The 240,301-nt window shown below is 40.8% G+C and overlaps 4 protein-coding genes across 16 annotated transcripts; 3 read left to right on the forward strand and 1 right to left on the reverse strand.

Moving 5' to 3' along the window:
* Positions 1-381: 381 nt before the first annotated feature.
* Positions 382-56,668, reverse strand: UBR2 (ubiquitin protein ligase E3 component n-recognin 2). Of its 3 annotated transcripts, none has more exons than XM_048299142.1 (47): positions 56,507-56,665; positions 51,083-51,342; positions 48,569-48,647; positions 47,015-47,128; positions 44,111-44,238; positions 43,754-43,892; positions 41,994-42,056; positions 40,619-40,739; positions 37,844-37,951; positions 36,216-36,304; positions 35,446-35,544; positions 32,816-32,979; positions 32,628-32,727; positions 31,969-32,097; positions 31,043-31,226; positions 29,940-30,001; positions 29,056-29,166; positions 26,722-26,787; positions 25,303-25,425; positions 24,898-24,961; positions 24,482-24,606; positions 23,173-23,225; positions 22,808-22,910; positions 22,217-22,265; positions 21,634-21,788; positions 19,631-19,733; positions 18,826-18,935; positions 18,527-18,607; positions 17,566-17,747; positions 16,702-16,901; positions 15,752-15,845; positions 14,064-14,225; positions 13,609-13,706; positions 13,300-13,372; positions 12,337-12,485; positions 12,199-12,254; positions 11,669-11,765; positions 9,533-9,600; positions 8,901-9,036; positions 8,184-8,274; positions 7,322-7,452; positions 6,566-6,674; positions 6,263-6,319; positions 4,676-4,753; positions 4,232-4,402; positions 3,439-3,540; positions 382-2,660 (listed from the first exon to the last, which is right to left on the reverse strand). In XM_048299142.1, exons 1-47 carry the CDS (start codon positions 56,582-56,584, stop codon positions 2,519-2,521), a joined length of 5,256 nt encoding a protein of 1,751 aa, XP_048155099.1. In that variant the 5' UTR covers positions 56,585-56,665; the 3' UTR covers positions 382-2,518. The 3 variants fall into 3 exon arrangements, with proteins under 3 accessions (XP_048155099.1, XP_048155098.1, XP_048155100.1); XM_048299141.1 differs by lacking the exon at positions 35,446-35,544 and adding an exon at positions 35,273-35,371 and having other exon boundaries at positions 56,507-56,664; XM_048299143.1 differs by lacking the exons at positions 382-2,660; positions 3,439-3,540; positions 4,232-4,402; ... (3 more) ...; positions 8,901-9,036; positions 35,446-35,544 and adding an exon at positions 35,273-35,371 and having other exon boundaries at positions 7,367-7,452; positions 56,507-56,668.
* An 18,736-nt stretch (positions 56,669-75,404) lies between these two features.
* TRERF1 (transcriptional regulating factor 1) lies at positions 75,405-176,346 on the forward strand. 8 transcript variants are annotated; one of them, XM_048299688.1, is made up of 18 exons: positions 99,699-99,793; positions 103,851-103,906; positions 130,175-130,231; positions 143,987-144,084; positions 153,426-155,065; positions 155,664-155,713; positions 156,419-156,569; positions 157,511-157,759; positions 161,185-161,551; positions 162,125-162,185; positions 162,927-163,066; positions 163,766-163,869; positions 165,073-165,148; positions 169,952-170,040; positions 170,871-170,984; positions 171,674-171,862; positions 172,320-172,528; positions 173,166-176,346. In XM_048299688.1, the coding sequence occupies exons 5-18, from the start codon at positions 153,689-153,691 to the stop codon at positions 173,485-173,487; spliced, it is 3,498 nt and encodes a 1,165-aa protein (XP_048155645.1). In that variant the 5' UTR covers positions 99,699-99,793; positions 103,851-103,906; positions 130,175-130,231; positions 143,987-144,084; positions 153,426-153,688; the 3' UTR covers positions 173,488-176,346. The 8 variants fall into 8 exon arrangements, with proteins under 8 accessions (XP_048155644.1, XP_048155642.1, XP_048155646.1 ...); XM_048299687.1 differs by lacking the exons at positions 99,699-99,793; positions 130,175-130,231 and adding an exon at positions 75,405-75,598; XM_048299685.1 differs by lacking the exons at positions 99,699-99,793; positions 130,175-130,231 and adding an exon at positions 75,877-75,998.
* On the forward strand, positions 175,051-183,791 carry MRPS10 (mitochondrial ribosomal protein S10). 2 transcript variants are annotated; one of them, XM_048299694.1, is made up of 7 exons: positions 175,051-175,137; positions 180,139-180,197; positions 180,305-180,377; positions 181,432-181,571; positions 182,053-182,161; positions 183,245-183,334; positions 183,599-183,791. In XM_048299694.1, the coding sequence occupies exons 1-7, from the start codon at positions 175,051-175,053 to the stop codon at positions 183,683-183,685; spliced, it is 645 nt and encodes a 214-aa protein (XP_048155651.1). In that variant the 3' UTR covers positions 183,686-183,791. The 2 variants fall into 2 exon arrangements, with proteins under 2 accessions (XP_048155651.1, XP_048155650.1); XM_048299693.1 differs by lacking the exon at positions 175,051-175,137 and adding an exon at positions 176,875-177,072.
* Positions 183,792-189,784: 5,993 nt separating this feature from the next.
* On the forward strand, positions 189,785-207,788 carry UTP25 (UTP25 small subunit processome component). Of its 3 annotated transcripts, none has more exons than XM_048299695.1 (12): positions 189,788-190,236; positions 191,445-191,484; positions 192,700-192,949; positions 193,700-193,906; positions 195,996-196,084; positions 197,431-197,841; positions 201,173-201,392; positions 203,417-203,619; positions 204,852-205,034; positions 205,680-205,792; positions 206,194-206,439; positions 207,242-207,788. In XM_048299695.1, the coding sequence occupies exons 1-12, from the start codon at positions 190,136-190,138 to the stop codon at positions 207,486-207,488; spliced, it is 2,310 nt and encodes a 769-aa protein (XP_048155652.1). In that variant the 5' UTR covers positions 189,788-190,135; the 3' UTR covers positions 207,489-207,788. The 3 variants fall into 3 exon arrangements, with proteins under 3 accessions (XP_048155654.1, XP_048155652.1, XP_048155653.1); XM_048299696.1 differs by lacking the exon at positions 189,788-190,236 and adding an exon at positions 190,276-190,949; XM_048299697.1 differs by lacking the exon at positions 207,242-207,788 and having other exon boundaries at positions 189,785-190,236; positions 206,201-206,412.
* Positions 207,789-240,301: the final 32,513 nt, after the last annotated feature.

A 240,301-nucleotide genomic window follows, 5' to 3' on the forward strand; every position in this document is an offset into this window, starting at 1 on the left:
GCAATCCTTTAAAAAGATGATTAGACTTTTTGGTAGAGGTCAAGAAAGGTTTAGCTGACTGAAGCAAGTGACACTAATAATATAATCATCTTACATTTTTAGCCAGGGAATTGCAGATGTTGCACATCCAGGTATTTCTGTCAGCTTGTGATTAACAAGGGGCACACTTGAAGGAACAAGCTCAGCAAAACTCTAAAAACAACATTTAAAAATTACTTATTGAATGTTGACATGAAAAGCACATACTTGATGCTTTCAGATTAGTTTTGGATTTTTTTATAATGGTTTTGTATTTGGGAATTTTTGTGGGTTTTGTTGGGGTTTTTTTTCCTCCCCCCACACACATAATATACTCTAGATTGTACACATAATCCATAAATATTAAAGTTATAGCCAATTTATTACAGATATTATTTCCCTGATACTGAAACAATGTTATATATAAATATTTCTACATTAATATAAACACATGCAAAACAAATCAGAAAACAGAAGTCTTGAGTAAAGAATGACCAAATTGAAAAAAAAAAAGATAAGCTGTGTACTTAGCAACTATTTGTGGTTGCAGTCTCCGACTCTGATCCCAGAAGAAAAACAAAAAATCCTTCTTGCTGTCAATATTTGGTTTTCACAGAGAAATATGTCAGAATCATCGATTATCTTTTTAATATGATGATTACAGGAAAAGGGTTTTTCAATGCAGTTACACATTATTTGAAACTGTGGCACACAGCTTAAAAAACAAAGGAATAGTAACATCACCAAAAAAGTGGGATTTCTAAGTACCATGCACAGAAAATTGTTGGTATGTCAACCAGTTTAAGTAGGGAAGGGCAGAGATAAAGCATTAATGTCATTTTTCCCCACAACTTCTCCATGTCTCTCCGTAAAAAGTGACAGCAATATATAAATGATCCAGTCTATGACAGGTAGTAGAGACAAAAGTAGTCTGTACTGTTGTTAAGAAAAGGAAATCCACATTGGCCAAGTTTCTTTATTTGATACTTCACATCTTCACTCAATACTATTACTGAATATTTGAAAAATTGTCCTGTACACCATGAATATACAAAATTTATCTGAAGCATTAAATCTGTAAAAATAGGAACAATTCAGTCAGACCAAGTGTAACTGAAGACCTGGCAGACAGTGAAAGGAATTGTTTATCTGGGCTGAGACGTAGTCAGAAATTAAGACTTAACTAAAAGAACCACAGACTATTAAGGAAACAGAACTATGTAAATTAAGATTTTACTAATTTGTCAGAAGATAGGAGAGGGAAAGGTAATGGATTTTATTTTAAATCAGTAAGCATAATGTGATTTTTAGAGACACCTTGGAGGTCTAATTACATACAACTAGAAAACTCACTGCCTTCAGGCACCCTCATATCAAGTGCAAATCTGCGCAGTTATAGAATATATTTATAAAATATACTATATGCAAACATCTTTACAGAGCTTTAAATCAAGCCAAAAAGTAAATATACTTGATGGGACAACTGAAAAAAAAAAAAAGAAAAGAAAAGAAAAAAAAATCAAAAAAGTGGGCAGTGTGATGGTGGCCCTTCAAAACCAAAGGAAACCACTCAGTTTATCTGCAACAAAAAGAAGATGGGATTTGCACCTTAAAACTTAACTGTTAACAAAAATGAAGAAAATATCCTCTGTGCTTCTGGAAATTGACATAAAATTAGCTTTCATGACTTTTACATATTATTGTTATCTTAAAATAACTTCTAAAGCACAATGTCAATCCTTGGATACCAATAACCAATCACGTAATTCAAAGTGAAAGGGTTCCCCAGCTGAATTCAAATTAAAAACTACATAATTCTAAGGAGTGCAATGCTCTGGAAAAAGCTTTAAATTAAATTATTTTACTTGTAAAGCTAGTGTTAGTTTTTTAGTTAAAAAACAACTGGAAGCAAGAAAGCTGCAAGAGTACAAATGACAAAATCGTTTTAGATACACCGAGTGAAAGAGTGAATTATCCACTGATGCAGACAGAAACATCCATTTGCTACATTATTTGCTTCCTTACTTCATTCCATTGCATGTACACACAGCATAAGTATTAAAATGCAGAAGAATAAATAAACCGGCTCAGATTACTAGCAAGGGGCAAAACACAATCCAGAATTGTGCTCTATCTAGTTCCTGTTTCAGCAGTCTTTTTCTCTTCAGTTCATATGAAAAATCATAGTCAGACTTCCAAAAAGAGTCGTTCTTTTTTTTATCAGAAACTTAAGTTCATTTGCCCAGGTTTATAACCCAAGACATTTCTGTGAAGGAAGCACAGTGCAAATTATAGGACTAATAAAACTTGCTTACATAGAAAGAAGTTTACTTGATTAATGTTAACTGGTATCTTTATGAAATACATTGTAAAACAAAGATTAAATAACAGGACTGAGTTTGTTGGGGTTTTTTCCTTAGACTTTTTTCCTCATCCCTCCTTTGAAAAGCTTACTGAATTACAAAAATCTTTAATAAAGTTCCAGTCTTCAGCAGATAATCTATAAATGCTGCCAGTCAATGCCAACTAGAGTTTGATTTGCTTCTTGTGCATGTCCAATTTCCTCTGTAATACTGTGCTGCAGCCAGAGTTTTTGAATCTTTTTAAATCGCTCTTTGCACAGATGTAAGGGATTCCCACGTCTGAAAAGGAGATAACACTTATCAGGAACGATAAAACACTGCAACTAAGCACAAACACTCAGGCGTGACATATTAAGTATTAGATAACCCCATAAAATACTACAATATTCAGATAACCCTTTAATATTATTCTGTTATCAGAGCAAATGAACAGGTATTTGGATAAGTAAACTGCAGTGCTACCTTGTCTGGTGCCCCTCCCTTACAGCTCAACAGTTCCCTCCAGCCTGGGAACCTCACAGCCAGCCCACAGAACTCCTAATGCAAGTATTCAGTAACTTTTCCAGGCTGAACCAGCTCACATTCTCTGGTCTTGGCCAGTTTCAGAAGTAGCAAGCATTAACAATATCGAGTCCCCAAAATATTCTTGCATAGGAAGCAGAGATGAGAGTTAAGACAAAGAACTATTACATTAAATAAAATAATCTCATTGTATTTTCACTTGGTATTAAATTAACACAGGTTATAAAAACAAATGCACTGGATACAAATTTTCAGCCTTAGTTCGTAATCAACTTCACAGATGCTTGAAAGATTTAACTTTAAGCAATTTTCAAGACAACTGTTTTTAACTTGGGGAAGATCTTCCATTAAATATTTTTGACCTAGACCCACATATTAACATTCAAACATCTGAAGATACTAGATGCAGCAGCAATGTCAAAATATAATGTTACCTATATAATTAAAATGAAAAGATAACATAAGAAGTTATTTTTTCACACCAGATAGTTCTATAATTCCTGTGTTTAAAAGACACAATTTTTAAAATATTTACCTGAGTCCCTGGTCTGTCTCTCCATAGTCATCAAGATAAGGAGGAGGATAAAAGCAGCCCTTTGTTTTCCCAGCTAAAAATAGCACCTGACACTCTCGTACTCTAGAGAGAAACAGAGAGAAGATCTTTTGGTATTGATTTTTAGGTGAACAGTTTCTCATACTTTCATAGACACTCCTTTTCAGTTCTTCCCTACTTTCATTCTGTATAATCTGCATGTACAGATTTTTAAAGGCACATTTTTGTAAACTACATCTCTCATTCTCTCCCTGTTACAACTCCTCAGTAGCAGTTAAAAACAATGTTGTTCCCTGTCATATTATTTGCAGGCTGTGTAAAATACCCAACAGAACCACAAAAAAAACCCCAAAACAATTTTGCTTCTTACTAATCTTTGCCAAAGTGAAAACAGACATTATCTAACTTTTTCCTATATGCTGGAAGACAACTAAAATGAATTTTCATGTTTTCAACAGCAGCACCACCAACAAAATCAAAGTATTTACCTTCATTATTTTGTAACACTTGAGTAGAAATAAATGCACAGGCAAAACAAATTCACTTGAAAATGAAATTTGAACTTTCTTTGAAATATTATCTTCAAAGAAGCAACCTCTGAACCTTACACCAAAGCATAGGAAGATGAATACATTTTAGTCTTTAGGCAACCCTGTTGTTAACAAAACACTGCCTTTACACACCACCCCTGCAATCACATATACAGAACTATTAATTTAATGACTACACACACCATCTAACCCAGCAATGAGAGCAGAGGTGTTCAGCTCCTTACCTAAGGAATATGCCTACTCCAGAACCACAAGTGTATGTATGTGCAGTACAGGCTCCAACATCTTCCCCTTCTAGTTCAGTCTGACAGCAGTAACTCTGAGAACACAGCATGGTCCCACACACAAGGCACAATGTTGGGGCTCTGCTTTTGTCACCACCTGATTTCGGACACCTTTTGTTAGGGAAAAAAAAGAAAAAAAAACCCACTGTATGTGTTAACTCTAGATAGTAAAAAGATTCAGAAGTACCTCTGTAACAGGTAACAGCTGAAATTTTTATTTCAGTATTTCACTGAAATACAGGGCAGTTTGGCTGATAAATGCTATGTGCCCTTAGCTTTATGATTCTACACACAACTTTCTGAGACTTTCAGGTTAAGGGTTTCCCAGCTGATGAGAAGGAGCAGCAGACTTTGGGGTGCTCACTATAACTGCATACAACTTACGAAAAATTGGATGCTTGGTTAATGAGGCAGCTGTAGTCATCCGGAAGGTCTATTAATTTGTTGGATTCTCTTGCATAGCTAGAATAAAGCAATCGAATCAGCACTCATATTTCAATGAATAATACACAAGCAAATTCAAACTCATTCATGTTTTCCTGACTCATCTAAACAGCATCTGTGAAAAATTAGGTTTTTTAAGTTTTCCTCTTCTCTGCCACTCATTGAGTAAAATGGTAGCTCATAAAAAGACGAACACACAACATCTCTCAAATAACCACCTCCCCTTTCTTAGTCTTATTTCTTATGAATTTGAGAAAACGCAGAGGTGGAAAGTTGGAAAAATACATGTCATTTGTATGCTTTTAGCAACCCTAATTATGAACTCACTACAGATTTAAATAAATGTTTTTTCTCTTCTGTATCAGTTTGCCTTGTATTTTCTTTTTGTCACTAACATTGAATGGAAAATAGTCTGACTTTCAAGTTCAGGGAACTTGTATCCTGAAGAGAATGAAATATGCATGCAATGAAAAGGACCAATTTAATATCAAATACTTATATATTTTAAATATATTTAAAGGTAACAGATACTACACACTAATTCTAATAATCTTCAAGTCTAGGAATAATACAACTTAGATGATGAAATGCAAATAGAAGTTTGCAACAGAAGCAATGTACAAAAACATGATGAGAGGGAAAAAAGTCATCAAGTTAGACATAAGCTTGGGAAGAGCAGATAAGAATCAGCAAAAGGAACACATGGAAAAGATCCCAACAATCACATGTGGCAGGAAATCAATTACACAACCAGAATATTCTTGCTGTGTAGGAAATTCTGTTAATAGTCTGGTGTTTCACAGATGAAGTGATTAATTTTTATTTTTGTCACAGCCTTATTGTATGCACGATGTTAAAAGACTGACTTTATGTATTTAGCACAAGAGATTAAAAAGCAGGGATATGTTCTTCATGACAGCACCGTGAACTTCACATTCATTTCTAATTATTAGGATAATTGTTAACCACTATTTTTACCCAGACTTCAGAAAGAACAACACCCTAAATGCTTTTCTACACCCACTAAGTATTAAACATGTTCTGTATTCGAAGTAACTGCGCAGCAAGAACAAATGTATGAAAAGCTGATTTTCTTTTCAGCAGCTGACTTGGTGTTGGCTTTACTGAAGGAATTGGATTCTTTAAAAAGACAGTTTAGAAAGCTCTTCAATGCCTGGTATTTTTAAACAAAGGTTATATACATCTTTTAGTGACAGCATATTTTTTGCACCAGAAGATACAAAGCAATAGGAAACATCAGATGAAATTTTATGGCCTCTGATTCCTGCACATCAGTCTAAATAAAACCCCAATATTAAACTTTGCCTTTAAAATCTACTCATTTAAGCATTATTTCCTTGTCTTACAAAATTTTTAAAAATTCACTTCTTCCCTAATATCTTTATTATTCAATAAAGCAGAACAGATATTATGTTATTATAAACACCCATTAGAAAAAGTATCTGGAGAAAGCTTCAACACTAAAGTTTTTCCCCCTGTCTCTGCTTAAAATCTCTCTGTGTTTACCTGATAGCCTGTCTCTTGCCTTCCAGGTATCTTTTTACTTCATTGTTACTGCACCAACTACAAGAAAAAAAAAATGGCTTTTAACTTTAATAAATGATAGAAAAAGAAATCAGCAAAAAAATCAACAGTACCTCTATTAAAAAACCACTACAACCAAAATTATTTCTTTCAAAACACTTCTTTCACAAACACTTTTCAAAATCCACAATTTACTTCCATATGCATTCCTGGGAGAATACTTACACTACTGTCTTGTACAGGATTCTTTATTATATTTAAACTAAGTACAAAAATACAACTTACCTTTCTATTAGTGTGTTCAGAATCTCACTGTTTTCTTGAAAAAGGCAAGTGAGGTTGTTTGGCAAGGAAAGATAGCTACATAAGTGTTCAAATTGGTTTGCTCCGTTTACTGAAAAACAACAAAGGTATAATTCTCATAACTTCATTTTAAAAATGCTTATCATGACCACTTTCAGATTAACATTCTATCCCTACATATGCCATATGTGGAAGACAGTGAAGTATGTTACTAACATCAATTATCTGGGGTATGACAGAACATAGTGCATTTACAGAGATATCATAGGATGGTTTAGGTTGGAGGGGACCTCAAAACCAGTCTACTTTCAATCCCCCTGCCACAGACGGACACCTTCCACTAGACCAGGCTGCTCAAAGCCCCAATCCAACCTGGCCTTAATATTAAGTGTTAGCAGATGCTAACTGAATGAAATCAATGCAAGCAAAAGCAGGTCTCACCTTTGAAAACAGCAATCCACAGGAGCTTTGAAATAATCAGAATTTCCCTTATTAACAGAAGGGCATCAATTTCTGTTTTAAGTAATCTAGAATGGCATTTACCTCTATATTAAAAATACATTTTTAAAACAAACTAATTAATCATTTTGCCTTTTTCATTATGCTGATATGATTCTGCACCAGTAACAAGCCCACATCCATTCAGTCAGCTTCTTCAGACGAGAGTTTAAATGTAATTTATTTTGACCATTAATGTTTATGTATTGAAAAGCTCATTTAGTACAAAGCAGACAATACCTTGAATTTCTGAGGGTGCTGGGACTCCATTTAAGTAATGAAAAAACAAAGCAGAACATCTCAGGAAAGGCATGATTCCAGCTTTTAGATTCCTCCACAGGTGCCAGCCTGAGGAAATTTCTTTCAAGGCACTTTAGAGAATAAAATAAAAAAACTTCATTTCTATTTAATCATTTCAGTTTGAAAGCTCTATTTACTAAGTCTTCAGTCACACTGCATACTAAATTACTGATTTCAGCTGAAACAATCACTATGTGAAGTGTTTAATTCAAAGCAAACTCCAAGAAAAACAACAAACTAGAGATTCATAAAAATGTAACCAACTGGGACAGTAATTTAAGGAGATTTTGCATAAACAGCTCAGATCACAGAATGGTTTGGGTTGGAAAGGACCTTAAAGACTACCTCATTCCAAGCCCCCAGCCTGGCGTTGAACAGTTCCAGGGATGGGGCATCCATGGCTTCTCCGGGCAACCTGTTCCAGTGCCTCACCACCCTCACAGAAAACAACTTCTTCCTAACACCTAATTTCACCTATAACCTACTTTCTTTCACTTCAAAGCCATTCCCATCTTAAGCTTCCTGTACTCAGACACTGCCAATTCCAGATTTTGCAAACTGACTGAAAAAAATTGTTTCTGAGCACAATCTTCATGAGCAGGTATCTTCCTGGTAACAGATTAATTTATAGGAATAGTTACTGAAGTGAATCTAGAAGTGCTGGATAAGAAAAAAGATGTAAGAGTTCCCAAGTTTAAAATGTCATCTTTGACAGCACTAGTATATAGAATGCAGTCACCAGTCAATGTTCAGTTCAGGAGGGAGAAAAATATAAAATTTTATCAAAAGATCATGTTTTTACCTTCCCGTACACTGGCAAAGAAATTTATACAGTGTAAGCACAGCTACTTCCTCTTCACTGTTAGTGTTTTCTTGGTCCATGCCATTCTCTTCTGAAGAAGAAATAAATAATTAACAAGTTGTTCCATATATACGTGTTTACACAACAAGAATGTATTTTTTCAAGTTCTGATAAAAAATGCCCAAACTAAGTGAAGTATTCCACTGGGATGGAATATGATGTACTGGAAAGAAGTTTTCTGCTGCACATCATATGCAGTAAGTTTGTGCTATTGTCAGCTCCAGTGAGGTGTTGGTTTACTTGTTCAATTGATTGGGTTTCTTGACATACCTGCTTGAAGTTCTTTGCTTTTGGCAAACTAAGCCTTATCCAGCTCCTCTTGTCAGCAGATACATTGATTCCTTACTTTGCTAACTGCAACTCATTCATCATGCAATGCCTAAGCCAAGCCTGCAATAAACACTTCCAGGCACTGCTACAGCAGCTGGAAAGCCAGGATTCACGACTATGCTCCAAGAAACTCCCAGAGCAGAGCAATGAAGACAACATGACTGAACTTTGATGAGTACAATTTATCAATACTCTGTGGGCTCAAAGACAGCACCAACAATTGTATTTTGTAACTGTAAACTGCACACATTTACCAGCAGCACCTTAGTTTTTTTCTAAGTAAAGATTGGAGGAATCTTTTCAGTTGTTGAGACAAAGTGGCATTACCTGTCGATGAGGTAAGTAAAATTTGTATTATGTGTGCCATAGTGACAAGATGAAACAGGTGAAGATCTCCAGTGCCAAGACTAACCCCTGAAAAATCCTGACAATGTATGGCAGGGAAAGAGAGCACCAAGCTTACCTGTGAAAGAAAACAAGAAAGTTGGTACATTCCTCTTCCTTTTTAATCTTCCCCTTTTCTCTGCTCAAGCTGCAACTATACCCCTTGAAGGCAGCATACCACATATGGCTAATTTTGAAGCTAATTACACAGACATTATTTAAAAGAACAATAATTATCTATCAGGAGAGTTTTGAGTCTGTCTGGGTTTTTTGGGTTTGTTGTTTTGTTGGGGGGGGTTGGTTTTCATGTATTTTGGGGTTTTTAACAGCCAAAGGGTATGCATTCTGTCTCATCTTACCCCTTTTTTATTTATAGAAAATAATACTTTTATTTAATACTTTTATTAAGAATACTTTTATTAAATTAAAAAAGTCTTCAAAACGTATTAAGTAGTGAAAAAATACCTGAACATTTTGAAAGGTTCCTAGCTCAGAGTAAAGAGAAAGTTCTCAATAGGTTTTACATAGTGCCTACTGGATCAAAACATTATTAATATATATTAAGAAATACTTACCAATAAATGAAACATGTCAATATCAAGTATGCAAGGAAGATTCCCATTTTTTTCATTAGGCACCAGTGCTAAGTATTTTGGAGAGAAAAAAAAATATTAATTGAATATTTATACATGGAAAGATTTTAGTGTCCTTCAGTTACAAAATGAGAGCCATCTCCTTCATTTACATTCTTAAAGAACTTAAAATACAAATGTAGCTGTTTTGGCCAGAGTCAGTTCAAGAACTGTCCAACATTATTGGAAAAGAGCCTTGCCTACTTTATTGTATTAAAACAAAACAAACCCAGGTAGCCATTTCTACTCCCATGGTCACTTTCTTTCCTTGCCTGGGTTTTCCAGTGTGAGACAAAATGAGACAGTAGCTCAAGCTCTGATACAGAAAGGAGCTCTAACAATAGTGACTAAACAGGAACACTGACTGTGGTCTGTTGGACAGCTGCTCAAATGAAACTTTTGCAATTTGCTTAACTTCACAAGACTGCCTGAACTTCCCTTACTGCAAATGCCTCAAAAATGCACTGCTACAGTCTCTTAAATTCATTAGTTTATCTCTAATTAAGGTGGAGCGAGGTGTTGGTCTCTCCCTCTCTGTAGTATTTACAGTAACCACAAAGTATTAACCAAAGCACTCCAGCTGACAACAGAAATTCACACACTTAATGAATTGCAAGCACCTTCATCTAAAAGCAAACACAAATTAAGTGTTTTGAAAAATGTTACAAGATATTTTAAGTAACAATCAAGGAACAGATGCATACTTCTTTACTCCAAGCAGTAAGATCTGATTGTAATAAAGCTGCAGCTCTGGGTATATTTTACAATGTAGCTATAAGCATTAAGCTGCCAAGTTTAGAAACACTACTACATTAAAAAATAGTCTCATCATGACAACTTAAAAATACTTCAGTTGAAGACTGCTGCCTTGCTGGCCAAAAAAACTGAGAGCTGAAGACATGTGACATTTTGAAGCTATTTCTATTAGCAAACATTTCACCACAATTCAGATTTCAAATGCTTTTCCTTTTGTCAGCATATAGCCACAGAACTCAACCCAAAAGTGTGAAAAAAGTCTCTATCAAAAACATGACCAGAGCAAGGGACTTCCAAACCTGAACATATTTTCACTAAGCCATCTTTATGTACCGTTTATAGAATATAGACAGATCAAAGGCTCATGACTTTCATGATTCCTAGCCAGGAAAAATAAAATAGCAGAAACTTTTCCTTCATAAAAATAAAAGCAGTACAGTTGCTTCTGTCAGTTGGAAGGAAGGAGAGCTTTGAAGAAATATTAATTCAAGTTTTCAGGAAAACGCAGAACACTCAGAACACCATATATTGCAAACTTCCAGTCAAACAGCCAGCAGCATTTTCTCTTTTGCTTCTCATAGAAAACAGCTCAACCATTACTGCTACAAACTGATGCCAATTAAGTTTTTCCCCATAAAGCTGCCAACTGTTTGCTGAAGTAGCTGGTATCCATCTACTAGTAATTTCAGTACATCAATGCGTTTTAAAAGTTTCTCTGCTCTACTGACTGGAGATATTGAAGTTATCCTATTTTATGGTACCCTTTCAGAACAGCCCTCTCATGGGCAATTACTTCATTAGGCTGAACTTCAGACTTTTCATCTGTATCTACTAATGCTTCAAGCTTGGAACATTTTGGTTGTTCTCATTAAAATTCTCAATTAACACATGACATTACATAGTAAGTCCTGTCTTATCACAGATCCAACTTTTCAAAGAGAGAAAAGTTTGCAGATATATTACAGACCTCTGCAAATATCATTTCCACACTACATTAATCCTTATTTCTTCCTCTTTAAAGCTCCAGTGCATCACTTTTGTGAAGGACCGCATTTCCTTCTCCTGTGCTCTAGGTATCTTTCTCTAAGGAATAAACAACAGAACTCCTTCACAGCAAAATATCTATGCTTCTCTTGGAGCTGCAGGCCAAAAGAAATGTCTTTTTTCTTGACATAACACATACGGGTGAAAATAGCAGCTCTTGGTTTATTACTTAAAACTACATAAAATAATTTTCTTCTAATCAATACTAACAGTCATTCTGAAAGCCTTTTTCTGTATGTATATATTTGAAAAAAACCCAGCATAACGTGGCAAACTTACATGCTAATAGAGTACAAAAGTGACCCTGTACTGCTGAAAGAGATGAAACTGTCCAGTGAGCTGCTGCAAATCTTGTTAGTGACGTAAGGCAGTCATCCTTTAAAAACAAAGAAAAAGAGACACTGCCACAGTTAATGAAGTTCCTCAACATAAAAAGGTCTTTTGACTTAACAGCATTTTTTTCAGGCCTCTCAGCTGCAGTTTATGGGGGCAGTTTGACTGTGTAAGTATGTGACAGATACTTATGTTTATGCAAATATGCAAGTTCCTTTTGGCATTTTTATTTTGATTGTTACCATGAGAAACTGCAGCCTTAATAAATTATGTGTTTATAGGAAAAAAGTAACAGTTTTGCTAGATGTGATTTTTAAATAGTTTAATAATCAGATACAGATTGACAATAAACAATAGGATCCAACAAAATAAAACTATCCAATAACCATAACTTAAAATGTAGATATTCCTCACTAATGAAGCACAAGTCCCTCTATTTTCCACGAGTTCAGGAGGAATTGCTACTTGTTTCTTACCTGTCGACAAGGTAAATGACCAAATAATGGCTTATCTTCATCAGCTAAAATTCGTTCTGGAAAAATAAAATTCATTGTTGTGAGTTTAACCAAATTCTGAAAATCCCCTATAAAGGAGCCAAATGAACAGATCAGTACCTATAGTCTGTATCGTGTAAGCACAGCTGCCCCAGCACATTATAGGTACACGTGGGTCTTCCTCATTTGGATGAACCTTCAAGCCTACTTTGTAAGTTGCCGTACCAAAAGTTGTCAGCATCTCTTTTATGCTCTCAGAATAAGGATTCCTGAAACAAAGAAAACAGTATTACTAATTCATTCTTTCCTCCACTGGCAGCATAGTACCTCTAATGATAAGCATTCACCCCATAGGTGAACAACTGGAGTTTTCAACTTTAAGTGACAACTCCAATATCCTTCTTTGGATCTGGTATTCTGTAACCTCATTTTTTTGGTGACAGATACTTCCCCAATTATTTTTTGATTATTTGTTTGGAAGCAATCTCATTTTTAGTGTTAACACTATCTAGTCCTCAAAGACAATAAAGTTAAGGCTAAATTATAAGAAATGTGTGTGACTGATAGCTAAATCTGTCATCAGCTGGAATAAGAGTCTTGTATTTTGTGTGCAGCTGGCAGACTAATGTCTGTACCACATAACAAGTTTTGTTACTTTCTCCTGAAGTGAAGAGAGTGTAGACCCAAATACAAGTACACCCTTACAGCTGAAATTACATATTAACATACCCTCCATTTCATAGTCTTCCTTCATGTTTTACATGTTGTGCTGGCTGTAATGATGAATCCTTCCTTCAGCTACAAGAAGTACAAAACTTAATCTTCATGCCATAATTTACATAACTGCAGCATGATTCTGCACAACAACTTAGCACATTCACTTCCGAAATTCTACTGCATCACTTAGGACTTATGGACTGGACTTCAATGCCATCATCGTAATAACATTAACTTTTCTAATTAAAGCAAAATTCATATATTTCCCTTAATTATTGAGATCTTCTAGCATAGAAATTATATTCTATTTTCATGTTATGATTTCATGATGAATTTTTAACAATTTATTAATATGTAAATACATACTTCAGTTTGAAATCTGGTCTAAATCCTTCTGGTAATTGCAGCTGATCCATTTTTTCTGAGTGACCAGAATGGCCTGTACAAACAAAAAGTAATAAATCACTGATTATTCACCTATACATAATTTCTACATTATAGAAAGGTGCAGAAGCTGAATCTGAAATTCCATTACCAGAAACTGAAATTCCAAGCTGTTCTTGCCACCTATGCTACCATGTCTCAACCCCGTTGTAGCAGAACCAAGGTCCTTGGTCTTTTCCACGAATATTATAGCATTTTCACATACAAATATACAGATTTCTTCAGACTTACTTGCACAGTCTTCATTTCGAAGTAAATGCAGGGCCTTTACTTGCTGGGATACTGTTTTGATCCACTGAGTTAGGTTTCGTTGGCCTGAAAAGTCTAACCTGTCAAAAAAAAAACCCACCAAAAAACTGTTAAAAACAATCTGTATACAGAATTAGTATTTCATAGGCATTCCAACACCATTCATCTGTTTCTCAATGGACTTTCTCTGCTGCCCATGCATTTTTCTACATTCAGTTCTTTTCTGCAGGTCCTATGCTTTCCTGCCCTTTCACACTCTTAAATTCCATAACATACAACAGTAAAGTAAATCCATAATACAAAAGAAGCAGACAGGCAATCCACTTGAGTTTATCAAACCAGAAGACAACAAACATTCAGGAACGTCTTCTGGGGTATAGATGGTTTGGGATCTTGTTTTTTTACATTTATTGAGGACATTTATAAACAAAACTGACCTGTTAAACAAAACTCTTGGTGGAGGAAGCAAAGGAATAACAGTGTTGCTCAAGCATTCACAAAGTGGGCAAAGGAATTCACCATTTTCTACATCATAACTTGTGTGTACTCGTAATCTTTGTTGTCTTCGTTGCTCTTTTGCTTGGACTGCATCAAAATACCTTTAGAAAAGAGCAAGACATTAGTGGCAAATTATTAACATTACTTGATCATAGAAATTCAAGAATTCTCAGGCAGACACAGTTTTGCCTTTCCCCAATCAGAGGTAAAAGAATCATCTGAAGGAAAAAGCTCTACCCTCTGATTGATAAAGTATTAGTGCTTTTAGCTGCCAAAATCTATCTACAAAGTGCTGAAATTCACTGGGCTGTTAAAATCACAGTTAAGTCTGAACATTACATGTAGGAAAAAAAGGGAAAAGCTGAGAGAAAGTTGAAGCATTAAAAAAACCAAAACCAAACCAAACAAAAAAACCCAAACAAAGCGAAACACCACAGGCAAACAAAATACCTCAAACACACAAAAACCACAAAGAAAAAAAGAAAGAAACAAACAAAAACAACAACAAAAGCCCCAAACCAAACCAAAAAACCCAACTCGTTTTTACACAATTTTTTTAGGAAGATGCCATGAGCATTATCCTTGGGCATTTTCTATTACTGGCCACAACCAAAACAGCAGTAGCTGGAGAAACTGTTGGCTGAACCCTCTACGAAAAACGAACTGAATTCGCTGCTTTGCTAAATGCAACTGCTGTTCCAGAAGCCTCTGATGTGATATAAAGCATGCCCAATGATGACCCCAAAATGATCTGAATACAGGCACCTAAGGGCATTTCCAGGAGATAATGACAACCACAAAGGACGGTACACCAGCTACACAAGAAGATTAAGAACCTATCTTCAGTGAGCCGTAACATCAAAGACCACAACTGAAACCTGTGTGCGGTAATAGCCACAGAATCTCTGGGAGCTCCTAATACTCTTCACACACAAGGCAGAATCTGAAATTAGGCACTTCAGAAGCCATGCCAAGGAGCAAAGCAAGGGCCTAATCAAAGTCAGAGGCATGAATGGTTTGAATTTGTCACATAGCATGGGTACCACACAGCACTAAGCATGTTTATATGCCTCCAAAAATCAAAGAATAAAAATAACTGCAAAAGACTTTATTAAAATGCTAAGAAACAAAGGATAAAATTGAGTTCATATTGAAGATGAATTTGAACTAGGTCACAGATGTTTCTACTTCAAATTAAACATGCTGGAGGAATTAAGAGTGCAAGGGATGCACTCTAATTTAAAACCTCAGCAGAGAGCAGAAGAAGCAGCAAAACCATGTCTATCAGTGAACTGCAAAAAAACCCCCCAAAAAACCTGAGCTTCAGAAACATGTACACCACAGGGAATTATGCACTAGGATAAACAAGCAAAGGGAATGCAAGCTGCCATGTGCGGCTTTAGACTCTTCTTTACCAAGATGACAATAAATGAAAATTATTTTGAGTACGTTTACAGCATTTGATTTCTGCTCCTTTTTTTCCAACAGAAAGCTGTTTTAATCACTTCCTGAAATTCCTTTACAGGTTTACTACATGGCAGGAATTTTGCCATTAAAATTAGTGCTATTAGGCAAACTGATAACATAACATGTTATTTGAACTAAAAACTTAAATATAGTCTTTTACCTTTGCCAACAATGAGCGTGCATAATATGTCCACAGCTACCCGTGTGTGTTCCACATGATAGATCTGGGTGCATGAATAAGGGGTCATACTTTTCTGTATTTCAAAGAAAAAAATAAACGGCTCTGAAATCAACATTTATCAAAAGACTTGAATGCAGATTAATGTTACCACATCTGCATCATTATTTAACTTTACCACAGAAGTGTAACTCATTTGATGAAGCATAAACACATTACTAATGCACAACAACCTAAACTGTTTAAATCATTTGCAAGTATCACCTTACTTTAGTTTGAGGTACTTAAGGCTTCAAACCAAGTTTTCAGAGGTGTTGGGCCCTGGTAAAAGTCCCCAAGATCAACCTGCAGTTTTGGTGGTTAACCACCATCAAACAATGAGTCCAAGGACATTAATCTTCAGAGTGAGAGTGCAAAACAATTCAGTGCAAAGATTTCTCTGTGTTTACACATACAGAATCCAGAGAAACCTTTGTAACAGTGCCCTTGCTTGCTGTGATCTGTTTCACAAAGTACCTAAATCCAAGATTTTTTTTTTCTTATCACTAAGAGGCATTTCAGATGATATAACAGAGGAAGAAAATGTACATCTTGTGCTTTTACAGCATTACATTAATACCTCCTCTCTCTGATGTTATAGGCATGGTTTAAGAAGAAACACTTCTGATTTTAAGGGTTTTTTTAACACTTACAAATAATTTGTCACAAATGAATGGCAGAACATTTAGCTCATGCCTCACAGTGATTTACATTATTCAGCACACACATTTCTACCTCACTAAAAATATGGGAGTTTTGCCACTGATTACAATGAAGCTGTTCACAAATAGTTAACAGAAGAAGGCTGTGTCACTGTCTCGGAAGAACAAATGCTGTTGTCACAGTGACCCCAACATTCTTTAATATTTAAGACAACTATGAACAGTACTTACCAGGGTCTGGAGTAATTTTGTTTCTATTTTTAGACAGCACAGTTGATCGCTGAATAAATGCTGCCAAGACCATAGCTCTGCTGTCCACTTTAACTTCTTGCTCCTCCTGGCACAATATACACATAACAACCTGTCTGGGTTCAGTTACTCTAGTTTGCTCTGGACCCAAGGCTGTGAGTTTTGCATCCGAAACTACAGGGCTAGAATATTCAAAGAATATTAGTGAGCAAATTATTTGAAAAACATAATTCAGATCATGACTTAAGTGTGTTTAGTGAGTTTCCTAAATTTATGATAAATGCTGACAAAAAATAGCTTTGGCATTTATGTAACAATTCCTATGTGCCCAGAAGTAGCATGTATTTTCCAGAAAAAATTCATACCCTCCTGATAGTATAACCCACTCCAGTTTAACACAGAAACAGAATCTGCAGCCCTCCATCACCACCATCCCTTAAGTGTCTGATACGAATTTTGAAAACACTCTCCACTTCCCCACAAAATCATTAGCGTTCTCCAATTCATATTTCCAACTATCAAGCAGATTTTCTTCCAGATCATCAATAGACATATAATCAGCTAGCTCCAATTTATTATGTTTAATAGCATAGTCTCTTCAGCATTATTAATAATTTACTGGGTGATTTTGTACAAAAAAATCATTTGCCTGTTTCCATTTATATTTATGCCACAATTTTGACAGAGGGGGGAGGGAAGCATTCCATTTACTGCTGGTTTTTTGTCTCAGAAACTAATGAACAGTTTTCCATCAAGACCGAAGAAAAAAGAGCTTTTTAAAGTGGTAACAATAGGACAATCTGATGTAAACATTAACGAGAAGAAGTTGAAACAAGATGCCTTTACCTATTTTCATGGACTCCGGAGGTTGAAGTATCCAGCTCCTCCAGAGTTTGCTGAAAGAGTTCTTTGTTTTCATTAATGAAGTGCCGTTGCATCTCAGACATCTGGGCCATAATCTTTTCCCTGCGCAGTCTGGCAATCTCAGCTTTTCGCTTCCTTTCAGCTTTGTCTTTATCACGTGAACTCTGAAATTGTATCATTCACTCAGTCATTTTTAAAATTTTGTTACAACAGATTATTTATTTTATCTACTGCTATGTGTAACTTGTACTAACCTCCAAACAATGAAAATCTCTTTTGTCATAAAAGAAAAAGAAAAGACTACCAAAGAGTTATTTTGTGCCCTCTTTTCTTTAGCTTGTGTTCAATGCCAGGCAGAACTGCAGATCCAGAAGGGGAACCTCTTCCCCATAACCTTTAACTGTGTTTTGTATTTCTCTTCCCTTTAAGGATTCATAGGAGAAAAGGTTAAGAGAGTGATATGTCTCGTCTCTGGTGCTGCTCTCCCTCCACAGCAGCTGCATTCCTAAATGCACTACAGTGCTCCACAGTCAGTGTGCAGTACCTAGAATGTCATGTCAAGCTACACATATCAGCAGAGCTTATCTGGAATGACCTGCATGGTAAAAATACATAGATGCCATTTCTTTTAGCAACTTTCCATGGAGTCTGAAATTATGGGAAGAGCAGAAACATTTAATGCTGTGACTGTACCACAGACAATTCTATGAAGTAGAATTGCAAAAGATTTGGAGATTACAATATATGAAACAAAGAAAAACAGTCTAGGGACTCTACCAATAGGTTTTTCAAACAAATGAGTTTGATCTGTAAACTGTGAGACAAATTTTCAGAAGTCACTGATGTTTCCCATGTTTGATTCAGAGCTACAATTAGAAATACAGTCCTTTGCTAGTCATCACCCAGACCTGATCATCACCAAGCTGTTACAGATTGCTTTTACCTCCTCCATAATATTTCCTTCTGTCTCGGCCACAGGACTTGAAGAAGAGCTTTCTCTTAGCTTTTTAATAGTATTAAAAGTCTGTAAGAAAAAAGACAGCCTTTAATTTGTTTGTGACGTGAGAATGTAACTGTGTATACTGTAATAGTGATCATACAATGTGCAGGGTTGGAATCCAGAGGAGTAAAACTGTAGGTACAACAAATTCACACAGGAATAACTAAACCATCCCAATGTAATTAGGGAAGTTTCAAAAATCTTATTTCCATAATTTTCAGTGGTGATATAAATATATTTACCTTCAATATCCATCTGATCATGTCCTTGTGCACTTCCAGATGAGGTGCATTTTGCAGTGTTTCTAGCATAGCCAGTATGCTAGGGGAGTTATTGGGCGCCTCTCCTGGTTCTGAGAGAAAAATTACAATGAGAATTGATTATAATGTTACTGACAAATTAATAATTCACTAACATTAAAAACAAGAAACCCCAATGCTTGCTCAGCAACTGAAGAATTTCTTCAACAAATAGGCACAATATGTACCTTTTAATTCCCCCCCACACTGCAAACCTTTTCATGAATAGGCTCTAAATCCTCAAAAGTCTTGCTCACTGACTATATTTTCTTACAAAAGAAATGCACTGTATGTGCTCTCTGGCTGTTTTCATCTTGGGAACTTCCAATACTTTATTTCCCACTACTTTAAATGGAACTTTCAGGTCTTAGCAAAACTAGAGGCATTAGTCAGAAAATACAAAGGAGAGTCCAGATTAAAAGACTATTTAAGACTGCAATTATGATTTTTGCAATTGCATCTGATCATATGCAGCAATCTTAACTGAGATGCTACTTAAAGATATTAAGAATCAGATCTAGAGGGAATTATTCAACTTCTGGATTTCTCCTCTAGAAAACACCTTTAGTATTGTACCGTCATAGAATCTACACATGTGTAAAGCATGGATCCATAGTCAACTTGGTAACATCTTGATGGATAAACAAATATGCTCTTCTGGTAAATACAGTTTCAGAAGAATAAAATACGAGATCCTGGCATTTTCAGTTATTTCAAATTTGCTATGCATTTGAAAAGAAAGGCATACTTGATATTTTCTGAGTGAAGGTAAATGTTACAACATTCTCCTCACTGAGATTCTCCAGATGTTGTTTTTCCTCTTGCAGTGCCATTCCAATCAAATGCAAAACCTAGATAAAAATCACAAATTATAGTTCTTTTCTTACATAATTCATATAATCTTGTTATATAGTTTGGATAATTCATTAAGAAACAGGAAATTCATATAATACAATTATATATTAAGAATACATTTGAAGTTATTTCTATATACAGAATTTCAAAGCTACATTACACAGGAGCAATAGAGTTTGTTTGAAATTTTGTCACATAAAATCCACATTAAATACTTGCATCTTTCTGTTTGCTGTCCTGAATAGTGAGTGAGAAGTCGGTACCTCTTATCGTTCTCCCTACTCACTGCATATTACTATTGCAAGTCTCTGGACAGAAGAAGCATGATGCACACTTCAAGTCCTTTTTATACACAAAGTTTAGTGACAAAAAGTTAAAAATTTTAAGTTAAATTTATTTTCTCTAGAAACACATTTTAAAATAATGTTAATTTTTAGGTCAGTGAAGAGCTGTAATCTCCTTGAACTTAAAAAATGTAATTACCCTATTTAGCACTATGGTAGCCTGAATGGCATTTTGAAGCTGAAATACTTCATTCTTGATGGTGCACTTTGTTATGCTATATCAGTCATTTCACAACCCTACACAAATTGGCAGGATGCTCTAGACACAAAGCTTTACTGATGTCTGGAATCAACACTAACCCCCATGTAAGGAAACAATAATCACCGGAAAATCTGTAACAGAACTGGAATGCAACAGACCAAGTATCTACAGAAAAACTGGCCAGACAAAATGAATTAAAAAATATTTTGTTTTAATAAACAACAGTTAATCTCTCCTCAGTCTATCACATCTATTTAACAAGAGCTCATTAGATATGGACCACTTCTTGCAGATGTCTCATATCTACCACTGCAAGTGCTCCCAAGACAAAACTGGTTGACTTGGGAGAGATGCAGTCCAACTGCATGCCACCACAGACAAAGTGCCATGAGTTTCTGAAAAAGTGATAGGTCCCTAATGAATTTTTGAGAATGGCTGAAGACATTTTAGTTCAGTCCAAATAAAAAAAATCTTATTTCATTCAAAGTTACTCAAAAGTCTAGCATTCTTACATTACCTAAATATAACTACATTGTTGTGATTTTTAATACCAATATATTGCTCCATTTTCAACTTTTTTTGTGTTCTATAGAACTGCTTATGTTAATTTAAACCTAGCTGTAAAAGGTAATATACACTCAATAAGACTGGATGTCAGAAAATTAATACTCAGTTTCAAAACCGGGGTTTCATTGCAAAATCTTATTTTAAAATCCATCAATATTTTTGAAAAGTTTGGAGTTGGACCCTAAACCAACAACCCTGACCAATACGAACAGCTCCTGGATGGCAGCTCACAACTCACCTCTGCACACCCCAGAAAATGACAATCATTACACCAAAGGCTACAATAACCCTCCAGGTTTCTAGAGATCATTATAAATAGCAAGGAACAAACAGCTCAGCTAAGTTGATACATTTTCAGGTTAGAAAATTCTTTTGTGCACTTTCATGATTTTTTCCTAAAGTGATTTAGCCTAGACTGAAAATAAGCAAAGGAACATCAAGAAAAAAAAATCAATGTCTGCTTCATATGCAACAACTCAGATTAATGGCTTCTCTACCACAAGAAACATTACTGCCACTGATTTAAGAAGAATTCTTCCCTCTCATGTGCATCCCATTGGAAATCTACCTGGGTCTTCCATTTCCTTTGAAAAATAAATTGCATCAGAGGCAGAGGAGTTTCCCTAGTTTTGCATATCAGCAAACACCACTTATTTCTCGTTCAGAGTATTCTGGATATTTCAGACACCAAGTAAACAACTCAAATCCATAAAATCATGTTAAAATGCTATAATGAACCCTGCTCCATTAGCATGAGCATTACTTTAAATAAAAAACCCATACCCTTTGCAGCATGGACTCTGACCAGGCATAGCCATTGTGTTCCACTGCCCACTGCAGTATAGTTCCCATAATGCACAGCATGACATCAGACTGCAGGATATTAACCAGGCTGGCAAAAACTGGGCAGAAAGGAGGCAGAGCTGGCGGTGGAAGAGCTGAAAGGGAAATTTGTGTGTTCGACATTTCTCCAAAATTTGCAACACCCATTTAAAATGTTTGATTTAACAGCTCAACCCAAGGCACGGGGTTGGAACCAGATGATCTTTGGGGCTCCTTCCAACCCAAACCCTTCTATGATCCTAAGGCAGAACACAGCTGCTCGATAAACAGTGTTACCAATACATGCTGCAACATTCAACATGGCTTGTGTGTAACAGAAAAGGCAAAGGAATAAGCTGTTCAGAAAGCTGGTTCCATGACAAATCAGATCCCTGACTATAGCCAGGGAGACATAAGAGAAATTGCTTCATTTCTAACCAACTTCTACTCTAGCCCAGGAACAGGCTGTTAGTCTAAATGCCACGGCAATACACAGCTTGATATGTGATTCCATCTTCTCCCATCTCCTCTCAAAAATAAATACCTGTGTCTTCTCTGTTCTGTCTTTTCAGCTTTCTTTGTGCTTCCTCTGCCTGAAATAGAAGAACAATGCCAGCATTACTCAAAATCTGTACCAATATAAATCAAATAAAAAAAGCATTCATGCTTTACTACATTGTTACTGTTTTTTCCCATCCTTAAATAAACATGAAAGCTTTAATGTCTTTTCAGTTTGCCTTATATTCTCCTTGTAAAGTAGGGCATGCAACTTCAAAATTAATCTTTCCTCTTAAGCCAGCCTGGATTCTTTTCCTAGCATAAAACTGTAAGGCAAGTTTGAGCTAAAATGGCAATTTCCATACAGGTAAGGGAAAATACAGACTGTTTTAAATACTTTCAGTAAAATAAGATGCAACGGAACCCACAGACAAGCTCCTGAATGCTCATTGATTTCAAGAGCTCTGTATAGGGCATAGGATCCAGTGTCACAGAAATCACTGCAAAATCTTGGGCAAATTTTGTTAACATTCTCAAATATCCAGCTGGTAATAGCTCTTCACAGAAGTAAGCTTTGGAAAAAGGCAAACAAAAAAAGAGACACAAAATAAACCCAGGAAGTTAAACTACTAGTTACCTTTGATTGCTCTGCCCTTGAAAAGTGATAGAAATACAGATTGAAGTTCTTGGCACATTCTGGTTTTAATTCATACAGCCCTCTGCCTGTTAACCCAGGTTTCCTACAACACACCAAAGCAAACAAAACACTTTATGTCCACTGGTTCTTAACATCTGAGAATAAATAGTTAACTAGAACAGCTAACAAACACTGCTTAAACAGGCATTCTAGAAATTAAATAAGTAACAGTATTAAGAATTCTGCACATGAGTAAAGCCATGGGAAATCACCATGACTCAGCCCCCTTTCTTTCATTCTCTCATTTTCACTAATTTAGACATTCCATTTCTAAAGTTGAATCATTAGAATAAATGGAAACATACTTGAAACATGCCACTTCTTCAATCACACTTTCCATCCCAGTCTCTCTGTTCTCCTACATGGAGTGAAAAGGCAAGACAGTGTGTTACTGTAGTTCTTGGAATAAACACATTCAAATATCATACCATACTAGAGTAAGCATGCAAATTGAATATAGTACAAAGTCATTTTACTGGCACTCAAGAGAACACTAGACCACATAACATGAAAATACATTCAGGAATACCATCTCTGCAAAGGTATTTTTAAAAAATCATGCCATTCTAAGTGCTCAATTTGTACTGCTTCTCCCTGTCACAATAAACTCAGATGTAACAGTAGCAGGAGAAAACTCTTAAGTTAGCTAACTCTGCACATTTTTAGAATACACAGCTAGTATTTCTAGTTTCCAGGTCTTTAAATTGAAATAAATACCGGAAAGCTAAAAAGACCAGTTATTGAAAAATGGTAAAACAACCACAAAAGGCAGCATGAGACATCAGCTCAAATATGTAACAATACTTCATACACAAATTATCTTTTAATATTTCCACCCCCTTCCTGCAATACATATTCACAGCAGTTAACAGGCCAGGGAAAAAGTATTTAGGACTGACAATATAATTTAGAACTCCAGCTTAAATCACAGTTTGCTCTTTCATGCAACCCTAAATTATTCTTAAATAATCTTAAAATTTGACTTTTCAAATTGTTTCAGTTTAAAATATTTAGAAAGAAGAAAAATATTTCAGAATTTATCATTAAAGTTACTATCAGTACAGTAAAATACTAACATTGGAATTTTGACTGTCTTCAGAAATAAATTTTAAAAGATCGCTTCAAAAATATTAAAAGGAAAAAGGAAAGCAAGCTTTGCTGTCCTACAGAAGTACTCAGAATTCAGATAAATTATTCTGTTCATGTAAATGAAGCATTTATGTTACACAAGTCATAATACAGTGTCTGATTCCATGTCTCTTCACTTCTTGTTAGGCTTTAAAATATAACAGCTTATATTTCTGGATAGTTCTAACAACCCACTTCCATACTGCACAGACTGCTGGCCAGATGGCCTGATTAGAAACAGCATTAAAAAGAAAAAGGAGCTGAAGAAGCTCTCAGATTCCCGCCTCTTTCATATGTTGTTCCTTCTTTGCCTCTTTCCTACCTTGCCACAAGAACTATTAATCTGTACTCATGCTAACCCTGCTCTTAGCGTAATCGTGCCGCTCCCACTCCACATTAAGTGACATGAACTTGCATAAGAAAATTTTTCAGCAATCAACCTTATCAAGTCGAAGTTGGCTCCCCCCTTCTTGACAAGTTACTTACATCTTCAGGTAGTGCCTTTACCAACTCACTGTGAGCCATTGGCCTGATGCTCAGCTGATGGATGATCTCCCGCTTGATTTCATCTGTTGCATTTACCTGTCCTATTCCAGGACTGAACCTTTCGCCTGTAGAAATAAAATACACCTTTTTTTTTCTGATTTTAAACATCTTTTAATCTTTTTCTCTAATTAAAAGGCTGGAAAATAAGATGCCTTCTGTGAAATCTTGTGTTCACCCACCAGTGCTCAAAAATTCATTACACTGATCTAAGCTAGTTTCAAGGGTTTTCTCCTAGGAAAGAAGTCAGAGCTACAGGAACTTCACAACAGAACTGAACCTGAGATGACAATAAAAAATTGTCCAGACCATTAAAGAGTCTAAATTTTAAAAATGAATTAAGTATATTCTGAACTTACCAACAATCATTATAATGAGGTATAGCATCTCTTCTATAAGAGTGTTATTTTGTTGAACAACATCCTGAAGTAAAACAATTTAAAAAGAATTACATTTTTCAATAATCATTTCATATGCTGAAAATACTTTTTCAGTGATTCAAAACATTGCCTGTTTTCACCCTTAGCAGTCTCAAATTGAGCTATGCTTAAACACAGTCATAAGTGCAAAAATTATGCGACATTTTCTGACATTTACTAGTTTGACAGGTAATTCAACTGCATATTTCAAACTGGCCAAATGAAAGTAAAACAGGATAGGTTTTGCTTTTTAATCAAGAAATAGCTCTGTCTCAATTCAACAGCATCTGATACATTTTGAAAATCAAACCTGCAGATTTTCTATTGCAGTAGTACATAAAATACCTTGTTAGTATTTTCTGTGCTAAATCTTTTGCCATAGTCTGGAGTACTAAATATCTGATAAAGTTCAAAGCGACTCAGCATTATCATCAGGAAGTGATTTGGATCCATCATAGACACACCTGTCTATTAAAGAAAAAAAAAAGATTATAAACAGAAGACAGATTGGGTGTTATCGTAGCATGTTTCTATATTTATATATGATGTTCACTGTATATTCTTTATAAAATTAATTCGTCTCGCAATGCTATGAATGAAGACTTAAATATTAAGTTTACTCTCTTAGGATGCCAAAAACAAAAGTGTAAGCCCATCTGACAAGCAGAATCCTATGCTTTATCAAGAATTTCTAAAGGCCTTTTAAGGGCATCATGTAAAATATTCAGGGTTACTCCTATTTTAAACAGTCTAAATAAATTTCAATGAAAGACTTTTGTTTGGTTGTTTTTATCTGCAAAACTTTGTTCCTCATGGCTTATCTTCTAGCAGGCATAATATTACTTAGCATATACCACTGAAGGTTTTGACAACAAATTCCAATCGTCAAAAGATAGGCTGAAGGTTGTAGAGCAAAGCTTCCAAAACCTTCTTGGAAAGAAAAATAATGAAGTTTCAATGCAGAACAAACACTGACTTTCAGAGATTTCCATTTCTGAAAACTACTGGCTGACGTTTTTTTTGTTTATTAAACAAGGTATCTAAGTTTGCCAATTAGAAATATTTGTTGTTGGTTTACTATTGATAATGGAACCATCTTCAAAACAGAATAAACTTCCAAGAAAGCTATAGGATAGCTGACCAAATGGGCAGCTGAAAACGATCATTAAAAATCAGTGGCAGATCAAGCCTCAGGGAAAAAATGTCCAAAAGCAGAAGTAACTTGGGGCATGTTTTTCCAATTGGGTATTGCTAACTCTAAAAGATTTGAGGGACTCCTGAGAAAATATTTTGCTGTCCCGGTGAACTATGGACCCGAGCTGCAAATTTTAGATTCTATTGCTCTCAATGTAGAAGTATTGTATCTTTGACACAGCTAAATAGACTCATTTGCAAAATCTCTTCTGAAGGGAAAAAAAAATTCCACACATACACTGAGTACATTACTGAAGACATGGAGACTTGTGCAACTGCCAGTACAGCATAACCCATTAGTTAAAATATTACATTCTTGAAGATGCAGCATATATGCACTGAACAGAAAATTCTGCACTTTTCAAATTATAATTAAAAAACAAGTATTACAACAACAGTTATTTCCTTTACAAATTATTCCATAATTATATAGATAAAATAAGAAAACTGAAGTCCTTCCACAAAAAAATTTACTTTTGTTTCCTTAAAAAGGTTCTGATGAAGATAAAAACAAACATACACATATCCTGAAAATACTTAGAAAAAATGCAAACCAGCATACGTAGTTACCTGAAGCATTACTATGTCCTTGTCAAACATCTCCCTCCTGCACTTCACATTATGATAGTAATAAATCTGAAAAAAATACCCAAAACACCACAATCATTAACAAAGATAATATTTAATCCAGAATTATTTTACTTCTGTAAAAAATAAGCTTTGCTATACTGTGTTCATAAACAAAAAATGAATCTGTAATTTGAAAAAAATTATACCATTCTATCTGTATGCAAAAAGCTTTTTTATAAAGCACAAGACAGGCATAGTTGCTGGCTGGGTTGTAGCGGTGCAATGTCTGGATTGCATAAACTTAGAAGCAAAAATCTTTTTGACCTCTTTAGCTTATGTTTTAATGTATTTGTTTAGCAATTAACTGTTTGAAATTCACAGGAGAGAAAGCCCTTGTAGATGGAGAAATGTTTTTTCTTCGCTCCATGAATTGCTCTTTAATCATTTGAGATACAATCTTTCAGGAATTGCCAGTGTCAGCAAAATGTTAATATTGTGACAGAACTATACTTAACCCAAACCATCCTGGGAAGGACTCAACAGGACTGAGCCAGGCAGCAGCAACATCACAACCACTGCATGGCTCTGAAAAGTAGGAAAGTTTGATTCCACCACATCAAGGAAAAATAAATAGGGCTGACAAGTTTCTACCTAGGACAGGGAACACACTTCAGTGTGCTAAAGTCTCCTCTAGACACATACCATTTCCACCAGAATTACATTAAGACAGCTAGGCATGCCTTCCCTTTCTTCCCCACCTTTATAATCCATACATATAGATGCCCACTCCTATTTTCTGGGAAATATCCAAAAGGAGCTGGCTTTCCATAGGCAAAGTAAAAGGAACATGAGCTTTCCATAGCCAAAGTAAAGAAAAAGGACTTGCAGACTGTGGGAGTTATTTTATCTCAACTAAACGAAGCTCTTAACTTCAAGATCCTGACAACCAGGGAAAATTAACACAGAGACTTATTTCACTACCAAAAGCTAGGCTGAAATTCCAGATTTGATGTGTGTCTACAGCACTATGGGCACTGCTATAATTGTACATAACTAGAGCTCTTTTTGCTTTAATGACAAGGACACCACCTTATAAAGATCCTTCAAGAAGTGTCAGAATATAATATATTTGAGCAGCTTCATTCAGTCTCCTAGTAAATACACATGGCAATTATCTAATGGAGATGAGGGCTGATGGGAACTGAAAGGATTTTCTTGCAAATAAATCAAGTTAACACCTCACAGAATTAAACCCTATCCCTGTTGTAATCTTAAGTCTTGCTGAGAAAATCACTTGAGACAATCACCCTGGTGGGTGGTACTGACACCACAGTACCTATTTCATAGCTGTTATGCTTGAAACACTTAATTTATACAAACATTGAGAATGTAAGTTTAGGGATGAAAGAAGCCAGTCTCCAGAAGTATGAGAGCTAAAAGCCAAGAAATGCTTAGTTCTACACTGCTTCTATTACTGCAGGGTCTTTGGATTTTAATTACTTTATAAATATAAATAGCCATAATATCATAATGCTGGATATTTTCACATCTGAGACACTTTTATGTGGAGGTGATGAATGCATTACCACAGATGTGCAGATCTAATTCTGCACTTCCAACTACTGCTGGAAAGTACACAGTAAAAAAGCTAGGAGTCATTAACTGCATTAACAAAAACTTCTTCACACACCAAGCACTAAGTTCAGTGACTACTGTAGCAGTCCTGAAACAAAAAAACAATTTCTGACTTAAAAAAAAAAAAGAAAAAAATCAAAGACCAGTTTAAAAGCAAAAATAGTCAAATGATGTCAGTGCTGATAAAAATGCCTATCTCACATTGCTTTCCATAAGACTGACATAAGTAAAATTTCAAATCAATGCAGAAAAAGAAGGTTTTGAGGTTTGAAAGATCAAGAGCGCCCTCCATACTCAGCACTGGTAAAGTCCCACCTCTAGTGCTGTGTCCAGTTGTGGGCCCTTCACTTCAAGAAATACACTGAGGTTCTTCCAGGCAACCAGTGACAGGACAAGAGAACATAGCCTCAGGTTGTGCCAGGGGAGGTTCAGGTTGGACATAAGGAAGAATTTCTTCATGGAAAGGGTTGTTAAAAATAGAAATGGACTGCCCAGGGAGGTGGTGGAGTCACCGTCCCTGGAGGTGTTCAAGGGACATGGCCCTTAGTGCCATGGTCTAGTTGACCAGGTGGTGTTTGGCCAAGGGTTGGACTCAATGATCTCAGAGGTCTTGTTCAACCTAATTGATTCTGTGATTCTGTGAAATTATCCTGAGGGAGTTATCAGAAAAGAGTGATTCTACAGCTACTATGCACTTACCTGATTAACAAGAGAGAAGCCATTCCTTCTCCACATCCCTGCATGCACTTGGGCACATAGGACTAGGCATCGCAGAGGATGTTCTATTAACATAGGTGGGCTAAGCTCACTCTGCAGTAAGAAAATGCAATATTTTTATGTATACAGAGAAAATAAAAGAAAATGGGACTGAAATGAAGGAGGATGGTATTTGTGATCATTAAAATATTTGGGCACTACAAAAGACAAGCAAATCTAACACAAAAGTTAGATGAGCCTATTCACAATCTTTCAAATAGTTGTTAACCACCCTCACATTCTATCTTTGCTCCACACAACTACTGCACAAGGGCTTGAGTTTATTCCTAAAGACAGCAGCTTTCATACTTTAAAACATCAACACCAGCAATTTAATAACACTGTAATTATTTCTTTTCTTTTATTCAAAGGTTAAGTACTACTTCTTTCCAAAGACACTGAGATTTCTTCTCCCAGTTAGGTTTTATCCTCCTTTATTTTACTTTTTTTTGACTACCCCTTAAAGAAATAGCATATCAATAAGAACAGGCAAGAAACAGCTGGGGAAGAAAATTAGAACCCAGCCAAAGGAAAAGGAATCAGATCCTGCCTGGGGTTCCTATAAACAGTTTCTGCTACAAAAAGGAGGTTATGCAACATGAGTCTTAGTTACTTTAGAGAGCAATACTGATTGCCTATGCTCCAGTCATGAATATCTAGATATTAATCTTTTAAGAGGTAATTTTATGTACTGAAGATATTCTCTCTGAGTAGAACTCATAGTACAAAGGTCCTTTGTTTTATTTAATAATACCCTACACTTACATGACCAATTTCACATTCAGCATTAATTATATTTAATGAATATACTACATTTAATTACATACCAGGGGTAGCAGCTCTGGAAACTTATATGCCACTTCAGTTTTACTCAGCAAAACATGCAAGCCTACATAAAGACATGAAAAAAAACCATAGAGAATATTACATCCAATATTTATGTAATTCAAATAGGACAAAAAAGGTCATCTAATTTACTTTCAGACCATTTTCTGGACACAGCTACAGGTCTGCAAATTTATCACCTTGGAGCTACACAGCTATTTCCTGAAGAAACATGTTACAAAGAATACATTTGAAGAGAACAGAAGTTTTCCCATTGTATCTGCATAAACCTTGCAGTACAAGCGCAATTTTTGCCTTTTTTTTCAACTCTTTCATGTCCCCGCTGTGAGAGCCAAGAGTCCTTGGTCTGTCAGGACAAACAATCAACAGCAGATACCTCATCCTTTTTATCAGGCCTTGCGGGGTTTATAAAATACCTCAGGAACTAGAAAAAGGCCCCTCCAAAATACATGAGGGTTTTCTGGTTTGCTTTCTTTTGAAGTTACAAGGACTTTGCTCAAAGACTCAAATATTCAAAGTTACTTGACACTGAGCTGCACGGCACTTTACCTAAGAATTATCTTTTTCACTCCATTACTTGTGAATTTATTTTTATCACATCTTTCTGATTCTGTAAACTAAAATTCACAAGGCTTTTTTCAACACAACTGTTGAACAAGATAGGCACAATATGAAGAGAAAGGCATAGCTCAATTTTCTGGTGACACATCTGTTTGATAAATCTGTTCTCTAACAGAATGTTGATTAGTCTATTCAATATGACAGCTAAACATATTCCAAAAAAGTCAACCACAGTCCATATTTTGTTGCAGCTCTTTTGCATCATTCATGTAGCAAAAGCAGCAGTAGCTGTCTATAATACAAATCCAGAGGCATGGGACAATCTCCACCAGCCTGAATGATAACAAGTTCTCTGGTGCAAGGGAACATCTGGCCTAGAGGCTACCAAGCAGCTATAAAACGGCCAAAATTCATCCTGTTCAGGCCTTAAACAATGCCTGTGTGCGTCTTCATGTACACACAAACACAAATCACATCTATAGAACATTTTTCATTTCCTGAAGTATTTTTCAGCTGCTCCTACCTGCAAGCAAACGAGAAACTGGAAGATGAATGCTAACTTTTTCCTGAGAAACGCAGTATCTGATGGTCTCAACTGAATGTCCACACATACTGAGGACAATAGGCTGTTCTCCATCAGTAAATCCACTATGACACTGCATCAACACAGTCAGGCATTTCTTGTAAGCTTCAATCAATACTTTTTCCTAAAAGAAAGATTGCAGTTTACAGAGATTATGAAAAAAACCCCACAGCTCTGAAAAATAATACAGACAATTTAAGAAAGACTCTGAAGGGTTTGAGATTTTTACCTTTAACAACAGTCCTGCAAAATTAAGATAAGGAATCCGACAAAAGAGCCAAATTAAGGAGGGCACAAATTGCAAAACTCGTACTGGTATGTCTGATTAGAAAAATACCCACCAGTATGTTGTTTGGGTTTGGGGTTTTTTTGTAACTGACATTATGGTAACTTTCTGAGCAATGACCATGCTAGGCTAGTAAAACCTGCACATTTACTACCAGTAACAAATTAAAGCCAGCCTAAATGTTCAGATATTCCAGGATCACTTATTCTACCAGCATATTTTACCATGCTTAAATTCTCTAATCCTGAAACTTGAAACACCTATAGAGCAGAAACATGATTTATAACCAGGCAGTATTTGGTAGATCCAGGGCCTACTCCTCCATTCCCTCCTCTCTGGAAATGATAACCTGGTAGTGTAGTGACAATCTTCAGATGTGTGACAAAAAAAAGGCTTAACCACATTCTTATGAATTGGTCAGTACAAACCATCCTTGTGCTTAAATACAGAAAATATCTGCATTCGCTCATAGAAGATGTTCCTGGCTTATGGTGAAGTTGTGTTTAGGTCAATTTTTACATGTATTAATATTTGGGTTTCATCCCTCTTCACAAAGAAAAACAATTCAGAAGAAACTTACATCTAATGCACACCAGTCCTGCATCATTGAAATAACAAGTGTTAATTTCATCTGCAGTGTAAATGCTGCTTCCCACTCTGGTTCCATTTCGATGTGCTGTCCTACTTGACGAGTTATTGGATCCATACCCTAGAACAAGAAGAATTATACATTTCAACAATGTATCACAGAAATACACTGACAGCATTAGCAGAAGTGTGAGACAGTAGTCAGCTATCCTTATAAACATATTGTTGCTGCAACAGGTAAAAAGAACCTTGGGAGAATGAAAGGGATGAAACCACAAGTGAAGAGGTCTATTTGTGTGTCACGAACAATTTATTCCTCAATACAAGGAGCAACTCTGCTGACATTTAAAACAAGCCAGATTTTGCCCATAGAATTAATTGTGTTGTCTGCCTCTACAAATGCAAAATATGCCCCAAATCACACTTCTCTTTTTGAGCTGCTCTTCCTTTTTATTGTCATCTAGAACAAACTTAATTTTTAAAAAGAGAGGCAAGATGTTATGTTTCAGGAAAACATGACATGGCTCCAAAAGTGATACTGCACTGAAGCTATAAAATGAAGAGTAGATCAAATTTCTTCTATTTTGACACCATGATAGCTAACTTCCTGCTTAAATTTTGCCAAATTTTGTAATTCACAGATTTACATACCTGCATACATTTGAGTAATTCTAAGAAGGCATCAAAACCCTCCAGGAACTTGCATCTCAAGTCATCTGACCACTCTGTTGGCTTACTTATCAACACATACCTGGGTAGATTAGGAAGACGGAAGCGTTCATTTTAGATTTTTTTTTTTAAACTCCTCAATTTTTCAAATCAGCACATAGTATACTTACTTGAGATCCAAAATAAGGCTCTGGACACGTCTGAATTTGAAAGCCTGCAGAGCAGTGTAACGTTCAAACTGAAACCTGCCTTGGATGTCACGGTGCCTTAAGTGGTCCATGAAAGTTTTGATGATAGTGGTCATGAGATTCTCTTCTGTTATTAGCATTCGAGCCTATGCCAAAGTACATTGAAATTTGCTGTAGTTAACAGACACAGCTAACAAGATTTTCACACTGCACCATGAAGTTTATAAAACACCTTTTTTTTTTTATCCAAAGTAATTACATCAACAATTAGCACAGAACACGGAAAAGCACTCTTTTCACAGAATCACAGAAGACAAAAAAAAGGAATCTAGTCAAAAATTATCATAAGCCAGATTTCTTTTTTCAGATTCTTTCTGTACAGAAGTCTGTCTATGGTAAGGCTCCTGCTAACCCATATAATTATGGCACAAGACATCTTATTATGTGTCTTATAATTAACTTGTACCTCCCTTTAAGTATGTGTTATCTCAGATAGTTTAAGTACAAGCCCTTTAGGGGAGTGACAGCTCTTCTGTTTTCTGTTTACAAACTATCAAGAGCTGCGGTGAGCAGAGCCTCTTCTGAACTGGTAAGGAAGTGCATGTGCAATTTCCACATGGAAATTTCACGAAATTACCTGTAATTTCCCTCAAGGTCTCCTGCATGTATCTATGTGTTGCATGAAACAAATCAGCAAAGTCTGAGAAAGATTGTCTTCCACAGCCAGCCTTACCTAACCCAACTTCACAACAGAGGAGGGGGCACTAAGTAATTACTGCCAGCTCCTACTCATGAACACTTCCACAACTCCCCCAGTCTGCTGGTTCTGCAGGTTAAATGGGATGAACCTTGCAGTTCTTGGATCCGGCTGGTAGACTCAACAAGACTGGCCACTCTGATCTACCACAATGACATTGTGGCTCTTGACTAGAGCTTCCAGGTTTTACAGCTGCTAATGATAACCCAAAACAGTTTCTAAAATGCTATTGCAGTGGGGGAAAAGAATCTAATGATTAACATTTTTCCCCCCCAAAAAATCATCACCAACAGAACTTCCCATCCACCCTCAAACAAAAAAACCTCAGTTCCTTGAGAGCTCCAACTCTTACATTACTAAGATCAGTTTGAAAATGTTACTGGAGGATGGTAGGGTGGTTTACATTCTTTAACTTACTCGTTTAGTTAAGAATGAGTGACTATAAATCTATTAAAAATAATACTTAGTTCATATGATAGGAGCTTATCGTAATTACTTTCATGTCATCAGTCTATTCTATCCTTCCGCAAAACTGTCAAAATACATTTGCTTTGGTTCTTTCCAATGCTTTCAAAATAGAACACACATAAAAGGGGCACTGCAATTATTCTGCCCTGGTAAATGTTTGAAATTACTTTTTTTGTAAGTATGTGTTGATACACGTATTATACCACCCCATCTGCCAAAGGGAAAAATATCATAACCATCTGAATAATATTAGTTGTTTAAGTCTAACTGTAAGTCTGAATATTGGCAACATTCTTATTGAAAGCATCAAAATTAAAAGAAGCAACAGAATATTGTCCTGAACCATGGGAACAACATCATGAGTTCCTGTTGAATTTCCATGAACATCCATCCCTAGGAAAATGAAGAAGTTTGCTCAGTATTGTGATTGCCATGCTACTATTGAATTTTAGAGCTCAATTAAGCTTATTAAATTTGGGAGGATTCAGAAGCATTCATTTTTTAAACAATTCTGGGTACAAAAACCAGACTTTTATTCCAGTACAGGTCCAAATTTTAATTTGTCTAGTTCATAATACAAGCAAAGACAGATTTAAATGGAGACTGGAACAAAAAAAAAAGTTTCCCAAACAAGCTGGTGAAAGATCAGCAGATTTAGTGAGCTGTGAGAAGTCACAGTGCTTGTAAGCACTGAAACAAAAATTAACTGGAAAACTGAGAGAAGGCATTGTCTTGAGACTCAAAGTACCAAAGGAAGTAGGGAGTATCATGAGACAATTCTTGCTTGCACTTGTGTTGACTGGAAAATGAACATGAAGCAGATCACTTATAAACTGCACCAGAATGGCACTCTGAAACCATGATATGCAAACCATAATACAGATTTCTACAAACAGTAACTGCGGCTCAGTATGATGAGGAATTTAAATGTTATGTGTGTGTATATCTCTAAATAAATTTGAAAGCACCTTTCTTAAAAAGGTAAAAGAAAAATGTAAAAAGAAAAACCAGAAACACCCAGCCCACTCTGGGAAGCCAGACTGAAACTTCCCGATGTTGAATGCTTTAACTTCTAAACCCACAGCAATGTATGCAAACAGTCTGACTGTTCTGCATTTGCATAGTAATGTTAAAGAAATCTGCAGCCTTGATTTATGAACCTTGAAAGGCTTTTAACAAATAAAGATTTCCTTTTTTGGTCTTTTAGTACTTACAAGAGAAGGCACTGTGAATATCTGTATCGAGAGGTCAGCAATTGAGAACTCTCTGTCGTGGTCATCTTTCATAAAATCACTCTGCAATCGCTCATAGTTCTATTAAGAAGGAGGCAAAAAAAGGCAAGGAGTGCCAACTATCAGTTTTTAAAAGAAAGACAGGCACTACTCACCAGAGTAGGTACAGTGAAGAGTTGGACAGACAGAGCAGCCACCGATACTGCCCGTTCGTGATCATCCTCCATATAATCTCTCTGCAACTGCCGGTAATTCTAAACAACAAGGGGAAATTCACCTCTAATCCACACTGACCTGATTTTTTAACTTAAATGTCTGCTCTGGGAAACTTTAATGCCATGAAAAAGGGAAGAGTAGCTCTAATGGATTATTATATGGATATTTTGTACAAAGAACATGACAACTTAATCTGCTCACATGTGAGATCTACTCACCCTCATTTTCACAATAAAGGCTAGTATTTTATTTTCTACTTGAGAAAGTTATTTGTCTGCAGCAGTGAGCAGAATTCTGCAGTGCTGATTTAAAGTACTTCAAATACAAGTTACTGCAGAAATACTAATCAGCATAACTGAATTTCAGCACTGTTTCTGAGCAGTGCTGTAACAGCTTACACCTCAACAATGAGCAGCGATTAGCTCTTAAGAAGTGATAGCCTACATAGCTGATGGTGAAGACAAAAACATCTGAACTGCGTTAGTTCTGGGGCATCTGAAAGGCCATTCCCTTCCCAGGAGATGAGATGCCATTATAACTAATATACTGAAGAGCAAAACAAGATTTTCAGCACTTCATTTCAAGTTTTCACTTCCATAAAAAGGAAAAAACATTGAGTAACAGTTCATTTAAATCACTGTATGCTAACTAGACTCTCTTCACTAGACAGTTTTAGCATTTAATGGCTCTTTGTAAGAAAGATACTTACTCTCGCAAAGCGGATAGCAAAAAGTTTCTTGTACTTCAAATCCATAAGTAGACTGCTCATGAATAACTGGTGATACACATTTCTAGCTCCTGTCAAGAAAAATGAATGAAATACTGCATGTCACTATTTTCTATCAACATATTATGGAAACATTTAGAAGGGTAAACTTCTACAGAATGAGGTAAATATGCATTTCAGAGTAGAAGCTGCTTTGATTAAGTCTGTCAGGTGGTAGCAAAGGATGAAGAAGAATACATAAACCAAAATTCTTGAAGAGGCATTATTACTCCTGTATAAGATAATACTGTTGAATGGGAATGTATATCACCAAATATAAGGGAAGTCAGCAAAACAAGAACAGAACTCTGTTCGTCCTCAGGATAAACAGGGGATTTAGATAGCCCAGGGAAAAGAAGAGAACACTATTATGAGAACACCATTATGAGAAGTCTTGGGAACTGCAACAAATTTTCCTAGTTATGAACATCTCCATAAATAATCAGCTTAGCTATCTCTGAATTTCTAGTCTGTCTGGACAGCATCCCAGAAAGTATTATGAATACAAATGATATTCATCTCTATGTAGCTTGGAAACAAATGCACATATGCATCATTTCTTTCTGTGGGTCACTTTTAAGTCAAAAGCCATGACACTATTTCCTTACCAGAGAGGAACTATGGAATACAAGAAAAAGTAGAGAAATATTGCTGCTGAAATAGAAATGCAGAAGTTACTCCTTGCTTACATGAAAGACATTATCCTAACAAAACCTGTATTAAAAATGTTGTAATGCTCCACAAAAGCAGTACCTTTCAGATTACAAAATTTGCAGTGCTAAGACTCCATTCTCAAGATAAAGGTATTAGATAAACAAAACCTAAAATAATCATTGTCTCCATACTACATCCACTTTCCACCTTACTTCTTACTTATTTTACTGGTACTCCAAGAAGTTCCCCAGACAGACACAGTGCATCATTCCCTACCTGTCCTTTGTGCATCTCTTTCTTACACCTGGCCTTACACATCCTCTCAGGATATCAAATCAGACATGGAATCAATGAGGGAATAGAAATTAACTACCTCCCTTTCCTCAAAATTACAGCTTTTCTAGCTAATTCCATTACATCAAACAGCCTTTCAAAGTTTCAAGAGCGCTAAAACAACAGAACAGGGTTTTCACTGAATGTTCTCAGAGCACTTAAGAATACCTCATGAACACAAACATAAGTCAAAGCAGAAAGACTCTGCCTTATCCCTTACAAATAGTCTTTTTGGTAGGTATTAAATGGATGCTGAGATCCGATAAAGCAGACAAACCCCCAATTTTTCTATTGTTTACTCAATTCCCCTTAACTATCACAGTTATTTGCATACTCAAGTCAGTCTTAATTTCAAACCACTTAGAAAAATTAGACCTAAAACCAATCCCGTCTCCAAACAGTCTCTGTATGTTCTTGTCTTAAATGTACTTGGGAGTGTATCATGAAGTGAGAGATTATAACAAATTAGACAAAATTATCCATAATACACCACAGTAAAAATGATCAAACATTAGCAGATACAGTAGAAGGAAAATTTAAGCATAGCTTTCTTTAGCATTTTCCAGAACTTTGAGAAAACTCACCTTTCCACAGTTTAGAATCATAAAGCATCAGCTTATCTACAAGGGAAGAATTTTCACCATCTGGCCCTTCTTGCAAACCAACCTGACACAGTATTCGGCGAAGGCCATCTTAATGAAGAGAAATGGTGCAAGTTACTTACAGCTCAAACACAAATATGTTATTTTGACATATTGAAATTTTCATACAGCACAGAAGCCTCCACACTGCCCTCTTTTCCATGACAACTGAATAACAGCAGTTGTATTTTGCTGATACAAACACAAATATTTCATACCTTGCAAGTTTCACACTAGCCTTATGGAACACTAGGAACACAGTGAAAATTGCCAAACACAATGATTTGGTTTAAAGTTATCAAATAAAAATGTTGTTTAAAAATTCCCTAAAAATGCTGCTGATTTATTAAAATAAGAAAGTTATGCAGCAGACTAATTTTCTAGGTTTTCTTTCTCCTATTTAGAGTCCTATCAAAAGGAAAATATAATTCATATGACATGACGTATATATTCATGTAGGAGCTTTTTGTTTTCACTTAGGAGCTGCTATCATTTTAAGGCTTCTCTGCATATTTTTTCTAATGGAAAGAAGCAATGATTGCAATTATAAGACCATGCTTGCAGACAAGCCTGCATCTTCAATAGAGCACAACCCAGACATGCTCCTATTAAGAATGTTCGACCTGGCTTTGCACTAGAGGTAATGCATATTCCTGGAGAACTATGTGACTTACAGAGTCCTTATTTCCACACCCTGCTTGGCATCACAGCTCCTCAGGCAGAGTGGGCAGTGGCTTAGTGCCGTGCACACCATACGGTGTACTGCATGTAACATAGCTGCACGTGGTGCAGTAACCATGCTGCATGTGGTTACCCTCTGTATGTCTGGTTAACATACACTCTGAGAACCCCTACAGCAGCTTGGGGTTATTCCTTTTTTGCCTTGCAGAGTTCAATTCCAACGACTGTTATGAAGGATAACAAATTAATGGCAACCACTGCATTGTTCAGCAATTGTCAAACAGACACTTAATCCTGAAGAAGTTACATTAGCTAGGAAGGACATAGTGGTCAAACTTCTGATGAAGTTCCACAGCGAGGTTTTTTCTTTTTTAATGACAAGCATTAATGACAAGTCATTCCTTTCACAGCAATCATCCAGCCTAACATCTAACCTAACTCTAGCACAGCAGAAGATCCCTCTACCTGTCACTCAGCCTTTGTTCAGGGACATTTCAGTGTAACCACCGAAGCAGCGCACCTGCATTACCCCATGTTACAGATGAAGGGTAACAGACTGCTGAAAAGATTGAGCAGTTTAGTTGTTTGGGTGTGTTTGTTAAAAAGCTAAGGGAAACCAACTCTTTCAGAAGTGCATTTCACAAAACCAGGCTCCAGAGTAGGAGACTGCATCCCAAGACATGGAAGGCAGCTCAAGTAAATGAGCACACTGGTCACAGACAAAGTGCATGTGTGCTGTTTACAGTCAAACATGCATTTTGCCCTTCTGAATCATAAAGAACTCAACATTTAATGAGCCAAACTCTTCAGAACTTCAGAAACACTACACACACAACTCAGACAAAATTCAGCGCTTTCTTCTGTAATTTGAGACACCCTTAACATATTCAAGCTACTTTTTAAAACTGTCATTTAATGCTGAAAATTAATGACTGTGGCACCTGGCACAAATGATATGGCACAAGACTGGGCTTCAAATGAGAATGACAATGCCTGCCTATATGTTTCACTGAAAGGAAAATTTACCACAGAAGGAAACTCTCCTCATAACTCCTTTCTATTAATACCTACTGTTTACCAGCAACACTGGCAAATAGTTGAACAAACTGCTACCATAACTTTTGTTGAAAACTTTGATTTACTTATCTTTAAAACTTAAACTACTTATGTTTCAAAAACAAGAAGATGTTATAAAGACCTCGTGCCTGAAATCTTGGCTAGTTTTCCAGCTATCAGTCTAATAAAACATACAGTCCCTGAAGGAAGGTTGCACCTATGCAGAACATAGGTGCAATATGACAGCTGAGTGTGCTTTGTTAATACTTCTTGCTAATATTTCCAGATGAATAAAATACAAATTGCAAGGGGGTCTGTATCTACATTTCTCTGTATCAGCAGTTTGTCACTTTTCCTTTTATTTCCCATCATATCCTACATCTTCACAATCTCATGATTTACCAGGACAAAGAGGGAGCCAAGTCAAAACAAAAACCGAGCATTCCCATAAAATCTGATACTGTGCATCTTGATTCCTTTGAAGAAACCTCTTTCAAAAAATCTGATTAAGACTTTGTCAGCTTCTGTACTTACCAAAACCTTCCACAATTCCTTGCATTTTCTCTGTTCTACTTAGCAAAAAATCTGAAGCAATCACTTTCATCATCATTCATCAAATTACTTCTGAATAATTTTGTTTTATCTAATCAGACAGGTTATTTTCAGCTTACTGCATACATTTAAAAAGAACTAGGGACTGAAAAAATAGCTTTTTGGCATACTGCATTTGACAGTGAGTCTCAGCTTCTGTTCAACAGCAACTAAACAGAAAAGACTATGTAAGACTGGTAGCACTTCCACATGCAAGTTAGAATTCAGAACAGCACTCCAGTAAGAGAAAATAGAATGAAGTCTGACAAGTTATTAATAGCTTTGCCTTATACATTACATATCTGAAATAAGTAGACAAAATTGCTTCAGAAAATCAGCTCCTCTCACAAATATTCTCTAACTTATCTCAAAAAGGTCAATTTTGCCCACCTGAATATCCAATAACACTGCCAAGCCAAGTTAGGAGCTTCAGACCAAAGCTCTGATGGGCAACAATAGATGAATGCATAACTTGTACTTTCAGTGGCTTTGTCTGACGACTGGTATTTCTCTTAAAAAGAAAAGGAAAAAGGAGGCAATGCATATTTAAGTGAGGACTGGCATCTACTTCTATACAGAAATGCAGCATTTCTATGATCAAATTTGGTAATTTATAATATTAATAAATATTCTAATTACTATCACCTACATAGCAAACCCAAAAAAGTCTGAACTTTGTTTATCCTATTAATATTCTAAGGACTTTATTATGCAGTATCAACATATTTACGTCAATCCATTTTCCACTCTTGCCCTGTTATCAATGCTTACACTGATCTGCAGCATTTTACTGATAACCAATCAACCCAAGACAGCCATGCATGTTTGTCCCTCTTGACATGCAGGTCACACAGCAGCCCCTCATGGAAACTGACTGTCCATAGACTATTTTCAAAAATACAAATTAAATACACAAAGTTAAAACAAGGAAGAATTTACCCTCATCTATGTGTTAGAAAGCATAATAATTAAATGTTACATATAAAAGCCATTTGTTCTTTGCATGCATGGGCAGCAAGTTAAAAATATTGCACAACATTATCTTTAAAAATATGCTAATGTTTTCAAAATACCATGAATAGTTAAAAACCAGTAACTCTAGTTGCAGTTTGTTTTTCAATGGTTGCAGTATCATACATAAACAATTTATTTCATGTGATTAAGTACTGCACTGCAGCAGTTAAAGAAAAATTAAACAGAAAACATTATTCTCATGTTTTTACATGGAAGAATCTTGCAATATAGAGATATTAATATATATACATAGATGCAAAATGAAACTATTTGCAGTTTCACACTTGGATTCAATCAGTAATAATCTCCATAACTGTTGTTGTGAAAGACATAAGCAACTTCATACTATGGGAAAAAAACTATAATAATTTAACTTCACTGATCTGAACTGCCATGTAATTCTAAAAGATTACATTTAAAGTTCCCAGACACATCTGTTTTATGAAGGAAAAAATTATCTACAAACTTCTTTTTAGAAAATTATTTTGGGTGTCAGGTAGGTGTTCCAGTTTGGCCAAATTTAGAAATATAGTAAGAAAAAACCCAACAAAAGACCAACAACAACAAAAACCCCATAAACCAATATTTTGATACCTCTACTGTGCATATTGTAAATAGTATCACCAACACTTTGTATCATTAAAATATAGTGAGTCATTATGATCACAGTATCACAAACTGTGTAGCAAAGCCTCTTTTTGCTTAAGATGAGGCAAGTAAGCAGATAATACCCCTTACCACCACTACTTACCACTATTACTGATTTTGCCTGCTCACAGTACTGGAAGTCTCCGTATCGAACGGACCTACGGCCCTGTAAATTCAGAAAGATGTAACATTACCACCAGCTCCTAAACAGGAAGTCCTGATTCTGTGTTTTACATTAGTATAAAAAACACAGTAAAAGCTTCAGATGCATGCTAACTACTCTGCCTTTCATGCTGTTTTCACTATTTAAAGTACTGTGTATAGTTACATACTGGGATTTCCCAAATGCACTGTGTACTTTTTAAAAGAAGATAAAATTGCATCATATATTTAGTTACCTGTTACATTAAATTTTCTGTGTATAACATTGTTCTTAAGATGTAACTACACTACTTTTATTAAAATACTGAAAACATTAGTACAAAGGCATTAATCATTAGTTTTGATATAACTTGAAGATATTTCAGATATTTCAGTGCCTTTTAAAAAGCAGATATTAAAGTTAATTGGTCTTTTAAACATACAGTTGAAGCACTTGTTTTATTCCAAAAGGAAGGTTTTCAGTCTTTCTGTACTGTTAATCCATACATCAAAATAGATAGTTGATTGAATTTATAGTATAATACAGACAGGAAAACTCACTGTTAATTTAGATCTGATGCCAAATCACTGCTTCAGGCATAACATTTCTTCTATGTACACGCTCATGTATATATGCATTCATGGATGTATTTAAAAATAGAAGGATCAACAGTAGGGAAACATCTGAGTGTATCCTACAGTACACACCATGTGCTCATGTCACCTCATATTCAGGGATCAGAAGTGAATCTTTTGGTTACTGGCATCACAAAAAATAGAGCAGTGATAATGCAAAACCAAAATGTAGTTCAGTGTTAAGTAATATGAAGTGGTTATATTTCCTGCTCCACTGACCACCTTGAAGTACTTTAACCACCCAAAATGACATTCCCACTGCCATTTTGGAAGAGATTTCCTTCCTACACCACCCCCCCCAAAAAAGGCATGAGCCAATAAGCCAAGTAAAAAAGACACTCATTTTTCATGTCAACTGCTTACAGGTTCATTGCAAAGATAACAAGGTGCAGTTGCCCAATGAAGTGTCACTTTCTTCAAAAAAATGCACAGGAGCCACAATACAAACACAGCTGACAGAGTGCTTCTGAAACTGAAATACTAGTTACAATTACATTCAGCATATGGTGATTCTGAGCTCACTGCTCTTCCAAAAAACTGTGTGAAATGCTTTTACCTCTTCCTGCCATTATAATCTGACACCTATGAAAAAGAAAATTAATTAAATTTTTAAGAAAAACACAAACCATGAATAGTTCCATGAGCACCAAAACAAAAGCAGTCAGTTATGGATTTTATCCCTCACACTTTACTGGTGTTACTCTGAGAAGCATTTCCTATGTTTGGAGCACATTTAGGTGCTCTTTCAATGCCAGCTCCCTGGTTCAGTAAGGGAAGGGCCAAAGCTACTGCCTGTCCTAGACAGAGGAGTAAGAAACACCTTGGTATTTACACTTACAAGACTTACTGGAATACATTTACATTGAAACATATATTCAGTATCAGGTCTGGTTTGAACTAGCCAAATTGTATTTAGGCACTAGGACATTTAGTATTTAGTATTAAGACATTCTAGGGTGGTGTGACACACAGGACTCACAGACTCACATCAACCACATGCTTTGGGAAAACAGACTAAAGTAAGTATAGTCATAAAACAAACATTAGGTCAAGGTAATTAAAAGTTCTAACAATTCATTCACTTACATCTCTATCTACTGTTGTTGCAAAACCAATGGCTTCCTTCTGTGTGCAGTTGACAGCCTTCTGAAGGGTATAAATAACTTGCTCATAGGTATGGACTTCATCATTAAACAGCATGCAATAGTAAGTGTCACTCTTCTCACTTCAAAGCAAGGATTGAATTTATGTCATTCAAAGCAATGTTAAAAGCAAAAGCAAAGTAAAAAATATGAGAAATACAAGTCTATTGCAATTATTGTATACAAAAATATTTCTGACAATTTTAGGAAAGGAAGAAAAGATTCTTAAAATCAGAACTTGCATTTTCAACTGCAAACATATGTAAGCCTTTAAAAGGCAGAAGACAAATATTATACTTACATCATTTCTAGTCCAGGCAATTCATTTTCCTTTTCCCATGTTAATATATCTACTGCGTATTTAAATGTGATGGCAAAAATATTATAAGCTCTTGCTACCATATCTTCTGGTAAGTGCACAAGAGGATCCTGGGAAGTAAGTATAAATAGCAAATGAGAAATTAAATGACATTCAAAACAACCTGTCAAATTTGCACCTCTCCTTATCAAAGATGATGTAAGCATCTTTAATGAGGTCTTTCTTTAAATGACTTTTCAGTTGAAAGGAACAGTCAATAATCATCCTGTTTTCTTCTTCCAGTTCTACACTGACAGTCACCAAAGCTCTAATCTAACATACAGTACCTGAATGTTAACTTGCCTCTGATCACCCATTTACATTTTCACACATTCTTCCATTCTCACTCCCCTTGTTCTCACTCCTGCACACCTTTTAAGATAGATCTTTGAAAGAACTTTTAACCTCTGCTGTATTAAAATCTGCTTCTTCTGCTATGCCTTCAAAACCATAACTTCAAATCCCTGTATCTTTTGTTCCACTTATCAATATTAGTAAACTGCAGAATACAAATGACCATGCATCTCTTGTCCTGTTTTATATGCAGCATGCATTAAAAGGCATAAGTCTTATCTATCCAAGCTTATACAACATGCAGCACACTGGCATCATGATTTATGATGCACGTCTCTCCTATGCTGTGCTATATAAATAATTAACTGCTGAAATGTAAATAGGTGTTTCATAATGATCTGTCCACATCTCAGTCTTGCTCACAGAGAGCTGCTGCCCTTTTGTCTGTGGACCATGCACCCATTTGTGCCCATTCTGTGCTCTCTGTTTGACAACTGCAACAGCCCCTACAAACTATTCCTGCTCTCTGTGCCAGAGCAGAATGGAGGCTGCTGCAGTGTGGGAATGGGAATGAGGAGGGGGAGGAAGAGGAGAGCTGCCTCAGTCTGCCAAGTTGAATGGACTACTTTTTGGAGCGGCAAATGAGAAACACTGGCACCTCTGAATAAGATACTGCAGGTACCACTGCCATTTCTCTCCAGTCCATTTCAAGGATTGTGAATAGAAAACATTATAAACCTCTTTTCTTAAGGAAGCTGTCTTTTACTATATCAAAATTTTGAGAACAATTAGTTCCTCTTCTACAAACCTGGAAAGGGAACGCTGCATGGCCTGCAGGTCACCTGGACATACACTATACACTGGGTCACTGACTCGATTCATCATTTGATATTCTGAAGTATGTGTAATGGTTAGCCAATTAAAATATTTAACAGTGGCCCAATTTCTAGTTTAGGATTACCTAACACTAAATTTTGTGTTTCACTACAGCTTAGGTTGTATAAAAATGGCCACAATAATCTTTTCTCAACTCTCCATCATCTACAGGAGGCTTTTGACAGTCAGCAATTCACCTGTATTAGTAAAGTTTATCCCTTACACCCCACGACTCTTTGGAAGCTTTACAAGAGCGGTAACAACTGCATTTCTCTTTTTATTTTTCCTTTCATTTAAAAGTTATCCAGGGTACGGAGAACTATCAGCCACCAAAAGCAAAGGCAAACCATAAGCAGTAGCTCTCCCTCCATTCCCAGCACTTTCAACCAAGACACATACCTGGGCAAGGCAGAAAACAGGCTCCAATAATGCTCAACAAATCATCCTTAATCTGCCTTGAACGCAACACTGCGTAAGAGACCTCAATCTCCATGGTTTATGGGGAATAAACACAAAGCCTGCCCAGAACCTTGATTTCTCTGTCAGGCACACTCGCTGTGTGAGTGTCTTTGGGCACAGAAGTAGCAGGCCACTCAAGATTTCACAACAAGAGTTTCCTAAGGCTGCTGACTAATGTAAACTGGCATGTAGACCAAGTGGTGAGTCCAGCAGCACTGCTAGAGTCTTTGGGCTGAGAGAGTGAGAACAGATTTTAGAAGGACCATTGTCACTGAAAATACCATTACAGTTGCTTCACTTAAAACCGTCAGATCAGCAAAATTACTACAAAAGCTCTCCTTATATTTTCCCTTTTAAAAAATTTCACAGAAGTTATACTATGTAAGGACAGATGTGAGTGGCTAGGTCAGAAGCCCAGTTAGCCACAGTCATTCCAGAGATGTAATAACAGGTAAGAAGAGTATAAGCAGAAGACAGAATGTTTCTCTAGTCCCCAGAAACTTAAGACACTAACACTTCCCACATCAAAGATGGTTCCTACAATTTTAAATGGCCATTGGTAATTTTTCCCTCCACAACCACGTTAAATTTGGTTTTGAACATATGTAAAGTTTTAACAACAATAGTGTTTTGCAGTGGTTAGTCCAAGAGCTTGAGTTCCTCCTGTACGATGTGGCATGTCTTCTTGCATTTAATATGTCCAAGTTGTTATGCTATGATTCTGTGGTGAAGATGTGTTCTCTATTTTCCCTCTTCATACCAAACAAGCTTTTAGAGACCTCTTCCTGTGACAGCAAGGTATTTTGATTTTTTAAAATCTGTGCACTTTACTTTGGTAAGAATCAGAATATTTGTTGCACAGACAGCTGAATTTGGCTTCTTGGTGCACATGATTACATACAGGTTTTTCTTTTTCCATGTGGCAGAATCCCTTGACCTCTGAGAATATGCAGAAAAACAATGAAACAGAACTACAGCTGCAGAGGTGACCAAGAACATACAAAATGAAGCCTTTAAGCAGAAAATAAAATTCCAGGGAACTTCTTAAGACACTGATTTTTGTCTAACACTGTGGTTCAAATATTACTATTGAAGTTGCTACGGCCTCTCATGCAGAGTACACAAGACTAAAAATAACCTCATGTGAATGATTTATATATACACACATACATACACAGTTAACAATGTTTTGAAACATGATGCCTCAACTGTAATTACCTCTTCTTCTGCAGTTTCTGAAGTGTTAAGTTCATGCTTTTGACAGTAAGGACCTTCCTTCCAAGCTTCTGTATCACCACAGTCACAGAAACCTCCTCCACTTGATGTTGTCATCTAAAATTATTTAAAAACAAAGCAGTTCATGTGAATATGCATATACATATATGCACATTAAAAAATTAGTAGTCACAGCTATACTACAAAAGCATGATCACAACACCTGATAGCTTTAGACAGCACCCTATTAAAATAACAGTGAAACCATGTCTACTATCACAACAACTGGAAGCTTGTCTACCTCCTCAGTGTGAAAGAAAAAGAAAAAACCCTAAACAAAACATCCTCAAACACCTCCATTCTGCCCCACATGAAGGCTCTGGGCTTTTCCTAGTTTTCAGATTTTCTGAATCTATTACTTGCCATGGCATCTGTACTACGCCCAGTTCTCACATTTTTAATCTGAACAAAGCTAAATCATTTCACATGGCATACAGTGAGTAAAAGATGTGCTTTATGACAAAATGAATTGAGAGACGTAAATTTTTCACATAGGTAAGCACAGAAAAAAAGCATTGGAAAATTTTAATGATATATTTACACTGTTAAAATAAAATCTATTTTAAAGACCACCTCAAGCTAATAAGTGTAATAATACTCCTTTTGAATCACAACTATTAACTGATTCATAGAAGAATTCTTCTTTCACCTCTTTTTGGCATACTTGATATACTCTATACATACAGGCACATCTTACAGTATCAACTAAACTAGATGGACATTTGAAAGAACATTTGCTTACACTTTTGGATGTTAACTAGATCTGTTAATTCAATAGGCTTGAAAAGTAAAAACCTACATCCAAGAAGTAAGCTGATATCATCAAATCTGGCTGGGTTTCTTGACGCAAGTTGTTGTACTTGGGAGTTTTTTCCTGAATCCTAGTGTTCAATGTAACCATGTAGTGAACAGATGTACATTAACAGCAGTGCAGTATTGTAATAAACAGATTTACAGAAAGGCTGCACTGGTAGTTTTCAATTAACTTATTAGTTTAAAAACACACCAAGGCCTTCTTGACTTTGTTTGCAGGGCTCTTTTAAACTAATCTGTACTACTAATACCAGTATATTACTAAAATAAGCAGCATTTACAGCTTTCTACTTCAACTTTATGTTTAAGCTTTAAATAGAAGTGGCTTCTTAATAAAGGTTTTTCAATAGCTTTTAAAAACAGTCAAACACAAAAGTCAAAACAATTCAAAACCCAAGTTTAAAGCTGTAAAATTCACTAAAGGGCATGTGTTAAAAATAACATACATTTGTAAGCATAAGTCTTGCACATAAAATTTAATTGCTCAATATTTTAAAGTGCTAACTTCCAGAAATTACACTCAGATCAAAACACTCGAGTTCACATAGGATTACTGCAGACATTCTTAACTTTGTGTTCATTCAGCTGTTGGAAATAATGTATACATTCTTACACTTGAAACTGTTTCACACACACACACAAAGTCATTACGAATGTGTCATACACTCCTGCAGGACCACTAACCCTGTATCGGTGCTCTCTGTGAATGCTTCCAAGAAAGCATTCCATGCACAACACACAAGTTGGGTCAACTGCGCAGTCTCTGAGAACAGCAAAAACAGAAAGAAAAAAAAAAACATTAAACACTTGCTTTTGCCTTTAATTACACATTTTATAATAGGTAATTTTCAAATATCCCCAATAGAAACCTTCTAACATATATATTACTCTGAAAGAGGAAAGGGATGGCTTTCAAAGAGGCGAAACAAATGAAATAGAAAAAAATCTGTTATCACAAGAGAAGAGGCTTTAAAATATTGTGTAGTAGGTATATAGTAGGTAGTAGGCCTAGCTGGGTAATACAGACATTGCCTTCAAGATGTGAGACAAGTATACAGGCAAGTAAACAGAAGAATCACATGACCCAGGACAGGCAAACAGTACAAACCCAAGAAAGTTCTCTCGAGTACAGTGTACCAGCACTAATGATCTCCAGCAATCAGAGAAGACATTTTTAACTGAATATTGGGAAGAAAGATCACACACAACAGACTGAATCAAACCTCTGCTTCCAAGCTCACTGAAGAGCTGCAAGAACACAATTTTCTCAACCAGGAGATCAGAGACCCTAATAAGGTCCTGTATACAAAGACTGCTGTATTAGAAGGAATATTTCTACTCAAATGGGCTAAACAAATTAGACAATTATGTATTATATTTAACTGTCTCCCTGAAAAACACTGAAAATACAGGAACTTATGTAATGCAACTGACTTCAAGGCACCTCAAGATTAAGGGAGCCAGGCTTTGCAATGTAAAAATAAATAGCAGGTGAATGTGTGTCTCATGATTATTACTAAAACCAGAATTCAGAGAAACAACTTATTTTGTTCAAAAGAAAACACTAGAGATCACATGAAATCATATTATCAAAAATTCTCCTAATTTCATTTAACCAAATAAATGATGGAAAGATCATCAAGCAACTATGACTTTCTATGCATGACTTTCTATGCATATTTGGTTTCTCCAGAGAAGCCGCTAAAGGTGAAAGTGTCAAAGGAAAATTATACAAAGCTCTACTGTTTTAGAATAGTTTATGTTCATGGCATTTTTTTTAATTAAGCAAAACAAACCAAACAAAAACAATAACAAACAAACAAACCCCAAGCCACCATTGAACACAACAATGTGCCTGATGTGCCTGCAGGATTTGGTAGATCAGTTCTACAATATTGAATGTTGATTCTTCAGAGCTCTAAACTTGTGGCAGCGTACTTACAAATTCAGTACCACTTGTCAAGTAATTTCTTAAACAAGTAACTGTGCCTATACCTAAAGCAGATGCAGACCTGTAAGTGGCACAACTGCACAGAAAATCCACTGCTTTTAAAGTGGACTTGGAAAATAATTCTTTGCTGTATTCCACAAAAGCTTAAATTAAACTCTCATTATTCTTCATTACGAGCTCTAAGTTAAAGAAAATTAACACACAACAAGAATCAAATGTTTCCTGATCAAAAAAAAGAAGAGAGGGACTCCATCCTTAGCATGTTAATGATCAAATACTGTTCATATGAAGCAATTAAAACATTGGGAATTCTGTAATTTTCTTCTAAACACACTTGCTTTTTCAAGACCAACAACTCAATACGTATCTAAAGTACCCACCAGTTTAATCTTATCCCTCTAATTATAAAGAGGTCTCAAAGCATTTTCAAACCCAAAGGCCACTAAGGTATTATGTTTCTAGAAGAGGAGAGCACTAAAAAGAAAAATTCTTCCACAATCATTCTCTCCTTGTAAATGAGGGGATGGAAACCCAGATAAATAAACCCTTGAAATTAGAGAGACATTCTATCCCCACGTCACCTCACCAAGTGTTTCAGTGAGTGGTAGAAACCAGACAAAATGAGAGGAATCTGTGACACAAACAAACTGCAAGCAGTTCAGAAAATAGAAGACAAAAATGAACCTACAGCTAGTAATACAACGGGCTTAAAACTGAAGATTTGTTTAAATACTTGTAATTGGTTAGGAACTTCCTGTTCTCTTTCAAAGTAAAAGTATTTTTAGAGAGATCTAGAGATAGAGAGGTAGGGGAAGAACTAGAAGCTGGTACGCTTGTTTAAGCATCTGATAGATAGGTTTAGCAGGTCACAGAAAGAGGTCTAAAATAAAGGATCAACAGAAACAGCTGATATTAAACATCCAAAATATACACACATGCCCACATACTTCTGATTAATGCCCTTAAATCACTCTGATAGGTCACCCCAACTCCTTTCTTAATCTTTCATTGCTTTTGTACAGAAAACATTAGTTTACATGAATTAGTACATTATACTAATTAATATTTTCCCATTTAAACACCTGTAGCGTGTTAATTTTCCCCTGATCCCACCTGTCATGAAAGACTGCAAGGTTACTTTAAAAATACATTTCAGCTATTAACTTTTCATTAGGACTATATTATTGCTGAAAAATGTTCCATGACTTCACAAATTATAAATACTTCACAATGTTAAGTTGATCTACCTGCAAGAATACGTAGGCTCCCCCACTTTAAAAACACGGCCACAGAGGTGGGAAGGTTTGTTTGCTTGCTCAAGCTTTGGAAAACCAAATGCAGGATCTTCACCACAAAGATACCATTCCACTGGTCCCAGCAAAACATGTTGTGCCAGCATGTCTTCTCTCTGAGGGGCAGGATTGGGACCCCTGCAGTAAATTTTTGGTACATAATAGGCCAGATGCTGGTATACTTCTTTCTGAAGGTCATTTGCTTGCAGCCATTTCTTTTATATTAGAAGAAACAAGAACACAAATTCTTCATTAATAAAAACACCAAACACAGTTCTATCCATTTAGATTATTTTATTTCTAAATGAAATACCTAAAATAGCATTGCAAAACTAGAAAGTCATGCTTCCTTCTAAGTGTTAAATCTAAATGATCACAAAAGACAGGCATTAGGAAAGGAATAATTTGTTTCCCTGCTCACACATTTTATCCTTTTGACATAAAAAATTCTTCTCAAAACCACAAGATTTAAGAGAAAAATTCATTAAAATTTTCCTCCAGGATGAGTGACCAGTAAAATGTTGGCAGTGACTTTTAGGATACGGCCTAGACTATGTTGGTTGCATTGCTCTGGAGTGCAGACAAATGCTGCCAGCTTGGGACAGAGAGGATCAGCAGGAGCCTGGAGTTGGCAAGGAACAGAGACAAAAAGTACACGGAGAAAAGCAAACACAGCATTAGGTAACAGTCCCTTTCCAATTCAATTTCAACAAATCACCTGTGAAAATGAGAGAGTTTTGGTTTCTCCTGCTACCAAAATAACCCATCTAAATTACTATTTCAAGTGTGATGTTAGATCCATGAATTCTTGCAGAGGGTTTGTGTGGCAATGTTTTGGTAGCAAGGCGGCTACAGGCTGGCTTCTATTAAAGCTGCCAGAAGCTTCCCCCAGGTCCAAGAGAGCCAACACCAGATGGCTCCAAGATGGACCCACAGCTGGCCAAGGCTGAGCCCATCAGAAACAGCAGCAGCACTTCAGGGATAACAGATTTAAGGGGACAAAAAGAGAGCAATAGCAGCTGGGAAATGTGAGTGAGAATATGGGAGAGTAAGAGCTCTGCAAACCCCAAAATCAGCGCACCAAGGAGGGGCAGGAGGTGCTCCAGACACCAGAGCAGAGATCCCCCTGCAGCCCATGGAGGTTCAGAGGCATGAAGAGATCCACCTGCAGCCCATGTGGGATCCCATGCCAGAGCAGCTGGATGCCCAAAAGAGGCTGTGCCTCCACAGTAGGAAGCCAATGTCAGAGCTGGCTCCTGGTAGGACCTGTGGCCTCATGGAGAGAGAAGCCCATGCTGGAGCCAGTTTGCTGGCAGGACTTGTGACACCACGGGGAACCCCCTCTGGAGCAGCCTGTTCCTGAAGGACTGCGCCCCTTGTGAGAGACCCCGGCTGGAGCAGTTCATGAAGAACTGCAGCCCATGGAAGGACTCACACTGGAGAAATTCATGGAGGGGTGTCTCCCGTGGGAGGGACCCCACACTGGAGCAGAGGAAGGATGTGAGGAGTCCTCCCCTTGAGGAGGAAGGAGTGCAGAGACAACATGTGAGGAACTGACCACAACCCCCATTCCCCAACCCCCTGTGCTGCTCAGGGGAGGAGGTAGGGAAAACATGAGTGAAATTGAGCCAGGGAAGAAGAGAAGGATGGGGGGAAAGTGTTTTTAAGATTTGGTTTTCTCTGTCATTACCCTACTCTGATTTGATGGCTGATAAACTAAATAAATTTTTCCCCTAGTCGAGTCTGTTTTACCCATGACAGTAACTGCTGAGTGATCTCTCCTGCTCCTTATCTCTACCACAAGCCTTTTGTTGTATTTTCTCTCCCCTCTCCAGCTGAGGAGGGGAGTGAGAGAGCAGCTTTGGTGGGTACCTGGCACCCAGCCAAGGTCAACTCACTACAATTCTTTTAGTCAATCAATTGTAAAAAACAACGTTGGCAGTTTTTAAAAGGCATCAAACTACTGAACTGCCCTAAGCCACTTAAAAACTCACAGCTTCTCCTAGGTTTTTTTTCTCCTGGTATATACACACAGAATAAAAAAAATCCTCTAGGACAACATTTGTTTTGTTTCTGCTTTGTGGATTACAAATTTAGAAAGATTTAAACTGTAAATTAAGACTGCAAGGTTTTTATAATAAATGAAAGCAAGCACATACTGCAAGTGTCCACTGATTAAATCCTGTGTTACATAAACAGCTTCAGCATGCCATTTCTCATTGTAAATGTGACAACCAGATACCCCCCGGCAACTTCTGGAAAAGAGTTCAGAATCACCCTAAAACTGTATATGAAAACCCAGAATTAATTATACCAAAATAAATGGATTTGGTGATCAAATGTTAGAGCTTGATTTACTCTGAATTATTTATAACTTACTCTAAAGAACTTATGTTCGAGCTAACACAGTTGTAGTTAAGTTCCTTGGGATACAGACATTCAGAGTCAGCTGAGCATCTGTGCAGACTGGCTGCATTTTTGCCTTTTTTTTTAATATATTGTAGTAGTTTCACTTACTAGCTATGTTTTTCTAAAGTAGAACTTGATAGTTTAAAAAACCCTAATTTGTCAGCGTGCTTTCTTCACCTCTCTTTTCCTAAGTTTGACTTAGAATCATGATTGATCTGCTAAGTCTTTCTATATTCATCTAGCTTTGATGGTCAAAGCCCAGTTTTTTTCCAAGGAAGTCCAGGGAAAAAGGTCGCCAAAAAGCCATAGCCAAGAACCTAGTTCACAGATAATCTCACCATTCCCATCAGGATTCAGAGAATACCACAGAAATAAAAAATTTAGATGTATAGCTTTCATCAACAAGAATTGTATTTTTCCCACCAGTTCATTCATCTTTTCCTCTCCTTTCATCAGTTTTGCCAGATAGCTACTACTGCCAGGAACTGACCCAATCACAATGGCAGTGACTTAATCTTTTCCATGATTTCCATTTAAGAAGCTTGTTTTCACATTATTTTCTATGGCATATACTATGACATAATACTAGTTATTAAACTGAAGCATTTTTTCAGCAAAATATCTTTAACTTCAGTCTTTTAATTCAGCAGTACATTACTAATTTCTGTCTAAAAAATACACAGTGCATACGAGCTACACTACAAGCTCAGACACATACCTAGGCAGAGAAAATTCTTGCTCCTGGAGTAAATGGCTTTCCCATCCCAAAAATCCTGGGAGTAGTTGTCTGAAAGTTAGGTGTGGCAACGATGAACGTCATCACACCTAAATCCGTTTGTGGAGCAGTTCTATACACATAACTGTGCATACAGTTTTGAAAATCAGATCCTGGATGAAATAATATCAGAAGGAAATCCAGGCTACTAGGACAAGGAAACAGATGTGACTCTAAGAGCTGCCAGGAAGGCAACTCACAGGTCTGTTAATAGAAATATATACATAGGTATACATATGTAGCACTGCCTTTCTAAACTGCTACCTGGGGAGCACTGAACTCCAGAAAAACTACTCAGAACTTTGGAATTTGTTCTTCAGCAAAAGCATTCTGCATTTAGGCAAGTTTTCAATTAGTATTTGTCTATCTTCTAACCTGAAATCACACACAAGAAAAGCCAATATTCTACTCTCCCAAGAGAGGTTTTTATCAAAAAGGGAAGTGTATTCCTCTTCACTTCCTCCCTCCTCACACTCACTCTCCTGTACCAACTTTAACTGCCCTGGGAAAAAAAAAAATGTGCAAAGCATTGATCAAACGACACCTTACGTAAGTAAATACCTAATGGATCATCCCGGTTTCCATTAAATCCACATCTAAGTAAGAAATACCAGAACAAAACGCAGAATACTAATAAGCCATAGAACAACTCACTTCCCTGTCTCAAAAGCTAAAAGGTACAATTTATGGCTTTTTTTTAGCTACACAAAAAAATAATTGCAATGTAGGCTCATGTTATGTAAAAGAGAACTTTTTTTTGCTATTTGTGTTCTTTGGAAGTTTATCATTAAGTTGTTGCCATGAGAAGCTGAAGCCCTAAGTGCTGCAACTATTGCTTTGGGATGGCATTTGTTTTGTTAATACTGGGCGATCAGCAAAGGAGGCAGAAAAACCACACTGTAGATTCGAATGATAGATTTCAGAATTGGAGCTTATGCAGGTGCTGACAGATAATAAAAATGAGTAGGAATTGACTACATTTAAGTTGGCACTTCTACCTACAGCAAATTCCTAAATGCATTCCACTGGGTGCATGATTGCCTTGAGTTTACCTATGGTGTGACCCAAAAAAGCCATCTGCTACTCACACAGACGAGGTAATTTGGGCTCAATTTGGACTACTTTACAAATGTTTGATGGTACTGTTTGGTTTGCTGTAGAGAGGAAGGAAGACTAATCCTGGAGCTAAACTAGCTAGGATATTGCTAAGTGTGCACATTTGCCCATCTAATCATACCTTTGTCTGCATTGAAGATACACAAGCATAATCTGAGGATAATCTGAATTATAGCATTCTTTCATTTTCATTTGGAAAGCAGCCAAGGTAATTCCCATTGAGACACAGACAGCTCTTCAAGGTTTTATCCTACAGATATGCACATGAGCAGTCTCAATACTTTTAACATATGCATCCAGTTCCTCAAATGCCCAAGTGTCTAAATGGACAAGCATTTATGCCAGAAAACAAAAGTTCTTCTGAAGACTTTACCCTCGAGACTACATTCCTCTTCCAACTACTCTTTATAAGAGCAGGAAAAGTACATAAACAGAAGTAGATTCCTTCAAACGTTACACTGATTTTTACTAATATTTCCTCTACAAATATCCCATTCTAATAATCCTAAGATTAACTACTGCAAGCTTTTGCCAGAACAGCATCTTAAATAGTGGGGAGGAAGGAAAAAATCCTGTAATGGCACTTCAACACTGTAAAGCATATGTGGGGTCAGACATCCACCCAAATTAATAGAGGGGGGGATGGCCTCAGGTCTAGGCGTGATTGCCGGCAGAGAGAGGCGAAAGGGCAGCAGAGGCGGGGGAACGTAACTTCAGGAAGCGGTTAAGGAAGGGGCGAGATGCCCGGCCGCCCCCGGCAGGGGATGGCCACGTCCAGGCGGCTTCCAGGGAGCCACCTGCGCCAGCCGGCACAACAGGAAAAGCTGGATGATCGCTGCCATGGATTTCGGCTGCTGCAACAGCGACGCTGGCGACAACAGCGGGCTCAGGGCACAGCGGGACGCCGCTGCCGGCCGGGGGTGCCCTCAGAGCCAGCCCCGGCAGGGACACCCCCTCCCGGAGAGCCCGCTCGCCCCGCGGAGCGGCCTCGCCCCGGCCCCGGGAACGGCTCCCAAGGCCGGTGCCTCCCGCGGCCTCCGAGCCCCCACTCCCTCCCCACGCCGGGCCCGCCGCCTCACCACGGCGATCTCCTCGGCGGAGCACTCCAGCAGGCTCTTGTCAATGGCCTGCACCTCCGCCTCCACGTCCGCCGCCATCTTCTCCCGCCCCCTGCCCCGCGCCGCCGAGGCCGAGGCCAGGACAGCCGGAACGGGGCCCGGGCGGCCGCCCAGCCCGGGGAACACACACTTCCGCCCCGCCTCCCGCACGTCACCGGCTGCCGCGCCGCGTTCTGGGGGCTGCAGTCCTTCCCCGGCACTGCTCGGCCGGGACACGGCGCTCCGTGCTTGGGGCCGCGCTGCGGGACCTGCGGGGCCAGGCCGGCGGTCGGTACCCGCCCCCCGGCCGCCTCCGCGGGCCGTCTGCCCCTCTCGCCTCACAGAATCCCAGGATCATAGGACGGGTCAGGTTGGAAGGCACCACAGTGGCTCATCTGGTCCAACCTCCCTGCTCCAGCAGGGTCATCCCAGAGCACGTGGCACAGGATTGCATCCAGACTGTTCTTGAGTATCTCCAGTGAGGGAGACTTCACAGTCTCTCTAAGCAATCTGTTCCAGTGCTCGGTCACTGCACCGTAAAGTTCTTTCTAATGTTCAGGTGGAACTTCTTTGCATCAGTTTCTACTCCTTTCCTCTTATCCTATTGCTCAAAACCACTGAGAAGAGCCCAGCTCCATCCTCTTGACACCCTCCCTTCACATACTTACAGACATTGATGAGGTCCCCTCTCAGTTGTCTCTTCTTGAGGGTGAACAGGCCCAGCTCCCTCATAAGAGAGATCCCAAACTGAGTCTCTCAATTGTTGTTGCCCCTCCACTAGACCTGCCCCAGGAGCTCCACATCTCTCTAGTCCTGAGGAGCCCAGAACTTGACACAGCACTTCAGATGTGGCCTCACCAGTGCTGAACAGAGGGCCAGGATCACCTCCCTTCACCTGTTGGCAATGCCCTACCTAATGCACCCCAGGATTTTGTTGGCCACCTTGGCTACAAGGACACCGCTGGCTCATGGACAGCTTGTTAAACACCAGCACCACCAGCTTGTTGACCCCCAGCTTGTTGCCCACCAGTCTCCCCCAGTGCAAAGCAATATGTGGGACTGGGGGCACCTCCAGTGCGGCTGGCAAAGCTGGGTGTCCCCCTCAGCTGAAATGCTCTTGTCAACACTGCCAGTGGGCAGTGAGAGCTTCCTGGGAGGCTCCCACATCTCATGAAGGTGGAAAGAAAATAAGACGGTAAATTATATGCACCGGGCAACTACGGCTTTAAGACAAATGTTACTAAATAGCAGAAGCTATAAATTCGGTTGCTCAGCTTCCAGAGGGCCACCCAAGCTGAGGCGTGGCTTGCTCACTCAAGTGGGGATGCAGGTCTGAGTCTCAAAAACAAGTCACCACCACCGAAGCCAGCAAACAATCATCCTCCATAACTCCATTTCCGCACACACAGGCTCAGCATCTTACGAGGCCTTTCTGAAAACCTGTTGTACCACTGCTGTACCCATGGGCTTGCCTTGCACCTCTGTAATTACAGCTGGGCCCAAACCAAGCAGACCTGTCTGGCCGTGCATGCAGCCATGGGGCACCCGAGTGTGCTGAGGTTTAAAAACACACCTTCCTTCACTTGCTGGCAACTTCTGCATAGACCTAAGCATCATGCACAAACTGAATACTATTTCTACCTTGCACCTCCTGTCAGCCTTCATGGCTGAGGTAAGGACCCACCCGGCAGGAGCCTAAGCCAGCAAATTTTGCCGAGGAAGCCTCTGCTCTGGAGAATTTACACTTCCAAATCTAGACAATGCATGGGAGGGAAATAAGCAGGCAGGAAAGGCAGAGCAAGTTGTAATTGCCTGCAGTACTAGCTGCAGGCAGCTATAAATGTTACCTTTGCCAAACAGTGCTGAGTTACAGCAAAGCTGTGCATTGAAAGTGAATGCCACTTCACATCTTATATTCCTTAAAACTTTGTAAGCATTCTCATAGTGAGTATGCATAGTTGCTTCTTCCCTTTTTTATCTCCTTTCCTCTCCCTTCTCCTCATTCTCCCCTCAATTAATAATTACATATTGAGTTTCCCAAGGGAGATACATTATCTTACATCTGTGCAAGCAGGAACAAATATATCTATGGCCATCCATTGATATAAGAAGGAAGGTGGGCTGCATGCCATCATCCAGTTCCTCTTGTGGAGATTGAACATTCCCTGCATCAGAGGGCAGCACCACATGTTTGTGTGTTACTCACACTTGTCTCTGAAACCTCAAGGACTTATACATCATCTCACTGACTTACACATTGGGTTTGGGAGTTTTGGGGAATTTTGAGATTGAGGGAACACACACATCTGGAAAGATTAACTGCAAGAACTAAAAAAGATGGGTTTAGCCAGTGCTCTGAGGGAATCACTGAATGGTAAAAGGATGGCTTTGAGAATATTACTTTCACCTCCTAATATTCTAAGAATAAGCATAATTTCCTTTTGTATGTACCCTTCCAATATGCAAGGTACATATTTTTACTGTACTTATTTTTATCTCCTTTGCCGCTTCTTAAGTAATTGTTCTTAAAACACAGAAAATAATTACATATTCCTTAGAAGATCAGCAAAGCCCACACTGTTCCTCATTCATGCACTGTGCATGCCTAAGGAATACAGAACATGAATCTTCTTTGGAACACAGCACAGGGTGAAAGAAAGCTGTATGACTTAATTGTTTCTCTTTCTGGGCTGCATGAAGAAAATGTTAGAAAAATTCTGGAGTTTATTAATGTGAAAGGCATTTTATTTTACCTAGCAAAGTGGTCAACCCAAACAGAAATTAGCCAGCAAAGCCATTATTTCAATATGAACATAACAACTTCCTGAGTATCATTTTTACAACTTCGGGAAGAATTTTCCATAACTTTTAGCCTATGTCATTTACTTCATAAGCAAAGATACTATTCAAATTCAGGACTAATAATTAAGGTTGAGGAGACTGCCTTTATCTTCTGCCAAAAAGCCTAACTCTTACCAAGTCTATTATCAGATAGAAACTGAAAAAAAGAAATCTAGACAATTCTAATATTTCAGCAGGGTTAACAGTAAACCTTCATAGCATTTCTCTGCTCTAGCTGAGATGTTTCTGCGTCTCATCATGCTTTCAACACACAAAACGGACTACAGAATGCTACAGACTATGATTATGAAAGATGCAGATGCCATCTATATCTCTTTCTGACCTGCCTGTTCAAGCACTGCTTGCCTCTGCCATTAAAAACAAAGGAAAGAAAAAAAAAAAGAAACCAAAACCTAAATGATACTTTGACTGGGGATCAATTCACTTAATTGAGGTCCAGTATTTTTAATAAATGCTGTATCTGTTAAATACATCCATTAAATGGTTTAACCCCAGCCAGCAACCAAGCACCACACAGCCACTTGCTTACCACCTGACCAGTAGGACTGGGGAGAGAATTGGAAGAGTAAAAGGTAGAAAACTCATGGGTTGAGATAAGAAAATTTAATGGGTAAAGCAAAAGCTGCACTCACAAACAATAAAAAAATAAAATAAAATTAAAACAAGGAATCAATTCACTGCTTCCCAAGGGCAGGCAGCTGTTCAGTCATCTCCAGGAAAGCAGAGCTCAATCACGTGTAACATTTATTTGGGAAGACAAACAGCATCACTCAAAAAGTTCCCCCGTCCTCCTTTTGCCCCCACTTTATAAACTGAACACAACATCCTTTGGTCTGGAATATCCTTTTGGTCAGTTGGGGTCACCTATGCCAACTGTGTCTCCTCCCAATCTCCCATGCACTCACAACTTCCTTACTAGCGTGGCAGTATGAAAAGCAGAAAAGGCCCTGGCTCTGTGTGAGCCCTGCTCAGCAATAACAAAAAACATCTCCATATTATCAACCCTGTGTTCAGCACAAATCCAAAAGATAGCCCCATACAGCCATTGTGAAGAAAATTAACTCTACCCCATCCTAAACCAGCACAGTAGGCATGATTGAGGTAATATTAATTGTCACAATGGAGACTGATGGTTCCTTTCTAAAATCTGTTTTAGAAGGTACTAGTGAAACACCCACTAGAAGACTGCTTCTCGATGCACCAGAACTCACCCATGGCAGCCAAGCTGAAGCCCAACTGGTTTGGAAGAGAAAGGACCTCCAGTAAAGCATGCTCCAGAGAGGGCTCAGCACACAGTAATTATTGTCATCCTGGCTGAATACTGCTTGAACATGATCATCTTCAGGGCCTGTTGCATTTGCAACTAGAAATGGATGAAATCAAAAGGTAAAGGAATGTTGGAGGGAATTTTTAAGCAGCTGGTTTGCTGGTGTGTTCACTGTACCTTAGATGCAGTCGATTTGACATCACTGTATTAATTTGAATGTAAATAGAAAAATACTGCATATCTAGACTGCAGGGATAGATGTCTTCCTTATAGACTCAGAAAAACAACATGCCATTTAATGGAGTTTTCTGGCAATCATTATGAAAGGTGAGTCTTGTGAGAAGGATTCAGAAATGTTTCTCTTCTCTTTGAAAGATTTCCTGGTACTGTTAAAAAACATTTTAAAATCACTTACTTCCTTGGCTGTTCACTAAAACAATGGTGCAGTTGCAACTTAATTTTTGAGTTTTAACTATTAAAGCAAATGATCAGCATTTTGCTGCATGAAGTTGATAGTACATATCTGTATCTAAAAACATCACTTTGAAAATACATTTGTATCTCTTAAATCTTCCCTAGGTCAGCAATCCTTTCCACCAAATAAAGCATGTGTCTAAATATAGGATTCAGGTTTTTATTTTCAGTAACAGTAATTTTGATAAAACTGTTTGTTTAGCAGATGCTGAATGACCAAAGTAGTGATTTTTACATAGCAAATACAATTTTTAAAGCCATTATCATTTACATGGTTTCTCTCCCTTCCTCTTCAGTGCCAGATGAGGTAGGTTTGTAGTCACCATCTCCTTCATCGTCTTCAGATAAATTCAGATGGTAATTCTTTTATTTCTGTACTGCCAATTCCAATGACAAATGACGCTGACCAAAATAGAATTTTGCCTGTGATAATGTTAATTAAAAGATGAATTGTGAATGAGGTGAACAATGACACCCAGTACTTGGTGGATTGATAAGACATAGTTCACTAAGCAAGACATTATTCAGAACAAAAGAGCACACGGTAATCTGCAAACACAGGTTATTTTAGGAATTTAGTTCAGAATTCAAGCATTAAAAATACTATCTGACAAACTGTAGGCGATTCTTTGTTCCTTGGAGGCACTAGTGCTATAATATCAGCCCTTTTAGCAATAAATCAGAATAAGCTTATTTCTTTTCCCCGCTCTGTCTTTGCATGATCTTAGATTATAGGTGTATGATAGTCTAAACATGATGTCAAGGAAAATTATTTTAAAAAAGACACTGAAAGCAGAGCATATTGCATAATAACAGCGAACATAGGAGGCATAATGAAAGCATAAAGATACTGTGGCCATGTTCCCGTCTGGTGAATGCTCTCTGCAAGTCTAGCAAAGGCAGTTACATAACTGATTTTTATTGCATTAGGCAACAGCAATATTGCTAAGCAAACTGATGTGCAGAATCAGACAGATTCTTCCACAGTGGAAATGAAGAAAAAAGACGGAGGAAGGGCTCTCACTTAACATCCAGTAAGAAGGCAGGGCAAGAGGATGTGCATCTTCATTAGTAGATCAGGTCAGGGTGACAATATGATTTATTCTCATCACGCAGTGCCTTAGAAAAAATACAGTGCCAACTCAGTCCATGATAATTTCACTGCTTCCTGCAGCGTAACGTGTCAACAGTCTAGAGCTCGAGCTGGTAAGTTAAAACACCAACCTCTAAAAGAGATTTAATGGGAGCTAAGATAATAGTCTCTAATGAGTTGCACAGGGGGGAAAATTAACATGGGAGCAAAGGGAAAAAAACTACACATGCAAAAATGTGCCTGATCTCATCTGTTTTCACTGTAAATCCAGAACACTGCTAGTGTGTATTTAGACACAGCAGTTAATACAGGCTGGGGGATGAACAGATCAAGAGCAGCCCTGCTGAGGACTTGGGGGTGCTGGTAGATGTAAAGCTGGACATGACCCAGCAATGTGCACTGGCAGCCCAGAAAGCCAAACGGGTTCTGGGCTACATGGAAAGGACCCTGGGCAGCAGGCCAAGGAAGGGGATTCTGCCTCTCTGCTCCTGTCTGGTGAGAGCCCTCCTGCAGTGTTGTGTCCAGCTCTGGGGTTCTCAGCACGGGAAGGACATGGACCTGTTGGAAGGAGTCCAGAGGAGGCCACAAAGATGGTTAAAGGGATGGAGCACCTCTCCTATGAGGAAAGGCTGAGAGAATTGGGATTGTTCAGCCTGGAGAAGAGAAGGCTTTGGGGTGCCCTAATTGTGTCTTTCCAGTACCTGAAAGGATCCTACAAGAACAATGGAGAGGGACTTTTTACAAGAACATGTAGTGACAGGACAAGGGGGAATGGCTTCAAACTGAGGTTTAGATTAGATACTAGGAAGAAATTATTTATTGTGAGGGTAATAAGACACTGGAACAGATTGCCCAGAACACTTACGGATGCCCCATCCCTGGAAGTGTTTAAGGCCAGGTTGGATGGAGCTCTGAGCAGCCTGGTCTAGTGGAAGGTGTCCCTACTAACACTGGGGGGTTTCAAACTAGGTGATCATTAAGGTGCCTTCAAACCCAAACCCTTCTATGATTTTAGGATACAAAGACATCTGTGAGCTGGTACCAATAAAGTCTATGTTTGTGGTGCAGGGGTGGTCAGCTTTAACACCTAGGAATGTGCAAGAACCACTTGAAATTTGTGCGTAGCTAATGCCCTTCTCCTGCACTTATTGATGCCAATGAACATACAGGTTATGTTGCAACCTTCCCCTTCGCAGGACTTTCTTTCACGTGGTTGACTATTTCTCAAGTTTGGACTAACAATTATCCTTGAGACTTCTGCCACTTGTGTTTGCGTGGCAAACGAAGCGGCAGGAAGGGGGGTATGCAGATAGGCAGTCGGCCTTATGAAGTGTCTGAAGTGCAATTGTTGACGCTGTGCTGCCGCAGGACCAGACCTTTAGAACCCCTGCACTAAGAAAGAGCAGTCACGGTATTTAGTATCCACTGCAGCGCAAGGAAGTGCACTGTCAAAGTTCGCAGCCTCAAAGCCGTTCCAGCGGGTGTAGGATATGGTGAGGTAGGCAGGTTAAGCAGTCCTCCTGAGCTATGCCCGCTGTGGAGGCTCCCCGCAGGAGCCTTGGGCGGGAGGAGAGCGAAGAGCCCGGTTCTCCTTGCTCTTCCCGCTGTCGGCGCCAGGTGTCGGCAGGCGGCGCGGGCGCGGCGGTGCAGGAGCGCCGCTCTCCCGCCGCTCCCAGCCTGCGCTCCCGGCTCCCGCTCCCTCCAGCCTGCAACCGGAAGGGTGTGGGTGGCTGGTGGGGCTGGAGCAGCCATGCGACTTCATTTTGTTTTCTTTTTTTTCTCCCCCCGTCTCAAATCAAGCTTTAACTGCTTAGTGGCTGATCTTTCGGGAAATTCAAGTTATTTTTTGGAATGAGTCAAATGTTTGAAGAAGAGATATGTGCTGTGCGATGCATGGGGTCCATGGATAGGACTTTGGGTGGTAGGAGAGGCAGGAGAGGGAGAGAGCAGAAGTGACCAGGGAGTTGCCTGCAGAGATGGATGGCAAGACGAGTGCTGCAGTCATCCTTTGGGAGAAGAAACTGGAGCAACCTTCTGTAGCAAAATCCCTGCTTACAGCACTGCAGAGGAGCTTCTGAGTGTCGTGAGCAGCTGAGTATCCGATGGTGACACTCGGTGATAGTGCTTGTTCTTGGCTGATGGGAGACCAGAACTGATACTGGACTGCTGGAGAGAGAGTTCCTGACTCCATCTAAAGCCACATTTATGTGCCGTTATGCAGGGGATGCACAAAGGAAATGGGAACATTCAGCCCACAAGCAAAAGCAGGGTGGATGAAAGTTTATCTAGGAATATGAAAATGCTTTGAACAAGTGAACTAACTCTTCTTCTTTTCCCCTTCATTCACACAACAGAGCAATTTTAAATTAGAACAGGTTGTAACAGATTTAATTTAGATCACTATGGTGCCTAGTATAATGCTACAGCATATTCTAGTTTATCTTTTTCCCCAGTTTTAAAGGGCTAAACAGTGTTTAAATTGTGGATTTGTTATAGAATGTATGGCTGCTAGGCAGTCGTAACCAATTAGAAATTTTTTACTGCACCATGATTAATTTTGTTAGATAAAACTACTGAAATACAACTGAAGGTAGAAATAAAAAGCATTTAAGTGCTCTACAGCCATGATTTACTCTTCAGAGATGCATTTAACGCTGTCTCCGGCAGAACAGCTTCATCCATTTTCCAAACATTCATTTGTTTATTTCAAGATTAGTCTCAGTTATAAACAGACATTAAATCACCTCCAGGCCCTAATACATTGTAATGAAGTATTGTAAACCATGTAGTATGTTGGTTTAAACAATGTAATCAGAAAGCAACAAAACCATTTTCTCCTGGTTCTTGCTGGCTCCCTGACTTCTGTCTGTTCAAAGAAAAGTTCTTTTTAGTCTGTAAATGTCAAGGTCACTCAGAGGTCAAGTTTGTGCTTTTGAGCCGTGGTTCCTTTCAGGTTATTGGCTTTGTTTTATTACTGAAAGGAACCATCAATTTTGGCATATAGAGCAAAGAAGTCATGTAATCCTATTAAATACAAAACCAACATGTACAAATAATGGTGAGGGTTTGACAATTGCACAAAAGCCCCCTTTTCTGCCCATAGTTAAGCCTGCACTGAGTAATTAATGGTCCTTCCATGAGCCTGTCTACAGTGGGAAAACTGCTTAACTAGTTTTCAAAACACTTGCTCAAAAACTGGCCGAGAGCCCCTTTTGGGCAAGCTGGCATCCTTCTACTGTGATGCTCAGGAATGGGAGGGGGACAGAAGCAGCTACCTGTCACTTTCCATCTCAGAGCAGAACATGGCACAGATGGAGCCAGGCACAATCCTAGCAGAGGATCCTTGGAAACAGAGAGAATTAATTAAAAAGAAGGAGAAAAGCATCTTTAGAAAGTTAGGGATAAAAGGAGGTACTTTAAGTTATTAGAAAATAAACTTGCTTTGTTGGCAGCAGAGAGAAGAAGTGGAAAGCAGAGGTTACAGCATGCAAGTTGAGATGTAAGTGGATCATTATGTACTGGGCAAAAAATCTAAGACATAAAAAATTAACAACAAATAGCTCACTGATTTCCCTATGAAGAATGTTTATGCATAGTGAAAGGTCAGTAATAGAAAAAATTAGAAGAGGAAATAAGGTATAATCAGAGTTTAAAATGGAGCAAAGAAAGTTTAGAATGATTTAAAGAAATCTGTCCTCAAAGTGGTATCTACATAGAAGTAACTGAGGGAAAATGCTGAGGATTTTCGTGGTCAGTTAGTTAGGGTCAGATGTGAATGATGGGCTTGCCATGCTGTCCGCTCTGTTTGTCACTTCTTTGAGGACAGTCAGCTACAGTGTGTGAAAACAACTGAAGGCTGCAAACCCCAGTTTTCATAAACAACATTCATAACACTATTTTCACATCCCTCAGACAAGCATATAGGTTATCACAACTTTAAAATCTCTGTCTGCTGGCAAGACAAAACATTACCATCCTAGAGTGTATGCAAACATAAGAACTGACTGGATCTATTACTAATAAAGAGAGATGAGCTGATTGAGAGCACAGATAGCAATTGCAGATAAGATGAAGAACTGCATGAAATGTAGGCAGGAGCTGCAGAAATGAACCCCAAGACAGACATACAATTGAATATAACAAACATTACAGAAGTGGAAATGGGAAACTGAGAAATTTGTACTACCCAGTAAAAGTTTCTGGCCTATCATATTGCAAGGACAGATAGACAATAAAGATGCTTGGAGTTTAAGTGTGGAACAGTTCCAAGATCTTCAGATAGTCTTCTAATAGGAAGGGAAAAACACTGGCACACCACCAGGGAAAGACCTCCATGCAGGACTGCTCCTTAAACACAGACTCAAGAGGTTTTTGGCAGACACTTCAGCGAGAACAGCCTCTCATGGCGCAGTCTTGAAACAAGTCTGGAAGAAGTCTCACTCGACCCTGGGTTTTCTTCTTGGGTTGAGCATATTTTAAGAAGGCCACAAGTTCAGTATGAGTAATTAGGGCTGAATTTATTTTTTTGCCCTCCTTTGTTCCCAGCACATCACTCAAGTAGTGCAAGAAAAGTGAAATACACCCACAGCTCCTCATTTGGGGATTTCCTCAACTGATATACAATCAATGTATAATTAGCTCCCCTTTGCCCCTGTCTGGGGTGCAAAGGAATTATCAGTGCCTCAATCTTCAGCTATTGTTAGCTGCTAGATTAGTCAGATGGCATGGGAATCAAAAATCCATGGAGCTGTACTTGTCCTCCCAAGTGGGTTTAGAGTATATGTTGGCATGATAAGAGGACACAAAAGCTGTAAAATATATACCCAGAGAAACACAAATGTATGCCTTTTTGTTGTTAGAATTTTTGAATAAAGTGAAATGGATTCTGCAGACCAACACATCAACTAAAGCAAAAGTTGATTTGAGAAACCTCTTTTCCCTCTCCATATTCCTACAAGCTTTTCTAGCAAGCTGGAAGTACTGTGGGTACTGCAGATTCCAGAGATGAGCCTTCTGGTCCTTAGGTTGTCCAGTCATTATTGGTGGGTTCCCAGGGAGCTCTCAGATATGGGAGGACCAGCTTGTACCGCCCACGGCTAGAAGAAACCTTTGGAGACTTTTTTTGGAAAATTCCACACTTTAGTGACCCAGAAGAAGGTCTCTTCTTTTTCGCCTCTGAAAAAAATCTCATGCCCAATTTCACCATTACCTATTTTCTCAACAGAACAGACAGAAAAGTCTGAGACCTTTAGTCTCACAGACCTAAGCTTGCATCAGGAGCATTATAGGAGATTGTTTTGGGGATCCCCTGTTTAATTTCCCAACTTCCATATTAATTTGGAGATTCACAGGCCATTTGAATGTGATGGAGGTAGTTTCTTCTTCTCTAGAGGCAGAATTGGTCCATAGAAAGACTTCACGTATTTACATATGCCTGGATTTTTCATCTGCTGCCCTTCAGCTGCTGCTGGAAAAACTCTGTCGGGTATAGAGCAAGTTGTTTTTCCTCTATTATTAATTTTGTTAACTTGCTTTGTAGGGGTTCCTTGCAGTTCCCTGTTTCACTGCAGCTGTACAGTAACTCCACTGCATTTTCTGCTTTCTGTTTTTCAGGGCAGCTCTCACCTCCTCAAGTGTTTTGGGGCCACCAAACAAAAACACTGACACAGAAATGTAAAGGAGCTTGTCTTCTACTGTAAGTGCATTTCCATCACTGTAAAAATGTGAAACGATACAGCTTATTTCTATTTGATGATGTAAAGTGCCCTACATCACTATAAACAGAATATACTGTATATATATTGGATATACAGTATGAGTCTAGCCATGTGAGTTAATAGCATTTTTAAATCTTGACAGCTGTATCCCAACAGTTTAAATGCATATCTGCCCACTGTCACATACGTAAGAAACAAATGAGTAAGACACAGTGACAACTTGAAGTAACTGGGATGTATATGACCATAAAAGACTTGCGTAAAAATTCAGATTACAGTTCTGAATGGGAAAGTTCAGAGCAGAAGATGTGGATGGCTGTTTTAAACTCCTTCAACAAAACCTACACAGAGTACCTTCAACTTTGAATTAAATCAGCAAAATAATTTGCTTCTGTGCTGAGGAATATGAAATAGAAAACAGAAATGGCTGAAAGTAGGGTGATGGGATGACAGGGATAGTTCTGATCAGAGGTGGCTGTCTGTGCTCTTTCACACAATATGCAGTGTGCTATTGCCAATATTGCATCCACTTCCAACAGACAAAATTCTGAAAAAGGAACAAAACTTTAATCTTGATCTCAGTTGTCGGTGTGGACTTAGACACATTGCACGTTACAATAGAGAACCACAGTGACTCAATCATATCTGTTTAGATATTATCCTTCTGTTACAGAAAGTTATTTAGATTAACTGTAACTTAATATGCCAAGCTTCCTTCTACTCTCATCATACATCTTCTCTATAACTTTTATTTTTAGAAAACTTTTTATTGTAATCAGCTTCATTTTTCCTTCCCGTACTCAAAAATAGGATTTTTCTTGTTCAACAAACACATTAGAAATTAATTACCACTCTCTTTAGCAAGCCATCCTAAAGCCTCTTTTCTTATATATCAATTTTACCACATAACAGATTTTTAAAGCCAAGACAAAACAATTCAGAAAGATTGGTGGGGGCATTCAACATAAGTAGTAGGAGACAGTACCTTAAATCTGTCATTTCCATGGATTTCACTGGATTTCAGGTTGATGGTGTCTCTGTAAAGGCAGTTTTCATCAAACAGTGTAATTGAATTGAATTTTTGTCTGCAAGCAGAACTATGTATTTCTTTCCAGTAGTACAACAGCAGCACATTTAGAGTAAAGTGTGCCTCTTCAAAGAGTGGTTTTCAGCTGTTACCACCAGGAGAGCATACAAAACCAGTGGGATAAAGCTCCTTGCATGTCAGCCAAAGCTCCAAACATTTCAAATTGGGCATAAGATTTACTTGAACAATACTGGTCAGTCTTCAAGACATAACAAGGTGCAAAGACTTAGGAGAATTTTTTTCATACTTGTCTCTGCAGCTACATTCCTGGATGACACTGGACCACCTCTGTTCCCTACTTGACCCATCTGTAAAATGGGGACAGTATTACTGGCCCCTGATTGTATTTCCAGCTCAGATCCACAGTGAATGGTTTTAAAGTGTAGAATAGCTCAAGCCACACCATCAACTTGAAATCTGGAAATTATTGAAAAAAAATTTTTACTCATGTTAGTTTTATAAAGATACGTGAGTTTTATATGTTTATGCATTCATAATTTACAAGTCCATGTAATATAATTTACATAGTATGTATATATTAAACAATTTGTAAATTTACAAATACATATGTCAGTTTATTGTATAAAATAAAACATTTCCTCTTTTCTGGCATGTGAAAAAGCCACACAAACTGGAGCATTGCTCACTAGGACAAGATCTTGCAAGATGCCCCATGTCACTGCATCTCTTGTGTGCAAATGTACATGCCCACAGATTATTCCTGACAGCATAATAGCATAAGCAACTCTTCCAAGAGGAATGGGAACTGGCACAAACCAAATGAAGCAAGAATGTCTCTAGCTCATTTTCCTCTCTAGGGTTCATACACAGTTGCAAAACACTAATAATGCTACTGAAAAAAAAGTCTTGAAGTCATCACTGTTTCTCACTTGCCTATCTGTAATTTCTTTACCAAAACATTCCTAAACACTTTACATGGTTTGATTTGCTTCAGAGCATCCCTATGAAGTGGTGTTGTATCTCCCGTGTGCCCAGCTGCAGAGAGGGAGATGCAGAGAGGTCAAGGCCATGTCCCACCACGAGCTGCCAGGATGATCCCTCATCCAGCAGCACCTGGCTCCACCAGCACCTACTGCGGGTTGTGCTGAAGGAGCAGCTCAGTGGCTCAGTGATGGACTTATAGATGGGCAGCTTTAAGCTTTGCTAAAAGGTTCCTGAGGTTGAAGTTGAGAGAAAACTAGTGCTTGTGGATTTCCAGAGCTGACTGCAGTGCAAACAGCTGTGCAGAATCAGTTTTCCTTTTTTTTTTTTTTTTTTTTGTCCACTACCTGGACCGACCTTCTTAGAGAGCATCTTATCTGCCAGATGAGATAGCAGCTGTGACTTTGTGACAATTAGAGGCAATTTAAACTGGTGTGGCTGCAAATCCCACTTTTGAGCACACAGTCCTGCCTCCTTTTCTGTTGTTTGTCTGGCTGACTCAGTGAAGCTGTCTATGGGAAAAATGACAGGGAATTTCTGCCAGCACTGGGAGGTGATCTGGCTCACCAGGGAAGCAGTGTCAGCTTTGGGTGCAAACAGAAGGCAAACCCATGCAGCTGGAGGCAGTAACTTGCATAAGGGATAGCAGGACCCTAACCATCACAATTCACTTTTGTTTTAGCCTTCATGGAAAGAATCATAGCATCATTTAGGTTGTAAAAGACCTTTAGGATCATTGAGTCCAACCATTGACCTAACACTACGAAATCCACCACTCTCCCTTAGCACCACATCTTGCCTATCTTTTAAATCCCTCCAGAGATATTAACTCCACCACTTCCCTGAGGAACTTGTTCCAATGCTTGACTACATTTTCCATAAAGAAATTTTTCCTAATACCCATTCTAAACCTCTCCTGGTAAAACTTGAGGCCATTTCCTCTACTTCCATTGCTTGTTACTTGAGAGACCAACCCCCACCCTGCTCCAGCCTCCTTTCCGGTGGTTGTGGAGAGCAGTGAGGTCTCCCTTGAGACTCCTTTTCTCCAGGCTAAACAATCCCAGTTCCCTCAGTCACTCATCATAAGACTTGTGCTCCAGACCCTTCACCAGCTCTGTTGCCCTTCTCTGGACATGCTCCAGCACCTCAGTTTTTTCCTGTAGTGAGGGACCCTGTGAGCAGGGCTTTCACCAGCAGTCTGAACGAAAGCAGCATGCTTTCATCCTCTTCCCTCCTTGGCACATTTCCTGCACCATTCCTTATGCTCTGCAATCAGCAAAGCAATCTGGCTGAAAGAGAAAAATAAAATTTAAAAGTCTTACTTCCAGGATTAGTTTTCAAATGGCAGCAGCATGGTCTGAGATCAGATTAGGCTGCTGGTGAAATCCGTGACTTCACTTCATGTCTGGAATTAGAGCAGCCACTTCACTGGACAAGAGGCAACTTGGACCAGCAAGGCTGGGATGTTGCTTGTCTGACACAGGTCTGCTCCTCACCTGCATGGTGAAAGTGGACAAAGGGAAGTACGTGGTAGTTTGCAGCAGCTGGGGTCCTGGTGCGTTTCTACTAAAAATTATTCAGTTCCATTTCAACCCTTGGCCATTTTTTCTAACTCGCAGTGGATGTGGTCAGAAGTGACACTGAAGAGGGCAAGCTGTTTTATTCTGGAAGCTCTCCATGTCCTGAGCTTCCTTGGTGAGAGGACTTAAGAGGGAGAAACACCACACCCCAACATACATGAAGGCAAGAGCACCAAGGCGAGAGCAAGGTTGTTAACATGACCTTGAAACAAAGCCGAGATGCTGTTTCTTGAGCACAAGGACAAGCTGGAATTATGCATTTGCTGTTCTCTGAGCAAGCCCATCACCAACTGTAACATATTTGTTTCTGTGTTCGGGTTATGGGAAGCTGTGACTACTTCCCTTTTGATGCACAGAAATGTGATCACAGAAAAGACACGTTTGGCTTTTTAAACTATTCTGGCCCTGCCAGTGTCACTCCTGTAAGACCCCAGTGTGTCTTATGCATCTAACAAGAAAGTGATAAATGACTGACTAAATCCATGGGATTCAGATTATACTAAACTGATTCAGAAGGGAAAGAACCAGCAACTTCATGCTAGAAAACTCACAAATTGAAAAGAAAAATCAAGGTCAAGCATTTAACCAAGGGGTGGATCAGTAAATACACCAAAATAGCAGGTAGCAAAGGGCATATTTGTCATCTCTTGAAATTTCCATAATGGCTTTTATTTTTTCTGGAAAATAAGGTTATAATCTCAATTACAAATATAATGTCCACATTATGTCGAATGTCAGGTTCTGAAACTGAACTTGTTTTTAAACCTAAATCTATCAGTACACTTTATGGCTCAAAAGCTCCCCCTTGAAACAAATCTAAGCCTGTCATTAGTCTTGTTCAATGAACTCAGATAACTGTGGTCTGATTATTTGTTTTAGAATAACACCCACAATTCAAAATTCAACCTGGAAGCAGGTATCTAAAACCAAGAAACTGGATGAACACCCGTATTTTGGCTGCTGCGAATTTGACCAGTAAGATACTTGCATAAATGTGATTTTTTTAAGGTGTCTTAAATGGTTTTATTTTAATGACTCCAGTTGTTGAACAAAGATATGTTGCCTCCTACAGCCATACTATGTTTTCTTCAGCGTTGTCTTTCTTGGAAAGCGTACAAATGCAAGGCAAAGCCTTCGAATAAAAACTAAGGCATTTGGGAAAACAATGACACAGCAATTCTGTGCCAGAAAAGAATGAACCAGGAGGATGATCAGAGACCTCTGTCACTTCTAAACTTCTGTAATGCTTTCATTTTTGAAACAGCCCCACTTAGAAAAAAATTAAAACGCATTAATTGCTAACAAGACTCTGACAGAGTGATGGCAGTTACCGTAAGACATTTGCTGCTTTTGTGGTGTTTGTAAGCAGTGGGAGCTTTTGGAGGCAGCTGAGCCACCTTGCCAACTTGCTGCAGGGCTCCCCTGGCCCTCCCCATCCCATGGCCCCCCAGCTCCCCCTGTGCTGACCTCCCAGGGATCTCACCAAAATGGCAGGAACTTAGCCCAGGGAGGGAAGAGTATTCTGGCTTGGAGAGCTGAACCAGCTCGGCAAGCAGGGAAGAGAGGGCAAGGTCTCCCTCTTCTGACTGCAGCAAGCGGGTGGCTGGGCCGGCCAGGACCTCACCCCGGCTTGAGGGCTCCCAGCTCACCAACTCGCCAGATATCACTGCCAAATCCTTGAACAACACCACGACAAGCTCATAGAATTATTCCGAGCTTGAATACTGTAAAAAGCAGTCTGATTTTTTTATTCAAAAGTGGGACGCTTGATACTCAAATCCTTAAAAGATTAGAAGAAGGATCAGGAAAACCGAGAACACAAATTAAGGCTTTGTGCTTTTGATGGAGACCAACTCATAACTGGCAGGATAAACACAAAGAATGCAGTCTGGCTATAGCCAGCCCACACAATTTTGTGGAAATGTTGTCCAGAGCTAAGAGTTTTGTGTAGCTATACTTGTTATGGCAGAGTAAGATGGGTCCAATTTATAGCATGTCAGAAAGCTGCTTGATAATCACAGAATATTCTGAGTTGGAAGGGATGCACAAGGATCAGCAAGTCTGACTCTTAAGTGAATGGCCCATACTGGGGGAAAACACACAATCTTGGCCTTACTAGCACCATGCTCTAACAAACTGAGCTAATGATTCTTTGTTCAAATTTAAATTAGACATTTGCTTCTATTTTGAGTTACAACACAAACCCTTGTGTTTAAGGTAAATCAAGTAACACCTAGCTGATTCAACAGGGATTTGCTTGTATTGATTAACTGGACAAGTAGAGATGCTGAGACAAACCTAGAAAGACTGTTAAATTCCATTGCTTATTTTCAGAGGTCATTTTGGAAATCACAAGTAATATGGGCTATTCTGGGTTTCAGACTAGACACAAAAAACAAACAGAGGCAAGGCACATGTTGAGTTGTGGTTTTAATTCTATTTGCAACATAGTTTATATGACTTAGGACTCCAGCAAGCAAACAAGCCAACCATTGAATCCAAAACTCAGCACAGATTTTGCATAGCTCAGCACAGAGAACCTACAATATCTGAATGGTATTTTTCAGTTAAGTAAAAATAAAATTAGAAAATTAGTAGCTGGCTGGGGGAAAAAAAAAAGCCTTTCTCACATTTGCGTATAGTTCAAAGAAGTTTAATAGCCAATGGGTGATATCATACTTTTTCACTCTTGCTCTAATCTACACTGTAAATCAAAACAATCTCATAAAAGGTTAAATTATTAAGAACAGTGGCCCGATGGAAGTGTCATGCAACCAGGAAACCAGGATGACCATAAAAAGAAAATGAGGCTGCTGGTAACCATTATAATGTAAGGCTGAATCACAAATGCTAACATAACACCAAAGACCTTTTTCTGTTCCAGTTATAACCCTTAAGAGTTTTGTCTGTTGGGGTTTTTTTCCCTCTTTGAAGGCAGAAGTAGGCCTATAACCATCCCCGTTTCAGTTTCTCTCTTACCAGCTATGGTTTCTTACAGTCTGTCATTGTCCGTGAGCTTAAACAGAGCACTGCATAAGCTGTATGCATCACATATCTGTCCTCAAGATGTAAAATCTTTCCCCGCGAGGGAACATTTTGGTGCAATCTAATGCAAATGCTGAGCCCAAGGGAAGCAGGACCGATGAGGTATTTCACCAAAATATTTCTGTAGAATTAAAAAAAAAATCATTTACGACTACCAGTGGCAACGATCAGTGACCACAGGAGCAAGTTCCTACATGGCTCGCTGTATTAGAGAATTAACTTCTAAATTAACCCAAAGCGGAGGAGCCGCCCTGGAGCCGGAGGCGGCCCCGGCAGGCGCAGCAGCCCTTCCCCGCTCAGGGCAGGAGAGCTCCCGGGTGAGAGAGAGCGCGCCTTTACCGCGGCCACTTTCCCCCTCCGGCGCCCCGGGGCTGGGGGAGGCCGGGCTACAGCGCCCGCAGCCCCCGGCCCCGACACGGCTGCCCCACTCCGCATGACACCCCTGGCGCCAGGGGAGCACCCCCTCCACCCAGCCCCTCGGCGGCGGGACCCCCTCGGCCCCAGGGCTGGCGCGGTGTCGTCCCCCGGCGCCGCCGCCCGGGCGGGAGCGGGAGCGGTCCCCGGCCCCACCGCCCTGCGGCATGCGGCGGGATCCCGCGGCACCCCTTCGCCCGTACCCCGCCGACCCGGCGGGAGCCGCTGACAGGTCGCCGCCAGTGGCCCCGGCACCTGCGCTGCGCTCACCGCCCTGAGAGGAGGGGCTGCCGGCCAGACCGCGGCGCGGCGGAGCGGGAGGGAGGGAGAGAGGGAGGGAGGCGGCGGCGGCGGCGCACGGCCGGCGGCGGGCGGGCCCCCGGGGGCGGCGGGCGCCCCTCGCCCTCGCCCCGCCGCGGGGCCGGGCGGCCGCGGCGCCACCGACACCTTACTTCCTGCTTCGCTACCCGGGGCCAGACCCATCGCGGCGGAGGGATCCTGCCGCCTCCCGCAGCCTCCTCCCCCTCCTGCTTCTGCTTTTCCCGGCTCCCTGCTGCAAGGAAATTATTTGACAGCGATTTGCTGACACCGAGGTTTTTTTTCTTTCCTTTTTTTTTTTTTTTTTTCTTTCTTTCTTTTTGCATCACGGACTCGGCAGCGCGGCGGGCGGGGGAGGCCGTGCCGGAGGTAAGTGCCGGTGCCCGGAGCCTCCCCCGGCGCGGGGCCCCCGCCCCGCTCCGCTCCATGTGCCGCCGCCGGCGGGGTGGGTGCCGGGCAGCGGGGCCGCGCCGGGCCGGGCCGGGGGAGTGCGTTTCCTGGCGGAGCGATATTTGTTTACAGGATGGGCGCCGTACTGTAAGTGAAGTAGGACCGAGCCCGGGGCAGCTCCGTAATAAATTAATATCGCGATTTGCTCCCGCCTCGCAGACACCGCCACGAGCCCCGCGCCCGCCCCCCCTCGCCCGCCTGCACTTGTTGCAGACTTCGCGCCAGGTAGGGGCAACGCTTCGCAAGTTTCGTTTTTACAGGAGCCGGGGCTGCGCTGGAAGGAGAGGAGGGAAAAAAAAAAAAAAAAAGGAGGGGGGGGAGGGAGAAAAAAGTTTGCAGCTTGCGGTTGACTTTCGGTCTGCAGCGCCGAGGCCCTGCCGGCTGCTGCCGCCTCCTGCCCGGCCGGGCGCGGGCGGGCGGGGGGCACTGCCCGGTACCTGCCCGGGCCGGGCGGGCGGCGGGGCCGGCGCGGGGCGCCCCCACCGCGGCGCTGCTGCGAGTCCCGGGCGCCGCCGCGCCGTGCCGTGCCGTGCCGGGAGCAGAGGCGGGGAAGGGCGGCTCGGCGAGGCTCGCCGCGGAAGTTCTCCGAGCCGCGCTGCCCGTCGCGGCCCCTGACACGAGTGGGCGACCCGCGCGCTACTCCTCCGGTCCTTCTTCCCGCAGCGCGCTCGGTGCCGTCTCGGTATCAGTGTTGGAAGCGGAGCGGTCCCGGGGCTCGGCTGTGGAGCCCTTCCCGGGCGGCACCGCGTGGGGCGAGCTCGTTTTGGAGGAATGGGAATTTCTCCCTCCATTCCCGCGGGAGAGTAGCGCGCGGCGAGCTGGGCGCTGGCGGGGCGCTCCTGGTTTCTGGCCCGTCAAAATTACGGGGTGGTAAGGAACAAAAACTCTTAGCCAGGTGTTTAAATACTGGAGAGGCGATTTGCAAGTGAAATTAATCGGCAGTTAACCAGTTAATGGATAATGCCTATTCATCCTTCTGCTGACTTTACAGAGTGGTTTTCACGTCTGCCTGTCAACTAACCAGGCTTGACTGATCGAGATGTAAGCCTTCGTCCAGTAAAATCCGACCTGCACTTGCTGTCCTTGTGCATCAGTGCTGGTCATCATTCAGATAGGTACAGGTGAGGTTCACACATTTTTAAACACTGACATGATGGCAGCAAAACACATAGAATGACCCACAGAGTAACTATTTATGGAAAATACTGCGAAGTGCTTAACTGTGTGATTAATGCTTTAAACAGGTAATCAGTGAGGGGGAACTTTTATGCCTTTGATAGCTACAATTTTACTGTAGAGATGGGAAGAGGAGAGAGTTCACCTGGCACGGTTGGCCTGCAAGGGCCGCTCTGCTGCCTGTACCCATCCTGCCTGGGGCTCTGGCCCGAAGAGCTCCCCTGGGGACCAGGGGTTTGTCTGCTGCCCCCACTCAGGGTATAGTGTCCTGATGAAGTGACCCATCCTTACAGTGGCGGTCTGTGCGTGAGTTGTTCCTGCATGCGGTACCTGGAGCAGTTTGCTGTCATCGCTTATCTACTTGGTGGTGTTGGATGTTCAGTTGGATCAGAACAGTGCCATTGCATTAATAAGGTGCATCTGTCTAGAAATAACCCACTTCACTTTGTTGCCCAGTGAAGTGATGGCGTTTGAAATGCCCTTGTTGGTATGTTACGTTTTTTCTGAGTGTTGTCCAAGGCACACATATAACTACAGAGGGGCTGCTCCATGAGTGCTCTGTGCATGCATACTATGCAGCTTTGCGTAAAACAAATAAAGACTTTTTTTAGCATTTAGATAAGTGATTTTTCGTATGAAGAAAATGTGCTGTATGTGTTTTTCTTTCTTCTGTAGAGGATACTCTGATAAACTTAGGAAAAATTAAAGGCTTAGTATAGCCTACTCAAAAAGTTTTGGTGCAGATAAACACTCTTACAATCTGTTCTGCTACCGTTGATTAGCAGCTTGTGTTACTGAAGTTGGGAGACCTCAGTGAGGACCTGAGCAGCACAGTGGTGTGGTAGTCAAACGTGTGTATCTTGAAAAGCCAAAAAAACTCAAATACAAGTAATGCACTTCACTGTGAGACTTGGCCTGAGTGCGGAGTGGAGAACTGGCCTCTCGGTAAGACGGAGGCTTAATCACGCTGCTATATCAATGTATGTCCTGCTGTTGGCATCCCTCCCTGGGGAAGAGGGATGAGGCCATGGGTAGCTAGGCTGGCATCCTGCCTCCGGTGTTTAATATCGTGGGCCAACATGAGCATAAATAAACCACAGCATGACTAACCTCTCTACCTAACATTGACTCATGTTGTATTTTGATAGACTGAAAAAGTCTCCATGCCTGAGCCATTTCATTTTCTCAACCTGTATGTTACTGATGATGACCTGCTTATTGGGAATACTCCAGTATGCATTAAAGACCATAAAGCAAGACTTTGTTTCAGGTTTGTTTTGCTTTTGCGTCGTGCTCAACTAGCCTAGATAGAGAAAAGGAATTCCTAGATTTTAAACTCAGAACTCTGTTGCTTCTCTTCTTCTGGCCATTTTAATTCTTCGAGTGATACAGTGAGGCTTGCTATTAGAAACTGGGCTCATACCTTGGCATCTGGCAGGGAGTGTGAGAAAAGTGTAAGAAGAGCAGTTCTGTAAATCACTGTAGGTTTCCTAAAGCAGTAAGTTAATATTTTGCTGTGAATATTTTCATCTTATTTTATTTTTTTTGTTTGTTCTAATCAAGTGGGGGATATGTCACCTAAAAACTTACTCAGCCAAGTCTTTGAGAAGGCCCTTCTCTCCCTTTGCCAATACTGTAATGGGACACTATAAAAAAGAAGGGCCCTGCATTGTGCCTCCTTACTATGCGTCATAATTGTGAGATAAGGCAGTTTCATTTCAGCTTCCTTAGAAATATGTGTTTGTTTTTTGGTTTTTTTTAAAAAAAGCAAGCAGTGTTTGACAGATACAAAAAAATGGTTGATGTGGAAACAATTTGTCTCCTCCCCTTGCATTCTTTTGAGAGCTGCTTAGCTGCACAGTTCCAATGAAAAATTATCATCAGAACTGTAATTTTTTCTGTCCCTAAAATTAACAGATCCTTTTGCCTGCCCTCCACCTGAGAGAAGTAGGCAAAAGCATCTTTAAGTGCATGTATGCATTCTGCCTGGAGTAGCTGCCACACCCTTGGTTATTTACGTAAGGTGAGGAGCACAAGTGGTCACACTGACTTCCATGGCACTGCTTACAAGAGTAGAGTTACTATGTGTGTAAGTGGGGGTGGGGGGGGGGGGGCCTGCATTCAAAACTAAAGAAAAACGAAGGCAGCGAATTCCATACGTTTTGCTGCATGTGAAGTTATAAAACCTCTTCTTAACTTGTCCATCTCTGAGAAACCTATTACTGTAATCAGTTGCAGGTCTGTGAGGGGAAATCAGGCCTTCTAAGATAAAGACGAAAATAGCACATTCAAATATATTTTAAGAAAGGCGACTCTTCCTTCGAAGAGTAGGTCTGAACCTGGTTCAAAGAACAGTAGCAATAATTTTTTTGGGTTGTTTTTTGTCTCTGACAGCTCTTTGCTTGAAACCAAACAGATTTAAGAGACTCAGTGAAATTACTTTTGAGCAGCATGCATTTAGGCACCAAGAGTTAGCTTAGGGAGCTTGTGGGAGTATCTCCTATTAGATCTGAAATGCTGAGAATGGACTCTTGCACCATCATCTCCTTGCTGCTGCCACTGGCCAGACTGGCCAGGAGGACAAAGTGGGTGACACAGTCGGTCAGCAAGTCATATCAACAGTGGTTCTTGCTGGATGTTGGTTTCTGCGGGCAGAAGGAATAGTGTTTTTGATAGCAGTTTGTCTTCTCTCTTTCTGGCTTGCCTGTGTCACTCCATGATGGTGGAGATGTGGGCTCACCTGGACCTGCTCAAAACAGCAGCAGGAAAAAACCAGAGACCATTGATTTGTGTGGGGAAAACCTAGAAAATGTGCTCATTTTGCTGCCACAGAAATTTGAAGGCAAATACATCATTTATGTTACTTTCTACTTGAGAGGATAATGGTCTGGGAAACCCAGGACATGGTCTAAATATAAGCCCTATTACCCTGTAATAGTGTTTGATTTTATTGTTTTTTTAAGTTTAAACTCTTTGCATTAGAGTGGGGTGTTGCAGGGTTTTGGGGCAGTCGTGTAGCGTTAGGTATATTTTGAGGTTCTGAGTGAAATGAGTCTTGTGGTTCCAGCGTAATGTGTTGCACACCAACAGCCCACCTAAGTTTTCATAATTGACTGATAATTTGCTCTGGAAAGACCCAAAATCCTGATATGAGGCAGATTCAAAAGGTAGTTGGGTTTTTTTTTTTAGATTTTCTTTTTAGTTTGTCATTTTCCAATTTACAGTTTAAATTCTGTTAGAATTTCAGACGAATTGCTTCAGCTTCCCATCCACCATTCAGGTGGGCTGTTGCCACTTCCCAGGCACATGGTGACAAGTGCCGAGGTTCCATACCCCACCAATGTCTAAAGCAGCCATCCTGGGTCATGTAAAAATTTTTCTCCTGTCTGTTTAGTTCAGCAAGAAAATGGTTTTTGTCTTTCCCCTCCCTCCCCTCATCTACTGCTCATGTTAAGATTTTTTTATAGAGCCCGCATTGTGATATGTCCTTGAAGTGCAGAGCAGCAAGGTTTTGTTTTCCTTTGCCATTTTTTCTCTTCATGTTTAAAGTTCATTGCAGCTATAGCAAAGCAAGATTGCTATAGATGGTCTTTTCTGATTCCCTGCCCCCCGCCCCTTTGTCAAAAATGTCATGTTCAGTAATGAGGAAAAACTCAGACTTAGGTACTAAAACTTACTCCAGCTAACCTTGGAGTATAAAGACTGCAAAAATACGGATTGGGGAAGGATTGCCCCAGCAAAACAGGTGGGTGTAAGTTAAATGTTAAATTATCAGCACCTCCTTTTTAAAAGATCCCTGATGGTGAGGTTTTTGTTCACGCCATCTGGCTAGAACAAGGCTTACCAGGACTCTTAAAGGACAGGGGCCATTTGAGGTGCAGAATTTATATCAGGTACTTTCTTTTTAAGTGAATGTCAAATCCTAAATAATTTCAGCATCAGACTGCAAAAAAAGTTTAAAATTTGAGAATGGCTTAAGTTCTCTGTCTTTTAAAAAAAAAAAGTAATTTTTGTCTTTGTTCTGCACTCCCTCCTTTCTCCTCCACCCCCTCCCCCACTCCCCCCCCCCCCCAATTTTCATTGATGGGGAAGTTTCATTTCCTTTATATATATTTATATGTGTATGTGTATTTGGGGGGGGCATGAGGGCGGATAGGAAGGAAGTCTGTGTTCTAGTTTTTATATTTAAAACCAAAAAATATTTAATGCCGGTGTGTTTAGAAATGATCTTAAATACATTTTCCCAAGTAAACCAAAAATTCTGCTGGTGAATAGTGAATATTATTAGGGGATTGAGGGGTTTCACAACACTTTTGTGTCGGTGAGGGTCCTGTCTAAGTTCCAGTTGTACTAGCTGAAAAGTGTTTTTCCCAGTACTGTCATGTTTCACACGCCAAATCAGAACTAGAAGTGCATTTTCCTGGAAAGATCTCTATTTACTTGGAGGGTTATGCCAATTACAGCTACATTAGGGTTTTTTTTATTATTTTTAATTCCACACTTAACCTACATAGTAACTTCTTTCATTTTCTTAGCAGAATACCCACTACAATCTTGGAATGTCAGTAAGGTAAACCTGATGTCCTGTGGCTCTAATGCATATGGGTACTCTTGCAAGAGTATGATCTTAAATGAGTCCTCGTGGAATGAATGCTGTTAGAGCTTTGCATAACTTGAAATAGCTCTCTGTTCTCCAGGCAGAATTAAACACATTATTGGGGAGCAGGAAATATGTTATGAAGTACGTCGTCCACACGTAATAATATTTTTTCCTCAAAAGAGATCCCATGTACTTTAATTTTGAATGCATTTTTTAAATACTGCAGGTTAGGAAATACTGCATTGAAAATCTGTGGAAGTTTGGAGACATAAGATGAGGTGCTTTTAATACACATTTTGGTCAGAGACTAAAAATTATTTACTCTTTTGAATAGTGCCGCAGTTCATGAAGAAGGAGGAGGTAAATGGGGCTTCTTTGGCAAGAGTCTGTAAGTGCTGGGTGTTGGAGCAGGAGTGCAGCTGGCAGTGCTGCCTCCTGGACTTGTACCACCAGTGCTTCATTCTGCTGCTACCTTGCTGTCTCTTTCTGCTGGTGGAGATGATGTCCTAGTGGAAGATCTTGTTTGTACCAGAAAAAAACAACCCTGGCTAGTAAATAGTGCTGTTGTTATTTTGGAAGCAGATTTGCTACCTATTTGCTCTTTTGGTGATGCTATAATTTGCGTTGTTAGCAACAAGAGCAATGTATGAAATAAAAAAATGGATGCTGACTAGGCTTTACATGGTTCACAAGTATGAGTACTTGGAAGACCCTACATAGTTAAACTGAGCTTTCTTTTCCCTAAAATGTAGGCTTTGAAATATTTAGCCCTGAAATATTTAGGATATTGACTTAAAGTTTCATAAACATCTTCTCAATTGCTTCTTTTTTGGTCTGCCTCTTTTATATTTTGTTTTATCCTGAGTTTGGAAGCTGAGCTTACCTTGCAGAGAGGTGGTGGTGGTTGAGTTGGCCCCTTGCTGCTCTCAGCAAGGAGAGGGCTGCATGTTGCACTCTTCTGAGAGGCTGAAAGCATCTTCAATGTCTCCTAGGCCACAGTGGGCCTTGAAATAACCTTGAGCTCTGTGGCCATTACCAAAGCCGAGCTGGAGGCTGTAGTCACCTGAACCACAAGTACACGCCACGCATAGCTCAACGCTGAATGCAGCAGTTTTGTCACTGCTTGTGCTCCTAGTATATTTGGGGGGAAATGTGTGGAAGCAGTTCAGATGGTAACTCACTGGCATGATTTTGGGGGTTTTTTTTGGTTAGTTTTCAAAAGGTTATATTCAATATTGCAGAGGAACCCCTTAGGTATCTTGATAAAACAAAAGAAATGGTTAATGTTCAGCCACACTGAGCGGTGCAGCTTTGCAGGAGCACTGATGCTTTGGCCTGCCATGCAGTTCAAATTCAAGCAAAGGTCTCCCATGTGGTTGCTTGCATATGTCCTCTTATCTCTGTTTTATATCTGCAATTTCAGTATATGCTTCCAGAATGATTTTTATTCATTTCCAATCATTCTTCAAAGATAACTGGCAAAAACCAACAGGCTGGTTGTGATTTTACAGCAGTAGAAGGTAGACAACTTTGATCTTGTTAAATTAATTTTCTTCGTGTGTGGGCTGAGTGTGTAGTGTGCTGATTTAGTTTTTATTGATCATTGTAAAAACGTGAATTCAGCATCACAGCAATGATAATAAACAAGTACTTGCAGTGATATTCTAATGAGTTCCTGGCAACAATAAGGCAGAAAACCATCTTGGAGATTGACATGCTTTAGTGGTGAGATGCTGAACCAGGCTACTTTTTATGAAAGGGTTGAGTAAAGCTGTTTGAAGTTCTAGCTCTCTCTGGCAACACACTTGCTGCGAGCAGGAGCATGCCAAATGGGGCAAGATGCAGTCTTTTCATGGAGGCATTTGAGTGTCAGAAATGGTATTCTTGCCTCTGTCTGGAAGGGCTTTCACTCTCCTGATCACGCCAAGGTAAGACAGGTTGTGGGAACCACGTATCTGCTTTGTTAGAAGGTGTCTCTGAGCACAAGCAGTGAAGCACTAATGACCTTTCCATCCCCATCCGCAGGAACGCCCTGTGAACCATCACCATGTGTTTCAATAAGTCTGCATGGCAAAGCATCAGGTACAGAGCGGGGGAGTGGAGAGAGGTTTCTAAATTAGCAGGCAATTTATGTCTGGAGAAGTGAGATTCATATTCATAACTACGTTAAACACATTTCTGAATATGGTAGGGGCATGTCTCCATTTAAGGTGGCAGTTAATTCCTCCAAGCCAAAATATTTGCAGAAGTATGGGCAGGCAAATTTTCTCTCATGCTTCAATTGATGCTGTTTTTCCAAGACTGGAAGAGGCTTCTCAGTTGTGGTGGTGAACGGTGATTCTCTGGTTTGGTTTGGGTTCTTTTTGTCAGTTAAGCTTGTTTTATGCTGTCAGAGTTCAGTAAATTGGTATCTGAGCATCATGCATCACAATGAAAAAGTATTGCTGCTGTCTGCATGAGTTTGATAAAATTAGAAAATGAGAGGCAAAATTTTTCTAAAGTGAGGAAAAGAAGGTTTTTTTAGGTCTATGAAATTTTGGAAGAGATGCTTTATAATGAACTTCAATACTTTTCTAAAGTTGCTGCTATTATAATGAAAGAGCATGAATAAGAGAATATGCCTTGCAGGTAAAACGAAAAAAGATTTCACCATTTATATACTTGAAAACCAAAGATGCATTGCAGAGGATGAATTTTACCGTTCCTGTATTACTTGTAGTAGAAAGTTAGTCTTTGAAGTTAAAAACAGCTTTAGATTTAAAGAAATAATACACCTGAAAAGGGAGGTGCAAAGAAAAAAGACATTGGATTAATTAAGTACTGTTTTGTTAATGAAAAGAATGTAAGTTAAGCCAAATGTGGTTGCCTGCATAGTAAGGTACTGCTTAGCATGAGTGGGAATGATAAAATAAGGTCTTAGCAGACTTTTATTTCAATGATTTCCAACTTTCAGAAGTTTTAATGTGGACGTTGCATGCACATACATAAACGATAGACTAATACCACAGAATTACTCTAATTTATGAAAGGAGCAATACTTTGATGCTGGAAGTCTGTCAGCATATGGTCCCTAGGGTAACTACTTGATCGTTAGTTAAAGTAGAGGTTCATTAAAATAACATGGGCTCATCTGGTTTTAAAGGCCACCTCTCAACCAGTAGGCGATGGTCCAAAACTAATAAGGTTGTAGTGCAGACATTATATGGCAGTGGCACGTAGATTACTACATAAAGCTGGCTGATGGGAAGGCTTCCGTTGGATTGCGTGCTCAGTATTGGACCAGATTTTTCAATTTTTAGTCATCTGTAGCAAGGCCTGCTTTTACTATAGTTGGTGTAACTACCTGTGTGACTGAAAGAAGGTGCAAGGTTGGGTCTGTGTATGACTGCAGCTCCTTGTTGTAATTATTTTACTCCGTGATAATTGTATTCTTCTAGTTGAAGTATCGTAATTACAAAGTGGATGATGGGCTTCAGTTATATAAGGAAAATCCTTTCAATTTAACCCCACACTATCCTTAGCATAAACAGCTCTTTTTTTTTTTTCAGGTAGAACTTTCAGGTTATTTCTGGAAAATCTGTACTGCTAATTACGTAAATTAAAAGAAACGAAAAAAGAGAACAAAAGAGTGGGGCATTTTATTTTAGGCTTCAGCAAATGCAAAGTCATATGTGGCCATTACAGCTATCTAGAATATGTACCTGCATTGTTCTGCTGCTGCTTTTGTTACCAGTCAAACTTAACTGGGCATTTCTCACAGGCTTTGTGTGTTAGATTGCCAAATGTGGGAACCGGGAAGTTTTTCCAGTAGCAGGGTCAGCTTGTGCCCCCTGGAGAGTCCCTCCCTGCAGGGCTCCTTCCTTGCACTCACAGAAGTTTCTTGCTGAAAGAAAATGTAGGGCTTTCTTTTTTTGGTCTGTTTGTTTTTATGCTGTTGTGTAGGTAAGCATGCGTTTTCTTAGGGCAATCCTCTCCGAGAGCAGCAAGCTCTTGTACCCGCACCTTTTGCCTCTTCTGGCAGTGAGAAGCTCTCCTTGAATGGCGGAAGAGCAGATTTCAGATGTGCCTGCCGATCAGAGAGAGAGGAGAATGGAAGAAGTGGTGTTTGAGTGAATGAACAAACTTTCAAGCTGACTCAGTGATACACGCTGTAAGGATTAGTCACCAGCTTACGGTAAATCTCTACGGTGCTTGCTGGGGATGTGTCTCTATTGAGCTGCACTTAGCGAGCTTTGTAGACTGAGAATACAGGTAAATGTTATTTCCACAGTATTTTCCCGGTGAACAACAACAACAAAAGCCAGTGAAACTCAAAGACTTGTAAATTACTAAGCTAAAGGCAAAAAAAATCTTTTGGTTATCTCATGGTGCTGCTATCTTCATCTGTGAAACTAGTAGGAAAGTGAATAAATTATGCAACAGCCTTTTTTTTTACTATTTAGAAACCTGTGCTTACATGTTATTAGTACTGTTCTACCCTGTTCTGTGCGGGTTGGTTTTATCTGGGGTTGTTTTTCTTTCAGTGGGTAGGTTTCAAGCTGCATTTGTGTAAAACACCAATTTACATGATGGCAACAGAATAACAATTACAGGGAAGGATACTCATCTGTTGAAAACACTATTTTCATTTGCCAAACAGAAATTTCAGGAAAATTACCCTCCAGGTTGAATTTTCTCATAAATGTTCTCAAGTTCTGAAATTATTTAATGGCATAATAGGTAAGCACAGCGCTTATAGCAGAGTTCCCAGTAAGAAGTTGCTTTTTTGAGGGGGAAAAAGTGGAGGGTTTTATTTAAAAGAAGTTATTATTTTTAAAAAATGGTAAAATTATTCTGCAGCATTTCCCAAGTTACCCAAATCTAGTAAGTGTATTTTTTTTTGTACTTTCAGATTGTTCTTTCAGCAGTTTCTTCTCTGTTTGGCTGAAGTTTTTTTATCTTTTGATAATTAGCTGAGCATCTTTCATAATTCTAAGATGCCCTTTCTCTCTGATCTTCTGACCTGTTTTGCTTGGCTTGTTTAATCTGTCCTTAGAGAATAGTTAATTTCAGCCATAATGGTACCAAAAAGTACTTTAGAGCTGTTAGAGCAAGTTGGTTTGTTTCTTTTTTGATACTTTGTTTAAAATTACTTCCTCCAAAATAAAAAAAAAACACCAAACCAAACATCGTGTTGAAGAGTGAGAACCAGACTGCGCTGGCACTGCTGGGTGGGACGGTGCTGAGGGTGCGTGCCTGTACAAGTGGTTTGGCTCACTGCTCTCCCAGCGAGCTGATCCTGTCAAAGGCTTCAAGTCCTCTGAAGAGCAGGAGTGAAGGCTGAAAGCGTTATTAAGTTTTGGGGTTATCTCACACTGTTTATTTGAAATGGAAGCCAAGCAATTTAAATATCTCTGTATCTTAGATCTGAAAAAAAAGATTTTTTAAAATTTTTTTTTTCACTAGCCTATGTGTGGAAATGACATCACAGCTTACATCAGCCATGCTAAATTCAGATGTTTTTTCTCCTCCCTGTTGGGTTATTAACTGAGCATTAGCTCTGTGCTGCGAGTCTTCCTTTGCTGACTGTGGCACATCGATAACTTCATCATAAATGCTCTGAATTTTGTGCGATGAGGAGAAATGAAGATCTGGTGTAAAGCCTTTTGAAGCTGGTGGGAATGTAGCTCGTTTGCTTGCTGTGCGTGCAGCCGGGCTGGGTGACCCCCTAATGCTGCGTTGTTCCCAGGATCCCTGCTGCAGCGGAAGCAACCGAAGGACGGCACTGTGCCTTTTGGCACTTCTGGTGACCAGGTCAGGAGTTTGCTGTGGCACATTGTTGGGTAGGTCATGTCCCCTCAGCCCTGCAGGTCAAAACCTGCCCTTGTGAGACTGAGTAGGTTTCGAACTAAAGCTCTTGTGTTGTGGCTGAATGTCCCATGTGCAAAGCTGAGCTCTGTGGCAGGGAATAGAGAGCTCCTCATCTCTACCAGGAATATCCAGGTTTTGGAGCTGCCCTTCTGAGGTTGATGTAGGGCTACAGCTGTGGCAAAGTGTGAAATGGAGGCATGGGGGTTTCCTGTGAGAGCCTGAGGAGCTGGGAGAAGGGAAACAGAAATCAAATTAAAGTTGACATTTTGAAAAGTTGATTGCTGTGTTTTTTAATCATAAAGCAATTTTTAAAGTAAGTCATATCCCAGAGGAAAAATAAATACATTAAGAAAAAGGAGAAATGTGATGTTGAATTGATGCATTTGAGTGCAGCACACTTGATAGCGTGGTGGTGGTGGTACCAATGTGCACTGAGACAAAGCAAAAGGACAACCATTATTCTGACTCTCCTGCTAAATTTCCAGCCATAATGTCCTATATGCAGAACATTTTAATTTATCTTTACTATTTTGGGAGGGCTGAGGCTGTGGGGATGGGACTCATCCCAATAACTTAAAATAAACCCCAAAAAACACAGCAAAACAAACTCACCTGACACTTCAGTGGATGTGGAGAGATTTCCCTTCTTGTCGTGGGGCTCATCAGCTGCCCTCTGCCCTGGGAGAAAGGCAAGGAGGCCTCCAGGCACCTCCAGTAGGAAGACTTGCAGTTAACAGCTTTGGATTGGGCTCATAGCACGTGAAAGTTATAGATATCCATTCACACGCTTTGTGTCTTTTATGTCTCTTCTGGCTCAGCTCTTCTGCTGCTGTAGTCAAGAGCAAGGGGATGCAGGGGGAAGGGCTGAGGGATGTCCTGGGAGGGCCCATGTTGGTGTAACCCCGTGTGTGTGAGCGGTCAGTGCTCACGCACGCCACGGAGCTGGTGCAGTTACTTGTCTTTTAGATCTTGCGAGGAGCCCTCCGTTGCTGCAGTTATTTGTAGAGCCATATGCTATTTTTTTTCTTACATATGTTCTCTGATAATTGTCAGTAGCAGGTGCCTGCGAGCCAAGGCGGAGCGGTATTTAAAAATCAGATGCTTAATAGGATTAAAGAATTGTGTGAGCTAAGCACCAGCAAAAAGGCCAGATTGGAAGCACTGGCCTCTGAAGGTCATGCTCCCCGCAGAGCAACAGCATGGTTGGTAGCAGTGCTGGTCCTTCAGCTCCATCATCCACCTGTAGAGATGTGACCTTCAAGAACTAGTCAGGAGGTGTGGTTTTGAGTCTGTATATGTGGTTTGGCTAAATCAGGGAAAACACAAAGTCCCTTCTGATGTGTCTGCCAGCCCCCAGGAACAGAACTGGACATGTGCTGCATCCCTGCTTGGTGACTTAGGTGGTACAGGGCTGGTTGGAGATGTGACATGAAATATCTAGTCTAGCAGACTCCCACTCTTTGAACCCGCCTTTCCCCCTGTGTTTGTCAAGCATCCCGAGCTGTTCAGGTTGCATAACTGGTTGCTGTTTCTTTGCATGTGTGTGCATTGGGTCCCTGTGGATCACTGCTGTGATAGTAATTGCTGATGTTGCGTCTCCTTCCATCATCTGAGAAGCAACCAGCAAGAGGAGGATCTGGGGAGACTTGTAGTCGCTCTGGACTTGGAATGATGCAGCTGTGTCCACTGAAAATCATTTTGGGGCATTGCATGACCAGAATCCCCCAGTATGCATGATATTGCTGTCACATCATCTTCACGTCTCCACAGATAGCTCTCTGAATTACCCCTCCTTCTGTGTTTCAGTTGGGGTAACTTAGAGCTGAGTGTAACAGATGTCTAGGTGACCAACAAGTCAGAAGTATCGTGTATTTCAAAGTGTCAGGAAAGACATATTGCCCCTAACATTCTTTTATGGGGGGGGTTGTTGGTTTGGTTTTTTTTTTCCTTCATTTCTGGTGAAGAACTAGTAAAATATAGAGCACATATGGAAATGGCAGACGTTGTTGGGTTTTTGAATTTTTTTTTGTTGTCCTTGTTTCTAAAATTAAGCACACAGGAGTTTGTGAGATCTTGCAAAGAATTTAAATCATATTGCACAGTCATGTGTTCAAGGAATCTTTTTAATCTAGTCACATATATAGTGAACAGATCCAGATTTTAAAAAATATATTTCAGTAAGGAGAGATAAACCAAACGGGATAAAGACAAAAGACTGCTAAATATTTCGGATTGTACTTACCTCGTTTAGTTTGCTGCCAGTAGTCTGTTCCCTTCTTGTTTGGTTGTCCCTCATGTTCTTCCTGTGTAAGAAAGAAACCTGTGGTATGAGCTATTCTGCTTATCCCTTGCATAATGTTGGCAGCTGAGAATTGGATCACACGACTAAAGTAGGTCTGTCTCTGTGTGAGAAAACTAACAGTTTCTCCTTCCTGTGGGTGGGCATCCATGCACAGGGGTAGTAAGTTTTTATGCTGCCATGGTGTGTTTCTGTAGTATGTTTCTGAGCTGGATTGGAGGAGGAGGAGTGATCTCACACCTTGACCACAAGTGCACTTGGCAGTGCTCACATGGGCAGGACTGGTTGCAGAATTTGGGTCAGTGGGACAGTATTCTGTTGAGCTGTCTGGCACAGGACCCTCTAAGACTGACTAACTGTATTAATTTACCCTAATTCTTGCTATATATACCACTAAAAGCTTTCTTGAATGTTTTTACTTCTGCATCTGCAGAACGTCAACCTTGGACTACTACAAAACCTTTGAAATAATTTTGGTGGCATGTCCTGCACCACTTCAGAGCACGAGCTACTCCAGTCAGACATGCTGAACTCAAGCTTAGGCTTTGTAACTGGAAGAGATGTACAGCACATCATACAACTGTATGTGACATTGTTTTACTTGTTTCTCACAGTAAATTTAATGAGGAAGTCTTGGGAGATACATACATATACACACATGCCCAAGGCAGATCTGGAAGCAGTGAACATGGGAATATATGCATTGTGTTGTAATTGTTTTCTCTTGGGGGTTCTGTTATTGTTGTCCTTTTCACAAACTGTGAACCTGTAATTTTTCATGTGCTGTTCTTTGGCCCTCTCTGCCAGAGAGGCTCAATCTATCATGTTAAAAGAAATCAATAAAAAGTCTAGAGGTTTATTTATAAAGTAGAGCATGGAGAGAGGGTGCAAAAATTCCATTAAAATGGCAGTTTAGCACTAGCTACATCTCTTTGGGACTAAACTCCAATATTTTAAACTATTAAAATTGTTACAAGAGTGCTTTTAAAGTATCACAAATCACAGTAAAGCTTTCTAGCTGAAACTTGCCTTTATATAATGCACTAGAATTTAGTTTATATATGTTTTTGGAGTGTCTGATGCTGCCCTCAAACACCATTTTAGCATCCATTTTAGAGCTTTATTATAGTTAATAATCTTACAGGTTTATCCTCAGGGGAAAATACGTGAATGTAGGAAGTCAGAATTTATTTTCCTTCAGAAATGTGAGTGTATGTATGTCTTTGTTCAGATGCAGCTCTGAGCAAATTAATTATTTCTGAGAAGTCTATAGGCTTCTAATGTAATTCATCAGGATTGCCTGGCTTGGCACATGCTACTTGGTTACAGGAACTTATAAATTCAGGCAGCTGTGTGCTATTTTATGACATAGCAGTTTTCACCAGTGATGCGATGGTCATCTACTCCATGTTTTCTATCCAAAGAAATAAATGTGTCTGTCTGCTCATAAATATGGTACTGGAGAGTTTATGGGATAGTATCTGTGTTGAACCTCTCAAATATCAGAAGCAGTGTATCTGAAGTGTGAGCTTTGCCTCCACTCAGCATGTTTTTGAATTTTTTTAATAGCTGAAGAAGATTGATCTTGAAACTGTTGAGTTTAAAATGCAAATGGCACTGTATAGTTTTGTGTTGTACCATCTTCTATCCTGGGATAAAATTGTTTCTACTGGAAAGGCCCTTTATTTACTTCCAAAAATATCCAGAAAAAAAAGGTGAACTCTTACTTGGGCCAAAAGTAGGCTTCTCCTCCTTCAGGAGACAGTGCAGGCTGTTGGAGAGCATGGCTCTTGGTAGGGGCCGTGAGAGCAGGCTCCATAAGTGAACATGGCAGAAGGCAAATGAGAAACTCCAATTCACCAAACATTTGTGTATGGTAAAAATATGCACCCTGTCCCACAGTCATGTCCATACATACAGCTCGATAACCCAATTCATCGTTCCTGCATTGTTCATCAATTTTTCCTTTTCTTACTGACCTACAGTCTAGTTCTAGCTTCCTTCTTGCTGTTGACTGTGAACATTTTCTTCTTTTCTTGCTATGTGGAGTAAAGTAATGATCCCAGCAAGCTTAAAAAAAGCAAAGCTATTAACACTGCCCTTTCACTGTTAATTAACATCTGAAGTTTCAGAAGAAGGGCTCTAACCTGTGTAGTTTCTGTGTGGTGGAGACGCTAAAGGGAAAGCATTAAAGCTTACTTTCCTAAGCACAGACAGCTAAAATAATTTCTGTAAGGTGCTTCTCAGTGTGGAAAAGGAAAGCCTCTAGTTGTTACACAGCTCTGAGCAGAAGTGACAGTTAGCATCTCTGCTTTTGAAAAAAATAAGCAAGTGATGTTAATGAGGATAAAGTAGAAGAGCATCATTCAGGAAGATGGAATTTCCTGTGAAGTCTGAAGTCAGCAGCCCACTGAAACTGGGATTGCAGGTGGGTTAATTAGGTTTGGCCAAATTGTGTTTCCTGCCAGCTAAGGTTGGCTGCTCTTATGGTGGAGGGGCTCCCCCTTCCTCTTGCTCCTCCTGGGCTTGCTCAGGCGTGTTGGCTCCCTCATCTTTTGGTGCTGGGCAGTGCCACTGTGCCCAGACCTGTGCAGAACACCATGATGTAAGGAGGGGAGTCTAGTGAGAGGTGTGAGAAGAGGCAAGTGAGAGAATGCCCAAAGCATTAGACTGCAGCCTTTGGAAGGCATTTGTGAGGTCAGGATGCTGCAGCAGTGTGGAGGCTGCCTGAAATCATTCAGGTAGTATGATGTCCTTGAAGAGAAATGAGAGTCTTCTCCTCTCAACATGCCGTGCTGACAGAGCTCTTATGGCTGTGACACCCTCACTGTGTCCCTGTTGGCAGAGCAGCCGGTCATCAAGCTTTGAACATCCTGTAGTTCAGGCCACTGGTTTCCATTTCTCTCTCTTCTTTCCAGTGGTGGACATGTTCTCAGTCTAGCAGGATGTTTGTCTCCTTGCCTGCAACATTGACCTTTTGCAGATTGTAGTAAAACAATCTCGTTGGAGTGTTGGTGGTTGTTGGTGCTGCCCATGAGGAGAACGGGCCTGCAAGGTGCACACCGAGCTGGCTGTGAGCAGCTGGCACATACTTCGTGTAACAGGTTAAATCTGTTGGATTGTTTCTGCTTCTAAAATTTCCTTGGGAAGAGCACTGCTTTTAGCCAACTGCTTGTGGGGCGAGTCTGGTGGTACACTGGCATCTGGGTCACAGTCTTTGTGCTGGGGTTGGGGCATCAGCCAGCTCCTAAAGAAAGCCCCCAGTCCGCCTAGCGAGTTTTTCCTATTAGGGCAGTTTGGGGCTTGGTGATATCCTACTGTCCCCGTGGGGGGTGGGGAGCCATTTTTTTGGGTTTGCCATAGTGAGGAGGTGGTGTGTTTTAGGATGTTGTTATGACCTTGCTGAGTTAAATAGCTATCGTGTAGCTGCTGGTGGCTGGAAACGACTGTCCCCCTGCAAGTCTGATCCTTTACAAGTTTGAGGTCTGGTTTTCATAAGAACAGTGCTCTGAGACAATTAAGTCACTATTTAACCAAACTGGCAAAACCACATGTCTTTGGCTTTAAGGAGTTGTCCCCACCAGGTCTGTTGGGCTTACCCTTTCTCAAGGTGGTATGTGAATACCTGCACTGGCCCTCTCCTGTGCTTGGGGTTGAGCCCGCAGTACGGGAGGGAGGACTCTCTCAGCTTTTCTAATGCTGATGGCAGAAGGGAGGAAGTGGTAGATACCAATCTTGCCCTCTCACACAGCCTTCCAGACGCATCTTGCTGGTGGCCACCCGAGCTGTTCCCCAGAGATGCTACCCTACCATGACTAATTTCCTGGCTTTTAATTTGAAAATGCAGTTATCAAAGTTGTGCCAAGTTCCAGCTTTTGTTGTATATGAAAACCTAGAAAGCATACTTCTGGGAAGAGGTGTTGGAGATTCGTTGGGTTTTGGGTATTTCTGGTCACTGGAAGACAGGAAGGGGATTAGTCAGTGTTGAGGCTTTGAATAATTTAGTTGATGTACCTTGATTTCAAAATCAAGACTTAAGTGCATTGGAAGTAGTAAATGTAAACTCTGTCAGGTACAAAGACTAATCAAGGCTGTGATTGTTAAAGATTTATACTGTCACTTGTAATGCCATAAAAGCTGAATCTAATTGATGAGTTGATCGACCTGTGTAATAAACAGATTATCTTTCTTCTGTTGTTTATACAAATACTTTTGTTTATAGTATTTTGTGGGCAGCAGTATTGAACTGACCATACATGTTAGACATAACTGTTAGTTAAACTTCCTTGGGAAATATTTTGACTAGTAGATGTACAAGCATGTGAATCTAGTAAATTCTTTATGCATAGTTTTCCCAGCTATAAAAATGTGCCAGTTAAGGGAAATAACTTCTCTTAGTAAGTAAATACTACTCTTAAGGAGAAGATTTTGTGTTTTCTTGCGTGTTTTTCCTTTGGGATATGTGTGTGTGTTTTAAAGAAGACTGCTAACTGAAAATGCTTGCTTGAAGTATTGGTGAGTTGGTAATGCAAGGTCAGATACTTGTATTACTTATATGGCCACTTTTTAAAAAACAAACAAATTTTAATATGCATTTCATGTATATTTACAGCTACAGATGTTGTAAAATACAAAGCACAGAGTAGAATAATAGAAGTTAGTTATAAATATAGAGGCACTGAATTAACTGAGATGCCTAGGGAAGCAAATTTAGAAAAAACAGGTATTGAGATGGCTCCTTTCTTTATCTGAGCAATTCAAATGTCAGAAATTGTCTAGAAGGAAATTTTTATGGCTTGTACAGTTTCAATATCTGAAAACCGTTTTTACCAGATTTTGCACTTATTGGTGGAGCTATAAATAAATGCAGAATAATTTTGCTGGGCTTCATGGAGTTTTTGCAGATCAGTATCAGCCCAACAGCTCTGAGAGTCTGGCCTCACTTCCTCCTTGGCTGGAAGAGCCAATCCAGTTCTTAAAAGCTGTGGCAAAACTAGCTGGGCATTAATCTTAGATAAATTGGTAAATTAGGGGCTTTTTTGTTTTGTTTTTAATTAAAAGATACCTTTTTCAGACAGACAGTTTCCTGGGAATGCTGGGAGAAATGGTTAACTAAGCAATCTCCCATTACCAGTCTTAGTCCCAGTGCTTGAAAAAGCAAAATACAACATGCCCCTGCCCCAGCCTCTCAGAAGCCCACCAGACAGACAGCCTTCACTCTCCAGGGGCCACCCCAGCCTGAGCACCCCTGAGGAAAGTGTGGAGCACAGAAAATGTAGTGGTTTGGTAAATGAAGTAAAGGGGAAAGTTAAGTTCTCACTGTTTCAGTGTGGAAAGCAAGAGAGAAAAAACAGGGTTGGCTGTATGTTAGCCTAAAAATCAAGGTTAGGAAGTTCCTTGGATAGTATGAACTCAGCTTTTTTTGCAGGGAGCTGCTTTTGGATTGCCTGGCTCTTTAGGAATTGGCTGATAAATTTTAATTTTAGCAAAAAATGAGTTAGTCAGTTACCTAAAATAACATTTTTATTAATGCCTTGGCCTAGTGTAAAACATTTGAAATTTAGAAAGAAATAAACCCACTTTTTTCCTGGATTTCTTCTGTCTTTAAAATTGTCTCTATGATCTGACAGCAAGCTGTGAAATGGTTGTGACACTCACTATCTTGACTTAAGGCCTGTATCAAGACTCCACGCCAGGGAGTGCAATCATGCGATAAGCAAAGTAGTCAAACTTGTCTTAATTGCAGCATTTAGTTGCTTTCTGGGGCCTTCTCTTCATGGGGTTTTGCAGGATCAGGATCATGAATTAGCTTCTCCATACACTGCTTGTGACCCTTGACTGAAGAGAGTGAAGGGAAAAAAAAGACTGTGTACTCGTAAAGACATGGCAAAGAAGAAGACAGTTCACCTTTTATTTTAGCTTCTGGAAGTGCAATTTTTGTTGAGTTGCTGTTAAGAAAGGCTTGGTGAGATGTAAAATGGACTTGTCCTGACTTCTTCCAGTGATCCCAGCACCGAAGTGCTGTGGGGCCTGTCCTGTGTTTCTTGGGTTAAGAAAAGTGAAGCGAGGCAGCAGGAAGCAAGGATGTAAACTTCTCAGAAGCAGCAGGAAAATAATGACATCACTGTTTTTTCAAACTTTGAGCAGTCTTAAAGTTCTAGAGCTGTTTTCATCATATCTATTTCATGAGGAAAAATGTATATTTTTCATAGTTCTTGATATGATCATATTCTTAACTTTTCACAGTGGTGGCATTTACAGACATGACAACTGCTTTGAAATAGTGTTTCTTTTATTACAGATCTGATTAGTTGGGAGGGAATGGGAATTAGAAATTTTTATAAGAAGTACTGGCAGTATCTCACGCCCCCCCCTTTAAATATCTTCCACTTTTATTTCTTTTTATTTGAAGTCATTGTGTGAGGAGCATGTTACCCACTGAAATAGAAGTACGTGAGGTGCTTGGAATTCAGCATTTTTGTGAAGTAATCTGTTTCAGCAAAAATAGGGCTGTGAAACTTTTAATAAAAAGTAAAGAAAAAGTTCTGAAAGTTTCTGACTCTGGAAACCCACTTTTTTCTTATGAAAGTTTTACTTGTTGGTGTAATTCTTTAAGGAGGTTGTACTGCTTTTGAAAAAAATGATGCTGAATGAATATCATGGGATAATACAGAAGCCTTTGTAGGATGTTCACTGACCTACCTAAGAAACCCAAGAGAGATAATTACAACCTTTGGTAGTCTACATGTAAATGCACTTTGCAAACGATTTTCCATGCAAAAAATGCAAACCAATTACATTTTGGAATCTGTACCTATGTGGAAAATGGATTGTAAAGGAGATGCTTATTTCAGGCAATTTTTGATGAGTTCCAGATTAAAAAAAAATAAAATTACGGCATATTAAATTATTAGGCATCTTTACTAGGGTGTAAGGAAGATTTATGATGCAATGAAATATAGCTGCAACCTAATTTAGGACTTGACAAATCTGGTTTTATAGTGTTGAATTATAAGGGATACCTCATTACTTGTGGGGAAAACTTTTTTTATTGTTATTTTTGGCACCCTGGTCTCCTCTTTTGTTGGGCTGTGCTCTGTAGAGGCTGCTTTGGGCAAGATGTCTTAGCTGATCCTTTTTCGAGGGAGCTGTGTGGGATGAAGTCATAATTAAGGATCACATCCTGGCAGGCCTTTCTTACCACGTGTGGTCGCTGATTTCAAGTTAAATGCTTGCAGTCCTCATTGCTCTTCTCGGTCAGAAATGTAGTTCTTCTTAAAAGCATGGAATGGTACTTTATTGACAGATATTCCTTACTGATAGTGAATATCAGGTGCTGTATGTACAGTATATAAATAGAAAATTTAGCTATGCCAAAATTACATGTGTGCTGCCTTTTTTAAAATCCTTTATTCCTTTCTTCTGCATGCAGGCCTCTTGATTGCACAAGGGCATGCTTTGAGCTTAAAGCAAGAGGCAATTTATGTGGAGTATGACCTGGCATTATGGCTTGCAGCAGTAAATAGAGAACATAAAAAAAAAAATCCCATGATTTTCTCAGTTTAGGAAGTCTATGAAAAATCTGGGGTAGCAAATACTTCGATCCTCTTTTGAGACTGCTGACCGTATTCTTACATTGCTGTTTACAGGTTCCCAGTTGAGGAAAAAACCTGGAAACTAAGTCTGTGCATTCAACTAAACTGAAGAGCAAATTTTACCTGGAAATGGTATTTCTTCATAGGGTAATACAAAGTTTCCTGTGTGCAGTGTTTCCCCCGCTGCACTGACATGCAGAGTGATTGATCTTAAGCAAACTGCACACACGTGTAACTACAGCCATCTATGTGCACATATAGGAGCATGTGAGAAAAGAAAACCACAGGTTTTGAGTTCAGACAGTAGATCTTTCAGGGACCCTTTCTCCTTATTTCTGTGAGAGAGAAGTCTCAACTTCTCCCGATGCTGTCTGTGTTACCTGACGCTGTGGCTACACAAGTGTGCTTTCTGAGGTGTTGTGCCTACCACACGGGAGGAGTATGGCACTGCTGGATGGCTTATGTGGTCAGGTATAAGTAGCAGAGGAAGTGTTTATGTTTAGGAGACTCTCAGGTTGAGCACTTAAATGACTTACTGGTAAGCACAGCTTCAAAAGTTTAAGGACAGTCGCAGTTTGGTGTGTGTTGAATGTGCACTATGTTATGCACTTAGTTTCAACTATAAACCATTTGCTGAGTTTTAGTGACTCTGATGTTTAGTCTTCCCCCCCGCCCCCCCCCCCCCCCCCCCCCCGTTTAGACATTAGTAGCCAAGTGTTTTGCCTCTGTATGTAGCCTTAAGCTGCACTTTTTTCTGATGTAGTCATCAGATCAAATTATTTATAAAATGAGGACATCCTTTTGGACTTCATGTGTAAACAGTCTTAAATATGTGCACAGGCAGAGAGATTCTTCTCTGTTTATCCACAGTTGCAGGCTAAACATTAATAAATGCTAACATTAAATAGTGGATTTTCTTCCCTCCTCGTTCTTCACTCAAATTTTGCCTTTAAAGGTACAGATTGCTTCTCTAGGTTATCCAAAGAACTTTCCCCTTGCCCTTGATCAAGGTACTGGTTGCAGTATGTCTCTGCTACAGTGATTGTTGTGAGCTAGAGTAAGCAAGTGGTTCCTCTGGAGTGGTTTCTGCTGGACAGATATTAATGTAATCAAAATCACGTCTGCAGTACTGGTACATGTGTTTGAGGATAGGATCTACTGTCTTCAGGCAATATGGTGACTCCAGGACTCTTAATTCTGGAATTAGCAGTGAGAACTGGAAACATACCACCGGCTCACCAGAGTACCATTTAAAAGTTCCTTGGAGCCAAGTTGGTCTTGGGCTTGGCTTATTTCTAAGACATCTCAACAGGCAAAAAACTTGTAGTATGGATTTGGGGTTGATGGGGAGGGATTCTCAGTAAAGATCAGAGGTGACTGATGATGTCTAAAAGTGCTGCAGCAGAGAGACTCTCCTTTTGCTCTCTCTGCTGTGTCTTTTTGAATATGGTGTGCTGGAGACATGGGAGGTGCCCATCCAAGAGGCTGCCTTCAGCTGGAACGGGAGATGGAAAAGCAAGCTGTAAAATGGGGTTTGAGAAATGTTCATATCGCATAGGTTTTAAAGGTGCCTGCTGCTGCCAAGGTAACTTCATTTGTGTGTTTGTTTCAGCTTTCTGGCTTTTGTTTTTTGCCTATTTTAACAAAACTTCAAACATCCTCTTAGCCAATGACAGCAAGGTTTGCAAATCAAAACCAAATCTGAGCATAGCACTACACTTGAGTGAGCTGTGCTAATCTAAGACAAGCTTCTGTTTCCTGCTTGGAGCTTCTTCCCCATGCTCTCGTTTGGCACATGTACAGCACTGTGTGCTGACAGGCACCTTTGAGGCACAGATCAGTTAAAGAAGTGTCTGTGGTGGCAACTGCTCCAAGCTTGGTATTTCATGTGCTTTTTGGCTACCTACTTGTGGGTAGGAAGTAGGTGTTTGGAGTCATGTAGGCTAGAGAGAAGTCCTACATTTGTGAATTAACATCCGTAATGGAGTGGTGTCGGGTCATTTTTGTGTTCCTATGACCAGACAAAAAGCTTAATCTGCCAATGAAAGTATTTGCCGTAAGAAGTCAGAGTGCAAGCAGTGTGCGAGCAGAATATTTTAGGCAGCGAATATGTTGAACTGATAAGAGTCCTGCACAGCCCAGCGCTGCGGTTTGCATAAAAGCAGCCCCTTAAAGACCCTGTGGTCTCATGTTCTATCAGCAACTCTATGACTGACTTTCACTTTCCCTACAGTAAGAGAAGAGATAGAGAAGAGAATCTGCCATCAGTTTTCTCTCCTTGCATTTTTCCAGACAGTTTGGCCTCAACAAATTGTACAGCCTCCCTCTCGTCTGCGTGGGAGAGTACAGACTGCTGCTGGCGGCAAGGAGGAGAGATTAACATTCATCTGTTCTCCTCGCTCGCTTTTCCATCCCGTGGGCATGGGAGACTTATGAGTGTTCCGCTCCTTTGGGGTGCATTTCTACTCATTGCCCTGATGGGAAGACCACAGAGACACCGGTAAGGTTGTGCAAGTTTCACATTGCTGATTAAATAGGCATATGAGGAAGTCAAGTGCAGTGGCTCCCTAGAAGAGGCCAGAGAGGAAGGTGGGAGGACTGGCATAAGCCGTAGGTTGCTCGCTTGCTCAGAGATCTCCTTTTCCACAGTCCGTGCACACTGAGGGCTTCATGGAAAGTGCCTCCTCACTTGGGTCTTCCATGAAAAGTGTGTTTTGACACACTTTGAAAAGTCTGTTCCAAGCAGAGATACTTCTTTGATCCTTACTCTCTGTTTTAATGTTGCATATAAAGCCAGAAAATCAGATGGGGAATATGGGGAAAGAAATGATGGGGGGTTTTTGTTTATTTTTTGGGGTTTTTTTAAGGAAAGTCATTTCTGGTATGGAAGCTGAAGTTGATACTGTATGAACGTCTGCAGTATCAGTACATAGCAATGCTTGGTAACACTCACATGTAAGATGAGGAGTTTTACTTTCACTTTGTGGCCTTGTCAGGGGCAAGGAAGGGTTTTGCAAACACATCTTTCTGAGTGACCCTGCTGCAAGGGGAGCTCTCAGCTGGCATTGTCCTTTGGTACCCATTTACCTACCTAGGAGTCAAGTACCATGGTGGGTGCACACCATGAGGGGTGATGGATCTGCTTGCTCGTGCTTCATTCTGCACAACACCAGCCTCAGCCTGCCTGTGCAGGAGCAACAATGGCCTCATTGTCCCCAGCATCTTCTGCTACTGCCAAATTAAAGACTCTCTCTCAAGTAAGAGCCAGATATTCTTTCCCCTACTGCTCCCCATCCTAAATGGGGAGTGGTTGACAGTCAGCATTTGCTAATTTAGGACTTTGGAAGGTTCGTTCTCAATGAAATGCAGTTGGGAGGTCTTGCTCCTTCTTCAGTTAGTTCCTGCAGGAAAGAGGGCAGTAGGCCTCTTCCCATTGTTCCCAGTGTTAGCCACTGCCTGGTGGGATGTGATGAGCCAAGTGCCACCACCATGGTGGCCTGGAGGTGATGGAGCTGCCAGTGTGGATGGTGGTTGCAAGAATCACAGAATCTGGGAAGCCTTACAACCGGGCAACCAGCTTCTTGCATGAGGTGGTGGAAGAATACAGATGTGGTAATTTTTTGAAAGATACGGTGAGGATTTTGCCTGGGGTAGCATGTGTATTGCTTACAGTGGCAGGGAATTTCTACAGAGCTTGTTTGAACTTCTGGAAGGATGTTGCTAACAGGCATCGAGTGTGGTGAGGTCAGTACAAGAGGAACAAAACCTCCCATTCAGATAAAAGCAGGGAAAGGGAAACACTGCCACGTGTCAGACTGGTTCAGGCTAAACTGGTCTGTGCAGTAATTTCTGCAGCTCTCCAGAAACATACTATGGGTTTGAGCTTCCCAGCTCAGACAGGTCTACGTTCATGTTCCAGGCTTTGGGAAAGCAGGAACGTCACCATCTGTGTCCTACTTCATTTGAAAATTTAAAAAAATCTTGAATGCCAGCCATCTGCTGATATTGCATCCAAACTTTATCCCCGTATCTGGGGGCAGAGGAGGAGGATGGTTTCTTTTGTGAGAGGCACTGTTCAAAGAGAAAGAGCTGCCTGTACCTGGGATGCTCCTGGATCCAGAAACCATCAGAGGAGCATGTGCAGGATGGCTTGGCGTCTCAGTCCAGCCACTTTCTGTAGTACCAAAACAGTCTGGCCTAGAGGGAGTGAATCCGAGTCCCATCCCGCCCTCAGAAGCTTCAACACTTGGTTTATGGATTATTAAGAGGAGATTTGAGCATTTCTGTGCAGTGGATGCACAGTGATGGGTGCTTAAGAGCTACCATATTGATGTTTGACACAAAGAGATAAGTCACTTTTTCCTTGTAGCCTGGTCATTGGGCATAATGCTGTTTCAGAAATACATTGGGTTGTGGTTTTCCACAAGCTGGCTATGAAAATAGGCACACAGTCTTGATGGGAACTAACACGGGCACTTGGCTGGACACAGGACAAGAGCAAACTTGCTTCTGTTAAATTCTTATGACAGATCTTCCCCAGCAAATGCCCACTGAGTTTTGACTTAGTTATGAAGGTGCTGTTTCTGAAGTCAACATGTTGGGTTTTTATGTTGTATTTCTCTCCTTTGTGTTACGGCAGTTGAATGCTGCTTCTGGCTTGATAGCTCTGTGTGAATGTGAAAACAAGTAAGGCAGTAGAGAGTTAAAAAAATCCATTAATTAAAATATTTACATTGGAAGCTGCAAAACATTTACTCTTTGAGTAAAACAAACTTCCCCATTGTTCTTGTATGATTGCTACAGTTACTCTGAAAATAGCCAGGAAGAGGTTGTGCTCTGAGGAATTTTACTGGGTTGGCAGGGGAATAGGAGGGTAGGGATACTGAAGTGGGCTCTTGGTCAGTGGCTCTCTTTTGTTCAAATCTGTCTGTAACATGGACAGATCTTTTCTTCCTAAGGAAAAAACCCAAAAAACTAACCAAACAAATTGAAAAAAAACCCCAAACCCCATAGCAGTGTATCTGCATTGTCACATTATTCTGGTAATGCCAAAAAAAATAACAATCATCAGTAGAATCTGAGAAAATGGTATTTACAGGATGAACAGTTTATTTTTTAGCACTTAGTGTGTACTAGTGTACACTTAGGGGAAAAAGGAAGCACCCGAGAGCTGGCAATTTGGACCCCAGCTGGGGACCCACATGCTGCCATCCCCATTTTGCCAGTGGGGAAATGGCAGTGCAGCGTGGTGAAGGATGTCACCTCTCTGTGGCACTGAGCACCTGTGCCTTCCTGCTGGGGTCTGTTGGCATCATGGCTGCTCGGTGCTCAAAGGAAACCAAGTGAGGGTGCACCTGGTTTTGTACTTTAGGCACAGGGATTTACCTTCAGCAGAATCACTACAGGAGAGGTATGCAAACATGAAAACTGTTTGCTTCAAATCCTTTCATTCCTGTTGTATCTCCCCCCAGGTGCCTGGATTGAAAAATTAAGCATTGGTTGTTTTTTTAATAGTATTCTCTTGTCTGCCATTTTCACCACTGCACATTTCTGACCTTTTCCAGCCTGGCACTGGACTCAGAGGCTTCTGGGCTTCGTGGGCAGGACGCTGAAAGCGCTAAAAGAGTGTGAAGGGATTGGTTTGGCTGGTTTTTTAGGTCCTTCATTCACACTTCTTACTCTAGGCAGACGCTTAGAACTTTTCAGGTTGCCAGATGGGAGGTCTCTCTTCTGCCCTAGTGACTCATGGGCTGGCTAGATTGCAGGTCATGTCGTCTTTTCTTAGTAGTGCTGTGGCAAAGTGTTTGTTCAAGCCTGAGTCCATCCTGACTGTAAATTTTATTGACAATTTTAAGGTTGCAAATTTGTTGGCTAGGTGTGTGGTATTGTTTCGTCTGATCCCAAGAATGCCAGGCTGTGTTATGTTTACCTATATTATAAAAACATCTTGGTTGCTTTGGAAGGTTGGTCTGTAAAGGAGTTAGGAAATTAAATATACTTTTTCGGGGTAGGCATCATTTAAACTTGAGCATGAGAGTTTTGTTCCATCCGTTTCTTGCATGCTTTACTGTTTTTAAGAGAGGCTGCATGCTGACAGTTTCTTGGCCTGGAGATAAAAAGCGCTGCTTACCCAGGTTTGATGGTCTGATGGAAAATTGTCTCCACGATGTATGACACCGCTGGGATTATTTCTAGCCATTACCATTGGTCTCATTTTACAACTGTTCACATTATGTAATTTGATGCTCATTTAATTTAATGAGAGGATGCTGCAGACTTACTTATGACTCTGCAGGACAACCTGTACGCTTTGGCCACCTCTGTTAGCCCTGGCAGAGGAGGAAGAGCATGTTTCTTACAGGGCATGTTACAGTATCTTTAACACCTTTATTATCCACACTTCCCAGATTGCCACAAATGGGAGAGCGACTTGCCTGGGGTGTAGATTATACTGGAATGGCAAGAGAAGTTTAAGGTTTTTTTTTTCTTGAACTGGCTATTAGACTTTTGTTGTAAGGTTATCAGGAGGTATTAATGGACTTTTCCTTTTGTTGCAGATGGAATTTCATGACTTGCTGTATTTTGAATAGGACGAGGAGATGTGTCTGATAAGGTAAGAGAGAGGGTAAGATAAACATGTTCCTACACAAAACTGTCACACTAGTTGGTTTTTTGGGTTGAGGATAATATTTTTTTCCCTGGTAGAACCCCGCAAATAATTGCAATAATTATTTTTAAGTTAAATCTGCCTCTGAGCAGAGACCATCTCTGTTCTATACAGCTTCTGACCCAGTCCTTTCTCCTCGTGAACTGATGCACAAAGACCAGAAGACAAAACTTACACCCTTTCAGGCATAGGGGTTAGTAAGATAGTCATGCTATTATTTTACAGCTTTTTTTTTAAAGTAACAGAGGGTGTGGAGAAGTTTTTCTTTAGTTTTGGTATATTGCCTCCCACCACATCCCCACCCCTGATACTTAAAAGTTCAAAAGATCTTCAAACTGTTTTAACTTCTACACTTTAAAACTTGTTTTTCTTGTTGCAGTACTTTTAAATTTGGACTGTTTTTTATTAGGACAGAGTATATATTAATAGAAATGCTCTAGATTTGAATTTGAAATTAATATTTGCTGTCACTAATGTGCTGAAGGAAGCTGCAAGTTTGCTGATCTTTTAAAATTAATTTTTAATAGTATTTTTAAAAGGCAGTGTTTAGATGGATACTTTTTTCCTTTCAGTTTCTGCTTACGAGGTTTCCACTGTTAGAGAGGAGTAGATGTCTCTAAAACTCTTTAAGTGTTGGGAGAACCATATTCAAACAACAAACAGCCAATCACAAAAGTAATATTATTACCTAGGGGTTGTCACTGTCTTTCAGTGTACAATCCACACTGCAACTATCTAGCTCTATCACTTGTGTGTTTCATTTTTGTCTCCCCCTTCTTCTTGAGTTCTGTACCATTTACAGGCTTCAGAAATCCCTATTGTTCTTTTTGGCTCTTGGTTGGAAAATGTCATGGAAACAGCTAAATGTGTGCTGCCATTGTATGAGGATCAGAACTAAATGACTTTTTCCTTGGATTCAGACATTTAGCTCGTGTAGATGCTCTTGAGGTTTTTTGGTTTGTCAGTTTGGTTTTTGGTTTTTTTTCATTTAAGTTTTAATTTCCAAGTAGAGTTGGCCTTTGGAGGGTGGCTGCTCAAGCAAGAACTGAAAACTTTGAATGGCTCTTGGCACTGTGTGGAGTATGTAAGAATCAAAGACTTGGTGGCTGCCTGGTTTTGTTTTTTGCAAGTGTTAGACATTTTGTCCATTCAAACCACCCTCTTTCATGCCACTGTTGGATTGTGTTATGAATATTTTATCTAAAGGCTTTCTCTCTACACGAAGGTGGTCTGGTGTGTATAGTTGGTAGCACACAGCTCTCCAGGTGAAAGCTTGCAGTCTGCAGCACTGTTACACAAAGCACCTCGCATGCATACCTCAGTTTGTTATGTAAACAAGCTGCTTCACCTGCACGTGTTCCAACCAGTCCTCCTGTACTCCAAGAACGGGTAATTAAAATTGTTTTCAGGACTTCTTAGAGCTTTCAGCCCAACATGCACTGGCACCCCTCTGCACCACCCCATCACACTGTGCCAGTGGCAATACTGTGGCTGCAGACTGAGCAGTGCCCGCTGTGGCGTTGGCACCAGCGTGCGTGTGCTCTTGTTGAAAAGAAGCACAGCCAGAATGAGACAGGTAGAAGTGCTCGTGTTCAGGCTGCTTTGTTCAGATTCAGTTCACTGAGAAGTCTGTCCAGTGTCAAAGCAATGCTGGGGGCTTCGGTGTGCGTCAGCAATTGGGACAGGACAATTTGGTGAGACAACAGTTTAGTCACAGTCATTCAGCTGCTAGTATTTCCTGAAGACATTATTCTCATGTATTGTATAAGTATTTTATAGTGTACATATATTACAGTGTTTAATTTTATGTACTGCTCTCTTCTGTGGAGTAAATATTGATAAATCTGTGTGCTGTAGCAAGGGCAGCTCTTGTGGCACAGCAGCTGATTGCTGTTGTACTGTCTCTGCCAGTGCAAGCTCACTCTCCCCTTTCCTCCTTAAACAACCACAGAGGAGGCTCTGTTTCTAGCAAGTTCTGCAGCTTGAGGCTGTGACACCTCCTCTCACCACTGCTTTATTGCCAGCCCCAGGCACGTGCAAATTGTCAGCTAGGTCCCAGCAACTGGACTGGTTTTAAAGTGAGATTCTGTGATGAAGAAGTAGCACTTCCCACTGGCTCTTGTCTTTCACCTCTAGAAGGAAATATTCTATCCTCATTTTGTGTGATACCTTCTCAGTGTAAAATTAAATTCTGAGCCATGAATGGGTGTATCTTGCTCTCCTTTCTCTGAGAGGGCTTTGTTTATCCTTTCCCAGCAGCCTGGGCTGGAGAAATGCTACTGTTCCACTCCTGGTCCTCCTGTGTTGCAAGAAGTGTCTGTCCTGGTCATGTTCCTTCTCAAGGCTGCAGGTGTCACTCATTCTTTCAGCTATCTCTAACTACTAAAGCGGTCATCAGCGATAGTTCGTTTATTTAACTTTTTAACCTTTTGCTTCCTTTCTGCATTTCTTCTCCCCATTTCCATTTAGGTTTTCATCCTTGCAGACAGTCATCTGGATTCTGCCCCAAACATGCCCTCAGGTCTTGACTGTGCCTCCTATCAATGTTTTCCCTTGGTTGCTTACAGTTTTCATGGATATTTCCTGACCCATTCCCTTCTGTTTCTTCTTCTGGAGGAATCAGTCTGAAGCACTCCCATGTTTCTTGCTGCCATTGCAATTAAAGGGGTTTAGATCCCATTTAAAACAACAATAGATGGTCCAGTCTGTGCAGAAATAATCTGGTTTTAATGCCAGCCATGGTGACTTCCTTATAATGTCTGGCTTTTGGCATCTGTTCTACTGATTATGTGATGGAGTAGAATAAAAAAAATGAATAATAGCTCTTTTAATATTCCTGAAGCCTAGTGATGAAATTATGAGACTTGGAAAGCTTGCAACAATGTTGATAGGTGCCAGACCTCTCACCCAATATTTTCTTTTCCTTCCCCCATATTTCCCTGTGCCTTTATCTTGCTTCCTTCCGAGCAACTCGGAGCACTTGTGAATAGCAAGTCCAGTTTCGCATGAGGTCTGCCCGACAGCTCAGGTCATAAATACAAAATCGTTCTATAAGGCCTAATCTATTTTCAGAGGTACGTTTATGAGATAAAAATTACTTTAATCGCTGAAACAGCATTGTGTCATTTTTGAAAGGAAATGACAAGGAAGTAACTGTTATCAGGGTTATTTTCACCCACCATTAGCTTAGACCTGACAAATGGTGTCTGCAAGGTCTCTTGTCTTAACAGTTCCAAATTAGGCTGCCAATTAATATTGACTATCTAAAAAGCAGTAGGTTGATGTATATTCTATTATTAATAGCTGTTAATGCCCTTCATAACAGTAATCTGTTTTGCAAACATTTTCTGGTCGTTCTTTTCTAACGAGTCTTGGCAGTGAAACCCCCGATTTTACACATGCAGAACCACAGTAACTCGCTGAAGTGTTTGTGTGGGTTTTGGGTTTTTTTTTCATTTTGGGTGTGTTTGTCTTGTTTACTGGGAGTAACGCCTGGTTGTGATGAGACCAAATAGATGCAAAGTCCAGCAATTATTTCTGTCCCAACTGGTACATTGTGGTATGAGTTTAATAATTTCCTTTGACATTACCTGTGAATATTTTTGTCTCTGCAGAAGCCATCTTAGGAAAACTTTCACAATAAGAAAGGTAATTAGAATAAAACGGTAACAGGTAATTTGAGTTTCTTTTCTTGTGTTGTTTAGCTGTTATGTCACAATATGTGGAAAGTACCTGGAAAGCACAGGGAGAGAAATGGGAAATATCATGCATGAGGAAAAGCCTCTAGATAAGAGTGTGTAGGGGGAGAATATATACATAAATGTAGACATCAAGGTAAATGCTTTTTCCTTTTCTTTTTCTTCCAGAAAATTTGAATATTTGCACAATCTGATGTTGCAAGTTTTAAATGCTTAACACTTCTAAAAGAATAAATTACTTTAGTGCCTGAATTCATAGATAGCTGTCAGCTTCAAAGGATCAAGTGAGTTGGAAGGAATGTCTGGAGAACTCAGTATAGGCAGGTATCAGGCAGAATATAGAAACGAGGGAATTATATTCATCTAATATAACAGAGACCTAGATGTAATTTTATATATAAATTAAGACTAATTATGGTACAAAAAAAACAGACTTCTGTGGTTCTGCTTTTAGTGTAAATGTAGGATACTCACTTCCCCCTCCCCATCTCTGTCACACTGGATTTCTGAAGCTGCTTGTTACAAGAATCGTGTGGCTTCTGTAAAAATTAAGATGAAAAATTCACCAATTTAATACTTTTCCACCTACCCTTACAAAAAGGACTACCTTTGGCTTTGGAATATCCTTGTTGTGAGCTTGGCTGGCTCTGTAAGATGTAAGTAACTTTGCACTCTTGACTAAGCAATTAAGAGAAACTGAAATCAGTACTATAAAATGCCCATTAAAGCTATAGGGATGAGATGGAAAGAGCCATTTCAGCTTCTGCTTGAGAAGTGATCTGCAGCTCCCCTTGGGGTGTGTAAAGCATGAAGATGAGGTGTAGCTGAGGTGCTTGCTGCTTGTCTTCCACTCCCCCCAGTGAGCCAGGGCAGGGTACTAAACCTGGCCACAACCACTGGCTTAGACTTCTCCCTGGGGTTATTTTTCCGACCTAAGTTCTCTGGGCTTCAGGGGGAGCACAGGCACAAGGGGGTGTCAGGGCAGCTCCTGGGGTTGCAGCTGCCCCTTCAGGGTGGGCACCCACTGCAGCAGGACTATGGGGTGACGGGAGCATTGCTGCTGGTGCTCATCCCTGAGCCCACCACCCTGGCTGGACACACCCTCCTTTCATCCTTCTCTGATGATGGTGGTGTGCCTGGAGCTGGCAGATGGGGAGTGGGGAGCAGGTGACCCTCCCCTTGGGGGCACACAGGGTACCAGCTCTGTGGCTGTGGACTGGCTGCCAATTTTAGGTGATTGAAAATAGCGCTGGCAGCCAGAAACTTCCAACTGCAGCTCTGCTAATGACTGGTGTTGTGGTTTTGGGCAACTCCCTTGGTTGTCTTTGAGTCAGCTCCCCTTTCAGTAAAAAGAGGATGATACTTACCAGTGAAATGATTAATTATTCTTCTTCAGATGTCAAGGTCCTGCCATGTATTGTTACCCTTGGTATGGACAACCTTCTGTGCTTTTTTTAAGCCTGGCTTGAAGAACATTACATATTGTAGGGACTATTTTGTTTCGTTTTGTTTTTTCCTTTTTTTCCTGTCAGTTGATGAAATGGATCCAATTGACTCTCAATACCAAAGTGCCAACCACTGCTACCACTTGGCCCTTCTCTTCCTCTTTTCCTTTCTCTCTGCATCTCCCTCTTGACTGTCCATTCTTCATATCAGACCTTTCCTAAATTAAAGACAGAGTGCCAGATAAGAGTTAAAAGGAAAATTTTAGTTGAGGCTCCTAGCAGTGAGGTTAAGGGTTTGTTACTGGTGTAGTGAGACACAGAAATGTTCTGATTTTTTCTCTGAAACCTGTTCCGTGTGAAGGTTGTGCAGTTTCCAAGCTCAGACTTGGCTGCCAACTTCAGACGTGCTAGTAACTTGATGGTTTTTAAAAAATATAGAAAATAAACAAGTCCAAAAATAATATTTTGGGGGGAGGGGGGCTGAGTGAAAAATTTCAAAATTCATACATGAGATTAAATTTAATTTAAACCCCCCCCTAGATATTTAAATTAAAGGAGAATATTAGTTAAGGTACCCAGAGAGAGCTCAGAGAACATCCAAAGCTAGTTTACTGTTAATCTCCCACAAAAAATGTTCTCTTTGGGTTCATGAGTGGCCTCCAGCTGGAGGTGGTAACTTCCTGCTCCAGGTGGAAGAGAGGAAGGATTGAAGGAGCTGAGAGGAATCCATATTCCACCCAGTGGGATGCTGGGGCTGTAAGGGGCAGGCAGCTCTCAGTGCTCCTGCTGGGTGCCTGTCTGCAGCCCAGGCAGCCAAGCACACTGGGTGGGACTCTTGTTCACTCTCTGGTGGCCCTCGTGATGCTCAGACAGTAGCCAGGGCACCTGTGACTTGTGGACTTCATAAACCCCAAAAAATGGGCTTCAGTTTTAGAAAACATAGTATTTGAAGTACATTCAAAGGCTTCAGTCCCCAAAATGAGCCTCTGGTGTCTGTTCATCCTGCCCTGCTAGAGCCGATCATGAACTCTCACTCAGTGATTTCTATAGCAAGTCCGTAACTTCTGGTGTTACCTTACAGAGATGTCCTTTCCTGACTATAAATGACAGTAGGAGGCCTGTCCCATATTTTTTTCTCTGTATCCATGGAGGTATGTAGTACAGTACCTGGATATAGTATAATGCATGGTGCTTTTGTTAAATACAAGTTGCTGTCATTAAGTTAAAAAGTGGAGACATATATGGATTTCATAAACTTTGTTTCTCAAATCTGCCATTTCCATGCTTGGAAATCACTTCATGTGCCTCATTTATGCACAGAAAAATTTGAATCTCCAGCACCAATTAACATTAGGTAGAGCAACAGAACAGTAGATGGCTGTCTGTCCTGGAGCTCTGGCAAAAGCCTTGAATACCCTGAATGGAGGCCATGGAGGACTTTGAAGACAAATGAACTTTGATTTTAATATTCTGATGGTGCGTGGGGAGCAGCAGGTGCTTCTGAAGAGTTGTGCTCCAAGAGCCATGCTTGTTGGAGTTACCTGAATGCAGAGGTCTGTATTTCTGAATGGATGGCACTGCTGCAAAGTGGGAAAGATGGAAATGCCAAAGGAATTGCACAAGATTTTAGTCAGCTTGACAAGATAGAAAGTGGTTCTTGGAGAAACTGCATTTAGCCAGCTTGCTGTCAGTGAATTTCTGAGCACACTACGCATTATATCAATCAAATGTAATTATGTACAGTCAGGCAGAGAAGATTAATTCTGAATTCTTCAAAACCTTTTCATCTGACCAGAAGCATCTTTTGGGGACCTAGTTTTGGCTAATGTATTCTTTATCTTCTGAGTAAATTTTGGTAGAGACATTTAGCCATTTTGTTGGTAAGTCACTGATAACCATTATCCTCTTGGATAAGCCAAATATGCAGACTGTTTAAACACTTGATATAAGATGTATTCTCTGAATCTTTCACTGTTCTTTTGGTATTTTCTTTTCCAAAGTGAATGGACCAGAAAAGCATGTTGCCCTTGTTGTTACTGTTTCTTAGATAACACTTTTCCTCCCTGCCTTGCTCTTACCCATCCAGAGGTTATGTTTCCTCGCTTAGCTGCAGATTTGTGCAGGAAATTTAGTGTCTAGATGGTGCCTGCTGTGACCCTTAGTCATTTTTTACAGGATTGCTGCCTTCCCAAATGCAGTTCCCCAAGGGTATCTCTCAGAGTTCTTTATTCTTTTTTTTTTTTTTTTTTTAATTCCTAGAAGTTTGTAATTTTGTGTTATGGCTGTATTAAAACCAGCTGGTGCTCTGACAAACTATACCTAGCTAAAAATACACTTTACCAGAAAGTAGCCTTAATAATTTTTTTTATCATTGCTCCAGGTTTCATGTTCTGTACAGATGAGAAGAACTGATTTCATTTTTTCTTTCTGATCCCTGGTAATGGCTATGGACAGCATCCCATTAGGCCCCCAAAATGCCAAGAAAAAAATAAGTAGTAGTACATGGTGTCATTACAAATAACACAGGATTTTGTATCACTGAACTTCTTGTACCCTGCAGTTTAGGTTTGTGTGAACATAATTACAGCTTTGAATTCTTTCTTTTAAATATTGCATGTATGTGGGGGAGTAGTTGTTTTGTTTTTGCTAAGTAGCATTTTTCCAGACAATTGCATTCATACCACTTGTGTTCTTTTTTGAAGGTTAAATTTAATATTGATAGGGTTTTTTGGTCTAGTTTTTATATGAGATTAAGTACCAGACAGTTGCACGTTTACCATCAACTAATAGTCAAAAGGTACAGTCTCACAAAGACTTGGCTAAAACTAAATGAATAGTTCTCAATTTCCTGTGGGTGTGGGGTTTTGTGTGTGTGTGTGCACTGCTTACCAATAAGGAATGGAGCAACTTTCTTCTGAGATAGCTATGTTGCCAACTTTTATACTGCTGAAGTAATTTTTTTAAACAGGAGGAAGAAAAAAAAGTTCATAAATTGTCAAAAGGAATTTGACTGCAAAGTGTGCCAGCAGGGTTGGGTCTGTTTTTCCTCCTCCATTTTATCAGGAGGGAGGTAGGCTTTTGTGCTTTATTGCCCTTCTGCTTTCAGATGGTGAGCCCTCACAGTATACTGCTTTCATTATTTATTCCAACAGTTGCCTGTGAGTGTAGTGTTTGAACACAGCTCATGGAGATTAAAAAGGTCAAGACTTATACTTTCACTGAGATGTCGTACTCGAGTAACCTCCTTAGGGCAGTGTGAGAAGGCTGGGGGATTTGAGCAATGATACCCTCCCACCAAAGGCATCTTCTGCTGGTCAGGAAATGTTCTGTCTGGTCTGTTACAGGTTCAGATGAATTTTACCTCTAATACATACTAGTGTTGTCACTTTAATCCTGTTCATTGCTAGGTGTTATTCTAATGATGGCATGGTATTTCTTTTACAAAGGAAAATGTGCACTCTCTGGCCCTTGTCCTAGTCTGTGCTGTTAAAAGACAGGGAAACGAGTAGACCTGACTGTATCCCACTTAAACTGCCTCTGGGTTTCTTGAGTAGACAACTTGGAAGAACAAATTATCTCCTGTCCTTTTTCTCTCTCTGCTTTCTTCTCCTGACTTGCAGCTTAAAATATCATCCCCTTTTGTAGCCTTAAGAGAGGTGGATGATTAAGTCTTCATTACAAGTATTCTCTGAAGTTGAATTAGTTACACCATCAATCCCACTAACAGAGCCCAGTGGAAGTAGAGCTTTTTGACGCCATGCTAGGAGGATATGCAACAAGCTTTCACTGATTGAAAAACGTGCTTGGGATATGCCTGTGTAGCTTGCCGTGTAACTTTTTCCTTTGATGATCTTTTGGATGGCCCGTGCTGCCTAGAAAATTTGGCATTTCTACCAAGAGAGGTGGTTGAAGAACTCTCCAGGGATGTCTGCATTATCTCTCTAGCTATTGTTAAATGTGTGCTCCATGTGTCACTGACTCAGGGAGCAGCTGTTGTTCCTCACTTCTGGTTTGAGGGTCGGAGCCAGATGAGGCTGTGTTCTTGCTTCTCTAGTTTTCAGACATGGTGTGAGGGAATGAAAGGAATAAGATGGCATGCTCTGAATACCCTGATGAAGAGTGAGTCTTGAAACTATTTGTAGCTCTGATTATTTGACACACAAAAGGAGGTGAAAACTATTGTTTAATGTAGACTTCAGCAGGATCAGTAGTTAAGTATCATCTGTAGGATGATCTGAAATTCTGACATTGGTTTCTGGTGAGACCTGGTATTACATGAGGTTTGAGTGAAAGTAGCAATGGCCACTGCTCAGCAAAATCACAGGTGACAGTGGTTAATACAAGGTATTCTCTTATGTTATTAAAGTGCTTTTATTAAAACAAGAAAGATGACTGTACGGCCAGATGTTGATGGATCCTGGTGCAAGAATCAAAGCAAGCAATACTCTTTAGGCACTAGTGAGTCACATACAGTTTGGAGATCCTGTGCTGTCTGTCATGCAAGACAAGTTCATATTTGCATAGGCTGCCTTTTTTTTATGCATGGCTTTTGTTTTCACTACTGATTAAATTTTAAATTATTTGCTTATGTTTTTAGCTGTTGATGTAATATTAAAGTGTTAATCCTTTTCTGATTGCTTGTTGTGTATATTTACTTCTTATTAAAGAAATACTTTTTTATTTAATTGTAGAATAGTAGCTAAAGAATAGTAGAAAGTGAGAGATAGGCCTTCTATGTTACTTTTCTCCTATTTAAAACAAATTGAGACTTATGTGATATTTACTAGCAGTCTCTTGCTGGTCTAGAGAAATTATTTTTAAAGATCAGGTCCTGAGAGTATTCTTTTCATTTGGAAGGGGTTAACATGAGCTTTTCATGTTCAGCCAATGTGGCTGGGACATAGAAACACAACGATACAGATTGCTGTAGGTGAGAATGTGGTTTGTATAAGTAGTTTTCTTAGCAGGTGATGAACTCGTTCCTTAATCATTTAATTACTTAATTTCAGGAAATCTTTTGGGGGGAAGAAAATGTCTGGGAAGTTCTGCCAGAGACCTGCATAGATGTGGTAATAGAGAAACAAAGAGATGATGACATTCAAAGTTGGATCCAGGGCAGGAAGCGCTGGAGAAAGGGTTGGCCAGAAATGCTGAAATACAGAATTTAGGGAGGCAGGACATGAGGACTTCTGGTGGTCAGCCCAACAGCAAGTCACTGTAGCTTCAGAGTTTCCACCTGTGTGAGACAATTTATAATACAAATCTCAGAAGTGCTGTGAAAGTAATTAATGCTTTCAGTGGAAGATCACAGGATGCTTTGAATAAAGCTTTACAAAAGTGCACAGTGTTCTTACACACAAACTATTTGGTATTAATAGTACCTCTTAAATGACAAGGAAAGTGAAATGTGCCAGATTTGTGAAGCTGGAGAAATGTTTGCTCATTATTTTGAAACAGATAGAAAGTGCAGATGGAGAAGGGAGGATTGAAACCTAGGTTTGGAGCAGAAAGTCCTATGGGCTGTCATCAAGGATGTGGTTTGGAAAACCTTCATTTTGTTACCTTGTGTCTGTCAATTGGCTTTGTAGGTGGCTGAGCATGTTTCTGAGGAGGTTGAGGGGGAAGAGTTCGTCAGTGCAGAGTAATGGAGGGCAGAGGAAGCTGCTGTGCGAACTCTCTATTTGAAGATGTGGCAAACCAGGAACTGCTATAGTCCTTTTCTGAAATAGGAAATACATGCAGCCACAAAAGACAAGTGACTGGCTGGAGCCTATAATAGAAATATGAAGTTGCAAGAAGTAGTCTTTCAGCCTGCTTTGGTGTTTGGATAAATACTTCAAAAGCTGAAAAAAAGGCCCTTGTGCCACCTCGCCTGCAGAATTACAACTGGCAACATTTTAACCTGCATGTGCACAGTACAGTTATGCTTTCACAGAATCAAAGAATGTTTTGGGTTGGATGGGAGCTTAGGGATCATCTAGTTTGACCCCCCCTGCCATGGGCAGGGATAGCTTCCACTCGACCAGGTTGCTCAGAGCTCCTTTCAACCTGGCCTTGGACACTTCCAGGGATAGGGCATCCATAGCCTCTATGGGCAACCTCCTTCCAGTGCCTCACCACCCTCACAGCAAAGAATTTTTTCCAGAAGTATGGTGATGCCTTTATCCATGCTGCTTGATGTCACCAAGATGCAGGGACTCTTCATAGTGGGGGATCATTGCTGCCCTGTTCCCAGCTTTGGAGCGTCTCTGTCTTGTCCATGCTCCAGTTCTCCTCTGCCACAGGCTTGATGTGGGCTTACAAAAATGGTTTGGTTTGCTTGAAACCAGCTCACAGAGAACAGGAAAGATTCCCATTGTCTCAGATGGCTGGAGCTTCGTGCTGTATTTCAGTTGAGTTGTTAACAGTGAGGTGTGACCTTTCTGTGAGCAGGTGAGAAGTGAAAGTTCTGCCTCTCCCTTGCTTGGATACTAGCATGCTCAGAAATGAGGAAGTAGCTTTAACTTTGTGATGGAGGCCAAAGCACTAAAAAAAACCCCAAACCCACTTATTCAGAGAAGTGAGTCCTCAGCTTGATTATTTAGGAATAGCTACATGATGGTCAGGGTGTGTTCTCCTGATGGACTAGTATGGCCAATGAAACATTTCATTTTTAAATGAGCCGTGGTAGATATGTTCCAATATCCTAGGGAAGGCTTTGTGGCTAGTGATTAATTCTGGTAATTAATTCTGCTGTTGGGCTAGTGTTCAACAAATGACTGCACAGGTTTTACTTAAGCAACACTAACCTGAGGAGTTGTGTTGAAATTTCTTTGACCTTTGTTAAGAAGTTAAAGCTCTATTGAAGTTTAGCCTAGGAGAACACCTTTAGGTCTACATTATATTCCTGTTCTGTGAATAGATCCATGTGGGAAAAACAGCACTGAGCAGTTGGGTCTGGCATCTAGACCCTTGCTTATAAAGGGAATCCTCTCATACAAGCTGTAACATCAGCTGACTTCACCACCTCTGGCTCTGCTGTGACAATGAGTTCAGATTCTTCTGCTCCTGCTCCCCTTTGTGCTGCTTTTCCAGCACACCACTGCAATGCTGGTGCCATTTGTCTAAAAGATGAAGTGCTCTTACTCTAGAAAAGTGAAAGTAGTACAACTGAATTGCTACTTTTGTCTATAAATATTACTGCTATTTAATAATGATGATAGAAATTCTCTTTTTTTGGGCTGAAAGCAGAAGCAGCACTATGTTCTGACTCAAGTTCAACTACAGGGATTTTTTTTATAGTCATTAAACGCCTTATTGTATTTTAAAAAAACAAAACAAATGTTTTTGCTTTGGAAGAATGAGTATCTGATATGACAGCATAGAGCAAAAGTTTATTATGCATATACAGTTGAAATAAGTTAACTTGTTTAAACTGTATTGTAGACGCAGTGCTTCTGCATTTGAAAAAGTTTCATGACTTCATATAACCATATCAACATGTTTCCATAGTTAATTTCCAGCCTACAATTGTATTATCCCTTGTCTAATGGAACATCATAATATTAAGTAAACTAATAACCCTAATGTTAATGTTGCTGATGCTTTATTAGATACTACATAAAGAAAAAAACCAACCAAACACCAAAACAACAACAACAAAACAACAAACTGCAATCCTGCACTGACTTAACCAGGGTATGTTTTAACTCATGAAGCTTTTCTGTAGGGGGAAAGTGGAGGTCACATCTAAAAATGCTGTATCCAGTGCTCAAAATGGAGCAGCACACAACAGTATGCTGAACTGTTGTGTACTGTTGCTTGAGAGGACATCAGATATGCACCCAGTGCTGTTCAGTACTTCTCTGCAGAGAGGAACAGACTGTGCTGGGACTTCCATCACATGTATTTATGTCCACATATATGCAGCAAATAGAGAATTAATGTAGTGAGTATGGATGGGTGATGGGGCAATGTGGAAAGGGAAGGGAGAAATAACAGCCTTTAGTTGGTAGAACTGAGGTAATTTTATTTCACGGGCCCTGGTAATTATACTGAACAAAGCTATTTCTTTCTAAATTTGAAAATTCCACCGAAAAACAGGGATATGGCGAATACGTCCTCTGTCACACTGGGAGTTAATTTCCTTTTGATGTGGGCTTATTTGAGTAGTCTGAATGTTAGCACAGGTCAGTCCAACTCTGTACATTATATAGAGGGTAGGGCTTGCTACATTCAGGAGAGGGTTTACATTGGAAGGGAGCTGGCGTGATGGGAAAAAGCTAACAAAACACAGAGGCCTTGCAGCACTGCTAAAAGAATGGATATGGTTTTTGGATGCGAAAGCCAAACGTGTCTTCTAGTAGCATACGATATTTATCAGTGTATGATGGCACAGGATCATTACTGGAATACAGAGTCCCAATTCTTATGTGCCTGCAGAAAGCTGAGAGATTGATTACAGTTGGAAAACCTGTTTTACTGTTAGACTATTTTTTTCCTAAATAAAAAGCTTTGCACGCTTGCTTCAAGTGAAGTGGATGAGTTGTATTTTGCAAATATCTATAGAGGGAAAAAAGTACAAAACTCTTCAGTTTAGTAGGAGGAGGTGTAATGAGATTGAATAGCTGAACGTTGAAACCAGATGAATCTGGGCTACTTGTAACACACAAATTATTAAACAGAATAAATTATTCGCTAAAACAGCTCCCTTTGGATGTGATGGATTCCTGATCACTTGCCTGGGAGTTAGACCTACATGTTTTTAGCGGGGGGAGTATTGCTGTGCATATGTTTATAGCAAGCAATGTATCTGCTTGTGGTAGGTCTGTGGCACACCTTGGGTGCAAGGTCACACTGGTGATTGCAATGGGATGTTCTGTTTTCCACATCTGTGGGAGGTGGGTAGAGACCACCTGATGCTGTGAAATACTCTATCAGCCCAGTCTCCTGAGTATCATCTCTAGGAGGTTGGTAAGGTTTTCTGGTTTGTTGTTTCTTTTCTCTCTTTGGCAAATCTGCTGGGTTTTGATACGTGACTCAGAAGGGAGAAAGCAGAATTTAAGTCCTGCCTACCCATCCGTGTGGAGAGGGGCTTCTGTAGCTAGATTACAGGGAGTCCTGAGGGCCTTTGGGGTCTTTTATTTAATAGTTGAGGGTGTGGGGTTTTTTGGTTTGTTTCTTTGAGGAAGATTAAAGGAGTCTGATAAGTCAAGTTTTGCATCGGTGCAGTATCCTGCTGGAGAAAAGAATGTGACTAGTAGAATAGAGAGGAAAATGAACTTATGATCAAGGGTTTTATTCAATTTTTGTTTGATCTTATGGGAAATAGGTGAATTTGCACAGGTCATGGAAAAAGAAAAGCTAATGCACTAGGGAGCTTCCATCATTAGGCTGGTTTTCCAGATTCACTCCATATCAGTAACAACTGATTATTTTTCTTTTCCTGGTGACTCTTTGTTCACCCACATAAAATAAAATCTGTGTTAATCTAATTTCAAAGAGAGATGTGTTTCCATCACTGTGTCAAACTTCTGGCACACTTTTTGCGATGTGTTGCCTTGTGTTCCACAGGGAGAGGGAGATCAACACTAGTTAGGTTGCCTGCTTGCCTCTGGGTTTGCTGCTTTGGGTTGGAGTAGGGGACACGAGGTAGAGCTGTGCATCACTGCAGCACCTGGACAGTGGACCTAAGATGGCAATTCCATATTATTCACAGGGGTGAAAATAAAATTCATACATGCAATTTAAAAGCAAAGGACTCGCACTTCTCCTCACAGTAGCAATGCTTGTGTAGAAGTCTCTATCTGGACTGTGTTGGTGGGGGGGAGCCTTCTGTGGGGAATGAAGTTGTGTTTTAATGACAATCCAATGTTCTCGTTGCATTTGTGATGTTACAGCAGAGCTCTGTTTTGCTGAGTATGGGAAGCTTCGTGAGGATGGCGGAGAAAATGTCACTGCCTTCACTTCTGACGCGTATTATGTGAGAATTATTTATGGTACTTCATTGCAAATGGAGTGTTCTGTAGTATATTTGTAAATAATGAAATCTTTATGACAGGACATCTGTGTCTGTGGATCCTGTCTCATGGAACTAGTTTTCTAAGTAGACTTTATGATAAGGTATCTATCCCTTTTTCTAGGCTGTCCTGTAATAAAGTATCTTTGTATTCCTGGTATATGTTATCTATTCTGACTCCTAAATGATATATGGATAGATACATATGTAGAAGTTTGTACTGTTTGTTGAGTTGATACGGTGTTAAGTTCACTTTATATTTAGTAGGTACCTTTATATGTAAACAGTCTGATTTTTGTGTTCTGTAAAATGAAGTTAGTGAAAGACTTATGTGCCTCATAAATTAAGTTTGCTTATTCTAACTTTCCTGAAGATAATGTATTTTTTAAGACAGTACTTTTTTTTTTTAAATTATTATTTTTTTAGTTAATAAGAACTAATTTCTGGTTATGCCAGTAGTTTGTGGGGGTAATGAAAATGCTAAGTGCAGTGTACAGTTCAGAATGGTGAAACAGGAAATGTGGGATCAATGCCTGTTTGGCCCAGTATGTGACTTTGGGGATAACATTTTCCCTTGCTTTTCTGTGCTGCCACACTGGGGGACTTGAGATTCACCACCAGCGGGTGGCTGAAGGGGTTGGCATTGCCTGTGCTGACTTGTCCAGCTGTCTGGTGAACCAAGACAGTGAAAAAATCCCAGCTGGAAAAATAATTTTCCACAAGAGAAAGGCCAGTTCATCATTTCAGTAATCTGGTTTTCTGTGTGGTGCACAGCTGGATTGGGCTGTCTCAGTGAAGGGGCAGCTGCCTGGCGTCAAGGCTGGGAGCTCTGCAGGGCAGATATGCCGCAGATCCCTGGGCCAGGTGGGAGGATGGCTATGCGTGGTCAGCATGATATGGAAGCATGTTTGGAGTGACTGCAAACAGAACAGCACCATTACCACATCTGCTGAGCCAGTGTGATATGTTGGTTACAGTGCCACATGGATGAGAAATGTGCCAAGGGGGAAAAATGCTTTAGTTTTGGTATGCTGAAAAAAAAAAATAAAGAAATACTGTATTCCCAATTTCTGAAAAGGATGGAGAGACTTCCATTAAATTATCTTCTCCATACCCTCCCTCAGTGCGAGCCTGGTCCCCTGCTGTCCTCTCCTTATCCCCCCATCACTTCTCTTCCCTTTCTTCTCTCTGCCCCATAATTACTCTCAGGAACTCAGTACCAGTGACCAGTTTTGCAGGTAAATGTACTGTTGTAAGCCTTTTGAATTCCCTCAAAACGAGAAGTTGACGTTGGGTGCCTGCCTGGCCCTGTGTGCTGCTGCAGTTGCTTAGCAGCCAGCGGGAGGCACCGGGGAGGAGCAGCTCGGCCCTCCCTGAGTCATCTGCAGGGAGACAGGAGAGCACAGTTATTACTGGGGAGCTCCGTTAGCATCCTGCTTTCTGCCTCTCCTGCATGCTCACACACACCCTCACCTGCCTCCGCTCAGCAGCTGCTCACGAGCTGGGAAATGGAGTCTGCTGCATTCAAGCAACCCTTGCTGCTTGCAGGCTCACACGAAAGAGGCAGCAAAACCATCCCAGGCAGCTGCAAAGCCTTGGTCCAGAGCATGGCGAACGTACTGCGTAGATGTTTTACCATCTCTTGAAAGAGTGGCCTTGGTTATGCGCCTCAGCTCACAAGGTCATGGTTTTGCAGCGGCCTCTTAAGTTTTCCATTTTTAGTTGTAGAGTGCTCATCACTTCTCATCTCTTTTCCTTGCGGGCTCTGACAGAGTAGCTCTGCTCAGTGTTCCTGTGTTGTCTTGGAGAAATCTCCAGCTTTCAAGCCAAAAGTTGTGGCCTCTTCTGTCACCAGGAGTGGTGGTAAAGGCTGCCAGCCCCTGCCTTGGCCTCACTTGCTGCAAGGTGGTCGAGATCTTGGATAGAGGATGGGCTGTGACTGGGGAGGCTGAGGTGTGCTGGATTACTCTGAGGCTGCCTCAGGGAAAAAAGCACCCTGAAAACACATCAGGTGGCCAAAAATGATGGTGTCCATTCAACTGCCATGGCAGTTGTACACTTCAGGGCTGGAGGCACAGGTCTTTGAAAAAGTATGAGTACTGAGATGTCTTGTAGAACTTCAACTTTATTCCAGAGGGGTTTCTGTAAACCTGACCAGAGAAGAAAGAATTAGGAGTGCCTCAAACCCCTGGTATATCCAGTTAATGAGCTCACTGTGTACCTCGCCCTGGTTGTAAATGTCAAGGTAATGTACTGTTTTGGAGCAGAGGCTATCTCAAAGTTGTGACGTGTCCACTGCCGTGGGATCCTTCCTTGCTTATTTCTTCTTTAAGAACATTTGTTTCTGATGGGCACCTCAGATTTCATAGATGTGAATGATCCAAACAGAGCAGCTGTTGGCTGTAACAGTCACACATCAGCCAGTTTGGTGTGTCATACTTTTCATTTTAATGCAGATTCCTAGATAGCCACAAACCTAGAGTTGGAGGAACAAGCACATGATTTATATGAAGAAATATAGTGGGTAGTGCTTGGATTTTCTTTTTATAAGGCTAATTGTGTTAATTTGCTTGAGACACAATTATCTCAATGGGATTGATTTGTTTAATTAACTCGGGATGCCTGCAGGTGAAATAGTGAGTATAAATAGAAGGACAGTGGGGAATGCATCACTAATGTTTGTATTGCAGAAGGATTGACTCATATGTAAATGAAGTGCTGCAAGCCTGCCAGGCTAACCTAGTTCTGGGGTGGTTTCTAGATACAAAAAAAAAATCTCATGCTGTCATGCATAACACAGGGCTCATACACTCAGGAATAAGTTGGTGAGGAGTGTACACTGTAGTACTAAGGACAAGCATACCTTGTTCCTGTTGTAAATACCTCGTGTACGAGCACTTCCGTGAGCACTGCGACAGGATGGTGTCCGAAGGACGGAGTTTGTGCCAGACCACTGTGATGGCACTGCCCTGATGCAACCCAGCAGCTTCTTCAGAGTGTCAGTCCTCAGTGGTGAGAAATCAGTGTGGTTTCTTGTTCCAAACCTTCTAAGGGCCACTTCTGAACAGAGCACATGACCCTGTATGTAGCATTCCTGGGATGAGAGCCTTGTGGCAAAGCTGTACGTGTTCTCCTGCTCGCAGATTCCTCTGCCTTACTGTGTGGACATACCACTCTGCAGAGGATTAGGTGTCTTAAGAGACCAGTTCTGCAACTGGTGTGCGTGTCCTTTGCCTGCTGTTTGCCAGGGCCATATCCAACACTCTTAACATGTCCTTTGTTCTAAAGTGGGTGGTTATGTTCGAGGCCCAGAGGGGAAATTCTGAGTCTTTTCTGTCAGTTTGGTCCTGTACCATGAAAATCTTACTTCTTACAAGTATAGAGGACAGATTGGCGTTTCTGATCTTTTCCCTACCTAAAGCAGATTACTAGTTTCCATTAAATTCTAGTCTTTCTCTGAATCTTTCAGAGATCTTCATCGTAGCTTGTGGCAAAATATTGTGCAAATTGAGTTTTGAATATAAACAAAATAAAACTAGATCAACAGAGCACTGCCACAGAACCAAACCAACTAAACAAACACACATTTCGTTTTAGCAGCCCTAAGTGTGTTACTATTTAAAAAATGCCTTTGCTTCTGCAGAACAAGAGTGTGTAGGAGCACTGGTGTCTTCACCACAATTCCATTTTTTTTTTCCATCCTCAGTAGTTTATCCATCTCCCATTAGTGTGGTTGCTTCAAGCTTCTCCATTTTCTTCTGCACAGAAATCTGTCTTTGTTCCAAATTATTCTTGTCCCCATTTTCTGAGGCTTTTACTACATCTGCTATCTCAAGAAGAGATCAGATGATAGGAGCTGAACACAGCACTCTGATGGAGAACACGCTTCTGATTTATGCTGTGGCACAACAGTGTTGTAGGTCTTATCCTTTAGATAATCATGTGAATGCTTTCATCTTGAAAATGGAAAAAAAATAATATTTCTAAGTTGTATCCTTGTATATCTAGCAGTGTGTTTCACTTATTTGCTGAAGACTTGATTCAAATATTGAGTTACTCCAGAACCGTTAAACCTATCAATCAGTTTTGTGTGCTTCACATTTTTCATTTAAATGCACTTTCCTTTTTATTGATCTGCAGTGGATTTAATTTGCCCCTTGGTCTGGCCTTGCATGGTTCATCTGGAATTCTTTCCAGTCTTCTCTGGTTTTGAACAACTGTAAATTTTGTCATCTGTGGGATTTTAGCTGTTCAGATTTTTGGTGGGGAGGGGAGAGAAGGTGTTGCCTTCCTGTTTTTCAGTTCATTCAAGAGTATATGGTAACACTGATATCCTGGTATAGAGCTGAAGGCATCCCTCCATTGACCCTTTTTTTTCCATATTGAAAGCTGATTGTTTTGTTCTCATGCATTTTCTGTGTCTCTCTGCTGCTTTCAAATCTACATGCATGCTCTCCCTAATAAACCTCAATTTTCTTAGTAGCATAAAAGGAGTTTTTCAAATATCATTTCAAGTGCCATTCCCAGCCTCTTTGAATCCATACTTAGGCTGACGAGCCAAAAGTACTCATTAACAGCAAAGAGAAAAGTATGGCAGTGTTTATCTGTTGGAGAAACTAGGCTTGGAAAATGGTATCTTGTCAGAACTCTTAGAGTTGTGTGCACCAAGTCTAAAGCTCTTCCACCTTCAGGACACTCTTGATCCAGCCTTTGTTTGCCTTTTTTTTTTTTGTTATATGCTAAATCTTTGTGTAGGCTCATTTTGAATGCAGAGAACTCTTTCTGTCTTACTGTCTCTTGAAATAGTTTGAAATTGTCCTGCTTTATTATTTGTCTACCTGAAGGAAAGCTGTGGTTGGGGTTTTTTGGGTGTTGGCGCCAGGAGAGTGCTGTTTGATTTTTGTACCCTTAGCTTTTTCGCCCCTGCCTTGTTCTGAAAAAAGTTTCCCTTTCCATACATGTCACTTGAAGGCAGGACATCTCTCTGTGTTTTAAATGTCTTATAAAAATATTGGAACCCTCAAGAAATGTCACACTTCTTCCATCTTGACACCAGCCCTCTGAGTGCTGTTATTCTGCTGTCACGGTGGAGACCTCGACCCTTGTGGTGTTTAACGCAGATGGTTTTTTGCCCTGGCTTGCAAATGTGTTTCTGTCCTGCCTATCATGTGGGGTTTAGCAGGCTTTTGACTAGAACTAAGTGCACCCAGTAATGCCAGTTTATCTTTTTCAAGTTAATACTACAAAGGCAGGTGGTGGGGAGCCTTTTTAACTCACATCACTGATCTCCCAGCATCTGTGGTTGCAAGGAGGGGTTTGGTTCCCTTTTGCCTGTTCTGTTTGGGTTAGGGTAAGATGGCAGTATCTGAGGATGATTTGACATCTGTTGAAGGAAACATTACAAAGAAGCTTTCCTAAAGTTTCTCTGAAACTCAGAAGTTAAGGAATAAGAACTCTTCTCCCCAGGACACAGTTTCTGACCCAGTTACGTAGATTTCGCTTACAAGGTTTCATTGACGTAAACGAATTTTGGTTCTGCCTTAAAACCCCACTGCAAGCAAAGGTCTTTGTAGAAGTTTCAGTTTATGTTTGGTTTTTTTAATCTGTTACACTATTGAAGTATTAAATAACTTAATACTGCAAGAGCTTATTCTTTCCAGTCCATGGCTTTCCCTGAGGAAAAAGTAAATACGCCTCCTCAGAGACACTGAAAATGATGCTCCGCAGATGTGCAGGGATGCACACACACACATACACGTGTACACCCAGACAGCGCCGTGAGCTCTGCTGTGAAGGCCTGTGGTGCAACGGGGTAAGACTGTGGAAGGGGGCACAGTAAGCTGATCTGACTGGAAACTTATCAGAAGTCATGGAAGTATCATGCTTTTACCATGTACTTATTTTATGTCTTCAAATGCATACTCAGACATACTCAAAAATATTTTTCCAGTGCATGTAATTTCTAAATTATGAATTACTTGCACAGAAAAATTGCAGTGTGCTTTTCTACAAAATTGCAAGGAAGTTTCTTCCAAACTCTGCAGAATAGAGAACTAAAGCATTTCTAGGCATTTTGTTCCTGTCTATAATTTGAATCAGGAAAACACATCAATGTAATTGGTGCATTTAATGGCCTCTCAGGTTTCTTAAAGCTAGGTTCAGAAACTTGCACAATAGATTATAGTAGATTGCTGTTGGCCAGGTAGGGAAAACTGATTGTGAAAACACATCAGGCACTGCAGAGGAAGTTAAATTCAAGTGGAAATCATTGTTTCTCTTGAGCTGGATACTTACAGGAATACAAACTGGGTAATGCACCTGGGTGGAGAGGGCAGGTTGCATCTGCTGCAGGAACTGTTTGAGAAAAGGCAGCACTGATAGAAAATGTAGCAAAGGGGCCTGGACATGGGCTAAGGAGTATGTTGATTCAAATTCTGGCTTTATTTTTAAAAAGTCCTCCAGGATGATGTTGTGAAACTGTGAAGAATCATCAGAAATGTAATGAAAAACTAGAAAAGACATCAGGTAGAAAAAAAAGTCAGAGAACAAGGATGGTTTGGAAGAAGTTCAAGGTTTTTGATGCAACAAAAGCTGTATGTTGCTGCTCTTGAAGTATGCCATGCAAAGCCCCAACTGTCTCTTCACTGCAGGAATGCCTTTTTTTTCTCTGTGGTATTTTAGAAAGCCACATCTTCAAGTAAAATTGAATCTGACTTGCTTTTGTCTTTATATTGTTGACACTGAATTACTTGCTTATTGGATACATGCTTGTCATGCAGGCCATCTAAGATGCCACTGAGGGTTGGTAACCTTGAAGAATATTTTCTATATGGTTTTAAATATAATACATTCTGAAATGAAAAATGCCTTTCTCCATATTACTTTATAAGATTTAAATATTTTTCCCCTGTTGCCTTCACTGGAGTGCAGAAAATAGGTTGACTGAAAGGCTGACTATCAAATTAAATTTGTGCATGTTTTAAATAACTTTTCACATTGAATCTCTAGAGATTTTTATCCCTGTATCTGTAGAAATGTCATTTGAAATTTTTCGTCCTCCAAGATTTTACCAGGGCAAAATTTCAAAAATGTATGCATTCATTTCCTTCACCCTCTTTCTTCCAGTTCTACACCAAGTTGTGCCTCTTCTCCTTCCTTTAGGTGTCCTTTCCTAGTGCTACTCACCCAGATGAGTTTAAACTTGGGGTACACAGGCATACCTGCTTCCGTGAGGCAGCTGTGACACTCCTCTGCATGTGTATGGATTTCTGTTTGCAGTAAACCAGCTTGTTTATACCTACTGTGTAAAACATGGCTGGTGACTGGAGGAGCTTCTTAGCACTACATAATATTCTGTGTGAGGGGAGGTGGTTAGAGTTGGGAATAACTAGTCCATAAAGTAGGACGAAGCTGTTTTTACAGGAAAACTTGCTCTATTTTGCATCTGTTTCTTTTGAGTGATAAGTTGGGGGGAAAAAACCCATGATTTTTGCTTTTAATTCTGTGAATTCCCGTAATGTTCAGAAAAAATGTGAATAGAATTTACAAGATTATTGAAGATTATACAATGGTCCTGTATCTGTGAGCAGTTCAGGGAAAAAAAAGTCACTGCTACTTGTACTGTCACTTAAATATGATATGAGAGAGACACTTCCCTCCCCTGCTTCCTGCCTCCTTTTATGTTCTTTGCAATGTGAATATACTAACATCTATTTGAAAGTTATTTTTGTCACCTAGGCCTTCTCTTTCACATCTACCTCAGAAGCAACGCATGCATCTTGGTGGCGTGTGTTTGTTTAATCTAAGGAAGAGCAAAACTTGTTCAGATGACCGCAGAAGCAGAAACAATTGTTTGCCTCAAGATCATGGTGTGCATTTGTTTATCTCACCTTTAAGGTATTTCGTAATCACTTTTTCCCAGATCCAAAAGATAATGTCCTAGGAGATAACAGCTAATAGATGCAAATACTGTGTGAGTTATACTTGCACCTACTTGCATCAGTCACCCTGTGCGACAACAAAGGAAGAAAAAGAAAACAGATAGTGGTCCTTGTTCTGCACTGTGTTGAGGGCCCTTGACTTGCCCTGAGACAAACAAACGAAATGGATGGGTACAATAGAGCAGAAATTACTTCATTTTTTTTCCACTCTCAGCTCTTCACTGCATCTGGTTCTGCATAGATGTGATGGAACTGTTGTTTTCGAGTGTTAGATAATATACATACTTATATAAGAACGAGCTCAATCCCTTTTTTGTGGGAGTGGTACTGTGTGTTAGGATTTTTTTTCAGACACGACAGGAGCTTTGAGGGCTGCTGAGATCCTTGTAAAATTTTTTCCTCACGATGCTGTCCAGTGGGAAGGGCCGGCTGGTCAGTGGCTTGTCTGTGGTGCACCTGGGGCATTTACTGCGTGCCACGGCGTTTGCTGCCACGGTGGCCTGGTAGCACTCGTGGCACTTTGGTATGTTCCGCGGCCCTTCTGATGGAGGTGCTTCTTGAGGTGGTTTGCTGTGGGTGGGCAGCTCTATGTGTTTGGGTGGGTGGGTGGGTTTGGTGTGTTTTAGTGTTAAATACAATTCCAGAGGTTGTTCTCTTGTGGTTCTCTCGCATAACAACAGGAAAGTATTGGATCTTTGATGTTTGCCTGGCAGAGTTTTCCCTCCTCTGTGTTTTGTACCACTTGCATCTGCCTCTTCAGAGCCTGCTTTCCTGTAACCTTGTCTTCATTAACAACGTGTTGTAGCTCCTCTACAAATGAGATGATATCTTGTCCCTAATAGGCTGATAATGCTTAGCTGCAAAAAAGGCTTAACTGAACTTACTGCAGTTGCAGTTTATTTCAAATGACAGAAGTATCAATAATGGAATGTTCTAAGTTGTCCTAAGTTTAAGCTTCTGATTGGACCAGCTAATTTCCTTTGACACCTGACTTGTCCTTGCAATCAGTAGAGACAAAGGGTGTTTTCTTTAGGGCAGCTCAGCAGAAACTGAATTTCAGTGCTCTGGTCACATTCTCTTATGGAAACATTTTCTTGTATTTTCTTTTTTTTTTGTTTTCTCATGCTTTTTTATACTGGCTGTAGAGGAAACCTGGAGACATGAGCCAACCAAGTTGTTGGTGATATCAGTTGCACATTTGTACCCACAGTTACCAGGTCAGGCATCTTTGGACAGTGATAATGAAGGCATTTGTTCAGAAGACCTGTTCTAGTAGTTTGCCCAGTGCAAAGTGTTTTTTAAAGACTTGAAGGAATGCTACATCTTAAAGAAATAAAGGTCTGCATTTCTTGCTCTTCTAAATGCAGGCCTTTGTAAATGACAGCAATACAAGATTGTCTCTAGAATCTTCTCTCTGTTAAGAGCAAAATACGAATTGAAACTACCTGTAGTCAAATGGGTTTCAGAAAGTAACACACATCTCTTACTCCTTTCAGTGAAGTGCTTGCTACCATATGAGCATCTGTATACAGATAGATCCCTCCTGTGCTGCTGACAGATGCTGCTGATAGACATTTTCTATGGTATTAGAAACTGCTTCAAAATCTGTCGAATGGTAGCCCAAAATGTAGGTGGTTCTTTCCTAAGTGAACCACAAGCCAGGAAGGGGAATAGCATTTGAGAGAGCATGCGTTTGACACAACTTTGTGAATTTGAAAAGATGGAAAATTCTGTATCTGGCACAATTTGGAAAAGTGCTGTAAAACCAGGCAAAATTTATTTTGTTTCCATTTCAAAAATTAAATGAAAAATGGCTGTAGGAGTTTTCCCTTATGATGTTACATTTTGAACAAAAGCATAACCAGTTGGACCAGGCTGCTGGACGAGGTCTTCTTTGTAGGGAAACTGGGGGAGAAGTAATGTGGTCTGAGCATGTGTGTGAGCCCTTTGACTGTGCAAGCAGGTCTGCTGTTCATTACTGGAGTTGGTTGTTTCTGGCTGTAAACTGGGAACTGATGGGTAGAAGGGTGGGGATGGTATCACTCCAGCCTGGGCTGTTGGCATCTAAGAAGGGAGCAGTGCCATCTGTGAGGGGCTGCGCCTCGGCCCTGTCACCGAATGGATTGTGGTGACAAAGTTGAGTTGGTCATTTGAAGGTGAGGTCAGTCCTTGGTGAACCTGCTCCAGTTTCAGGGAGATGATTCAGCCACTTTTTTTGAGATTTCAATAGCATGTTGCCTGCTTGTGTGCTCTACTTTCTCCCACATATGGATTTTGTGGGAGAAACCACATGGTTTCTCTACACTTCCTTTCACCTCCTGTGTGCTGCTGTTGCTGCAAATAGTGCAAAAGGGGCTGCCTGGGCAGACCCCAGCTTTGCCTTGTAGAACCGTTCTTCGCTCTGGTTGAAGTCAGTAAATGTAATCTTTCTGAGCAGAAAAGACAAATTTCTATCTCCAGTGGTCACTTCTTCTTTTGAGGGTGGAGAGAATGGGTTCAACTTTATATTTTGATGGAATGTAGATTTAAATATTATTAAAATGAGATCTTAAGAGAAAGTGTTTATATATCTATGGGAAAAAAAAGAACTATGTTAGATAGTTCCTTGAGGTAAATGTACTTGTCAGAGAATTTATTATTTGAGTGCTGTGGTCTTTCTGAATGCATTTGACATGATCATTATTCACTTGTACCATTTGTTTCCTATCTCATTATATAAGTTAGCAAACCACTCTAGGGTTGCCTTTACTTTTATTTGCATTAGAAACTGCACCATAAAAAATGTTCTCCTTGGGTTGCCTGCTGCTGAGCCAAGAGCTGTAAATAAAGTGGTTTCTAATTGAAATCCAGGAGAACCACAGAACCATTATAATTAATGTACCCTCTGGTTTTTCTCTTTTTTTTTTTTTTTTTTTTTAATATTACCACATATCTTTTTCTATAAAGTGAACCAAGCTTCTCTTCTTTCTAGTTACCCTTAACTTGAAATAGTCACATCTTGCTGTTAGTGTTTCCATGCACTTTTCTGGATAAATGAGCAGTGCCAGTAAGAGTACTTGAGGCGGGGGTTTATTTGTTCTTTTGTTTTTAAAATTTTTTTTTCTTTATTTTTTTTCAATTCTTTTTATTTACAGAATTTACTTATCAAGAAGAACAGTTTTGGACAAGAGTAAGGAAAAAATATTTTGTGGGTAAGCTTGGTGTGAGCATCTTGTGATTTACGGGCAGATATTTCGGAGAAGTGGTTTTCCGCTTTTGACTGGGAGGGTGGGCACATGTTGCCACTCATGTTTTAATGGAATACTCCATCTGCTGTCAAGCCAAGTCTCTTTCTGAACATGAAAGTTTTGTGCCAAATGCAACATCAAATCCAGATAAAAGCGGTGGGGTGTTTGCTTCAGCACTCTGTAAATGTTAAAACCCAATGTGTCTAAGAGGGTGGGCAAATCCAGATCATCTTGTGTATCTGGTTCTTTGCTTGTTTTAAAATGGTAAATACATGTCATTCCAGTTGGTTGTTAATTTGAAACACATAGGCAGGTATTCTTTTGATCTGTAAACGCCTGTTTTGTTGGGGATTTTTTAGTTAACTAGTTTGGTATTATCTGCTTTATTCGTAGAGTTCTCATCACGGATTACCTAATGTGTTGGATTCCTGTCTCTTGTGCTGCATGTTATTTTTACCCTTTTTGCAAAGGCTGGTGCTATGCCACCAAAGAGATATTTTTTTTCTCCCAATGTTAAGGAGATGCAGCAAGTCTGTCATCCATTCTTAAGGTTCAGAATCCATAATACTCCTGTGTTTTGCTCTAATCATCTGCAGTGTAATTTTTTTTTTTTTTATTCCACATATTGAAGGGGTAATTTTTTGTTCAGATATGACAGCCATGAATCATCTGCCAAGTCACTTGATTTACATGGATGTTGATTCTCTTTTTTTTTAAAAGCACCTGATGGGGAAGGCAAGAACTCTTTTCTTGCTGCTTTACCAGATTTAGGAGTGGGAGCTGTGAGAGTCTTTGCTTATCCTGCTTATTAGAAAGAAAGCAGATGCTAACAGCCCTGTGAGCCTAGAACTGCTTGTCTGCGGTGGTCCTTTAGGCATTGGGATAGAGTCAAAATCCTGAATTATGTTAGGATTTCCCATCTTAGCTAAGGTCTGTCAGTTTAGGACCTTCCAAAATACAGGAACTCACTGGAAATTGTGACATTCTCAAGTCCAGGGCAACTTCCTTCCGATAACAACGGAGGCAATTTATCCATTTGAGGATATGGCTAAAATTGAAATGGAAATGAGCCTAGTTGCCGAAGTCTTGCCAAAGGTTCTATTTTTATTGAGCACCATCTTGTTGTTAAGAGCCTATTGAAGCTGAGAAATAGAAGTGAGATCTGGGAGAAGTAGGTGATGGTGATTTAAAATATATGAAACTGTTCAGGTAATACGAACCAGAAACTTCTCGGTGACTCAGTGTTCTATTATTGTGGCCATATAAATTACACCATTCTCGTGCTTGTGTGAAAGGTCTATACCTGGGACAGCAGACCAGGAAAGTCACGTCCACAGAGTTATGCTACCGTTTCGTCTCGGGTTGAATGGACTGTGTCACCCCATAAAGATGTAAAAATAGTCATCAACCACAGAGTGTAGAGTGAAACTGCATGTCTGTTACCACTGGAGAAGTTGTACAGACTGCACTTGGTATTTGTCCTTTGAAAACGATGGACAGCTGTGAGGATTCCCAAACTGTCTCTTTCTCACCAGACTCACCAGAAACCTCAGAGAGGTCTATGGTCTCTCCATCTCAGGATTTCATGTCTTAAGTAGTCCTGTGTTGTCCAGAGAAAATTACTAGTCATGTAAATGTTTTGCTGTAAGAAATATTTTTCAGTTCAGGACTTCATAGCTCACACTAGTGAATAAATCATCAGAATCTCATCTTCAGGTTTTCCTGACAGAAACAGGTGTATCTATTGGAAATAAGGACATGATTATTTATCAAATGGATCTCCAGGACTATGCTGTGTAGTTGTACTGTGGTTTGCTGATCAGTGTAGAGAGGCATGACCAGCTGCCTCAGCACTGCCTGTGCACAGTGTACCAGAGAGGTGTTTTTCCTCTTGCACAAACACAGAAAGATTTTCTCCATTCATCATCATCTCTTGATGTCTTTGTGGGGAAGAAGAGGACTCCTGGGTTGTGGCTTCTGCTGGTACACCAGGGGCAAAAAGAGGAGGCTGGAGCTGGCTGGAATTAAGGCACACCAGACTCCTCTGTTTTCAACAGGTGTTTGTATTGTGCAAAACCACTGCAATAGTTTTTGAGAAGAAAACATTTTTTGTATGTCAGAAGGATCACTGGGGAATGATGGCCAATGCAGGGCTTCAGAAAGCATGAGAAAAGCTTGATAATTCAAGGTCTCTCTGTGAAGGAAGATGACTTTATGCCATCTCTCTTCCAGAAAAGGGCAGGAGGTCTTGAAGGAACAGGGCACTGCAGTTGGTCTATTAAGACCATTTCAGCCTTGCAGAACTCAGGGAGGGTGCTGCAAGAGAGAACTCTGGAGTTAATGAGATTGGAACTGGAACTTTCAGTGTGTAGAGGAATTTCAGTCCACTCTTGAATCTAGACTTGGTGTCATGTCAGCCAGCAGCTAAGTACCATGCAGCCACACCCCAATGGGATGGGGAGGAGAATCAGAAAGGGTAAAACCCATGGCTTGAGATAAGAACAGTTTAATAATTGGAAGAAAGTAAAATAAAATAAAAATAACTGCAAGGAAAAGGGAGATAACAAAAACAGAGAGAAGGACAAGTGTTGCACAGCACAGTTGCTCCCCACCTCCTTGCTGGTGCCCAGCCAGTCCCTGAGCAGTGATCCTTCCCCCCCAGTGTATATACTGGGCATGATGTTCTATGCTATGGAATATCCCTTTGGCCAGTTCAGGTCCGCTGTCCTGGCTGTGCTCCCTGCCAGCTTCTTGCTCACCTCTGCACTGGCAAAGCATGTAAAACTGAAAAGTCCTTGACTAAGAGTGAGCACTACTTAGCAACAACTAAAACATGAGGGATGATATTCCCTCTCATCCTAAATCCAAAACATAGCACTGTACCAGCTACCAGAAAGAAAATTAACTCTATCCCAGTGGAAATCAGGCCACTGGCTAAAATTAATGTAGGAGATGGAGAGAGATGCAGCATTTGACATAGCTAGGCATTGCTGGAAAATATACCAGTAGAGATGAGACTGCATAGACTGATCTGAGTCCTGCATTACCAGAGACATTGACAAAGGGGAAGATGAAGTAAAGAATGCCTTAAGGTTTTTCTGTGAAATGGTCTTCCTCCAAGGCAATGCTCTGTAAAAAACTAAAATGAAAATCAAATCTATACTGGGGTTCTCAATATTTAAAAAATAATTTAAAAAAAATTTAAAAATTAGGCTTGCTGAAACTCTTCGCTTTTCAAAGATTTAGATTTTCATGCTGTTGTTATCTGGTACAGCACCTGATATAGACTTTTCTTATAGCCTGAATTTGCAGTCCAGAAATGCTAAGAACATGACAGAAACAGTACTCTTGATTATCTTTTGTCTTGTGCAGTTACTGCTTTTCCAGAAGGCTTGTCTTCAAGTTTTCCATAAGTACAATTGGATTTAAAAAAAATAATAATAATTTTTTTTAGGTAGGACCATTGCCTATTAAAAAAATAAAACATTGTTTTGTACAAGCCAAAATCTTATTACTGTTGTTCTAGCCTGATTCTTGGCATCTGAAGGAAAACAAATCTTTGTGCATTAGGTATTCAGAGGCAACTTTAAATTATATGTGCAGTGCCTTCATTATATGCTATTCTTTCTTACTGTCTTTTGACTGAAGCACAATAATAAGAATTCTCCATTGCAAGACAACGGAATAAATGTAAGGTTGTTCATACATAGGAGAAAATCCTTTAATAATTTTGTAACCCTACCTGGGAGGTCTCTGCTTGAAATCTTTATCAGATGAGGCTGCTTTACCTAACACTCCTGCAGGTTGGTGCTTTCCCCCTTTGGGTGTAATCTTGGGGGAAGGCTGTTTGGAATGCCCTGGTGCTATGCAAGTCTTGCAGCCTGCACCTAAGTTCAAGGCCATGAGGTCTGGCCAAGAGGAATAATGGTGTTTCCTTAGCACAAGTGCTGGTGTGCCATTGGAGCTAAGCGCAGGCAAGCAAGGACACGGCCTGGCATCTCTTGGACCTGCAGGCCACACTGTGGTAGCACCAGCCTTCCCTGTCACAGTGTGCCACCGTGCTTTCAGCGTGGGAATGGGTGTCACCATGGCAGGGCTTCTCGGGAGACCTGTGGCCCTGCTATACCTTCCCTTGAGTCTGGCTGTGTTAAAGCTTTGGGGAGATACCAAAGCTGCTTACTCTGGGTGAGAGAAGCTGAAGCACTGCCTGCTGAGGTCTGGTTGGTGTTGCCCGAGCTGCTTTTGCTTCTGACTTGATTAGCACACTTCAATGTCTCTCACCTTCTGTTTCTGCTGAAGTTGTTTTTACCCCCTCTTTTAGCTTTTATAAAATCAACTCGCAATCCCTCCCCACTCCCATTCTACAGCTCCTAGTTACGTTATCTTGTGTTTGCAGTGATGAGGGTTGTTAGAAATGGCATTTTTGGTTGCATTTTTTCAGTCCATGAAGTCCACAGTCAGAACTAAAAATACCAGAGGTCCATGGCATTACTTGGCAATCCTCTGGTCATACTGCTTGTAGCCACTGTTGCTTGGGCAGTTCCCAAGGGTGCTTCAGTGGGGAACATCCATGCTGGTCAGAGTTACAAATTACTAGTCAGATGTCTCAAGTAGATAATCCAGAGGTTTCAATCTGCTGTAAATGAAAAGTGAACAGAAGGGAAACCACGAGTGTGTCAGCATCACCATCTTCTTTCCAGAATCCTGTGATAAATCTGATAACACTGTTCTGAGAATTGCTTGCCTACTAATTATTGGAAAAGCATTACCTTTTCTTTGTGTCTGTAATTAGCATTTCAGCTTGAGTCTAAGGCCTGATGATAAATGAGCCTGGTATGCCATCAGTTCAGTAAATGATGAAAATCTGAAGTCTGTGTTTGCTTACTTTCTTTCTCCATAAAACAAACAAAACTTGAGCTGATCTCTGAGTAGAAATGGTGTCAGAAATGATGTGGTCTAAAAGAGGAGGTTGGTTTTATTTCTCCATTTCCTCATCGGATGGCTCACAGTACACGTAAACAATGCAATAAATAAATAGTCCAAGTCCAATCTTAGCTAAGATAACCATGAAAAATCTGTTTATGTGTTCCTAAATCAGAAGACAGAAATGCATCTCCTACAAACTGATAGGAGAATTATAGAGTAAGTCTTTAAAAGTATGATCCGGAGCAGCCAAGATTTCTAGATAGCACACTCTGAAACTTAGTATCCCTGTAAAACAATTGATAACAAATGTTGATGTAAAAATATTGTATGTTCATTGAGATAAGTCTTTTAGGGATGGAGAGCAGACTGAAAAGTTAAGGCAAGCTGTTTGAAATGGTGCTCAGGTTCTGTCTGCTGTGCTGGCTTGTGGGGTTTGAAATGCAGAACCTGGTACGTGGCCATCTGAACAACAGCGTGTCTGAACGCGAGACTTTTCTGAACAGGATTTGTGCTAAGCGTGTTGTCTGGTTTGTTTAAAGGTACGAGCTTGCTCCGAAGGTGTTGGAGGTCTCTTGCAGACTATTTGGAGAGATAATTCATAGAGGCTTCTCTAAATGACAGCAGATGGGAAATCACAGAATTTAGCTGTAGTCTGATGTCTCAAGGAGAGATAAACCAGTGGGCAGACTGTGGAAGGTTATTCCAGAGGGGAAACCTCAACAGCTTAAGTAAACAGGACTTGAGAATACGTCCACTGCTACCTCCTAGCAACAAAAACTTACGAGGTTCAGCTGGCGCAGATCTGCTTGCTTGGAGGACGATTATGCATAATTCATGCTAGATTCAGGTCATTGTGACCTCAGACAAAATTTGGACTTGAAACACTATCCTCTGGCTCCTCTTGTAGAGCCCCCAGTTCCTTCATCTTCATGCAAAACACTGTGCCAGGGTGCCAGTGGGATCATGGGCAAATGTGGGCAGAGCCTGTTGGCTCTTGAATTGTCTGGGACAATAATTCGGGCTCTATCTGTGGTAGAGTTGAAAATGGTATGAAAAGGTCAGGCATGTATTGCTTTCAGTTGGAGGAGTGATGCTTGGTAACATTTCACTAATTCTGAAGGATTTCTTCGTCAGCTGGTAAGACAGAGTCATAGATGACAAGCAAGTTTATCATCATCTTCAAAGTGTTTCCTACTTGTAATTTACAAGAGAGGAAGCTGTAGTGGTGTACTGTGCCTGCTATAGAGAAGGTTTCTTCCCTGGTGCTTGATAGGCATTCACTGGACACTCCTTCCTCCTGTTCTACTAAGAAACAAGATGGCAGTTTGGTCAGAAATAAAGCTTTAGCTGTTAAAATATTTAAAAGACCTTTTTCTTACTTGCTCTTGTGTTCTTCTCACCCCACCCCCCTCCCCAAGTTGTTCACAAAATAAAAACAGACAAACAGAACCCCAAAACCAACTGAAACAAATAAATCCCCTCTAGCCAAATAATTATCTTTAGCCTTCCCAGGAAGGGAGACATTACTCTAATCTGTGGGGATTTGTTTATATTTCTCTCAAATAAGCGTTAAGCAGGATGAACTTGCTTCTTGCAGAATGGTATATGTTTACTTTGTCATGGCCGTATCAATAAAGGTTTTCTGTGTGCTTTACAAGTTGGCAAACTGGAGAGAGTGTTGTGCAGCTGGACTTGCGTTGAGTCTGGGCAGTACCTGGAACACGAAGCTACAGGGCTGGGAACATGCCTGCTCCAAAACTGAGGTGGTCTTTGAAGAGGAATTGCAGAAGCCAGTACTCGAAGCTTCAGAGGCTGTGTGTCTGTACCTGGGTGGTGAATGGGTGAAACGTTCATAGCTTAGCTAGGAGATCTTTTGGGAGCATTGTTGTTATTTTTGCTAGTATTAAATGAAAAATCTGAATTTGTTACAAGAAACTGTCCATAAATTGTGCCTAGTCCTTCTTCCTTGCTTGCAAGCTGAAGGCTCCAAGGTTTTAAAAAACACTGCCCTTTCTTCTGTGCTACTCCTGGTTATGTGGAATACTCAGAAAGGAAACTGAGGATTGGCAAATAATACCCACCCCGCAGGAAAGTCTGTATAAGGGAGAAGATTACTACAGGGATGGCTAAGAGCTTTTAATGTAATGATGAAGAAAATAGTCAGTGGAGCTAATACTTGTGGGGAATAAATTCTTCATAGAAAGTTGAGAAATGTTCTTCTGAAAATGGTAAAAGTAATTGTAAAAGCTGAATGGCGTGGCATTTAATTACGTAAGGAACGAAAGAGGCTAAAAAAAATAATAACCTGGTATATCAGAAAGCAATTTAAAATATAAGCTAGGGAAAATGGAATATTTCTGTCACAATAAGATGAATTCCACCACTGGCTGCATTGATTTCGTGTCTCAAGTTTTGTTCCAAACAGATCTGTAACTGGAGGGGAATGGGGATGTGGGAAAGGCACACTTTTGTTCCCTCAGCCTCCCAAGCCAGCCCATTCCCCTGCTCAGCAAGAATGGTGAGAAAAATATGGATAAAAATACAAACAGGACTTAATAATTTAGTTAGCGCTGATGGTCATCCAATCCCCAGTTGTCTGGTAATTGTCTCTTTCAAAGGGATCATTTGAAGCAGAGCTTGATATGCTTTGTGCATGTCAGTAAACTAAGCTTGTTAGTGTACAGTGCAAAGGCCAAAGCTGAATTCTTCTGGGTATTCACAGCCTTTAATAAATAGCGCGGCAGTGCCGAGGAGGAATCATTCCTTACACCCACTCGCCCTTAAGATGTTTCCCTTCAATTCAGGAATTAATATTCAGTTGAAAAGTTATTTTACATTTTGTGTCTTTCAAAATATTCTTGGCACTGCATAGGAGTCAGTCTGCGGAGGGGTGGGATGGGTTGGGGGTTTTTTTTCCCCCACCTACCTTCTGCAGGGAAGATCTGGAGCCAAGAAGTAGCTGTTAGACTTTTAAGTTTGTCTGCTTTTTGGCTTGAGGTTGGGGGTTTTTTCGGTCTCATAGGGCTGTTTCCTGAGCTGTGGAGCTCCTGCTCCATCTTCTTAGGGCAGGGTTGGCGTGTTACTGTGGCATGAGAGGTCCAAACATCAGGTTATCAGGCTGTTGGCAGAAGATCTTGCTGTGACGTGGTCCCAACTCTGCCAAATTGGAACAATTAGGGCTAAAGCTCTAATTGTGGTGAGTGTCCACACAGAATTTTTTTTCAAGTGATTGGGGAATTTCTTTTAGGAGAGTGTCTGGTTTGCAGTAATTTTGCAAAGGGAAAGAATAGTTTGAGGTTTTTTCAAGGAAACAGAGTTGTTTATGGATGTCATTTTTGGCAATGATTTTGTTTGAACAGTTTTAGTCACCTCATAGTTTTAAGTAAGAAACTGAAATTTTGCAAGAGTGTGGGCTTGAGGTATTAAGAATAACGAAAAGAAGGGCTGGCTGAAATGTGTTGCAGAACTCCCTGTGCTGAATGATTGGATGATAAAATGCTGGAGGAAATTGCTTGTAGATAAACGAAAGCAATGCATGTAGGAGGAGGAGGGCAGTCACAATGCAGAGCATGCCTGATGAGTGCTGCACCAGGCGTTAACTGCTCTGGAAGAGACTTACTGGTTGTCCTGTAAAAATGGCAGCGAAATGATAGACAAAACAGGTGTCAGTATGTGTTAGTGAAGGAACAGAAGACAAAACAGAAAGCATGAACATGCTGCTGTGTAAATGTGTGGTGCTCCCCTGTCTGCAATACCATATGCGGCTCTGGTCCTCCCTGTCTCCCATTTCACCTCCCCCAGTCCGCAAAGTGTTGTACAAATGAAGAAAAATCCAAAGTATGACATGATAAAAAGCTACCAGGAGTCCTTGGTCTGGAAGGAGACCTGCAAAAATGATGAATGTCACAAAGAGATGGGGAGTGAGTGTCTGCTGGCTTTCCAAGGAGATGAGCAGGAAATGAGCACAAGAGAGCTGTGAAGAGGAAGATGAAGGGTTCTGCTGCAGCTCTGGGGCTCTTGTACTGCCAGCCAGCTTGCTCTCTGAATTCAATAAGGAGAGGACAAGAGATGGTCATGGGGTAGGAGGTATAGGGTAATTTTCTCCTGGATGGGCCAAGCTGAGCCCTGCTTGAGGGAGCTGGGTGACATTCTGGCCAGTGTCAGAGAGCAGTCACTTGATGCAGCTGCCAGGGCAGGAACCTCCTGGGTTATGCCTGTGGTGTAACTGGTGGTCACCTCTCATGTGAGCACCCATTTGCTGTGTGTGATGGGCATGAAGCTGACCAGTAGCTCAAGTCAAAGACACTTTAAACATAATCTCACATTGTACTGTATGTGTTATCTGAAGCCGTGGACCCTACACATGAAAAACTAATAAATTTTGGAATTCGTAATCTTATCTGTGGAATAGTGTCTCATCTGTAAGATGCTCCCTTTGTCTAAGCCATTTTCTCTGAAAAGAAATGTCATGCAATATTCCCGAAGCATTTCAACGATGTAGAAATGAGCACATAAAAACAATTATGCATGCTTGGAGAATCCTGTCCTTAGAGGAGAATTTGAATTCCTAGAGTTTTTTTAGAAAGGTGCAAGCAAGAAGCTGAACACGGACCAGGGAAAGGGAGCAAATTCATGAGGCTGAAGATTAAGAGAGGACTTCCCAGCATGTGAGGAGAGATTCTGCTCAGATATAGTTGTGTTAAGTGAACCAAAGTAATGGTATATGATTGATGATGATAATTCTGGTACTGGTAACTATTTTGTTGCTGATATAGCCAGTTGATATTACAGTCTTTGTTGGTATTGCTTGTTTAAGACACATACTCTGTTGTTGTTCTTCCATTTCCTATCTTACGATGGCTAACTTTTCCCTTTCCTGTTCCAAAACAAATTAAGTGCTGTTTAATCATAACCAAGCAGTTTAGATAAGAAGATGCTTTTTGATAATCATGATTTTTTTTTTTATATGTATTTTTTTCCTTTGGTATATTCTCAGAATCATATTTTGGATGCTCTGTTGATCTACAGGAAGTCTGAGTTCCCAATTGTAACACCTGGGTTAAGTTCTTAATATCAAATGATACAAAGTCAATGCCATCAAAATAACCCATAGAACCATAGAATCACAGAATGGTTTCTGTTGGAAGGGGCCTTAAAGACCATCCAGTTCCAACACGCCTGCCGTGGGCAGGGACACCTTCCACTAAGCCAGGTTGCTCAGAGCTCCATCCAACCTAGCCATGAACACTTCCATGAATGGGGCAGCCACAGATTCTCTGGGCAGCCTGTTCCAGTGCCTCACCACCCTCAAAGAAAAGAATTTCCTCCCAGTATCTAATCTAAACCTAGTCGCTTTCAGTTAGAAACCATTCCCCCTGTCCTGTCACTAAATTTGCTTTGTGAAGGCTCATGCAGGACTAATTCAGCTTTCATCTAGAAATCTTCCTCTCGTGTGTTGCAATAACATGCAAGCACGTGGAAACTTTGATTTTCTGAAATGTAACATGACTGGGAAAAAACCACCAAATGTCTTTGGTGTGATGCCTAGAGTTCTACTGCCATCCTCCATTTTATTCCTGGGAAAATACCTACTTTAACTTGCAGTGTGAAGCTTTGCTGATCAATATGTTACAAGCACAGTAAAGTTTAAGAAATTGCCTCCATTACTATCTTGAGATGAGAAATTGATTCAGCTGCATTCTCTTTCTGCTAATTCATCTGTGCTTTCCATTCCCATAAAAGGTATTATATGCTCCTTATTTTCCAGCAGCATCATCAATCCTAATGAAGAGAGAAGACTGAAAATTTATATTGTGTATATGGGATAGCTGATCTCTGACTTAGCTCTTAATTTGTAAATGTTGCTGTGGGCTTCACTTCTCAGCTTTTCCTTACTGCGCTTTGTTTGTATGCAAAATCTAGGGGCTGGGATGGAAGCAAAGCTGAAGAATATGGCAAAGGAATAAGGAATATAAAGCTAGATTGCTTTCTAATCTAAACCTCAAAAAAATGAGATGGTGATTAAATTTGATGGAAAGAATTAAAATCTCCTTTGTGAATTTGATGTACATCTGCAGTGCTTGGTCCTGCATTAATTATGTTGGGACTTTTTTCGGTACTTATCAGCCATCAGTTCTCTACCTCTGGCTCTAAAATGTCTAAAATTTTACTTTTTAACTGTGTTATTATGTATGAGACCTTTGCACATGTCTGGTAAGTTCTGTAACCCTGCATAGGGGTGGTATTGTAGCTCTAATGATGAAAGTGGTATAGTGGGAAAAGCAGCCAGAACAAATATGAAAAACAGGAAAGGGCTTTCCTGGGTATTTCAGTTGTTGTTGTTCCTAGTGTCCATCAGCCTGGCCTCTGTAGGAAACTACCAGGAATGGTTTGTCTGTAGAATATTTCGGCATTTTTATGCTTAATAGTAGCATCATTTGTTCAGAGCAAATGGATAAATGAAAAAGAAAGCAAAACTATATATTGTGACTTTGGTCATGGCTCATGATATAGCAGTTATTTTTTTAAATTAAATTTAAACGTATTTGCAGGTTCTAAATAGCTGTGTTAAACTGAGGCAAGAAATTTTCCGTCTTGGCTCCACTGATGTTCATCTCAGGTTTTCTCTGTGTGTCTAAGTATTTTTTCTACAAACAAATGGTACTCAATTTTTAGTCAACTCTAAGGTTCAACATGCCTGTTACAAATCTAGAGGTGTTTAAATGGCAGTGTGAAAACCAAGTCAGATAAAGCATTAAGTACATGGGAGTTTATTAAAACCTTATTTCAACAAAGAGGCAGGTTCATGGATTTGCTTAGAAAAGTTGTGAGCAGACAGGATGCGAGCAGGTGATGAATGGTTTGTGTTTGGGGGCATGTAGCATATAGGCTCACGTTTGTTGCAAGACACGGGTGCACACAGGTTTTAGTTACTGGGGCTCAACATGGTAATATTGTAATCAAAAACTCATGCAGATCCAAGAAAATCCATGCAATGCTACCAACATTGACCATCAGCCGAGGTGTTCTGTTAAAGAGAGACATTGTAAGCAGGTCAGACTTTTTAAGGGGCTCTGCTGTCTCTCATGGTGCACACTTTGATGGGTTGATGTCTGGATTGTGCTGTGCTGTTTTCTGTGGGCTTGGGGGAAGATGAACGGGGAAGAAGAGGCTGGTGTCAGGCAGGACAAGGGAGTTGCTTGCGTTTCTCTCCCTCACCCTACTGGATAACTAAGGGAGGACACTTGTTCTGTGGAAGGATCTGCTGGACTTGGGGGGTGGCTTTTTCCTGTCACAGTGCTTGGGACCCATTATCAGAGATTTTAAAAGAATAATTTTAATGAGTGAGTGTAGCGTGATGGTGAGAGGAAGTAAATGTTGGTTGAGATCACTGAGGTTATCTGTGATCATTTCTACATTTTCCTCTTAAGCCTGGAATGACTTTCCAAAACCCAGCAGGGCTCAATGCAGATGAAGAGTTTTCCACTGATACCAGTGAGCTGTGAATTGCACCCCAAGTTTCCAGGCCTATTTCACAGAATCATAAAATACCAGATGGGAAGGCACCTCAAGGACCATCTGGTCCAGTATGGAAGACCTTGCATGTTTTTGCTGTACGCCGTAAGGTTCTTGTCAGCCCACTCTTCCAGCTTATCCAGGTCTTCCTGCAGGGTGGCTCATCCTTCTGAAGTGTCTGCTGCTCCGCTTAGTTTGGTATCGTCGGCAAACTTTATCAGGGTACAGTTGATTCTGTCTTTCAGATCACTTACGAAGGTATTAAACAGCTCAGTGTTGGGGGACCCCCACTTGTGTCACTTTGCCCTTGGTGAATCCATGCTGGCTTTTCCCAGTCACATGCTTCATTTGATTTGTGATAACCCCCTGCAGGATTTGTTTTATAACTTTCCCCAGGGACTGAAGTATGGCTGATGGGCGTATAATTTCTCAGATCCCTCTTTAAGCTCTTCTTGTAGATGGGGTGGCATTAGCTGCCTTCCAGTCTTTTGGGATGTCCCCCAATCCTCTTGACTTCTCAAAGATCACGTAGAGTGGCCTCACAATGATTTCAACCAGCCTTCTTAACACCGTCAGGTGCTGAGGGCCTTCCCATCTAGGCAGCAGCATTGACAAAAACAAATGTGTTGTTTTCATTTAGATAATTTAAGATGCCTTGTCTAGATACCTCTTCTGCACTGGGTGACAGCCTGATTTATCTCCCACATCTTTGACTTTCATTAATCCCTCCCTTCCTGGTTGCTGTACCTGCTCTTGTTTGTGTGGTAATTGTCATGTAGGTTGCAAGCTCTGGGCCAGCAAATCTCTCAGGGAGAGCGTTTACCCTGCTTCTGGGTTCTGTCAAAGCAGCATGAGGTGCTGTGAAATCTCCATGGTCTCTGCAGTAGAGGCAAGATGTTTTATTTACTGCATCAACAAAACCCATTCCTCATTTCGCAGTAGGTGCCAAGCTGAGTAAGAAGGAAAGATTCACTTACTTGTATTTCAGTCTGTAATTTGAAGGTCTGTGGATGTTATCAATCCCAGAGATTTGACAACAATGCAGTCTCACAATCAGTAAGAGAAGGGGGTTCTTGGGTGTTCTTTAAAGGAGTTAGAGTGCTGATAGTTGCCTTCTGCCATAGTGACTTAAAGGATAGAGTAACCTGGAGACATTGTATTGAAGTCAGTATTTTGTTGTGTTGCAATAGGGAGCTCATTGTCACAAATCTGCTTGTGCCAGCTGGAAGATAGTCACATGTAGGGAAAAACTAATTTCCATTCTTTTGCTTTGTTTAGATACGTCACTTTGAGATCACAGAATGAAAGCAGCATGAAATGTTATGGCAAAGACAGCACAAAAAGATACAAGAATCTCACAAATCCTCAAAAATCAGGTAATGTCAGAGCATCATATGTCCAGTTTTTCAAAGGCTGTCTTGTTTAATAAGGTTCAGTGCTTTTTGACTGTTTTTCAAAATTTGGGCTTCTGAGTCCCTGTGAGTTTATTGATGGACTTCTCAAATCTGGTTAGCTGTGTGTCGGCTGTGTATCTAGTAAAATATTATTTTGTGTTCCACAATATGTCTGACACAGGAGATGTACACACATATCTTGAAGGACTACTTTGGCTATGTTGTCTCATACAAGCAGAAGGACATCAACTTAAAAAAAGAAGCAGCAACCATGGTGGTCATGGTTTTTAAGCCACTGGATTTGACTTGGCTCCATTGCTAGGTACCAACATGGTGTGTTTTAGAGGGATGGACTTTTCAGAGGGTCCTGCAGCTGCATTTCTCAAAACTCTCCTTTGGGGGAGACACCAGGCTCAAAATAGGTGTTCCCTCCCCACTGAAAGCTTAGCCAAATGCTATTTACCACATGCTACTACTTGTGCTTGGTTGTTTTGATTGTTTATCTGTCTCAGGATGTTTCCTCCTTACCTGTTTTTGCAAATCCTAGCATATGTTCTTTGGCTGTTTCGGAGCATTTCCAGTTACAGAAAAAGGCAATCACATTGCACTCTTCAGAGTGTAAACACTGCAGAGGTCAGGAAGAAACTGCTCAAGTGCATTACAGCAGTGCTCACCTTAAACTAAACTTGTAGGCTTATCATGGCTGTGGTCACAGTGATAGCTGCTGGATTAATGTTTGAAAATTTCCCCTTCTCCCCCAAATCAACAGCAGTGACCAAAGGTTGTAATGTAGCCACATACAGTAACTGAATGAGGTTTAACCTCTCTGTCCTGAGTTCTTTTCATGTCTGCAGAACCAGGATCTTGCTGGGGAATAACAAGTCGCTCAGTTCAGTAATAGAAGTAAACTAAAATATGAAGCTGAAGACAATTTTGATGATAGGACGTGTTTATTTTCCAGGAAGCGTTAGAGAGTATTGCCCTTGATGTAGGACTTGGCAGAAGGGACTACAATTTCACCTAAGCAGTCAGTAAACCCAGGTTGGCTGAAGAGATTTCAAATCAAGTTTCACTTGATCAAATATGCAGCAAAGTATCAGCAAATACTAAAGAAAATAAAAGTACTGTGTTTATCACAGGTGATCAGTCCCTTTAGTTAGTGCTGTCTTTGGTATGCTTTTTAGTCACTTAGTCATGGAACTTGCAGTTCAAGTGCCCTTTTGGCCTTAGTCAAGGCTTGTATTTTATTTTTATTCCTAATCAGTATTGTGAGGAGATCACATCATTTTGTGTTTGCCATTTTTATGAAGTAATGTGATACCTGCTTCAGTTGCAGTTCTCCGAACCCTTCAGAGTACCTTGAGACTGTAACACCAATTCACCGACAGCAAAGATAATCAGATTTGTTGAAGCAACCTTCTTTGTTTCTTTGGGACTCATGAAATTGTATCTGCCTTAAACTAAATTCAGTTAATGGCTTTATTTAGAAATCAGCCTTCTCTTCTTGAATAACCAGAAATCTGTTAGTTTGGGAAAAAAAAGTTTTCATTAAATTACCAGTGCCTCAGAATGCATTTTTACATAGATCAAAAGGAGAGGAAAATGTTGCCGATTGTTTGTCTTCCTCCTTTCTTCTCCCCCTTTTCTAGAGACTTTCCTGAGATGATAAACTCTTGTTTTTCCTGTTAGGTTTGTTGGGGTTGGTGTTTGGTTTTTTGGGGGTTTTTTTTTGGCTGCCTTTTTTTAAACTTCACTGAAGTAGAGAGATTGCTCGGTTCCTCTCCCAATGCCATCGTTGTTCTCCCCTCCCCCAAGTCCAATGTGTTTTTTATTAAACCGAATTAGGACATTCTAGTCTCTCCTAAGAGTGGAAATGGGAACAGCTTAAATGAGCAGCCACATGAGACTCAGCAGCCTCTCCAACTGCACTGCAGAAGCTTAGCTGTAAAGGGAATGATAATTTTTGAAGGATTTGTGCAACTGTTGAAGAATTACCAGCATTAATATTAAAAAGCAGCTAATCTGTTTTTCCTTTTCCATTTTAAGAGTATATAGCTTTCTTACTATGCTTGCTATAAAAATCAGTCTACTAAATATTTTGCTTCCTTTCAGTCCTCTTCCCTTTTGTAATTCATCTATTTGCATACTTTCTTGTATACTGAAGTGGGTTTTTTGTTGTTGGCTTTGCTTAAAAATGTCAGCCTCTGGATTTGAATGCAGATACAGGAGTGGGTTTGAGATCTCTGCCATTCAAAACAGCCAAAACTGAAGTGCAGTAGAAACCATAGGAGCAACTGTATCCAGGATTGGGATGAAAAGGTTTTCATCCCTATAAGCATTTGTCCGTGAGATAGCTGTAGAAAATTTTTGGTCCTTGAAATCCATATTGCTACTTCAGTGTTTACTCTAACCAAAACAGCCATGAGTCTGATATCTTCTGACCCTTATTTTCAGTCTCTGCCTCTCTTCATTGCTATGTCAGATATCTTCAGGATTTCTATAGATACTTTTTTTTAAAAAAACAGAGTAGGTCTTTGAGTTACAGTCTCACCTCTTTTTCCCTTTTCCTCTCTGCTGGCTCACCCAACCACCTTGCCTAGCATTGGAAATTATTCATTCTCTTTGAGTACTGTGCTGATTTTTTCCCAGGCTTATTTTCTTTGCCAAGCAAAAAGGACCAGGGGCTTGAACTCTTGTCTGCATGAAAAGTTATGAGGGCAAACCTGGTACCTAAACAGGCCACAGGAGCACAGGGAGTCTCTGAAATATGCCACTCTTACTCTCCTAATTCTGTGCTGCTCAGCCTTCCAGCATTACTCTGGTCTGAAGATGTAGGGACAGTGCCAGCTTCGCACCTGAGAGCTGGGTGTGAGCAGTGCAGGTGGGTCTGTTCTTGGGTAGCACTCCCTTGCTTTTCAAAGCTGCCCTTCTGGCTGGGGTCGCAGTGGTGTAGTGGCCAGCTGAAAACTGTGCCTGTCTGTGCCCAGCCTAAAGGCTGGGTTATGGTCAGCCAATGTGGCAGGGCTGCTGGTAGCACTGGTGTTAGCAGAATGCAGGCTGTCAGGGAAGGAACTGCTGTTTGTTCCTGTGTCTCTCCTAAAGGAAATCAGAGAGCCAAGATGATGTGAATGATGGCTGTCGTGGTTTAGGAAAAGCTTGGCTGGAGATCTGACAGTTCTGAATAAAAAAACAGGTCAATAAAAACATTCTCATTAAAAAAAGGCTAAAAAATGAATAAGAGAAACCCTGGTTTGTTTCTAAGGAAGCTAAGTAGGGGGAAAAATTGAAATGAAAGAAGGGAAGGGAGAACTTGATTTTGGATTTCATATTAGCCGAAGTTAAGAATGAAGCTCATATTCCAGTGGCAGAAAGACAGCCACACAAGAGAGCCCTGTGTCAGCCTGTGTGACTGAGGGGTGGTAAGGCACGATTAAAACATGAGAACACACAGCAGTGACGCATTTCTGTGCAGGCCTTAAGTGTTAAAACACAGTTTAGGCTGCTAAGGGTGGTGGTCAACTTCACTTTAGCAGAGGTTTTACCATCCCGGAGGGAGGGATGGACACAAGGAGGGATGGTGCCCAGCAAATGAGTATCTGATGGTGCTGTTGCTTGCAAATAGCTGCAGATACTCTGTCCTGCAAAAGCTGGTTGAACATGAAGGGGTGGGGGGTTTTTTGCCACCTTATCCAGTCTTCTTTTTTTCAGGCTAGCTTTAAGAGCATGTAGATTTTTAGCTAAAAGGGACAGCTGAAAAAACTTGAAATAAGTTGGACAAACTGTAGGATCTAATTCCCTTTTGATACACAGCCATGCAGCCTACTGAGATGGGTTAGATTAGTGCTGTAATAACTTTACAGCCTTTTAGTGAGTCTGCTTCCTTCAGCATTTGCTCTCGTACAGTCTTTTGTCATCCCTCTCCATTAACTAAGTTCTGAAACTGGCTCTGGCTGACATTCGGCCCTGGTTTCGAAGCCCACACCCAGCCCAACTTTTATGCATTGACTTATTTGTAGTGGATGTCTTGTTCTGAAATTCATGTGAATTCAGGCAGTTCAATTGTGTGACTGTCATTTGATCTGTTATTTTACTCGAGTTGAAAAATTCTATGGGTTTCGGGTTCTGTGGTGTGTGATGGAGCCAGAAGTATTTATTTTATATAACTATCATCTTCTTGGTATTTCACTGCCTGTTGTCTTCTCTAAGTTCATAGAATAGCCTGGGTTGGAAGGGATCTTAAAGGCCATCTAGTTTCAACCCCCTGCTGTCAGCAGGGACACCTTCCACTAGACCAGGATGCTCAGAGTGCAATCCAGCCTGGCCTTAAACACTTCTAGGGATGGGACACACACAGTTTCTCTGGACAATCTGTTCCAGTGCCTCATTACCCTCACAATAAATAATTTCTTCCTAGTATCTAATCTAAACCTACACTCTTTCAGTTTGAAGCCATTCCCCCTTGTCCTGTCACTGCATGCTCTTGTAAAAAGTCCCTCTCTATCATTCTTGTAGGATCCCTTCAGGTACTGGAAGGCCACAGTTAGGGCACCCCAAAGCCTTCTCTTCTCCAGGCTGAACAATCCCCATTCTCTCAGCCTTTCCTCATAGGAGAGGTGCTCCATCCCTCTAACCGTCTTGGTTGCCTCCTCTGGATTCACTCCAGTGGCTCCATGTCCATCCCATGTTGGGAACCCCACAGCTGCTTCTGGCTCTCCAGTGATATAGTTTACAAAGGAAAAAAACTGAATCACCTTTATTGAAGGCTGATATTTTCTTCCATTTCGTGTTTACCAGAATTAAGTTATGGCATGCTTCCAGGAGAGACTATTTGTGTTGCCTTTCAGTTTCTTGTGTTTGAAGAGGGAGACAGCTGGAGTGTGTAAAGGCATTTCAGCCAGCTTGGTGGGCCTCTGGCTTTCAGTCTGGAGAATGGGGCTGTGCAAGTTGCAGGGGACCTTGTCGAAATGATGAGAAAAGAGTTGGAGCAAACCCTTGTCTCTGTCGAAATCAATTGAACTACCATTAGCTTGAGTCCAGATTTCATCCATAAACTTAAGTAGGGTATTTCTCTTTCTAGGCAGCCTACAGAAATGTTTCTGTCTGTTGGCATTTGTTTTCATGTTTTTTGTAATGATTGCATAATTGGGATGTATCTGTAATGTCAGAAATGTAATAGGTTAAGTAGCATAAATGACTGTTAGGAAGAGAAGGAACACAGAACTGCAGAACCATTGTTGCTTTAAAACTTCTACCAGTTTAGTTGTTCAGTTTAACCATTTAGTAGTCAGAGTTGTTGTGATAAATGGCAGTGATGGGTGTTTAGGCATCAGTGCTAAACACAAAGAGGGGAAAGCACCCTTATCTTCCTGTCTCTTAAATGGAAATCATTGAGTGTGCTGCTAATGGCTTCTCAGTTGGCCAGAGACTAACTTTGGTGCTCCTGAACCTTAATGATGTCGTGATATACTCTGGTTTTAATCTGACAAGAAATGTTTACTGTTAGCATTTTGTTAAAGGTGATAGCAAATGCTGTGTGTACAGCATCAAGCCTTTGAATTTAAGCCTTTAGTTCAAGTACTAAAAAAACATTGGGTATCTAAGGGACTGGTTGATTACTGATTATGCTTTTATCAATGTGCATATCTGGGTTTTTTTCTGTTACCTGAAGGTAGAATAACAATTGCATTTTTTCCGTCCAGATCAGTGATGCCTTTGAAAGGAATGGTTTCATCTTTCTTTTATTTTTATTTTGGGGGAGGAGAGATCATTGTTTGAAAACAATGCAATTTTTTTCAAATGTGATTCTGATAGTGACTAAACTTTCCAGTCCTTTTGTGACTTGATTGGTATTTTAATGTAAAATCCCATTATAATTTTTTTCAGATTTTTACAAATGTTTCTGTATGACTCTGATGATAACTCTGTAATCTACCTGACAGACAGCAGCATGTCCCAACTCCCAAACCAGAGCTGAGTTGAGGATGCTAGAACTCCTGAAGAGGAAATTTCAATGAACCATTTTTTAATTTTTTTTTTTATTCTGAGAGAGGGGAAGGAAGGTGTTTGTGCTAGTGCCACAGCTGTAAAACCTTTTGACTGCTATCCAGTGTCCTGAGACCTGTGACAGGTAACCCCCAGGTGAAAAGGTGCAGTAAGCGGAATTTGGCACGTGTCCAAGGGACAGCACTTTTTGTGGTGACTACAACACTAGCTGTGGCTGGTGGTACAGCTCACAGTATCAGCCACCATTGTGCATTGTGGGAAGAGAAGGGGTCAGGGGCCTGGTTGGCCACTTTATTCATTTTTGTAATGAAATCAGGTTGTTTGCAACCTTAAGTCTCTTACTGTCCTTACTCCTGGAATTCTTGTGGTCTTTTAATTGTCTCCTGGAGACGTTTGTTCTCCCTCACTGGTTTGTATTGTTTCTTGTCCTTTGACTAATACTTGTCATGTCAGACTTTAAAAAGAAGGGCCAAACTCAAGGAACTTGGTGTAAATTACAGCCCTGTTAATGGGTGAAATGGGACAAAGCTCCTATACAAAAGGTATACCTATAGATCCAGAAGTGCCCTGTTTCTATGGGAAGATGTATTCTGAGCATCTTGACTGAGCTTCCTTAACTTGGCAGGCATGAAAGTAGATGCACGTTCCCTCTCTTCCTCTAAACGTTGATGGTCTTTCAGTGTGAAACACCAAACAGTGTTTATTTTTATGCCCTTTTAATGTTTTGTGGAGGGTTTGTTTAGTTTCCCTTCATAATTTTTAATAGGAAGTCTTTGAAGTTGGGTCATGGATGAAAAATCGTGTTGGCAGCCTGACTATTCATTGTTGACTCCTATCTTCTTTAATTGTTCATCTATAAAAAATCTGGAAGGGAGTGTGTTCAGAGAAACTGTGAAGCAATGTATATTTCTGGAAAGGGGAAATAAACTTGCAATTATTCTCAGCTATTATTTGTCACGTGAAGATGTTACATACTAATGGTTGCAGATGGTTTACACAAAAACTATACACACTGCAAACCCTCTTCATTGGGAGCTGTGGGTTTCTGTTATACATTATGCTAGAATGGGAAAGGTTTTTTTCTGCCTGCAGCTATGTATTACCCTTATTTGCTGTTGCTAGCACAAACTCTCTTTAATATGCATCCGGCAATGGTTAAAATTTTCTCCGTCAGTGACTTCACGTTTATCCACGTGGATCGAGGATTCTTCTAAGGTTAAAAAGGTAAGGATGTTAGTGTGCAGGAGTATTTGGTGGAGAGCTTTGCATTTAGAAAATCAGATGTGAAGGAGACAGAGTTAAGGCTTTGCTTTAATATTTCTGTGTTCTTGTTCAAGTTCAGGATCTGCTTTTATTTTAAAATGAATTTATGAGTGCATAAGCATATTGTACCTCTGTGCATATGTGTGACTGTAGACAAAGGGATTGCTTCATCTTGTGGAATAGTAAAACAGTCTTATCATGTGCTTATGTATTTTTTGTTCTTCAAAAACAGTACAGACATCTGTAAAATGTTATTTGAATTAAAGTTTATGTAGTAAAAATTACAAAAGGCTGCATTCAGTAAAAATTTGCCTGTTAAAATCATGCAGCACAAAGAAGGAAGGGTGAGAAGGGGGAACAGAAGTTGGAGTTCAGCATCCCTGACGTAAGGTGACTGGGCAGAAAAGATTTCAGTTGACTGGTTTGGTCTTAGCAGACATACTCCAGGTCAGTCAGCCTCACCTCCATCCCTGGAAAGGTGATGAAACAGCTCATCCTGGATGTCAGCTCTAAGGATGTGGAGGAAAAGAAGGTTGTCAGGAGTAGTCAACAGGGATTCACCAAGGAGAAATAATAGTTTGACCAATCTGATAGCCTTCTATGATGGAATGTGTGGCTGTGTGGGTAGATGAGGGGAGAGCAGTGGATGTTGCCTACCTTGACTTCAGCAAGGCTTTTGACATCGTCTCCCATAACATCCTCGTAGGTAAGCTCAGGTAGTGTGGGTTAGATGAGTGAGCTGGATTGAGAACTGGCTGAAGGGATGGTCCCAGAGTTGTGGTCAGTGGTACAGAGTCTGATTGCAGGCCCATTGCTAGTGGTGTTCCCTAGGGGCGAGTACTGGGTCCAGCCTTGCTCAACTTACTTATCAGTGACCTGGATGAAGGGACAGAATGTACTCTCAGCAAGTTTGTTGATGATACAGAACTGGGAGGAGTGTCTGATTTGCCAGGAGCCTGTGTAGCTGTTCAGCAAGACCTGGACAGGCTGGAGAGTTGGGTGGAGAGGATCTTAATGACATTCCATGAGGGCAGGTGCAAGGGTCCTGCACCTGTGGAAGAATAACCCCATGGACCAGCACAGGCTGGGGGCTCAGCTGCTGGAAAGCAGCTCTGTGGAGAAGGACCTGGGAGTCCTGGTGGACAACACGCTGTCCATGAGCCAGCAGTGCCCTTATGGCCAAGGATGCCAAAGGTATCTGGGGGGGCATTAGGAAGAGCATTGCCAGCAGGTCAAGAGAGGTGATCCTGCCCCTCTCTTTTGCCCTAGTGGGGCCTCATATGAAGTGCTGTGTCCAGTTCTGGGCTCTCTAGTTCAATAAAGGCAAGGAACTACGGGAAAGAGTTCAGTGGAGGGTTGTGGAAGTGATAAGGGGACTGGAGCATCTCTTATATGGAGAAAGCTGTTTAGCCTTGAGAAAATGGGATTTTATCAATGCATACCAATATCTTAAGGGCATGTGTCAAGAGGATGGAACCAGGCTCTTTTCAGTGGTGGCAAGGGGCAACAGGCACAAACTGAAACACAGGAAGTTCCATCTAAATGTGATCCATCCATCCATCCTTACTTTGAGGGTGTCAGAGCACTGGAACAGGCTGCACAGAGAGGCTGTGGAGTCTCCTTCTCTGGAGATATCCACAGGTGAACCTGCTTTAGAAGGGGATTGAACAGGTAATCTACAGAGGTCCCTTTCAACCCCAACCATTCTGTGATTTTGTGAGTCTTCATAGTCAAATGTCTGACTAAAACTCGTCATGAGAGCACAGTATATGGCCAACTGAAACTGCTTGAATGTTTATATACTTTAGGGGAAAAGACAGTTTTGAAGAATAAGCTTTTATTGGTTTGGCAGAATGATTTTATCGGAGCACTAGAGGAGAGGCAAGATAATAGGATGAGATGAAGTAATCTAACTGCTCTGAAATAGCCCAGCTGCTACAATTTTGCATCTGATTATGTATTTCAAACTAGAAGATCTTACAGTTTCCTTTGAGGCAATAACAATAACAGTTTGTGGAAAGAGCCAGCACTTACCTTGTCTTTCTCTTACTCTGCAGGTGCTTGGCACACTGAACTTACTGATCTGTGTAGGATTTGTGCTGTGGTCCATTTCTTGAAGATGTGAAACAACATCGAGTCTGAGATTGGAATTACTGACAGACTGGAGGAAATTTTAGTCCTTGTGATGCACATGGACATGCTGAATTATAAGTAATTCTAGCTTCTTCTTCCCTCCCCTCCCCTCCCCTCAGCTATCTCAGGGTTCATAGAGATTTCAATGGTTTGTGTGCCTGTAAGCTTGGAACAGAAGTGACCAAAAATGGGGGACCAGCAATTGTATAAAACTAATCATACTGCCAACAACAGTGAGAACTTGTACTACGAACAACACCAAATGAACTCCCTTCCATCTCTAAATCATAGCTATGGGACGTCTGTTATGGATGCTCCCCAGGCATCCCCCCTCTCCCCTCCATTTCCCCAAGATTCAAGGGACAGTATAGCTTTGCCTGTAGGTTCAAAAAGTCTTGGGTCAATGGATACATCTAGACAAACCAGTTGGACACATTCTGGCTCAGGAAACCATGTCCCAGCGAGGAACAATTTGAATAATCAAAGCGCAATGTGGAGCCCCCTCGGGCAGGGGGAGTCCCATGACGGATACCAATATTCTTACCCCCAACCCAGTGAAAACCGATCGCAAAAAATTACCAGTGGGGTCCTGCACAAATTGGACTCCTTTACACAAGTATTTGCTAACCAAAATCTGAGAATTCAAGTCAACAACATGGCTCAGGTTCTGCACACCGAGTCTTCAATGGTGGATAATTCCGGTGACAGTGCGCTCAGGCAGCTGCTGTCCCAGAAGCCGGTGGTTGAGCAACAGCCTGTAACTTCCACCGTACAAAGATACCAACCAGTGCCACAGCAAACACACCAGAATTTTGCAAGCACACAGCAAAAACAACAAATGCAAGTCATGCAGCACCAACAGTTGTACTACGACTACCAGCAGCACTTATCACAGATGCAGATGCATTCTGCGCTCCAGCAAGGACAGGCGCACGTTCCACAAATGCAGTCCCAGCAGCTCCTACCGCAACAGATGCAGCACTTGCAGCAGCCTCAGTACTACGCTCAGCCCCAGCAGGGACACCAGCGGCTCTCGATCCAGGAGATCCAGCAGCAGCAGCAGCAGCCAGCTCGGCAGCAGCGGCAGTGTCCAGTGCAGCTCGCTCAGTATTACCAAACACAACCTGTCATGCAGCAGTTACAGCAGCAGCAGCAGCAGATGCAATTGCCGCTTCCTCCGTATCACAGGGAACCCGATCCAAAGACTATGCATGAACCACACCAGTACTCTCAGGATCCCAGTCATCCTGTGCAGCTTATCCAGTTGGGAGCAGTGCCTCAGTATTGCTTCCAAGATCCCCACGAACAGTACAGGCACTTGTACCCCCAGAGTTTACTGCAGCAGCAGCAAGATCAGCAGAAGCAATACCTGAGTGAGAGCAGAGTGCCATCCCTGAACTCCCACCTTGGCCTGACTCCACCAGAGACCGCCGAGGATCCCACACGGCAGGAGATTAATTCCATAGGGAATGCTGTCCCTCATCGAACTCTTTTGCCGCCCTTGGGAGTTCATCTGAACAACAAAAGCTCTCAGCAAGACTCTCCCAGCACCACATGGCCTCAGGTAGGTGGTATTTTAGATCCATGCCCAGGGAGATTTGTTTGCAGAAGAGTAGCAAAGTGTGGAAACTAAGCGGTTTCAGCTTAGTCAGAAGGTTAGGATGTGAGCAGTGGGCATCTCTGGGATGTTTTGGGGAACTTCATTAACAGACTTCTGTCTACAGCTCTGGCTTGGCTTTGGGCCAGGTTGGCAGCAGCACAGAACTGCTGCTGTGAGGCTGCTGCTTTCCTTGTGAGAGGCTTTGGGAAGTTCTGCCTCGGTTTCTGGGAAAGAGGGACCCAGTTACAACAAAGCCTTCCTGCTAATTTTTCAACACTGTGGGCTCAATTGTTCAGGAGCAGTTAGTCAACTTTGTTTCCAAAAGTAGTGCTTCTGGGTCAAAGCAAAGGCTTCAAACAGCAGGTGAGTGAAGAAAACTTGAATTAGCTGTGCGCACAGGGGCAGATTTGTTGTCTGGCTCTCCACTCAGAGGCTTTTAATAGTAGTAAAATTGTATGCAAAATGCAGTCTTAATGCTGTGAGGACCTTCATTTACACAGTATTTCCTGAAAAATTCATTTCTCAACTTTTTCCCCTCTTTTCCATTCTCCTCTTTTGATAGCAGGTGCAACTGTCAGATGGCAGACTGCAGCCACTGTCCCCAGAACAAAGGTATTTTTAAAATACTCTTTCTGTCTTTTTAATTAAATATGAGAAACGCAAAGGAGATCTGTATTTAGAGGGAAAAGAATGCAGTCTGGGTGGGTAATAATTGTTGTTATTCTAGAAACATCTTTAGTTGTGTGCTCTGTGATTTTAAATTTGTGTGATTTCCAGCATCCCCCCAAAGTAATAGAATCAAAGAAATACTTTCTTAAAAAAAAAAAAAGGGAACCAAAGAAAAACCAAAATCAGGGAAGCTCCAGTGTTGCATTTAGAAGAAAAGGGATGCTCCGTGGTTTGGATTTGTATCTTTGGCAGCAGAGATCTTCCATTTTGTTCTTAAGATCTCACTTCTGAAGGGCCAAGGTGTCCATCAGAGTGGTTGTTAGGGGCATTGTGTCCAAGTACTGGTTAATTGCTGTCATGAGTGGGGAAATGCAGGTCTGTCGATCCCGTGGGTTCTCAGGCTCTTCTGTATTGATGAGCATGTCCTGCTCAAAACTTCCCTTCTCCCCATCTTGGGAGCAGCTGATCTAGGTTATTGGCCATGTATTCCACAGCAGTCACCACATGCTTACTTGTGACTTCATAACCATCTAGCTGTAAAATGTTATTGACTTTCTTGATTAAAAAAGCTCCCTCTGCAACAAAGGGAACATGCCAGACTAATGTTTTTTCTTCTGTTCCATGCTTAAAAAATGAAAATAAAAATAGTGGCCAGAACAGAGAAACACTTCCTGAGAGAGCTGATGCGAAGAACAAGCTAATGTGTTCAATATGCTTGAAGGAATTTAAGAGTTTGCCTGCTCTAAATGGTCACATGAGGTCACACGGAGGAGTAAGAGCATCTCCTAACTTCAAACAGGTAGCAGTCCATTTGACTTCAGTATTTGGCACAGTCGTTTTGTGTTGATGTTTGCTTGCTTTGCCGTGCTTTGCTTTGCTGTCAAAACTTGTTCCTCTCAGCACTGTTTTGTTATGTCATACCCCGTGGAAGTAGAAATGCACATAATTCTGTTAGTTTGTAGGCCAGAAGTCTTGTTTTAAAGACAGAGGCAGTGGTGGAAGACAGATCAGTGTTTGTCCTTCTCTGTTTCTCTGCACGTTACAGAACACCCTACCAAGTCATGTCAGGAGTGTCTTAATTTTTTTCCTCCTCATGTTTGTTTATTATATTAGAAATACCAGGAACACCAAGTCTTCCTTATTTTCATTTGAACTACTTCGATGACTAAGGAATATTTATTGGAAGCTTTCCCAGGCTTTAACTGGAGGAGCAGAATTGTTGAATCTTTGACAGCTTTCTTCCAAAGTGTTTTAGTTGTATAGGTATCAACAAATACCAAACCAAAAATGTGTTTGAGTTGTTCTGCATAAAAATAACTTGCCCTGTCAGTCAGTCTTTCACTATCCTGAAATTTTAGAAATTCTGTCCCAACAGGGAATACCATAGGGAAGGCAAAGAACTACCAGAGTTCCACAGTTTGTGTTTTTGTTTTCAGTTGGGTGATGGAGAATTCTGTGTTTGTAGTGATAAAAAGAGACGTGTTTGTCTCCCCTCCTGCAAGTTACCTTGTAAAGATGCTTCAGGTGATTATTTGTCACCAAGACTGAATCCTATGTAGGAGTCACAAGTAACCTGCTGACTTCATTTGAGGCAAATAAAGAGTCCCAAGAAAGGAACACTGTTGTGTGTTTTGTAACCCTGGCCACTTCTTTTCAGCCACGGTGCACACGTTGCGTAGTGCATCAATCCAGAAGCAGCGCTCCCTCACTCGGGCTGAAAGCCTTTAATTGTCTGTGCAGGATGAAGGAGAGAAACCACCACAGCAGCCGCTGCCTAAAGAGGTGGATGGCCTCGCGCCCATCGTCATGCCAGTGTCTGTCCCTGTAAAGCTTCTGTCACCTGAGCCCAGCACACAGCCCTCTGCCAGCACTGCCACAGTCACAGACAAGCCTGCCAACTCTGTGTCAGATGACGAGATGCCCGTTCTCGTGAAGATGACTTATTCTCCACCGTGCAGTCCAAAAGTGGCCAACCCCTGCTCATCCTCTGTGAGTGCTGTGTTTCTTGCCACTAACTGTCCCGTGCTTGTTAAATCCCTTTGCTTGTAGTGCTGCTGCTTTCTAAAACATCTGTATTTTAGAATATTTTCTGGAATCTTTATGATTCCTAATAAATAGAAAAAGTCCTGGCGCATCAGAGCATTACTTCCTCAATCATTTGAAAATATTAATTTTCCTTTGCTGAGGAATCAAGATCTCAGTTGAAAACAAATAATTTGAAATTGGAAGGTGATATTCTTTTATCACACTAGAACAAAGGGATTTACTATCTTTTTACTGGTTTTGTTTTTTCCCTTTCAGGCTGCTTCATTGTTACGTTATTGCTTAAAATCGGCAGTTTTATTTCTTCCTGTTTTCTGAAGTCAGATATATGTGCTTCTCATTTCAGCTGAAGAGAGTGCAGTGCTTAGAGTGTGTGCTCTAAGCCAATATGAAACTCGGAGTTTTGCAGTGAAGTCATTTTTCCCTTTCTCTCTGCATGCATCAGCTCTAAGGGTTAATCACTGGGATTTCTGATACAGGAAAAGTAGCTCTGCTCAGTGCTTTCATTTCACGTATAAAATGCAAAATGAAATGGCCAGGCAGCACGAGGTATTGATGAGTGCTTGAATGAGATGTGAGAATGCTCATTATTATTTTCCTGAAGGAGTCCTGGAGCAAACAGTATTTATTTCGTGTTCCGGTGTAGAAATGGATTCTGCTCATTCCTTCAAATCCATTTTGGCAGACTACGCCATGATAAGGGATTATTGGGGAGTATAAGTACTGTATGGTATTATCTATACAATGCAGAGAAATATCCTTGTGATGTTTTTGATTTTCCTTCTCCGTGTGAGGCCGATGGCCAAATGAGGGGATGGCATTATACCATCATGGATGACTCCTTACAATATTCACTCCTGACTCTTCATTCAGACATACACACTAATTTTAAATATATATAATGTATATAACTATATATAAAATCTTTCCTCTCTTCCTTTAAGACAGAGGTTTTACACATAAACTTCTACTTTACTCTGAAAGCCATAATTTCACAATACTTAGTAACTCAGCAGTAGAATTTTTCATTTCTAATTCTAGTTCCTCTAAAGAATAGGGACAGTCTTTTCTGAATCCTTGAGCTCTGAGTGGGAGATCTTCTCTAGAGACACCAGAGTAGGTGGCTTGGGCTTGTGTATTTCTGCAACGTATGTAAAGTGACTGTGATTAAATCTGCCAGTGTTTGGCTAAATGCACATTCATTCCTTCAAAATTATGCTTATGGTCTTTGTTATGGCCCAAGCAAACCAAATTCACGCAGTTCCCTCTGAACCCTATCTTTTATATAAGCAGTAGCATTGGAAACATAAAAAGATCAAAAGATCCACAGCTCCCTCTTCTTCTGTAAAGAGATTGTGCCATTGGAGAGAGTTTTTTTTTAATACCAAAGAAATGAAGCTGTGTTGTATTTATTTATACTGTGCTTTGAGCTGTTCAGAAAAGCTCCTACAAAACTCATGGAATCAGTAAAATGAAACAGCAAAAAGGAAATAAACATTCAGCAAGGCTACACGATGGTGAGCTGAAGCTAGCAGTCAAGTGAGGTCCATCAGGATCTGTCCAGAGTGGATCTATCAAGGTGCAGCAGCAGGGCCCACAAGGATGCATTCTGTCTCAGATAATGGGAATCAGTTACTCAAGCTTCAGAAAAGTATTGGGGTGGTTCTGCACTGAGAGCACAGGGACACCACTATGTCCTTTACTGTTCAACGTGACCTTTTTTGAAAGTAGTGTTGGCATAGGTATGCCCTAGGTGAAGCAGTGTAAGAGATGGAGGTGTTTGGGATTTCTAAGATGTTGCATTGGTTTGCTTTACACTAGAGAGAAAGGAGTACCAGCTCTTTCACACTTGGAGAACAGAACAAAATGAGCCCTTAATCAAAGACTTGGATCTGGCCTTCTGGATCTCTTTTTTAGGTTTTGGGTTGTTAAGGTTTTTTTCCTTGAGTTTAGGCATTTTTTTCCCCTTTCTCTTTTGCGAACACTAAATGTTCACCAACTTGATGGACTATATCTGTCATTACAGGTAACTTTCACTGTTCTGAATGTCCATTATCAAAAAAATCCTCTGCAAAGATGCATTTTCTTCCCTGCAGAAGCAAAACGCTTCCAGAACTAAAATTTTTTTTATAGAGAAGAATGTCAACAGCTGTTGGAGAGGATGCAGCCATGATCTAACAACAAGGACAGGACCTCTGTAATCAAAACCATTTCTTCAAGCTGGAACTTATTAACATAAGGGATTAAGGGTGACAGCACTAATGCTCGTTTAACATGATTTTTATTGGGTGAATGTGATTCTCAAGAACCACCCATGGTGTAAAGATGTATGTTGTCTAAACATACATTGTAGTAATTTGCTTTATGTAGTAGTAGAATTTACCAGATGATGCAGACATTCTGGAGTAATGCTGTCAAAATTTTCTTCTGCTTCCCAAATTTATTCTAAAGATGGCCTACAGCCTAAGTATGTAAAAGCAGTACATTTAATGATACTGTGCTCATCTACCAGCTTGTATGTTTTTAAAGCACAGCCTAAGGACCTGTTTCGTCCTACCTCATCCCCACCCCCCCCAGAAATTCAGATTCCAGGTTTGCCTTCTGTGCCTTCCACTCCAGTATACTCTAGGGATTTGTTATTAAATTATTTTTACCATTCAAATTCTAGAAGTCTGGGCATGTTAACAGTGTGTGAATTTCCCAAATGGTCATCTACTACCCTTTTTTCTCCAAGGGAAGAGGAGAGAGTTAAGTTCAAGATTTGTTGCAGCTGGACTGTAATCAAGCTGATGGGAATGTAGCGATAAGAGGCAAAGAATTTGAATTTATTACATTTTTCTTCCTTTCCTGCTGCTGAGTACTGCAGTAATTTCACTGAGCTCATGTGTCCTTCCTGGTCTCACTAAATAAATGCATTAGAAAGCCTCTCATATAAAGTTTCTAATAAACTGTGACTGGGTAATGAAGTATCTGCCACCAGCCTGTGTGTGTGTTCAGTGCAAACAGAAGTGCCCAAAGTGTCTGGGTAGCAGTGAAGAAGGGTGTGGGAGACTCATGGTCTGGGAGAGCTGTTCCTTGCACTTTCAAAAGCTGACGGCAGCCTCTCCATGTCTGTGTCTGTGGCTCAGCCCCACCTTGACCCAGAGGGCTTGCTGATGGAGGTGAAGGGTAATTTGTCCTGGTTTTTCTCACTCCCCCGAGGTTCCTGTGTAGTGCCAGATACTGTACTGGCCAGGGTTATTATAGTGGTACCTGAATAACTGCCTGGTGGTAACAGCTTTTCTGTGGCCATTGCCAAAAGCTGTAGAGGATTGTGTGCAAACCACATTTAAGCGTGCCTAAATGCTAAGATTCTATGTGTTTTCATTTAGGAAACTAGCAAAAAGCCTCATCCAAGTGCTGTAAAATTGGAAGAAAACTTCAAACCGTTGCAGGACAAGAAGAAGTATCGGCACAGACCAGAACCTCTCTTCATACCTCCTCCTTCCTTCAACCTCAGCATGTCCCACTCTGGTGCCACTCTGTACCAGAGTCAGCTTCGCTCTCCCCGTGTTCTGGGCGATCACCTGCTGGACCGGACACATGAGCTGCCCCCCTACACTCCACCACCGATGCTCAGTCCCGTCCGGCAAGGGTCTGGTCTCTTCAGCAGTGTTATCACTTCTCACAGCACATCACATGCTCAGCTGCCTCTTACTCCATTGACTCCCACTCCACGGGTGCTCCTGTGTCGGTCTAGTAAGTATTGCATTTACAGAGCAGCAGTACAAAGGAGAGACCACTGTCCTCTCTTCTCATGTCACCACACTGACGGGTTTTGTGTGTGCTCACATGCATGGCCAGTTCTGCTACTTCACAGGAAAAGTCCATCTTTAGTGGCAGTTTTGCCTTGGATTTTGTGAGGTGAGGTTAAGGCATAAAGTGAATAGAGGAGCCTAATCTGCCAGTAAGGCTGTAATCATTCCATGTGGTCTGCCTCAAGAAGGGACCACCATGCCTCTTATTACATCTGGGCCTGCTGAAGTGGAGGAAAAAGACCTAGTTTGAGACATGGGGCTTGCTTTTAGTATTTGTTGTTTAGTACTTCACAAGAAAAGGTGTCTAATCACTCCGAATCAGGGCAGTAGAAACTTCTGCAAGTTCAGACATTTCTATTATCTATAAAAATTTAGACTGTTTCTAATATCAATAAAGGGTCATTTTTGCATCATAGACTGAAGTAATGCTGGTCTTAGTAGGGAGGTGGCAATGCAGCCTGGGAGGGTCACCAGCAGCAGAACAGCAATACTCAAATTCCAATCTCTGTTTCAGATAGTATTGATGGAAATGTCATTCCAGTGACGCCTGGACCTGGAGAACAGACTGTTGAACCGTAAGAAAAACAATTTTGTCACTGCTTTTGTAGATTAGCTCCAACCTAGAGCCTGTGGCCTGAAGTGTTTTGAACCAGGCAGGAAGTGTTCAACTCCATTTAATGTTTCTGTAGATGGTGGCTAAGGACATTTGGAGCAAAGTGATTGTGGAAGATTTAGGTGTCATGGCTCAAAAATGCTAGGGAGAAGCTTGGTGGAAGCCACTCAAAGTGAAACAACAGTTAGTGATGGCTGGGAAGAGTGCTGTGAGGAAAACGTGCTAATCCCCTACTCTTACTATTATATATAAATATTAACAGTGGGGCTTTGGTGTGGTGCTGTTACCTGGTAGGTTCCCCAGGGCAAAGTGCAAACAGGGTTGTCCCTCAGCAGTAATGGCTCTTTTTGCTCTCTGCTGAAGAGTACCATTCTCAGTGGAAAAGAAATTTGCTGTTTCTGATGTCTAGCCTCTTCGCTAGTCATGCATATAAACTAGCTTGGGTTGTCCCTACGGTATGATGTCTCAGTATGGCTTAAATTGCATATTGAAATTTTTGTTTTTCCCCAAGAGATCAGTTCTCTCTAGTATTCAAAATACTTATCCCACTGGGAGTAAAGCATTGCGTAAAGCAATCTGACACAATTTCCTGCCACTTCAGTGCAATAAAAGTTTAGTTGGAAATAAAGTGAACACTAATCTGACTTCTGTTTTTTCTACACATTGTGTAGTTGAATACTTATTTATTTATTCTTCTTTATAGGCGAATCAATATTGGGTCCAGGTTCCAGGCTGACATTCCTGAGCTGCAGGACAGATTGTTAATGGAGAAAGATGTGCACAAGGCTACTTTGGTTTGGAAACCGTGGCCAGAACTGGAGAACAAAGTCTTCCAACAAAGAGGTATAATGACTTGCCATTTTAGAAGTTCCTGCATCAGCCTGTGCCTGTTGAAGAAATACGCATTGATTTCTCGTGTGTGTACTGAACAAACCATTCAAGAGAATATTAATTACTGAGAGTGCAGAGCAGGAGACTAGAAGTACACGGTATAGGTTCAGAGAAACAGCATTATATAGTGGCATTTAAAGGGAAGTCTGGATGAATTGTTTTCTGGCAGCCAGGGGGGAAAGGTCATTGCTGGGAAGTTGGGTACTTAACTGCCTGGTAAGGGCAGAGGTCACAGCTGAGAGGCAGCCAATGGATCCTGGGCCTGTCCTGTGACCATAGTTGAGAGGAATTGTGGCAGGCTTGGTGGGCTCTACCAGTCCTGAGCAGAGTTTTGTCCTGCTTCTAACATGGTTCATTCTGTTTCTCCACCCTGGCTGGAGCCTTCTTGGCACAGCAACATTACTGGTGTGTGCAAGTCACTGCCTCACAGGCAGATCTCTGGCTCTGTAGTAGCCTGTCCCATCCCAAGGATGTGCTTCATTACATCCTCTCCTCAGTGATCCTAAAACAAGGAGATGAGGAGAAAAAGTGTGAAAGAATCTGCTGCCCTGAACTATGTGGTCTTTGAGGGGCATTACAGAATCCTTGGCTCCGGATGTTTGACTGACAGGCTACTGTATTAGCAGTAAAATGTTGACTTGTTTCTGACAGTGGAAGACCTTTTAAATATGAGCTGTTCCAGTGTGTTACCTGGTGGAGGAACTAACTCAGAATACGCTTTGCACTCTCTCTTTGAAGCAAAAGGAGATATTATGGTAAGATAAAAAGCTGAAAGGGGAGATGTGATCCTCTTCTGCAGATAAATTAGCATGCTTTATTAAATGGATTTAGATATGGTTATATAAAAAAGATTTCTGATTGATTTGCAATGATGCTTTAAACATCCTGTAACATTTTTGGGGAATGACTTTTCCCTTTATTCTCTAATAAATTTAAATTTCAAAGCAGTGCCTCTCTGAAGGCTTACTGTATATTTCATATAGATAAGATTACTTAGTTTATAGCCTTGGGGCTTTGAATGTCTCCCAGTGCTTGCTCCAGCCCTGATATTTCACAGGCTTTATATTTGGTCACAGAGAGCTTAGTCCTCCTCTAGCCCTTATAAAAAACCTTTTTTTGGAGCAGCAATCACATCTACTTATTTGTTCAGAACTGTGAGGTAATTGCACACAGTTCATGTATAAATAATGCATTTCAAATATTTGCATTAGTTTAGTGAAGGGAATGTTATTAACTAAGGCAAAACATCCATTTTGCCCAGTGTTAGGGAAAGGCAAGGCCCCCTTGCACCAGTTCCTGGAAAGCCAATATAAAACCAAATGCAACAAGACATGGGGCTGGAATGAGTCTCACTGGATAGGCTAATACAGTGGGTTTTAGTTTGTGTCCCAGTTTCCTTAGGCTCTGTTAGCTGTATCTGAGAGGTCTGAGAATGTCAGGATGTGGAATTTGCTTTACAGAGAGTCTGCATTTTCAGGGGAAAAATTTTAGCAATCCATAAATCCTCTGTTTTCCTGATCTGAAGGACGATTAGCTATACTTGCTGTCATTCTTGACAGATGTTGACCTAAACAGATATTCTAACATATTTTATGCTATAAATATTAACACTGTCAAACCAACCATTAAATATTAGTATTAATTAACACTATCAAGTCAAACACTATAACTGTATTTGTTTGTGGCAAGCAGAAGGGAGGGAAAGAGCTGGAAGTTGCTAAGTAATAGCCACATTTTTGCTAATTAAGGCAGGACCAGATGCACATTAGGTACTGTGTATTAGGTATTATGTACTGTGAGGTACAGTGTTACTGGGCCTCGGAGTAATTTGATGTGATTTTGTATGACAGAAAAAAGAGAGAAAATTAATATGCTTGTACCAAATAGTCTTTAAACGCAGTTTTATTACACAGCTGATTGCTTTTCCTAATTCTGTTTTCCCCTGCTTTTTCATTTAGGTTGCTCTTGAAAAGCTGCTGTTGAGAAAGCCAGTGAGATTGAAGTGTCATCCTTTGGCAAATTACCACTACGCCGGTAGGTTTCCTTGTGATCTCTCTATCTGTTACACAGAGTCCAAGCCTGGCATCCCAAGCTGGAGCATGGGATCACATTGCACTCTCTGCTGTCTGCTGCAGGGATGGCAGTATTTAATAGAGAAGTGATGTGGACGGTGCCAAGGGTGCTCCCAGAGCCGTTTACTGCAAGTTTAGCAGTTTTTTACATGACTGACAACATACAGAAGCTTTGCATCCATGTTGCTGTGTAGGATTCTACAGATTTAAAACTGCCTCGGGTGATTCTTTTTCTTTTTTAAACTGAAATTTAACAATTTAATCTCCTTTTAAAACTGCTGCTATTTGTAATTTATAATTTACTATTGGTAATGTCTTAATTTCCTGGTACATAAATATCTGCCATCATGCCTGCTTCCTCCAAGGTGATGGTGCACAATAAATGCATATGATAATCATGAGCATCCTTCCAAAGAGACAGTGCTGTAACTCTTGCTAGGATCCTCGTGCTGCTTACAGAGCCTCTGTGTGTGGCTCTAGTTGAAAAAGTCTGGGTTGGTGACTTGTTTCATAAACACAGCAAGAACTGCATTGTGGTGATGAAGCAGAAGTGAAATACAAATGTGGTGTTAAGCCATTGGACTTCAGTTGTGTCACCTGAGCATAGATGGCAAATGTCTCTCCTCTGCAGCTCTCCATGCTATTGCTTAATGCTTTGTAGTGGCTAACAACTGCTGAGACACAGAATAGGGCTTTACATAAGACATTTAAGACTTCATCTCCAGTTCAGGCTCAATAGGAAAGGAGCCAAGAGTCTTCTGGTGGTCAGTCAATCACAGTGTCCGAAGTCATGTACTCATTTCCAGTTACGGTCACTGTGCAATGTAAGTATAGAAGCAGGCTACTTCCTGGCTGTAGCAGCTCACTGGAAAGACTTCCAAGTAACAAGAAATCTTTGTAAAGCAACTCCTCAACCCCTCGGCCTGAGAAGAAGAACAGAAACGTGTTTGATGGTACCTGATAATGACAGTGAATAAATGTGAATGTTAGGTTTTCGATTTTCTCTGAGGGAGGTGCCTGGTGCCTGTGATAGCAGCTCTGTTGCGGTCCAAAGGGTGGACATGGGAATGGATGGAGGAGGAGGACATCAGCCAGGAACTTTGATCAGGGTATCTTGTCTGAAGAGATGACACCAAATCATACTTGTGAGACAGTTCAAGAGCATGAGAGCAGGAAGATGAGGAGATATCCCACAGCTTCATCATCAGTGAACAATCTAATTAGCAGAGCAGATAAGAAATTTCTGCCTGTGTGGCAGAGGAGGAACAGTCTTTACTAAGGCAACTTCCCAGTAGCTTCAGAAGGAATTCATTGGGATTCAGGGAGGAGCCAAGAGAGACTGTTTTGTTTAATCTTTCACATGAGATGATGCTAATCCTTGGTAACTAGCTCTGAGACCTGTGGACACCTGTGAATCCCTATTTCTAGAGCAGGAAAGAAGGTTTTTATCATGGCATGAAATAAAATTTCACCAGTCTGGATTTAAGTCACATAGAATAACTAGACAAAGCATTATTTTCTAATGCTCTTGCATGCAACGTGATTGCAACTTATACTGACAGCATTGCTCTAGCACTGTGCAGCAGCTCTTGAATAACAGTTTTTTTCTGACTGATAATCAGCCACTCGAGGAATATGAGAATTTTTCACAATCTAGTGCATGAATAGCTTTAATATGACTTCAAGTGGCATTGGTTTGGGCTAACCTTGTGTTTTCTGCTCCACACTCAGAAATCATAGTTCTCAGGCCTGCCACATTTGAAGGTGGAGTACACTGAAAACAGAGCACGCCACTGACTCATGAGAATTAACTTGTTAGAGTACCACAAACAACAGATACCCAAACTCATCCTTAGCATTGCCTTTGAATGAGTGTGCAAGCAAATAGCTCACCTCTGAAACCTGTTGGCTTGTGAGGGAAGCCAGTTGTAAAACTTGAGGATTTTCTGTTGTGTGCCAAGAGAGCTGGGGATGCCGACCCACCGTTCCTTGGAAGAACACCCTAATCTCTGTCCTAAGACACTGCCATCTGTCAGGATGGTGTTTTAGGGAAGAGAGAGGGAACATGTATGTAATACAAGAGGGGCACTGTTGCAAACACTTGAATTGTTGTCCTTTCAACAGTGGAGTTTCTCCGGTCAGAACTGCAGGAGAGATGGGGCACTTCAGGCAGTCTGGAAGCTTCTTGTACGTGCTGTGACAGGGTGTGGATCAGACCCAGCATATGTTGTACATAGTGGATTTCAGCTCCTCTCCATGGGGCTCCCTGGGTGTACATGTAGCCCCCTTGAAACCCACAAGTTTTTTTGTGGGCCCAAAGCACACAAATGAGTAGAAGATATTTAACGTCAGTTAATCAGTGCAAAAACAGTATGGCAGGTAAAACAAAATCTAGAATAATTATGTAAACATAAAGATCAGCTTTAAAATTTGATCTGTATTCTAAAGCCCCAAATTCTTTTTTGCTGCATTGCAGATCTCCCTCTATGCACGTTCTCTATATCTCCCTCAAGCTAGCAAGAGCAAAAGTGGTTTCCCAGCAACCAGAGTTAAAAACAGCTTTTCTTCTGTTTCTTTTCCTACACAGGATTTATTCTATTAATTAGGTTACTTCCAATTAACCCGCATAATCTTATAAGGGTCTCTGCTAATACCACAGCTATTGGGGAAAGTCTGTAAGGCCCAAATTCTCCATAGGTGTACAACAAAATTAGTTCATGGAAGTGATTCTATGTTATTATTTTTATTGTGTTGGTTTTTTAGGAGGGTGGGGTAGATAGAGGCAGGAGAGCAGAATAAGTAGAAAAAAATCTCTCCTGGTGTTGTCATGCTTTTTAAAGTTATGTTTTGGCATAATAGAGTAGCCCCCTGGACTGAATGAGTGCATTTACCCCTGCAAATGACTGACAAGTGGTGTAAGAAGGGAATGATGCTGGTTCAGGGTGGGAAAGATGGAAAGGCAGTGTGTCAGCAAAAAGATCTCTGGGTGATAACAGAATAAGTAAAACTCGTGGCTTGAAGCCAGTGCCTTTCTCTGATGCTTAAGAGAGCTTTAAGTGTAAATCTCTGTGGAAATAACTAATGCATGCTTATATCCAGTACTGGAAGAACCTACAGAAAACAGGTTGCGGAAAAGTTAATTTTGTAGTTTTCAGCATATAAAGGAGTGATGAGATAACCTGCTCAGAGCTTGTAAGCCTGGGAGCTGATGCTGAAAAGCAAAACATTTGCAGTTAATAACACTGATACTTTTTTTAGACAAAAGGAAAAACTGTAGAACTGTAGAGTTCAATGCCATGTGTGGCACCAATACCAAGTTAATTGAAATCAGTGCAAAGGCAAGCATTTCTATGGAGAGTAGTAACATTGACAGGAATATTAGGGACTTATTTTCATAAAAGTTTTAGATGTTTCAGAAATTCTCAGACTGAAGTAGAATCTTCTCATAGTGCAAGTCATTTCAAAGGCAGCCACTTTATGACTTCTTGCATATCCTTCCTTTAATGTATGTCATGCTGCCCACTCTTAACAAACAGAATACTGCTGTGATGCAGTAGAGCAATCCTGTGTTCCTTCTTTTTGATTAGTATTGAGAAAGCATAAATTCATTTCAATTTAAATGTTGATTTCACATTTTCATGGGCAGTTAGGCCGGGGGACCAAACACAGAATAACACTATTTAGAAGTTTTAGATACAGCTTTCATTAAATGATACAAAACACTTTGTGCATATTGCACATTGCTACAGTCTCTACCCACTTGAAACGTCTGTCACAGAGGATTTAAATGTGTTATCCCAGACCATGCCAGTGAAGAGCTGCAAAAGTATGTTACAGAAGTTACTGTCTGGAGAACAAAGGATATATGAACTTCTGTGTCGTCATATGTAAAGTGGCATACATGGGAATAAACAATACAAGCCTTACATAGGAAATGATGAGCTCTGTGGTGGTACTTCTCAATTAGAATGAGAGTTTGGGATTGTAATGCTAGTTCTAAGAAAGTATCAGCTGTATTTTACAACAGCTAAAAAAAATAGTCAAGTGTTAAAAGGGTAGAAAACATGGTGATGCCACTGTGAAAGTCTGGATTATATGTGGACTGCTATGTGCCTTTCTGGTCCTGTTGTCTCTATAGGAATGTTTTAGTACTGGAAGAGGTTCAGAGGGGGACAGCAGTAATGATCAAAGGTTTGGGAGTAATAGAAAGAGGGTGCACAATTCTGAATAGCATGGAGGTGATGGTCAAGGTTGGATTCACTTTCTCCTCCATTTGAAGAATGAAGGGTCATCCAGTGAAGCTACTGGGAGCCAAGAAACAAAGAAAGGGAGGTGGCTCTTCATGCAGAGGGTCCACTGATCTGTGAAACTCCTTGGCAAAGGATGTTTTGGGTACAAGAAGTTTAATTGGTTGAAAGGAAGAGTGGCTCAGCACTTACAAGGGTAGTTACTAAATAAGCAAATTGCAACAGACTCAGGAAATCCCCTGTGCCCAGCGTGGTCAGAGGTTAGGAGAAATTAGGGGGAGGCATTGTATTTGCTTGCCCTGATCTTACTGTTTCCTAGGCAACTGCCTGTCACCGTTGCTGGAGACCAAATACTGGTTAGATGGACTTTAGGTCTGAGTCAGTACAGCTGTACTTGTATTTGAGTAGCAGCAATCACTCGCATGTGCTTGAGACTTCCCAGTTCTTGTTTCGGATGCGGCATCAGCATAAAGGTGGTGACTTTTTATCATTTGTAATGATTTCACTTTCTTTTTAAGGCTCTGACAAATGGACACATCAAGAAAGGAGGCTGTTCAAAGAGGCATTGTCCACCTACAGCAAAGATTTCATATTTGTACAGAGAATGGTAAGGTTATTTCTGCTCTGTCAATTGCTGGGGTTTTTTTCCCATTGCTCTGTTCTGTTCCTCTTCATTTTCTCTCCAGTGCCAGACCAGCTGATTGCAGGCGTAGAGGCAGCAGTGGTTACAAGAACACTTGATAGGAGTGGTATATTCATTTGGTGTACCTGTGCATTAGGTACCAGTAAAAAACAGTTATAAATAAATAAAAGGTGTTCCTCTTGTTATTACATGTGAAAGTTTTCACACCTGGAATCCAAATCATGGCATTCTACGTGTGGGACAGGTATGGTTTTCCACTATCATCTTGGTGGTCTCTGGCAGTTTGTTACAAGGTACCTGAGTCACTGGCATTGAGCTTGGCACCAGAAAGGGTTAAAATCTGTTAATAAAGAGAAAACATGTTTGGGCTTACTTTTCATGTTCTGCTACAAAGCAGAAAAGACTAGGTTATAAATCTCAGGGCACAATACCTTATTTGTTACCCCAAATGTTGAAAAATGTGTGGGTTTATGTGAATCAAGCCTTAATGCCTAGTTTTCTCGGTGCTGTACACTTGAGCTACAAAAGTATATTCTGAGTCATTTTCTGTCTGGAGTCAAGAGAATTCCAGAGAAATCTACTGAAGCTGAAAAAGTCAACACAAATTTGACTGAAAAAAAATTTTAAAAGAAGTGTTCTACAAGAGTATTCCTGTTGTAGTCAAACTACCTTTTTTTTTTCCCCTCCATTTGAATGTTTGAGTAATAAAGCCTGCCTCTTGGAATATATTAAAATTGTGTTGAATGAAAGCAAAAAATTAAGGCTGGACTACTTTTGCAATTCCTTAACTACAGGTTAAATCTAAGACAGTTGCACAGTGTGTGGAATACTACTATACCTGGAAGAAAATCTTGCGTTTGGGACGGAAACACAGAACGCGCTTAGAGAAGAAAAGAGATGAGTGCTTGGTAAGTCTAAAAGAAGATGAGAAAGTTTAACACTTGATAATTTTTGTTTGTCCTGTTTTGAGGAGGAGGTTGAATTAGGTGACACAGGTATCTTCCAACAGAAATTATTCCATGACTCTAAATTATGTTCTGTACAAACACTGTGTGACCTCAGCTACACCACGATTTGTGTGGATGGACTGCAATGAGGTGAAAGTGCATTACCTAACTGTGGTCCAGGTAAACCTCTGTAAATTGTGCCTCTGCCCATGTGTGCTCTTAAGGGCTGCTCTAACATTCTAGTACAAATACCACTTGAGATGTGTTGGCTTGTGGGTTGGGGTTTTTTCGGTTGGTTGTTTTGGGGTTTTGTTAAAGTAACTTGACTACAAGTACAGCATACATGGCCTTTCTAATGGCAGGAGGACAGCACTGTGCGTGGCATCTGTAGATCTTTGGAGGCATAGCTCCCTAACACTGATGGAGGCTGTCTTGAGCAATGCAGAAGAGCTTTTTATGTGCTATAACTTATCCATTAAGGGGCGGTAGCTCCAGCAAGACTAGAAGTTCATTAAGGATAGGAAGAAATACTGATACTGGGATGCACACTTGACTAAACAGCATGCTGTTCCAGCACTGTATATGACCTACTATCTAGTGCTGTCTTTGACCCTATTTGTAGTATTTCTTAAATGCACCGTCTATTTTAGACAAGTGGAGAAGAGGAAGTGTTAGAGGAAGATGAGGAGATCGAAGAAGACAGAAAGGAAGAAAGGGAAATGCAGAAGTCACCTGACCCACCAGCTATCTCTCTTGTTGGACCTATCGATCTGCCTGCTGTTCAGGGTCTTTCACTTTCTTCGTCCTCCTTCATCTGTGAAATGCCAAACTGTGGTGCTGTACGTGTGCTTGGTATATTTAAAGGGGAGAGGGTGGTGGTGGTGGTGTTGTGTGTAAACTAGTGAATTGTGATTTTGACTGCTTTTAATTCTCACCCCACAAAATATAAGCAGTTTGATCTGTACTGAAAACTGAATTCTGAGATGATGTATCAGTCAGAAACACTATATGGCAAAAGTTCCAATTAGGTTACACAGCTTCAATAATAGGATACCTCACTGCTTTGTTTTATTGTGACTATCTTCAACTACAGTGGGATATTGCTGAAAGCAAGCACCATTTGACCGAGTAGGTGGTGCGTATTAGATGTGTACACTTGTTCTGTTGTGATACGCATTCAGCATCCTACTTTCTGCAGTTCCTGTTCCAGTGCCTTCTTGTGATTTCTTGGGGTTTATGTTTTTTGTGTGTGTGTTGATTTTTTTCCCGCCTCCCCTGCACCCTGCCCCCTGCCAGGTGTTCAGTTCCCGACAAGCGCTGAATGGCCACGCTCGCATTCACGGAGGTACGAACCAGGTGACGAAAACACGCTGCACCATTCCCGGCACTAAGCAGAAATCTGGTACGCAGAGCGGATACTGCTCCATCAAGAGCTCACCTGCCCACAGCACAACAAGTGGCGAGACTGACCCAACAACAATTTTTCCTTGCAAGGAGTGTGGCAAGTAAGTGTGACTGTCTGCAGTACTGCATCGCCTTTGCCTATTTAGATTCCAGATCAGTAGCGCTGTGAACAAACTTTGTACTTTGCTCTGATGGTCTTGGAAGAAGTTTTCCCCCTAGATGATATGTTCTCTTACCAAAACTGTCAGAGATAGGTTTGCATGACATTTTGGATGCCCCTGCAGTATTTACTCCTATTTTCCACTTACCTGCTAGAATTTCTACATCTGACATTCCAGCTTCCTGCTTCATCACAGACTTGGATGTGACAGTGGGCAACTTTTTCTGTGTTTCTGTGCTTGAGTTTGTCCATCCTAACATGGATTCCTCCACTTTCTCCTTGTTGTGCAAGATGGTTGTGAAACTGATGCAGGGAGAATTAGGATGTGCATAGATACTGAAGCTGGTGTGGGAGCTACAAACTACCTCTGGCAGAGTCAGAGTAGGCCATTTTGATACCATCAGGATGTATAAATCTGGTAATATGTCCCTGAAATTCGCACCATGGATTTTCAGACTTCACTGACTTCTATTTCAGGACAAGGAAGCAAATGTACTGATAAGTTGTTGAGTCTTTTTTGGCTCATTTCATCAAAAGCAGTGCATTTTTATCTGACTTTTTTTTCCTTTAAAATTTAGGGTCTTTTTTAAAATCAAAAGCCGCAATGCTCATATGAAGACTCACAGACAACAAGAAGAACAGCAAAGGCAGAAGGCTCAGAAAGCTGCTGTGGCAGCAGAAATGGCAGCCACTATTGCAAGAACTACTGGGCCAGCTGGGCATAGTTTGATCCCCCTGGATCACATGAGTCTGGTTAAACATGTGGAAAATGTTGGTGACATTGATGATGATGTTGTTCCGGATCTGGGTGATGTCATGGAAGAGAATGAAGTTATGGATGCTGACCTCTTACTGGATGATGAAGATCCAGATCTACTGCAGGATGATGCTGAGTTGTAAATAAAGTTGTTTGATAGACAGCTACTGAGCACACCCTGAATGGATCAATCAGGAAACCTGGACTGCTTGTTTATTCCCACTGATTGTAAACTACCTGTTGAAAATTATAATTCTTTTATCCAGGTCTAGAAAAAAAAAAAATCTGCTTTTTTCCCTTTTTTTTTATTAATTTGTGTTTTGGGGGAAGAAATAAATAATTGGTACAAATATTCTTATAAGGTGTTTTTATCTGAGCTCTTTTTGCAGATAACTTCCAAGGCCACTAATTACAGAAGTTCATGGTTCTGCTATCAGTTCCTACCAGATGGTCCTGGTAGAATCTTTAGTCTTTAACTCTTCCAAGTTTCATTTTGCCCCAATTACAAGAATAAATTTCACACACTTCTGATGAAACTTTTTTTTTTTCCTATATTGGATAATTTCCAGCATCTTCTAGAGAGTAAATGTCATCTCGCTTAAAGATATGATTACATTATTTGTCTTTGTGCTGCCATTTTAAGGGAGATGGAGGAAAAAAAATCTGGTTTAACTATGAAAGAGTTAGTAATATTGCAGTTCATTTTCAGTTCTGTCCTGGTTACACAGGATGTTTTAGACCTTCCATTTTAGCAAGGTTTTGATCTGCTGATTTTAAAATGACCTAAATTCAAGGATTGAAGAAGGAAAATGATTGTACTGTGGTTCACATCCTCTGATGCGAATATTGAATCAGGAACACTGCCTTGGTAATGAGATTGCACTGGAAATATTGTCCCGTGACAATAGATCACACTGTGGAATAGCCATCTCAGTGGTTTTAGGGGAGTGTGTGCTTGAGCAATGCTTGCTCTCTCACCAGGCAAACACAGGGAAGTATTCTTGCCATTGGAAAAGAGCCTGATACACTTTCAGCACCTAGGTATAATGTGTTATTCTTGTGCCATTTTCGGTCCTCTTCATGCCATCAAATTCAGCTGTTGTTTATTTATTATACACATACTGCAAAGGTGAGTTGATACTGCTGTTTAATGACCATTTCTCCTCCCTTAGGTTCAGATCTACGTGCTGGACACCTGACACAGTATATATAAATTTAGATTTGGTTCTCTGATTAAATAGGATATTGAAAGAATTGTACTTTGCAGAATAAAACAATTAAGGAAGAAATGGAGTTAGGTAGAGTAGACTTTTAATTACAGAATACGAATGCTGATTGCTGAGCTTTCACAGGCATCAGCAGTGATCTTCTTGTGAATTTTGCACAGTAGAAGAGTATTGTTAACTTTATAAAATATTTTATAAGACTTATTTGAGATCTTCCAGGCTTCAGGTTTGTTTGGAGGTTTTTTTATGGGTTGGGTTTTATTTTATTGGGTTCTTTTTGCCATATTCCTAATTTCTTCAGCAGAATCTGAGGGATGGTGGGTCTTATCTTCTACTGTCTTTCATCCTTGTTTAACTATGCAAAATGAGGGTAAATCATGGCACTTTTATAGGTGTACCGGACCACACAAGTTCACAACCAGTGGGACTTACTGACAGAGAGAGGTGCCTTCTCTGTCAAAGCCAAATATGTGAAGCCAAATGACCTCAAGCTTCTACTTAAGGTCGAATGTTCCGATACTAAAGAACCAGCCCTTCAGGAGAATGGAAATAACTTCTCAGTTTCCGGTCAGTGAAGTTCCCGTGTACATGGTTGTTTTAGTGTTTTGGGGGGTTTTCCAGAGGTTTTTGCAGTTGGTTTTGACCAGTGGGTGGAATTTCACTCCTGTCACATAAGAAGTGATGTTCTCAGTCATTGCACCCTTGAGCTTCAGGAGATCAGGCAGCAGCAGCCTTTTCTTTCCCAACCTGCCACTCAGCACATTCCCCAGCCGTTCGTTCCTGTCCATGCTGTGACATTTTACTTTTACAGGGGCCATATGCAACCCAGGTTCAGCAGACTGGGTGCTCAGCTGTGTACCACGAGCAAGACTCACTGACAAAAATCTCATAGATAGTGCAAGTCATCATGGTTTGCAAAGTGGAGGCTTTTGTGAGCAGTAAAATGTGTTGGCTTTCAGGAGCCTCTGGTAGAAACAGCCCAGCAGAGTCTACTCTTTCTCTCCCAAGCTTGTATAATTTTGAACTTTTAAAGATCTTTGTGAGAATGGCTCTGCCGTGGAAAATGGACATGTTTTCAGGTTCCTGGTGGGAAAAAACTGTTTAAGCAAAATGATGATTGAAATCAGAGTTCTGCTTGAAGAACTGAGTGGAATACAGTAGAAACTTAGCTTGATTCTGAAGAGCAGCTCTGTATTAAAGAATTTACAGTGGCACGTTTTAGTAACAATTGGACAGGACCTGTGCTAAACTTAGTATCTATAAATATATATATATATATACACACACACACATACACATGCCTGGTTAAGTAACATTTATCGGGTGCTGTTTTATTGTACAGCCAAGAATATAATAGAACAACAATAACCAAAGAAGCTATTCATCAAGGAAAAAAAAGAAATGCACATTTCCTAAGCAGTACATGATTTAGGCCTCAAACATTGACTTCATCATTATTAAGTGTTGCATTAGCTGATGTTAAATGTGCTGTTCTGCCTATTTGTACATGAGTTGAACTTAGTTTTGTTTCAGAAAACTTTTTTCTTGTTGATGGTTGATGATGGAAAACTATTCAATATTGAATTTAGTCCTCTTTGATAAAACCTGTACATACAGAAAACATATTTTATGAGAAAAATCTTATTTTCAATATTTAACTGTTATTTTATTAGAAGATGGTTGTGTAAATATTTTAGGTGTTTTAGTGTAAAAAGCAGACTGTAATTTTAGGTGGCAGAGGAAGTAACAAAATAAAAAATATATATATACATTTGATAGAGCTTGTGATCTCTGCTGGTTTCAGATTCCCGTTGTTAGCATTTGACTTGCACACAGCTTAATTTCAGGTTACTGCCTACCCGACTGTGTGTATTTAAGGATGGTTTAGTGGCATAAATTAGTACTTGTTTATTTCCCCACCCCCTATAAAGATTTGGTACCTATCAGAAGGTGTGTTGTATTATTAACCACTATGCGTATGTATAAAAAGAAAGGGGTTTGTTTATGTGCCATTTCCAGTCTTTTTTATATTTCGGTAAAATACGGTCGGATGGGTTTTGCTCTAATGGGCTTGTATCCCTTGTTAAAATATTTTTGAGAGCGGGGAGAAGGTTGAAAACTAGGGTTCGTGTAATTGGTTTTGCTTTTTTTTATTTTTTAAAGGATTCCTAGAGAACAGGACGGGAGCGCCTGTGAGGGGACCGGGGGCCGCCCTTGGCGGGAAGCGGCTGAGGGGGAGCCGCTGCTCCGTCGGTGCTGCCCTGAGGCAGCGCTCGGGGGAGGCGGGAAGCGGGGTGGGGAGCCCAGCTGGGACCTCGTATGGCTCGTTCGGCGCCGTACGAGCTCCTAGGTCGCCTCCGCACCCCCGACCCCCGTGGCCTGAACCCCGCAGCGGGGAAAGGAGGCGAGGGAGGCGGCCGCTCTTCTCCTTCCGGGCGATGGAGGGCGGGCTGGGGCGGGGCCAAGATGGCGGCGGGGTGGCTGTGGCGGCGGCTCTGTCAGGTGCGGTGTGTGGCGGGAGAGGGGAAGCGGGAGCCCCGTCCTCCTCCTCGTCCTTTTCCTCGGCGTCTTTCTGAGGGAAGTGGGAAAAGGGAGCATGGCAGATGTTATCCTTCGGGGTTCGGGAGGGTTGGGGCTGTACAGCGTGGGACTGTGTCTCTGCACGCCATCATCGCGTGGCGGGTCCACGGAACTCTTCCCTGCAGTTCTGTGGGTTTCCCGCAGTTAGTCCGCATGGAAGGGATAGTGAAGAATAGGTGGATTTGGAGGTCGTGCCAGGCGAGTTTCTAATCTTAAAAGTTTCAAAGCTTGGAAGTTACAACGTAAAATAATAGGAAAGCATTTCGCACTGGCAGTGTTTGCTAGTTTGGACTTAAAAACAGTGATTGCTTCCTCTCAAATTGAGAAAATTGGATTTTCTAAAGCCCTAAACTCTCTTCTGTGTATGCAGTTTTCTGGACTTGCTTTTCAGGCATCTGTCTCCCCCTGACACTTCAGAGGCTCTCAGCCAAACAAAATTAAGGCTATTTTGCCCTCGGAGATGGGTAGTTATCTTTTGTACAGTCTTGGTTCACCCAGGAAGTTGAATTCTGTTACGCTGCAGTCTTTGAGTGTCTTTTCCACCTTCTGTGATGGCCATTAGCAAGAGCACATCATTAAATCAGGGAATGAAGCTGTTAAAATAAACTTTCCTGCCCACTGAATGCCACCTCTACCACCTAAGGTATTCAGTGTATCATTTTGTAAAAAGTTAATGCAAAATTTAAATAGTGCCTTTAATTTGATGTTACAAAAACTTTTGACTTGATGCATATCTGCTTAATTAGTAACAAAGGGAGATGGCATGTAGTGGGAATAACATGCACAGTCATAGGATATTGGAAAGGCTGCAGACCTTAGTATGTGGGATGGGACTCTTACTGCTTCATCAGGTTTTGTTTTATTCATTTTTGTTGCACGAAGACTGAAATGTTTGTATCTAAAACCACATAGCACAATACACTATGAGTGCATATATCTTTGTATGTAAATAATAAATCCTTATTACCAGGTCAAGCAGTTAAAAGTAAAGAATACATGGCACAGACTGCATACACACACACATAAAAAAACCCAAAACAGATAAAAATTTTAGTTATGATTACAGTCAATAGCCTCACATTTGTTATCTGGTGTCAGATTCTGTGCCATGTACTTGCACAAACAGTTTAAGGTCTGCACTGAATACAGTCTTTTATGCTCATGGGTCTCTCTGCTTCCTGAAGTGGTGTCAGGTGATTGTTACTGTACTTCATAGTGGCAACGGATGGAAGGAAGGCAGCATTCTGACTTCAGAGAGAGAGAATTGAGGTGCAAATGTCAACTTAATTTTGTCACAGAATCATAGAATGGCCCAGGTTGGAAGGGACCTTAATGACCACCTAGTTCCAACCTCCTGCCATGTGCAGGGACACCTTCTGCTGTATCAGTTTGCTCGGAGCCCTGTCCAACCTGGCCTTGAATACTTCCAGGGATGGGGCATCCACAGCTTCTCTGCGCAGCCTATGCCAGTGCCTCACTGCCTTCACAGTCAAGAATTGTTTTCTAATATCTAATCTACCCCTACCCTCTTTCAGTTTGAAGCCATATCCCCTTGCCTTTCATTACATGCTCTTGTAAATAGTCCCTCTATTTTATTAGTGTCACTAGAAAATTATCAGCTGTATTTCATTAGTTTTAGGCAATAAGGCTCAAGTGTAGTTCCCAACATAAACTTTGAAACTTTCTGAATGATTATTGACTACAGTGGTGAATATTCAGTGCTCCTAAAATTGCTTATTCTGTCATGCACTTAAGGAATGTAACAGTAGTGCCCCTGTGAAGGTCTGGATTTAAAAGGATTGCTTAAGGGGAGGCATTTGTACCACAGTCAGCTTGGTAAACAGAAAACTCTCCTGCCTCTTCCTGCAGTCATCTTCTTTATTGGAAGCAGCATTTGTAGGATAAATAGTGACTGAAGCAGAATTACTTCAAAAAACAGCTTTGTTCACTGCTGATGTATAATGAATGTATGATGCATACTGGAAAAGGTTAGGGACCTAGTAGCATCATAGAGTTATGCATATCCATGAGCAGCTACAGTAAGATTACCTGGAAAAGTGTAAACTCTGGCTGTTTTCTGGTGTTTTGATTAGACAGTCACCTATATAACTCTTGGGTGGGATATCTGTCTCTCTCTTGAAGCTATGACTCCAGCATATGTCAAAAAAGAGCATCAAGGGGCAAGATAATTTGGCTTCAGCATTCTGCTACAGCCCTGAGGTTCTGTTAAGCAAGCAAGAGTTCCTTTTCTTCACCCCTCAAGTAGTCTATAACTGTGCCAAATTAAGAATTAGTGGAAGGAAGCCACATAATGTTCTGAAGGGAACAATTACTCTAGTATGAAAGAGCACTGTTGCATGATTAACAACTATATTCCTTTTCTAACACAGAAAATCATGTTATCTTTTAAACATGATTCATTTACTTGTAAGAAGTATGCTTATTTAAATGTTCTCTTCAAAAGAACAAGTGTTTGAAATCACAGGGAACTTTTTTTCTGAAAAAACAGTAAATTTCCAGATAAATTCACAAGTTGAATTTTTGCATTTATAGGCTACTGATTTCAATTGCTTTTACAAGTCCTACTTAGGCTTGTTACTTGACAAAACTTATATTGTACTGTGAAAGTAAAACTAAAGAGAAAATATTGTTGTATACAGAAATGGTATTCAATGCCATAAAAATGCATTTTTCTTTTAAAAATATGCTTAGTGATTGCTATTCAGGTTCCTCAGTAGTAAGTGCATACTGTTACTGTGCCCTTAACATGCTTCTTTTTTTAGGTGCTATTGTATACTGAAATACATTTCCATGCTCCTGTTTTCCTGTGTTTTCCAATGGAGCAAACTTCCTAGTGTGTCATGTCAGTGCCTAGGAATGTGCTGTGCTTGGTGTGCAAAAAAGTAATCTTTAATCAACCTGTATTAACTGGCTGCTTTCTGGTTTGGGGGAAAAAAACCCACAACATAAATTATCTGTTTTATACAGGGATCAGCTTTTCCTGTCAGTAATGCAAGCAGAATTATGCAAAAGCAGTATTTTCTTCCGTAAGTATAACAGCCCCTCCTCCTTCCACTGCTCCTCCATAGTCCCTGAAAAAATAAAATCCAACTTTAACAATTTATTTTATGCTTTCCCCATGATGTATTTCTAGGAGCTCCAACTTGATGGGAGCACGGCTGGCTGGATCCCATGGTGATACACAGGAGCCTAAGATTAATCCTTTGGTGAGTGTTCTGTAACACAGTGTTTTGTATATTGTCTTAGTAATAAACAGGGCATCCAGAAAAACTTGAATTCCTTTCTTGCAGCTTTTTAAAGTTCTGTCTTAGTGATGTCAAATTTGTCATAGAGAAAGAAATTATTTAGATTATTGGTACTTGAGATCTTCTGGGTTCTTTTTTTTCCAACAAGATTTCTGTAGCTCACAGTTGCCTCTCAGTAACTTTGCCCCTTTTCAATGCAGCTGTAACTCTATGAAATACCAACTTTTTGGCCATATTCAGTTCAACACCTGGGGCACCTTAGCAGCCCTTTGACAAGGGCTTCAGAGACATCTGACAGGCAGTATTAGATCTACAGTGCTGATCCAGCCTTCCTGCTGTGTCTGGTACCTGCTGGATTTGGTGTGCTGAGCTGCCTAGGAGTGAACCTCTGGGAAAATCAGCACTTCTGCACTCATTAAGGCTCTTCCAGTTGATCAGCAAGCCCAGACCATCAGAAGTTGAAGCTCTAACCGAAAGTCATAAACTTGCACTTGTACAAACATGAAGGATAACACACCTGGGGAAGCCTACTGTGTTTAAAGTAGTTTTAGATCTGATTAGTAAAGTGAGAATTCTGGTTGTTGTCCATAATGTTCTATTTAATTTCCATACCCAAGCAAACTCTTATTGTTTTGGGTATTCACACACTGTTATTTACAATACAAATATTGCTGCTCCAAACTTGCTTTAACAATGAGTTCTGTTCTTCTCATTGCTAGTGTTGTCCTCCTTATATTTATCTAGCATTCCTTTTTTGGACGAAGAAATTTTACACAAATGTTCAGAAGTTAGGTATCTCCTCACACTTTGCCTTCCCTGGTATAGTGAGACCTACCTGTCAGTCAAGGTATTATAGTCAGACTCTGTTAGATAAACTAAAATAAGCAGCTCAGCAGGTTGTGGGGTGTTTTTGCTCTTTTACAAATGGGGTATGCAGGTTAAGGAAATATGCAGTGCATGCATTAATTAAGGAGAACATGATGTGGTAACTCTTGTCCGTTCTTCAAAAATGCAGGTATCTATTTCAGATGAGCCAGAAACACTGTACAAGAGAGTGTCCATTTTAGTTAAAGGCCACGATAAAGCTGTGTTGGACAGCTATGAATATTTCGCAGTGCTTGCAGCTAAAGAACTTGGCATCTCTGTTGAAAAAGTGTAAGTAACTGATCTGTAGAGTGATACAGAGTCAGATGCTTCTTCTGTCATCTACTGTAATTCAGATCCTCTGCTTAGAAGTCTTATTTTAATTTTTTTTTAAGAAATGGCTATAATCTGACATTTTTTTCTCAGATTGTAGATCTAACACTTCTTTGATGGCAGGATGGTGATGAGAAAGCAGCAGCAGTTCTGCGCTCAGCACTGCCATAGTGGAAGGGCTACATGAAGGATACTGACTTTGTATTTTATGTACTTTCAGTACAGCTGTCAGCGTTGTAGCTTCCCTCACCTAATGCTGGTTAATACCTGAGTGTTAACCATGCCCATGTCAGTTAATAACAAACTGTACCAGTGTTTCATATTTCCTTGTAGTCTTCTAAACGTCAAGTAAGAACAGAGATTTCAGCATAATCTTTCAGATAAACTTGTGTTATCATCCTTTATATAACATGAAAGTTTCTTTTTCTTCTTTGCTCAGAGATAAACCCCCAAAGACGATAGAACGACTTACACTTCTCAAATCCGTACACATTTACAAGAAGCACAGAGTTCAGTATGAAATGAGAACACATTACATGTGTTTAGAGGTAAGAAAGAAGGAAAAAAATTGTTCTAGGTGTACAGTTCAAAGATATTACTAGCATGAGTGAAAATGATTTGGGGAGGTGAATGCAGGGGAGTATTGGAAAACAGCTGACCTAGTTACATGAAATGCAACACAAGTTACATTCAGCCTACATAATTTTTGGACCAAAAAGTTAATTTTGACCATCATCTTAACAGCTGAAAGAATGACTAAAGAAAATAAGGTAGAATTGAGGGTTACCTTTAGTGTGTTACGCTCTTGGTTTCCAAAAATCATTGGGATGAGAGTTTTCTCAGGAAGGGAAGAACATCCAGCTAAATCATCGGCATTGCCAGCCAAGAAGGGTTCTATTCTTTGTGATTGGATGTTTTTGAGCAGACAGACTTTTGTCCTATGCAGCATCATGTGGCAAGCTAAAACTGCATGTAGGAAATAGAAGAAAGGAAGCACAGACAAACCACCAGCTCTGTGGCCGATGACACAGACATCTGTATGGTTTAGAAGGCAGCTGTGGTTGACTTTCTTAGAAGAAACGTTTACTGCCAGCATTTTGTGGCTCCTGGGTGTCTTTCTGTGTATTTGCGCAGTGCTTGGCAAAAGGGGACTTTAAGTCCCCTGACATGAGTGCCATACAAGTAGCTGCCCACAGACCATAAGCACTATTTTTGCCTTCCAGGAAAAACTAAAAGATTGGTAACTGAGTGGGACCAGGAGAAACTAAAAAAGCAGTATTTCAGTGGCACTCTGGAGTTGCAGGATTTTTAACAGGCTTGAACTTTGAGAGTATACAAAAGCTGGTGATTCTTGCATAACCGGTTGTTAATTTCATCTGATCCACCACTTCCATCATAATCAATGTATGTGATCCCAGGCAGCATGTGGAGTTCTGTGAAGTAACTACTTCATACTTGCATGAGAGCTGAGTACAGGTGAACTGCTTCTGTTCAGTATTATGGAAGCTGCCTTTCCCTAAGATGGTTGGTCCCATAGCAAGGGCTAAAGAAGCTAGGGCAAACTTGTTTTAAAATTCTGTTTGAAGTATTATTAATAGTAGTTCATTAAAAAAAAATTCTTTCTGTTTTAGTTAAAATACCTAACAAGCAGTACTGCTGCAGTTTACTTGGAGTATGTACAACGAAACTTACCTGAAGGGGTTGCCATGGAAGTGAAAAAGGTCAGTTTCCACCCCACATTATTTACGGTTACAAGTCCTGATGCAAGTACCAGTCACTACTGAAGTCTTTAGAAAGTCAGCCGAGAAAATGGGTGTAGTTTCATAGGAAAATTTTCCAAACTACTATAAAGAGGCTGTATTGCTTGGAAGTGCCACTAGGTGGCATTTTAAATCTGATACATGTCTCAAACCAGAATAAATAAAGCAAAGTAGTTAGATGCTAGCTAGCAGGTCCAGTAAATGGTTGTTTTTCTTTCCTTTTAGACTAAGATAGAGAGAATACCTGAACACATTCAGAAACCTGTTTGGGATACACTGCCTCAAGTAGAAGAAACTGAAGTAAAGTCATGAGCACACCAGGTACTTGGCTCCATTAGTACTGAAATTCATTGCTCCTATCAGCCTAATTTACTGAGACAGTCCATCGTTAAATAAAGGTTCTCTTGTAAAGAAATTATATAAACTCTTGTTTCATTAAGTTTTTCTTGCTTGTAACACCAGTACATGTAGACTGACCTGCTATGAAGTGAAGAAGTTTGACTGTGTTCTGTGATCAGTGACTATGGTCATTTATAATAAGTTTGTAGAAAGGTAAAGTTTATTTTTACTTGTATATATAAAAGTGTGTGTGTGTGTATATATATATATATATATATATATATATATATATATAAAAATTCACCATCTCCTTTTGATAATACTAGATGGCTTCTGGACACTGAAATACTTGCAAATCCACTTCATGTTTGTGTAGTATTTAATATTGTGGATGCCAGATTGTTATCCATTTATCAATTTTGGATAAACTAGTTTGTTGGATAAACTATTTGCCTTCTTTACTTATTTTCTCCTACTTATACCACATTTCTCCAGTTTTGCTTCCTGCCACATTTCTTACGAAGTGCCAACAGCAACACTACAACCATTGCTTTAGGTCTTGTCTCAAGTAGTCTTACTATTGACCATCTCCTCTCATTTTCAGTCAGAAAATTTGTAGTTGCATTTTAGAGGAAGTTAATAAAAACCCCATGCTTCATACCATTTATAAACATCAGTGTTTGAGCATGCTCTATTGTATTCTTAGGAGTCAGACTTCCAAAGTTTAAATGATCCCTGTCTGAAGTGCCTGCTTTTGCATCCATACAGCAAATTTGTAGGAACAACAATTTAATTCCCTTAAACAAAGGCAACGTATGCCACGTGGGATGTTCTGTGCATCACAGCAAAGCTGTGTGCTTCCCAGGAATGTGCAGCACATTCCTGCCTTGCTAGAACTCCAGTTTGAATATGAAAGAGTCAAACCACTGGCACTTTCGCTGAATGTGTAAATTCACACTTACCTCCTAAGGAGAGAGGGAGAGGATTTTCAGACATGAAACTGAACTAAATCCCTAGGATCAGTTCAATATCAGTTCAGTGTCACTGCCTTTTTTTATGAAGGAAGGATGAAGAAAAGACTTTGCAGTATGCAGTAGCAAAGCTTGACTTCAGTATCCAGTAGCCTGCAGTCTCACCTTGTAATCAGGACACAGATTCTTAACACTGCTGCTCTCCCTGCTGGCTGATAATGCATTAGCCTCATGTAACAAACAAGTCTAACATGAGTCAGTCATTCAGAGGAGATTTTTGGATGTTTGGTTAAGCTAATGCTTTGTCTTTCTGGATGGAGTTCTACTGTACATGAACTAGGGCAACAAAAAACCTTCAATGTAATTTCCTTTGCTTTCCCTCCCCCTGTAATCGCAGTTCCTTTAAGATACAGGAATCAGAGAGGTGTTTCATTTACAGAAGGAATATGAGAAAAGAAAACAAAACCTTTCAATGCAAACAATTTACTTGTTCAGGTTGGTGCACAGAGTACAGGTAACGATTCTCTTCTGCAGCACTTTTGTACGGTAAAAGGAGAGCAGTCTGGGATTTGGGGTTTGCATACCTGTCTCATTGTTCCAAGTTTCTAGTTCTCTTAACAAAATGTACCTTTCTTTTGAAATGCTATGCATTGAATTACAAGAAATACCAGTAAAAAAGTGGAAATTTAATTCTTTCTACTTCAATAAAATGCCAGTAGATATTATCAAAAAGCACACAATCAGTGTATTGCATCTGCTGATGCAAGGTCTTTCATACATCAGCACATTGTTATCACTCATCTTTCATTCCCCCCACCATATAAATATTAAATCTTCTTTGCCTTGGTATTAGAATATGTTTCCAGTTTAAAATAAGGGTTTTTTTAGTTTAGCTACTGCAAATACTTACAGGGCTTTATTCCCAAGCCATTAGGGTACCCAAGTTTCACCTTGTGCTCAGATAAAGTTATGGTATCTACATTATGGAAGACACAGTGACATAACTGAGTAACAGACTCCAAACATGTACAGCAACTTCAGATACCTGGAACTGACTGGAGCCGCTTTAGCCTGCAGTAGCAACACTGCTAAGAAATGAAAGAGCAGAAGGCTTAGTTTGCCATCAGAAATCAAGTGCAGTGATGAAACTTTCTGACCAAAACAATCATTCTGGCATTACTCAGGAGGGAGTTAAAAAATTAAAATATAGGTTAGTTTGGTAGCTACTTAGGAAAAAAAGAAATTCTAATGTTTTAAATAAGATCAATTTTAAAAGGACCGATTCTTCCTAATGTTGGCACCCACTCAAATGTAGAGAAAGTCATAACACAGATTTCTTTATGCTTTTCTCTAGCATCTCATTCAAATCCAGCCATTTATTTAACCTGTCCCAATGCAGGGTATCAAGGCTTGGGAAACCTTGCCTTACATTCTCTCTGCTTTCAACAAACTGGGTGTGGATGTACTGCAGAACTAGTTGGAAACGCTGAAAAGAGTTTTTTCTGGGTGCGTACAGAAAGCTGAGGGCTAAGTCCCCATCCCTTTCCTTGACATTCAGTTTTGCACTTCTGGCATACAGGCTTGCAGTTAAACTCTCTACTGCATTAGATACGCTTTTGCAGAAATGATTATGGGGTTTTTTAAGCTAATGTTGCTATGGACAACACATGGATTCCGGCAGCTTATGTGGTTAGCATACCCTGGATCTTTCTAAAATGCTGGGGCCCCCTCTTCCCCAACAGACTAAAATTTTAAGATCTATTACATTTTAGATGCTACCTTATTCTCGGTATTCTGTATTTCTCCAGTGTGTAAAGTTGGTAGTTCTCTAAAGAAGATTAATTCATTATGGAGTTTTTTACATTGGCAATGTTTTATAGTAACTGCAGTGCAAGGAATTACAGCATCGTTAAATATATCAGCCATTTGTCAAAAGAATTGCAGCTTGATTTTCAATGACATCACTCAAAATACAGTTCATACTGGCAAAAACAACCCCAACAAAACAGTGGCGAAGCACTTTCTAAACTTAGTTTCCATCAGCAAAATAAGAGTATTAGGCTAAATATGGCTGAGAACAGATGTAGAATACAAAAGCCCCCAGCAATTCTGTTCTGAACTAAATTAGTTTTGCTTAATAATAAACAAACAAGTGGCTTGAATACATAAGTAATAAATATTTGCCTGGATAACGTTTTGTTGATGATTAATGCTAGAGAAAGGGGGATAAAGAAGTTATAAAAATCTGTCATGCAGGGATGAAGAAAAGCATGAAAGTGAGTTGCTGTGAGACAAAAGAGTGAAGGCAATAAGCCAGCAAGGAGGAATCTGTTCTGTTCAGATTAGCAGAGTTCTCCAAAATAAAGGAAGTGTCTTTTATAAACCATCTGTTTCTGGAATGTCATGCAGATAAAAAGTGCTCAAGATACACAGGTAGCAGCAGCAGCCTTCTGCTGACGGGGTTTAGTTGCAGTTGCTGACAGAATGGGGTCAGCAGAACAGATTTCAAATAATGCAAGCTTTTCTCCTTCCTTTTCTTTCTAATATTATTGCTGGAATCAGAGATGCTGGTACATCAGAAGTCTGTAAAAAGAACATTGCTGGTGATATATTAACCATGTTAGCAACTAGGAGATCAAAGGTAATTTTACAAGTTCATTTAGAAATTTGATTTAAAACTTTCAAGTGGAGAGATCTAATTTAAGAAAGGGCTTATCATAAAACTGGGTGGTTACACATTCACTGGTCTATGAGCATCAGTGCTGCTTTACTGCCCGTGCCTTACCACAGAGAAGCTGAGGTGTTCATCTCCTGGGAAACACACCTTCTAAGACACACATGAATGGCACCACAACGTTTTAAGTAGTTTAACCCTAAACACCAAATGCTGCCCAAGTAGGATCCTTCTCACACAAGGAATGGGGAGGAGGGAGGAAGGAGTTGAGCAGAAAGAGGGAAACAGTTCCAGGAATATCCTTGGTTTCAAGGGTTAAATTGAAGTCAGGATGGAGAGAGGAAAAGGGAGTGACAGTAGACATCAAGCTACAGAGCCAAATCTAAGCTCCTAGATAAGCTTTCCCATACCAATGAAAAGAAGTGTGAATAAGTGGCCACAGAAGCAAGTGTTGGCATTCAGAACATCACAAACTAATGAGATTAATGCATTTTTAACTCGTAAGGCAATATTAAAAAGCAGACTGAAACTCCACAAAGTAGTGTGAAGTATCATCCTAACCAGAATTTTGGAAAGAGTGTACAAACACTGGAGTCCAAACTATAGCCTTACTATCACCAAGGCCCTATAATTTTCCCTTTTTAAACACACAAGAATACAATCTGCAAAGAGTTCCTGAGCTCTCCTGATTCAGCTCTGAACAGACTCCTGCTCTTCCTGCTGTCTTAAAATGCCAAATCATAAGTCAACAAGAAACAATTTTGCAACATAAAAATATACTGGCTTTTTCACACTCCTGACAGAGGTGGGATTGATTGGCAATATTTTTCTGGAGTCCAAACTATAGCCTTACTATCACCAAGGCCCTATAATTTTCCCTTTTTAAACACACAAGAATACAATCTGCAAAGAGTTCCTGAGCTCTCCTGATTCAGCTCTGAACAGACTCCTGCTCTTCCTGCTGTCTTAAAATGCCAAATCATAAGTCAACAAGAAACAATTTTGCAACATAAAAATATACTGGCTTTTTCACACTCCTGACAGAGGTGGGATTGATTGGCAATATTTTTCCTCTTACAGAGTATGGCTGCCAACTTCACCAAAAAACCCTGGTAGTTGGAAATAAATTATTTTAGTCAGTTGTTACATAACATGTTGGCTTTGACAGAACTTGCCAAGGGAATTTCTGCTGCTGGGCACAGCCAACTGCTGCTGCTTTCTGTGTGCTGCGGGGTACTGGGTAAAGCAGGTCGGTAGAATGGTTTAGATTAAGACAAATTCCTGCACTCCAGAGGGGTTTACTGAAGAGACAGACCGTGGGATTAACAACACACAGGAGTAACTCCTGGAGGTTTCTGTGTAACTGAAGTGCAGTTAACGTGCTTGCTTGCTTCAGTCAAATCCGTGGGTGCTCTCGGGTCAAGAGAGTCAAGCTACAATCCAAATGCTAAACTGTTTTTCCCTAAAATATTCCATGCATGCCTCCACCCTGTTTGGAATGACATTGCTGTCACTTAGTTCTTGTACTCCCAGAGATAAACTGAAACCTATTATATGTGCTTTGCACATTACAAAATCATTTATAGCTCTTCATTACTAAAGATCAGAGGAGTTTCAGCTAGGTCATACAGAAACACAGGGATATAAGGAATATAAAGAACTTTAAAGCAAAGAACTGAGTTTGAATTTACTTTATTTGACACAATGTAAGGTCATTTCTGAAAAACTGTTTGTCTCCATATGCAGAAAAGCACTCTTAAGCAGCGCTCAGTAAGATACAGCAGTGTGACATGTTACAAGAGCCAGAATTTAGTCTGGTTTCATTTGAAGCTTTCGATTTTACCTTTTGGAATAAAGCAGTCTGAACATTAAGGACTTGTGTTGGGTCTCCTCTAGCCTTATTATAGAGGTTTTCCCAGAAAATGTGTAGCTTTTAGCAAAGCACTGCAGATCATGGGTCAGTTGGGAAAGAACGTGTAGCTCAAGTAGTGTGTACCTGAACAGGCCATGTGCAGTGTTCCCCAGGGTCTGGAGAGGGTCAGTCTCTTAGGTAGGTCAGGCTGCATTTAGATTATCACTGCTTCTGTAGCCAGGGATCGGAAGTAACGTTGCATTCGTGCGTAATGATTTGAGAATTAAAAATTTTCTTCATAGGAGTAAAGCTCAGTGCTTCCTCTCAGTGACTTTTTCTTGGGCAAACAACAGAGCTTGTCTAATCATATCTCCCCACATGTACCCGGGAAAAATGTTATACACAAAAGCTTGAGGCTGCAGCGAATCCGGTGCAAAGAGAAACACAGCAGGTCTTCAACATCTCTCGTACCCACCCTCATTACAACCTCCGCTCTGTCAGCCCGAGGCAGTGCCGGGGCCCGGGTTTGCGGGGCCCGCCCCGCTGCGAACACGCTGCTCGTCAGCCTCACCGCCGCTCCGGCAGCGGAAACGCGTCACCGCCCGCACCAAGCTCGGGGGCGCGGGGCGCAGCTTCGGGACAAGGTTGGTTTTGGACACAGTCTGGGACGAAGCGTTCCTTGGCGGTACTTGTGTTCCCCAGTGCGGTTCGCAGGCATAAACGCGCTCCCGGCACGACACACTGGCCGCCAGCGGCGGGGCGAGGCCGGCCCGTGAGCTCACCCCCCCCTCCGCCTCTCCTTCCAGCCGCCCGAGACCCCGCCTTCCCAGGGCACGACGCCCGCCCCGGCATCACCGGGCGGTGCCCGCCCCCGCCGTGCGACAGCGCAGCGCGCCGGGCACCCACGTGGAGCGGGCCGGGCCGGCATGGGCAAGCGGCGAGCCGGGCGGGAGCTGCTGCGCAGCCTGAGCAAGAAGCAGAAGAAGCACCTGCGGGAGTTCGGCGAGGAGCACCCGTTCTATGACAAGTGAGTGCCGGGCTGGGCGAGCCCGCGCGGGGCCGCCCCTGCCCCGCGGTTCGGTCCCGGGGCTGCAGGGCTGAGGAGCCCGGGCGGCGGCCGCTCCCTGTCATGCCTCCCCTGGGCTCCCGACGGAAGGCGGGGAGTTGCAGCTGCGTGGCGCACTGCCGCTCGTGAGCCGGGAATCGCGGAAGCAGAACGGGAGGCAGGAAATCTCGGCTCGGACTGACTTTCACTAAATGTAAACTCTTGTGGGAAGCCCGGAGGCTGGCACGAGGAGTGGGGAAGCGGCGGAGTGCGAGGTGGGCTCCCATTTTGATGCCAGGCCGGTCCCTTGGCTTGTCAGGGATCCAGCTTTCCCACTGTTTGCTCCGTGCCCTTTTCTGATGTCGGAGAGGGTATGAAAATAGAGCAGCGAAGATCTGTGTGACAAGAGCCATTCCCTCCTCGGCGGGATGCCCTTCTGTCAAAATGACCACCTTCCTTCTGTACCCCCGTGCAAACTTCTAAGGAAAGAGCTGCATAGTCCAAATGCTGTGCCATCTGTGCTGCTGCTGTAAAGCCTTTGGGAGCAGGCACACAGTGTTAAAGTTTGTTGTTTGGGTGTCCCCTGCGACCCTTCCGACGTAGGTTGGGATGGAAGGCCTGCTGGAGAGAATGTCCTGTGTGTACAGTGATGCTCAGTCCCACACAAGACTCTGCATCTTTTTGAAGGAGTTGAGGTTAGTTTAAGCCCAGCTTGTACAGTGGCTTCTTTGAAGAATTGCAGTCCCAAGACTGGTTAGTTAATGCTGTTTTACCTTTAGTTTGTGTCTTTTTCCCACTTCACAGACCAATATTTAGCGCTAGTAGTCTCTGTCTCTGGTTAACTTTGTTACAAACTACCCTTCTAGCTAGATTCTTTTAATTCCTTTTGAGACCTCATTTTCTGATTAAAGCATTTAATCACAGAGATTAAAGCATAAAGATTTTCCTTTAAAATTTTTATTGATAAGTTGTAATGCCTGAGCACTTAGGCTTCATGTACAGAGGGTCACATCACCTGAGAGGGTGACTCTTAAGGGTCTTTTTTCTTAGGGAGACATGTGTGATGGTTTGCTTTTAAGCTTTCTTTAAACTTGCATAACTAATCAATTCACTCTTCCCCTCATTTCTTTCATCCTGTGACATTTCTTTCATCATTGACAGAGTAAGATATTTTAGTGCTTTCTTTTCAGGGTTTCTGGAAGACCAGAAGCAACTCAAATATGTGAACTGGTAATGTATTTTTATTTCTTCCTTACTTTCATCTTTGTGTAGTTCAGTGAAGTGAAAAACTTAGCATTTCATGTTTCCAACTTATTCAGGTTGATTAAGTTGTTCCACTTGGAAAAACAGTATTTAGGAGAAAAAGATGAATGTGATTTTTGTGTGGCTCTGAATTGTTCTCTGTAATGTCTAACTCAAAACTGTAATACCATCAGAGGGCAGAAGCAGCAGGAAATAACTGCAGTTCTTAACTTTTTTTGTGTATTATTTAGTCACAGTGAAAATTAGATCGTGCTTTAAGTTGTTTTAATAATGTTGATAAACTTAGTGTTGCATGAATTAGGAGACATTTTCTTCTCTGTTGAACAAAGAAATATGTGAATACTCCTTCAAATTGCTAGTGCTTTACTTTCAGTCAGGATTTCATAACCTCCTGTATCATCAGATTAATAAAAGATTTCAAAGTTTTAGTTTGGAAAAATTAATTACTCTGTTTCAGTTGTTTCCTTTAGCAATTTTGTGCATTAACATAGTATTTACCGATTTTTTTTTTTTTTCCTTTTTGGGCTAAAAGGAGCTAAGAAAGGAGTAAATAGTGTTGTGTTGATACTCACAGTTTCACTACAGTTTTGGCTGTAATCTGGATATTGGTTTGTGCAAGCCCAGGACAGAACTGGCTCAAGTCTGGCTTGCTCACAGTGTAGAGCTGTACAGCTAAACCAAACCTGACCAACTACCTGGGGAACCACTGTCCACTGACAGCTATTTCACTTACCTTCTTGAAAGCCAGAAGCATGTCCAGCATGCTCTGTCCCTTGTATGGATGCCCTTCTACAATTTTCAATCTGTATGTGGTTTTCTTAGAAGATTCTAGTGCCAGGTCAGTCAGAGCCTTGCCTGTGGAGATCAAATGACCTCACTCAGCTGAGACTGAAAGCACTGGATTTTATGATGCTCCAAGTCAAATTGGTGCAGAATGAGGTGCTTCAGTCTGTGTCCCAAGATGCTCTCAAAATCTAAATGGGGATATCCAGCATAATTATTGGCATAAAATGGTGGATTTTGAAAAATTCCACTTTTCTGTGGGTTCTATAGGTTTTCTATGGCATTTATGTAAGGGTTTCATGGGAGAGGGAAAACAGAGCCGTTAGAGGTGAGGGTATTTGCTTGCTGCTTAATAGGCTGTTACTGTTGTTGCTGTTACACTCATGTTTTCCTTTCCAGTCTGAGGATTCTGATAAATCAAGTGCAGAAAGTGATTCAGAAACTGAAGTGGAACAGGTCTCTGGATATCATAAGCTCCTGGCTACCCTGAAGACCTCCCCTGAGTCTGAAAGCGAGGAAGAGGATGATGAAAGTGAATCAGAAGAACCTGAGGAAAGTGAGGCAGAAATGGACAGCGAAGGGTCCCAGGAGACTGGAGAAGCAGAGGGAGGTGAAGAAGATAAGGATGATGTTCCAGAGGAGGAAGAAGGTAGTTTTTCTTTTCCCATGCTTCTTTGGTAAATGTTGTTTGACTAACAAATGTTTTTAGCCAGGATCCTGCTGTAGACTGGCTGTTGGCTGGGTGCTCTTCTGCCTTGGAGACTCTGTTGCTCCATTGGCTTTGTGTGGGTGGGAGCAGCAGTTGCTGAAGGATTTAGCAGGGGAAAGGGTAGCTGTGCTCATTTTGCGCCAGACAGCCCGCTGCTGCTTCCTCAGATGTTGTTTGTGCGGCAGCACAGAGGAAATCCACATGGAGCAGCAGACCAGGGGTTCTCACCCACTCATGGGAGACACAAGCTGTTCTCTCAAGCAGCATCTGGCTTGGCTGTGCCACCGAGAGGAGGGAAAGGTTTGCCTCACAGCACAGGAAAGAATATGGAAATTGGAAGGAAACTGCCGCCTTTACAGCGAGGTATCCTCATTCATGAAGTCTGCAAAGAAATGCTAGGAGAGAGGAGTCAACTTTTTATCATTTTCAGTTATTTGGGGTCTTTGCAAACTAAAAGTTATATTCCCCAAATATGTTGCTTCTTTAATTTTTCTCTGGGGGACCACATTTTGTGTTATGTAACATTTGGCATCCTAGCCAAAAGTCATCTTTATGGTAGAATACAAAGCCTGCTTTTATCTTTTTTGATACAGTACTGGGAGAAAAAAATCAGTAGCTCAAAGGGAGCAACATCTACAGACAGTAACTTTTCCAGGAGAAAATAACCTGTTTCTTTCTAACCATTGACAGTCACAGACACAGCAGAGCAGGTACTCAGCCAGGAGCAGGCTGATGGCACAGATACCTCTTGTGACCCACATCATGGAGTAATTGAGGAGTTTACTGATGTGAAACATGAATCTGAATTTAGCTTGGAAACCAATTTCATGGAAGAGGAGAGTGGAGATTGCAATGCAGATAAGAGAGACAGCAGTTCTTCACAAGCTCTTCCAGAAGGTAAAACAGTGTGTGTTTGTGTTTAGGGATCTGCCTTTAGAGGAGTATCTGTAAACATGTTTAAATTATCCAACACCCTAGCGATAGGCTGTATAGCTTCCAAGTTCTTCCACCACCTTATTCATTGTACTGCCCACATGTCAGCTGGTTATATAAGGGACCCTTAACACTAATGCAGATGTGTAGCTGAACCATTTGTTCTCTGTAGCCCCTGGGAACTGGGATTCATGTGGGGTTTCTGCTATGACTGGTAAAGCTTGACATATCAAGAACTAGAAAAGTGTGTGGAGGGTGTTGTCTTGTTCTGCTGCTCTAATAGTCTTTTTAAAAGCCACTGTAATAAAAAGGGCTCTGCAAGCCTGCACTTGACTGTGGAAGTTATTCTTGGCACAAGCAGCACAGGAGATAATCACAAAGCTGACCTGTGAGGGCATTCTTCACATCTCAGTGGAGTTAGAGGTCAGATTCTGAGAAGCTTGGAGCAGCCACAGTAATTTAGACAAATGCTCAGCGCCCTCAGAATTTTGAAGGTTATGCAGAGGAGTCTGACTGCACCAGGATCAGGAGAGTATGAAGCATCAGCAGAGCACATGTAGTGTCTTTTAAGGGTGTATCCCAGAATCTCACTTCACTGATAGATGCATCTGAGCTCCGCTGTTGGAGTCGTCCCACCATATGTAACAAAATAACTGTGTTGCACGGGTGTGCGATCCTTCAGCGACATGGCACACACTGGCACTTGCACAGCTTCTGCTCAGATTTCATGCTCTGCGGCTTTAATATCAGATGGCGTCGTTTGAGAGAGAGAAATATGTTTGTAGCATCCCTAGTGATGCTGGCTTGTCATCTTGGAGCAGCAGCTGACATTAGATCTGGGAGGCAGCCTGGGTGATACATGAAATGTGTGGAAGCATCAAAGGGCCATGTGATAGAAAAAACAGCTCGTTCTTGTTACCATGAGAATATGACTTAGGCTGTTGGCATTGCATTTTAATGAGAATAGTAGCTCTCCAACTGCATGCTAAGTATCCTAACAGCTTTGTTCCACCTATAAATGATGCACTACTTCTCGGTGGGTTCTTGTAGCTTGGAAGTGTCTTTATAATCTATTGCAGAAAATGAGTCACCTAAGATAGCAGGAAGGGGATGAATTTCTGGTCCCAGGGTCACTAAAATTCCTGAAAATGCCTCCCATTACTCCCTCTACTTTATTGGGAAAATGCTGGAATCAGTAAAACAACTGAGGAGAGAGCCTGCAGTCCAATTAAGTGATATCCTGTTCATTTGTGTTTCTGGGAAGATTTTCTCAATTTTTTTTCGGTGTCATGATCAGTAAATGTCTTGACTTTTGCCTGGGTAACTTGTGTGTGGGGTGGATATTTGTTGGCAAGCACCAGTGTTCCCTAATTAGTTTTCTTTATGCAGTGAGTGCTGCTGTGCTGCAAGCAGGATACAGGGTTTGGCTTTCAAAACAAGCTTTGCATGTGACTTTGTGCGTGCCACTGTCTTTGAGTATAATATGATTTAACAGTTCTTTGCCTCTCCTTTCCAAAAAGAAATGCTGATTAGAAAAATCGGACTTTTTCTCACTTCAGGCAATTTTTGCCTCCCTTCGCCAAAACTCGCTTAATATTTCTGTGCTTTACTACAGACTGTGTTCATATCACTGGCCAAAGCCCTGGGCAGAGCTGTTAGTAAATTAGGAGCAAGTTCTTGGGACTTTACTATTGATAGCCTTTTTCACCTGCAAGCAATGGACATGTCAGAGCTTAAGGCAAAAAATTGCCACTGTTTTCCACTACATGCTGTTTTCCTGTCTAACATTTGATTAGTGCTTGAAAATTCTAGTACTTCCATAAGTGCTTCTTTTCATTTTAAAAGCAATCTGTCAAATCTGTTCTCTCTGTTCTTCGCAGAGAGAATTTGACAACCTTTCTCTCATCTCCAAGTGCTTTGAAATAACTAGTTTTAATTGTGGTGTTGGCCAGCATGGAAACTGCTCATCTCATTTGCAAATCCATTCTGCAACTTGATTCTACTATTAGCTGCAATAGTTCTCAGGCTGGTTTTTTGTTGTTGCTATAAATAGATCCATTTAAACAGCACACGGACAAAGAACTTGAAGATAAAGAAATAGAGAAGATGTCTTCGCTTCCTAAAACTTCAAGTCAAAGCCAGGTAATAATGTTTTGTAGCCATCCAGCGTTCCTAAAGATGCCTGGATTAAAATAATCCTTTTTTGTACAAGTGAAGTAGATTATAATTATTAGTAGTAGCTGTTGGCACTAGAATTATCGAGATTTTGTCGCTGTGTTGTTGTTGAACTGTTTTCTTCTTCACTTACTGCTGAGTAAGAGTTGAAATGTGAAGTCTGCTGTTTTGAAGGCATATGGTGACGCATCTGAAAAACATAGCTTTAGAGTTTGAGCTGTAGTCCCAAAACCTTGACTGGGGGTGGAAGCAAGGCTTGTTTCTGAGTGGTGATAGGACGATGCCAGGGATGTGCTCTGCAGCTGAACTTCTGAGGTGACCATGTACACTTTAAAAAGTACTTGTGATGCACTTTCACGTTCTTGCTTCAGGATGGCTCTGTCCCTGTACCCATTTACAAGCCAGTGAAGGGGAATTTATTACTTACATTGTTAATTCTGGCAGTAATATGTGGATTACAGTACCAGAAAAGCACCTCCTTCCTTGACAGAGAGTACTGGTTCTCAAAATACTCATTTTTAGGAAAACCTTTTCTTCATAACTTTTCCACATCTGATTTTGTTTTGGAGAGTTGCCTCCCATTCTGGTCAGCCATATGCTGGGTGACATTCATTGGACGATATCCAATGGTTAGTTAGTCAGAGAGAAAGCTGTGATTTTTTTTATTTCTTTAATTTAATTTACTTTTTTGGCACATGGCCAAAATTACCAGTGCCACCTGAAGCAACGCATGATACATCTTCGCTTAAATTGGTGTAGCTACATTACAGGGACAGCTTGGGACAACTTGCATGGCAGAAGGCTTAAAGTTTAGAGTTTTCCTCTACTACACTGATAGCTGTTCAAAATCAGACAGACATCCAACAAGACTGCATTTAGCAACTGAATCACAGCTTCTGGGATTAGCCCTTAATGGGTTTATTTTCATCTTTAATCAAAGTATGTACCTCAGTGGGGCCAGTTGGTAAGCATAGTTGGACTCCAGGGTTCTCACCTTGTCCCTGGTTTGAGGCACTGGTTTGCTGAGTGGGTTAGGCAGAAAATTCCTCAATTTCCTCTGGCATGGGAACAGTTATAGACACATCACTGCAAAACTTATCCAGATCTACAGAGCTGAAGTTCATTTATCCTGGTAGACTGTGAAAGGGATTGCATATTGAAAAAAAGGTTTCCACTTGTATTATGAAAAGATAATTTCCTTAATTTCATGAACTTGATTAAAGTTGATATCACCAGCTGTGGTGATATGCTTTCAAGTGTGCAGGGTTTGGTATGTATGACTCCTCAGCATTGTTGACTTGGTTTTTTTTCAGTGGCCAAGGGTGGGTCAACTAATCTTTTCTTCCACTTTGGAGAAACATAAAACTTTGAAAGCAGACAAAGAAGTTGATGTGAAACAGCTTCATCTCCACAAGCCTTTGGAATCGACTTGGCCAAAAGTGAATAAACAATTTCTGTCCTCAGTGGACAAACCAAGCGATTCCCCTTTTACCTCGTTACAAAGAGAGCTCTTCTGTATCATGAATTCGTACCGGGACTTGCTCTATCCAGAAAGAAATGCTTTAACAAACGGAGAAGAAATCCGGCATGCTTACTGCCTGCATGCCCTGAACCATGTCCTCAAGGCCAATGCCCAGGTGCTCAGCAACAACACCAAACGGAGGGACCGAAAGCCAGGGACTGACACCGATGACTACAGGGATCAGGGGCTCACTAGGCCTAAGGTAAGAGAGCTCTGATTCCCTCGTCCCCACCCTGGCTGCTCAGGCCATACAAACATCCTGGTAGTTTATCCACAAGTATTTCTGTTGCTTCTCTCTCAGGTGATGTGTTCCTGGGCATGTGCTTTTCCACATCCCTTTATCGTGCCTGGAGGTTGTCTTCCATGGCCAGGGCAAATGCCCTGTGAGAAGCAGTGAGCTCAGGGTTGTTAGCCAGCCTGGTTTTGTGCCAAGCCATGAGTTTGACTTACTGTTGGGGTCCCTCCCCCGCCGTGTAGCCCTGGGAGAGGGGCCCTGAGGGCACAGACACGGGGCTTCCCTGTCCCTGCTCAGCCTCGTTCCCATTGGTTGGTTTGTGTTCCCTGCGCGGGCAGAAGGACCCTTGGTCCCGTGACTGGAACAGTTCCTGGGCAGAGCTCCGGCCATGCGGCTGGAGAAATAAACATCTCTGAAACAGCTATCAAGAATCTGTCTGTCCATATATATTTCCTTTCCACGGGACTCCTGGTTTGATATATGCGTGTTGCAGGATCCCCACTGCAACAAATGGTGGAGATGCTGGGGGCAGAACGATCCCCGATCCCTAAGCGACTGATTTGTGTGAGTAAACCCTGGAAACTTTGGATTCCTCTTCTTGGTTTTGCTTTGCTATTCCGTATCTAAACTATGGAGGAACCGTGGGAAGACTCTTGGCTCTCAGAGCCGCATATGGACATTTATCTTAAACTTAAAATGATTCTTGAACAACGATTTGTAAATTTTAGCTTGATTCAAGCTCAAAAAGAACTGAAACACTTCCTAGCATGGTTGTTTAAGAACTTTTTCTATGTTTCTTGGGATTTAATTATTACCAAGGGCTTTTGGAAAACCGTTTGGACACAGTTAATACTAGAGTCAAAATATATGCCGATGGAAGAATATTTTCGTGAATATTATTTAGTTGCTGAGACTGTTGAGCAATGTCAGCTGTGTCCTGGTGAAGGGAAGCGTGGCGCAGGGACCGTGCGGCCCAGGCCACGTGGACCGAGCGCTCTGCGAGCAGCAGCGAGGCAGTTCCCGCGTGCGGGCGGAGCCACGCGAGCCGCAGTGTCGGTGGCGGAGCGAGGAGCGGCGGGAGCGGCGGGACCCGGCGGTGCCCGAATGGCCCCGTGCAGCGCGTGGTGGAGCGAGCCCCGGGAACGCCCGGCCGAGAGGGGCGGCGCGCGGGCGGCGGCTGGCGGCGATGGCGGTGGAACGGAGCCGCGCCCAGCCGAGACGCGCGCTGGAGCAGGGCGCGGGGGGGTCGTCGCTCGGGGGCCCGGCCGAGACGTGGGTGCAGCGCCTGGCAGCGGCAGCGAAGCTGCGACCAGAGGAGGCGACGCACGGAGAACTGAGCGGCGTGGCCCGGCCCGGCCCGCGCAGCCCCGAACGCGACCCCGGGAAGAGCGCGCAGGCACCAGCAGCCCCGAGAATTCCAACACGGGAGCGACCGAAGGAGAGAGCAAAGACGCAGCGAGACAGAAAACAGCAGCCACTCGGAAAAAGGAAAAGATCATAGCAACTAAGACCTTAGGGATAGTAAAATGGTATAATGTTAAGCAAAATTATGGTTTTATAACAAGGTATGACAACCAGCAAGACATATTTGTGCATAGAACTGCTATTAAAAAGAATAACCCTGAAAAATGGATCCCAAGCTTGGGAGATGGAGAAGTGGTGGAATTTAATATTGTACTAGGGAGAAAAGGGTTACAAGCATCGCAGGTCACTGGGCCTGATGGTGTTCCTGTAAAAGGCAGTATATATGCAAAAAATCGTAGTCATGTTAGACAGTATCTCCATTGTAAGCCCCCCCTACAGTTTCCCTTTCCTAATCCCACTTTTCCCTTTTACCCTATGTCCTATTACCCCCAGTGTATTCCCAATCCGTTTTTTCATCCATGGTTTCCCTCACAAAACCATGCTTTTGCCAATTGTTTCCCCAAAAATCCCTTTCCAATGCCGAGTGGGGGATGAAAAGGGGGAGGGAAGAAGTTAAACCCTCTCCTGCCTCAGTTTCCCCACAAAGCATGCTCAGAGTTCTGTCTCCCTTCTGTCAGCCCTAAGATGTTCCACAGAATCTGTTTGGACATTTAAAGACTCAGGAGGGTGGCTTGTTTTGTTTTGAAACTGTTCTTGTTATGTTTATCCAGTTGTTTTCATTCTCCTTTTATTAAAATAAAACGGGTGAGGTGTTGGGGTCCCTCCCCCGCCGTGTAGCCCTGGGAGAGGGGCCCTGAGGGCACAGACACGGGGCTTCCCTGTCCCTGCTCAGCCTCGTTCCCATTGGTTGGTTTGTGTTCCCTGCGTGGGCAGAAGGACCCTTGGTCCCGTGACTGGGACAGTTCCTGGGCAGAGCTCCGGCCATGCGGCTGGAGAAATAAACATCTCTGAAACAGCTAGCAAGAATCTGTCTGTCCATATATATTTCCTTTCCACGGGACTCCTGGTTTGATATATGCGTGTTGCAGGATCCCCACTGCAACAACTTACCTCTTTGTTTGTCCCCCTACCACCACAGTTGGACAGGTTTTCCTGCATCCCTGTCTAAATCTGCCAGTGTAGACAGCTGCCTCCACATCAATCTTCAGTATCAGTGCAGGTAGTGGAGGCTGTCACCCAGTGTGGGACGTGCCAGAAATTTTTTTGTCCTTAGGCAGTTGTAAGGACTTGTCTGCATGGAAGGAACTTTCTGTACCTGGGAGTACCTCAGGGAATCCCAGCCCCATTGTCAAGGCCAGCTGTCGTAGTTGGGGGAGTGGGCCCCAAACCAATCCTAGCTGGATTCACAGCAACCTCTAGTTGATAGCCAGGTGGATTCAGCTATGGCAGCCTGTCACCAGCGTGCCAGCTGCCTGTTGAGCAGTTCCAGAGTTGGCTTTCAGTGTTTGCTGCATGCCTGGCAAATCTTTGGTTTCTGTGTTGACTCCCCCATTAGCCATTTATATTTTGGAGTTCTGTGCAGGGACTATTGCCACCCATCCAAGAGCCAGCCCTTGACCTTGTCCCTGTGTCACAGGAACTCTTGCTTGCCTGGGGGTTAGGGAGGACAGGAGCACGTGCTTAGTTTTCAGTTCTGCTGTACTGGTACCCTGAGTGAGCTGGGAAACCAGGCTGAGCTGCTGGCCACTACCAATTCAAGAGCCCACTGCATCCCAGTGCATCTTCCCTTGCTGCTGCTTGTCAGAATGGCTTTGTTTTGATGGTTGGGATGCTCCATGGGGGCAGATCCAAGCCAAAAGTTTAATTAACATACAGTTAACAGCGAGTGTTCACATTTTATGGGTTATTCTCTTGTAATGGTTGATCTGCACAGGTACTGATGATAGTGCCCTTCAGGGAATGTGCTCTGCGGATTGTGCATGCTTTCATCAGTCTTCTCGAAGTGAATGACAAGAAAAAAATAGATGTAAGCAATAAAAAGCGCTTCAAAGGGGAGTTTGGCTCTGACCCAGAAGAGAAGCCCCCCAACCTGAAAAGACCTGAAGATTATGAAGCCATCTTTTCTGGCAACATTGATGACCACTTCAGAATTGGTAAGGACCTACTGAACTGATGATTTTTAGCTTGTAAAAATCAGGACTGCTAAGTAACAAATTCTTCCCAAATGCCTAGGAGCTATCAGGGCTGGAAGTTTTGGTGAGACTCTAGGCTGTGTGGTATTCCTGCTGGTTTTGTACTGACAACTTGGATTTTTCTGAAAATCTTTCTTGCCTTGCCAGAACTTAAAAAGGAAGAGAAAATAGAAAAGTAATTATTTTCACAACAAGTTCAGAATCATTTAAAATGCAACGACAGCTTTATTCTAGCAGGACTGCCCACACCTCATTTTCAAGATAGCCTTGATTATGCAGCAAAGTCTTTTCATGTTATAAAAAAAAAAAATCTTTTGGGTTTAATTAGCGGGTTCACAATGTCTCTTGTAATGGCTGGAACAAAATTAAAGCTCAATACTGAGCAAAGCAGTTTTCTGCTGTGCTTCCTATGGTTTTCATGAAAGCAAATGGGTAGCCAGCAAAGTAGGAGTGTTGGACAAGCAGAAAATTTGAGACTGTTTCATAATATTGTAGTCTTAATCCTGTTTAGTAACTCAGTATGCAGAGAACTAGCTAGTGGCTTGGTTCCTGGAGCTGCCAAGGTGAGAAGGCAGTTTTTCTAACTTAACTTGGCAGATCAGAGGCTTTTGAAATACTGCACCTTGAAGGATAAATTGGCACCCCAAGAAATGTAATGATGCAGTGGAAGATGTGAGCAGGTCGCACTCAGTCTTTCCTTCTTCCCCAGTGAATATCTCTCAGGCTGAAAGCATCTTACTTTCAGTAGCATAATAATTTTCCTTTCAGTCCTCTCCCATACCACACTCTGCTTGTTCCACTTACTAAGTGTTAAGAAATGATTGAAGAAACTTTCAGTGCTGTTAACTCGCAGAAGCAAATTATAGAAGCAGAATAATTTCTCTTTCTTACTGTGCTGCACACCCTGTTACTTCTGCACAAAGATCTAATTTAAAGCACATTTGTTATGTCTTACTGAAACCACCACTCTTTCACATTTTTAAACAGAAAAAAGACTTGATGTTTCTAAACTGTGTATATGCTGTGACAAGTGATATCTTCTTCTTGGAAATTCAACCAATTGAACCTTTCTTCTTTTTCTTTCTTTTTCCATTTTTATGGGTTGAAATAGACAGCAGGAGGCATCCCTACTGCTGTCTCTGAAATTCTTGGAAGGGTCTTCTGCTGTACCCGTGATACCTGCCTTCACATGGACAGGGAGAGACGTTGGAGAGACTTTGTTGGGCAGATTGAAGGGGGTGGTTTGAATGTGGTCTGGACTAGCTGGATTTTTAAGACCAGAAAACTGTGGGTTCTAGAAATACTAGAAAAACATGTAGTTATGACACAAACTCCTTTGATTCCTTCCCTTTCCTGTCTATAACATGAGAGGTGATGCATCAACTGGTTTAGAATGTACCCTGCAACACGTGGTGTGAGAAGCAGTGGAGGTGCAAGACTGGTCATGCCTTTGATCATTGTAACATGAAAAACCTCGTCCTTTGTGGTTTAGTAGCAAATCTTTCAGCCCTATGAATAAAGGCAGTTGCTAGTCAAGAGATCCACCCCAGAACTTTCATGACAGGTTAAAATAAGTTACTGTAATACCCAAAGGCAGAGACCAAAGTTCAGAATTTAAGGAGAAAGGAGTAGTTAATTTCTGCATTTTTTTTCTTAAGTTGTTCAGTCTCCTCATTCCCCTGTTCAGCAGAAACTCACGAACAATATGTTTCAGTTAAAAATTTTTGTTCGGATTATGGAAAATCTTAATAATACAGAAATGCTTTGCCAAACTTCATGAAAATTTTCCAAATGCCTGTCGAAGGGGGGTAGGGTGGGTAAGCACTTTTTGGGGAAGGGAGAGTTTCAGCTAGATTAGTTGTGTTCAGCTATATTCATCAGTGTGGGCAGAGGAAATGGGGGGAATCACTGTTCCAGAGCCTGCTGGAAGAATGTGGTTGATAATTGATGTTAACTGAGACATTGCTCTTGGTGTTGTTGGACAGGGGTTGCGATTCTGCAGAAGAGCATGAGGCTCTATGCACCCTTCTACTCCTCAGACATTATCATTGCCTCTCCCCTGGGCATCAGGACTGTCATTGGCGCTGAGGGGGAGAAGAAGAGAGACTTCGATTTTCTGTCATCAATAGAAATCCTCATAATTGATCAAGCAGACATTTACCTGATGCAGAACTGGGAGCACGTTCTGGTGCGTTTTCCATATATGTGTTCATTTTTGTGCTGGGCTGGGTCTTGCTGGTCTGATGTTACTCAGTTTTGGCAGTGAGCAGCATTGCTGGTTTTTACTGACTTGATTCTAGACATGGATGTTTGTTTCTTTTCCTCCCTCCACCCTGATATTTTCCTTATACTAAGAATATTCTTTCTGCAGATTTTGGTAGTATTCAGGACATGTTCTCTCTAAAACTTTGTTTGGTGCTTTAGTAGTATATTTCATCAGAGATGTTTTTTGGACAGTTTTAATTACCTTGCAGCATGAGGTAATGATGGTTCCTTTAATCACATCTGGGAGAAATTATGCCAGCTGTCTGACTGCCCAGTGTCTCAGTCAGATTGCAGCCATGTGAGGAATCTCTACAGCCTAATTCAGGTTTTCACAGAAAGCAAGAGGAGCTGCCTCTTGTCTCCACTGACTGCAGAGGTACTAAGCATTAGTCATGTCCAGAGTTAAACAGTATGAAGGGCTTCCTGTACATTTTCTGAAAATAGAGCTCTTGGGGTTGTGGCAGGTCTGCAGCAGTACCCCTGCTTTTCAGCTTTTGGTTAGTAGAAATTTTCAGGGTTGAAATGGTAGGGTTTTATTTTCCACGTAAAAACACCTCAGAGGTACCTGGACCAGATGTTTTGACTACATGATGTCACTAGGCATTTTGGATGAGTCCAGAAGATCATCTTTCCTCAGGAGTCCCAGAAAGGGCACTTGAGCCTACACAATATCCAAGGAATGAGTCCTGGAGCCTGCTTCCCATTTTTCCCTTTAGGTGCAACTGCCTGCCAAGTGGTGGCAGGGATGCCAGTCCTAGGCATCATTCCCTGAGGGCAAAATGCAGTGAATTTCTTCAAACTTTCTCTGAATGTGATGAGAGCTGAGCTGTGCTTGGGCTTCTTTTAGCTCAGAAACCTTGGGCACATTGACTTTTAATAGAAACAAATCCATTATGCTTGCCCCAGGAGAAGACTGGAAGGAAAGGTTACTGTTCCTGATGACTAAAGAGATGGTAGCTTTCAGTTCTGTGGCAGGAAATCAAGTAAATTGCTCTTGCTGTGGTCAATAAATTCCAGACAGTGGTGTCTTGGGAGATGCTGGATGTTTATATTCTGTGCTGCCGTGCTGGCCCCTGCCCTGTTCCCCACTGCAGTTAAGGCTTTTGCAGGCAGTCAGGGATGCCAGCAGTGATGTGTCTCCATCTGTCTGTGCAGCACCTGATGAAGCACATTAACCTGCTGCCTCTGGATTCCCATGGGGTGGACTTCTCCCGGGTGCGGATGCTGAATCTCAACAACTGGTCCAAGTACTACCGGCAGACGCTGCTGTTCAGCGCTCTCCAGGACCCCCAGATTAACTCTGTCTTCAACAAACACTGCTTCAATTACGCTGGGCAGGTGAGTTCACAGAGGAGCTGGAATGCTGGTGGGGAAGGGAGGGGGAGAGGAACACGAAACCCAACATGAGGAAAAATTCTGTAACTCAGTTGCTGAAAGACTGTGCGTGCCTATCATTTCTCTCACCCAAATGTTTCAGTCTGCATCTCCATGACACTGCATACTTTGCCAGAGGTATGAAGAACTGCTCCTCATGCAGTGATGCTTATTTGATACTTTTCTTTCATAGTAGCTGCTGTCTCATGTCAGAAATGGGATTTTGGTTTTTTAATTTGACAGTCTCAAGTTATCTTGTTTTATATTTTTTGTTGTTAAATGGAGGGTTCATCTGCTTTCTTTTTTTTATCTCCTACTGTGTAAGATGCATGAACTGGTAGTATTTTGAAAGAAAAAGGAAAACTAAAAACTTTAGGAGACCATCTCAAATATATAGGATTCAGGGCATAAGCAGTCATTGTGTATTTAACAGACCTGGTTTGTGTACCATGACTGTAGTTTTGTATTGGAGCTTTCTTAAAAACAGCGTTGTGCACTGGTTTTCTTAAAAACAGCCTTGTGCTGTCAGATGTGAGCTGCAGAAAGCTGGCTGCAGTGTGCCTGCCTTTGGAATGCTGCTGCCCTAAACATCCTACTTCCTTCTCACAGGTTGCTGTCCGCAACATGCCACTCACTGGCTCCATCAGCCACGTTGTGGTCCAGCTTCCTCATGTTTTTCGGAGATTAGAAGCTGAAAGTGTAACTTCTGTGATAGACTCAAGGTACTGTGTGTCTCAGGCTGTGCCCCAGTGACTGCGATTTCGGGTTTAGTGGAGCGTACTGCAGAGCACACTGTGGGTTCACCACAGCAGTACATCTTCGTTAGTCCTCAGGTGTAGGCTGGGCTCTGCACAGGTGGAGGGGAGTAATGGCCTTCTCCTTGCCAAAGGCACTGGAGAATATAGTCTGGGGAAGAAATACCAGTCTCTACCAGAATTGTGTAGTGCTGGTAAAGCCTTTTATCTCCTACACATGTAGAAATCCTGTGAAGTTAAAAGAAAGACAAATGTAGTGAAAATCTTTGGTAGTCTGTTGTTTGATGATATTCCTGTTTGAGCTCATATCAGTATTGGGAAGCTGAATTTTAACTCTGGTTAAAACGTATTTTTTTTTTTTAACTGAGGTTTCAGTTTTTCATTGACAAAGTTCTGCCCGAGTACCGCGATGCCATCATGTCCCACACGCTCATTTACGTCCCGTCGTACTTCGACTACGTGCGCCTTCGAAACTACTTCAAGAAAGAGGACCTGAATTTCACTCACATCTGTGAATACACTAAAAAGGCTGCTGTCTGCAGAGCAAGGCGCTTCTTTCTCAAGGGAGAGAAGCAGTTTTTATTGTTCACCGAGCGTTTCCACTTCTACAAAAGGTGAATTGTGGATCGAGTTTTCCCTCTGAGTTGCGTGTGTGCTGTTCTGAAGGTAGAGTCTGACCTTAGTCATAGATGGGCTCTGCTGCTTTTCGAATCTGTTGGATCCCTCTGAGGACTTCTTTGACTGAAATAAGAGCTGTTAAGTTTACTGTCAAGTTTTTGCCTGTTGTCAGCAGTCCCTTTGCAGAGACTTTATTATTTTGTTAGGAGCAAAGCTTTATTCAGGGAGGTAAGTGCTGCCAAGTCCCAGTGATGTCAGGACAGGGTGATACAGCCTGCAAATGGGATTCATTGGGCCTTTTATTTGTGTTCATCTGTGCCACAGTAATTGCATAAAATTTTGGAAAGAGTATGTAATTGGTTCAATAATGCAATACAGCAAGCTGAGGCCACTTGGAAAATTTGGTACATCCTGACTGGAGCTGTTTACAAGTTCCTAATGGAACAGGATTTTTTTCTACTAGCAGATGTTTTGGCAAATACGAAAAATTTCATGAGGCCTGATCTGGTCAGTCTTCACTGTATTACAGTCCAAGCTGAAGAGGCTGACTGCTTCATAAATTGGTGGTGGTTGGTACTTCAGAGGAAGCCATTGTGCCTGGCAGTGTTAGATTTTCCCCCTAAATTCCACTTCTCTGTTTAGTCTTCAGTCCGTGACACAGGGTTTGTAAAGTTGAGCTACAGCTGATGTGCACTGAGGTTCATGGAAATTGGAAGACCTGATAGAGGATTGATGTTTTAACATGCATATTTTGTAAAATTTGCAACAAATTTGTTTGTTTGGTTTTTTCTACTACAGGTATACAATAAAAGGCATTAGGAACCTAATTTTCTATGAGTTACCAACATACTCCCACTTCTACAGTGAGATTTGTAACATGCTGAAGGCCACAGACAGTGGGGTGGATGCTACCTGGACTTGCACTGTGCTCTACTCCAAGTACGATGCTCAGAAATTGGCTGCAGTGGTTGGCATAGACCGCACAGCTCAAATGCTACAGTCCAAGAAGAACGTGCACCTCTTTGTTACAGGAGAAAATGATTAAGTGATCCTACAGACTGGGTGATTGGATGGACCTGCATTTTGCTCCTAATGCAGATTTTTATATTGCTTTTTAAAAAAGTGTTAAGCTTTTTACTTCCTTTTGTTAAATATTCTGTTGAAATTGTTCATATAGTATTAAATTTTGTATTTCAGTACTCTGCCCAACAAGAAATGAAGAGTGTCATTCAAAAAAGCAGGGCTTAGGGGGTGTTTTCTGTGTAGAAACAAAATCAATCCAGAACTATTTTTCTTGTATGTTAAAAAACTCATGGGTCAGTAAAGATTCATGCAGTGATAAATAGCTTTTGATTGGACTGTTTCATTTCATTTTTAGGTGTAGCAAGCTCACCTTCTTTTCTCGAAGGGAAGTTTTTCCTCTTGTCTAGGATAAGAAAAATGCCCAAGTATTTAATGAGTCACTATTCTGTAAGCCTACACAAGGGAGCTGCAGGCAGGGCTTCTAACACAAGTGTGCTGCTGAATGAGAGTTGGACTTTCTTCCAGCTGACACTTGTGAGAATCCTTAAATGTGCTTGGGTAGGAGCTATGGTTTTGTGTTTTTCCTGGAGTGACCTAAATATCTCTGCCTCCTGTTTCCAACAGACCCTCTGGCTGTTCAGTTTTACCAGGGATAAGTACAAAACCAGGGGATTTGCAGTTGCAAATGCCCATGGTCTGGTATCTCACACCACAGGTGGAGGTGAAGTGGTTGGTTTGTCTGGTTTTTCCTCCTGATGGTTGCATATGGAGAACAGGGAAGCATCTTGGTGCTGCCTTTTTCTTCTTCCAGGAAGCTAAGTCTACTTTAAAGGGAGCTAAAAGTAGAGGGATTAGTTTTTGTAAGCACGTGCTAGAACTGCAGGAAGATTGTTCTCCAGAGGGACAGGTGGGCCCTGCATCAGCCCAAATGCAAGAAGGAAACACCCATCCTGTAATAAGCTTGTCTAGGAGGCTTAAGTAATAAGACCAAAGTGAAATACACTCCTTGAGGCACATAATTTCTGCCAATTTTTGTCATATTTCTGATTCCTATATTCTTCAAAGGCTGTGAACTTGAGTAGTTATCATTTAGTAGACATGAAAACCCCTGCAGTTTCTTGCTTTGCATTTTAAGTAATGCTGTCTATTAATTTTACATACCTCTGCTGTAGCACACAAGAATTAAGAGCCCAAGCAAACTTTTCCTGGTGGACACCTGTCTCCTGTACAGCACAGAGCAGCAGTGGCAATCAAGGATTTTTATTGCATGGCCCAGGCTGGATGTGGGAGAATTATGGCTGTGCCTAGGAAAACAAGTCCACAAAATAGGATTAAGGAATTTCCTTTCTACACCGGATGTACTTAGCAGAGATAATAGCTGACCTCTGAGGAAGCTAAAGTGGGATAGCTGCTTAGGGAGATAACATGAGGCAGTGCAGCTCCTGTTTAAAGAAGCAGCAAGAGTTTTGTACCACAGCCTTAACTCTGCAAGGATTTTTCTGCCCACACTGAAGTTAAAAGCAAAGTGCCTTCATGGGAGGAAGGCCAAACTGTAGACTGAGGCAGTCATGATTTTTTTATCAACTACCTGGGTTTGTTCCTAAGACAAGCATGCTTTGAAATTTGAAAAGTATATATACCAGTGTCACATTTCTGATGTTGATTTCTAATTATAACTCTTGCTGATTGCCAAAGCAGAAAATGCCTCTTCACTGCCTTCAGTAGGTGCTCAGAGCTCCCAGCACAGAGCCTTGGAGAGCTCGTGTATGAGGTTTTTGTGCTCTGACAAATTCTTGCTTGCCTTAGTAGGGAGCCTCATCAGCCAGCACTGATCCTAGGCAGGGATTCTGCCTAGGGGGCTGCAGTAGTGACTCAAACAGGTTTGCTGATATGGGGAGCCCTTCTCTGTACTGGTGTGAATGTCCCTTTTTTATCATCTTAAATAATTCCCTGGTGCAGGGCTTTGTCCAAGAGTGGTTCCAGAGACAGTTACTGGGAGGTGGTGAGCACCAAGATCAGAGTTTGGCCCATTCTGGATGTGTGTTCATGGACACAAATGCTTTGTTTGCTGGGACAACTGCTGGCTCCAAATGAGTTACTTCAGAGCCCATCTTCCTGGTGATAATGTGGCTTTCAGAGATGAATTTCTGTGGGAACACTAAGTTTTAGAAATGAAATTTTAAAGGGTTGGGGTTTTTTTAATTGTTCAACACTAGTTCAAATTCTGACACAAATGGAATAAGAAAGGCATTAGCAAATACAATATTTTGCCTCTTTTTACTTGACAGCATGCAGTCTCTGCAGAGTGAGCATTTTGCCGTTTTTTCCACCAAAATGCACTAATGATGAGTAATTACTCATCTTTAGGAAACAAATGTAAAACAAAATCCTGTTCATTTTGACCTCAGTACCATGTCTTCGTGGAGGTGATGGTGTTCTTAAGAATCCATTTTTTGGTCATTGTTTCAGGAGGATGTCAGAGCACTGACAGCTAATCCTGTATTCTTGGGAAATGTGCTGTACCATAGCATAGAGCCGACTGCCTGTTCCCTGCCCTAACACGCAGTGGTGCCGAAGCATTAGCACCTAGCTTTGGGAGATTCAAACCCAAGGGTAAAAACAACTGCTGTTAAGATGTTAAACAAGAATTTCTTCTTAGCATCTCCTGCCTCAGGAAATTCCTAAGGAAATCCTACTAATGGATGACCAAGAGAAAGACATACCTGTCTCTGTAGGAAGACTGTTCTTGCAGCTAATGAGTTCATGTTCTAATGGATCATTTTTTCACTAGCAAAACCTAATCAGGGTAAGAGGTCTTTTACATTTTGTTGCTCCTTTCAAAGATGACCAAAAGGCAACTTTTTTTTCTCTGAAAATGTGTTTGCAGGATAGGAGCCAGCCTTCTGCTACTGCCTGTATTAATGTGGAGGAGGGAGGGAAAGGTGACTTCGGGACAGTCTGTCTCCATGCTGGAGAGCTGCCTCCTGTGAAGAGGCAGGTTGTTGGTTTTGCAGCAGTTATTGGGAAACACGGGACGAATCACATGAGAGAGGAACTGGAGCATTCCTGTTAACAACAGCAGAATTAACAATTACTTTACAGCTGTGCTGTCACAGGCTGCCAGGGTTTCTCAGCTCTGCATTAGTCATGCTTCATGGCCTCAGCCCCAGGAGTTACTCTCCAGGGTTTGGGGGTTTTTTTGGGCTTGGTAACCAAGCATGTCCGATGAAACACTTTGTGAGGGAGCAGTTGAGAAAGCCCATCCACACCATCATGAGGGGATGTACGAGCAGCCTGTGCAGAGAGGGAGAGGGGTGTGAGCAAGTGCAGGATGCAGTCAGTCCCTGCTGTCACCCAGCTGCTTAACACTGTCCTGCCTAGAGACAGCAGAGAGGGCTCCTCCCTTCACCACAGAGGTCTGGTCACAGAGCTTCCACAGGTTCTGCACGGGGAAGGGAACAGGTGCCCTGGGGGAGGTCACTGGGGTGAGCCTCCATCTTCCCCTCCGCAGATCCAGGTGACCCTTAATCCCCTAGGGAAGGTGAAGGTGCAGCTGGTGTGCTGGCTGAGCTGGGCCAGGCTGCAGCCCAGGAGGGAGGCAGCAAGCCAGAAGCCTGACTGGAAAACACCACACGAGGTTTAAGATACACGTGTATTACTGGAGCCAGATCTGGGTGCTTTTGCTCACATTAGATCCAAGACACAGGTCAGTCCCTCTGGCTTTAAATCTCATCTTCTGTACTGAGCTTGACAGTAAAGGGTAATTAACTAGCCCGGGGCTGGTTGTATTTTAATTGACCATTAGTTTCAGTGGTGCTTGAGGGTTGCTTGTTTTATCAGGCGGACTGGGAGCTGGGCTGAGACCACCAGCTCTGGGATGGATAAACAGCTAACAGGTGTGAGCTGGTAATGGGAATTGGTTAGCTGAAATGGAGATGCTGGAATGGCCATAACATTGGGTGGTACTTAAGGAATAAATATTTGATTATGTGAGAGGCACAGGAGTTTCAGTAAAGGAGATGGGAGAGATCAAGGTAAAGTACAGAAAAACAACACACAGGACAAAACCAGGATGGTAAACATGGAGCAGTTGACAATATAATTATGTAGCTGCAGCTAAAAACAGGAATTTGGCCTTGTTCTTTCAGACAAAACAGGAAAATCACACTGATGTCTTACATGCTGTACATGACATTACATTTCTAGGGTCAAACTCTTAGCACTGATAGTGGCATAAATCTAAAGAGATGTTGCCAGAATTGCTAAAGCAGGTTTATCAGGATGCTGTAAGGTCTCTTATTAGCCCCTCCTTTATGCTCTTACAAAAGGGGGACTTGGTAGCCAGGACCATAACTAAAAAGCATTACGAGTACCTAGTTATTACTCATTAAGAAGCAGAAATTTCCATTTTATTTACTTGCCCTGGGTGTCAGGTGTCAAAAGCCCTCATTGTTAGTAAACAATTAATATTTAGCTTTAAAAACGTATGTTTTTTTAAATCAAAGTAGGAAAAACTGGATCTGTTTTGTACCAAAACGTGAGCTTAGACATGGATAAATGGGAACCAGTTCATGCCATTTATTTGTACTTTTACAAGGTTTTTGAGAAGTTCCTTGGTAGGGGGGGCTTCTAAATTGTTTGGTGAGGCTGGAAGGATCAGAGCTGCTCATTGCAACAAAAACCTCTAAGTTACTCCGTGCCATGTTCTCTGCTGACTACCTCTGTAGCATGAACTATCTCATTTCCCTCTCCAACATTATTCTGTGTGTTGGTCTGGCCCCACTCATTAGCTTAATCACAGAATTAATGCTCCTTTAGCCTGGGGAAGAATTTGAAAGGAGGGGAGCATACCTGGCCTTGTAGCTGTTTGGAGCTAACTCAACAGGGAAGACCTGTTCAAAAAAGCCCACTGGAGCATCAAGAAATGGATGATAAGTCAGGAGGTGTCTTTCTGAAAAGAAGCCTTGTGGGTTCTTCTGGTGCATCCAGTGCTCAGTAACTGGAGAATAAGCCAGATTTTCTGGCAGCTCATGTTTCTTAGACATCACTGAACACAGCACTATGACTTAAACATTAAAATTACCTGCTCCTAAGCATGGCCTCATCCTTTCCCTGTTAAATTAATGGACCTGTTTAAATTAACTAAAAAAATTACATTTGAGGTTGCAGGTCTGTAGCTTGGCTTACTTCTGCTCTGCTGCCTGTTGCCCTCTCCCAGAGGAGGGGAATAGCCAGTGGTAATTTGCTTCACCTCTTCTGCCATTCCAGATCCTTCAGGCTGCTTTGTGCTTCATTTCTCCCTCCCCTTCTCCCACACAGGTATTGCCAGTGGAGTTGGGTGGAATGCAGTTAAATCCTGGTAAAATGCAGCTAACCCAGGAAAAAGCCCCAAAGGAAGAAATTAGTGTCTCAATTCCTGCTACAAGCTGGAAGTTCTCCAGTAACTTCAGAAGCTGCTTGCTTGTGTCCAAAGAAGGAGAGATCATTTAGAGATGGAGGTGCAGAAGCTCTTGAAGTGCTTACAAGCTTTGTGAAACAGCTCACCTGAACTGCAGGCCTGCGAAGGTTTGGTGGAATTAGCCCATGGCAGACAGGGAGCCCATGGGCACAAAGAAGGCCACCTTGTCCACAGGGATGAGAAGAGGCAGAAGTCAGAATCACAGTGAGGTCCTGTTTCTAAAGAAGGAAGACCAAATGATCATGCTCCAGTTCTGAGCACCTAAATGCACCACATGAGGTACTTTTGTGTGGGAAAACACAGCAGGGCAAGTCTCTGTTACTGGAAGGAGTCTCACAGTGTGGGGTGTCCTGGGGCACAAGGGACAGGGCATTTCTGGCAGTGCACAAGGAACTCTCAGCACCACCAAGACAGCGTGACTGAAGCAGCAAGCAGCACCAGGGGCAAAGCTTCCTCCTGGGAGAAGATTTGACTCTAGGAATTTTGCTGCACTTCTTTTAGAGGTACACAACAGACAGAGTGTGAAACAAACTCAGATACAGGGGTTATTCCCCCCAAACTTTGCAAGAAGGAAGGAAATTAATGGTATAAAGTACATCTTTTTTTTTCCATTAGTCAGATGCAATTAGGTATCCTTTTCCTTCTGCTGACTTCTGCTTAAGGGAAGAAAACAGTGAAGAGCCTCTCTTCTCTAGAAACCTGCGAGGTCTGAGGCCAGCGCAGAACAAGCAGTGAGGGAAGGTGCAGAGCCTCCACCAGGCAGGGGGTGAAGCAAGAGTTGCCCTTCAGGTGTCACCCATTTACAATAAACATCACAAGCTGCCTGTTTAGGGAGGGTTACACCACAATACCTCACTGTAGGTCTGGGTTTGCACATGTGTTGTTTTTATTTTTAATTTCCCCCTTGTCTTTCCATGGTTTTTTTTTTTTCTTGGAGGAGGGGTTCAAGCAGAGTTTAGCAATGCACATAGGTATGGTACAGATATTTTGCCTGTGGTGGTGAAACAACAGTGGTTTTCCTTCTAAAGCAGAGAAAAGAAAAGAGCAGCAGGATTCACTTGGATGTTTTGTAGCAGGAACCTCAACAACCTCTTGGAGAGTAAGGTTAGTCTTTTCCTGGTATGGTATTTGATTAAAGTTGTGGAAAAAAAGAAAATATATTCAGTGGGTAACAGAGAAGCATCATATTCTGTGATCATATTCTGGGAACCTCTATCCTTAAACTTCTGGTCTCATGTGGCAGTTTTTCAAATTTTTTCCCTTGGTCCAAAAAAAAAAAAAAAAAAGGTAGTGTCTTCAGCAGGCAAAATATTAACATGTTCCACTTGCAAGTGGTGAGCAAGGGGCCAGGACTTTTCAGCAGGTTATAGAGCATCTAATAAATAATTTATTGGGCAAGATTTAGAGCCATCGAACCTAAAGGAGAGCTTTTTGCCTCAACTCACCCTCTGTATGAACTTTTCAGATGCTTGTGCACGTGTGTAGTAGTAAATTAAACAGATACAAGGCTCCTATCTTACAAACAAAAGACATATTTGTTTCAAACTCTTTGGCTATGTGCGTTTTTTCAGTTCTTGGACGCAGGGGCTCCTTGAAGGCAGGTATAGAGAGTTTCCTGTCGTGGTTTCCCTCCCCAGGTGCTCTGGCTGGAGGTTCTGGGATACTCTGTTTGGCTGAGGTAGCCTACCAAGACCTCCAAGGGCGTGTAAGCCACCTTTGATGCAGGAAGGGACAAAGCAAGGGGGGCACCACAGAAGTGCCTCCAGTGCTTGGAAGGTTGCTGCTGCTCTCAGTGTGGATAGGAAGAAGGTGGTGAGTAATTGAGTCTCGATCCTCCTGCTCCCTGGGGCTGGGCAGTAGATGTGTTACTGTGTAACATTCTCATGTTGAGAGCTGACATTTCTGCAAGTGGCACTGTGCTGAGGAACCCATTCCAAAGCCAAGTCGAAGGCTGTATCAGCCTTTGGGCATCTTCTGTTACCCGCAGAGTAACTCAGGCATTTTCTTGTGCTGTGCTCCCTCTCTTCCCACCTTTCCCAGTATGCAGATAAGTTCCTGACTGACCTGTCAAGCGGGAATGGTGATGAGGAGTCGCAGTGATTCACAGCGAGGACACGTGGAGCGCTCCATTCCCTGCTCGTACTGTGAGGCAATTAATGCAATTTGTGCTGTTTGGCTGAATGAACAGTTTGAAATGAACCATTGAGCCATCTGTTCCTCCAGCTGACATCAGGCGTGGCAGGAGTAGCAGTTAGCTTTTGCTGGGAAAGAAACATCTCGCTGTCATTAAGGAAAGTTCAAGAAAGGGGGGCGTGGGTTTGCTTTTTTCTTCCCCTTCTACTATCTTTAAAACAAACTCTTTCTTTCATATTTTCTCGTGGCTCAGACTGTGTAGCCCTGTGAGACTTTTCTGGCCTCTGGTCAGTGTCTTGGCAGCAGGGGAGTGGCTACAGGGAGTACCTTCTTCTCTGACTTGTGGCATGCATTCGATGAGAGGGAGGTGCTCGGCAGCATCTGAGTTTTACAGGATTGTTTTGCTCTTCCTTGTTCTGTCCATCTCCATATGCTGCTTTTTTGAGCTGAGGTGTTCTAGAAACAGCGTCCCTTGAAACCAGCTCTCATTAAGGTTTTCAAAGGGTCTTCTGGAGGTCGTATTTCATCCCCTGAAATTATTAACGGCTACCTGATACAAGAAAAAAATCATTATCTCACTAGTTGCAGGAAGACCAGGAAAAATTTGACCTGTTTCTCATGGAAAAGAAGTGCTATGTACAGATGACCCTCAGGAACTGGGTGTTTGATGCTTACTCTGTGTTTGTGCTATGGAGCTAATGCTGGTGGCAAAGGGACAAGATGAGCTTAGGGCAGGGAAAGTGTAAGCAGGGACTTAAGCAGAATATTTTAAGATTAAGTAGGCCTGGTGGACTGCATCTCTGAATAATACACAGAGACGTGATGCAGGGTTTCTGGAAACCTGTTGTGGACATCTGCAAGGTGCCAGGAGACTGGGGAAAAGCTAGGACAGTGTCTGTTTTTAAGAAGAACATCTGTAGGGAGTAGAGCAAAGTTAGGGAATTCTAAAGCCTTTACACCAGCTTAAAACCTTTAGGACAAATTCCCGAAACAGTCTGAAAGCACTTACCAGAGAACTGACTGATCTAAAAATAACAACAACAACAAAAAGAAACTACATCACACCAAGCTCATTTTGTTCTAGAAAAGAGTGGCCAGAGAAGAAGCCACAGATGCTCTTTATCTTGATTTTCAAGGCTCTGGCAGTGTGGCACAACATTCTGGTTAAGAAAGCTAGGAAAACACTGAAAGGCCTGGGGATGGGCCTGAGCTGATGCCCTGCTGGATGAGAAGCATCTCTGGAAGGCAGCAGACATTACATCACAAGCTTTCCATCATTGTCTGCTCCGGAGCAGGTCTTTTAATGGCTTTGTTAATAGCCACTGCTGGGCAAAAGTCTGTGCTTATTACATCTGCAAATGATAAGAAGCTTCAGGATCTGTAAAGGGCAGGGTTTGAATGCAAGATGTTATCAGCAAATAGGAAAAATGGCCTGTGAAAGAAAAACAAAACCAAAGAAATTCAACTAGGACAAGATTAAGATCATGGTCTTGGGCTGGAATAAACAAATGCACAACACAAGGTAATAAAATTACATTTGCTGCTTGACAAAAAGATCTGCAAAAACACAAGGCGGTATTGTCACGGGTTAAACAGGAGTCTGCAGTATAATGATACTGATAAAAATAAATATATTTTAGATTCCTTTACCTCTATAGGAGTATATTCAAAAACATCAGATACTGGAGTATCCATCGAATCTGGGACACTGCATTCAGAGCAGGTATGGACCAATTGGTCCAAGGAAGATTGAAAAACAAAAGAAGAGACTGAAACGCTTTGGTCCTCAATCCACAAAATCTTGTCGGAGAGCAGGAACATCTGCTCTTTATGGTGAATAGGGTAAAAAAACCAGGGAAAATTAAGGCCCAAAACTAGGAGAAATGTTTCAATGGAGATGGTATGAAGGCACAGGAACTGATTGCTCAAGGAGGTGGTGCTTGTGTGAACTTTGCTGCCTTCTTGGCATAAATAGAAGGAAAAGTGCTGCCGCCACTGCTGCAGGAAGAAAATCTACACATCAGTGCCAGGGGGTGGGACAAATGACAAGAGGGGGTGTTTGTGCCTTGAAATGGGAGAGTGGTCAGGGCTCTGAGGGCACCAGCAGCCTCTGCTCCTCTGCCCCAGCCCGGCCCAGCTCCCCATCCTGCTGCTCTCCCCTGTGGGGAGGGAGGGACCCTGGTGCAGCACAGCCTGGCAGAGCTGGGTGTGCTCTGTGGATGGTTAAAGGGCACCTGCAAGGCTTGGGCTCTGGGCTGAGTCGGGTGGGGGAAGTGCCAGGGAAGGCCATGCTTTAAGGTAGTCACTGACCCACCACCCTGCCCCAATTCCCTCAAGCAGTGCATTCCCAGTGGATGCCATCTCATGTTGCTGGACTTCTCTGTTTCTAGGAAAGAAAAGACATTTTTAGCAGAACAGTGTTTTCTCAGAAAAATGAACCAGGATTCTTCCTTTACTGCAGAAAGAGTTTGTACTAAATGGACAATAATTTAGCCAATTTTATGGTCCATTATCCCTTATAGCAGAAGAAAGTGAAGAACTATCTTAAGCAAATAGATAACAAAATAATTTATTTTTTAATGCAGACTGAATGTTCACTAAGCCCTGCGCAGTCATTTTTTTTCATATAGCAGGAATTGCAGCCAAACCAAGTTATGTGGCTCATCTCTGTTTTGTGATCATTTCATTTGTTCATAATTAATGTCCTACATCCTGCAAAGCCAAGCAATAGCATCTGAGAGCTTCTTTTCTCTCTCAGTAGTCAGTAAACAGGCATCTGGCTGAGACATGCTTGGCATTGTTTAACCAATAGACAGTTGTGTTTTATGGGAGTGTGGCACACTGGGCCAAATTCCAGTCCCACTGGAAATCCTTGGGCCCGCTCCAAGGAATTCAGGATTAGGACAACAGAGATGTTGGGGCCCGTTATTGTTATTCTGGGAGGTGGATCCATCCATGCCTTATCAGTGGCTCCTCACTGGTACAGGGAGCATTGCTCTAAAGCTGTTGGCTGCTCTGGCAGGTGAGGTGTGGACTGAGGTGCCCCATGCCAGGCTGTGAGACAGAAGGGCATGAGGGACTGACTCAGCATCAGCTTCCTAATTCATCTATTAACTAAAGATGGTGGGACAGTTTCCAAAAACTGCATCTAAACAGCACCCAAAGACATTTTGGCTGCCTCTGTGCTTGGTATTTGTCATAGCACATGCAATCCTGGTACCTGTTTGTTTGGGATTTCTTAATAGGCAGCGCTTAATTGGAAAAGAATGAAGAGACCAACTGTGCTGCACTTCCAACTGGAACAATTCAGGATGAAATGTCATGATTGTGCATCTATTTTAGTAGTTAAAAATTAAAATGTAAGTAATACCATCCTCCTTCAGCAGAGATTTTATGTTATTCAATGCACTTTGCAATGTTTCACATTTAATTTTATCTGTTCAAGGTAAACGTCCCCTTAGAATCCACATTTACTAAACAACCTTTCCAAAATCCTTTCCCTATAGTATTTTACCAGGATCTCATGGACAAAACCCATTGTTTCCCTTTTTGAGACAGGAATTATCTCTTTACCCTATAAAATGCATGCCCTGACAGGATTTGCTGTCCAGGTAAAGGGTGAGAATTAATAAAGCAAGAACGTCCTTTTCCCAGGCTTAAGAAGAAGTCCCCAAAGGGCTCCTGACAGGGTCTGGGGAGGAGAGCACTGGGGTCCAGCCTGAGTCCAGCCAGGGCCAGCCTGGTGGCCAGCCAGGAGACTCCTGAGGGAAATGCTGCTGGAGCAGAGAGGATGAGAGGAGCCAAAGCTGCCTCCTCTCCTCTTTTCCTCTCCCTCTCCTTGCTGTTACTTCCCACGCTTCTCCAAGTGACAGAAATTTTTCATTAAAAGGAGTGCTGGATTCCAACATTTAGCTTCCTCTCCATTAATGAAACTATTTTATTATTTGAAATTTGAATGGAAATCATCCATTTCTCCAGAAGAAGGCCAAGAGAGAGCAAGAGATTTTATGAATACCCGAAGTTCCTCAGGATTTCTCAGGTTCAAGACTTTCTAGTGTGAACATGGTGATAGTTTCTTGCCAGCTAAATATTCTTTATGTTGCAGGAACATTTTTCTGTGAGGGCAGATGGTGTTCGATTGGTAGTCAGAATAATACGTGAACAGCAGAGAATATGTGGGTTGATTAAATAATTAGCATACTGTGACATTCTATTGCTTCACTGTAACTTAAAGCTAGGTCAAAATGTTGGTCTATATTGCACCTCCCTCCCTCCTTCCTTTCTTTCTTCTGGTTGTTTTTATGCTCACTCCAAAGCAAAGTTTAACAGAAATAAAATAATTTCCTGGTAGCACAGTGTTCAGATTTGTTCCCTAGCCCTGTATGTTGCAGAGTAAAAGTAATATAAAGGAAATTAAATTTTTCTAAATGAATTTCAGTTGCCCAGCAACATATCATACCCAGTGTGGGATCCAGTCAAGCATCATTGTGGCTTAATATGTGGCACAGATCAGTGTTCAGGCCAGCACGTGTGATCTCGAAAGCCACACTGCTGGGAGGGCTGAAGCCTGGTTTTCCATCACCATGTCTGTCTGGACAGCTCTTTGCCTTCAGAGTTTGTTTGCATGTCCACCAGAAGTCCAATTAGTTAATCTTATCACCTCCACTGCTTCCTGTCCCCCTGCTCTCCAATGGTACAATAACAATAATTACAGGCAGTTTGCCCTCAGCTGAGGAACAAACATAGGAAACATGCTTCTCCCAGCAAGGATGTCATTATTCACTTACTAAACACAACCCACTGTATTACTCATCCTCCTCTCTAACTCCTGCTATCTATTCTGGGATTTTGGAGACTTTCTGTGAATAAAAATGCAAGAAGTTGTCCCGCTAAGAAATCACTGTCCTATAAAATGTTAGTGCTGACTAAAAAGAGAGCAGTGTCTTTGGCTGCCGTGTAACCACTAGCCAGGGTGTAGGGGAGAAGTTGCTGTAGTACCTCACAGGTTTGGGGGTCTGAGGCTTTGGATGGTGGGGTACCTCCACCAGGAAGAAAAACACAAGAAGTGAAAGAAGTTATCTGCTACTTCCTAGGTGTTACTGCTGTCTCTAGAGCAGTCTTCTGGACATCCCCAGTGTTCTAGTGTCTAGGAAGAGCCCCACGAAACTGGTAAATCTCCTTTTCTTGTTTTGGCATGAAATCAATGTTAAGATAAGGATTAACATTTCATGTCTGAGAACCATCATGGTAAAATTGACCAGTTCACAACCTCTGCTCGGGCAGGCTGACACTGTGAAGGAAGAGCAATAGTGCTCCTGGAGCAGCTGGAGAGGATGTACGCTCTCACTCCAGCATCCATCTGAAGAAATGAGTTTAATACTTCTGTGTCAAAGTGCTGCAAACCCAAACTATACAAGAAATGCTAATGTCAATAGGTCCCCAGAAGTTACACTTGGAGATTAAATTTCTTGGTGTTCCTTTGCTTCTTTAGAGAACAAATGTTCAAAAGTGACCATAAAACAATCCAGTAAATTTATATTAAGTTCTCTGGAAGACATTTTAATATAAATGCTGCAGTTAGCTACTGTTATTTCTGTGACCAAACACAAAATATTTGTATTGTGTGCAAGTAGAGTGCCAACCAAAAGTACAAAAAAAGAGAAATCATGTGCTTACAAATATGCATTGGGAAGGAGGAAACTGCTGCCCTTAAAGGGATTGATGGCACCTTCCACTCTGCAACTCACAGCTCAGCTCAAGACTCATTCGCCTCCTCCTGAAGTCTGCAGAACCATTTGCTGCTCAGAACTCTGGTGTAAAGACCAGGTGCTACTCCTGAAGACACTTTCTGCCTCCCAGATTTCTGGGTGAACATTTATTTGGAAATTATGTTCTTTGATTCCTGTCCTAAACTGTTAGGTTAGTGCTTGCCTCCTGTGCTAAGCAGTTGCTTTGTTCTTCCAAATGATTAAATTCTACTGCTGCAAGAAATTATTCCAGTATACTCCTGTTCATCTTACAAAATGCTACACAACTTAATAAATGCATAATTTTAGGGTCTTTGAGTAATTACTGCTATTATTGTTTTTAAAGTAGCTTTTTAATACAACCAGGCCAGGAGGTTGGAATCATTGCTAATTTATGCCCTCCTTGCGCTTGAACTTGAAGGAATGACATGACAAAGACACTGCCTTACTCAAGTACTGAGACCCACAGCTACATTTCACGATGCAAGATAAATTGACTTAGATCACATAACTCACATTCATTTACTCTTTTAATTTATAAAATGCACCTTGAAAAACATATTTGCTTAATGTAGAAGCTCAAAGTCAAATAAAGACGACCGGACTGGACAAGAACAAATATTCCAAAGCTGGCATCCCTTTAGCTCAGTCACAAGCAGCAAACTCACAGTGTTCCTAAAGTTCTTATTCGCCAGATGAATTATGGGGTTAATTTTCTCCCTAGCCTAATGGAAGGAAGAAATCAAATTACATTCAGAATCCTCAAAAAGAACAGGTATAGCTCTTCACCTAGTTATTAATATTTACAACTGTCATCAGAGGGATTGTTTAGAAATACAGCAAATTCTCTTTCCTTCTTGACCTCTGGAATGTTTGAAAATTTGCTATCCATAAAACATGAACAGAAATGGGTGCTCAGATGCAGGTAGTGGAAAGGACAGGCTGTGAGTACGAAGCAGATGATCTTTGAATAAGAGTACTGTTGGAAAAATATGTTTATGGTATTAAAGCTGTGATTCTGAAGGTCTGGAGGGCAGTGGATATGCAAATCTAGTTGAAAGTCAGTGGGAGTGGTGGCATGATTAACACACTCAAAGTCAGCTGGTGATGCTCACCTCCATTTTGTAACAAAACCCCAACCAAGCAGGCACAATTACCTAGCAAAACATTCTTATCAAGCTCGAGATGTAAAATTCTCTGTGCTCCCTTAATTTTGCTCTACATATTAACCATGCTCATATAATAAGAGAGAGGGGTCACCATACTACTGGGATGTGAGGGTGGTTCAGGACTGAATGTCATCACTTGGTTTGGAGGGTCCCAAAGAGAAGCAATAACACTGTTATTAACCATTATTGACATGTGTCGGTCATAGTCCACACAGGTAAAATGGCAGCAGCAGGCCTAAAAATCATAAAAGTTTGCTATTTGAGTGTACAGAAGTAAAGAAGCATGATCATGCACCATATGACATTTAGCAAACTGTGTCAGTTATGCTCCTTTAATCTGAAGAATTTATCTAAAGAAAAGTTCAAAGGATGAGGTCGATAAAAAAGCTCACAAAGACACCAGTTAATGTGTACATTCATAATGATTCCTGGCTGTTTTCCTTTAGCTAAGTAAATCTGTTTTATTGGAAGCTTGGTTCTGAGATTATTTCTCAGTGGCAAAAATCCCCAACCAAACAGAAAAACCAACTCAACCCCACCCTTTTTCCTTAAAACAAAGGCATCTTTTTGAGGTTCCTGTGAGACTGGGACCCATGTGACACTTTTATACCTCTCCCATACTTCATAGAAATTATAGTGAAAAGGAGTTTTTTCTCCTTTATTTTATCTGCATATATTTTTTCAACATTAGTCTGGAATGTTACTGTTAACTGCTGCAAAAGTTCCTTGTGTGACAACCTCTTTCTTATTTCCGGTTGCTTGTTTGGTTGAATTATAAGGGAGAAGTTTCCATCTCCCATTACAAGATATGCTCAACCATCAGTATCAGTAAAACCTGCTAAAACAACGGGAATTTTTAAGGTTGCATTGTGGATTTTAGCATCCATCTTCTGATTTACTGAGAAGGTAAATGATGTGCATGAAGCATATGGATGATGTACTGTTCTGAAAGATGCTGTGACTAGAAGTGCTGAAACACGAGATGCTGACTCAAAGGTGAATTTATATATACCATTATATTTATTTGGGTTTGTTCCAAATAACATTGGAATGGATTTTAAAAGCTGCTCTTTCTATCTGGAGGAAACCACAAAAACATTCAAAACCATCTTCAACTTGTTGCCTTTCTTTGGCATTGACAAGTACTACTTTTTCTATAGTTAGAAATAGAAAACTTCATTGTGCTTTAATTTGTGCTGTACCAAACCAATTTTGAAACTATTTACTATTTTACTATTTACCATGCAGTAAAGTATCCAGCTTTCTCTCTGAATTGGCCCACAGGCTGCAGGAGATGAGAAGCAGGTTCTGGTGATCCAGCCCTGCTAGACACCCCACTGGAGAGCTATGGAAAGCCTCCAAAAGTAAACTTAATGCTCCGTGGTTGTTTGTCAGCTGCATGAAGGCCTGGTGTCTCTGAATAATTTAGAGATGTTTTAAGTTACTCTCATTACAAATGGCCTTGAAAAAGAAAACAAGTAGCGATCTGGTGGGGCCCAAAAATATCCTGGCTGTGTCCTGTACGTGAATCCATTCATTGCCTCTCTTCTAGCAGGGTAACAGAAGGCTCCCTTTGCATATTCATGCTCAACTTGTGTTCAGTAGCAAGCAGAGGTCTATTTCAGTACACCAGAGTAGATACACCGATGTCCAGAAAAGGATAGGCTCTTTTGAGGCCATACCACATTCATTGTATGAACCCTGTTTCCTTCTGGAAAACTTGTTTGACAAAGGTGGCTGCTCAGGTCCCACATCATAGTGGTGCTTTGCATTTGTTTTTCTCAGTAGTGCCTTTAGCCCTCCCATTTTCTGTTGTGCTTTAATTATTCCTGTGGTGTTCATCCATTTTTGGACATATAAGTTGAATTAAAATAATTAAAGACTAGATGTTAAGGATTTTTGTGGCTGTGGAAAATGAAGTGAGAAGTATTTCATAATGATAAATAATACCAAAATTGATATTATATAGTTAGTTTTTCAAGATGTAATTATGAGTTTATTGCAAATATCTTCAGTGCAGTCTCAATCAATTGTATAAGTTGTGCCACAAACATAAAACCTTTTTCTTATGTGAGTTTAGAGGATTTTCTTTTAGACCTGTGCATGAGACTGGATACAAATGCTGTGCTGGTGCCAAATGGATGGCTGAACTTGTAGAGTGTGATTGAAGAAGACAGGCTGAGGTTTTGAGGATTGGCACTATCTAAAATGAAATTTTAATTCAGTCATACATTGTACTTATAACATTTCATGTCAGTAGCTTCAAAATGAAACATATAACAATAAAAGCTTTCCCTTAATAAAACTCCATCAATCAAAAAAGTTGGTTTTGCTGTATTTCTCATCATCATAATCAGTTTTAAAAATGATTAAGGACCTAACCTGGAGATTTTTAAAAAGCCACCAGGATGGCAAACATATTTATTGCATGAATGAATTGCCTGCAGCTTTTTGTGTTCTGCATGTTTGAAACAAACCAAGGCAGACTTTCTGTGTCAGGGTAAATTGATTTCCAGAGCATGCATTTCAACCATTAGTACCTAAAAATGACCGAAACAAACTCCATGTATGTAGAGATTAGTGCAATACAAGGCCCCAGAAAAAGGGTAAATTGGGATATTGAAAACTAATGCAGACTTTTAAGATATCCCCCCAAATCAATACTGAAATATTATTTTAAGACTTGTTTTCTTCTTTCTCTCTGTAAAGCGCTTACTAGAGATCTGGTAAGCCTGGGACAGTTCTATCATTAATGTTAGCATCCATGATATGCTGTCACAAAGTACTGATGCCAGCAGAGCAAAAGACACAACAGCAAACAGCCCATGGCCTATGCTGGAAAGGAGCCATCTGGTAAGGAACACACACACACACACATATATATACATATATATGTGTGTGTGTGTGTGTACACACCTTCAATAACACAGGAGAAGCAGCTGTGTTGGCTACGCAGGCAAGGGGAGCTCAGGCACAAGTGCATATGTAACACAGATAATGTAGATGTAAAGAAATAGGAAACTAAAAATCTCTCTCAGAAATTCTTCTATAGGGTAATCCATCAGTGTACTGGAGCCAGCATCTCCTCAGGATCTTGCCTCCACTGATTCTTTAGTGGATTAATTGTTCCTGTGTTTTTAGCACAGAATTCAGGTTGAAAATATAGGATAAGATCAAAAGGGCAAAAATTACCAAGAAAGAGAGGAATTCGGTTGAAAATCTTTTAACTTGTACATAAGTGGTAGGATGCAGCTCTGGAGGAACACATTCGCTATTTTTCTGGTTTGTGTTTTAGACTTCATGAACTGTATTGTGCTTGTAAGCAATGCATAATTGATAGGATATAATACTGACCTGATAAATTCCTGGCACTGTTTGTATACAGTTGGTAACTGAGATAAATTGTTTAACCAAGAGCTGGGAGGTGACAAGAGAATTGGTGCCTGCCCCAGTCACCCTGAGTCCCACAAAAGCTGGGAATCATATTTCCAAGTATCATTTCTGCATGTATGGGAACGATTCAGTCACTCACTCTGGCCAGCACACTAATGGAAGAGGTTTCTAAAGAGACCTGTACATGAATACATAAAACAATACTATCAGGTCAAGTGGAAGATCGATTTCTAATTCAATACAAAGCTTTTATCTTAAATAAATACTTAAATCACAATGTTAGGTGGCCTGTGGGGATCACATTGACAAATATGTTCCCAGTGTTACAAAGTGGCTTAAATCTGGGACAGTGCTTGCAACAAGTTAGGTATGTAAAGGAAAGCTTTTTGTAACAAAGTAAATGAAAGGCGGGTCAGATTGAGCTATGAATAGCTATATGATACCAGGGGAACTGAAATTATTCTTTTGGTTACTTGCCATCCCTTAATTACAAGAAGGACTGCGTGGGGTAACATAGCAGAGCATAACTTTTGTTTTAATAAAAAAAAAAATGGACTTCAGATGTTTTCTGTGGGCACTGTAATGCAAGTCCTTTACAATAGACTTCAGCTTAGGTTTGGAGGGCCATATGTCTCCTGGAAGACAGAAAATAATGCTGTTTTTTCAGAGATTGTCTTTTTGTTTGCAAGATCAGTTGCCTCGTGATTTGGCAGTGGCATTCTTTCCCACCTAAGTTGGGAAAGTCTCTTGTCTGTGCTTTCTATAGCACAGGAGCTCCTTTCTGAGTTACAAAAATGCTGTGCATAAAATCCTACACAAAAAGTGAAGAGCGGAAAACAGAGAAATGAGCAGGAGCAGGGCTGGAAGTGGATACCCAGGGGTTATAAGCAGAAAAAATCTTTCACATGAAGGACAAGAAGTTGAGGGAAGGATTTTCTTCCCATACTCAAAACAGTTTTCAGTGGCCATGGGGATAGGGACAGGGCACCACTTCTGTCTAGGAGCTAGAGAAAGAGATTATTGAAAATTATTTCTGCTATATCTGGTGAACTGAAACTTAAAAGCATCAATTGAAGTGTTGCATAGCTTACTTGTGCTGTATGGGTATGTTCCTAACATAATATTACAAGCACTACTGCCTTGTGTAGCAGAGTTAGCAATCAGAATCTCATTATGGATGGTATTTTACAAATGCTTCATGTTTCTTGGGCTTGTAGCCTTTGAGTACATTAGTGTTTTACTGGAAGATTTCCATTAGGAAAATATTTACCATCCTATTCTAATATAATTAAGTGCTTTGCTTGGGAATTTTCATGGTCACTAATTAGGTTAATACTGATCATTATAACAAAAACATAATTAATTCCCCATAGTAGTAAAATTAATTACATATTTAAAGCTAAATTGAATCAGTCAACAGTGAGAATGAACAATTGCTGTGCTTCTGATTTCACTGTCTCAAGGTTTCTGAAATAAAACCTACACTTATATAATAGAGGTAGACTGTGTGTGTGTTTCCATAGCCATTCAATAGCAATAAACTAGTTAGAGGGTAAAGAAGAACAAAGGCTGACATTCCAGAAAATGTGAGGGAACCACTTAATCTTTTGGGGGGCTGAAGGGAGAATCTGGGGTTACTTATATGCTTTTGTTTCTTCTTTGCTGAACAAAAATAAGCAAGGGAGTCTGAAGAGCAAATCCCCCAGACCTGCAAGAGAGATTCTCTGGGTTTGCCGGCTTCCTGATACCACTTAGGAGATAATGTTCCTTGAGGTGTCTTCTGCACATGTGGATGTGGTGTTGCCCTCTGCCTTTTCCCAGAGAAAAGCGATAGTGGTGTGCCCTCTCCTGCAGCCTTGCTAATTGCCTGGCATCCCGTTTCTACAGCAGACTTTGGGCCCTGGGTTGTTTTAATCGGATGTATCAGGCGGATATATCCGGAGGGTTCTCAGGCCAAAGAGGGTCAGCAAAGCTAAATATCATTGCTTCAGGACAGTTCTTATCCTGATGCTTTCTGATTCTTCATCTTCCTTTCTTTCAAGGGAAAGAGACAAGAACTCAAGAGCCAGAGCTTCCTTCCCCACCAGGAACTGGCATGAGAAAGCTTGGGAGACCCTTCTGTGCATGTAAGCCTCACCATGTAGTTCTTTCCACTGGAGGTGGGGAAATCACTGCCTGGATTTAATAGAAAATGTAATTAGGGTTAACCTTAATTTAAATAATTGTTAAGCTATTAAAATAGCTATTAGCACGCCCTATCATTTGCTATCAGGGAAATGCAAATATGTGTCACCGCATCAATTCACGAGAACACAGATTGGAAGCTGATAATTGTTACTGTAGTTCCCACCCCAGAGATCCAGGAGGTTTTTGTTCTTATATGACAAATCCCAATGTTTGCAATAGCCTCTCTATTAGCAGCAGTAAGTTAAGGTGGGTGTGGGCAGAAATATAAAGGCATTTTCATCCTCCTGCATTTGCAAAACGGATTTACCTTCAGTGATGCAAAATGGAATATGTCCAGAATCAAGCCTATGTACATTTTTACATTGTTTTATAGCAAAGATCCCATCCTGTTTCTATCAAAGATTCAACATTTTAATGAGCAATGGATGAAAAAGATCTTTTGGCCTGGGCCCTAGAAGTGCACTACTGTCTATAAAATACATTTTGTTAAGAGTCACTGCAGTCAAACGGAGCATTATGTAATTCTTTGGCAAATGGGCTCCCTGTGTAAGTACTTGGAAATTATAAGTTTGTTAACTTTGTCTTCCCAAGCTGTAAAAGGGTCCCATAACAGCAATTTCTCTCAGCTTGCCAGGCACAGAAATTAACTCTAGAAAGCTATGTAACAGAAGATTAAAAAGAAAGCAGTATCTAAAGATGCATTATCCTGTTGTGTGCATTAATTACCTCCAAAAAGAACTGAGTATCAGGTAAATAAAAACCAGAGTATCTTTTTCCTTTTTAGATGAAAATAATGTAAGTTGTAGTAGCTCTAAAGAATACTGATCTTAAGATAAAATTCAGGAGGAAGGTAGGTCTAATCCATGACTATTTTTACATGAAGCAGTCCTTGTTTTTGAGAACACTGTCACCATGTATTGAGAGTATGGTTTGATCTGTCTTTTAAAAATAATTTCTTTGAGTGTAGATTAAATTTCTTTTCTTGGCATTTATTCTTGTGCCACCAGTGTCAAAACAGAAATGGCAAGCATTGTGATAAAAGAAAAATCATTTCATTTCTCTGCAGCTTCTGTAATTGCCTTTGTGTCCTTTTTTGAACTGCTGTTCTGTAACTCCTCAGTCCCTTCCTTGAACAGCAGCTCATTGTTCAGAACTTCTATGCCTACTATGGCAACAGGACCTTAAAACACAGTGGAAAAACTCAGATATCTCCAAATTTTGTGGTAGAAAAGAAACTGATTATTTCCCCACTCATATTAATAGATTCAGTTTTCAGAGCTTAATTCTGATCACTGCCCCGAGCACAAATGAGAGTGTTCAGCAGAGTTATGCTGTGTTGGTGATGAAGCCACCCCCGATCTTTTCCCAGGTTGGGCAAAATTAGCATAAGTACTCCATGCACACAGCTGCAGCCTTCAGCATGAAGGAGCTTCTGCAACAGCTTCCCTTCCCCAGGAGGGGATTTTGCCAATGGAATGGCACTGGCATGGATTCATAAACCATACGCCTCCTCTTGCTTCCCACGCAGTCTTTTGTACTGTCACCATGGATCAGTGTAGAAGCACAGCTTCACAGGTCAAAGCCTGGTTAGACTCTGCTGAACATGCTTCCTAAGTGTTGTTCTCTCCCTGTCCCCAGGGAGCAGAATCTCTTTCTCTGGGCAAAATGTAAGCCAGATGGGATAATGTATCTGAAAGCTTGAAAGTCAGATCCTTTGAATTTTTTTTGCTTTATGATCTTAATTTATGCACATATGAAAGTGAAGCGTGGCTTTTTTTCTCTCTCTCCTTGTCTCTTTAGTACCCAAAACATTAAAAAAAAATCTTTTCCAATAACATTTAAAAATTCGTTTTAGAATCGAGAAAATTTGGAAAGATAACTCATGAAAAACTGTTCCAGCAAACAATTGTAAAACAAACCATAAGCTTTATTTTTAATTTTCCTTTATCAGCTGTATAAGTAAACACCTAAAAAAAAGTTTTGCTGTGACTTCCAGGGAACCAGAAAAGTGGGTTGGATTTAAACTTTGACGTTACAACTCCTAATACTGAACCAAGAAAGTAATACAGCCAATAGATACCGGAAATGTAAGCATTAATAAGTTAACTTAATTGAAATGATCTTTTGCCCTAAGCATGCTCTCACAAACAGCAAAAGTTTTGTCCAAACTTTACAAAATGTTACTTTTAAAGCTGAGGCTAAAGATGGAAAATTTTGGGCAAATGTTTTAAATTTGACTACGGTATAGTCAATTGAAAACTAGCTGATATAGTTAAAGTTGGGCAACCAAAATAATGTGTGCTGAAAGGCTCACCCCTTAGAGTCATTAGTAAAAAGGCTGTATGGTCATTCACAGGCAGCAATGGCAAATGTTTATTTGCTTTCCAGAAGCAGAGAGTTTTAGAGGGTTAGCAGTTAACTTTAATGTTACAGCTCAGTGTAGTTTTCAGTACAATGAGACATTTATCACTGGAGTCACTCAGGACTATTCTCTGCCTCCTGAACATCAGCACATAATTGCACACTCTCTGTTCAATCACATGCTGCTGCTCATTTGGGGCACAGAACAGTATATTATCTTTAAATATAAATGTCTGATCATTAACTTGGAAGATAAATGATATCCATTTTTCTGATCTGGCTCATCTGATACAGCTGTAATATGCTGGCTCAGAGCAAATGCAGACCTTTAGGAGACCAGTATACTTTGTGGCAAAGCCTGTGAATGAGACATGTACAACATGGATCTTACTCTGCATAAAGCTGGTTTACTCCTGTGGCCTTAATCATATCATGTGGACATATAATTCTGCTAAAATTCCCCAGTATAAATACCGGCAGACAAGGTATAATGCAGTTAAGGACTTTCAACTGTTGAAAGCGGAAACCTATCCTTAAAATTCTGGAACCTTTTTCTTTATAAACAGGATGTTTTATCCATAGATCATAGTTGAAGGCTTGATCTCTAAGGCATGCCCACAGAGAGCTAATTACCAGCTCAAAGAAACTGAGATAGAGACATCCAATGTCTTGCTCATGGTCAGACAGCAGATTAGTGGCAGCAGTGGGAACACCAAGTCTTATGACTCCAGCCTTGTGCTCAGTGCACTAGATCACACTTGTCTTGTTTATATCACTGTATTTTCTGAAAGATTGTTTTTTGGTGTTTTTTTTCCTTCTAATCAGATGCTTGTAAATTAAGTTGCTGACTGTAATCAGAAATGTATTTATCACTGACTCTGGCTCACAACCAAGTACACTGTTATTTTTGAAACAGGACAGCATGTTCCTCTCATTCCAAGGAAAAGTTAATTGAGTCGCAGGACGCTATGTCGTGATTTTGTTGTGGTCATTTGTCTTCTGTTGTGTCACTATTGCAAAAGACAGTTAATTTCCTAATTCTCATTTGGTGCAACAGCATTGCCTCCAATGAGCTGAAGTTTTAGTATGCTGAGACAACAAAGCAGGGTAATTTTATAAAGCTGGTGACAATGGGAAGAAATAATCCTAATGGGCATGTTTTATAAGTGAAGGAGGATGAGAAGAGAAAAATCCCTCACTGCTTTTGTAGTTCAATAACCATCAGGTACCCTAGCTACATACTGCTCTTTTTATCAACCAAGAATATTTTGTGGTTTGTAACTCATCATGTTGTCAGAATGTAAGCTCTAAGCTCTGTTGGCTGTGCATCATGGCAGCAAAAACCTTCCATGTGAATTCTGGCTGTCTAGCCTTGAGCAGGTTTGCCTCACCTAAGAGAACTGTGCTCTGTGCCAAGGCAAAGGTCTAGTAGGACTAGGCATTTGGATGGATTAAGTGATGGCACTGGTCTGCTAGACTGAATGTGCTGGAATTCTGTTGGTCAGTGTCGGATAGCAACGTTAAGTTAGAGTTTAGTGGCAGTGTTTCCATGCAACGTCAGGCCCCATATGCCATCGCCTCTTACAGCCTGCAAAGTAGTTCATTTAATGTAAGTCTATGAATTTGTGTAAGTTCATTAATTCAGTTTGTTTATTAATTCATAGTTCATGAATTGTGAATCTCATCGACTTTAACAGCTAAATGAGTAAGTACTTGCTTCAAACCATACTTTAGGCTAGAGACATGTAACAGAAATACCAGCACATTTTTCATTAAAAAATACTAACCCAAGGGAACTCAGCCACCAGAAAAACATTGCTGAATATGACATCTGTTTGAAAATAAATTCCCTGATGGATTATGGAAGCAACTTTTCCACAGAGAGAATTAACAAAGCCAAATTGTTTTCCAATGGTGTCATCTTCCAGGTTCTGAATTTCCTGGTATCAGTATCACTGTGTTACCTCTACCCTGAAATACAACTTGCAATGTGTAACTTTACATCATTTAATTAGTGTAAGAAAAATCTACTCCACTGACTATTCATGGCTGGGCAAAGTGAACATAGTACACCTAGCCCACCCAATAAACACAGGGCCGTGCTTCAGGGAATACTGATTCTTAGCCTCATAAAATGCTTGTAAGACATTTGTCACACCAACATTGCCACTGGGTGGTACAGAGAAACCCATACCGTGTCCCTGTAACCTGTATAGTTCTCCAACACATTCCCAGCAGACTTTTCACCCTTAACTACCTCTTGTACCTTCATAACCTGCCCAATGGTATGCAGCACCTACCCACAGATCAATAAATGCCACGAATACACACTCAGATGGACTGTATGTAGCTCTTACAATATTTGAGGCACTCTGAGTAGGGAAAAAAATCATGGATACAGTAATGATATCACAGGACCACAGAAGCAGTTCATGAGACAAAAAAAGAACTCAGGACCATGCACAGTGTGGAGACCGTGCCAACTGACCCCAGAGACACGGGATGGTCCCTGGTCCTGTTTTTACTGAGCAATGTGGTTACAGCTTCTATATCACTGTTATTTACCTTTAAAATAAAGGAAGCTTCATTTCCTTACCTTGCAATAGTATTGTGTGGATTGATACAATGAAGATGTAACCAAAGGAACTTGATTTCTCTTTGACTAAAATGTTCTATTATGCAACAGGTGATTAATCTCATTAAGTAACTTAAAGGAGGGCCAGATCATGTCCTAAACAATGATGATATAATTCCAGTGAAGTACTTTTCTCTTTTGGAAAGTCACATAGGTTGCAGTTGGAAGAATATTGGGAGCAGGTTCAAATGGAACACAGAGCCAAAGAATGACCTACCAAGGGCAAAAGTGCGTGTAGAGGAGAGGGAAAGGAGCACACAGATGATGACCAGCAACAAGGACCAATGACTTTGGGAGAATTGGCAAAGAAAATGGTGGTGGAGAATACAGCTTTCACTTGGACTGAAAACATTTCTGGGAGCCAACAAGAACTGCCAAGGCAAAGTAATTGTGTAGATTGGGATCAGCAGTGGAGGGGTTCCAGATGCAGGTAACATGTAGCTGGAAAGAATGAAACGTAAGTTTAATATTGGAAAGGGACATAGAAGGTAGAAAGTTAGAAAGCACCATTCCAGACAGCTGTTGCCTCACAGTTTTAACAATATTATAATGATAAATCCAGCTGAGTAACCTGGGATTTAGGATAAATATTTTTGAAGTTTTGTGGTGGGTTTGTGAATATTTTTCACATACATTTTGAATTTTCCATTACATTTTTTCCCCAAAGGTACTTGTGTATCTACCTCTTTTAGAAAAGACGTGAATACTAGATGGTCATTTAATACATCTGAAATAAAACAGTTTTATTTTAATACGTCTGCTTTTTGCAGAGCAGAGAAGTTAAGATACATCTTTTTGGGAAAAACATTCAGATAGCTGAAGCAAGTTTATGACTAAGTCAAACTCACACCAAACAGAAATAGAGGTTTTAAAGCCATGTGACTAATACCTTACTGCCCCTTCATATGGTTCCCTACACTACAAAAACAACTCATCCTTCCCCTACCAAACCAATCATGCTCTAGTGCCATCATGCCCTGGAGGGATCATGTTTACTTATCTGCTCTTCTAGGACAGAAGATATTTCTCCATGGACAACCTCCTCATTTAAATGTAAGTTTGCAGTATTCAAATCCTTTATTACCATGGGGTATCAGTAAGATCAGTAGGATAATTGAGGGAATTAAGGAGGTCAGACTGGAATATATATCACTTTATTTCTTCTAATGGAAGAAGCTGGGTCTTAGAGAAGGAGAAAGCAGGTTGATTGGCTTTAAAACAGTTTGTTTTATATACTTGAGTGCCAACTAAGCTCAATTTAGTTTGTTACCAAGTTTTCTTTTTTTTTTCTTAAATAATTTCTGCCTCTGTGAAGTTCCCCATTTATATTTGTATTCCAGGAATCTTTGTGAAAGTTTCTGCTAAATAACAGCTAAATTCCAGACTGGAAGTTGAGCCATTTTCAAAATCACATGCTTTAGCTAGCAAATATAAAATGGTTTTAATGAACTAATTCAGTAGCTTTTTATTAATTACCATAAAAATGTAGATTACGACTGAGTACTTCATACAAATAATGCTTTAGCTTTGTGATTCTACAGTTCTTCTGCAGTATTCTTAATCTTGATGTAGTTGTATAAAAGAGCAACCTTTAAAAGAATCAGCGCTATACTTCCAGTTTACATATAATTTGATTTTTTTTCATGGAAGGAAGCTTTTTAATAAGGCAATAGAAATGTAAATCAAAAAATGTATTTAAGTAGGTTCCTGCATTTAACAGTGATTTTAACAGTTTTGCAGGTCTCATACATTTTTAGTAAAAATTTTTCTTTAGATTCAGAAATGTCATTAGTGCATCAATAGAGTATTTGTGGTGCCATAAGAATGAATGACATATTCTGGTAGTTATTTTAAAAGTAAGAACAGAATGTATGTTCAGAAACAGCATTAAGAACAGCTCTGCTAAGTCCAAAAATCAGAATAGATCATATGTTGCTGTATGACTGAAATATTTGAAATAATTAAAAGGCAGGCTAAAGCTTTTATTGGTAAAAAGAAATGTGAAATTAGATGGATGCAACCTCTTGAACCCATCTTACTTTAAAAAATATTTTTACAATACTGCTCCTGGGGACTAAGTTCAGTGGGAAAGGAAGTAACGAGTACTCCACAGGCTTGAGCTCTCAGCTGTGCAGGAACATATACAAAATAAGTCACCTTAATTAGAGAGAAATGAAATGCAGATTATATACTTAGCACAAGCCTCCCAGCAGGAACGGTTAAGGATACCATTTTGTTCCAGAGAGACCCTAAGAGATCGGGCTGCAGCTACAGCCTTTTCCCGTTGCTACGGGGACAGTGTTTGTAAAGCACTTTCTTTTGTTGCTAGACACTGTTGCCCTCCTCTACAGAGATCAGTTTTGCCTCCTTTACATGCAGAGCAGCTACACAAAAGTACTCAGTGCAATCCAGGAGCAGTGCCTTGAGTGAACCAGGTTACAGGTGGGAGGGTAGAGAAGCAAAGCACAGAATCAGAGAGTGCACTAAAGGCAATTAGAGGGAGATGAAGAGTGAGAGCGAAGGAAGCTGTTTCATGGCAACAGGAATGACTTTGTCAAGGTTAGCCAAGAACAGCAACTGTGGGTAGGTCTGGCCAGAGCTAGTCAATAAACCAGGACTGGCATACATGCAGTGGGTAACTAACGCTGTAAACCACCTTGTGAATCTCTTATCACTTCCCTTTCCTTGGCAGCACGATTAACTCCCTGTGCTGACACCACCACCTATGCAGGCACCACTTTTCCGAGCTGTCTGGGCCACAGGGAAGAGAATCTCTCCCACTCTCGGATTCTCAGTGCCAGTTGGTGAGCAACCAGCTTTAAGAACACCCTGACAGAAAAACTTCTGTACCGTTCAAGCAATCTGAGATTTAAATGTTTTAATAACCAACACCGTGACAGCTTTAACTCTGCCTCTATTTGTGCTGTGGTTTTACAGCTTGTTGCAGCTCAGTCTCTGTTCACACCATTTGCAGCCTCTCCCCTCTATCAGATGAGGTTGTGACAAGCAAGGTCATTCATTTTATGCTGGCATGAACCAGGCCAATAGGCTCTGTTAGCATCCAGGACCTTGTTCTTTCTAAAAATAGCCCTTCAGGAGAACTGGATCATATCTTTCAATCCCCTTTTAATATTTTAAGTGTGAATAATGGAGATTGAATTTGATTATGTTCCATGGTATTACCTTCAATGGCTTTTTGATGAAGAAGATTTTTCCATTGAAAAAATGGGGGTGGCTTTCTGAATGGCTGGTTGTTAATACTATGTATGTGCCTGTTTTCATATCACTATTTTATACTATGGCTTCTCTAACTAGATGTTCACAGAGCTCTTTGGTAAGAAAACATAATAATCCCCATCCATTTGTGTGTTGGGATATTTGTATGTGATACCTGTCTTTGAAAGAGCACAGGGGTTTTTTTTTTTTGTTAATTTGCATTAAAATGTATGCTTTGTTTTTTAAGTGTAGCTGAATGGTTCATTTTTCATATTTTGCTAGGGTTGTGAAGGCCATTTGCTGGGCTTTGAGATTTCTAATGTGATTTCCCAAGCAATCTAGGCTTATGTGAACATGTTCTCTTTGTCAAATGATTCTACCTGGGAAAGTTGAGGGAAACCTCAGCTTAGGAGCAGTTGGTCAAGTTCATCAAGATCCCATAAATAATTAGGTTCCTTCCAGTTTAATGGAGACTAACCTCTGTGTAGTAGAAAGAGAATGAAACTAGTGCCCTCATTGAAGGTCAGGAGAATGAAGCAATTATGACAATTCATCATTTGTACCTTTCATTTGGCAGCTTCTCAGCTGTTCAAACAGGCTGTGCAAAGCTCTGGAATAATTGCAACGTGTCCTGTTGGCACTGGGAATGTAGCAGAGGGTATCAAGGGGATAAGCTAGAGAAGTCCTACTAGAGAGGGATGAAGACAAGTGGTACAGAAGTACATCTGCAGGACACCCTCTTCATTAGTTCAGCTTCTCATGGAAAAGCTGGCATGTCTGAATGGATTGTGCGTGAATTTGGCATATGACTTTTTGCCCAGTTTTGGTTCATCATTTCTGTAGTTTGTGTGAGCACAAGGGCTCGTTGATCGGCATATTTCTTTGGAATTGCATTTAATAGTCCTTGCTGTATTTTCATGAGGTTTTTGTTTTGGAACAGTGCAACACAACAGAGTGGAATAATGTTAACTTTGGTTGCTTGAGCCAGTTAAGATTTTTATGAGTGCACCAGCAAGAGTCATTACGTTATTCATCTACCTCTGAAGTTTGCATATAACTTACAGCTATCTGAAGCTAACTGAACATCCACTAGGATGATTAGGCATCAAAAATCACATTTTTGTTTATGTTTTCAATTTTTATTTCTGTAGCAGATGCATTACCCATGGATTAACAATGTGAATCTGAACAAAAATCTTTCCATTTTGATTTAGCTCATAGGACCTTTTCCAACTGTATCCCAGTTGGAAATTTGACCTTGTGGAGTCCCAAATTTGGCAGAAGGAAAGTGCTGCTGGAAACACTATTTTCCAGTTTCTCAATCATTTATTCATGAATATGAAGTTACACACTGAGTATTATTTGGCCAAATCATTTGCTTCAAGAGTCAGGTTTATGATTCTTTTCCAAAAAGTGGAGACTTGAGTGTATCTGGTATATCACTCTTACCACATGTAGCTCTGCAGTTCCAGAGGGTTCAGGCTGTTTTCCATAGCTTTCAAAAACTATGAGAAGCTAAGAGTCACAGGTTATTTACTTAGTGCCAAAAAACTTGATAATGCAAACTTTAATATTGAAAGGTCAGGTATTTAATGTCCTAATAAAGAACACTGTGCATGTGAAACTAATCTGATTGCAAATCTGATTGGCAGTGTTCACGAAATTGCTGCCAAAAATCCTTACGGGAAGTTGTAAACTGATATCCCAAATCAATTGGGACACAGCACTGTATTATAATTCTTAACCATCTTTTCATCTGCTGGAGTAATAATATCTTTGGAGATCTTTCTTGACGATGTTTCAGAGGTTGTGTTTTAACTTCAGCATTATGGTTTAGAGATTTTGAGTTTGTCTATTTGTCTCTTCACTTCAACCTTGCTGCATCAGGTTTTTTGCATTCCTATAAATAATCTGCAAGGAGAGAACACCCTGGAGTTGCACATCATTGTGCTTCTTGCTGGGACCTTTTTAAGGCTCCTGGTCAAAACCCCAGATTTTCAGTTTTGTGGGAGTTTTGATCCCTTCTTTAAAAATCTGTTCTTTCCCGATTGAAATACAACAACAAAGGGAAAAATACACAGGGAGATGTGGCTGCACACACACAGTTTTTCCATTAAGTGAAATTTCAACAAAAGACTGAGTTTTCTAACTGAAAGATTTTATATTGATAAAATCAAGATGCTTCATTTTAATGTCATTATTATGTTGCAATATAATATGAAGGAAAAAGTCTTGATATTAAAAGTTTTTTTCTGAAATGCAAGACCTTGGATATTTCGCCCCCTTCCCCAATAGCATTTCAGTGAAATCACTGTGTTTCTGCAGGGTACCTACAGCTGAATAGAATGGCAACATTCCACTGGAAAATTTACATCCAGCTGTTGGAAATTTTCTTCCACTGTATGTTCAATCGGGAACTCACTTGGTTCACATCATGACAATTATAGATAGCTTATCTGTCTGGCACCTTAATTAGCAGATTACTAATCTAGGCCTTCAGCCTTTCTGGTTACTGATAGTCTGTGTTTTCTAACCCTTTTCATTCATACATGTTATGGTTTTCAAATATTCTAAGTTTTCATGAAGCACAGACTCTTACATTCTATCTGGTTTAATACTAAGATTATGGCTAAAATGGAAGAGAAAATCCAAAAAGGTTTGGCAAGGATCATGCCTTAAATGGATTTAATGGATTTAATTTATTTCTCCTCCTAGGGCACTCATGCCAAAGTTTCCAGCAGCTTTTGGTTTTAATTGACAAAGAGGCTCCACATCAGTGCAGTGGGAGAAGTTTCTCCTGTGTAGGTAGTTTGTTGAAAAGTTTAGGGCTCATGGGATTAAATTTATCCTGCATCTGTCAGATAGTTGTATTGCTGTCAGCAAACCTGTTGTCACAATAGGTTCTTCCCTTTGACAGGGAGCTCTTGATAACCTGTAAATTGTTTGTACATTATGGATCTATCACCTTTACTTAAGGTCTGGAGTTAAGCTGTAGTCATGTTTGTGTGCAGCTGTGCTATTTTGCAAAGGGCATACTCATGGGATCACATGTAAATGCTTCCAGCAGAATGAATTGCCCACTGGATTCAGTAGAAAGCTTCTGAGACATCCAGTCTGACTAGCTGTGCTCCATTCCTTTCGTGCAGGGAACGGATGAAGCTACGGCTTACACAGTCTCGATTACACCACAGGAACAAAACTAAAATAGTTGAATTTTGGAAGTTTGTTCAAGATTTCTCCCTCCTGGCAACACTGAAAAAAATGAGACTGTTATGGTGGTGGGCAGGAGTATCTGCTGTTTGAATAAAGCTTAGAAATTTTAAACATGTACTTGTGAAACTTAAGCACAAATAGAACAGATTTGATTCAGCATAGCTCCAAAAAGTCATGTTTTGGTTCCTTACACATACTTTTCACACAATCTCTTTGTTGATGTGGAATCATGTTTGTCCTGAAACTGTTTTTCCAAACCGAGCTTTCATTACTTTTGTGGAAATTATGTGTTTCTTTTGTGTTTTGAAAACCAAAACCCCGGACCAAGAGTTACAATAACAGTGTAACTAATTCACAAACATAGGTTCATTTCTCACCCTCAGAAAGAGTTTGCCCAATGACATGAACTTCTGCATCCCATTATGGTAATTGCATACATGAATCATGGAATCGTGATGACATGTGAGGCTCTCCAAAAATTTTGGATGACTTTTTACACATCTCAAAAACTATATGCTGGATTCTGTATGGGTGGATGTCTGTGCCCTGGAAAGATTTGATGACATCTGACTGGTAGTTCCTTCATACTGGGGATGCTGCCAAAAGTGGGGGGAGAAATAAAAATCAGAGCAGAGAAGAATAATAACTCCAGCTATGTACTTGATCCCACAGGAATCTTCCTCCCTGTACTCAATGCAGTAATATCATCAGAAAGATGGCCATCAACAAAAATTGTAACGAAAGCTTCAGGGCTGGAACACTTTTCAGGAGCAAGAGAGCTGAGGAAAAGGCATGGAAGGAAGAGGAAGAACAGAAAATCATTGGGGTATTTGAGGTAAATGTCAGTGCCAGTACAGAGAAATATATTTGCCATTAAGCTCTGCTGACATTTTCTCTTTTAAGGTCTTTTTTACAGTTGGTTCTGGTCTGGACATATGTCTGTCATTTGGGACTTGTGTTTTTTAAGACGGCCATTTTGCTCAGGCTGACTGTGCTTTTAAATGCCTCACTTTTAAGGTTTTTTTTTCCTGAGGTGAAGAACAAATTTGAGAAAACACATTGATTTTTCTATATGACAAAAGATTTCTGAAGGCTGTGAGGCTGAAGGGGATTAATGCTTCCAGGATTTGAACGGTGACTAAACATTTGGCAGAAAGATGATACTGGTACGAAAGGTATTCCTCCTTACCATCTTGTGAAAATTTTCCTATGTTTGGCCAGTCTACACATGAATGAAAACCCTGTTTGCATGTAGTAATGTGTTTCTTTATAGCTCCAAATGCTAGCAGGACTTTCTGTGACAATAACAGAGTTTTATGTACA

The sequence above is a fragment of the Corvus hawaiiensis genome, chromosome 3 (assembly GCF_020740725.1).
Source record: "Corvus hawaiiensis isolate bCorHaw1 chromosome 3, bCorHaw1.pri.cur, whole genome shotgun sequence".
Taxonomy (NCBI): domain Eukaryota; kingdom Metazoa; phylum Chordata; class Aves; order Passeriformes; family Corvidae; genus Corvus; species Corvus hawaiiensis.

Excerpts from the sequence above, each read along its gene's own strand:
- UBR2 (XM_048299142.1), bottom strand. The coding sequence starts at position 56,584 with ATGGCGGCGGACGTGGAGGCGGAGGTGCAGGCCATTGACAAGAGCCTG. Across the intron at positions 44,239-47,014 it reads CAGAAACTGCAGAAGAAGAG|GATCCTCTTGTGCACTTACC; the intron begins GTAATTACAGTT and ends CTTACTTCCCAG. Across the intron at positions 23,226-24,481 it reads TAAAGGCACTACCTGAAGAT|GAGAACAGAGAGACTGGGAT; the intron begins GTAAGTAACTTG and ends CACTCCATGTAG.
- TRERF1 (XM_048299687.1), top strand. The coding sequence starts at position 153,689 with ATGGGGGACCAGCAATTGTATAAAACTAATCATACTGCCAACAACAGT. Across the intron at positions 165,149-169,951 it reads GGCAAATTACCACTACGCCG|GCTCTGACAAATGGACACAT; the intron begins GTAGGTTTCCTT and ends TTTCTTTTTAAG. Across the intron at positions 170,985-171,673 it reads AGAAAAGAGATGAGTGCTTG|ACAAGTGGAGAAGAGGAAGT; the intron begins GTAAGTCTAAAA and ends CGTCTATTTTAG.
- MRPS10 (XM_048299693.1), top strand. The coding sequence starts at position 176,890 with ATGGCTCGTTCGGCGCCGTACGAGCTCCTAGGTCGCCTCCGCACCCCC. Across the intron at positions 180,378-181,431 it reads AGCCTAAGATTAATCCTTTG|GTATCTATTTCAGATGAGCC; the intron begins GTGAGTGTTCTG and ends TCAAAAATGCAG. Across the intron at positions 182,162-183,244 it reads CACATTACATGTGTTTAGAG|TTAAAATACCTAACAAGCAG; the intron begins GTAAGAAAGAAG and ends TTTCTGTTTTAG.
- UTP25 (XM_048299695.1), top strand. The coding sequence starts at position 190,136 with ATGGGCAAGCGGCGAGCCGGGCGGGAGCTGCTGCGCAGCCTGAGCAAG. Across the intron at positions 192,950-193,699 it reads TGTTCCAGAGGAGGAAGAAG|TCACAGACACAGCAGAGCAG; the intron begins GTAGTTTTTCTT and ends AACCATTGACAG. Across the intron at positions 201,393-203,416 it reads TGATGACCACTTCAGAATTG|GGGTTGCGATTCTGCAGAAG; the intron begins GTAAGGACCTAC and ends GTTGTTGGACAG.